The 288,358-nt window shown below is 45.3% G+C and overlaps 1 protein-coding gene across 1 annotated transcript; it reads right to left on the bottom strand.

Annotated features, from left to right (window-relative positions):
• Positions 1-210,092: 210,092 nt before the first annotated feature.
• Positions 210,093-211,115, bottom strand: LOC148136446 (neuromedin-U receptor 2-like). Its single transcript, XM_087983201.1, has one exon. It carries the CDS (start codon positions 211,113-211,115, stop codon positions 210,093-210,095), a length of 1,023 nt encoding a protein of 340 aa, XP_087839327.1.
• Positions 211,116-288,358: the final 77,243 nt, after the last annotated feature.

Raw genomic sequence — 288,358 nt, 5'->3', positions numbered from 1 at the left:
GTTTCATCACATTGAAATGTCTAGATCTGTAAGTCACAAGAAAGATTATAGAGTTTGGCAGACACTACGCCATGTACTGATGAAGAAACAGTGTTCCGAAAGCTAGTGTACAGGAAGATGAGAGTAAACCGGGTTGGTGTGGGTATATGGATTTCAGCAAGGCATTCGATAAGATTCCTCACAGGAGGCTATTGTACAAAATGCGGAAGAATGGGACTGTGGGAGATATAGCAGTTTGGATCAGTAATTAGCTTGCTGAAAGAAGACAGAGGGTGGTGGTTCATGGGAAATGTTCATCCTGAAGTCCAGTTACCATTGGTGTACCACAAAGGTTGGTGTTGGGTCCACTGCTGCTCGACATTTTTATAAACGACCTGGATGAGGGTGTAGAAGGGTGGGTTAGTAAATTTGCAGATGACACTAAGATCGGTGGAGTTGTGGATAGTGACGAAGGATTTTGTAGGTTACAGAGAGACATAGATAAGCTGCAGAGCTGGGCTGAGAGGTGGCAAATGATGTTTAATGTGGACAAGTGTGAGGTGATTCACTTTGGTCGGAGTAGCCGGAATGCAAAGTACTGGGCTAATGGTAAGATTCTTGGTAGTGTAGATGAGCAGAGAGATCTTGGTGTCCAAGTACACATATCCTTGAAAGTTGCCACCCATGTTGACAGGGTTGTTAAGAAGGTATGCAGTGTTTTAGCTTTTATTAATAGAGGGATCCAGTTCCGGAACCATGAGGTTATGCTAAAGCTGAACAAAACTCTGGTATGGCTGCACTTGGAGTATCGTGTACAGTTCTGGTCACCACATTATAAGAAGGTGTGAAAAGGGTGCAGAGGAGATTGACTAGAATGTTGCCTGGTATGGAGAGAAGGTCTTAAAAGGAAAGGCTGAGGGACTTGAGGCTGTTTTCGTTGGAGAGAAGAAGGTTGAGAGGTGACTTAATAGAGACACATAAGATAATCAGAGGGTTAGAGAGGGTGGACAGGAAGAACCTTTTTCCAAGTATGGTGACGGCAAGGACGAGGGGGCATAGTTATAGGACAGGTGTCAGAGGTAGTTTCTTTACTCAGAGAGTAGTAAGGGTATGGAATGCTTTGCCTGCAACGGTAGTAGATTCGCCAACTTTAAGTTCATTTAAGTTGTCATTGGACAAGCATATGGACGTACATGGAATAGTGTAGGTTAGATGGGCTTCAGATTGGTATGACAGATCGATGCAACATCGAAAGCCAAAGGGCCTGTATTTCGCTGTAACGTTCTATGTTCTATATATATATTTTTTATATATATACATATACAGAAAGAGAGAGAGAGAGAGAGAGCGAGCACTGGTGGTGGGTTTATGTTTTAAAAAATTCTCAAGGTCAAGGACCAGGCTCGCAGGAAAGTAGTCTGACACAGAACAAACAGCCAAGAGGCGAGTCTGCTAGAATATAAGTGTTTTATTCCCCGCAGCGTCGCCACAACCAGGTCTCGTACTTACAACGGGTCTGGTTTATACTCACTCTACGTGTTACCGGAACTGGGAGCCGTCAGTTCTCGTAGAGCGGTTGCCAACAACCCACGCTCGGCGGTTAAACGCAACCCCGGAGCAGACTCTACCGAACTGGAGACTTTTCCAGCTGATATACTCTTTTCGAGATCTAAACATTCATGTGAACAGCAGAGCAAGGCTGAAAAACACATTCCATGCTGGTCACATACAGATAAGAAGATTCACACGGGAAGGTGTGTAATAAGATTCACACGGGACTAAGCGACACCTTCCATTTTCGGTTAGATTCACACATGTATTGGGACACAATTTTAACCCTTTCACCACAGTTTAATCTGAGACTCACCACACTATCAGCGAGGGGTGAGATTGAGAAGGTAGAGCCATCCTGATAACCTCAGCTAGTGCAGGAAATAAACCGATGCTGCTAGTCTCATTCTGCACAGTAAATCAGCCGACGAACCAAGGAAGCTACCAACCACTCCCCTTGACTGAGAGGTGATCACCCTCAGGTTGTACCATACACCAGTTACATCTCTGGTGAGAGATCAATTCTGTGCTCCTGTGGGAGTATAGTGACTTTACATTCCCAAAGGTATTATCGTGGTCTCACCATTATATACTTATCCAAGCTATCAGAAAACATAATATCAACAAAGGAAAGAGAAACATGTCATATTATCTTCATAACCTCTGTGATCTTTCTTGTGAGTAACAGATCTACACATTTCAATTTGATGAAACTCACAAGGAAAGGATAATGTTTAATGAAATGAAGAGGTGCATATCATAACATTTGTCACCATCTTGGAAGTTCCTGGAGAGGTTTCCAACAAACGGTGTGGCATTAAACTCTCCAGATGAAACTGGTATACCAGCAATACATAGCAATATTCCAAAATGTCCCCACTACACTGAATAGATGGAAGGCCACACAAACGATATCAATTTATCATGTTCTGTCTCTGGTACCATCATCAAATCATGAATGAATTTCTTGCCTATTTCTTCTTAAGAACGATTCATAGATGATTATAAAGTGACAGACTTCAGCAATCTGCAAAATGTCCATCAAAAAGAAAACAATATGTGAAGGCAATTGTGCGCATGCAGCAACACATTTGTCACCACAGTAGCTCAGAGCAAATTCAGATCTGCATTCGAGAAAATGGTTTAGAATCCATGCATGTTGTTAACTAGATTAAAATAAAGCAAATTAATGAGAAAACAAAAAAGTACTCTACCTGCTCAAAATTATTAATTTCATTTAGGGAAATTGGGTTTTGGTGAAGTGAATTATAGATTTCAGCTCACCTTTGAGCCCGCAAACTGAAGCTTATTATCTCGAGGCTAAATAGTGCAACAGTGCAGGGATAGACAATAGGAAAGAAATGTTTTCATTATTGCATGACCTAACCTGGATAAACTGTCAGGGAAGGCGATGGCCTACTGGTATTATCGTTCGACTATTAATGCAGAGACTCAGAAAATGATCTGGGGACACAGCTTTGAATCCTGCGGCAGATGGTGGAATTTGAATTCAATAAATCTAGAAGTAAGGTCCTAATAGTGATAATGAAACCATTGTGGATTGTCAGAAAAACACATCAACTTCCTCAGTGTCCTTCAGGAAATTAAATCTGCCATCTTCATCTTGATTGGCCTCCACGTGACAGTTAATCCATAAACTCAGTTAATGTCCTGGCACCCAGGTTCGAATCTCACCATGGCAAATAGCGGACTATTGAAATCAATAACTTTAAAAACATCTGAAGTTAAGAATCTGCTAATGCCATTGTTTCCATTGTAGATTGTCAGAAAAGACCATATGCTTCAGGGAAGACAATCTACTATCTCCACCTGGTTTGGCCTATGTGTGACTTCAGATCCATAGCAATATGGTTGACTCTCAATTGCACTCTAAAAATAACCTAACAAGCCATTCAGATGTACCATTCGCTACAAAATCTCAAACAAATGAAACTGGATGGATCAGCAAACATCACACTCGGCACCGGAAAAGGAAATGGCAGAAACAACCTTGTGGGACTTTCAAAAGTCTACTCACTAAGATCTGGGCGCTAGTGCCAAAATTAGGAGAGCTGCCTCACAGACTAGATAAGTAACAGGCTGACGTAGTCATGCTCATGCAATCATACCTCACAGGCAATGACACTGACACCACAATCACATTCCTGGATGTGCCTTGTCCCAGCCGCAGGATAGACTTAGTAGAGGTGGGAGTACAGTGGTACAAAGGCGAAGGGAGTTTCTCTGCGATTCCTGAACATTGACACTTGATCTTGTGAAGACTTATGGCTTTAGGGAAAACATGGGCAAGGAAACCTCCTGCTGATTACCACGTATCATCTTCCCACAGCTGATGAACCAGTACTCTTCCGTGTTGAACAACATGATGAGGAAACAATGAGGATGGTAAAAGCACCAAATATTCTCTGGGTGGGGGGGATTTTAATGATCACTCCCAAGAGTGGCTCGGCAGCAGGACTACTGATCGAGCTGGTCGGCTCCTAAAGGACATTGCTGCTAGACTGGGTCTGCCGCATGGTGGTGAGGGAACCAACAAGAGGGAAAAATATACCTGATCTCATCCTTACCAATCTGTCAGCTGCAAATACATCTGTCCATGACTGTATTGGTATGAGTGGGCTTGGTAGAGCTTCTTTGGAGACCAAGGGCCGCCCTTCATACTGTGCTCAATGGGACAGACTTTGAACAGTTCGAGCAACTGAAGACTGGGCATCCATGAGGCGCTGTGGGACACCAACAGCAGGAGACTTGTACTTACACAAAGTGTAACATCATGGCCTGGCATATCCCCCACAAAGCCATCACCATCAAACCAGGGAATCATCACTGGTTCAATGGAGAGTACTGGAGGGCATGCCAGGAACAGCACCAGGCATACCTGAAGATGAGGTGCCAAGCTGGCGAAGCCACCAAGTAAGGCTAGTTGCATAGCAAACAATATAAACAGCAAGTTTTAGACAGAGCTAAGCGATGCCACAATCAATAGATCAGATCCAAGCTCGGCAGTTTTGCCACATTCTGTCGTGACCGGTAGCGAATGATTAAATAGCGCACTGGAGGAGGAGACTCCACAAATATCCCCATCCTCATTGATAGAAGAGCCTCGCACCTCAGTGTAAAAGATAAGGCTGTAGCTTTCACAGCAATCTTCAGCCAGAGGTGCCGAGTGGATGATCCATCTTAGCCTCCGCCAGTGATTCCCAGCATTACAGATACCAGACTTCAGTCAATTCGATTCACTCCACGAGATATTAGGGAAACGTTGGAAACACTGGACACTGCAAAGGCTATGAGAACATTCGGGCAGTAGTATTGAAGAGTTGTGTTCCAAACCTTTTTACTCATCTGGCCAAGCTGTTCCAGACCAGTTACAATGCATGCATCTTCCGAATATTGTGGAAGATTGCCCAGGTACGACCTGCAAACAAAAAACAGACAAATCCAACCCGGCCAATTCCCAAACCCACCAGTCCACTGCCGATCATCAGTATTGTTAATGACACCTTCCATCACATTACTATCAAGCAGCACCTACTCAGTGATGCCCAGCTTGGGTTCCACCAGGGCCTCTCAGCTCCTGATGTCATCGCCACCTTGGCCCAAACAAGGAGAAAAAGAGCTGAATTCCAGAGGTGACATGAGAGTGCCAGCCCTTGACATCAAGGCTGCAATCGATCAAAAGTGGCATCAAGGAGCCTGCCTAAAACTGGCATTAGCGGTAACAAGGGGCAACTTCTCAGGTGGTTGGAGTCATACCTGACACACAGAAAGATGGTGAGAATTGTGGGAAGTCAGCCATCTGAGCTCCAGCGCATCTCTGCAGGATTTCCTCAGGGTAATGACCGAGGCCCAACCATTTTCAGTTGCGTTGTCAATCATCTTCCCTGCATCATAAGGTCAGGAGTGGGGATGTTCCCTGATGATTGAACAAAGTTCAGTGCCATTCGGGACTCCTCAGGCACTAAAGCATTCGATGTCAAAATGCACAAAGATCTGGATGATATCCAGGCTTGGGCTGATAAGTGGGAAATAACATTCATGCCACACAAATTCAAGGTTATGACCGTCTCCAATAAGTTAAAATGGAAACATCTTGACATTCAATGGTGTTATCATCACTGAGTCCCTCACTATCAGCATCCTGGAGTTATCATTGATCAGAATCTCAACTGGACTGAACACACAAATGCATTGCAATGGCTACACGATCAGGTGAGAGGCTAGAAATATTGTGGTGAGTAACTCACCTCCTGACTCCCCAAAGCCTGTCCACCATCTACAATGCCCAAGTCAGGAGTGTGATGGAATCACTGAGTCTATCATTATCAGCATCCTGGAGTTATCAATGATCAGAATCTCAACTGGACTGAACACACAAATGTCATGAAACGTCTACAAGATCAGGTTAGAGGCTTGCAGTACTGTGATGACTAAGTCACCCCCTGACTCCCCAAAGCCTATCCCACCATCTATAATGCACAGGGCAGGAGTATGATGGAATACTCCCCACTTGCCTGGCTGGGTGCAGCCCCAACAACACTCAAGAAGCTCAATACCATCCAGGACAAAGCAGACCCCTCTTGATTGGCAACAAATCCACAAGCATCCATCCCTACATAACTGATGCTCAATAGCAATAGTGTGTACTATCTAAAAGATGCAGAACTTCACCACCGATCCTCAGACAGCACCTTCCAAAACTGTCATCACTTCTGTCAGGAAGGACAAGGGCAGCAGATATATGGGAACACCACCAACTTCAAGATCCCCTTCAAGCCTCTCTCCATTCTGACTTGGCAATATATTGCCGTCCCTTCACCGTGACTTGATCCAAATCCTGAAATTCCCTCAGTAAATGGCACTGTGGGACAACCGAAAGCAGGTGGACTGCAAGAAGACATCTGAGCGCGACCTTCTCTTAGGCAACTAGGAAAGGGCAATGAATGCTGACCAGCCAGCAAAGCCCACATCCCACACAATGAATTGAAACATATCAGCAAGAGGGAAGTTAGTGAAAGGAGGGGTCCACTCAAATGAAAATGCAGGGAGTTTATGTGTGGAGTTGAATTGGATGAAATCCTGAACAGACCCTTTGCATTGTAATCACAAAAATAAGTACATGGTGAATGGTGAATATAGAAAGGGATATGTGTCCAGAGCGTTTCTGATTACAATATGGATGAGGTACTGGACACTTTGATAAATATTAAAGTGTACACGTGCGCAGGACCTGAAGAGATCAATCCCAGAATACTGAGGGAGGAGCGGGAATAAAATGCTGAGCCGTTGTCTGTGTTCTTCAAATCTTCTTTCGTCACAGGAGACATTTCGGAGAACTGTGGAATCTCCAACATTGTTCACTCATTGAAGCAAGGTAACAGGATTTATTAGGAAATTACAGGCCAGTGAGCGTCAGTGGGAGGGAAATTATCAGAGAAACTTATTCGAGGTAGGATTGATTCTCATTTGGTAAAATATGGAATTACTAGCAATAGGCAGTATGATTGTGTGCAGGGAGGTCATGTGTCACAAATACGACTGAGTTTTTTGAAGTGAGTGACAAAGATTCTTGATTAGGGCATGGAGCTGGATGTTATCCAAATGGACCCAAGCAAAGTCTTTGACAAGGTCCATCATGGCTGGCTGATACAGAAGGTGAAGTCAAATGGGATCTGTCGTGAGGTGGTAAAGTGGATATCGAACTAATTTGGTGACTGAAGACAGACTACTGTTGAATGGATTTTTTTTTTGCCTTCAAACCTTTGACCAGTTGTGTTCCACAGAGATCAACACTGTATCTCCTGGTGTTTATGAAAATATATAAATGCTCTGGAGATAGTGAGTAGGTATTCTGATTCGAAATCTTCGAGACCACACAAAATTCAGAGAGCTGCGGAAAGTGAGGACAATTACCAGATGATATAGCAGGACATGGATAGGCTGCGAACTTGGAGACAAAAAACGGCAGATGCAATTTAATCTGGACAGTTCAGAGGTGATACATTTTTGAAGGTCTCATGCAGGAGATATGTAAACAGTAAATGGAAGAATTCTTCATAACATCAATTTCTGCTGGGGATTCCGAGGCTGACATGTCGACAGGCTCCTGAAAGTGAAAACCCAAGTGAACAAGGCAGTCAAGAATTTTCATGGCATGCTTGCCTTCATCGATTGGGGCATTTATATAAAAGTTGGCAAATAATATTGCAGCTTCATAGAACATTAATTTAGCCACATTTCGAATATTATGTACAGTGCTAGTTGACACGCCACTCGTGAATGTGGATGCTTTGGGGAGAGTAGAGAGACAGTTTAACAGGATGTAATCTGGTTGGGAGGGTATGAGCTTTCAGGAGAAAGTGGGCAAACTTGGTTTGGTTTCCCTTGAAGGTCTGAGTCTGGTCATGTGAGATTCGAGTTGAGTAGAATGCTCACAGAAGTATTGCGTGCCTAACTCTGGAGCAGTATTTCCCTTCTGCCAGAGCGAACAGGCTCACCCACCTGCTGTGCTGGCTTGCTGTTTAGTACAGACACAAAACCAGGAAGATTGATATCATTGTCCACGGTTAGTCAAGGGCCCCAGTACAGTGAGCCAAGGGTAGTCTCTGATATCAGTTCAGGACACATTCAGTCAGTCGCACATGGTTGTTTAGGTCAGGATCATTTCTCTGTTATGGGGAGTATTTGAATATTGAGGAGTTCACTACCCCTCTTGGACCTTATGCCTAATTGTGGAGATTCCTTCTGGAATAAGAGACCGACTCAGAACATGTGAATGGTAGTGAAGTGATTGCCACAGCTGTTAGTGTTGGTACAGCTAGGGGAAAGATGGCAAGGAGTCCGGAGTAAGTGAATAGGCAGCACATGCACAAGGGAGGGAAAAGTGCAGAGAAGAGGTTGGGAGAATGTGAGAAGATGCTGCATTCACTGGTGAGAGTGGGAGGTAAGGGAGAATGTGCGAAGATGATGCATTCTGTGGTGAGAGCGGCTGGTTAGGGACAATGTGAGAAGGTGCTGCATTCAGTGGTGAGAGCGGCTGGTTAGGGAGAATGTGAGAAGATGCTGCATTCACTGGGGTGAGAATCGGAGTTGAGGGAGAACGTGAGAAGATGCTGCATTCACTGGGGTGAGAGTGGGAAGTTAGGGAGAATGTGAGAAGATGCTGCATTCACTGGGGTGAGAGTGGGAAGTTAGGGAGAATGTGAGAAGATGCTGCATTCTGTGGCGAGTGGGAGGTCAGGGAGAACGTGAGAAAATGCTGCATTCCATTGTGAGAGTGGTAGAACATGAGTCCGAGTGGGAGGTTAGAGCAGCAGCACAGAGAGTGAATGCGAGATCACAGAGTGCAGATACTGGCTCTTACACTGGTGGAGTGGTGAAGCTCACTGCTATCCTTCCCACACTGCCGGGTGTTCATTGAGAAGACAAGATCTTCACCAATTCAGGGGTCAACCTCGGGCACACCTCAGCACAATGGTTAAGTTGTTAGGACTGCTGCCTCACAGCGCCAAGGACTCAGCTTCAAATCCAGCCGTGGGCGTCTGTGTGTGTGGAGTTTGTACATTCGACCTGTGTCTTTGTGGGTGTCTGCTGGGTGCTCCGGTTTCCTCCCAAAGTCCAGAGATGTGCAGATTTTGTTGATTGTCCAGTGTTCAAGGATGCTTAAGTTAAATGTATTAGCTATGGAAAATGCACAGCTATAGGGATAGGATGAGGGGATGTCTCGAACATAGAAAAACATAGAAACATATCTGGCAGAGATGCTATTTGTGAGTTGGTGTGGACTATTTGGACTGAATGTCCTGTTTCCATGCAGTCGGATTCTGGGAAAGCCGATAGTGTCTGGAGTCATGACCTCCCCTGACAGTTCTGAAGGAAGATCATTTCTCTCTTCTGCACCATGTTATCCACAAGAACCTCAGGTGTTTGTCCACACAGTGAGTCCCCAGTTTTACTGTGTCTGCCATGTCTCGGGCCATTTCAGATTAACAATCAAAGAGTGAAATTGTGTTTTCCAGATGGCACCTACTAAAGGAAACTGATTCATTGTGGGCTATCCAGCTGTTTGGGAGTTGTTAAGGGGAATAACGAAAGGAAGACATCACCAGGTCAGTGTCAGAGGAGAGGAGGACCGAATAAAACTGGTTTGGGATGCTATCAGGAGAAAATTCACTTCATCTTGCAGGAGGAAAGCCCCCCTTAAAACTCACTAAAATGAGTCGTGACAAAATCACAATATAGGTATAAAAGTGTCCTTCTCAGGATGGGAGCCGATGACTCGTGGTGTTCCAAAAGGGTCAGTGCTGGGACCACAACATTTCACCGTATATATTAATGGTGTGGATGAAGAAACTCTGGGCGCTCTGGTTAAGTTTGCAGATGATACAAAGATAGGCGGAGGGACAGTTAGTACTGAAGAGGCAGGGAGGCTGCAGAAAGATTTAGAAATTTCAGGAGAGTGAGTTAAGAACTTACAGATGGAATACACTGTGGGAATGTGCGAGGTCATGCACTTTGATTGGAAGAGTGGAGGCATGGGCTAGTTTCTAAATGGAGAGAAAATGCAGAAATGTGAAGTGCAAACGGACGTGGCGAACTTGCAGGTCGAGACGATAGTTAAGAGGACAAATATAATGTTTTAATTCACCGTGAGGGGACTAGAATATCAAAGCAGTGATGTACTTCAGAGGCTTTATAAAGGTCTGCTCAGAACACATTTCTTATACTGTGCGCATTTTTGGCTCCATATGTTAGGGAGGATGCATTGGCCCTGGACCAATTCCAGAGGTAGTTCACGTGAATGGTCCCAGGGATGAAAGGTTTAACAATGAGGAATGTTTGGGGACTCTGGAACTATATGTTTTGGAGTTTAGAAGGATGGAAATGGGGAGATCTAAATGAAACTTTTGGAATACTGAATGGCCAGTACAGAGTGGATTTTTGGAATATGTTTCTATTGACAGGAGAGACCAGGAAATGACTGCAAAGTCTTTGAGTAAAGGGAAGACCCTTTAGAACAGAGATAAAGAGAACATTCTTTCGCCAGGGAGCAGTGAGTCTGTGGAAGTCTTTGCCACGGAAGGTTGTGGAGGCCAAACCATTGAATATATTTAAAACTGAGCTCGTTAGATTCTTGGTTATCAAGAGAATCGAAGAATATGGGAAGAAAGCGGGAGAATGGAGTTGAGAAAGCTGATCAGCCACAATTGAATGGTAGATCAGACGTGATGGGTCCAATGGCCTAATTTCTGTTCCTGTATCTTGTGGTCTATTATGGTCTTCTGAATGGAGTGATTCGAGGAGATTACCGTGTTAGAGAGGGTTGGTCTGCCTGGGAAATGTTATATTGATGGGGAGGGATGGAGTGACTGGGAACGTTGTAGTGTTGTGGAATGTTGGAGTGAATGGAGGAGATTAGACATATTCGCAGGGTTGGAATAACTGGAGGAGGTTAAAGTGATAGGGAGGGTTGGGGTGGCTGCAGGAAATTACAGTGAGATGAAGGTTGGAGTGACTGGTGAGAGTATACAGTGATAGGGATGGTTGGACTAAATGTGGAGAGTTCCAGAAGTAGGGAGAGATGGAGTGACTGGGGAGATGAGAGCTACTGAAGGTTGGAGTGTCCAGGGGTGGTTACAATCATAGTGTGGGTTGGAGTGACTGGAGAAAGTTACAGAGGTAATGTGGGCTGGAGTGAATGGAGTGGTCACCGAGTTAGGGAGAATGGAATTGACTGGATGGATTTAGTGATGGGGAGATTGGAGTGACTAGAGGAGATTATAGTGTTCGGGAGGATTACAGTGTCTGGGAGATGGTACAGAGACTATGAGGGTTGGAATGACTGTTAGAAGTTACGGAGATCGGAGTGAGTTGGAGTGACTGTGGGAGGTTTCAGAGATTGAGGGTTGGACTGAATGCAGGTGATTACAGAGACAGGGATGGTTAGAGTCACTGGGGATGGTTACAGAGAGTGGACATTAGGAATGACTTGAGGTGATTACAAGCTTTCTGAGGTTTGAAGTGACTGGCAGTGTTTACCTAAGTAGTGTGGGTTGTAATGAATAAGGGAACATCACAGAGATAGGGAGTCTGTGAGTGAGTGGAGGATTTTAGTGATAGGGAGGATTGGAGTTACTGGAGGAGGTTAGAGTGTTTTGGAGGGTCTCAGTGACTGTAGGAATGTACAAAGATATGCAGCATTGGAGTGACTGGAGATAGTTCCAGAGATCGGGAGGTTTGGAGTGACTGGAAGAAGTTACATCAATCAGAACATTTGGAGTGTCTTGGAGAGGGGAGAGAGATAGGGAGAGTGCACCAGTAACTGTACGAGTTTACAATGTTGGGAAGATGGAAGTAACAGAGACAGAGAGGGCTGGAGTGATTGGAGGAGGTTACAGAGACATGCAGATTTGGAATCACTGGGGGAGCGTATAGTGATAGGGAGGGTTGGATTGACTGGAGAGTCCACTGAGACAGGGAGGATTGGAGCGATTGGGAGATATTACTCCAATTGGAAAAATTGGAGGGACTGGAGACTCCATGGACACAGGGAGGATTGGAGTGATTGGGAGATGTTACAACAATGGGATGGATTTGAGGGTCTGGAGAATCCAGGGAGACAGGGAGGATTGGAATGATTGGGCGATGTCACAGCAATGGGAAGGGTTGGAGGTACTGGAGAAGGTTACTGTGATGTGTGCTAATGGAATGACAGGATGAGTTTACAGTGAGAAGGAGGATACGAGTGACGGGAGAGGCTTCAGAGAGAAAGAGGGCAGAATATACTAGGGGAACATACAGAGATAGGTAAGATTGGTGTGATGGTTGATGTACAGAATTGGGGAGGGTTGGGGTAGCTGAGAGGTTACAGTGATAGGGAGGTTTGGAATGATGGGTGACTTTACACAGATTGGGAAAGTTGAGTGAGTACAGGATTTTAAAATACCTGAAGATTTTAAAATACCTGAAGAGTCAAGGAGAGGATACATAGATAGGAAGGGTAGGAGTTACTGGGGGAGGCTACTGTGATTGGGTGGTTTGGAATGATGGGTAACTTTACACACATAGGGAACGTTTGCGTGACGGAGAGGTTGGAGTGATAGTGAGGGTTGGAGTAACTTGGGAGGTTACAGAGATAGTGTGGGTTGGATTTACTGGAGCAGATCACAGAGACAGGGAGTATTAGAATGATTGGGAGTCATTGGAGTGATTGGGAGTGTTCCAGCAGAGGGTAAACTCCTCTGCTAATTTAAACCAACAACACAGAAAAGATTCACCCCGTGCTATAATCTGTTATAATTGGAGATACAAAGAACTATCCTAGAACACTATTTAAAGTAAAAAAATAACAACTTTATTCTTTAAGTACAACTGAGAATATTAGCTAACAATGATTTAAAACTTATTTTTCTTAAACCTATCATTTACCTCTCATTCTACAATACTGGTCTGATACAACATTCCGATTACAAATTCCGAAAAAAATAAATCATGTTTCAAAACCAGCTTTGCCGGATTCGTTTATAGATTCTCTCCAGTTCGGTTGTGAACTGCTGTGCAGACTTCTTCCACAGACAGGTACCTCTCACAGAGGTCTTCAACTCGCAGTCTCCACCTTTTGGGCTTTTAGCTGTTGTCTCTCAACTGTTTAAAAATGTCTGGTTTAATACTCCAAAACATTGGATCAATTCATTGGTTTTAATATTATCAAAATACTAAATTCAAATTTGATTGAATTTGGCATCTTGGAGCATAATTTAAACTGATTGGTTGAATTTGAATTTGTTTTTGTCTCATGGCAACCCAACTACTCTATTTGTGTCGACGATATGTTACGTTCTTCTCCTGTTCAGAACACTTTGTGCTATGTCAGGCAGTTTTGCGAGCTTTTCAACTCTCTTCAAGATAGAGTATCTCTATTCCTTCACAACACCTCCTTCCTTCAGAAAAAAAAAAGAAATATCAGAATGAAAAGATGGCTAATTTTTCTTTCTCTACTACTTAACTACAATAACATTACATATGGATGACGTTAATCGACGTTCATATTAACAACTTTCCACATAAGTATAACACAGAATAAATATTAATCTTATGGATACATTTCAGTTAAATTCACGATAAAGCATCTGCGATTACATTCTTACAAACTGCAACATGTACGATATGTAAATTAAAAGTCTATAACATAAGATGCCAATGAAGGTTGCAAGGTCTGAAGGAGATTACATAATAAGAAGCTTGTTTGGAACTGGACGACATTACAGAGGCGAAGAATGTCGGTCTAAGGCAAATAGAGCCCCAGAGCTCTGAGCACTGATGGATATTGAAGGGTTCAGAGAGCTGCAGTCAAGTGTCGGACGAAGTAGCTTTGAGATAGGGAGGAGTGCAGATGCTGGAAAGGCAGACTCTATAAAGGCTGGAGCTGGAAAAAGCACCATCGGTCAACCAGCGTCAGAGGAGCAGGGGAGACGAATTTTCAGGTTGGAATCTTTCTTCAGGGCTCATCTTCAGGAGCCCCCTGCTCCTCTGATGCTGCTTGACCTGTTGAGATTTTTTCCAACCAAGGGAAGAAGCAGATTTGCCAGGTTGATAATAAGGGTTCTCCTCATAGGAAGAGCTGCTGAAGGAGTGGAAGCATTGTTAGAGTTTAATAAAATGTTACAACATGGGAGAGTGAGTGGGGGCACCTTGGGGACAATTCATATCACAGTAGAGGAGTTGGTGGATGTATTATAAAGTATGAAGGTGGATAAATCTCCTGGTATTGATCAGATATATTCAAGGACACTAGAAGACGCTAGAGAAGAAATTGACGGGGTCCTGGCTGATAATTGTGCATCATTGTTAGCCACCAGTGAGCTCCCAGCAGACTGGAGTGTCATGAGTGTTGTCCCACTCTTCAAGAAGGACTGTAAAGACAAAGCCTGGGAACGATAGAGCAGAAAGGTTAACCTCTTGGTGCGTAAGTTACTTGTGAACATTGTGAGAAATAAGATATACGTGCATTTGGAAAGACAGGGTTTGGTTCGGAGTACTCAGCATGGCTTTGTGGGTGGGATATCATGCTTCACAAATTTGTTAGAGTACTTGATGAAGCAACTGGGAAGGTTGACAAGGGCAGGGCAGTGGATGTATCATATATGGATTTCAGTAAAACACTTGATAAGATTCCATATGGTAGGCTGCTCGAGGAGCGAGATCGCGTGGAATCCAGGGGGAGCTGTCAAATTGGATACAAAATTGGCTCGATGGTAGGAAGCAGAGGGTAATAGTGGACAGATATTTGTTGGACCTGGGACATGTGAAGAGTGCAATGGCTCAGGGATTGGATGGGCCCATTACTGTTAGTTTTTGATGGAAATGATTTGGATGAGAATGTACACGGCATCATTAGTAAGTTTGCTGATGACACTAAAATAGGTGATATCATGGAGAGTGAGGAAGTTTATCAGAAATTGCAGTAGGACCTTGATCAGCTGGAGAAGTGGGTTGGGAAGTGGCAAATGGAGTCCAATACAGATAAGTGTGAGCTCTTGCAACTTGAAAAGTCAAATCAAGGTAGGAGTTACATGGTGAATGGTAGTTGTTTACAAGGTTAGTGGAACAAAGACATCCTGGAGTTCAGGTTCCCAGTTCTTTGAAAGTGGAGTCACATGAAAGCAGCGCAGTGAAGACGGCTTTGGGCACACTGGCCTTCAACAGTCAGGGCATTGAGTATAGAAGTTCTGAAGTTATGTTGCAGTTATACAGGACATTGGTGAGGCAACACTTGGAGTATTGTGTTCAGTTTTATTACCTTGTCATAGGAAGGATGTTATTAAACAGGGAACCATCCAAAAGAAATTTGCAAGGATGTTACCTGGTCTCAACGGTCTGCGTTATAGGGAGAGGGGGTTGGTCACACTAGTACATTTTTCCAAAGAGCATAGGAGACTGAGGAGGGAACTCATAGAGATGTATACAATGATGAGAGTTATGGATAGGGTGAATGCACTCAGTCTTTTTCTGAGGATTGGGGAATCGATGATTGAGGCCATCAGTTTAAGGTTAGAGTGAACAGAATAAAATGGAACCTGAAGGGCAACATTTTTACACAGAGGGTTGTACGCATATGGAATGAGCTGCCAGTGGAAATGGTTGTGACGGTTAACTTAACAATATTTAAAAGGCATTTGGACAATTACATGGATAGGAAAGGATTCTGAGGATATGGGCAAAGTGCTGGGAAATGGGGTGAGTGGGGACCGATAGTTTTGTCAGCATGGACCAGTTTGGGCCAAAGGGCTTGTCTCTGTGCTGTAGGACTCGGTGACACTATGGGCATTTTTAGGCGCTGAAAGTTATGGCAGAGATATGGAATGTGTTAAAGGAATGAATTATGTCACAAAGCTGTGCAAATGGCTGTGGTTGGGGAAGGTTATAGAGATCGGGAGTGCAACATGTGGTACAGTTGACTAAAAGATGTAGGTGGGGTCAATGGCAAAGGGAGGAAGAGAACACATTGTAGGACCCGAAAACAGGTTATCAAGATGGGAAGAGTCAAGATGTGAGCAGAGTTCTGGAGACCAACAGACCTGTTGGGGATCGAGAAGTTTAGATATTGAGAGGAGTTGCAGGAACAAGAAGATGTTCAGGGATTTAGCTGATTACAAAAACGTTGCAGGTACAAATATTTTGTATGGACTGGAAGCTGATAAGTTCCGGTCCTGGTGGTTGAGAAAGAAAATGCCAATATGTACACTCAGAATTGACATGCTCAGAGTAAATAAAGAGTTACAAAATACAACCATTCACCATTGACCATGCCTTCAATAAGGCCTTTGATAAGGTGAGTTCAAGAAAGCATTTGATAAGGTAACTTCAGGAAGGCATTTGATAAGGTTCCCCATGGTCGACTGATGAAAAAGATGAAGTAACATGGGGTCCAGGGTGTACTAGCTAAATGGATAAAGAACTGACTGAGCAATAGGAGACAGAGAGTAATAATTGAAGGAAGTTTCTCAAAATGGAGACCTATGACTTGTGGTGTTCTGCAGTGATCCTTGTTGGGACCACTGTCGTTTGTGATACACATAAATGATCTGGAGGAAGGTAGAGGTGGTCTGATGAGCAAGTTTGCAGATGACACAAAGATTGGTGGAGTAGCAGATAGTGAAGTGGACTGTCAGAGAATGCAGCAGAATATAGATAGACTGGGGAGATGGGCAGAGAATTGGCAGATGGAGTTCAATCCGGGCATTATGGTGTTCAGGTCCATTGCTCCCTCAAGGTGGGAATGCTGGTCGGTAGAGTGGTCAAGAAAGATGTGGCATGCTTTCCTTCATCGGACAGGATATTGAATATAAGTGTTGGCAGGTCATATTACAGTTGTATAAGACTTTGTTTTGGCTGCATCTGGAATACTGTGTACAGTTCTGGTCGCCACATTACCAAAAGGATGTGGATGCTTTGGAGAGGGTGCAGAGGAAGTTCACCAGGATGTTGCCTGGTATGGAGGGTGCTAGCTATGAAGAGAGATTGAGTAGATTGGGATCATTTCCATTAGAAAGATGGAGGTTGAGGGGGGGACCTGATTGAGGTCTACAAAATCATGACACGTATAGACAGGGTGGATAGCAAGAAGCCTTTTCTCAGAATGAGGAACTCAATTACGAGGGGTCACGAGTTCAAGGTGAGAGGGAAAACATTTAAGGGAGATATAGGTGGAAAGGTCTTTATTCAGAGGGTGGGGGTGCCTGGAAGGTGCTGCCAGCAGAGATGGTAGTGATGGGCACAATACGGTGATTTTAAGAGTATCTAGAAAGATACATGAATTGGCAGGGAGCAGAGGGATACAGATCCTTAGAAAATAGGTGACAGGTTTAGATAGAGGATTGGATCGGGACAGTCTAGGAGGGCCGAAGGGCCTGTTCCTGTGCTGCAATACTCCTTTTTCTTTGTTTTTTTTCCTTTGTATCAGCAGATGAAACATTACCCGCACACGCCAGTGCAGTGTTTGTATTAGCAGATGAAATAGTACCCAGACATGCCAGTGTAGTGTTTGTATCAGCAGACGAAACATTACCTGCACACATCGTGCAGTGTTTGAAGATTCAAAACTCCACAGAATCAAAAGCTTCTGTCCAGACAGAACTGGCTACTTCCAATCCATTTGATTAAAATCAAATTCCCAACTGACCATTTGAAGCCCACAGGATAAAAATAAGCTCGCCACAGCTCATTGACCATTTCTACTTCACAGTTCCAAACCAGCGTTTCCCAGAGAAATACCTATTTACAGTTAACCCACAAAAGGAGAGATCATCCCTGGCCACCACCCCTGACACACATAACTGACCATTCACAATCCAAGGTTAAAACTCAGGTGCCTTGGGAGAAATGACTGTGCACAATCCACAGAATAAAAAAAAAATCAGATCCACGCGCTGATCTGACCTTTCAGAATCCACAAGGTGAGATTCATATTCTCAGACAGACATGACCACAATCTGTAGAATTAGAAACAAACTCCCCACAAAAAGTCCATTCAAAAATGCCAGGATTCACCTGCTCCACATGCATATCTATCCCTTGCCAAGCCACAGGAAAAATAAACTCCCACACATTGGGAGTGCCAATGTGCACATTCTCAGGTCATGGATTAAGGACAGTATGACGCATCGAACTGTCTATTAGCATTCCATAGGACAGATGAAAACCTCCCATTCGTTGAATAAGCAGGTCATCCCCAATCCACACCACGTTTTATAAATCAGCTTGCCCCAGGAACAGACAAGTGCACAGGTTGAGAATATCCTCCTACACAGGTGGCCAAATACTGTCCTTGGGAAAAGAAACAGAAACTCGAACAGTACTGAACCCACACAGTAACATGAATGAGGCAATATTCAAAAGCTGTAACCATCAGCATTTGGTTAATAATTAATTGTTTAATCAACCAGTCATAACACACATGCCAACATTAATTATATTCATTTGAAGATATGTTCAAACTTCTTAAAAAGAGTTGTGTTCACTGTTTCCAAACTGCTCTCCCACTGAAAGGTCAGTCACCTGGACAGGCAATTAGCTAATACCCTGGCAAGTTGAATATCCCCTCTCTCAACCGGGTCTCTGCAATGACCAGAACTTCATAGCCCCACGTACTAATCCAGGTTCTATTCCCATTTGTTTTACCTATAAGACCTCTTGCGTTGAAGTAAACAGACGTTAATCCATCAGTGGCATCATGTTAATTTGCCTGTCTCTGGGTGTCCTTTCTTTTGGATTAAGTGATAATTAGCACATCGCTAGTTGTCGAAGCTTTTTTTGTTCAGATATGATATTGCTTTCTCTTAGCTGCATTATATTTAGGAACGTTTAAGTTCAAGAGAATTATGAACGTGATAAGTCATACATGTGTGTGTCTCAATATGTATGTTACTGAATTTCTCTGTCGGTTTGCAATTGACATTGTAAGTTTCGATCAAAATATATAAATTCCATTTTCGTAATATTTGTGATAAAGAAAGAATGATTTTTTTTATTATTGGTACATGCTATGCATTTAATCATACATCAACACTTTGCACCACGGCATTTAGGAATGGCCAATAAATATTGGCTCAACCAGCAACATCTGCCTTTCTTCAGATGTTACTTTTTTGAAATGAAAAGAATGATTGTTCGTTTGGCCACAATTACAAAAAGGTCCTGTCCATGTCGCTCTCTTCCCTTCATAACATTTTGAAAATGGGCAAGTGGGAGCAGGGTCCAACGTTGAATGATCAGCCATGATCTGTTGAGAGGCTAAGCAGGATAGAATTTTGGAATGGCCTATTTCTGCCAATCTTTCTCTGCTGATGTTTCTTCTAATTAATCATTACCAACTACTTTTATCCTGCTGTTTTCCACATTACCAATACTTGAAACATCAATTACTTCTTTAAATGTAAAAAATTGCATGACTTAAAGGGATTTCATCCGAATCCGCTTTGGGTTCTCTATGCTCAAGAGAGTCAGCATAGTGAGTCGTGACTGTCTAATTAACTGGGAACTTGCAGCTTAAAAATAAGTTTAATGAAGCTCTTTTATGCGTTGACGACTGGAGTGAAAATCTTATGAAATGTTGAGTGTGTCAGTATGGTACATTATACCGTAGTGTCCATGGATGAGGAGGTTTTTGTGTGTTAGCCATGATAAATTACACCAATGTATGCACGGATGTGTAGGGGGGTGGGTTGGTTGTCCATGCTAAATTACAGCATAATATCCACAAATGTGTAGGATGGGTGTGTTAGCCATACTAAATTACTCCATAGTGTTCACGAATGTGTAGTTTGGGTGTGTTAACCATGCCAAATTTCACCATAGTGTCCACGGATGTGTAGGTTGGGTGAGGTGGTATGGAAAATAAAGAACATGAAAAATATGGGAAGGGTTAAAGCATGAAGACTACTGGCAATCTGTGGTCTGTGGAAGGCAGGATGGGCTAAGAACAGTGGAATGCTCTTACACCAATTAGCAGAGTAAAGTTAAGGCTGAAAGGTCACTATGGTAAGATGAGATAACAGTTAGTAGAGGTAGCTTTCCCGTTAAGTGTTATTGTGATAGGATTGGGACCATAAATATTTGGGACATTACATTAAAATATCTAATTAATAGTTAGTAGATCAGCTTGAGACAGGAGACTATTATAATAGCTGGAATAGCTAAATATCTGTCATGGCAGGTTAGACTGGAATGGAAGATCACTGTAGTAGAAGTGATAATAAATGTCTAATCATGGCATTAGAAAAGTATTTAGTAGGGTCTGGAATGAAAGAGCATTGTTGCAAAAGGTTAGCAATAAATATCTTATCGTGATATAAGAATAACTTAAGTAGAATGTACAACTAAAGAAATAATGAGAACTAACATCACTGGCTTATTGTGTAGCCAGAGTGAGGTACTTTGGTTCATATAGTTGGACATGATGATAAGGTAACAGGAACATGATAAAAAAAAGATATAAAATCCACAGACCCTGATGTTCGTGGCCATTTGAGAATCTGCTTTCGAAGTGTCATGATCTTTTTGTTTGCAAATAAAAATCCTGCTTCTTGAAGGACTGTCTCCTGCTGATTCTCAATATTGTCTCCACGGCATTAGCCATGGGAAATATTGGGTGGGCTACTAGTCCAGATGGGATCCTCTTCCAAGAGCTGGTGTGGAATCGCTCGGCTGTATGACCTGTCTCAACACTGTATGGATTCTATGAAGTTCAGGATTTGCTCCCTCTCTACTTGTAACATCTATGCATTGATAACGAAAATTCTCTTGAACTCATTTAACAAATTATTCATCATCCAAATATTTAAATATGGCAGTCATAGTCAGTATTTGGAAAATTAAACTCCCTTACTTTTAGAATCTTACTATTCTTACTGATGTTGAGATCTCAATATGTTTACTACTCAAATTGTTTCTCACTATTGTGTGTGTGGGGGGTGATGGGGGGTGCTGCTGTACAACCCCGTGAAGGTCACCATCCCTCTCTTATTTCTCATTTTAACCCATATGTGTTCACTAAATGGCCCCTCAGAAATATGTGCTCTAATTACAGTAGTGATGTTTTCCCGAATTAAAAATCCCTCCCTCTCCTCTCTTGCCTCTCTGCCTATCCTTCACATAACATCTAAAACCCAAAACATTGAGCTGTTATTCTTGTCGTCCCCGCAGCCAGGTTTATGTCATAACTACAAAAGCCCAGTACCATGTAAAGATATATGCCGTGAGATCATCGCTCATATCTGTAAGACCTCTTGCACTGAAAGAAATTTATTTGAATTCTTCAGTTATTTTGATCCCTGACTTCCTCCTGTATTATTTTTTTCTAATTAACTTATTCTTTTTCTGCTTCTGAATCGTCCTCACCCTCCTTTCTATTTTCACTCTTATTTAGGAAGTTCCCACTCCCATCTCTAAACGTGTATAGGCTCTAAAAATAGAGCCGAACAGGCTAACGGTCTCTTTCCAATTCAGGTCTTTTCTGTCCCAGAAGAGATCCCAATGATCCATGAAACGGAATCCCTGCAGCCTGCACCACCTCTTCAGCCACGGATTTATCTTTCCTGTCCTTCCCTTCCTTCCCTCATGAGAACTTGGCATTGGAAGGAAACCACAAATTATTACTTGAGATGTTTTGTATTTTTACCTGCTCCCTCACCTTTTATACTCACTCCGCAAAGCTTTAACCCATTCCCTGACTCTGTCATTCCTATTGATTTGTGCAATAATTTCCAGCTTCTCACTCTCCCCTTTGACAATATGTTTCACATATTTTGAGAAGTCCTTTACCCTGGCCCCAGAAAAGCAACATACTCTCCTAGATTCACTCTCCCTGCCGCTGAATCTCCTGTCTGAGCCCCTGACAGCAGAAGCCCTGTTAACAACTATTCTTTGAAATCTTGACAAACCAGTTAAACATCAGATTCATTCTTAATGCCCAAGATCTGGCTACTATTTCTATTTTCCTCTGAGAGACTACCTCTTTTCACAGCATCCGAAACAGAGAGGAATAGCCATAAGAGATTTCTGAACTCCCCTCTGACATTTCCTGACAGTCAATCATCTATCTGATTGGTCCTGCTGTGTAACCACTTATCGAAATCTATTCGGCATCACACTCAGTGTCTCCTGTATGTCTCCAATGACATTAAGTCTGAAATGAAGACGCTCTCAATAGCATCTTATATCTAAAAAAAAACTGCCTTTCCTTCCCCATCGATTTAATATGGAGCATGCATAAAATAGTAAGGGAAAGCAATTTAACTATTAAAAAGAGAGCAAAGACTTAACAGCATGATGGCTCAGTGGTTAGCTCTGCTGACACAGCGCCAGGGACCCGGCTTTGATTCCAGCCTCGGGCGACTGTCTGTGTGGAATTTGCACATTCTCCCTGTGTCTGCGTGGGTTTCCTCTGGGTGCTTCACTCTGGGTGTAATAATGATAATTCAAAAACATAATGCTCCTGTGAGAATGAAAGGCCAGCTTGCTAAGGTTAGGAAACAAGGAGGAATACTGTTATTGAAGCTCTTGTCAAGAATAAAAAGGAATCAAGTATCAGAAAGAGACAACTGGGATCAACTGAATCTCTTGCCAAGTTTAAAGAACGTAGCAGCACTCTTCAGAAGGAAACGAGGAAGGCAAACACAGGATGAGACATTTTTGCCAGATAAGGTTAAAGACTATCCAAACCAGATTCTACAAATAAAGAACAAGAGAGCAAATTGAGAGAGTCGTCCCATCTGAGAATCAATGCGGTTGTCTTTTCGTTGAAGATGAAGAGATGGGAGAAACATTAAATGAATATTTGAAATCAGCTGTGACTGTTGAGAAATAAATGGATATTAGACATCTCAGGGAAATAAATATTGTTGTCGGGAGTGTGGTGCTGGAAAAGCACAGCAGGTCAGGCGTCCAAGGAGCAGGAGACTCGACATTTCAGGCAGAGACCCTTCATCAGGAATGAGGCTTGTGGGCCGTTGGCGGAGGGTGTGAGGTGCGGGTGGGTGGTGTGTGTGGCTGAGACATAAATAGGAGGAAAGTAGGGCTGGGGGAAGGTAGCTGGGAATGTGATAGGTAGGTGAAGTTAGGGGTTAAGGTGATTGGTTGAGAGGAGAGTGGAGCAGATCGATGGGAAGGAAGATGGACATATGGGGCAGTTCAAGAGGACGGTGCCGAGTTGGAGGCTTGGGAATAGGATAAAGTGAGGGGAGGGGAAATGAGGAAACTGGTGGAATCAGCATTGATCCCGTGTGGTTGCAGGGTCCTAAGACAGAAGATGAGGCTTCACACATTTGAGCCACAGGGAGATGCTGAATAGGCTGGGGCCGTTTTCCCTGGAGCATTGGAGGCTGAGCGGTGACCCTATAGATGTTTATGAAATCATAAGATGCATGGAGAGAGTAAATAGCTAAGGTATTTTCCTTGGGGTGTGGGAGTCCAGAACTAGAGGGCATAGGTTTAGGCAGGAAAAATATAAAAGGGACCCGGGGCAACTTTTTCACACAGTGGGTGGTGCGTGTCTGGAATGAGCTGCCAGACGAAGTGGTAGAGGTTGGTATAATTACAGCATTTAAAAGTCATCTGGATGGATATATGAATAGGAAGGATTTGGAGGGATATGGGCCAAGTGAGGGCAAATGGGACTAGATTAGGTTGGGATATCTGGTCAGCATGGACGAGTTGGACCGAAGGATCTGTTTCCGTGCTGTATATCTTTACGACTCTATAATTCTGTGACTGAATTCTATGAAATCTGTAATTTCTTTGACTATCACACCAGCTGATAATATTACACCACAGTAGAATATTTAACACTTGCACAGAGGTTTTTCAGAACAAGATTTACACCCGTCCAGGAAACCAAATAAGTCAATGGATGACTTTGAAACATTTCGAACAGACGAGTGAGAATGTATAACTGAGAATTTGGAGGACAACATGCCTGTGTATGTCACTCTGGTGAGTGGATGGTCAGGAAATGGGATTTGCTGATAAAAGAAACCAAGAGAGTGGAAGAAATTTGTACGAAGTTAACGTATGGAATTCATAATCTGGTGTCAGGCTGATGTGGCGCTGGAATACAAGGGCCCGAAGTAACAATGGAATTAATGATTGATTCAGCAATTATGAGCTGAGACAGGGATGGGTTGAAGAGCTGTGTTCCAGATGGAAACAATAAATCTTGGTGATGATGCAAGTATCTTTCTGCATTGATCTCAGGCTCCAGTATCAAGCCACAAGCAAACAGGGTTCATCCAGAGTCAGTTCCTGCTAAGCTCGATGGAGTCTCAGAGATTCACAAAGCATTTTCATGGAAGCACTGACGATGTCAGCTCATCTCCCACATTCGACCTGATTCCCGAGCTTCGGATCCCACCTGCCACCGAGCCCTCTGATTGGGCCGTGGATTCCCCATCAACTCAGCAGCTGATTGGTGGAAATATTCAAATAAAGAAAGAGAGGGATATCAGCAGCAGGGCGGGGGAAGAACTGAATTGGAACAGAGAACGTATTGCTGGAAATACATTTGTAATCAAAAGATACAGTTTTATTATAGTACGTTATTTATACTTTATAATATAAACCTTGTTTTTAACATTTGTCCCGATGTGTGGATCAGAGAATTCCGTGAGGAAGAGTGGAGAGGATTCTGCCATTGTTATTCCCACATTGACCTGCAATCAAACATGATCCTTCCCTCCATGTCCTTTTTTAACAATCCGACTCACTCACTGGGATGAATGATTGCTTGGGATGAATGCTTTTTTGTGCATGTTTAATTACCCTTCCAGTTATGTTTTTGTTGTTCAGCTCATAGCTAACAGCACTTTACGCTGGCTTTACTCCTGCAGAGTCTCTTTCATTCTGATCCTCAGATGGATGCATTCCCTGCTCATTAGAAAAGGAGTGTTATCATGTTGCTCCTCCTCCTTCTCCTTTCAGTCCATTCCTCACCTGGACTCCTCCTTCCAATCTCTGCTGCATCTCATGTTGCCTCTCAGTTTCTTGGATTTATTCATCAATTGAGTTACTTTTATAATGGGATATTTCGCTGCATACTTTAACTGGTCTCTGAACTTTTTCTGTGTTACCACATAAATAACTGCATTTGTGCAGCAGCTTAGATTCCGCAGCATATATCCGACTTGTTTAAAGAGATCAGCAGCAGCGGAATCCAAGGAATAATCAGCTTGAAAGAAAAATAAAATATACCCCAACCAGAGAAGGATGAAGCTGGCGGATATAGCAAAGAGTAAAGTCACAGAATTCTGCCTGCTCTCTACCTGCGGGTCATTCTCTGTTTTTCTCTGACCCCTCAGTCTCTTACGCATCTGATTGGCCTCAGTGATATATCTGACAGTCAGAACATTCAGAAAGAGAATACAAGTAAATGGAAGAAATGGTGTTAAAAATTTTTCAAAACACTTAAAATTTATCCAGCGACTATCATTATAATAGCCATAGCTGTTATAATAGTACCATGGAACATTGTTGATTATCTTTCCAGGTTTAAATCGGAAATAGATAGGAATGTTCTTCACAGAAAACAAAATACAGATTGTTGCCAGAACCCTCGTTGCAGTTTTCTCTGTGCAATCCTGAGATTTCATCTGATGTGAACAAATAGCAATAAATCAATCAAAAGAAAAGGCGACAGTGAACCAGACAGAATAATCAATGGTCACGCGGTTCAGGGCATAGATAACACTACAGACAGGAGTGATGTCCAGGAAACACCATGGATAATAATAATAGTAAGCAAACTGATCAAGTATGACATAAAATATAATGAAGAGTAGATCAGATGTTGCCATGGTCAACAGATAGCGAGTGGTACATTTAGAAAGACCACAGTTCCCCCGAGCCAAAAGTACAATCGTCACTAGACTCACTGTAAGAGAGAGAGGGAGAAAAAGAGACGTGAAGTTACTGATCAAACATTCTCAGTGACTGCGCCCAGACTGTGAGTAATGGATTTTCACATACAGAAAATTGTAGTTCCATATCATATGAAGTTTAAACAATCAGAACCAGAGCAACAAATCATCTATAAATGAATCATTTTCACTTGTAAATTACATAGAGAAGAGCATGAGCAGCAGATTATTCTCAGAAATACTGTCATATATTCAGTGTATTTTTTGGGGTTCGACAGTGGTTGATATCACCTGCTTTGTAGGTCACTCTAATGGAATAGTTTTTCCCATAAGACCACAACATCAACACAAGACAACAACAATCAGTAAACAAAGAACTGGAGACACCGAACACAGACATTGGTTGCAAAATACATTCATACAATTTTGAAGCTTCCATAGTTGAGATTGCCTCCAGAAGTATACATCACACAACATGACCTACAATTTATTGGCATTCAATCATTCCACATTGTGCCCTCCATCATGTGGATGAACCAATGGTCAGGCATTGAGTGTCTCCGTCTGAGAATCCTGACAATCTGAATCATGGAAATATTCAGTAGTGAATCCAACCGCTATGTCACAATTGGATCCTCATCACAATCAATATTTAACACAATCGAGGTGAAAGGACCTGTCTTCTGGCTTTGAGACCAGCAGGAGTTAGGAAACTCATTGGACCTGGCAAAATAAGCTGTGACACAGATTATACATGGGGATGGGGGGAGAGCTGATGCTCTGAAAACCATTCACCTTGGATATTTCTCCTGGGTGACAAGGGAGAGGCATTCAGGACTGAGATGATAAAGAATTTCTGCACTCAGAGAGTTGCAAACTTGTGGAATTCTCTGCCACAGAAAGCTGTTGGGGCAAGTTTGTTAGAAATATTCAAGATGGAGCGAGTCATGGCTCTTTCAGTGGAAGGGATCAAGGGGTTTGGAGAGAAAGTGGAAGGGGGAGACTGAAATTGCACGATCAGACACGAAAATATTAAATGTTGGTGAAGGATCAAAAGGCCAAATAGACTATTCCTGCAACTTTTTTCTGGATGTTTCTATGTTTCCCTCCTTTGGACACCAGAGCAGGAGGACTGGAGTGATGTAAGAAGGCAGCTCACCATCACCTTCTCAAGATCAACGAGGGACAGGCAGTAAATGCTGAGTTCAGCCAGCCACACCCACATCTCAAAATTAAATAAATTAAAAACACACAGTTATTTTGGAACGTCAGAGGCTATGGTACAAAAACCAAGCAACACGTAACAGCGTTTGGCCTCCCTGCAGATCCAGAATGTCTGTCATTATCACATAAAATGAAGAAAAATGCCCACCATTCTGGAAGTGGAAATTGTAAAATGCGTTAGTAACATACGAGTATATACAGATGTATACAGAGGATAAAGGACTTTGTGATGCAAATATGGAAATCTTATTTCCCGAATGAAAGAGACTATAATGGAATCTTTGGCATTAATATGGAATACTCATTCTGGGTTCGAGCACATTATGATAGGGGAGAATTGTATGGTCTGTTAAAATACTATGTTAAATGTTCTGTATTCTTACTGTTATTTCTATGTCATACTCTTCAACTCAATTATAAACCATCAAAATATTGCATGGACTAATGTTAGTTATTTGTTGAAATCGGCATTTTTATTCTATTACTATTATTGTTTTTATTTTTATTTTTATACATTGCCTTAAATGGGTACGCAATGAACACAATCCACCGATTTCTCAGCAACAAACCCAAACAAGCAGACACAACACGTCCAGAAACCCAAGCCACTCTCCCCTACATCAAAGGCATTAAGAAGTGACTGCCAGACTACTCAGACCCCTTGTCATCATGGTAGCCCACAAACCCACCAACACACTAAAACAGCATCTAATGAACTTGAAAGGCTCTATACAGACAACAAGCAAAACTAATGTCATTTACAAAATACCAGGCAAAAACTGTCACAAACACGACATTTGACAAACAGGCAGAAAACTAGCCATCAGGATGCATGATCATCAACTTGCAACAAAAAGAGATGACTCTGTCTCACTAATATCCTTATATACAGATGAGCACAGACACCACTTCCACTGGGACAACAGATCCATCCTAGGACAAGTCAAACAGGGGCACACACGAAAATTCCAAGAAGCATGGAATTCCAACAACTATCAACAATTACTTTGACGAAGATCACATTTACCACCACTGAGAAAAAGAACAGGAAATTCGATCACCACAGGAAATGAGATCACCACAGGAATGACGTCAGCAATCCAAGGAAACGAGGCCATACCTCCAGTGCTTCATCCGGAGGCTCCCTGATGAGGTTACCTGGTATGGTGATGAAATGTCTGAAAACAAATCTTCCAGCTCAGCAAGGTAAAAACAATGACTACAGATGCTGGAAACCAGATTCTGGATCAATGGTGCTGGAAGAGCACAGCAGTTCAGGCAGCATCCGAGGAGCTTCAGCAAAATCGACATTTCGGGCAAACGTCCTTCATCAGGAATAAAGGCAGAGAGCCTGAAGCGTGGAGAGATAAGCTGGAGGAGGGTGGGGGTGGGGAGAGAGTAGCATAGAGTACAATAGGTCAGTGAGGGAGGAGATGAAGGTGATAGGTCAGGGAGGAGAGTTGGAGTGGATAGGTGGAAAAGGAGCTGGGCAGGTCGGACAAGTCCGGACAAGATAAGGGGACAGTGTTGAGCTGGAGGTTTGAAACTAGGATGAGGTGGGGGAAGGGGAAATGAGGAAGCTGTTGAAGTCCACATTGATGCCCTGGGGTTGAAGTGTTCCGAGGCGGAAGATGAGGCGTTCTTCCTCCATGCGTCTGGTGGTGAGGGAGCGGCGGTGGAGGAGGCCCATTTCCTCGGCAGATTGGGAGGCAGAGTTGAAATGTTGGGACACGGGGCGGTTTGGTTGAAACCTACATCCCGAACCTCAACCTAAGCTACAAATCTTCTCAAAATTCGCTAACACCTATGGGTGCAACACACTAAAACTGGCCTGAAAATTGGAAACCATTGCCATCCATTGGAGCGCCACCCACGAACAGTTGGACTTACTGCAGGAATGCCGAAGGAAACAGATACTACCTAAATGTCTTAAATACAAACCTCCCCATAACACCCCACTAGCCAAAATAATGGCCGAGAAAAACGTCAAAAGAATACTTAGAGAAATGATTAATGATGCCCACAACAGAGTCCGTAAATACAACTGGGAAATTTCGCACCAAACAATTTTACGCACCAATGTAACAGATCAATAATGGACCGAAACAGTCCATAGATATTAGACAGCGACAAACACAGAAAATGAAAAAAAACTAGACCTGCAGAAAGAAAACAGACGATCTTACACAAAATAACAAGACAGACAACACCAAAGCATTGATATAACACTTATCTGAACGACCCTTAACAGGCACTGACAAATCTGTCTCAGTAAGGGAATTAAATTACAACTTCCAGGGTGCAGACAAGAAAGATTTCTTAGCAGCATTAGAGACAACACTGAAATACCAACAGATACCAACACTTACTAACTCGTGGAGATCGACCCAATCCCACCGAATCACAACCCTACTCAAAAAGCTTCAGAATTCTGGAGAAATAAATAAGACCGACTTCAAAAAACTGAAACCAGATGGACCCAACACACACACTCTTCTACGAATTACCCATCATTCACAAACTAGGAGCCTCCCTCAGACCCAGTCTCACTGACCTGGAACACTGACTTAGAGATTGGCCAAGGAGCTACACCAAAGACTAAAACACTTCGCAGAAGACTTACAGCACTCCATCCACTCCACCCAAAACCTCCTGAAGAATATCACAGGCACCAAGATAAAAGAGGTTAAATAATGGTCTCTTTTGAAGCAACAGCCCTGTTCACATCCATCAACATCAACCTGGCTCAGGAAACACTGACTACACTATTCGAAGAATCAAAGACACTTACACTAAACACCACCAACTTCAACAGCAAGGACAGCATCGTCAAGCTAGTGGACCTATGCCTTACCACCCACTTCATCTGCAACAACAAAACCTACAGACAAACCAATGGAACATCCATGGGATCTCCGATATCAGGGTTCTGAGCAGAGACACTCGAACAAATATCTCTGCCAACCATCCAACTCAACCTTTGGATCCACTACATGGATGACACCTTTGCCATCACTGAGCAAAACAAGTTAGAGGAAACGTTCAAAACCATCAATAATACCTTTACTGGCATAAAGTTAACTAAAGAGGAGGAAAACAACAACAAACTGCCAATCCTAGATGTCACAGTAGAGCGACCAGCCAATGGGGAACTTCAAACCAGCGTCTACAGGAAAACAATGCATATTGACCAAATACTGAACTACAGAAGCAATCATCCTAACACCCACAGATAAAGCTACATTAGAATATTATCTGAACAAGCCACCACAGACTGCACCACAGAGGAACTCTGCAGAGCAGAGAAAAATCATCAAAACAGTGTATTGAAAAAGAATGGGTACTCAATGAACACAGTCCACCGATTTCTAAGCAACAAATCCAAACAAGCAGACAGAACACGTCTAGAAACCCGAACCACTCTCCCCACATCGAAGACATTTCGGAAATGACTTCCAGCTCAGCGAGAAAACCTACATACATTGCCTTAAATCTGATCGATGTACGGCCCTTTTCAATACCTCCTCCTCACAAGGAGGATACACCTTACAAAGTGGAGAGCAGCAATCACTAGGAAATTAACTGTCGAAAGATTATAAATTACAGATTCAAACATTGTTCCTCTGAATCTAACTAGGGATAGATGATAAATAGTGTCAACTCTTCCAACTCTCTAATCATCCTTATTAATGTACAGACAATAACTGAGTGTAGCCATGTCCCACAACTTGTCCTAACCTTGCTGAAAGATTAATCAGCACCAGAAATATTATTTGTGTCAACATGATACGTTGATCGGTCACTTTAGTGAATGAACATTTTTGTTCTGCCATTTTCACTTTATGAAAAATATCACATCTGTTTATCTCCATTGGGATATTCCACTTTGTAAACTTAGCACCAAACATATACAACTAGCTGTGAGGATTTTCCCACTTGCAATCCATTTTATATTTACAAACTACACTGAGAGCTCCATCATGGGGTAGAACAGAAATGGGGAATGTAACATAAATCAAGCAGCGCATGGTTCATATTGTTATGGTCCTAGTTCCCACTGCGGTCAGATATTCCATTTCATTCAGTTCCCTACAAATGGTTAAGGTCTATTGTCAGGGACAGTCCTCCTTATGTAACTGGGGGGAGTTGGTCCTCTGCAGTTTGTAACCCACACTTTAATTTGAGAAATGCTCCCAGTATCACTTGGATTGGGGTTGGTTGTTCCCTTTTGGCTTGGAACCCACAGTCAGTAAAATTCAAATCGAAAGACTCTCACTGAATCACATTGTCACTGGAATCTGATGTTCGCTTCAGGTTCTTGCACATGAAATAAAGTTCTACAGTGAAAGATATTCCCAGTAAAATTTGCAATTGGTATCACAGGTATTATCCTGTCAGTGCTCCACATTTACTACAATGCTACATCTATAGATACACAAAGAAAAGCAGAGCACTGGGTCAGAAATGGCTATGGAAGCAGTTCCCCCTACTCAGTACAATTTTACAATGACCCATTCGCTCAACAACATGAGGACACAGCTATCAGAGGTAAAAACAATGACTGCAGATGCTGGAAACCAGATTCTGGTTTAGTGGTGCTGGAAGAGCACAGCAGTTCAGGCAGCATCCAAGAAGCTTCGAAATCGAAGTTTCGGGCAAAAGCCCTTCATCAGGAATAAAGGCAGTGAGCCTGGAGTGTGGAGAGATAAGCTAGAGGAGGGTGAGGGTGGGGAGAAAGTAGCATAGAGTACCTGGGAGTTGCAATGGGAGAAGGACTCCCTGAGATTATTGTAGAGAGAGGAGGAAAACTTCTTCAAGGCAGGCATCCTTGCAAGAGGATTCGCAGTAGGGTTAAAATCAACGAGGTAAAAACAATGACTGCAAATGCTGGAAACCAGATTCTGAATTAGTGGTGCTGGAAGAGGGTCCAGCCTGTGGATTGGGATCCCCATTCCATACAATTCCACAATCAGGAATACCTTCACTCAGACTGATTCCTGGCGATCTGGATCAACGGCGGCACGGTGGCACAGTGGTTAGCATTGCTGCCTCACAGCGCCAGAGACCCGGGTTCAGTTCCCACCTCAGGCGACTGATTGTGTGGAGTTTGCACGTTCTCCCCGTGTCTGCGTGGGTGTGCTCCGGTTTCCTCTCACAGTCACAAAGATGTGCAGGTCCGGTGAATTGGCCATGCTAAATTGCCCGTAGTGTTAGGCAAGGGGTAAATGTAGGGGTATGTGTGGGTTGCGCTTCGGCGGGTCGGTGTGGACTTGTTGGGCCAAAGGGCCTGTTTCCACACTGTAAAGTAATCTAATCTAACAGTACAGAACATTCTAGTCAATCACTGGATAATGCAGATGGCCTGTGAGCTACAGGCCACATCCTTCCTATAGTATGGCGACCAAAACTGCACACAATACTCCAGATGCGGCCGCACCAGAGTCTTATACAACTGCAACATGACCTCAGGGCTCCGGAATTCAATTCTTCTACCAATAAAAGCCAGTACGCCATATGCCTTCTTCACCACACTATTTAACTGGGTGGCAACTTTCAGAGATCTGTGTACATGGACACCAAGATTCCTCTGCTCATCCACACTACCAAGATAAAGGAAAACAAATTCAACCAAAACAAGGGAGAGGGTTATCGATGGGGATTGGTTAGGTCTTCACTTCAGTGGGAAATAGTGTATTCAGAGACCATTCTGATGGCCTTCAGTTCTGATGAAGGGCTTTTGCCCGAAATGTCAATTTCCCTGTTCCTCGGATGCTGCCTGATCTGCTGTGCTTTTCCAGCACCACTCTAATCTAGACTCTGATTTCCGGCATCTGCAGTCCTCACTTTTGCCATGGAGTGATTGGTATTGTGGAGAAGAGATGGTTTGAAATAGGAAATGTCATAGTATTGAGGTGTTATAGGGCATGTGTAGGCACACAGGGTGCATGTAGAAGAGACTGCACAAGGACTGAAAAAAATACAGTCAAGACAGAAACAAATTACATTGCGCTGGGTAGGAAGAGGCTGAAACAACCCATCAAGATTTGTTGAAGTTTATTCTTGTCACACATACGAGATACAGCGAAAAGTACTGAGTTGCATGCTAACCAAACAAATCATACCTTACAAATGTACATCAGGGTCATAGAACAAAATGCAGAATATAGGGTTACAGCTACAGAGAAGGTGCAGAGAAAGATCAACTGTAATGTATGAGAGGTTTGATCATATCATTGGGGAAGCTGTACTTAAATCGGTTGGTACGTGTTTTTAAACTTGTACCTTCTGCCTAATGGAAGATAGTGTACATGTGGTGGGAGGGTCTGTGATGTTGTTGGCTGCTTTCCTGAGGGCAGTAGTAAGATTAGATTAGATTCCCTGAGTTAAGATGGATGGGAGGCTGGTTTGTGTGAAGGACTGGGCTGTGTTCACAACTCTCGTTAATTTCTTGCTGTCTTCGGGACAGCTGTTGCCATACCATGCTGTGAGGCATCAGGGGAGGATGCTTTCTGTGGTACATCAATGGAATTTGATGTGTCATTGTGGACATGCTGAGGAAGTAGAGGTGTTGATGTGTTTTCTTGTCTGAAGCATCATGGATGGATTGGGGGATGGATCATTCCTGATGCTTACTCCTAGGATCTTGAAGCTCTCCACCTCAGCAGTTCTGATACCGACAGAGGCATATCCTGCAGGCCACTTCCTGAAGCTGATGACCAGCTTCTCCATTTTAACATTGGGAAGTTGTCAGAAGGTCGGAGACTCAGAAGTCAGAGGCAGTGGAGGACTGATGCCCAGGTAATTTGATATCAGTGATGGACCTGGACACAATGGCGTATGTTGGAGTCATGGTCCAGAAGAGCTAAAAGGAAGCGTGATTGGCATCTGCTCGGAGACAATGGAAGAGTGGAATTGTCACGAAGCTCTTAATCCAGAGATCTCGGTAATATCCTGGGATGTGGGTTCGAATCTCTTTATGGCAGGGGGTGCAATTTGCATTCAATAAAAGCCTAGAATTGAGTCTCACGGTGAACATGAATCCATTGCCAATTGTTCAAAAACCATCAAGTTCACTAATACTGGCCTTTGTGGAATTAGCGTTGAAATAAAATCAGAAAATGCTGTAGAAACTCAACAACAACAAATCAAAGGAATGTGCGTGTGTTTCCTTTCTTCCTGGTGGTGGAAATTGAATAAAGATTTGTGCACCTGGTTTCTTACACTGTGTTTCACACCTGCGCACACACACACCATGTGTCTGGAGCGGGGGGGGGGGGGGGGGGGGGAAGCGCTAGCCCAGTTAGGCAGTAGTGTGGGGGTAATAAAAAATAGAAAAAGAAAAGGCGTAATAAATAGAAAAAGAGAAAATAAGAACTGAAGTGTCAGACATTCCGAAAAGTAAATAACTTAACAAACAGGAGTGTTAGAGGTTCTGTTCGTTCTGAGAATTGGCTCTGAGGGAGATGGACCAGTGTTCAAGGACTCTCCTCTTGATTGTATCAAGAGAATAGGGACTTATTCTGGGACTGACTGTCCCACAACAAGTGCATTAGAAGGAGAAGGACAAGAAGGAGGAGGAGGAGAAGGAGAAGTGAGAAGGAAGAAAAACCAGAGGCAGAAGGAGGAGAATGTGAGAGTTATGAGGCCTAGGCCTGCTTCTGGTGCAGCAGCCTGGACCTTGCCTCCAGCTGTCCCAACTGCTGCTGCTGCTGCCTGAGGCCTACGTCCACGGCTGCTGCCAGAGCCTTACCCAGCTCCAATGAGTGTTGCTGCTGCCTGGGGGCCACCCCCACTGCTGGTCCCTGGACTCCACCTGCTGCTGCTTGAGGCCTGTCACCCCTAATGCCGCCTGGAACGTGCCTTGGGTCCCTCCCAAGATCGCTACTGTTGCTGCCAGAGGCCCACCTCCACAGCTGCGGCCTCGGACTTGCCTTGATGCTGCCTGGATCTCGCCTTAGCCCCCTCCCAAGACCCCACTGCTGCAAACCGAGGTATGCCTCCATCACTGCTGCTGCCTGAGGCCTGCCTCCACCACTGCTGCTGCCTTGGGCCTGGGACCCCAGTTGGACTCAAAACTACAGCTGTTTCCTGGGGCCTATCTCCACCAGCACCCTACAGCACAGACACGGCGAGCCCGAACACCGCAAGGCCAGCCGCACCTACGAAGATCCTTGGATGCTGTCTGAACTGCTGTGCTCTTCCAGCACAACCAATTCAGAATCTGGTTTCCAGCATCTGCAGTCATTGTTTTTACCCAGCCGCACCTACACCAGGATAACCGCTGCCTTAGGCTCTGCTGTTCCAGCCCCAGCTACAACCCCAACACCCTTTCGGCACCATACTAAACGATTGGAGGTCAAGGCCTATCCCCACCCCAACATGTCCATCGAGGTCTGCAGTAAGGTCATGGCTATTCTGGTCACCCCACTGGCCATGATCGCTGCGACCATGACGTATGGGAAGGCCGTATTTTTCCGCAGGACCGTGCAGGCGGTCCACCTTACCGTGGAGAGGGGGTGTCACTGTGAGCGGGACACATCTGTTTGTCGACCCTTGGGAGGTTATGGCCCAGAGAGACGTGATTTCCAATGTCCCGCTCTTTATTGTCAGTGAGCTCCTTCTCACACACCTTCAAAGTCTGGGGGAAATCCGGTCAGGTATCCAACGGCTCCTGCTCGGTCTGAACGACACTGCCCTCTGGCATACATACTCCTACCGACACCAAGTGTTTATTTGCCTGGACCAGGAGGAGGTCACCGAGGACTCGTTGACTCTCCTCCACAAGGGCGCGGCATACCGCGTCTTCTGGTCAACGACGGCATGCGATGTCACCTGTGCCACGAGGTGGGACATTCAAGAAAGAACTGCCCCACCCAGAAGGCTGCCCAGCCCACGCCAATGGCTGAGGGTGGCGCAGCCGCACCGATTCCCCCTCCCCTTAATTCAACACCACAAACCCCAGCAGCAGGGGCTGAACCAAAGACTCCACGTGCCTCGGCCTCTGGCAGTGATGGGGATGAGCATCCAGCCGGACACAAGGTGCAGGAAAAATACATAAAGCGCCAAGCCTGCTGCCATGGACAACACCCCACCACCTCCTCTCAAAATGGACCTACGATCTGCCCCACCCTGGCACGACAATGCCCCTTGCCAGCGTTGCCCCGGCGTAGGACCCCTGACTCCCAACCCCCCCCCCCCCCCCGAGTCCGTGCCTGATCCCTGCACTGCTGACCACATGCCCAATCCCCGCCCCATTCCAGAAACCCCTGGGGCATCGCTGCCTGGTCCTGGCCCTGCAACACCTGGCCCGGGGGTCCATGAGCTCAGCCCCTGCCCCACCCGGCAACACCCGTAAAACTGGGTCCCTCGTCTGCTCACCATCAACTGATAAACCAGGGGCGGGCAGGAAGTGACACAGCTGGCCCAACCTACCCTGGCCACGCTCCGCGACATTCGCCAGCCAATTGTATTGCAGGAGAAGCTGCGGGGAGAAACTCGGGCCCCATGGTCAGCAAGGCGGGCAGGGAGGGGAAGGCCTATAACACCCCCGCCCCCCACCCCTGTCTCTCTTGGGCAGAGGCACTGGCCCTTGGAGTGTACAGAATTCCCGGCAGCTCGCCAGCGGCGCTGTCCATCTCCAGGATATGAGCCCACGGCGTCTCCTGACTGTCCCATACCACGGCCTAGCCTGCCCGAACCGCCAGGGTTCTTCTGCCATAATTCAACCAGTCCCTGGAGATGACTTTAAAAACAACATGGGCCGTGGTGTGTGCAACAATCGCGAAACATCCGCTGGGTCGTCGAGCGGTGGAGGGGAGCAAAGTGTTATCCTCACGCCTCCCTCCCAGACTGCTTTTCCGGGGGCCTTGAACCTGGGGGAGGACCTTTTCCCTCGAAATCGCCAGGATAGAGCCCAACTGGCGCTCGACCGCTGGAGCTCCTTTGAAAGAGTGTACTGGTCGGCCATGCTGCTTGCCTGGTCTCGACACAAATGAGCGAAAGCAAGTCAGGAACTTCCTGGGAACATTCCTGGTGAGAGTGAGGGACGTCTGTGCCCCTCCCTCGTCCTCCCAGTAAATGTATAGAGTTTTTGAATGTACTGATTGTGGTTGTACAATGTTTCCGACATGAAGACAACTATAGCCAGCCTCAATGTCAACGGCAGCAGGGAGTCACAGCACAGATTCCAGACCCTCTCGGTCCTTCGGGACGGGAGGTGTGCGATGTGCTTCCTTCAAGAAACCCATACCACCCCGGGAGACGAAGCCACCTGGCTCCTCGATTGGCAAGGACGGTTCTACATGAGTTACCTCACCACAGATCTGGTGGGGTGGCTATCTTGTTGGCCCCGCATTTTCAGCCGGAGGTCTTGAGGGTCAGGGGGCCTGTGCCAGGCCGTTTGCTTCAACTGAAGTTCGGCTGTGGGGTGCAGTACTTCACTTGGTGAACTTCAACGCTCCCTTGGCCGGGTCGAGGCAAGCGAGCTTCTTTGGAGAAGTGTCTGATCATCTCGCCTCCATTGACGAAAGGTAGTGTGTCTTCCTCAGGGGAGATTTTAACTGCATTCTCGAGAACAGGGACCATGGCTGTGCCCACACTGGTTGGGCGTCGTGGAGGAGGTTGGGGGACTTAGTTAAGTCCTTCGATCTGGTGGACGTCTGGTTGAATCTCCATCCCGACTCCATCGCCTTCACCTTGGTGAGGCCTGGGGTCGGAGCATCCAGAATCGACCGCCTGTACGTTTCGTGGACGTATGCCTCCTGCTTTCCGAAGCCTCCATGTGGCAGGTGTTGTGCACGGACCATCACCTGGTGTGGGCGGAACTCCTTCCGTTTGGCGCCAGGCTTGGCTCCGCGTACTGGCACTTTATCAACCTGCTGCTGCAGGATGAGTGGTTCTGGGATTCATTTCATCATTTCTGGGCCGGCTGGAGAAGGAAGCGGGAAAGCTTCCCCTCCCTGAGGCTGTGGTGGGATGTGGGCAAGGCTCACATCTGCGTTTTATGTCAGGAGTACGCGAAGGGGTCAACAAAGAGGGGGGTAATCGAGTAATTGGAGAAGGAGATGCTCGACCTCGGTCAGCCAGACGCTGACCCGGCCCTGTGCGGGGTTTACAAAGAGAAGACGGCCTTGTTCCGGGACCTGCAGCTGGTTGGGTTCCAGGCGCGGATGTGAGTTCACAGATCCAGTTCCTCCAGGACCTAGACCGCGGCTCCCCTTCTGCTCGCAGCAAACAAAGGCATAGCACCTGTCAGCAGCTGCTTGTGCTGCTGGCCGACAACGGGTCAATTGTCTCGGATCTGGAGGGTATCAGGGCCCACGTCTGAACTTATTATATGACTCTGTTCTCCCCAGATCCGTCCAGCGAGGATGCTGGCAGCGTCCTGTGTGAGGACCTGATGCAGCTGAGCCCTGAGAACGCCGGAAGGCTCGATGCTCCCGTCACTTTAGAGGAGCTGACCAGGGCCTTCGACCAGCTCTCGAGGAGCAAGTACCCGGGGCTGGACACTGACTGTGGAGATCTTCAGGGCCTTCTGGAATGTCCTGGGGAGCGACTACACATAAGTCCTGGGGGAGTGTCTAAATGCCAGAGAGCTGCCCCTTTCTTGGCACAGGACAATCATCGTCCTGCTGGCGAAGAAGGGGGACCTTCATTCTCTAAACAACTGGTGTCCGGTCCCCCTCCTCAGCACAGAAAACAAAATTTTTGCCAGGGTGTTGTCTTCTTGCCTGCCGTCCGTGCTGGCCCACGTGCTTCACGGGGACCAGTCCTACACGGTCCCAGGCTGTAAGATACATGACACCGTCCACCTGGACAGGGACCTGATCCATTTCTGTCGACTGGCTGGTCTGCCGAGTGCTTTCCTGTCTCTCGACCAAGAGAAGGTGTTCGACAGGGTGGATCAGGAGTATCTGCTCGGGACTCTGCGGGCATTCGTATTCTGGACGCAGTTCGTTCCACGGATCCGACTTTTGTACACCGCTGCAAAGTGTCTGGTTAAAGTTAATGGGTCCCTGATGGCGCCCCTTCGCTTCAGGAGGGGTACATCAAGGCCGCCCCCTATACAGTCAGCTGTATTCCCTGTGCGTGGAGCCTTTCCTGTGCCTCTTGCGGAGGAGGTTGTCGGGGCAGGTTCTGCATGGCACGGGCACGGGTTTGGTCCTCTCGGCCTACGCCGACGACATGCTCCTCACTTTCACTGACCCAGCTGAGCTGGGGAGGATGCGCAAGTACCAGGCCGTGTACTCGGCAGCGTCTCCCACCAGGATCACCTAGGCCAAATGTTCTGGACTACTGGTCGGTCCGTGGCTGGTGTATTCTCTGCCAGAGGAGTTATGGGGGGTTCAGCTGGATTACCACCCATCTCCTCTAACTGGGGGTCTACCTCAGCCTGGCTGAGGAATCCTGGCCGGCGAACTAGCAGGAGCTGGAGGCCAAAGTCTCGGCTCGACGAGGACGCTGGACAGGACTGTTCTGAGTGCTATCTTACAGGAGTCGAGTGCTGGTCATAAACCAGCTGGTGGCTGCCATGTTGTGGTACCGGCTGGTCACTTTGGTCCCTCCTCCTGGTTTTGTCGCTGACATCCAGAACAAAAAGATGCACTGGGTCACTGTGCAGATTCTGAGTCTCCTTATTGAGGAGGGCGATCAGTCGCTGGTGTGTGTCCACACCAAGGTCATGTTGTTCTGCCTTCAGACCTTGCAGCAATACCTTTATGTCGATCCTCCTCCGAGCTGGTGCACCCTGATGATGTATTTTTTCTGCCAGGTGCATAACCTCAACTACGACATGCAGCTCGTGTTCGTCAACTGTGATGATTTAGATGTCGCCCTCAGGATGCTGCAGGACCTGATCACTGTCTGGAACATGGTTGAATTGTGTCGCACCTACCCTCCGGCAGGAGTAGCAGCTGTTATCAGCTAGCCATTGGTCAGGACTCCGCACCTCTTTCCTCGTGTGTTCGAATGGCTGTCAGATTGGAGGGCTGTGGCGGTGAGGGTGACCAGGGTTGGGGTCTCTCAGCCCAACTGTGGGTGTTTGCAGTCTGCTTTTGATTTTCTTAAAAACCTTCTTCTCTGCTTTTGGTTGCACTTTAGTCAGATGCTCGTGATCTTCGTGCACCCAGTACGGAGGAGGGAGGGCAGATCTGAAGACCTCCTCGTGGGTCTGCTCCTGGCCCTGGCCAAACTGTCCATAAACAGGTCCAGGCAGCGGGCCGTGGAGGGGGCCGTTAGGGCCGACTGCCTGCCCCTCTTCCACGGTTACGTTAGGGCCCAGGTGTCTCTGGAAAAGGAACACACAAAGTCCACTAACACCCTGGAGTTGTTCAGGGAGAGGTGGGTGCCGCAGGGAGTGGAGTGCATTATTTCCCCCTCCAACTCTATTTTGATTTAGTCCCTACCCTCTCCTACACTGTTTGATCACACAGCACTGCCCTTTGATGTGAAGGGCACTGCTTGTCACTGGCCACTCGGGTGTTTTGTTCTTCCTGGTGGTGGAAATTTGAATAAAGGTTTGTGCACCTTGTGTCTTAATCTGTGTCTCACACCTGCACACACACAACATGGGTGTTGGGGAATAAAAATGAACAGAAGTGTCAGGGGTTCTCAAAAAAAAACGAAAACAAATAAGCAGGAATGTGACCAGGGTCGGGGACGTGCTGGGTGGCGGGGGCCTGGGCTGGACGCTGCTGCAGGACATCGTGAGCAGGGCAGCGGTAGACGTCCGGTACGTGGCCACCGCCATTCGACGCCTTAAAACGGCGGTGCTCGGACCCGACGTAGTGCACCAGTTGGAGGATGCTCAGGTGTGCAGTGGGATCCCGTCCACGCTCACCCCAGCCCGGACGGAATTACACATTGGCCCCAAGGTCCCGTACATCCCGCAGGACCCTGTGCCCCACAACCTGAGACGACTCCAGAATTTTAGTTTTGTCCCTTTAAGGACGTAAAAAGGTGGGCCCTGTATCGACTGCTGCTGCACACCGTCCACCTCTTCTCCCTCATCCACCATCCGGGCACGGCTTGGTGTGCTCATTTGCCACCGAGCGGTGGGGACCCCAGTGGAGTCCTTCCCCCTTTCTCTCGGGGATCTGGGCTGGAAGGTGCTACACGCAACGATCCCCTGCAACCGTAGATTTCGGTGGTTCACGGACTCCCAGGCCAGCTGCTTGTTCTGTGGTGCTGTGGAGTCCGTGGACCATGTTTATATTGGGTGTGGATGTTTGCACTCCCCTGTTGATTTCCTAAAAAACCTCCTTCTCTGTTTTTGGTTGCACTTCCACCCTACGCACATGATTAGATTACTTACAGTGTGGAAACAGGCCCTTCGGCCCAACCAGCCCACACTGACCCTCCGAAGAGCAACCCACCCAGACCCATTCCCCGACATCTAACACTACTGGCAATTTAGCATGGTCAATTCACCTAACCTGCATGTTTTTGGACTGTGGGAGGAAACCCACACAGACACGGGGAGAATGTAAAAACTCTACACAGACAGTTGCCTGAGGCGGGAATTGATCCTAGGTCTCTAGCGCTGTGAGGCAGCAGTGCTAACCACAGTGGCACCATGCCGCCCACTGATCTTCGGACACCCGGTACAGAGGGGGGAGTGCAGGTCTGATGTCCTCCTCGTGGGTCTGCTCCTTTACCTGGCCAAACTGGCCATAAACAGGCCCAGACAGTGGGCCGTGGAGGAGGTCATTAGAGCCAATTGCATGCCCCTCTTCCACGGTTACGTTAGAGCCAGATGTCTCTGGAGAAGGAGCACCTGGTGTCCACCAACACCATGGAATTTCTCAGGGAGAGTTGGGCTGCGCAGGGAGTGGAGTATATTATTTCCCCGTCCAATTCTATTTTGATTTAATCCCTGCCCTCCCCTTTAGTGTTTGATCACGCAGCATTGCCATTTGATGTGAGGGTTATTGCTTGTCACTGGCCACTCGGGTGTTTCGTTTCTTCCTGGTGGTGGAAATTGATAGGATTCGTGCACCTTGTGTCTATCACTGTATCTCACACCCGCAGACACACACAACATGGGTGCGGGGGAAAAAAATCAGCACTACTGCAGTTAGGTGGTAGTGTGGGAGAAAAAAATAATCAGGAATGTGACCAGGGTCGGAGATGTGCTGGGTGGCTGGCATTTGGGCCAGCATGGGTGCTCGGAAATAATAAGAAAAAATAAACCAGTAATGTTAGATATCCTGCTCACTCTGAGAGCTGTCTCTGAGGGAGCTGGATCAGTGTCACACACTCTTCATGTGTAAATCCAGGGTGACCATGAGACTAGATACCGGTTGCTGTGCAGTTAATTCAGTGGCAACAAGTGAAAATGCACGGTCCTGAAGAAGTGTTTTAAATGGAGTATATGCTTTGCAGGATATTTAGGTGGAACTTGCTGGTCCAACTGAGCTTGGGCGGCGGGCGGGCATCATCTATTTGAAGATAATTGCATCGCCTCACTCAGGATCCATCGTGAACACGAATCTCGGGCAGCCCACAACAAAACCCCAAGACAAAGCCAAGACTCGGCCAAACAGCTAACGTTTTCTCAAGGATCCAGGCCGGTAAGCCATTGGAGTTGCTGCTGGTCTGCGGACCTGTGACAGCTAAAGAGTCCCACTCGGCCTGAATGGAGTGACAGAATTCATTGACTGGTGTGAGGGAGAGATTGGACAAGCTAGGACGTGTTTCTTTAGAGCATTGGAGACTGAGGGGGGACCTTATAGAGGTGCATAAGATCATGAAAGGCATGGATAGAGTGAATGCACTCAATCTTTTTCCCAGCGTTGGGGAATTGAGGACTAGAAGGCACCAGTTTAAGATTAGAGGGAAACTGAGGGGCAAGTTTTATTCCACAGAAGATGCTACATACATGGAATGAGCTGCCAATGGAAGTGTATGAGGCAGGTACATTAACAACATTTAAAGGCATTTGGACAAATACATGGATCGGAAAGGTTTTGAAGGATATAGACCAAGTGCAGGGAAATGGGGTTAACGTGGACGGACATTTTGGTCAGCATGGACTAGTTTGGGATGAAGGGTTTGTTTGCCTGCTGTCAGACTATGTGACTCCGTGTGAACGTTAATGTTCTTTTTTTTCACTTCAGTTCTGAATATCCGCCCAATAATGATGCTTTCCTCATCCTCTTAGCCTTCCCCCAATACATTCCCCTCTTACCTCTACAGGATGAATTCCAATTGGCACTGTCAGTCCAGTTAAGTCATCCATTCATATTTTCCCGCGTTGACTGATTTCCTCTTCAACTGCAAGGCGAAAGGTTGCATCATCTTTAAACTTCTTAATGTTTTAATACAGGTCCAAATCACTCCCACCACAAAGAAAACAAGGAACCGAATACTAAGAACTGCAGAAACCCTTTGGAAACACCTTCCAGTCACAATGTACATCTATTGACCATTAGCCACCGTTTCCAACCTCTGAACCAATTTTGGATCCATGTCATTCAGCTTGAACACCATGGGCATTACTTGTATACCTAGCCAGCCGTGTGGGAACTTAGCAAAGATTTTTGTTAAAATCCTTGTACACTGCCTCAAATATACAACCCACACCAGCTTTCCCTGTTACTACCTCAGAATGCTCAATCACATTAGTCAAACACAACTTCCTCATGGATACATTTAGCTTTATAACATCTGCAAATTTGGAAATATCACATCTCTTTCCCACCTCCAAACATTGATATGGATTGTGAACATCTTGGACCTGAAGTGCAATTGTTAAAGCTGTGACTATACCTGAATCCCAAGCACGTTCACTGCATGCATAGCAAATGGGCAGGAACATCACTGAAAATAAAATAACCTTCAGGTTTTCAAATGGTAGCTTTAATTATTTGTTCACTCACTGTCCGAGCATCCTGAACTTTCACCCTTCAAACTGACACTGACTTTTTAAAATTAAAATCATCCAGTGGACAATTAAGAGCCAACCAGAAAAGTGAGTTTTGAGGCATTGCTGAATCAACCACATTGCTGTGGGTCTGGAGTCACATGGAAACCTGACCAGGTGAGGATGACACCTCCCTTCCTTAAAGGACATGAGTGACCCAGATGGTGTTTTCGTGACCACGAGCAGTGGTTTCTTGGTCATCATTAAATTCCTCTTTCCACATTATTATTGCATTCAAATTCTACCCTCTGTCATGATGGGATTTGTTCCCAGGTCCCCAAAACATCACCTGTGTCTGTGGATTAATAGGCTAATGACAATACCTTTGGACCATCGCCCACCTATCTTGGGCACTACCCCAGTTATTCTCGAGTTGCATTTCGAATCTAGAAAAACGACAGGTAATAGTTGGAAATGGAGCTTTCAATGGGCACCATTGACACTGGGCCCTCCATCGTCACCAGGTATGACCCGTCTCAGAGCCTCCACCTTCCATCTTAACTTGCACGACCCCAACCACCCACTTCCATCCCTGACCTATTGGAGACCCACCTTCACCTCTGACTCTCCCATCTGCCACTGTACCTCTATATTACAGCTTAATGTTACCCACCCCGGTCCTGTAAGTTCCTTTTGCAAATGCCACAGTGGGTATTACTGCCACTAAACCACCAACCTGTAGCCTTATACATCCTGTAATGATGTTCCTCATTCCTGTGTTCACCTTGACCTTCCTGCCACCACTGAAATTGTCTCTCACCTCTGAAAATGTCTCTGATTTAATCTCTCGTTGTGAGTGCCCCATCCTATTTTCCAGATATCCCTCTGCTACCTCTACAGGACCCTTTGCACCCTCCTGAACTGAGCGACTCAGACCTCTGACTCAATTTAGCCAACAGCCCTGGATATAGGTAAACAGGTCCATGGCACCTGATTATACTCGCTTCCCCATGACTGTTTGTGGTGGCTCTACAAGACTGATTGCTGTCCATTCCCCAAGCCTACTGGGACTGATCCCCTGACCGTGAACTAACCAAGTGAACAACTGACCATGACAGGTCCCTGGGCTGTGTCCATGTCTGACAGAACCAACAAGCCCTGTCAGACAGTGTGCCCCACCTTCCTCTACCCACTTTGGCTGCACTGAGGGTGAGACCCGATATCCATGTGCAGTGTGTTTGGCACATGGGCAGCTGATACCTGCTTGTCTGACAGATGTCTCATTTGGCCATTCAGCAAGATTCCCTCTACGTTCCCAGACTGATCCCTACTGGCACACATGATTGGCAGTGAGTCTGTGTCTGTGCTACCTCAATATGGCAGTAATGGTGGCCTTATGTTCTGGTTGGAGCACCAATGGGTTAGCGGGCAATGCATGGCATGGCGAGGCGAAGAAAGGCAAAGTGAATGAGACTTCCAAGAGTCGGCAAGCAGTGCTGAGATGTAATCATGTCCATCCTTGGGCTGGGGCTCTGAAATTGCAGTAGCCCTTTGATACCCCTTGCAATGTCAGTCTTCGCTTCCTGCTGCGATGATGCTGCCCCCTAAATAAGGTTCTTTTGTCCTTGGGTTTTATTTTCAGAGAGATCATAAAGGCAGAGGTGCCAAAATGTCTGGGTGGGAGACTGGTTTAACGATGGTAGTGGAATTGTCAGGCCTCCCAGGGCAGGTTTTTTTATCCTGTTTGTTTTTTTGACACAGGTGGAGAAGCTGCTGCAGAGAAAAGCTTCCAAGCTCCAGCAGATGATGCCTGACTGATTTTTCTCTCTGAAATCTCTCCTGCCTGCAAGAACCAGTATTTGCCAAGGGGTGTGTTTATGGAATGTTGCAGGGATTGAAACAGTTCCATAGTTAAGTTGCTGTATCGAGTCAGTTGGGTTTTCATCCTTAGTTAAGTTATCCTAAAGTCTCTTTTCTTTTGTTTAACAGTAGTGTGAAAATATATTCTGTTTTGCTTAAAACCCAGTTGCCTGAACAGCTACATCACTCCTGGGATATCCACTTCACACCTTCCCCTAAAATAAGAAAAGTTAGGTTCAAAGCTAACTTCTAAAAGTGTGTTGAGGGGTTCTGGCCTGGTCGATAAGATTGAGCAGCCTGAAAGTGAATCAGAGACATACCAGGGTAATCGGGAGGTGTTGGCACAAGCTGGATGCCAACGTCTGAGGGAAGCCCATGGACTACACTCTGGGATTCGGTTTGGTGATAAACAACATGGAACGAGAGATTAGTTGAATTCATCAGGTACATCTTCTGGTTTCCAAGTCAAGATCTCGACATTGAGATTGTTTGGTGTATTTGGTGAGAATGAAAGCTGGATAGTAATGAGGCCACTTGTGCCATCAATGAGATGTTAAACAAACAATCATTATCACTGCTTGGAAAGAGGACAAATGAAGCCGCAAATTGCTCCCAACGTCAAGATGAGCCGCACTAGACGAGTCATACAATTCTGACACAAATCTTATCATTGCTCACATGCCAACAAGATTCTGCCCCATGCGTAACAATGCCATTTTTCCAAGCTTTAAAATTTCCATGTGTACATGCTTTAACAATACTTTTGTCCATGCTTTAACAATGCTGTGTCTCTATGATTTAACAATGCCATGTCTCGATACTTTGACAATACCGTGTTTCCATGCTTCAGAAATGCCACGTCTCCATGTTTTGACAATGCTGTGTGTCCGTGCTTCAACAATGCCGTGTCTACATGCTTTAAAAATGCCATGTGTCCATGCTTTAACAATGCCGTGCGTCCACGCTTTAACAATACCGTGTCTCCATACTTTACCGATGCCATGTCTCCATGTTTTAACAATGCTGAGTGTCCGTGCTTTAACAAAGCTGTGTCTCCATGCTTTAACATTTCCATGTTAATCCATGCTTTGGGGATGCTGTGGGTCCATGCTTTAACAATGCTGTAAGTCCATGCTTTAACAAAGCTGTATCTCCATGCTTTAACAATGCTGTAAGTCCATGCTTTAACAATCCGTGTCTCCATGCTTTAAACAATGCCATGTATCCATGCTTTAACAAAGCTGTGTCTCCATGCTTTAACAATGCCATGTGTCCCATGCTTTAACAATCCGTGTCTCCATGCTTTCACAATGCCGTGTCTCCATGCTTTAATAAAGCTGTGTCTCCATGCTTTAACAATGCTGTGTGTCCATGTTTTAACAATGCTTTGTGTCTATGCTTTAAAAATTCCACGTTTCCATGCTTTAACAATGCTGTGTCTCCATGCTTTAACAATGCCGTGTCTCCATGCTTTAACAATGCTGGGTGTCCATGCTTTAACAATGCTTTGTGTCTATGCTTTAAAAATTCCACGTTTCCATGCTTTAACAATGCTGTGTCTCCATGTTTTAACAATGCTGAGTGTCCGTGCTTTAACAAAGCTGTGTCTCCATGCTTTAACATTTCCATGTTAATCCATGCTTTGGGGATGCTGTGGGTCCATGCTTTAACAATGCTGAGTGTCCGTGCTTTAACAAAGCTGTGTCTCCATGCTTTAACATTTCCATGTTAATCCATGCTTTGGGGATGCTGTGGGTCCATGCTTTAACAATGCTGTAAGTCCATGCTTTAACAAAGCTGTATCTCCATGCTTTAACAATGCTGTAAGTCCATGCTTTAACAATTCGTGTCTCCATGCTTTAAACAATGCCATGTCTCCATGCTTTAACAAAGCTGTGTCTCCATGCTTTAACAATGCCATGTGTCCCATGCTTTAACAATCCGTGTCTCCATGCTTTCACAATGCCGTGTCTCCATGCTTTAACAAAGCTGTGTCTCCATGCTTTAACAATGCTGTGTGTCCATGTTTTAACAATGCTTTGTGTCTATGCTTTAAAAATTCCACGTTTCCATGCTTTAACAATGCTGTGTCTCCATGCTTTAACAATGCCGTGTCTCCATGCTTTAACAATGCTGGGTGTCCATGCTTTAACAATGCTTTGTGTCTATGCTTTAAAAATTCCACGTTTCCATGCTTTAACAATGCTGTGTCTCCATGCTTTAACAATGCTGTGTCTCCATGCTTTAACAAAGCTGTGTCTCCATGCTTTAACAATGCCGTGTCTCCATGCTTTAACAATGCTGTGTGTCCATGTTTTAACAATGCTTTGTGTCTATGCTTTAAAAATTCCACGTTTCCATGCTTTAACAATGCTGTGTCTCCATGCTTTAACAAAGCTGTGTCTCCATGCTTTAACAATGCCGTGTCTCCATGCTTTAACAATGCTGTGTGTCCATGTTTTAACAATGCTTTGTGTCTATGCTTTGAAAATTCCACGTTTCCATGCTTTAACAATGCTGTGTCTCCATGCTTTAACAATGCTTTGTGTCCATGCTTTAAAAATTCCACGTTTCCATGCTTTAACAATGCTGTGTCTCCATGCTTTAACAATGCTGTGTCTCCATGCTTTAACAAAGCTGTGTCTCCATGCTTTAACAATGCTGTGTCTCCATGCTTTAACAATGCTGTGTCTCCATGCTTTAACAAAGCTGTGTCTCCATGCTTTAACAATGCCGTGTCTCCATGCATTAACAAAGCTGTGTCTCCATGCTTTAACAATGCTGTGTCTCCATGCTTTAACAATGCTGTGTCTCCATGCTTTAACAAAGCTGTGTCTCCATGCTTTAACAATGCCGTGTCTCCATGCTTTAACAATGCTGTGTGTCCATGTTTTAACAATGCTTTGTGTCTATGCTTTAAAAATTCCACGTTTCCATGCTTTAACAATGCTGTGTCTCCATGCTTTAACAATGCAGTGTCTCCATTCTTTAACAAAGCTGTGTCTCCATGCTTTAACAATGCTGTGTCTCCATGCTTTAACAATGTTGTGTGTCCATGGTTTAACAATGCTGTGTCTCCATGGTTTAACAAAGCTGTGTCTCCATGCTTTAACAATGCTGTGTCTCCATGGTTTAACAAAGCTGTGTCTCCATGCTTTAACAATGCTGTGTCTCCATGGTTTAACAAAGCTGTGTCTCCATGCTTTTACAATGCTGTGTCTCCATGCTTTAACAAAGCTGTGTCTCCATGCTTTAACAATGCTGTGTCTCCATGGTTTAACAATGCCATGTGTCCATGCTTTAACAATGCTGTGTCTCCATGCTTTAACAAAGCTGTGTCTCCATGGTTTAACAATGCTGTGCCTCCATGCTTTAACAATGCTTTGTGTCCACGTTTTAACAATGCCCTTGTTTCCATGCTTTAACAATGCCATGTGTCCATGCTTTACAATGCTGTGTGTCCACGCTTTAACAATGCCGTGTCTCCATTCTTTAACAATGCTGTGTCTACCATGCTTTAGCAATTTCGTGTGTCCATGCTTTAACAATGCCGTGTATCCATGCTTTAACAAAGCTGTGTCTCCATGCTTTTACAATGCTGTGTCTCCATGCTTTAACGAAGCTGTGTCTCCATGCTTTAACAATGCTGTGTCTCCATGGTTTAACAATGCCATGTGTCCATGCTTTAACAATGCTGTGTCTCCATGCTTTAAAAAAGCTGTGTCTCCATGGTTTAACAATGCTGTGCCTTCATGCTTTAACAATGCTTTGTGTCCACGTTTTAACAATGCCTTGTTTCCATGTGTGAGAGGTAATTTCGGTTTAAACTTTAAGATGTGCCTGGACCACAGACTGATCTATAATAAAAGACAAAACTTTTGTTTCTTTTCTAACAACCATTTTATATACTCAAAAGTAGAATAGTTTAAATTGTGCAGAATGCTGACAATTTGTGAGCGATAGTAAAAACAAGCAGGCTCTTGATTGATGAAGCCATTCACACAGCAGGGAAGGATAAGTCCTTGACTGATAAGACTCCAGGATGGGAGAACGACTTGAGACATCTGTTTCAGATTAAAGCCTTTGACTGATAAGACTACAGGGTGAGAAATACAACAAACTTTGGAGACTCTGGAGCCTTTTGTTGCAGACTTTGTGATAAAAATAATGATGTTTTTAAGAATGTGAACCTCATGGCTTGTTGGAGCCAAGGAGAGGAGGGACTTGTGCTATATATAATGGAGACTTTGTAAGCCTCAGCGCGCCTTTTCTTTAAGGGTGCCCGACTCTGCAGACTTGACTTGTTAATAAAACTTTGTTTTCCTGAATTTGTCTAGAGCGATTATTGAGAAGCGATTTTCGTTTCTAACAACTTGGGGGCTCGTCCGGGATCAACACTCCGGCCGCAAGGGGAGTTGAGGAAGGATATCGGAGAAGGTGCACCCTGCTGAGTTCAGCAGTCCCTGATTCCTTGCTTGTCGCCCCGCGCGGTTTGAGCGAGTGATATCCGGGAGGCTCAGGAAAACAAAGGAGGGGTGTACCCGAGGCAGTGGGGACGGTTAACGATCGAGTAATTTCGGTGCACCGAACCCAGGTAAGAAAAAACTTGCGGGGACCGTGTTTCCGGAGGACTGGGTACCTACGGGATGCCTGTGGATTTTTTCTACAGAGACGTGGGACTCAGGAATCTAGAGACCGGGGCTCGCCTGTGAGGGATTTTGCAGAGACTGTGTTTGAGGAGGAACGTGTACCTACGGGGTGCCTGTGATTTGTGTCACAGAGACGTAGGACACAGGAATCCAAAGACCGGGGGTGCCTGCAAAGGAACCTGGGCGATCACGGGACTGAAGGTCCGGGAATTGGCTACATTGTGATAGATTATCACGGGAAAAATACGAAGTCCTCGGAAATGGGAAATAAGGGATCTAAGGTGATTAAGGGAAAGGTAGGCTTAAACAGGGACAATGACACATACCCCGGGGTACCTGACGATAGTCCGTTAGGGAAAATGCTAAATAATTGGGATCAGGGTGGAAGAAAGGGAAAATCTAAAAGGAAGATGGTAAAATGCTGTCAAACGTGGTCCCAGAAACCTATTCAGGGCGACTCAGTGTGGTGGCCTAGATTCGGTACTGACGAAGACTGGGTCCGGCAAGCCCTCATCTTATATGTCAATTCAAAACCTGATGTTAATCTGGAAGAAAGTGATTATGCCCTTTGTTGGCTGCCGGTTACGATATCTTGCCACATGCAGGTAACTAATAAAGACTCGAAAGGGCAGAAAGAATGGGACCCTTTAGATCACTTACCGCCACCCTGCGTGACCCCGTCTGCCCCACAGAATGTTCCTTCGGGTGACGACGATTCAGGGGAAGGGGAAGAAAATGGGGAGGAACCACCAGGTGCCTCAGGAGTACAGACTAGATCTCAAGCTGAAAAGAGTCACAGACGGAACTCTGTCCCGATTGCAAGAATGAATCCACTCCGGGAAGTGCCCATGGGAGGCGAGGAAGGAAGGACGGGATATGTGAACGTTCCCTTGACGAGTACTGAAGTACGGATTTTCAGGAGGGAGATGAAGGGTCTACTAGAGGACCCCATGGGACTTGCTGAACAATTGGATCAGTTCCTGGGTCCGAATACTTACACGTGGGAAGAGATGTGTTCCATCATGAAAACATTGTTCTCTAGCCAGGAGCGTCAGATAATACGACAAGCTGCGCTCTTGGTCTGGGAGAGAGAGGGGGGAGAAGGAGGGGAGCAGAAGTTTCCCCTCACCGACCCCGAGTGGGATAAGAACACGGAGGGAGGACGGCGCAACATGAGAGACATGCGGGAATATTGGATAAAAGGAATAAGACACGCAGCCCCGAAGGGGCACAAGTTTACCAAGGCCTTTGGTAATCATCAAAACCCGGAGGAAACCCCTACGGACTTCCTAGACAGGATTAGGAAGAATTTGCAGCAGTTTGCTGGGGTGGACCCTGAGACGGACGTGGGGCAACAACTCATACGGGTAGAGTTTGTATCAAAAGCCTGGCCGGACATACGAAAGAAGTTAGAGAAAATGGATGATTGGGATAGTAAATCTTTAAGTGAATTACTACGGGAGGCGCAAAAGGTGTTTGTGAGAAGGGACGATGAGAAGCAAAAGAAGGCGACAAAGATAATGATGCAAACGGTGCAACAAATGACAGCTGGAAGAAAAGAAAAGGGAGAGCCGTGGCAGAAACAGGAAAGGGGAGAGTCGTGGCAAGAGCAGAGGAAAAGAGAACCATGGCCGGAACAAAGGAAGAGTGGAGGAACGCGAGAACGCGACAGGGAAACGAAGAGGACACTCAGATGTTACTATTGTAATGAAAAGGGACATTTTAAACGGGAGTGCTCCCGCTGCAAGCAGGAGGTGAGGTCGTACGCCCTGATGGAGGAAGATTAGGGAGGTCGGGGGTTCCTACCCTTGGGGCAAAAGGACTATCGACAGGAACCCCTGGTAAACTTGAAAGTAGGGCCCCAAGGATCGGAGATCACATTTATGGTGGACTCGGGAGCAGAAAGATCAAGTATACTCCAAATACCCCCCGGCACCCGAGCAGGAGGAAAAGTTATGGGGGTATCTGGAATTGGAGGACAGAAATTACAAGTCCCAGTGGTGGAGGACGTGGAAATTGGATATGAAAACAGAACTACTAAACGAGACCTCCTTCTACTGCCATCGGCGGGGTTTAATTTGTTAGGAAGAGACTTGCAGGTCAAACTAGGGATCGGAACGGTACCAAGTAACGGGGAAATGGTGGTAAGGTTGTTCGCCCTCACCGAAGAAGATGATCAACAAATAGACCCGGAAGTATGGTACCGAGAGGGGAACAGAGGGGATCTAAACATCAAACCTCTCCAAATCACCATGTTACCAGGAAGAGGCCCGGTAAGAAGGAAACAATACCCGATTGCTATGGAAGGACGGGAGGGGTTACAACCTGTGATAGAAAGATTAATCACAGATGGACTACTGGAGGAATGCATGTCCCCTTTCAATACTCCAATACTCCCTGTGAGGAAGCCGGACGGGACATATAGGCTGGTGCAAGACCTGCGGGGTTGAATGAAGTAGTCCAGGCTAGATACCCGGTGGTACCTAATCCCTACACGTTAATGAGTAAAATACCCCCCGAACATGAATGGTTCAGCGTAATAGATCTGAAGGATGCTTTCTGGAGTTGCCCCCTTGACGAAGAAAGTCGGAACCTTTTTGCCTTTGAATGGGAGAATCCCTTCACAGGACGAAAGCGACAGTTAAGATGGACGGTCTTGCCGCAGGGATTCACGGAGTCACCCAATTTGTTTGGACAAATACTGGAGCAGATCTTAGGAGGATTTCAGTGTAACGCGGAGAATCAATTGCTCCAATATGTCGATGATCTCTTACTCTCAGGACCAAGAGAAGAGGAGGTACGAGCAGACACCGTTGCCCTGTTGAACTTCCTGGGGAAACAGGGTCTTCGCGTCTCCAGGACAAAACTCCAGTTTGTGGAGCGAGAAGTAAGATATCTGGGCCATCAAGTCAGTAAGGGGCACCGCCGTATCACGCCAGAACGAATATCAGGAATTACGGGTATGCCAATACCCAGGACGAAGAAGGAAGTCAGACAATTCCTGGGACTAGTAGGGTATTGCCGGATATGGATTGAAAGTTACACCACTTTAGTAAAATTTTTGTACGACAAACTGGGACAAGAAGGACAAAAGGTGGACTGGTCAGATGAGGAGGAGCAGCGATTTAATATTATTAAAAATAAACTGATTCGAGCTCCGGTATTGGCTTTACCCACCCTGAAGGAACCGTTCCAGTTATATGTTAATAGCGCCGGCGGAATTGCCCAGGGTGTGCTCACTCAGCTGCGGGCAGGGAAACGTCAGCCGGTTGCATTTTTGTCAAAAATGTTAGATACCGTGTCATGTGGATGGCCGACCTGTATACAGGCAGTGGCAGCTACGGCAATGTTAGTAGAAGAGGCCCGAAAACTTACCTTTGGAGGAAGGATCACAGTATACTCCCCACATTCGGTTAGTGCCATACTGGCTCAAAAGGTTCACCGCCGGTTAACAGACTCTCGCATCCTAAAGTATGAGACGATTTTGATGACCGGGAACGATCTCAATTTTGCAAAAGATCTCAGTTGCAACCCAGCCCAGTTTCTGTACGGACGTCCTGCAGACCGGGAACAGGAGCATGATTGTGTGGAATTTGTGGACTTGCAGACCAAAAGCCGAGAGGACCTGCAAGAAGCCCCGCTGGGTGAGGGACAGGAACTGTATATCGACGGGTCCTCCAGGTGCATCAGTGGAGTACGATACAGTGGCTATGCTGTTATAGATGGTGCAACGAAACGGACGATTGAGTCTGGACGACTGCCCGGGAAGTGGTCAGCCCAATCCTAACTCCGGAGGAAAGGTCTCCTGGCTCAGACTCCGCCGCTCGACTTCCTCCTGCATAAGGTGGAGCCCGGAGATTGGATACTTGTTAAAACCTGGAAGGCCGAAAAGCTCCAGCCGCGGTGAGAAGGACCGTTCCTGGTTCTGTTAACAACTGAAGCAGCTGTTCGGACGAAAGAAAAAGGGTGGGTCCACGCATCAAGGATAAAGGGGCCTGTTCCGCCTGAAGAAGAAAGCACCTGGACATGCGAGCAAGGGGACAAGCCGTTGTCGGTAAAACTGAAAAGACAGCAATAATGAACTCTACTTGGACTGTATTGGTGGGGATATTGATCAGTTTACTCCTGTATGTGGGGGAGGGTGAGGGGAGATGTGACAAATGTCGAACTACAGTAAGACTTGGGATTCGAATCTATTCGGGATCATTTGTGTCCCATTCCTATGTGGACGATAGGTGTTACGATGTGAGTGCACGCCATGAATGTTGGGAGGATGGGAGACCCTATTATCAGGTATATAATAAAGGATACGGTGGCAAAATCCATGGATGCCCTATAAATGACCGCTGGGTGTGTATTAGCAAAACTGGGAGGTGGGACCTATCCTCCGTGTTGCTCAGGGAGCAGGTTGACAGAGTCAAGGAGACCAAGATACAGATCCCTGATCGGGGGTTGGGGAAAGAGCAAGACCGTCAGGGAACGGTCGTGCTCCCTAAAGTGCCATCTGTATACGAAGAGGTAGAAGGACAGATTGAACTCCCTGATGTTACACAAAACCTGTTTATTGATCTCACCTCTAGAATAGCCACTGTTTTAAATGTTAGCAATTGCTGGGTCTGTGGGGGGCCGCATATGTCGGAACAATGGCCGTGGACTGGTCAAAGCTTAGACATAGGGGAATTGCTGCAAACCACTTGGACTCATGACAACGACAGAAAAAGCCAGGGGTGGAGACTGACAAACAGCCCTGAGGGCCAGTTCTGTATTGAAGGCAAGGGGACCGTGAAGGTAGGTATTAGCCCCTGTCAGAATATATTGGATGCAACCACGCGAGTATGGTGGCCTGAGAATATTGCTTGGTACATTGCAAACCGAGATCATCAAAATTGCATTCGGTTACGTTCTGATTCCTCCTCTTACGAGCTAAGTGCTGACCCTTCCGATGGCATGAAAAGAGTGTGGAGCGGTGGTTGTCAGGGGAATCAATGCTGGAATAATCCTGTCCAGACTTTGCCACGGGGTCAACAATCCGAATACTGGAATTGCAGTGGTCCCGGTCCTTATGAGGGCGTCCCTGGGGTAAAGGAGTTGTGGGATGACGTTGTGAGGCAGGGAGGGCCTGCTCCAGATGGCCTATTTTGGATATGCGGTAATCAGGCATACTCCAAACTGCCCATGGGATGGGCTGGGGTATGCTTCCTGGGTCCAATACGACCTGCGTTCTTCCTATTACCCCGGGCGGAAGGCGATGATTTGGGAGTTAAACTCTTTGACTCCCTGCGTAGGTCGCCAAGGGAGATCCAAGTCGGTGATTGGGGGGATGAGTGACCACCGGCCCGGATTATTGAATACTATGGGCCGGCTACTTGGGCACAGGACGGATCATGGGGATATCGCACTCCTATCTATATGCTAAATCGAATTTTCAGGCTCCGAGCAGTCGTAGAGGTCATTACTAACCGGACTGCCCTGGCCCTAGAGCTGTTGGCTCAGCAGCAGGATCAGATGAGGGCTGCTATATATCAAAACCGACTTGCCTTGGATTATCTGTTGGCCTCGGAGGGGGGTGTGCGCGGGAAATTTAACCTGACAAACTGCTGTCTAGAAATTGACGATAATGGTAAAGCGGTTTTGAAAATTTCCGATGAAATTCGGAGATTGGCCCATGTGCCAGTACAATCTTGGCGTCCTCTTAGTGGCATCGGATGGTGGGATGGTCTCCTAGGTGGTAGCTGGTGGCGCACGGCGTTGCTGGTGGTTGGGGGAGGCATGATTCTTCTTCTCGTATTACCCTGCCTAACTCCCTGTATTCAGTTTTTAATTCAGAAAAATATTTCCCGACTCCAGGCAGTGGTGGTTCCACAACATGGGACACGGGAACTTAAAGTGATGTTGCTGCGAAAGACCAAGGATTTCCCGGGCCCTTGAGGGGAGGGGGGGGCTTATCTTGGTCAGGCACATCTTAAAGAAAGAAAAGGGTGGAATTGTGAGAGGTAATTTCGGTTTAAACTTTAAGATGTGCCTGGACCACAGACTGATCTATAATAAAAGACAAAACTTTTGTTTCTTTTCTAACAACCATTTTATATACTCAAAAGTAGAATAGTTTAAATTGTGCAGAATGCTGACAATTTGTGAGCGATAGTAAAAACAAGCAGGCTCTTGATTGATGAAGCCATTCACACAGCAGGGAAGGATAAGTCCTTGACTGATAAGACTCCAGGATGGGAGAACGACTTGAGACATCTGTTTCAGATTAAAGCCTTTGACTGATAAGACTACAGGGTGAGAAAAACAACAAACTTTGGAGACTCTGGAGCCTTTTGTTGCAGACTTTGTGATAAAAATAATGATGTTTTTAAGAATGTGAACCTCATGGCTTGTTGGAGCCAAGGAGAGGAGGGACTTGTGCTATATATAATGGAGACTTTGTAAGCCTCAGCGCACCTTTTCTTTAAGGGTGCCCGACTCTGCAGACTTGATTGTTAATAAAACTTTGTTTTCCTGAATTTGTCTAGAGCGATTATTGAGAAGCGATTTTCGTTTCTAACACATGCTTTAACAATGCCATGTGTCCATGCTTTGGCAATGCTGTGTGTCCACGCTTTAACAATGCCGTGTCTCCATTCTTTAACAATGCTGTGTCTACCATGCTTTAGCAATTTCGTGTGTCCATGCTTTAACAATGCCGTGTCTCCATTCTTTAACAATGCTATGTCTACCATGCTTTAGCAATTTCGTGTGTCCATGCTTTAACAATGCCGTGTGTCCATGCTTTAACAAAGCTGTGTCTCCATGCTTTAACAATGCTTTGTGTCCACGTTTTAACAATGCCACGTTTCCATGCTTTAACAATCCTTTGTGTCCACGTTTTAACAATGCCGTGTCTCCATGCTTTTACATTGCTGTATTTACCATGCTTTAACAATTCCGTGTGTCCATGCTTTAACAATGCCGTGTGTCCATGCTTTAACAAAGCTGTGTCTCCATGCTTTAACAATGCCCTGCGTCCATGCTTTAAAAATGCTTTTGTCCATGCTTTAACAATGCTGTGTCTCCATGCTTTCGCGATGCCATGTCTCCTTGATTTACCAATGTTGTGTGTCCGTGCTTTAAGAATGCCGTGTCTCCATGCTCTAACAATCCCTTTTGGCCATGCTTTAACAAAGCTGTGTCTCCATGCTTTAACAATTCCATGTGTCCATGCTTTAACAATGCTGTGTCTCCCCGCTTTAGCAATGCCGTGTCTCCATGCTTTAATAATGCCATGTGTCCATGTTTTAGCAATGCTGTGTCTCCATGCTTTCACAATGCCGTTTGTCCATGCTTTAACAATGCCGTATCTCCATGCTTTCACAATGCCGTTTGTCCATGCTTTAGCAATGCCACGGTTCCATGCTTCAACAATACTCTGCTCAAGCCATTCCGGGGAGGCATGGCAGTCCGGCATTCATCATCACTGGCATTGAAACGCTTCCCAATACTCACAGCACAGAGCAAGTGGGTAATATTCCCCATTGTTTCCTTTTCTCCTCTCAATCTGTAATTGGACAGAGGAAATTCTTCTTCACTCAATCCTTGCTTCAGTCTCACAATTCAAACATCTGAAACGAAGGAAGTCCAAGAAGCGAACACAACCTGGCAGATCGACTTAATCAGTCAATTCGCTTGATCTTGGAATGTAGTTTTTTTTAAAACTCACTCCACATCACCCTGTGAAATGTATAGACAGCCGAAACGTATCCCGACGAGTAGGTTCCTGCTTCTTCACCTCCCTTTCATTAGGACTCCCTTTGCAGTCTTTAATCAATGCTGTGATGACCCTTCTTCCTGTCATTGTCTTTCCCACTGTTGTTGTTTCCACAAGGAAAAGAAGGTCATTCCCAACGAAAAGTGATCCAATTATACGCACTTTGAATCAAAAGTGTTCATTTTACTCAGCCGATTTGAGGATGTTGTCAGATTGTTTCAATGCTTTCTCAGGAGGGAGATATATGGAGGCAGATTGGGGAAAGATGCAAAAACAACAGGACTGTCAGAGTGTGTGCGTTTACCTTCACCAATCCTGTCAGGGACTCCCTCACAGCAAAAGGCTTAGACGCAACAGAATTTGCTCAGTGCATCCAAGAGGATTTCTTGAAACAGTGTGTGGATGGTCCACCCAGAGGAGGGGACACACTAGACCTTGTATTGGCTAATGAGCCTGGCCAGATGACTGATCTTTCAATGGGAGAATGTTCTGGAAACAGTGATCATAACTCTGGAATTTAAAGGTAGTTCTGAATAAGTCAGGACCTTGTGGGAAGGTCCTAAACTGGGAGAGATCACACTTTGTCAGTGTTAGGCAGGAGTTCGGGAGTATTCAGTGGGAGCAGCTTTTACTGGGTAAATGCCCATTTGACGGTGAAGAGCTGTTTAAATGCCGACTGATCAGAGTTCAGGACCAGCGAGGAGGAAGGGCAGGACAGCATGATTATCCGACTCTTCGATGATGAGGGAGATAATGTTTCGAAAGCTAAAATCAGATAGGGCCCGTGAGGACTAGACAATAGACAATAGACAACAGGTGCAGGAGTAGGCCATTCTGCCCTTCGAGCCTGCACCGCCATTCAACATGATCATAGCTGATCATCCTTAAACAGTATCCTGTTCCTGCTTTATCTCCATAACCCTTGATTCCACTATCTTTGAGAGCTCTATCCAACTCTTGCTTAAATGAATCAAGAGACTGGGCGTCCACTGTCCTCTGGGGCAGAGCATTCCACACAGTCACCACTCTCTGGGTGAAGAAGTTTCTCCTCATCTCTGTCCTAAATGGTCTACTCCGTATTTTTAAGCAATGTCCTCTGGTTCGGCACTCACACATCAGCAGAAACATGTTTCCTGCTGCCCGAGTGTCCAATCCATTCATAATTTTATACGTCTCAATCAGATCCCCTCTCAGTCTTCTAAAATCAAGGGTATGCAAGCCCAGTCGCTACAGTCTTTCAGTATAAGTTAATCCCGCCATTCCAGGAATTGACCTCGTGAACCTACGCTGCACTCCCTCAATAGCCAAAATGTCTTTCCTCAAATTTGGAGACCAGAACTGCATGCAGTACTCCAGGTGTGGTCTCACCAGGGCTCTGTACAGCTGCAGAAGCACCTCTTTGCTTCTATACTCAATTCCTCTTGTTATGAAGGCCAGCATGCTATTAGCCTTCTTCGCTACCTGCTGTACCTACATGCTTGCCTTCATTGACTGGTGTACAAGAACACCTAGATCTCTGTGTACTGCCCCTTTACCTAAATTGATTCCATTGAGGTAGTAGTCTGCCTTCCTGTTCTTGCTACCAAAGTGGATAACCATATTTTTTATCCACATTAAACTGGAACTGCCATGCATCTGCCCACTCACTTAACGTGTCCAGGTCACCCTGTAATCTCCTAACATCCTCATCACATTTCACCCTGCCACCCAGCTTTGTATCATCAGCAAATTTGCTAATGTTATTGCTGATACCATCTGCTATATCATTAACATATATTGTAAAAAGCTGCAGTCCCAGCACGGATCCCTGCGGTACCCCACTGGTCACTGCCTGCCACCCCGAAATGGAGCCGTTTATCACTACCCTTTGTTTCGTATCAGCCAACCAATTTTCAATCCAATCTAGTACTTTGCCCCCAATACCATGCGCCATAATTTTACTCACTAACCTCCTGTGTGGGACTTTATCAAAAGCGTTCTGAAAGTCCAGGTACACTACATCTACTGGATCTCCCTCGTCCATCTGCAGAGTTACAAAGGAAGTAGAAATGAAATAAAGTTGGGAATGAGGCACCCAAGAAGGGGCAATGAAATGATGTTGGCAAGTCAGATTAAAGAGAATCCCAAGGCATTCTGTACACACAGTAAAAACAAAAGGATAACTCGGCAGAAGTTGGGACCACTCAAGGATAAAGGAAGGAGCTTGTGTTTGGAGTCAGAGGATGTGAGTGAGCTCCTGAAAGAGTACTTTGTGTCGGTATTCACTCAGGTGATGGATATGGAAGATAGTTTTGTTACAGAAAGGATCAAGCGCAGGCTTGGAGGGCCGAATGGACTGTTCCTGTGCTGTATTGGTCTTTTGTTCATGTTCTTTTGTAGATTGAGGGAAGGCAAATATCTCCAGTATTAGGAAGGAGCTTGGGAGTGTTCATTGGAGGAGCTGTTCATGGGCAAGTCCACATTTGACATGTGGGTTTTCTTTTAAAGACTGACTGATCAGATTTCAGGACTGGCATGTTCCAGTCAGGAGGAAGAATAAGGATGGCAAAGTAAGTCACCCTTGAATAGCGAGGGAGGTTTTGACATTCGTCAACAAGAAAGAGGAAGCATGTTTAAGGTGTCGAGAACTAAAATCATGCAGGGCCCGTGAGGAACATAAAGAAAACTGGAAAGAACTTAGGCAGGGAATTAGGAGAGCAAAGGGAGGCCATGAAACGTCCGTGACAAATAGGATTTCCGAGAATTCCAAGGCATTCTGGACCTACACGATAAACAAAACGAGGGAGAATGTAACACCACACAAGGGTAAAGGAGGGATCCTGTCCTTGGAGGCAGGGGATATGGGTGAGATCCTAAATGAGTACTTGCTGGTGATGTTGACACAAGAGAAAGATATGGAGGACAGTGAGATTAGTGTGGGACATGCTACTAGGCCAGGTCATTTTGAGATTAAGGAATAAATAGTGTTGGATCTTTTAAAGACCATTAAGGTGTATGGATCCCGATGGTATCTCCCCCAGGTTATTGAGAGAGACAAGGGAGGAGACTGCTGGGGTCATTACCAAGATCTGTGTATCATCACTAGCTACTGGAGAGGTCCCGGTAGACTGGCGAGGAACTAATGGTATTCCTCTGCCTTATTAATCATTTTGGCCACCTGTGTCACCACTTTTAGGGAACTATGGATCTGCACGCCCAGATCCATCTGTGTGTTAATGATCCTAAGACGTCTGCCATTTAGAGTATAATTCACACCTAACTTTCACCCTCCAAAATGCATTACCTCACATTACTCTGGATGAAACTTCATCTACTATTTCTGTGCCCAGGTCACCCATCTATCTATATCCAGTTGTATACTTTCACAATCATCGGCACTATCAGCAGCTCCATCAATCTTTATGTCATCTGTCAACTGACGAATGAGACCTCCCACATTTTCCTCCAGGTCATTCGCATTTGCGACAAACAACAGCGGACCCCAGACTGATGCCTGTGGAACACCACTCGTTACCAGTCTCCATTCTGAAAAAAACACTCTCCCATAACTATCCTCTGTCTTCTATGACCAAGCCAGTTTTACATCCATCTAGCTAGCCCTCTCTAATCCCATGTGATTTTAGTTTTATTACCAATCTGCCAAGTGGAACTTTATCAAATGCCTTACTAAGTCCTATAAATTCATCCACAGCTGGTCCCTCATCGATAATCCATGCGACCTCTTCATAAAAGTCAATCATGTTGTCCCTTCTTGCAAGGTCTTGACTTATCCTTGTTCATACCTATAAGAAAACCTCAGGAGATGTGATCACTGTTTGCAAAACACTCTCCCATTGAAAGGTATGTCACCTGGCCTGGCACATTAGCCAATACAAGGTTCAGTCTGGTTATCATCTATTTGGAATATTCCCACACTGTTTCAACAATCCGTCTTGGATGCACTGAATAGATTCTGCCCCATCTAAGCCTCTTGCTCTACTGGAGTCCTGGTCAATATTAGGGAAGTTAAAGTCACCCATGATTACATCCATTTTATTACACCTTTCCCCATTCTGTCTCCATGTTTGTTCCTCAATATCCCGGTGGCTGTTGGCGAACCTATAGTATAATCCGATCAGAGTGATTACCCCTGTGTTATTTATGAAATCGACCCATATCGACTCTCCAATGTGTCCTCTCTGAGTGAAGATGTATCAATCTCCCTGATTAGTAGTGCAACTCCTCCACCTATTTTACCTCCCTCTCTATTTCAGTAAACATTGTTGAATGGACATTGCTGTCCCTCTCTCAACCAAGTCTCTATAATGACCACAACATTATCATCCCATGTATTGATCCAGTCTCTTAGCTCATCTGCCTTACCTATAACACTCCTTGTGTTTAACTCAACATACTTCAGACCATTAGTACCACCATGTTCATTTCCTTGTCTCTGCCTGTCCTTCACTGTCTGACTTATTGGTCCAACATCTACTTTGCCGTCAATCCCTCCACTTGCTGACCTGTTGCTCTGGTTCCCAGCCCACTGCCACTCTTGCTTAAACCTGACCAAGTAGCACCAGTGAACCTCCCTGTGAGGATGTTCGGCCCCCTCCTGTTTAGGTGCACTCTGTCCCTATTTTTCAGGTCACCCCTGCCCCAGAAGAGGCCCCAATGATCCAAGAATCTGAAAACCTGCCCCTGCACCAGCTTCCGAGCCTCTCATTAATCGGATCTGTTTTCTTATTTCTATGGACTTTAGCACCTGGCACTGGGAGTTTAATCCAGAGATTACAACTTTGAGGTCTTGCTCTTTAACCTCCCGCCTAGATTTATGAGTTTTTGGTGCAAGATCTCATTCTTCGCGTTGCCCATATCATTGATACCAACATATACCACGTCCTCTAACTTATCATCCTCCCCTTTCAGGATGCCCTGGAGTGTAATCCTGACGCTGGCACCAGGGAGGTAATACACTATCCTGGACTCAAGTATTTGACCTCAAAACACCTGTCTGCTCCCCTGATGAGCGAATTCTCGATCACCATTGCCATAAGCATCATTTTGTCCTGACCCATAGTCACTTCCACAGTCTGTGTTTCGACAGGTACGTTGGAGGAGCTTTATGCTTTACTGCTTCGGTCTTTTTGAAAAACAAATTACGATTAATTTAGAGCGCACATATTTTGGAATCCCAACATTTATCCATTCTATGCAAGAATCTTGAAGGTGTTCAAATATCAAAACCTATATTTTACTTCACTTGAACACTGTCTTTGTCTGAAATAATTTATAATTAGCAAATTTAATGAACAAATTCAGTTGTGGAAACTGATTTTTATTGTGCACACCGTGAAAATGGCATCATTACTAATGGACATGAGGCTGTATCATGAAAATTTGTTGTTTTTAATAATGTCTGACCTCTGTTAATGGCCCACGTTTGAGGTGATTTAGCTTTTTAATCATCTTGGTAGGAGTGAAATGAGTGACCATGGCAAAGACAATGGAATGCTCCTGTTGGTTCTGCCAAGGAGCTGGAGATATCTTGTGGTTGAGTTGGATTTGTCCCATTGTCTCACAGGAGGTTTGAAATGTGAGGATGGTTTCAGACCAGAACGTGAGTAATGTCTTTTCCTATTTAATTGTTTTAGTTTCCACATAGTTTTTAAAAACTGATAACATTAATGTGCATTTTCAGTTCATAGCTTGCACATTGGAAATAACAGAAAACTGACATTTATTTTTATCCTGACTGTTGAGCAAATTTTGAAGCCACAAAACATTTCAGAAGTGATAGAGTTACACTTTGGGAAAGTATTGAAATTTACTGGGATGCTATGCGAGCTTGTCCGATGTAAAATGTATTCATCAGTATGTCTTCATCGATACATCTTCATTGGTATGTCTTCCTAAAATATCACAGTATGTCTTCATCTGTATGTCTTCCTAAATTTTCGCAGTATGCCTTCATTGGTATGTCTTTCTAAATTTTCTCAGTATGCCTTTCTCGCTATGTCCTCATCAGTACGTCTTCATCAGTATGTCTTCATTGGTATGTCTTCCTAAATTATCACAGTATGTCTTCATCAGTATGTCTTCATTGGTGTGTCTTCATTGGTATGTCTTCCTAAATTATCATAGTATGTCATCATCAGTACGTCTTTATTGGTGTGTCTTCGTAAATTATTATAGTATAACTTCATCAGTATGTCTTCCTAAATTATCACAATATGTCTTCATTATGGGCGGCACGGTGGCACAGTGGTTAGCTCTGCTGCCTCACAGCGCCAGAGACCCGGGTTCAATTCCCGACTCAGGCGACTGACTGTGTGGAGTTTGCACATTCTCCCCGTGTCTGCGTGGGTTTCCTCCGGGTGCTCCGGTTTCCTCCCACAGTCCAAAGATGTGCAGATCAGGTGAATTGGCCATGCCAAATTGCCCGTAGTGTTAGGTTAAAGGGGTAAATGTAGGGGTATGGGTGGGTTGCGTTTCGGCGGGTCGGTGTGGACTTGTTGTGCCGAAGGGCCTGTTTCCACACTGTAAGTAATCTAATCTAATCTAATCAGCATGTTTCCCTAAACTATCACAGTATGTCTTCATCGGTATGTCTTCATTAGTATGTCTTCATTTGTATGTCTTCCTAAATTATTACAGTATGTCTTCATCAGTAATTCTTCCAAAATTATCACAGTATGTCTTTATCAGTAAGACTTTATCATGATGTCTTCCTATGAAATGTACATAAACTCCAACCTGCACAATCCCACCTCACCCAGCTAGAACTCAATGAATGTGAGTTCCCTGACTGGGGCTGTTAACATGGTTCCCAACAGGGAGCGCTGGCTGACAGATTAAAACAGGAGGGTCAGACATCCTGCTCACTCTGAGAGCTGGTCTGAGGGAGCTGGATCAGTGTCAATGGCTCTCCACGTGTAAATACAGGGTGATGTGGTGACAGGATACCAGCCTCTGGAGTTATCTCACTGCTGTTGTCTTTTCTAGTGCCGGGGTCGATGCCAGCTGGACTGTCTTTATAGCTATTGGTACACCTGAGTAGCTAAGCCATTTCAGACGGCAGTTCACAGTGAACCACATTGCTGTGGGTTAGAAGTCTTATTAAGCCAGACCAGATAAGGATAGCAGTTTTGTTTCCCTGGAGAACACTAGTAAGCCAGATGGAATTTTTTCGAATAGTCAGCGATGGTTTCATTGTCATCAGTAGACTCTGAATTCCAGATACATTTTTATTGAATTCAACTTGCACCATCTGCCTTGACTGTATTTTAACCTGGGTCCTGGTGAACATTAGCTGAATATCTGTTCCAGTGAGTTCCCTGAATGGGCTGTTAATCTGGACCAATCCGGGAGGCCTGACTGACATTGAAATGTTGAGTGTTGGAGTTACTGACCCTCTGTATGAGGCAGTCCTACAGTGATGGAGTGTTCCTTTGGAACTACAGGCTGACTTGGTGACAGGTTCCCAGCCTCCATCTTGTTATTGCACAGCTCTGGCTTTCTTCCTGTGGTCATTTCCAAGCCTCACATTCCTTAGATCAGACTTTGGGTGATGCCTTCCTTCTTGTTGAATCTAAATGTTCTGGGCAAGATTACAAACAAAGGACTTTGTGTTTCATGGTGCCCACTGGCCCATGGTCCAAAGTCACTTTTCTCATGCATTCTTCTGCTGGTCAGCTCAGTGATGAGAGCAGCCTTCTTGAGGAGTCCCACAGCAGGGGAGCTGGGAGTGTTTTTAACGTAGTCATTCATGGGATGATGACATCACTGGCTAGGCCAGCATTTATCACCAATCCCTAATTACCGAGAATGCAGTTCAGAGTCAGCAACATTGCCATGGACTTGTGCTTAGACACATGTACTGCTGGCCAGGTAAGGATGGCAGTTCCATTCTGTGAAGGACATTCATGAACCAGGTGGGTTTTTCCAACAGTTGACAATGGATTCTTGATCATCATTAGATTCCCAATCCCAGATGATTATTGAATTCAAATTCCAATATTTGCTATTGTCGGATTTGAAGCTACGTCAACAGAACATTGCCAGGGTCTCTGGATTGATATTCCTCATGATGAGCATATGCTCAAAATATCGACTGTCCACCTCCTCTTCACACGGAGGATGGCATGTACATGGAATAAGCTGATACAGGCTGCGCTCTTCCAGCTCCACAGTTTTTGACTCTTTGGATTAATAATCTAGCGATAATACCACTCGGCCATAACCTCAGGATCAATAGTTAAATGCAAACTGCAAAGAGTTAATTCTACTTCATCATACGGGATGAATTGTGATTGTCTTGTTGCACTCGGTGGCAATTTTCATTCAGGGCTCCCAATGAGATGGGGGTCAATATCACATAACGGTGATGTTATAAACTGAGGGTATAAGGTAGAAAAAGGCATCAAAAGGGCAGAATTTATTGGGTACCTGCTCGGTTTGCTGATGAAGAGATCCTATAAAATCCCCATTCTGTTCCAGGATTCTGGATGTACCTTAGCCTCTGGGCATAGGCCTCCAGTCTGAAAAACCACCCTCCCCCAGCACCTTGTGCTGCAAGAATCGAGTGTTGTAGTAAACTGTGAAAAATATCAAAATGGACAATGGGATCATGGTCAACACGGCCAGTGGAGAGGAATGGCAGATGGAGTTTAATTTAGGTCAATGCAAGATATGGCAATCCAAGGACAAGTGTCTCACACAGTTAGAGGTCGAGTCCTGGGGAGTGATGTTGTACAGAGAGATCCAAGGTTGTAGGGACATAGTTCCTTGAAAGTGGCTTCACATGTAGACAGAGTAATGAAGAAGGAACATAAAATTACAGCAGAAGCTGGAATCCTAAGTAGACAAGAAGGAGGCTGGAAGAACACAGCAAGGCAGGCAGCATCAGGAAGTGGAGAGATCAACGTTTCGGATGTAACCGTTCTTCCGGTATGGGGGTGAGTGTGGGGGGAGCTGTAGGTAAAGGGATAGGTGTAGACAGGTAGAGGGTATGACCTGGTTGGTCATCGGAAGGAATAGATCCGAACGCTGGCTCAGCAATCCGGTCGGCCCGTGTTCCCTCAGTGTATGTTTGCTCTCCCAATCTATCTACATCAGGGAGACCAAATGTAAACCTTGGGAACGACTCACCGAATATCACAGCTGGGTCCGCAGGGGCCAACCGGACCTCCCAGTCACCACTCATTTCAGTTCCCCTTCCCGCTCCCTGTACGACATGACTGTCCTTGGCCTCCTCCATTGCCACAACAAACCAAACCACAATTGGTGGAACAATAACTCATCTTCCACCTCGGCAGCCTGGAGGACTGAACATTGAGTTCTCCAATTTCATGTAACCTCCCTTACCTCCCCCGACTCCCTTACCAGCCCCTCCCCCTCACTGCCACTGCTCCCTGCCACCAACAGATTCAATCCTCCCATTGACCAACTGGGTCATATCCTCTACCTGTCTTCACCTACCTTACTTCACCACCCTACCCCTACCAACCCCTTTATGTGCAGCGCTCCCACACCAAAAACCAGTCCTGGCGAATGGTTACACCCGAAACATTGACTTCTTCCCCTCCTGATGTTGCCTGGCTTGCTGTGTTCTTCCAGCCTCCTGCCTGTCTATCAAGGGTAATGAAGAAAGTGTTTGACATACTTGTCTTCATCGGACAGAGAACTGATTACAGAAGATAGGATCGAGAGTGTGATGCTGAAAAAAACACACCAAATCAGGCAACATCTGAGGATCACGAGAATCGACATTTTGCGCAAAAGTCCTTCATCAGGAAACGCTTTTCCAGCACCACACTCTCGACTCTGATCTCCAGGATCTACAGTTCCTCACTTTCTCCTGCAGAAGTTGGGATGTCATGTCACAGTTGTACAAGACAATGGGAAGGCCATTGCGTGCAATTCTGGTTGCTGTGCTACAGGAAGGATGTTATTGAACTGGAAAGGGTGTAAAACAGATTTACAAGGATGCTCCCAAGGTTTGACTTAAGAGGAGAGGCTAGATAAGCTGGGAATTTTTCCCTGGAGCGTAGGAGATTGAGGGATGATCTAATAGAACAGAGAACATAGAACATAGAACAATACAGCACAGAACAGGCCCTTCGGCCCACGATGGTGTGCCGAACATTTGTCCTAGCTTAAGCACCCATCCATGTACCTATCCAATTGCCTCTTAAAGTTCGCCAATGATTCTGACTTTGCCACTCCCACAGGCAGCGCATTCCATGCCCCCACCACTCTCTGGGTAAAGAACCCACCCCTGACATCTCCCATATACCTTCCACCCTTCACCTTAAATTTATGTCCCCTTGTAACACTCTGTTGTACCCGGGGAAAAAGTTTCTGACTGTCTACTCCATCTATTCCTCTGATCATCTTATACAACTCTATCAAGTCACCCCTCATCCTTCGCCGTTCCAATGAGTGAAGGCCTAGCACTCTCAACCTATCATCGTACGACCTATTCTCCATTCCAGGCAACATCCTGGCAAATCTTCTCTGCACCCTCTCCAAAACTTCCACATATTTCCTAAAGTGAGGCGACCAGAACTGCACACAGTACTCCAAATGTGGCCTAACCAAAGTCCTGTACCGTTGCAACATTACTTCACGACTCTTGAATTCAATCCCTCTGCTAATGAACGCTAATACACCATAGACCTTCTTACAAGCTCTATCCACCTGAGTGGCAACTTTCAAAGACCTATGAACATAGACCCCTAGATCCCTCTGTTCCTCCACCTCACTACGAACCCTACCGTTAACCCTGTATTCCGCATTCTTATTTGTCTTTCCAAAATGGACAACCTCACACTTGGCAGGGTTGAACTCCATCTGCCACTCCTCAGCCCAGCTCTGCATCATATCCAAGTCCCTTTGCAGCCGACAAGAGCCTTCCTCATTATCCACAACTCCACCAATCTTCGTATCATCTGCAAATTTACTGACCCACCCTTCGACTCCCTCATCCAAGTCATTAATAAAAATTACGAACAGCAGAGGACCCAGAACTGATCCCTGCCGAACTCCACTTGTAACTGGACTCCAGGCTGAATATTTACCATCTACCACCACTCTCTGACTTCGATCGGTTAGCCAGTTTTCTATCCAATTGGCCAAACCTCCCACTATCCCATGCCTCCTGACTTTCCGCATAAGCCTAGCATGGGGAACCTTATCAAATGCCTAACTAAAATCCTTGTATACTACATCCACTGCTCTACCCTCATCCACATGCTTGGTCACCTCCTCAAAGAATTCAATCAGACTTGTAAGGCAAGACCTACCCTTCACAAATCCGTGCTGGCTGTCCCTAATCAAGCAGTGCCTTTCCAGATACTCATAAATCCTATCCCTCAGTACCCTTTCCATTACTTTTCCTCCCACCGAAGTTAGACTAACTGGCCTGTAATTCCCGGGGTTATCCCTATTCCCTTTTTTGAAAAGGGACACAACATTCGCCACTCTCCAGTCCCCTGGTACCACCCCCGTTGACAGTGAAGATGAAAAGATCATTGCCAACGGTACTGCAATTTCCTCTCTTGCTTCCCACATCATCCTAGGATATATCCCATCAGGCCCGGGGGACTTGTCTATCCTCAAGTTGTTCAAAATGTCCAACACATCTTCCTTCCTAACATGTATCTCCTCTAGCTTACCAGTCTGTTTCACACTCTCCTCTTCAACAATACGGTTCCTCTCATTCGTAAATACTGAAGAAAAGAGGTTTAGAACTAATGGAGGTTTAGAAAATGATGTGAGACATAGATAAATTGAATAGCTGAGATTTATTTTCCCCTGGTCAGGGCAGTATAAAACTAAAGGGCACAGGTTTAAGGTGAGGCAGCTAAAATTTAAATGGGACCCGAGGGGCAAGATTTGGGGCGGCACGGTGTCTCAGCATTTAGCTCTGCTGCCACACAGTGCCAGGGACCCAGGTTTGCTTACATCCTCGAGCGACTGTCTGTATGGAGTTTGTGCATTCTCCTCTGGTCTGCGTGGGTTTTCTCAGAGTGATCCGGATTCCTACCCCAGTCCACAGATGTGCAGGTTCGGGTGGATTGACCACGGGAAATTGTCCCACCGTGTTCAGGGATGTGTAGGTTAGGTGCATTAGTGAGGGGTACGTGTCGAGTAATACAGTATGAGAATGGTTCTGGAGGGGTTACTCTTCGGAGGGTCGGTGTGGACTTGTTGGGCTGAAGGGCCTGTTTCCACACTGTAGGGATACGTGTCTTCACACAGAGGGTGGTGTGTGCATGGAAAGAGATGCCACAGGAAGTGGTAGAGGTGAGTACACTGGCAACATTTCAAAGACATTTGATCAGATACAAGGATAGGAAAGGTTTCGAGGGATCTGGGCCAAATGCAGGCAAATGGGACTAGTTCAGTTTCAGAAACCTGGTCAGCATGGATGAATTGGGCTGAAGGGATGGTTTCTGTGCTCCATGACTCAAAGAATACAAAAATAAATATCCATAATGTATTGAAGATGAGTAGGAAGTTCGAAAATTGGTCAGCCTTTAAAACCCAGCAGAGGGGAACGGAATAACCAATCAGTGGGATGAAATGAAATATGAGAGTAAGCTCACTAGTAATATAAAAGAAGATTGGAAGAGTGATTTTAGATATCTAAAAGGTAAGAGAGAGGCAAGATTGGACAACGAACTGCAGGAAAAGGAAGCTAAAGGAATAGTAATGGGAACAAAGAAATGACAGAGGAACTGAACAGGTAATTTGCATCTGTTTTCACAGTGGAAGACAACAGCAGCATAACAAAACTTTGAGAGACTCGGGCAAAGTGCCATGTCCATGACGAAGGAGAATGTGCGACCGACGCTGAAATGTCTGAAGGTGGATAAATCACTCAGACCAGGTGGACTACAGACCAGAGTTCTGAACTAGATTGTACAGGCATTTCTGGTAATCTTTCATGAAGTACCTGGAGTCAGGGAAGGTCCCAGAAGACAGGGAAATGGCTAAAGTAACACATTTTTGAAGAAGGTAGGGAGGCAGAAGATAGGGAACTTTAGTCTGGTTAGCCTGACGTTGGGACATTGGTCAGAATTTGGAGTCTATGATGAATGATGAGGCTCAGTGTACTTGGAAAAGCGTGGGAAAATAGAACAGACTTAGCACAGCTTCAACAAGAAGAGATTGTGCCTGACAAATCTGTTAAAATTAATTGAGGAGGTAATAAACAAGTGAGACAAGGGAGAGCCAGTGGATATGATCTACGTGGATTTTCAAGAAGAGCTTTGACAAAGTACCGCAAAGGGAGCTGCTCAATAACATTGAGCCCATGGCTTGAGGACAAGGTACTGACATGGAAAGAGAATTGGCTGACGGGCAGAGGCAGTGGGTTTCGATAAAGGGCACTGCTTTCTGGAGTTCTGCAGGGATGGGTGTTAGGATCACAACTATTTCGGTGATACATTAACGATCTGTTTGGAGGAACTGAGGGCATTGTTGCTGAGTTTGCAGATGACACATAGATTGGTGGAGGCACAGGTAGTATTGAGAAAGTTGGGAGGCTGCAGAGGGATTTGGACAGGCTGGGAGAATGGGCCAAAAAATGGCAGATGGAGTACAACGTGGGAAAATGTGAGGTTGTGCAATTTGGCTGGAAGAGTAGGGGCATAGACTATTTTGTAAATGGGAAAAGCTTCAGAGGTCTGAAGCACAAAAGATCTTGGGATTTGTAATTCTGGGTTCCCATCAGGTTAACATGCATGTTCAGTTAATCTGTGGAACTGATTGCCTTAGAGGTTTATGGAGGCCAAGTCACTGAAAGTCTTTAAGTGAGGTATAGATAAATTCTTGATTGATAATGGAGTCAAGGGTTTTGTGAGAAGGCAGGAGAATGGGGTTGAGAAACATATCAGCTCTGATTGAATGTCGGACCAGACTCAATGAGCAGAATGGCCTGGTTCTGCTGCTCTATTTTAATGTCTTATGAGACACACGATTCCAGATTTTCTCGACTTTTCAAAATTGAATTCAAATCGTAAACCTGCTATGGTCCCCAGGTCCCCAGAACATTGCCTGGATCACCGGATTCATAGGTCTGATAGTCAAACTGGACTGATTGGAAGCCAGCTGGATCGCACAGAGGACGGGTTTCCTGATTGAGTCTGTTATTCTGGTCCAATCAGGGAGCCATGGCTAATAGATATAAGCACGATTGTTGCATGCCCCTCTTCCGTGGTTACGTTAGAGCCCGGGTGTCCTTGGAGAAGGAGCACGCGGTGTCAACCAACACCCTGGAGCTGTTTCAGGAGAGGTAGGCTCCGCAGGGAGTGGAGTGCTTCATTTCTCCCTCCAACTCTATTTTGATTTAGTCCCTACCCTGCCCCTCACTGTTTTGATCACACAGCACTGCCCTTTCATGTGAAGGGCAGTGTTTGTCACTGGCCACCCGGGTGTTTTCCTGTCTTCCTGGTGGTGGAATTTGAATAAAGATTCGTGCACTTTGTGTCTTTCACTGTGTCTCACACATGCACACACACACCAAGGGTGCTGGGGGAAAAATTAAGCACTACCGCACTTAGGTGGTAGTGTGGGGGTTAAAAGAAAAAAAAAGATAAAGAAAAAATATATAACCATGGAATATCTTCCTATCTTCCTGGTGGAAAAAAAAACAAAAGTTCTCCACCGTCCGGACACGCCTTGGCGTGCCCATTTGCCACCGGGCGGTGGGGATTCCCAGTGGAGGGCTCTCTACGCGGGAGTCCTCCCCCTGAAAGAGAGAAAACAAGCAGGATTGTACGTTAGAGCCCGGGTGTCCTTGGAGAAGGAGTACGCGGTGTCGACCAACACCCTGGAGCTGTTCAGGGAGAGGTGGGCGCCACAGGGAGTGGAGTGCTTCATTTCTCCCTCCAACTCTATTTTGATTTAGTCCCTCCCCTCCCCTTCACTGTTTTGATCACACAGCACTGCCCTTTGATGTGAAGGGCAGTGTTTGTCACTGGCCACCCGGGTGTTTTCCTATCTTCCTGGTGGTGGAATTTGAATAAAGATTCGTGCACTTTGTGTCTTTCACTGTGTCTCACACCTGCACACACACACCATTGGTGCTGGGGAAAAAAATAAGCACTACCGCACTTAGGTGGTAGTGTGGGGAAAAAAGAGAATTAAAAAAAATAAGCAGGATTGTTGAGTTGAGGGACTGACTCTGTACTTGTTGGTATTATAGTCAGTATGTTACTGTTAGTTTCTGTTTCCCTTTTTTGGAGGGGGGAAAAAAACCCTGATTCATGAACTGGCTGAATTATTTAGTCAGTTTGTTAACTGGCATTCCTTTTAGTGAGGACTGATTGTTAAACTCCTGATGCACATACTGTATTTCAGGTGTAACTCAGTTCTCATTAGGGGGTTGTTGTTTCACTGGCTGGTGTGCTACTCTTGTCTCGTTCTGAAAAAAGGACAATGTTAATTTTTGTGGTGGGGCTTAGCCCTTGGACTGTAGTTTTCTTTGTTTTTTGTATGTGTCTTCACTTTTTTATTGGTGTTTGGACTGAGCCCTGTGGAAGACATACATTTTACCAGAGGAGCTGTTCCTGTGGGGAGGCTGAGCCCTGGGACTGGGCCTCCGAAGATTGAACACGTGTGTGTGTGTGCTGGGAGGTGAGCACTTGCTGTATCCTGGAGTTTGGGAGTACTCCTCTCCTTCACGAGTAGACCAACCCCTGTGAGTTAACTGCACCTGCACCTGTATTATGTACAGTGTTCCTGTGAGTGGGCCTGGCACTCCAAGGTTGGACCAGGACCCCCTTGAGACTGAACACCTGTGTGCTGTGGGGTGTGCACTTGCTGCATTCAGGAGTGGACTCTGCCCTTGGTTGCGGACCCTGTTTTTAGCAACAGACTCTGCAGTTTGGAGCAGACTCTAATTCTGACATTGCACATTGCATACTGGAGTGGACTTCTCCTGGAAATGGATTCCATATCTTGAAGACTGCATAGATTTGGACTGCGTACCAGAAAGGACTCTGTTTTTTGGTAACTAACTGTATTGTGGTGTTTCCTGTGTCTATCACTTGCATTGTCTTTTGTGTCCCTGGGTCTGGCAGGCCTTGCTGTGAGCTGGGTGGCTCGTGGGTTGTCCTGAAAGCTGTCACCCTGAGTGCCGGAGGGTGCGTAAGCCATTCTATGAACCTGAACGTTGGCAGTCTGTCCTGAAAGCCAGAGGGAGGGTAGGCCTCCCTGATCTCAGTTGCCCTGAGAGCCAGATGGTAGGTAGGCCGTTCTGAGCACTGTCGTCCCGAGAAGGAGTAATTCGGACGGGCTGTCCTAGAGGTGGTCGAAAGGTGTCAGAGCAGCCGAGGCACCAGAAGGTGCGTAGGGGCGGGCTGAGATCTGGAAGCTTGTGGGCTACCCTACACACTGTCATCCCAGGGAAGGGGACAGGCTGTCCTAGAGATGGCTGGATAGCCCACTGGCCATATGGCGCATCGTGTAGGTGAGAGCCCAATGGTACATAGGGGCAGACCGAGAGCCAGAAGGCGGGCAGCTGTCCTCAGCGCTGTCACCCCAGGCAGGTACAGGGGCGGGCTGTCCTAGAGGTGGTCGAAAGGTGTCAGGGCGGACTGAGAACTGGAAGGGGCATGGGGTGGACCGAGAGCCGGAAGGTGGGTAGGGGCGGGCTGCCTTAGTGGTCGGAAGGTGGAAGGGACGGGGACTTTCAGGGTCTGTATTGTCTGCACTCTTGTATGTAACAGTAATGTCTAATGTACAAATGTCATTGTCACTGTCTTGTCATATGTGGAACTGGGATTTGAGGTTTGTCCTCATCTCCCTATAAAATGGTTGAACTGTAAGGTTTGGGGCCTAGTTTTGCTGCTCCTCTCCATTGTAAAACTGCTGTTTCTTGTGTACAGCTCTAAATGTTAACTGTTTTTTGGAAACTGATTTGTAATTTGTTTAATAAAATGTTATAAGCAGGATAGTTGAGTCGCGGGACTGACTGTGTGCTGGCTGGTATTACAGACAGTGTGTTAACTGTTTTGGCTTCCCCTCTTTTTTGGAGGGAGAAACCTGATTCCTGACCTGGCTGAATTATTTAGATTGTTAACTGGCATTCCTTTTAGTGAGGACTGATTGTTAAACTCCTGATGCACATAATGTGTTTCAGGTGTAACTCCGTTATCATTAGCGGATAGTTGTTTCACTGGCTGGTTACAGCTGGTGTGCTACTCTTTTCTCTTTGTCCTTTTCTCATAAAAAGTAAAAAATGTTAATTTTATGGTAGAGCTTAGCCCTTGGAATCTAGTTTTCTTTGTTTTTTGTATGTGTCTTCACTTTTTATTGGTGTTTGGACTGAGCCCTGTGGAAGACATACATTTTACCAGAGGAGCTGTTCCTGTGGGGAGGCTGAGCCCTGGGACTGGGCCTCTGAAGATTGAACACCTGTGTGTGTGCTGGGAGGTGAGCACTGGCTGTATCCTGGAGATTGGGTGAAGACCTTTCCTTCAGGACTGGACCAAACCCCTGAGAGTTAACTGCACCTGTACTATGTACTATGTTCCTGTGAGTGGGCCTGGCTCTCCAAGGCTGGGCCAGGACTCCATGGAGACTGAACACCTGTGTGCTGTGGGGTGTGCATTTGCTACCTTCAGGAGTGTACTCCGCCCTTGGTTGCGGACCCTGTTTTTTGCAACAGACTCTGCAGTTTGGAGCAGACTCTAATTCTGACATTGCACATTGTATCCTGGAGTGGACTTCTCCTGGAAATGGATTCCATATCTTGAAGACTGTGTATAGATTTGGACTGTGTACCAGAAAGGACACTGTTTTTTTGGTAACTAACTGTATTGTGGTATTTCCTGTGTCTATCACCTGCATTGTCTTGTGTGTCCCTGGGTCTGGTAGGCCTTGCTGTGAGCTGGGTGGCTCATGGGTTGTCCTGAAAGCTGTCACCCTGAGAGCCGGAGGGTGCGTAGGCCATTCTATGAACCTGAAAGTTGTTAGTCTGTCCTGAAACCTGGAGGGTGGGTAGGCATTCCCTGATGCCAGTTGCCCCGAGAGCCAGATGGTGGGTAGGCCGTTCTGAGCACTGTCGTCCCGAGAAGGGGTAATTGGGACGGGCTGTCCTAGAGGTAGTCGAAAGGTGTCAGAGCAGCTGAGAGACAGAAGGTGTGTAGTGGCAGGCTGAGATCCGGAAGGCTTGTGGGCTACCCTGCACACTGTCGTCCCAGGGAAGGCGACCTGCTTCCTACAGGTGGCCGAAAGGTGTGCCAGATAGCCCACTGGCCAGATGGCACATCAGGGTGGGTGAGGGCCCAATTGTACTTAGGGGCAGACCGAGAGCCAGAAGGCGGATAGCTGTCACCCCGGGCAGGTACCTGGGCGGGCTGCCCCAGAGGTGGTCGAAAGGTGTTAGGGTGGAATGAGAACTGGAAGGGGCATGGGGTGGACTGAGAGCTGGAAGGTGTGTAGGGGTGGGCTGTCTTAGAGTGGCGGAAGGTGGCAGGGATGGGGGCTTGCTGGGTCTGTATTGTCTGCGCTCTTGTATGTAACAACAGTATTGTCTCGTGTACAAATGTCATTGTCGCTGTCTTTAATATGTGGAACTGGGATTTGACGTTTGTCTTTATCTCCCTGTAAACTGATTGAACGGTAGGGTTTGTGGCCTGGCTTTGTTCCTCTCCCTTGTAAAATTGCTGTTGTATACAGCTGTAAATGTTAACTGTTTTCCTTTTTTGTAAACTGTTTTGTAATTTTTTAATGAAAATAAAAATTAGGAACAGGAGATTCAGAGCCTTCTCAATTTAGGGGGCTGATTCAGTATTTGCTGGTGCTACCATCAGTGTGCTACTGTTGGCTTCTGCTTTTTTGGAGGGAGAAACCTGATTACTGAACTAGATGAATTATTTAGCAAGTTTGTTAACTGGCATTCCTTTTAGTGAGGACTGATTTTGTTAAACTCCTGATGCACACACTGTATTTCAGGTGTAACTCAGTTCTCATTAGGGGATCGTTGTTTCACTGGCTGGTTACAGCCTGTGTGTTACTCTTTGTCCTTTTCTCAAAAAAAGAGAAATGTTAATTTTGTGGTAGGGCTTAGTCCTTGGGTTCTAATTTTTTTCAATGTATCCTCACATTTTTTTTGTGTTAGGACTGAGCCCTTGTGGAAGACATACATTTTACCAGAGGAGCTTTTCCAATGGGGAGGCCTAGTCCTGGGACTGGGCCTCTGAAGATTGAACACAGTGTGTGCTGGGAGGTGAGCACTTGCTGTATCCTGGAGTCTGGGAGAAGACCTTGCCTTCAGGAGTGGACCAAAACCACTGAGTTAACTGCACCTTTCCAATGTACTGTGTTCCTGTGAGTGGGCCTGGCTCTCCAAGGATGTGCCAGGACTCCATGGAGACTGAACACTTATGTGCTGTGGGGTGTGCATTTGCTGCCTTCAGTAGTGGACTCTGCAGTTTGGAGTCGACTCCACTCTGAACAATGCACCTCAAAAACTGGAGTGGACTTTATTCCTGGGAATGGACTCTATTTTGTAGACTCTATTTGGACTGTGTACCAAAAACGACTGTTTTTTTTGTTAATTTACTGTATTGTGGTGTTTGTTGGGTCTGTCCCCTGCACCGTCTTGTGTCCCTGGGTCAGGTCGGCCTTACTGTCAGCTGGGAGACTCATGGGTCGTCCTGAAAGCTGTCACCCCGAGAGCCGGAGGGTGGGTAGGCCATCCTGTGAATCTGAAGGTTGGTAGGCTGTCCCAAAAGCCAGTGGGGGGGTAGGCCACCCTGATGCCAGTCGCCCCAAGAGCCAGATAGTGGGTAGGCTGTTCTGAGCGCTGTCGTCCCAAGAAGGGGTGATCAGGATGGGCTGTCCTCGTGGTGGTCAGAAGGTGTCAGGGTGGACAGAACTGGAAGGGGCATGGGGTGGACTGAGAGCCGGAAGGTGCGTAGGGGCGGGCTGCCTTACAGTGGTTGAAAGATTGGAGGGACAGGGGCTTGCTAGGTCTGTATTGTATGCACTTTTATGTAATTGGATTGGCTTTTATGTACAAATGTCATTGTCACTGTCTTTTATATGAAACTGGGATTTGAGGTTTGTCCTCATCTCTCTGTAAACTGGTTGAACGGTAGGGTTTGGGGCCTGGCTTTGCTGCTCTTCCTTGTAAAATTGCTGTTGTATACAGCTGTAAAACGTTAAGTGTTTTGTTATCTGTTTTGAAATATTTCAATAAAATAAAAATAGGAGATTTGAGTCTTAATTTAGGGAACTGACTGTGTTGGCTGGTACTACCGTCAGTGTGTTACTGTGACAATTGGTTTCTGCTTAATATTTGGAGGGGGAAACCTGATTCCTGAACTGGCTGAATTATATAGCCAGTTTAGCTGGTGTTCCCCTCGTGAGGACTAAATTCTAAACTCCTGATGTACAGTGTTTCAGGTGTAACTCAGTTCTCATTAGTGGGTTGTTGTTTCACTGGCTGGTTACAGCCTGTGTGTTACTCTTATCTCTTTCACTTTTGAGAAAAGGACAAATGTTACTTTTGTGGCATGGCTTAGCCCTTGCACTCTATTTTTCTTTATTTGTGTGTGTCTTGACTGTTTATTGGTGTTTTGGACTGAGCCCTTGTGAAAAAATATATCTTAACATACTAGCTGTTCCTGTTGGGAGTCCTATCACTGGGACTGGGCCTCTGAGGTTTGAACACCTGTGTGTGTGCTGGCAGGTGAGCACTTGCTGTATCCTGGGTTTTGGGAAAAGAACTTTCCTTTCAGGAGTGGACCAAACCCCTGTGAGTTAACTGCACCTTTCCAATATATTGTGGTCCTGAGAATAGACCTGGTTCTCCAAGGATGGGCCAGGATTCCATGGAGGTTGAATACCTGTGTGCTGTTGGGTTTGTATTTGCTGCCTTCGGGAGTGGACTCTACCCTCTGTTGTGGACGTTGTTTTTAGTAACAGACTCTGCAGTTTGGAGTGGACTCTATTCCTGACAATGCACTTAGTATACTAGAGTAGAATCTGTTCTTGGGAATGGACTCCACATCTTGAGGAAAACATTACGGTAATGGACTCTGTACCAGAAAGGACTCTGTTTGTTGATCGTGTTCATTATCATGTTGTTTGGTGGGTCTATCACCTGCACACTGTCTTGTGTCCCTGCATCTGGCAGGCCTTACTGTGAGCTGGGTGGCTCATGGGTCGTCCTGAAAGCTGTCACCCTGAGAGCTAGAGGGGAGGTAGACCATCCTGTGAAACTGAAGGTTGGTAGGCTGTCCTGAAAACAGGAAGGCCGCCCTTCGAGCCAGAAAGTGGATAGGTTGTTCTGAGCGCCGTCATCCCGCGAAGGGGTAATTGGGATGGGCTGTCCTAGAGGTGGTCGGAAGGTGTTAGAGCAGCCGAGAGCCAGAAAGTGCATAGGGGCAGCCTGAGATCTGGACGTCTTGTGGGCTGCCCTGCACGCTGTCGGCCCTTGGGAAGGGGATGGACTGTCCTAGAAGTGGCCAGAAGTTGTCAGGGTCGTCAATGGGCCAGATGGCGCATTGGGGTGGGCAAGAGCCCAATGGTATGTAGGGGCAGACCGAGAGCCGGAAGACGGATAGGCCATCCTCAGCACTGTCACCTCAGGCTGTCCTAGAGATGATCGAAAGTTGGGAGGGTGAACCGAGAGCTGAAAGTGGCATGAGCTGGACCGGAAGGTGCATAGGGGCGGGCTACTTTAGGGTGGTCGGAAGGTGAGGGCCGGCGGCTTGCTGGATCTTATTGTATGCACTTTTTTATGTAATTGGATTGTCTTTTTATGTACAAATGTCTTTTTTGCTGTCTTGTAATGTTTGAAACTGGGATTTGAGGTTTGTTCTCATTTCCCTGAAAACTGGTTGAAAGATAGGGTTTGAGGTCCTGGCAAGTTAACTGTTTTGAAATTGTTTTCATAAAATTAAAAATGTATAAACAGGAGATTCAGCATCTTCTCAATTTGGGGGACTGACTCTGGGCTGGCTGGGCCACAGTGAATGTATTACTGTTGGTTTCTGCTTTTTTTGGCGGGTGGTGGGGGGCACTTGATTCCTGAATTTTTAACTGGTATTCCTTTTAGTGAGGAAAGATTTCTAAACTGCCTGATGCAGTGTTTCAGCTGTAGACCAGTTCTCATTAGGGGATTGTTGTTTCACTGGCTGGTTACAGTCTGTGTTACTCTTTTGAGAAAAGGACAGTGAAAGAGAAATGTTTGTTTTATGCTCGCGCTTAGCCCTTGGACACTAGTTTTTTTTGTGTCTTCACTTTTTTTTTGGTGTTTGGACTGAGCCCTTGTGAAGAAACAAATCTTTCCAGATGAGCTGTTCCTGGGGGGAGGCCTAGCCCTGGGACTGGGCCTCTGAAGTTTGAACACATGTATGTGTGCTGGGAGGTGAGCACTTGCTGTATCCTGGTGCTTGGGAGAAGACCTATCCTTCAGGAGTGGAACAAACCCCTGTGAGTTAACTGCACCTTTACAATGTACTGCGTTCCTGGGAGTGGGCCTGTCTCTCCAAGGATGAGCCAGGACTCTAGGGAGACTGCACACCTATGGGGTCCATTTGCTGCCCTTCGGGAATGGACTCTGCCCTCAGTTGTGGACTCTGGCTTTAGCAACAGACTCTGCAGTTTGGAGTGTACTCCATTTCTGACAATGCACTTTGTTTACTGGAGTGGACTCTGTTCCTGGGAATGGACTCCAAATTTTTAAGAGAACTGTCTATGCTAATGGACTCTGTACTGGAAAGGACTCTGTTTGTTAAACATTAACGCATGTGGTTTGTTGGGCTTATCATCTGCACTGTCTTGTGTCCCTGGGTCTGGAACGCCTCACTGGGAGCTGGGATGCTCAGCTGGCACCCTGAGAGCTTGAGGGGCAGTAGGCCATCCTGTCAACCTGAAGGTAGGTAGTCTGTCCCAAAAGCTGGAGGGTGTGTACGCCAATCAGATGCCAGACTCCCTGAGAGCCAGAAAGTGGGTAAGCTGCTGGGAGCCCGGTTGCCCTGAGCAGGGGTAAGCGGGTTGGCCTATCCTAGAGCTGGTCGGAAGGTATGTCAGAGCGGCCGACAGCCACAAGCACGTAGGGGCAGGCTCAGATATGGAAGGGCTGTGCGCTGCCCAGCACAATGTCGTCCCTGAGGTAGGGGACAGGCTGTCCTTGAGCTGGCCAGAAAGTGTATCAGGGCACTCTACGGGCCAGATGACGCAACGAGTTGGTGAGAGTCAAACAGTATGTCGGGGCAGATCGAGGGCCAGAAGATGCATAGGCCATCCTCAGTGGTGTCACCTCCCGGGGGTGGGGGGGGGGGGTATCCTGAAAGCTCATTGAATGTCAGGATTTGGGTCTTGGCTTTGCTACTCCTCTCCCTTGTAAAATTGCTGTTTCTCTGTATACAGCTGTAAGTGGTAATTGTTGAGCTGGCTCTAAGGGTGCAGAATCAGTGTTATAGACTCTGTGTGTATATATAAAGGGCGGCTTAGTGATGGGGTACCGGTGTCTATGGAATTACTTTGGTGATAATGAGCTTGAGATTAATAAGGTGACTATACAAAAACAGCTTCTGGCAGAAACCCAACTGGATTTGAACAGGTACTAAATCTGGCCTGGTCACTGGAAAGCATGGCGAGTGAAACATCGGAGTTACAGGGTCTGCTGATAGAAATGGACAGCGTCAGGCCAACTTGAGCTTGGGGGCACTTAGTCACTGAAGATAATTGCGTAGTCTCACTTAAGACGTTTCCTGATCAGACGGACTCTAGGTCACTCCCAACTGGAACACCCCAACACCAAGCCATTCCTCGGCCAAATGGTTAACATTTTCTTCAAAGTCAGGTTGACAAGCCACTGTAGTTGCTGCGGGTATAGAGACCTGAGACAGCAAAGGGGTCCCACTCGACATAATTGCGTAAGAGAGCTCATAGGCCATTATCCCAGAGAATGCACACCTTGGTAAATCCACCTACAGCTGGTTTACAACAGTTATTTACAACAACCAAGCGTGAACTCAATAAAGTCTGGATAACTAGTACCAGTGGAGGTGGATAACAATGCAGCTGTTTCAGTCGTTGCTGAGCCAGACTTGTATAAACATTACCCCTTAAATTTGCTAAAGACCCCAGTTAGCCTGAGAAACTACATTGGGGAAATTTTACAGATTGAGAGGACAACTTCAGTCCCACTCTCTCGTGAGAAACAGCTGTCTCAGTTCCCACTGAATGTCGTAAGAACCTCGCCTGCTGTGGTGCAATTGATTCAGAAATATTCACCTTGGTTTTCCGATTAGAAAATGGCTGCCTGAGTGAAGTCCAAATGAAATTCCAGGATATTTCTCAGGAAGATCTAAGGTCTTCCTGCATGTTGACCAGGAGGCAATTCCACGATTCTGCACGGCCCACCCAGTACCTTCCATAAAAAATTCAAGGCAGGAACCATCAGCCTGAAAAGCGACGGAGTCATCAAGCCTCCACAGTTTGTGGAATTGACAACACTGGTCTTACGCATTGTGAATCTGGACGGGCCTTCGTAGGGATTTTAAAACAAATGGTAAACTGCTTCTTGGAGCTGAAAAAATACCCAATTGCTCGCAGAGAATTTATGCACAAATCTGTCAGGGGGCCTGTCCTTCACAAAGCTGGACATGAGCCGTACGGACTTGCAATTGGGTTAGATCAGAATTCTCAGAAGTATACCTGCAATTAATACCCAGAAGGTTTTGTACCAATACACAAGACTGCCATTTGGGGAATGTGCCATTTTTCAGCAAATGGAGAACATTTTGAGCGGTCTACCCAAGGTTTCCATTTGACTGGATGATTTATTAATAATCGGGAGAACCGAGAAGGAGCATGAGATCTTGGACATAGTCCTTAGATGTTTCTCCTAGGTCGGCTTTAAAATGGAAATATGCGTGTTCCAGGCTCCCCTCATGACGTCCTTTGGATACAGAGTTGACAAGACAAGTTACACCCATTGGTAGATAAGGAGGGTGATCAATGTTGCACTGACTCCCACGTCTGTCCTGCAGCTTGGGTCTTTCCTTGGGGGGGTCAGTAATTATGGAAAGTTCATGTACAACCTGGTCTCTGTTTTGACACCTTTAAAAGTTGATGCAAAGGATCAGCCTTGGAAATGGTTTCATAGATAAGCCATATCTATGATCCCAAGCGAGACATGGCATTGACTTGAGATTTTTCCCTGTACACCATCGGGCTATCATTCGCTCATAGGTGGTCTAATGGGGATGAACACCCAATAGTGTATGCACCCTAGCGCATGCAGAGTGTAAATGCGCCCAGGTAGACAACGTAGGTTTGGCAGTCTAGTTTAAATCAGGAAGTTCCACCAATATCTTTATGGTGGAATAACAAATCACAAACATCTATGACGTCTACTTAAAGAACAAAGACACTGCTGGCCATAGCTTCAGGCTGAATTCAGTGGAGGGCTCTAATACTAAGTGCATATTCATACAAATTGGAACACTGTCTGGGAGACTGAGTAACAAATGTGGATGCACTGAGCTGCCTCCCACTGGCTCCTGGTGATACCATCACTGGAAGCGCCTGTCACGGTTTTACATTTTCTGGACATAGTTCCAGTCAGAGCTGGCAATATCAGACTGTGGGCGCAGACAGATCTGGTCCTGGCAAAATGGAACCAGCTGATGGTGATGGGGGAAACCAAAGGGCGTCCCTACCAGAACTGGAACCGTTTTGGATCCGGAGAGACCAGATCACTGTAGACTGTGGAGGATGGGATACGATTATGGGAATCAAGGGTGATTGTCCTGAGAAAAGGTCACTGCCAGATACTGGTTGAACTCCACCAGGGTCATCCGGGGGTTTCCAAAATGAAGATGTTGGTAAGACATTTTGTCTGGTGGCCAGGATTTGATATCGACACATCTGCATTTGGTGGGCAGTGTCCAACATGCCAGCAAAGAAAAAAAAAATATGACCAACAGCTCCTCCCTGACCCACCATTCAGGAATGGCCGTGTCAACTCTAGACTCAGATAGACATTGACTATGCCAGCCACATCATGGGCTCGATGTTCTTTGTCAGTGTGGGCACCCACTCAGACTGGCTGCAAATGCCCAGAGTTCATTCATCAAACACAGGGACAAAGAAAGAAAAACTGCACACACCTTTTAATACCCAGATTTCTGGTAGTGTTGGTCCCAGATAACAGGCCAATGTTTACCAGTAGGATATTGAGGTATTTCCTACAATCCAAAGGACAGCTGCATACCATTCAGCATCCAATGGTCTGGCAGAAAGGGCAGTTCAAATTTTGAAGGCGGGCTTAAAGAGACAGCGCACACCTTCACTTGATACGAAACTGTCCCAGTTTCCTATTTAATTATAGGGCCGTCCCTCATACAACGACAGAGATAGCTCCGGAAGAGCTGTTAATGGAGAGAGATTCTGTACCAGATTAAACCTGAGCTTCCCAGATCTCTGGGGAGGGAAGAGGGTGTAACAGCAGCAGCAACATCAATCTCTGCCACGTGACCCCTCTGAGTGAGAAAGACAGTTTACTTAAGGGGTTGAAAGTTTGGTGTCAGAATGATGGGAATGGCCCTGTATGGGGAAAAGGCAGGGTCAAGGTGATGTCAGGTCCTGTGAGGTAGAAGGTTCGGGTCAGTGTGACAGTCCTGAACAAGGATGGGGACCACATGCTCAGCTCCTCCACAACCTTTCTGACTGTTCCAGAATCCGTGGATCCTGCCTCTCATCGAGCACAGAACAGAGAGCAGAACAGCGCAGGTAGGGTGTTGTATCAAACATGACGCCAAATTAAATGAATCCCTTTTTCCTGCCCTTTGCGCCATATCCCTCCATTACTCGCATATTACTTTGTATGTCTAAACGCCCCTGAACCACCCTGACTGCATCTCCAGGCCCCGAACACTCTTCGTGAAAAAATATTGCCCCTTCCGTCTCCTTTGACCTTTTCCCCTCTGACCTTAACTGCATGTTAAGGTCCTCTAGTATTAGACATTTCAACATTGGGGAAAAAACATAGAAAACAGCTGCAATGCGAGGCCTTTCGTCCCTTTCAGCCTGTCCCACTATTCAATATGATGACAACCGATCAAGCAATCTCTCTATCCCACTTCTCCTCTCTCTCCATACCCCTTGATTCCTTTAGCTGCAGGGCCATGTCTAGCTCCCTCTGGATTATAACTAATGGACCTGTCCCAGCAACGTCCTATGGGAGAGAATTCCCCAGATTCCCAACTCTCTGGGTGAAGAAGGTCTTCCTTATCTCGGCACTGAATGGCTTAATACTTCTTCTTATATTGGTTCTGGACTTTCACAACATCGGGAACATACTTCGTGCATCGAGCATGTGCAGTCTCGACTCCGGTACCCCAATCCTCTCAGCATGCCATTAGCTTTCCTTACTTCCTGCTCTACCTGCGTGCCAACCTTCAGAGACTGATACACCATGACACCCAGGTCTCATTGCACCTCACCTTTTCCTCAACTGCCACCATTCAGATCATAATCTGCCGCCTTGTTTTTGTGACCAAAGTGGATAACCACACACTTATCCACATTGTATTGCATTTGCCAAGTATTCACCTACTCACCCAGATGTCCAAGTCACGCTGCAACTTCTTAGCATCCTCCTCACAGCACGCCCTGCCACCCAGCTCAGTGTTGTCTGCACATTTGGAGATATTGTATTCAGTTCATTTATCCAATTGGTTAATGTATATTGTGAACATCTGGAGTCCCAGCACAGAACCCTGCGGTGCCCCAATCATCACACCCTGCCACCCTGAAAAGGACCCATTTATTCTAGCTCTCTGTTTCCTGTCTGTCAACCAGTTCTCTATCCATGTCAATACACTATGTCTTTAAATGAGCTTTAGCTTTGATTACTAATCTATTGTGTGGAAACTCGTCAAAAGCCTTTTGAAAGGCCAGATACACAACATCTAATGATTCCCCTTATCCACTCTCCTGGTCACATCCTCAAAACATTGCAGAAGATTTGTCAAGTATGATTTCCCTTTAGTGAATCCATGCTGATTTGGACCAATTCTCCCCCCGCTTTCCAAATGCTCAGTTTCGGCATCCTGAATAACTGATTCCAACATTTTCCACACTACCACTGTCAGGTCATCCAGTCTGTAATTCCCCTTTTCCTCTCTCCTTCCCTTTTCAAAATATGAAGTTGCATTAACTCCCCTCCAGTCCATTGGAACTCTTCGAGAGGCGAGAGAATGCTGGAAAACGATTACCAATGTGTTCACTATTTCTCGGGCCACTTCCTTAAGTACTCTGGGATGCAGAGAATCAGACCCGGGGAATTTATCAGGTTTTAATGTCATCAATTTCCCCAATACCATGATCTGACTAATGAGGATTTCCTTCAGTTCCTCCTTCATGCTTGACCCTCTGTCCCAAGCATTTCTGGAAGGTTATTTGGATCCTGCTCGGGAAGACAGATCCAAAGTACTTGTTCAGCTGGTCTGCCATCTCTCTGTCCATCAGGAATTCACCTGATTCTAACGACAAGGAACCTACATTCACCGTCAGCAGTCTTTTTTTCTCTTCAAGTCTTTTTGAAGCTTTTATAATCAGCTTTTACGTTTTCCACAAGCTTACTTTCTATTCTTTTTTCCCTTTATGAATCAAGCACTTTTGTCCTCCTCTGGTGATTTGCACATTTCTCTCAGTCCTCAGGTTTCTGGAAAATTTCACTTTCTCCTCCCTGGCTTTCACTCTGTTCCTGATTTCCCTTGTTAGCTGTGGTTGAGCCACCTTCCCTGTTTTCCTCTTACACCAGACAGAGATGTACAATTGTGTCGTTCATCCACATGTTCTTTAAATGTCTGCCATTGCCTATCCACTGCCCATCCCTTAAGTATCCCTGGTCAGCTTATTCTAGCTAATGCACGTCTCATACCATTAAAGTTGGTGTTCTTTAAGTTCACGACCCTAGTCTCAGATTTAACTATGTCACTCTCTATCTTCATGAAAAATTCTACCATGTTATGGTCACTCTTCCCCAAAAGATCTTGGACCATGATGTTGCTAGTTCATCCTCTCTCATTACACAATACCCAGTATGGCATGTCCTGCTCTCGAGTTGGTTCCTCGATATATTGGCTGAGGAAACCATCCCTCGTACATTCCAGGAAATCCTGCTCCATCATATTGCTACCAGTTTGGTTAGTCTAATCAATATATAGATTGAAGTCACCCATAATAACTGCTGTACCCTTACTACATGCATATCTAATTTCCTGTTTGATACAGTCCCAATTTCACAAATACTGTTTGGTAGGTGGTCTATACACATCTCCTCCTATGAATATCTTTTCCCTTTGGTGTTCACAGCTCCACCCAGACATATTCCACATTGTCCAGGTTAATGTCCTCCCTTACCATTATATTAATCTCTTCCTTAACCAGCAATGCTATCTCACCTCCATTTCCTATCCCTCCATTTTTCCCAAAAGTCAAATAACCCGGCATGTTGAGGTCCCATCCTTGGTCACCCTGGAGCCAAGTCTCTGTGCTATCGATTATATCATATCCATTAATAACAGTCTGCACAATTAATTCATCTGCCTTATTACAAATGTTCCTCACACTGAGACACACAGCCTTCAGGCTCATTATATTGACTTTCATTGCCCTTTTAGAATGATGATGTGGTAGAATTCTGACTGCTAAACCTGTGTATTCCCCTCATAATTTTACAATCTTCTATCAGGTCTCCCTTTAACGTTTCCGTTGCAGAAAAAAAAAGTAAGCTGAGTTTTTCTCGCCTCTCCTTGTAGCTCATACCTTTAATCCAGTCAGCATTCTGATTAGCCTCCTCTGCACAATCTACAAAGCCTCTACATTCTTCCTGTAATGTGGTGACCAGAATTAAACTCAATACCCACAGCGTGGCCGAACTAATGTCTTATAAAACTGCAACATGACATCTTGACTCTTGTAGTCGATTCCCTGACCAATACAAGCAAGCATGCCATATGCTTCCTTTACCACCAGATCTACTTGCGGGACCACTTTCATAGAACAAAGAACGATACAGCACAGAACAGGCCCTTCGGCCCACGATGGTGTGCCGAACATTTGTCCAAGCTTAAGCACCCATCCATGTACCCATCCAATTGCCACTTAAAGATCGAGGAGAAAGTGAGGTCTGCAGATGCTGGAGATCAAAGTTGAAACTTTATTGCTGGAACAGCACAGCAGGTCAGGCAGCATCCAGGGAACAGGAGATTCGACGTTTCGGGCACAGGCCCGAAAAAAAAAACAAGCTGAGTTTTTCTAGCCTCTCCTTGTAGCTCATACCTTTAATCCAGTCAGCATTCTGATTAGCCTCCTCTGCACAATCTACAAAGCCTCTACATTCTTCCTGTAATGTGGTGACTAGAATTAAACTCAATACCCACAGCGTGGCCGAACTAATGTCTTATAAAACTGCAACATGACATCTTGACTCTTGTAGTCGATTCCCTGACCAATACAAGCAAGCATGCCATATGCTTCCTTTACCACCAGATCTATTTGCGGGACCACTTTCATAGAACATAGAACGATACAGCACAGAACAGGCCCTTCGGCCCACGATGGTGTGCCGAACATTTGTCCAAGCTTAAGCGCCCATCCATGTACCCATCCTGAAGAAGGGCCTGTGCCCGAAACGTCGAATCCCCTGTTCCCTGGATGCTGCCTGACCTGCTGTGCTGTTCCAGCAATAAAGTTTCCACTTAAAGATCGCCAATGATTCTGACTCTGCCATTCCCACAGGCAGCAAATTCCATGCCCTCACCACTCTCTGGGTAAAGAACCTACCCATGACACCTCCCCTATACTTTCCACCATTCACCTTAAGTTTATGTCCCCTTGTAACACTCTGTTGTACCCGGGAAAAAGTTTCTGACTGTCTACTCTATCTATTCCCCTGATTATCTCATAAACCTCTATCAAGTCACCCCTCATCCTTTGCCGTTCCAATGAGAAAAGGCCTAGCACTCTCAACCTATCCTCATACGACCTATTCTGCATTCCAGGCAACATCCTGGTAAATCTTCTCTGTACCCTTCCACATCTTTCCTAAAGTGAGGCGACCGGAACTGCACACAGTACTCCAAATGTGGCGTTACCAAGGTCCTGTACAGCTGCAACATCACCTCACGACTCTTGAATTCAATCCCTCTGCTAATGAACACTAATACACCATCGGCCTTCTTAAAAGCTCTATCCACCTGAGTGGCAACTTTCAAAGATCTATGAACATAGACCCCAAGATCCTTCTGCTCCTCCACCTTACTAAGAACCCTACCATTAACCCTGTATTCCGCATTCTTATTTGTCCTTCCAAAATGGACAACCTCACACTTGACAGGATTGAACTCCATCTGCCACTCCTCAGCCCAGCTCTGCATCATATCTAAGTCCCTTTGCAGTCGACAACAGCCCTCCTCACTATCCACAACTCCACCAATCTTCGTATCATCTGCAAATTTACTGACCCACCCTTCGACTCCCTCATCCAAGTCATTAATAAGAATTACAAACAGCAGAGGACCCAGAACTGATCCCTGCGGAACTCCACTTATAACTAGGCTCCAGGCTGAATATTTACCATCTACCACCACTCTCTGACTTCGACCGATGAGCCAGTTCTCTATCCAACTGGCCAAATTTCCCTCTATCCCATGCCTCCTGACTTTCCGCATAAGCCTACCATGGGGAACCTCACCAAATGCCTCACTAAAATCCATGTACACTACATCCACTGCTCTACCCTCATCCACATGCTTGGTCACCTCCTCAAAGAATTCAATAAGACTTGTAAGGCAAGACCTACCCTTCACAAATCCGTGCTGGCTGTCCTTAATCAAGCAGTGTCTTTCCTGATACTCATAAATCCTATCCCTCAGTACCCTTTCCATTACTTTGCCTACCACCGAAGTAAGACTAACTGGCCTGTAATTCCCGGGGTTATCCCTATTCCCTTTTTTGAACAGGGGCACAACATTCGCCACTCTCCAGTCCCCTGGTACCACCCCCGTTGACAGTGAAGATGAAAAGATCAGTGCCAACGGTTCTGTAATTTCCTCTTTTGCTTCCCGCATAATCCTAGGATATATCCCGTCAGGCCCGGGGGACTTATCTATCCTCAAGTTGTTCAAAATGCCCAACACATCTTCCTTCCTAACAAGTATCTCTTCTAGCTTACCAGTCCCTTTTACTCTCTCCTCTTCAACAATACGGTCGCTCTCGTTTGTAAATACTGAAGAAAAGTACTCATTCAAGACCTCTCCTATCTCTTCCGACTCAATACACAGTCTCCAACTATTGTCCTTGATCGGACCTACCCTCGTTCTCGTCATTCTCAATTTTCTCACATACTCATAAAATGCCTTGCGGTTATCCTTGATCCTATCCATCAAAGATTTTTCATGCCTTCTCTTAGCTCTCCTAATCCCTTTCTTCAACTCTTTCAGGGAGTTATGGAGTGGAACCCAAAGAACCCTGTGTACATCAATGCAGTTCAGGGCTCCTGCCATTAACTGTATATTGTTCCTTAACATTATTCCTGTCAGGGTGACAGGAAGGGATAGTAGATATAGGGAATGGTGGATGACTGAAGAAATTGAGGTTTTGGTGAAGAAAATGAAGGAAACATATGTAAGGTATCGACAGGATAGATCGAATGAATCCTTAAAAGAGTATAAAGGAAGTAGGAGTATATTTCAGAGGGAACTATGGAGGGCAAAAAGGGGACATGAGAGAGATTTGGCAAATGGAATAAAAGATAATCCGAAGGGTTTTTACAAATAAATTAAGGAGAAAAGGGTAACTAGGGAGAGAATAGGGCCCCTCAAAGATCAGCAAGGCAGTCTTTGTGTGGTGCCGCAGAAAATGGGGGAGATACTAAACAAATATTTTGCATCAGTATTTACTGTGGAAAATGATATGGAAGATATAGACTGCAGGGAAAGAGATGGTGACATCTTCCAAATTGTCCAGATTACAGAGGAGGAAGTGCTGGATGTCTTGAAACGGGTAAAGGTGGATAAATCCCCAGGACCTGATCAGGTGTACCCGAGAACTCTGTGGGAAGCTAGAGAAGTGATTGCTGTGCCTCTTGCTGAGATATTTGTATCATCAATGGTCACAGGTGAGGTACTGGAAGACTGGTAGTTGGCAAACATGATGCCACTGTTGAAGAAGGGCGGTAAGGACAAACCAGAGAACTATAGACTGGTGAGCCTGACCTTGAAGGTGGACAAGTTGTTGGAGGGAATCCTGAGGGACAGGATTTATATGTATTTGGAAAGGCAAGGACTGATTAGGGATAGTGTGGGAAATCATGTCTCACAAACTTGATTGAGTTTTTTGAAGAAGTAACAAAGAGGATTGATGAGGGCAGAGCAATGGATGTGATCTATATAGACCTGAGTAAGGCGTTCGACAAGGTTCCCCATTGGAGACTGATTAGCAAGGTTAGATCTCATGGACTACAGGGAGAACTAGCCATTTGGATACAGAACGGGCTCAAAGGTAGAAGACAGAGGGTAGTAATGGAGGGTTGTTTTTCAGACTGGAGGCCTATGACCAGTGGAGTGCCACAAGGATCGGTGCTGTGACCTCTACTTTTTGTCAATTACATAAATGATTTGGCTGCGAACATAAGAGGTACAGTTAGTAAGTTTGCAGATGACACCAAAATTGGAGGTGTAGTGGACAGTGAACAGGGTTACCTCAGATTACAACATGATCTTGACTCGATGGGCCAATGGGCTGAGAAATGGCAGATGGAGTTTAATCAGATAAATGCGAGGTGATGCATTTTGGGAAAGCAAATTTTAGCAGTACTTATACACTTAATGGTAAGTTCGGAGGGAGTATTTCTGAACAGAGATGCCTTGGAGTGCAGGTTCATCGCTCCTTGAAAGTGGAGTCGCAGGGAGATAGGATAGTGAAGAAGGCGTTTGGTATGCTTTCCTTTATTGGTCAGAGCATTGAGTACAGGAGTCGGGAGGTCATGTTGCAGCTATACAGGACATTTGTTAGGCCACTGTTGGAATATTGCGTGCAATTCTGGTCTCCTTCCTATCGGAAAGCTGTTGTGATACTTGAGATGTTTCAGAAAAGATTTACAAGAATGTGACCTGGGTTGGAGGATTTGGGCAGGGAGAGGCTGAACAGGCTGGGCTGTTTTCCTGGTGCGTCGGAGACTGAGGGGTGAACTTATAGAAGTTCCAAAATTATGAGGGGCATGGATAGGATAAACAGATAAAGTCTTTTCCCTGGGGTCAGGGAGTCCAGAATTAGAGGGCATAGGTTTAGGGTGAGAGGGGAAAGATATAAAAGAGATCTAAGGGGCAAATATTTTCACACAGAGGGCGGTACATGTATGGAATGAGCTGCCAGAGGAAGTGGTGGAGGCTGGTACAATTGTAAAATTTAAGAGTTATTTGCATAGGAATATGAATAGGAAGCGTTTGGCGGGATATGGGCTGGGTGCTGGCAGGTGGGACTAGATTGGGTTGGGATATCTGGTCGGCATGGACGGGTTGGACGGAAGGGTCTGTTTCCATGCTGTACATCTCTATGACTCTACGAGGCCATTTGACCTCCCAAAGTGCAGCACCTCACACTTTCCAGGATTAAACTCCATCTTGTTTACCTTCAGTGTTGGGAAAGCTGACAGATCCAATGGTTTGGGATAGAGTCAGTACACCCGTGAGAAAGGTTGACAGATGAGGAAGAGTCAGTGTAGATTTCCAAACAGGAAATAAAGGTTCACCAATTGTTGGAGTTTGTAAAGTAGTAACAGAAAGACTCAATGAGGGTAGCACTGTTGAAATGGTGGACACGGACCTTCAGGGACAGACGAGGAAACATTTAGCTCAGGAAATAATTGGGTCAGGAGCAATGTGGATACATCATTAGCTGAGAGATAGGAAACAGAGTGAAATAGTCAATGGATATTTTCAGGCTGGAGGAAGATCCTTATTAAAGTTTTCCAGGGGTCATGATTGAGAACTTTGCTTTTCCTGAGATTCACTAATGTTCAAAATCTTGGTGAGCAGGGGGATAATTTCAATTCTGTAGTGACATGTGCGAAGCACACAGTGTAGAACTTCAGTAGGATAGAGACATGTAGATAGAGTGAGCAGTCAGTGTCAGCAGTGGGAATGGGAGAGCTCGGACCAGGCGGCTGCTGGGAAGGTATATTTCCCTTTAAAAGGATTTACCTCACGAATAGGCAGAGGGAAAGCTCTACAGCAACGGGCCCGGACACGGGGATGATGGACACGTCAACTGATATATTTGGACTGTGGCTAAACCTGATGCACTGCACTTTTCGTGTCTCCCATCTGTCCTCCCCATCTAACCAAAAAAATAAAGACCCTTTGTGGAGGGTAGGTAAGGTGAGGCTTTTTTATTTCATTTTGGAAATCTTTCTCAGTAATTTTGAGCAGAGGGAATGGAGGCTAGGGCAGTTGCATGCTCCTCCTGCAGGATGCAGAAGACAAGAGTGTCCCTGCTGACTTCGCCTACGGGACGTGCACCCAACTCCAGCTCTTCACAGACTGCGTTAGGGAACTGGAGCTGGATGAACTTCAGATCATTCAGGCGGCGGAGGAGGTGATAGAGAAGAGTTACAGGGAGGTCGTCACACCTCAGGTACAGGATAAAGAGAGCTGGGTGACCGTCAGGAGAGGGAAAGGGAATAGGCAGTCAGTGCAGGGATCCCTTGTGGCTGCTCCCCTAAATAATTACTATACCGTTTCAGATACTTTTGGGGGGAGTGACCTACCAGGGGAAAGCTCCAGCGGCCAGGTCTCTGGCACTGAGCCTGGCTCTGTGACTCAGAATGGACGGGGGTGAAGAGGAGAGTGATAGTGATCAGAGATTCAATGGTGAGAGGGTCAGACAGGAAACTCCTGGATGGTATGTTGCCTCCTGGTTGCCAGGGTCAGGGTTGTCTCGGATTGAGTCTACAGGATTCTTCAGTGGAAGGGTGAATAGCCAGAGATTGTGGTACACATCGGTACCAATGCCAAAGTGGAAATGGAGGAGGACCTGAAAAGAGAATATAGGGAGTTATACATGAAGATAAAAGGCAGGACGAGCAGAGTAGCAATCTCTGGATTTGTAAATGATTGGGATACCTTCTGGTAAAGATGGGACCCGTCCGAGGAGGATAGGTAGCACCTGAACTGGAGGGGCACCAATATCCTGGGGTGGGGGGGGGGGGGGGTAGGTTTGCAATAACTCTTCGGGAGCATTGAAAATATGTTGGCATTGGGATGGGAACCAGAGATAAAGATCAGAGGATGTAGTAGCTTGTGAACAGCCAAATACAGTGTGCAGGGAGTCTGTGAGGAGCGATAGGGCAAAGGTACAATTAGTGTGATGTGTTGAAGTGTATCTCCTTCAAGCAAGAAGTATCAGGAATAAGGCTGACATATTCAGGGCTTGGATCAGTATCTATAGTTGCAATGTTGTAGTTATTACAGAGACTTGGATCCCACAGGGGCAGGAATAGTTGTTGGATCTCCAGGGGTTCAGATGTTTCAAAAGGAATAGGGAGAGAGATAAAAGAGGTGAGGGAGTGGCATTGATAATCAGGGATAGTATGCCAGATACAGAAAGGGAGGTCGTCAAGAAAGGTTTGTCTGCAGAGTCAGTATGGGTGAAAGTCAGATACAGGACAGGAATAGTCACTTTCTTGGGAGTTTTCTACAGACACAGAGGAGCAGATTGGTAGGCAACTTTTGGAAAGTTGCTTTGTTGTCATGGATGACTTCAACTTTGTTAATATTGATTAAATCCTCCTTAGAGTAAATTGTTTCGCTGGAAGAGATTTTGTCAGGTGAGTCCCAGAAGGATTCCTGTCTCAATATGTGAATAGGCTGTCTATAGGGGAGGCCATAATGGATTTGGCGTTTGGCAATAAACCAGGTCAGGTGTCAGATATATCAGTGGGAGAGTATTTCAGTGATAGTGTTCACAACTCACTGACCTTTACTATACGGACAGGGAAATGAGCAGACAGTATGGGAAAGTATTTAATTTGGGGAGGGGGTATTACTGCGCTATTAGGCAGGAACTAGGGCCTTCAATTGAGAACAAATGTTTTCAGGGAAATGCATGACAGAAATGTGGAGGTTGTTTAGGAAGCACTTACTCATAGTTCTGGATAGGTTTGTCCCACTGCGGCAAGGAAGGGATGGCAGGGTGAAGAAACGTTGGCTGACAAGGGATGTGGAACAACTGGTCAAGAGGAAGAAGGAAGCTCACTGAAGGTTGAGGAAGAAAAGGTCAGACAAGGTTGAGAGAGTTTCAAGGTAGCCAGGAAGGAACTGAAGAATGGACTTAAGAGAGGTAGAAGGGGACATAAAAAAGCTTTTGCAGGGAGGATGAAGGAAAACCCTGAGGCATTCCACGCTTCCATGAGGAACAAGAGCATGGGCAGGGTTAGGTTCGGGCTGATCACGGATAGTGGAGGGAACTTGTGCCTAGAGTCAGAGGAGGTAGGGCAGGTCCTTAATGAATACTATACTTCAGTATTTACGACTGAGAGGGACCTTGTCATTTGTGAGGACAGCATGAAACAGGCTGATATGCTCAAATAGGTTGATGTTTAGATGGAGCATGTGCTGAAAAGTTTGAAAAACATGCAAATAGATAAATCCCCTGGGCCAGACAGGATATACCCAATGTTACTGCAGGAAACGAGGGGAGAGATTACAGTGCCTTTAGCGATGATATTTGCACCCTCACTTTCCACTGGAGTAGTGCCAGATGATTGGAGGTTGGCAAATGTTAGCCCCTTGTTCAGGAAAGGAATAGGAATAATACTGGGAATTACAGACCAGTCAGTCCTACGTGTGTTGTGGGCAAATCATTGAAGAGGATTCTGAGAGACAGGATTTATGATTATTTGGAAAAGCATAGTTTAATTAGAGATAGTCATCATGGCTTTGTGAGGGGCAGGTCATGCTCGAAAACCTCATTGAATTCTTTGAAGATGTGACAAAACACATTGATGAAGGTAGAGCAGTGGATGTGGATTTTCGGAAGGAATTTGTTAAGTTTCCCCATGTTAGGTTCATTCAGAAAGTAAGGACGTATGGGGTACAGGGAAATCTGTCTGTCTGGGTATAGAATTGGCTGGTCTATAGAAGCTGGAAATGTGTTGCTGGAAAAGCGCAGCAGGTCAGGCCGCATCCAGGGAACAGGAGAATCGACGTTTCGGGCACAAGCCTTTCTTCAGGAATGGGGAAAATTTGTCCAGCAGGCTAAGATAAAAGGTAGGGAGGAGGGACTTGGGGGAGGGGTGTCGGAAATGTGATAGGTGGAAAGAGGTCAAGGTGAGGGTGATAGGTCAGACTGGGGTGGGGGCGGAGAGGTCGGGAAGAAGATCTCAGGTTAGGAAGGCGGTGCTGAATTTGATGGATTTGACTGAGACAGGGTGGGGGAGGGGAAATGAGGAAACTGGTGAAATCCGAGTTCATCCCTTGTGGTTGGAGGGTTCCTAGCCGGAAGATGAGGCGTTCTTCCTCCAACCGTCGTTTTGTTGTGGTCTGACGATGGAGGAGTCCAAAGTCCTGCATATCCTTGGTGGAGTGGGAGGGGGAATTGAAATGTTGAGATTCAGGGTGGTTGGGTTGGTTGGTCCGGGTGTCCCAGAGGTGTTCTCTGAAACGCTCCGCAAGTAGGCGGCCTGTCTCCCCAATATAGAGGAGGCCACGTCGGGTGCAAAGGATGCAATAGATGATGTGTGTGGAGGTGCAGGTGAATCTGTGGCGGATATGGAAGTTTCCTTTGGGGCCTTGGAGGGAGGTGAGGGGGGAGGTGTGGGCGCAAGTCTTGCACCTCCTGCGGTTGCAGGGGAAGGTGCCGGGAGTGGAGGCTGGGTTGGTGGGGGGTGTGGATCTGACGAGGGAGTCACGGAGGGAGTGGTCTTTACGGAATGCTGATAGGGGAGGGGAGGGAAATATATCCTTGGTGGTGGGGTCCGTTTGGAGGTGGTGGAAATGACGGCGGATGATGCGCTGTACATGGAGATTGGTGGGGTGGTAGGTGAGGACCAGTGGGGTTCTGTCCTGGTGGCGGTTGGAGGGGCGGGTTTCAAGGGCGGAGGAGCGGGAAGTGGAAGAGATGCGGTGGAGTCGGGGGGGAAATTGCAGTCCTTGAAGAAGGAGGCCATCTGGATTGTGCGTTTTTGGAACTGGTCCTCCTGGGAGCAGATGCGGCGGAGTCGAAGGAATTGGGAGAATGGGATGGCGTTTTTACAGGGGGCAGGATGGGAGGAGGTGTAGTCCAGGTAGCTGTGGGAGTCGGTCGGTTTGTAGTAGATGTCCGTGTTGATTCGGTCGCCTGAGATGGAAATAGAAAGGTCTAGGAAGAAGGGGAGGGAGGAATCTGAGACTGTCCAGGTGAATTTGAGGTCGGGGTGGAAGGTGTTGGTGAAGTGGATGAACTGTTCAACTTCCTCGTGGGAGCACGAGGCGGCGCCGATACAGTCATTGATGTAGCGGAGGAAAAGGTGAGGGGTGGGGCCAGTGTAGTTGCGGAAGATGGATTGTTCCACATATCCTACGAAGAGGCAGACATAGCTGGGGCCCATGCGGGTGCCCATGGCTACTCCTTTCGTTTGGAGGAAGTGGGAGGTTTGGAAAGAGAAGTTGTTCAGTGTGAGGACCAGTTCAGTCAGTCGAAGGAGGGTCCATAGAAGGTCCATAGAAGGCAAAAGGTGGTGGTAGATGTAAAGTATTCTGCCTGGAGCTCGGTGACCAGTAGTTTTCCACAGGTATCTGTTCTGGGACGTCTCTTTGTGATTTTTATGAATGACTTGGATGAAGAAGTGGAAGGGTGGGTTAGTAAGTTTGCCGATGACACAGAGGTTGTTGGAGTGGTGGATGCTGTGGAGGGCTGCTGTAGGTTGCTATGGGACACTGACAGGATGTAGAGCTGGGCTGAGAGGCAGCAGATGGAGTTCAACCTGGAACAGTGTGAAGTGATTCATTTTGGAAAGTCACATTTGAATGAAGATTACAGGGTTAAAGGCAGTACTCTTGGCAGTGTGGAGGAACAGAGAGATCTTGCAGTCCATGTCCATAGATCCCTCAAGGTTGCCACTGCAGTTGATCAGGCTTTTAAGAAGTTATATGGTGTGTTTGCTTTCAATGGCTGGGGAATTGAGTTTAAAAGCCACAAGGTTAGCTGCAGCTCTGCGGAGCCCTGGTTAAACCACACTTGGAATATTGTATTCAGTTGTAGTCAGAGATAGGTTCTATACACAGAAAGTAGTGGGCGCATGGAATGCAGTGCCAATGGTGGTAGTAGAGTCAGAGACATTAGGGACATTTAAATGACTCTTGGATAAGTACTTGGAAGGTAGTACAATGAAGGGTATGTAGGTTAGTCTGATCTGAGAGTAGGATAAAGGTCAGCCCAATATCGAGGGACAAAGGCCCTGGACCGTACGGTACTCTTCTATGTGAGATGTTCTTTAGAAGTGTGAAAGGATGCAGTTTGATCAATTCAAATGAGATTCCAAGACCTGGTTGTATAAATGCAGGTAGAGGAGTCAGTAAGGAAAGCAACCAGTTCCCTGGGGTTTATTAACAGGTCATTGAGCATAAGACCAAAGAGGTGATGTTGGACCTGTAGAAGATGCTTATTTGAGTTAGGCTGGAGTATTGCATACAGTTCTAGATGCCACGTCGGCTCAGTAGCTCAGTGGTTTGCCTTGCTGCCTCACCGCACCAGGGACCGAGGTTCAAATCCAGCATCGGGTGACTGTCTGCGTGGAGTTGTACATTCTCTCCATGTTTGTTAGATTTCCTCTGGGTGCTACAGTTTCCTTCCACAGTCCAAAGATGTACTGGTTAAATGAATTGGCCATGCTAATTTGCCCACAGTGTCCAGAGATGTGTCGGTTAAGTGCATTATTTAGGGGAAATATTGGGTAGGAGAATGGGTCTGGTTGGGTTACTCTTCGGAGGGTCAGTGTGTTGGGCCTAATGGCCTATTTCCACACTGTACAGATTATATTATTGCAAACAGGTTATCTACACATTGGAGAGAATGCAGAAGGGGTTTACAAGTGCTAGGTATGAGGATCTTCAGTTACAAGGAGCGATTGAAAACGTTTGTACTGTTTCCTTGGAAAGGAGATGGCTGCAATGAGATCTGAGAGAGGTTTTGAACTTCCTGAATGGAATAGAGTCAACAGGGATACTCTGTTCCCACTCATAAAAGGAGCAAGCCAAAGACGATATAGACTGAAAGCGATCTGCAAAGGAAGTGAGGGTGAAGTGAGGAAAACCTTTTTCATGGAGCAAGCAGCTGAGGGTATGGAATGCACGGTCTGGAAATTTGGTGGAGACAGGTTCAAATGAGGGTTTCGAGAGGGGCATTAGATGGTGATTTGTGTGAAATAATGCTGAAAGGTATGAGGAAAATACAGGATGCAGGTGATGATGATGCTTTAACAATCCGATCCAGACACAGATTGGCCTCCTTCTGTCTGGAACATTTCTGGATTCTGTGAATAACTGGTTGAGTGAGGTTTACATCGGAACAAGAATGGATTTAGCTCGACAGAGAGGAACCAAAGGCTGCTGGAAAAACCAGGAGCTGAGCAATTGGCTATTTTAAGAGGGAACAGTCAAGGTGAATTTCCTGAAAACGACAAGAGAGGACATTTTTTTTCCCTGGATGATGGGGGCCACAGCAGTTCAGGAAAAGGAGAGAAAGAGTCATTATAGCATGTGTCAATCAGGAAATATTGCTGAGATTTTTCAGCAAGGAAGCCACAAAACAAATGAGAGAAACTACGTGGGACTATGAGGAAAAGACTGGCAGTTGACATAAAAGGAAACACCAGGCTTCCACTTGCACATCAATATTAACAAAGGAAATGGGCGAGGACAGACAGTTCGAGATGGAAAAGGATGTTTACACCTGAAAGCATTAGGCCTGGTGAGGGTGTCAAATTAATATTCTGCCTCTGTCTATACCTACAATCCAGAGGCTGTGCTGTCAGAGAAGGAGAAGTGGTGACAGAGGGTTAATCAGGGAGCCAGGAAGCTGGCTCTGAGGAGCCTCTGTGTCCATGTCTGTCACCAACACCCAAAGAATCAGAGAGCCAGAGAGTCTGACAGTACAGAGACATGCCCTTCTGCCCTCACTGGTCCATGCCGACCAAAATTTCCTTCTACACTACCCCATTTCCCTGCGTTTGGCCCATATCCTTCTAATCCTTTCCTATCCATGTATTCGTCCAAATGCCTTTTAAATGTTAGTAATGTACACCCCTCAACTAATTCCACTGGCAGGTCATTCCATATGTGTACCACCCTCTGTGTAAAAACTTTGGCCCTCAGGTTCCCTTTTATTCTTTCCCCTTGAACTGATGCCCTCTCGTCCTCGATTCCCCAACCCTGGGAAAAAGGCAGAGTGCAATCACCCTGTTCTTGCCTCTCTTGACCTTAGACACCTCTAGAATGTCCCTTCTCCTTGTCCTTCATAGTCCATGACTGCCCTGAGTGGACACTGTCTCCTCAGCTTGATGTTGATTGGCTGATACCTCTCACGCGATGGAACTTTCACGAATAATAGGATATTCATTCCAGGGCAGCTCCTGTCATTGGCCTTGCCCCCTTCGTGATGGGAGTATGATTGTGGTGGCCTTCTCTGGAAGAGGGGGATTGGGTCTGTCGCCAGGTCTCCAAGCAACAGACAATACCCTGGACACCTTAACAACATTCCAGCCAATTTTTCTCTGTCTGAATTGGGAAGTCATTGACCAATGAGGGAATCCTCAAAGATGGGAGGTAGCTGCAGTACGCTCACAGTGCAGTTCTTTTGAGATGTGATTGGTTTTGGCACATTAGCTGGTACCAGTCTTTGAGATGATTATATTATGCTGTGTGATGCATTCTATAAAACACACAGAGAACAGAACATTATGTCGAAAGACAAGATGAACACTGAGGGGTAAGCTCGAAGTATTGTGCAAAAGAAGTGGAAAACACAATTAATGAGACAAACACCAATAAAGACATGTTCAACACAGGTAATGCTGGAGAAACTCGACAGGTTTGGTGGCATGTGCAGGGACAAAAAGTACAGCTGGAAAAGCACAGTTGGTCAGGCACCATCCGAGGAGCAGAAGAGTTGACGTTTCGAGCAGAAGATTTTGATCAGGAATGTGTTGAAATGCTTATGCTCGAAACATCGGCTCTCCTGCTCCTCAGAAGCTGCCTGAACGGCAGTGCTTTTCCAGCATCAGACTTTTTGACTCTGATCTGCAGCATCTGCAGTCCAGTCTTTCTCGCAGCATCTGCAGAGAGAGAAACAAAGTGACCATTTGAAGTACAGTCTGTCTCTCCTTCAGAACTCCAGTTCCGAAATGTTTCTGAGGGAGTTTTGAAGAAGAGTCATCCAGATTCAAAACGTTAACTCTGTTTCTCTCTGCACACATGTTGCTGAGTTTCTCCAGCATTCTCTGTCTTTGTTTCGCATTTCTAGCATTTGCATGATTTTGTTTTGAATAAAGATATGTCGATGCATGAGAGAGAGAGAGCGAGATTAGCCGTGCAGGCAGATGAAACAATTCCATGACCTGATATATTCAAGATTAACCACGTTACTAAATAACTCATTGTGCCTTAAGTTTCAAATCTTGTCAATAACATGAGCCCAAGGAGGGATGGTATGGTGCAGTGTTAGTGTCAGATTCAGTACTCCTGTCTTATTAAAGTCCTTTACCAAATGGGTCAGTCTGCATTTCCTGAAGTGGATTCCTCTTCCACTTCACTTTTCCTTCCCTCCGGCATTCTCCCAAGTCTTGTTCTCCCCAGACAGCCCAATCATAGGTGCAATTACCTTAAATAGGAATTGCTTATGGACATGAAGCTCTGATCAATGCAATGTGTTTTATTGAGGAGTTCTGGCCATGATTGAGAATGTGGTTCTATAACTCCAGGATTCTCCTCACCCAAGCAACCGAATGGCATCCAGTGGGCGAAGGTTTCCTTGGAGAGAGACAGGAGGTTGCAGGCTGCAATGGGAATCCATCTCGAGATTTTAGAACAATCCAAAATGCCTGAGCATTGCAGTGGGAAAAGTTTCTCTTCTGGTTCACAAGGGCCAGCACGACATTTTATTCCCGGCTTGTCGCACCATCTCATGTGGACTGAAATACAAGTGAGGGACAGGTTATTGGACATCATGTCATGATGGGGCGGGATGGGCGTGTGACAAACAATGACAAAACGGGGTTAGGTTGTGTCACTTTGACAACCTCTCCACACACGGGAAGCTATGCAATGTTCACAACCTCACACTCTATCCTGAACCGCAGCCAACGACTTTCCATGGAACCGAAAGAAGGGAACACTCGCAGTTCCCTGGAAACACGGAAAGGTTCAAGCACAAAAAGAGACCATTCAACCCAATGTGTCCGTGCTCGCGAAGTAAATGAGCTCATTTCCCAACACCTGCCCCAAGCAGCGTTTGCTGCTTCGGGTGTGGATCCGAAATTATCTTTTTGACTGGGTTGAGGTTTTCCACATCAACCACCAACATGAGGCAGGGAATTGCAGTCACCCACCTGCCTCTGGATGAAAACACTTTCCTCAGGTCCCCTCTAATCCTTCAACTGATCACCTCAAACCTGTGTCCCCAGGTAACTGATCTCTGTCAGGGAGAGCAGGTCTCCTCATCCACTCGATCAAAGCCCCTAATTGTGTAAGACACCTCGATTCAGTCAGCTCTCAATGGCTTGTGTTCAGAGAAAAGCAATGCCAGCCTTTCCGATCTAATCCTCACCGCTGGAATTTTCAAGCCCCGGTAACACCCTTGTATTCTCCATAGTCCCACTGGAACACCACCATAATGTGGTGCCCAGAACTGGATGCAAAGCTCCACAGTTTCGATCTGATCTGTTGGTCATTGTATTGCTTGGCTCTGTGTGTCACTCGTCTTTGTGCTGTTTGTCCCACAGGTCCTCCTGTTCCTCCCTTCACCAGACCAGTCTCTACTATTCAGGTTCACCTGGTGCTGCCCCTGGAATGCCGGACTGCGCTCTCCAGGGTTGAAAACAACAAATGCTGTCGATCACAGTCGGTCAGACACCATCCGTCGAGAGAGAGCAAGCTAATGTTTCCAGTCTCGATGGCTCTCCAGAGCTGCACGAAAGGGTCGGGAGGGGCAGCATTATGCTATAATGGGGGGAGGGGGTGGGTGCTGGGCGAGCAAGGATGTTGTGAGTTCAGGTTAAGCGATCTTATTCTGAACTATTAACATCCTTTCTCCCCGAGTACTCTACACTCCACTTCCCCCCCCCCCCACCTATCTCACAAATGCTGACCCTGCCCCCCTCCATACACACATACACACACACACATACACTTCTTGTCAGCTCTGATGGAGAGCCATCCAGACTGGAAATGTCAGCTTGCTCTCTCACCCCGGATGCTGTCTGACCCGCTGTGATCTCCAGCATTTGTTGTTTTCAGTACAGGTGCCAGAATCTGCAGTACTTTGTTCCTAATCTCCAGAGTTGATCTGCCCACTTGGTGGGAATGGTAGAGTAGGGGATATGCCAGGTCACAGATTGCATTGGAATATCGTTCTGCTTATATTGATGGCCCACAGTGCCCCATGGATGCCCAGTTTTGAGTTGGCGCCCATTGTAACATGGTTATAGTGCCATACGGCATGATGGAGAGTCTGCTCGATAGGAAAACTTCATTTCATCTCCACAAGGACTGGGCGGTGATCACTGAATGGAGTTGGGTGGGTGTTGCCTCTTTAGGAGAGCAGGTCAGATGACCCAGAGGCTGGATCGAGATGGTCAGTCTAAAACCCGACTGTGGAGCTGAGAGGACACACAATAATCTATCCCCATCCAGGTTTACCCTCCATCCACCTCGCGCTCTATTTCTGGTTCCAGTGAACCACAAGCGCAATAACTGTGTGTGATGCTGTTTTCATTGTCATGAGGAAGGACATCGCCCAGATTCCGTAAACTGTGTGGGATTGTGGAGGTAGCATCGAGGAATGGGGTCTTGAGGGGTCTCCGGCCCCAGTCAATGCCAGGGAAGAACAGTTACTCACCTGCGAGCGGGCTGAGTGTGGTGATCATGAGGGGATTCAGGCTAAGAGTGACACTCACTGAAGAATGATACACTAACGCAGTCAATGAGAGAGCAGCCGGGACAGAGTACATTCACTGAAGTGACTCCGGCTGCAAACAGCGACGAGACCCCAGTAGCAGGAAAACAAAATGGTGGACGAGTTAGGAGTGATGGGATTGTTTGGTGAAGAGATAGAAAATTGGATCTGTCCACCAAATGTTTTGATGTGCACTTAAAGGCTGAAGACTCAATGGTATTGGATTTCCCGAGCTCCATTGAGAGTAAGACGCCACAACCCAAAGAAGTCTGATGCAAGCAGAGAAACCAATGGAAATGACATTGCAAACTCTGTGCAAAGTGTTGGAGAGTTATTTTGCACTGAGACGACACGCAATCACGGTACTTTCTTTTACTCATTCAAGGGGTGAGGGTGACACTGACTCAGCAGCATTATTGCCCAACCCTAATTGCCCAGAGGGCAGGTACGATTCAACCACATTGCTGTGGGACTGGAGTCACACGTCAGCAAGACCAGATAAAGATGGCAGTTTCCTTGCCTAAAGGGCATTGGTGAAATAAATGATTTTTTTTTCAACAATCAAGGATGGATTCATGGTCATCATTAGATTCTTAATTCCAGCTATTTATTTATTGAATTCATCTGCCATAGCGGGATTCGAACCCCAGTGCCCAGAACTTTCCCTGGCTCTCTGCATTAACAGTCCAGTGATATCACCATTCAGCTAATGCCTGCCTCCCATTCCAATAAACAGGTCCAGAAGGAAGGAGAGTCAATCACCCAGTTTGGGGCAGCCTTACAGAAATTACTGGAACATTGTGAATCTGGAGGTTCCTTTCTGATGCCCTGAAGGGCCTTTTGGTTCGTGACCTCTGACACAAAGCCATCCAACAGAATCTGCTAATGAGGAGAGACCTGGATTTCAACAGCTTTTGAAGTTGCCACCTCAATAGGGTCCACCAACAATGAAACAACATGATTGGCTAGGCACAGATGCATAGAGTGGGGGAAGGTCAGCAGAGTTAGGTACCAAGCGTAGAATGGTGCCAAGATAGCAAAATTGGGCACATGGATTGAACATGTTGGACTCGAGAATCTCAGGGCTGCAGGCAGAAGTGAATTTTTCATATTGCCCAAAATTCCCAGGGACAACCTCAACAAGAGAAGGGGAGACTAAAGGAGACAATTCCGGGGAAAAGACATAAGGTAGGTGAGGCCTGCCAGTGGGTAGACCAGGAATCAGCCGGATCTGTGGGAGAACCAGAAGGCCCAGAGTCAGCAGAGCTTCGGTTAAACATCCTGATGGTACAGAGTGAAGCTGAGAGTTTCTGGGTTCTTCCCAAAATACAGAGTAAGACATAAACCTGGAAGTGGATACAGGGGCAGTAATGTGTCTAATCTCCAAATCAATAGTTACTGTCACTGCCATTGAAGCCTGCCAGGATTACACTGTGGACATCGACAGAACAAGTGATGCTGCTGTAGGGGTATGAACTGGTAAATATACAACTATATTTAGAGGTGGTAAATATACAACTGCGAACTGCCTCTGTATGGAGTGAAAGGTGGCGACCCTGCATTATTTGGACAATTCAGATTACAGATGTTAAAGTAAACTCAGGGTCTGGATAACAGGCTGGTGGACACATAAACGGGTTTGCAAGAGATTTTGCGTAGGTACAAAGATGTCTTCAAGGGAACCCTTGGGAAAATTAAAGAAGTAGAAATTTATCTTTAGCTGAAGAAGGACGTTGGTCCAAGGAATCTGAAGCTTTGTCCGGTGCCAAATACCATCCAGCCTGAAATGGTGAACCTGCGAGCATTGGAACCATTCGCCACCATCGAATGGGTCACTCCAATCGTTCCAGTGTTAATAACAAACAGCATGATGAGCATTTCTAGTGATTTTAAGATCACAGACAACCCCATTCCTGAGAGGGGATCAATACACCATTGCACTAATAGGAGACCTATTCAGCGGACTGGATGAGGGAACGAAATTCTCAGAAATGGATCTGGCACAGATGGGAGTCTTGAGGTGTCCGACCTATCACTGATGGCACTGACACACACGTTCAGTGAATCATACAGAACAGAACAGGCCCTTCAGCCCATTGAATCTGGATCAACATTACTCTCAGTGGAAGTTTGCTCATCACATTTTCCTGCACTTGTTCCATATTCTTGAATACTCTAATGTTTGAAGTGCTCATCCAAACATTTTTAAAAGTTTTTTTTATGTTTTCCAGCCTCCACTAGCTTCCCAGGCAATCCATTCCAGATTTCAACTACCCGCTGAGGAAAGTTTGTTTCCCCAAATCCCCTCTAACTCCTGCCCCCTGCCCTAAGACTATGCCCAATTGTAACTGACCCCTCAACCAAAGGGAACAGCAGCTCTCTATTCACCCTGTCCATAACCCTCAACCTGAAATACCGCAATCATGTCTCCCCTCAACCATCTCTGCATGAAAAAACAGACTCCAAGTCTATCTAGTCTCTCTGTATCACTCAATTTCTCCATTCTTGGCAACACCCTGGACAATTTCATCTGTATCCCCTCCAGTGCTATCACATCCTTCCTGTAGTGAAGTGATCAGAGCTGTACACAGTACTTCAGCTTTTGCCTAACCTAAGTTCTGCACGACCCCAACATTATCTCCTTGCTCTTATACTCCATGTCACAACAAGTGACCCATCTTCCTTCTTAATGATTCTATTACATGCTCTACTTCATGGATCTGTGAATAATTACAAGATTCCTTTGTTCCTCCAAACTACCCAGTCTCCTGACATTCATTAAATACTCCCTCATCTTGTTTCTTCTTCCAAAGTGCATCACCTCGCACTTGTCTGGATTAAATACCATCTGCCATTGGTCTACCCATCTGACCAACCCACCTCTACCTTCCTGTAATGTTCAAACATCTCCTTCACTATTAACTACTCCATCAATTTTGGTGTCATCTGCAAATTTGGTTAACATTCCCCTCACACTTCCATCTGTATCATCGATGCACATGACAAACAATTAGGGTCCCAGTACTCATCCTTGTGGGATACCACTGGACACCAGTTTCCAAGCTACCATGACCCTTTCTATCCTATTCCTACCCCGGTTTCTGATCTATCTCACCGAAGTACCCACAATTCCATGTGCTTTAACCCTCTCAATCAGTCTTCACCTGGAACCTTGTCAAACGGTTTGCTAAAATCCAAATAAACTCCATCAACTGAACTTCCCATATCCATACAGTTGATCACATTTTCAAACAATTCTCACAAATTTTCAGATATGACTTTCTTCTGACATACACCTGTTGACTATCTTTAATTAACCCATGCCTGGACAAGTGGATACTAATTCGCTCCTTCAGAATTTTCTCCAACAGTTTCCTGACCACTGACATGAGACTCATTGCTCTGTAATTTCCTAGTTCATCTCTATCAACCTGCTTAAAAAGTGAAGCCATATTAGCCACCCCCTAGTCCTCTGGCACTTCCAATATGGCTAGAGAGGAAATAAAAATTTGTGTCAGATCTCCCACAATTTCCTGCCTCACCTCCCACAGCAACCTGGGATGCAATTTATCCGGGCCATGAAGCTGTCAGTCTTTAAGCCCAACAGACCCACCGACATCTCCCCATTTCCCATGTCAAACTGTAAACATCTCTCACAATCCCTTTTCCTGAATTCTATACCTATATTCTCCTTTTCCCGATTGAAGACCGAACAGTCATTCAACACCCTTCTAATATCTTACGTCTTCAGAGTTGTCCTCTTGGTCCCTAATGGGCCCTACATTTTCGCCCATTAACCTCTTCCCTTAAATTTATTTCTAAAATATCTTTAGGATTCTCCCTAATCCTGTTCCCAAATCCTTTCTCATTCCCACTTTTTGCTCTTCTAATTGCTTTCTTAACCTCCCTTCTGCATTTCCAATATTCCTCTAAGGCTGCAACTGAATTATTCTCTTTGGACTTGCTAAAAACTCTACTCCTCTGTTTATCCAGAGTTGAATTGTTCAGGACATCCAGTATTCCCTGAATCTATTGCTCCTATATTTCCCTCGAAACGTGCCGTGTTGTCCTTGTACTCTTCCTAGCTCCTTTCTGAATGAACCTCTTCCCCCATTACTCTCCAGGAGACGTACGCAAACGGAGCTGTTCCCAATCTACTGTGGCTAGATACTGCTTTATTCTAATACAATTAGGCTTCCCCAATCCAAAGCTGACTTCAGATGGCCATTTTCTCCTTGTCTAGCACATTTTTTACCCAGATTGTATCGTGGTCACTATCACTAAAATGTCCCCCCACTGCCACATCGATCACTTATCCAGCTTATTTCCCCAGAACCAGTTCCAGCATTGGCCCTTCGACACATTGATACAGAAACCCACCTGGATACATTTCAATAAGTTCACCCTCTTTAAATCCTTTACCCTATAGCTAGCCCAACTTGTACTGGGGAGGTTGAAATCATCTTGTATTATTCGCCGATTATTACCCTTGCACCCTTCTGTGAACTGACTACATATTTGCTGTTCTATTTCCCACAGATTCTTTGGGGTCCTATAATACACTTTCAGTAAAGTAGCTCTCTCCGTAACATTCCTACAGTCTACCCACAAAGCCTTGTTTGAGGAACCTGCCGAGATATCATCTCTCCCTAATGCAGGAATTGATTCCTTAATTAATAGTGTGACACTATTAACAGCCTCTTCTGTTTCACCGAAAGATCCTGTAACCCTGGAAGGTTTAGTTGCCTGTCCATCCCTTCTCTCAATCTTGTTTCTGTGATGGTAACAATATAATGCTTGCATGTGTTAATCCAAACCATTAACCCATCAGTCTAACCTGTTACTTTCCGAGCATGAAAGACCATTCAGCCTTGCCTTTGTCTTTTGACACTCAATATCGTTGAACTCACAGTGACTTGCTTCCGTTCCTGTAGCATGATTTGTCGCTATTGCATCAATATTCTGGGGTTTCCCCCCCCTCTGTCAGAGTAATTTAAACACCTCCCAACAGCACCAGCAAGCCTCCCTGCCAGGATGTTGGTCCCAATGTGGTTCAGGTGCAGACTGTACTGTTTGTCCATGTCCCACCTCCCCAGAAACAATCCCAGTAATCCAGGAATCTAAAACCCTCCCTCTGCACCAACTCTTGAGCCACACATCCATCTATCCTAGTTTCCAGTTTCAAAACTTGCGAGCACATGTACTGGAAATAATCCAGAGATTACAACCGTTTAGGTCCTGCTTTTTTAATCGACCACCTCGCTCCCTTAATTCTTGATTCAAGGCCTCATTCCTCACTCTGGCCAACCCATTGTACATGTTGCTACCAACGACCTTTAACTCATCACCCTTCCCTTTCAGGATGCCCCGCAGCCATTCAGTGACATCCCTGACCCTGGTACCAGGGAGGCAATGCAGCATCCTGGAGTAACGTCTTGGGCTGCAGAAACACCCGGCTGCTTTCCCGACTAAAGAATCCCCGATCACTGTTGCTCTTCTTTCTTTCTTCCTCCCCATCTTGTGTAGACAAGCTGCTCGTGGTGCCAGACGGCTTGAATCTGACTGCATTCCTCTGAGGAGTTAGCATTCTCATCAGCTTCCAACATTGAATTCTGGTGATGAATGGGACACCAGGGGACTTCTGCACTCACAGAGGGTCGTGGATTAAATTCTGGGTGGATTGTCTGGTGTCTGCTGCTACCTGGATGATATTCCGTTCACTGGATCCGCCAAACAGGAACATTTGAAGAACCTGGAAGAAACTTTCAAAAGGTTCTGGGACCACAGTCGACAAGTAAAAAAGGAGAAATGGGAGTCTGGTAAAGACTCCATAGAGTGCCTGTGCCATATAATCCTTGGAAATACACATGGGACCCAAGAAGTTGGAAGCTATCAGGAAGGCCCCACGACAAGAATGTGTCCCAACTGAGATCAATCTTGGGCCTTGTAAATTACTACGGAAAGTTTGTGTGCATCTGACTATCATGCTAAAGCCCGTGCTGGGTAAGGTCGGCAGTGTAAATGTACCCAGGGGTGTGAGGGAACTTACCGGAAAGTGAAGCACACATTAAAATGATCAGAACTGTTGACACATGTTGAGTCAAAGTTGCCAGTCCAGTTAGCATGTCAGTACAGTTCCACTACAGTTAACATGTCAGTACAATTCCAGTACAGTCAGCATGTTTGTACAGTTCCAGTACAGTCAGCATATTAATACAGTTCCAGTAGAGTTAGCATGGCTGAACAGTTCCATTACAGTTAGTATGTTCGTACAGTTCCATTACAGTTAGTACACGCTACGTTATGGGGCTGGTACTGTGCTGTCACACACCTCACCGAATTGAATGTAAAGGCCCATCGCATTCACATCAATGTCACTAACAAAGTTGGAGGGAAAGTATGCTCAAGTGGAAAAAGAAGGATTGGACATGGAGGTGAGCATTGTGAAGTTCTCCCATTTCCTTTCCAGCAGGCACTTTGTGGGACACACAGAACACAGGACGCTAACCTCCAGTTTTGACCTGTATATGGGATACCATCAAAGGTGGCAGTACGCCTGGAGGGCTGGGCACGGGTTCTGTCAGATGCTGACAGGCAGAGAGGGGCAGCAATTCAGATGCCGTGTCAAGCTGAGCATGGTTGAGAAATAAGGACGTTCCAGACTGGAACCTCAGAATCACGTACCTTTCCCGGGAAGAGGGAGTCAGCAAGTTAGGTACAGAGTGAAACTTGGAATGATCTACCCCCACCTCCCGTCCCCTGCCTTGGGCGTCGTGTTGAACTTAATCCTGAGAGGAAGAACTTGTCATAGAAACCGCCCAGAGTTACATCCTTACCTATCCATGAGCTGGGAATTGTCCTTATCAGTTTGGTGTTTCATGGGAGAGTTGGTACTCTTCCCCCCAACAACGAGGAACGATGAGGAACAAGTAAACCATGGGCATCCCAGCATATTGCGAATGAAATAAGTAGCTAACAGGATTTTTTTGGTGGCTAATTGTGGACTCCCAGACTGAGAAGAAAGTCTAATCATGCAAATTCCCTGCAATGGTCAGGAAGGCGCTGCCAATGTTGTCCCTTCACCTGTGGGAATGGCCTCAATCACAATGACAGCAGATTAATGTTGATTTCCCAGGTTTAGTAGAAGGACAGATGTTACTAGTGATCATGGATGCCCAATCCTAATGGCCCGAGGGAGCAGCTTTGAAGTCAGTATCAGTGGAAACAATGGTAGAGCGATTGCATGAAATATTTGCCAGGTTCGGAGCCCTGACCAAGTTGGAAGTAACAATCATCTGTAGTTTGTAGTAAACGTTTTCTAGGAGAACCTGAAAATTCACAGAGTCAGACACGAGAGATGGGCTCCATATCATCCTGTGACTAACAGTCAGGAGGAAAGATTTGTATAAGTCCTGAAACAGGCTTTACATTACACACAGGGTGACTGGTCTCTGTGAGGGTGGTCCACTGTAAGGAGGGGCCACTGTGAGGATTGGGTCACTGTGAGGATGGGTCAGTGTGTGGACGATTCACTGTGAGGGATGGGTTACTGTGAGGGTTGGGTCACTGTGAGGACAAGGAGATTGTCAAGGACATCAAGGGTCATGGCAAGAAAGTGGGAGAATGAAGTTGAGAAACTTATCAGCCATGATTGAATTGCGGACAGACTCGATGGGCTGAATGGTCTAATTGCTGCTCTGTGTCTCATGGTCTTTATTAAATGTATAATGCTTAGTTAATTGTTAAATTAAGAATTAACTATAGGAAATAACTATTAAGAAATACAAAATTAAATGTATATCTTTAGTTAATTGCTAAATTGAGGAATAAGTACAATTCGCTAAAAAGAAAGACCACTCAAAACTCCGACATTCTCCAGCTCCCAAGGCAATTGAAGGCCTCTAACAGTGTCCTTCAGTTATTGTAAAAGCTTTCTGAATTCCAGAAGGTAACTTGAGAAAGGTGCAGCAGGAATGTGCAGACTAGGAGCTAAAGTTGGTTATTTGGTCCCTGGGCCTTCTGTCACATTCGATAAGGTCAAAGCTTATCTGGTTGCATTATGAATTCCATATTCCGATCTAACCCCAACATCACCAATGGTTATAACCCCTGGTTCCCCTGACGAACAAGAATCTATCCATCTCTGCCTTCAACATATCCAATGACCCTGTCTCCATCACCTGCTGAGGCAGTGATCCAAAGTCACACACCTGCCTGAGGGAAAAATATTCTCCTATTCCTGTCAGTAAAGGGCGCCTGTTCTTGTTGAAACAGTATGCTATCAATTTATTTCTTTTCTTCTGAATACTACACGCACTCAGATACAGCACCTTTACTTTTGTTTTTTTTTAATGTAAGAACATCTAGTTCGAATTTCCTCAGTCTATCTCTCTTTCCCTTCCTCAAACCTTTGTTTCCCATGTTATTATCTTTCTCTCTCACTTTGGCTCTTTGACTTACCACATTTTTCGACAACTGATCCTTTCTGTGTGAGATAAACTCTTGTGTGCTTCTCCAGTTTTGCAGTTTGTAAGGTGGTTATAGAACATAGAACATAGAAGAATACAGCGCAGTACAGGCCCTTTGGCCCTCGATGTTGCGCCGATCCAAGCCCAACTAACCTATACTAACCCACTATCCTCCATATACCTATCCAATGCCCGCTTAAATGCCCATAAAGAGGGAGAGTCCACGACTGCTACTGGCAGGGCATTCCATGAACTCACGACTCGCTGTGTGAAGAACCGACCCCTAACTTCAGTCCTATATCTACCCCCCTTAATTTAAAGCTATGCCCCCTTGTAATACCCGACTCCATACGCGGGAAAAGGTTCACGCTGTCAACCCTATCTAACCCCCTAATCATCTGGTGTAAGCTGTCCCCCGTTCAGTATAAAGCACCCCAGCCCCACCCACTTCTCCCTCACCTGGAGCCAGTGGCCACAGAACTGGGATCGAGCTCTCCCACCCCAGTCAGATGAATGAAAGGTTATCAGGAGAAGGCAACAATGTGGATTTAAGATCGTGAACGAGTCAATCATGTTCTTCTTAAATGGTGAAGTGGATTTGCAAAATAAATGGTCTATGTTCCAAATTGTTCCTATGTTCCTAATGCAAGAAATATAACAGCCAACAGTGAAGTTTACAAACCACAGTTTTGGAACAGAGACAAAGGTTTGACTTTGAACTCGAATCCTTCTCAGCTTCACCAGAGGGTTTGACAGTAACAGACTGGTTAAGAACACAGAGTCAGAAAACCACCCTCCACCACATTCCTGATGAAGAGCTTATGCCCGAAATGTCAACTTTCCTGCTCCTCAGATACTGCCTGACCAGCTGTGCATTCCAGCAACACACTCTTAAATTAGAATCGTATAGTCCTACAACACAGAGACAGGCCTTTCAGCCCAAACTGGTCCATGCCAACCAAAATGTTTGGGCCTCCTGACAGGCCGGGGTGTCCGTGTTCGGGCCTCCAGACAGGCCGGGGTGTCCGTGTTCGGTCCTCCAGAAAGGCCGGGGTGTCCGTGTTCGGGCCTCCTGACAGACCGGGGTGTCCGTGTTCGGGCCTCCTGACAGGCCGAGGTGTCCGTGTTCGGGCCTCCTGACAGGCCAGGGTGGCCGTGTTCGGTCCTCTAGACAGGCCGGGGTGTCCGTGTTCGGTCCTCCAGACAGGTCGGGGTGTCTGTGTTCGGGCCTCCTGACAGGCCGAGGTGTCCGTGTTCGGGCCTCCTGACAGGCCGGGGTGTCCGTGTTCGGTCCTCCAGACCGGTCGGGGTGTCCGTGTTCGGGCCTCCTGACAGGCCGGGGTGTCTGTGTTCGGTCCTCCAGACAGGTTGGGGTGTCCGTGTTCGGGCCTCCTGACAGGCCGGGGTGTCCGTGTTCGGGCCTCCTGACAGACCGGGGTGTCCGTGTTCGGGCCTCCTGACAGACCGGGGTGTCCGTGTTCGGGCCTCCTGACAGGCCGGGGTGTCCGTGTTCAGCCCTACTGACAAGCCGGGGTGTCTGTGTTCGGGCCTCCTGACAGAATGATGTTCTCCAAGACATCGGTCGAATTCCCAACCCTTCAAACAGCAGCTCTGGAAATTTCTGGCCCTGAGAATTAGTAGATCACATACTCATTCAATGTCTCATCCAAAACCCAAATCATCAACAATGCAGCTCTCCCACGGTGGATTGTGTCAGCAACCCCACAGCTTGGTCACTCCAATCCTCAGTAAACCAAGTTGGCAGCCATTTGTTTCCATGACGATGACAACCTTCTTAGTAGCTGATCTCTGTGGTGGCTGCTGTATTCATCAAACAAATAAATTCGGGGAGGATGGTGTAGTGATACTGTCACTGGGCTCGACGTGAAGGGGTTAATGTTCTGGGGACAGATGCTAAAACCCCACCAAGGCCGTGCGTTGAATTTAAATTCATTTCATAAAATCTGGAATCAAATCCCAGTTTCAGTCATACCACCCATAACAATATCAACGATTGTTTAAAAACCACATCTACTTCACTAACTACCTTCAATGAAGAAAATCTCCTACCCTCACCCAGTCTGGTCTCCATATGACTCCAGACCGACAGCAATGTAACTGGCTGTGATCTGAACGAGGAAACAGCACAGCAGGACAGCCCTTTCAAGGGCAAGTAGAGATAAACAAAAAATACTGTCCTTGCCAGTGTTGCTGACATTTCATTCGTTAAAAGCTTAAAGAAAATTTAAACTGTTTAAAATTTCTCACATTCCTGACTTCAGTCGTGTTTTGAAAATCTGACCCACATATGTTGACTAGTTCTTTAAATATTTCCAGAATTATTCCGAATTCACCCTTCCTAAATCTGTGAAAAGAGACAAGAGAATATAATGAATTTCCAATTCACTCTTCACGGTCAGGACAAGTGAGCATTCTGCGGGAGGAATTCTCCCACTGTCTAATACATTAGCGCTGTGTACAAACTGTGTCAATGCACTGAGTGCAACACAGTACTCCAACTTCCCACTAGCAAGGAATTTGCCTTTTCGTACTGATCAATTCGAATCAGCTCAAATCCATTCCCTCTCCGGGCTGAGCTACCAATAAACAAATATACTTGGGGTTGGTCCTAATCGCATTATTTAGTCTTTATCAGAATCACCTTCAGTCGGGCATTAAACAGAGTTAATCTAAAAATTGTCTGCAAACAGCCGGGTGAGACAACACAGGAATGTACTTGTGAAATGTCCCCGGAAACCACCGAGGGCAGGAGTGCACTGACTCACACCACCAAACCATCATCACCCAGACCAGCCAAAACCTCACCACCTCAGGAGATCTCCCATCCACGGCCTCCAAACTCATAGTCCCACAACCCCGCACCGCCCGTTTCTCCCTCCACCCAAAATCCACAAACCCGACTGTCCCGGCCGACCCATTGTCTCAGCCTGCTCCTGCCCCACCGAACTCATCTCTGCATACCTCGACACGGTCCTGTCCCCCTTAGTCCAAGAAGTCCCCACCTACTTTCAGGACACAACCCACGCCCTCCACCATGATTTTCGCTTCCCCGGCCCCCAACGCCTTATCTTCACCATGGACATCCAGTCCCTATAAACATCCATCGCCCATCACCAAGGTCTCCATGCCTTCTTCCTCTCCCGCCGACCCAACCAGTACCCTTCCACTGACACCCTCCTTCGATTGACTGAACTGGTCCTCAGTCTGAACAACTTCTGCTTCCAATCCTCCCACTTCCTCCAAACCAAAGGATTAGCCATGGCCACCCGCATGGTCCCCAGCTATGCCTGCCTCTTTGTTGGATATGTGGAACAGTCCATCTTCCGCAGCTACACTGGCACCACCCCCCACCTTTTCGTCCGCTACATTGATGATTGTATTGGTGCTACCTCGTGCTTCCACGAGGAGGTTGAACAGTTCATCCACCCCGACCTCAAATTTACCTGGACCGTCTCAGACTCCTCCCTCCCCTTCCTAGACATTTCCATTTCTTTCTCGGGCGACCGACTCAACACAGACATTTACTACAAACCGACCGACTCCCACAGCTACCTAGATTACACCTCCTCCCACCCTGCCCCTGTAAAAACACCGTCCCGTATTCCCAATTCCTCCACCTCCGCCGCATATGCTCCCAGGAGGACAAATTCCACTACCGAACAACTCAAATGGCCTCCTTCTTCAAAGACCGCAATTTCCCCTCCGACATGGTCGACGACGCTCTCCACCGCATCTCCTCCACTTCCCGCTCCTCCACCCTCGAACCCCGCCCCTCCAATCGCCACCAAGACAGAATCCCACTAGTCCTCACCTTCCACCCCACCAACATCCGGATACATCGTATCATCCTCCGTCATTTCCGCCACCTCCAGATAGACCCCACCGCCAGGGATATATCAACCCCTATCAGCATTCAGGAGAGACCACTCCCTCTGTGACTCCCTTGGCAGGTCAGGTGAATTGGCCATGCTTAAATTGCCTGTAGTGTGTTAGGTTAGGGGTAAATGTAGGGGTATGGGTGGGTTGCGCTTCGGCGGGTCGGTGTGGACTTGTTGAGCCGAAGGGCCTGTTTCCACACTGTAAATAATCTAATCTAACCTAATCTAACCCCCCACCAACCCAACCTCCACTCCTGGCACCTTCCCCTGCAACTGCAAGAATTGTAAAACCTGCGCCTACACCTTCCCCCTCACCTTCCTCCAAGGCCCCAGTGGATCCTTCCATATCCATCGCAAATTCACCTGCACCTCCACACACATCTACTGTATCCGCTGCAACTGATGTGGTCTCCTCTACATTGGGGAGACAGGCCGCCTACTTGTGGAACATTTCAGGGAACACCTGTGGGACACCCGCACCAACCAACCCAACCGTCCCGTGGCTGAACGCTTTAACTCCCCCGCCCACTCCACCAATGACATGCAGGTCCTTGGCCTCCTCCATCGCTAGACCCTGGCCACACGACGCCTGGAGGAAGAGTACCTCATCTTCCACCTAGGAACCCTCTAACTACACGGGATGAATGTAGTTTCTCCAGCTTCCTCATTCCTCCTCCCCCCACTTTATCTCAGGCTCAACCCTCGGATTCAGCACTGCCCTCATGACCTGCAATCTTCTTCCCGACCTCTCCGCCCCATCCCCTCTCCGGTCTATCACCCTCAACCTCACCTCCTTCCACCTAGCATATATAACAGCTCCCGTCCCCCAAATTCCCTCCCCCCTACCTTTTATCTCAGCCCGCTTGGCACACCAGCCTCATTCCCGAAGAAGGGCTTATGCCCGAAACGTCAATTCTCCTGCTCCTCGGATGCTGCCCGGCCTGCTGTGTTTTTCCAGCACCACAGTTTTGAACTCTGGTACTCCAGCATCTGCAGTCCTCACTTTCTCCTAGGACACCAATAACCAACAGCATTTCCTTCTTCATCTTCTCCAAAGAATTTCACAGGATCAGGCTGAGATAATGAGTCGGGAGAAGTTGCTGAAGCAGGATGCGAAGCTTTTGCTTTCCTTATAATAGTGCAAAGGGACAGAATCTCCTCTTAATCCCTTTCCCTTCTGTGTGACAGTGAATCCAGTGAACAGATTGACTCAATTGACACTCCTTCAGCTTTAAGTCACAGCGTTCTGTAGTTTGGCCTCTCTCCAAGTCTTAGTATGCACTGTCTACTGAGCCGATCTGACAAGGGTACAAATAGAACGTATAGTTCATGAGTATGCATGATCATAGAATCCCATCAGAGTGGAAACAGACCATTCAGGCCAACCAGTCTGCATGAACATTCTGAAGAGAATCGCACCCTGACCCATCCCCCTATCCTATATTTCCCATGGCTAGTCCACCAACCTGCACATCCCTGCGCACTATGGGTAATTTACATTGATCAATCCACCTAACCTGCACATCCCTGAACACGATGGGTAACTTACCATGGCCAATCCAGCTAACCTACACATCCCTGAGCATTTTGGGTTATTTAGTATGGCCAATCCACCTAACCTGCACCTCCCTGAACACTATGGGTAATTTATCATGGCCAATCCAACTCGTCTGCATATCCCAAAACACTATGGGTAATTTATCATGGCAAATCCATCCAACCTGCACATCGTTGGACTGTGGGAGGAAACTCAAGCAGACACAAGGGGAATGTGCAAACTCCACACAGACTGTCACCTGAGGATGAATCAAACTCGGGTCCCTGCTGCTGTGGGGCAGAAGTGCTAATCACTGAGCATCAGACCATGGACATGTCAATCAGTGGCTGGGGATAACAACCATTGATGTGAGTTCAAACACTTCAATTAATGAACCAAATTTGTAATAAAGATGGCCCACGTGAGAGAACATTGTGATCTGAGACATGGTGCAGGATGGAACGCTACTGTTCCTGGGGACGCTTAAACACAGATGGGTCAGAGACCATTCAAAAGGGTTTAGTTGTGACTCAGTTGGGCAGGGCCCAGTATCCTGGAGTTCACAGGGAATTTTACCTGCATGGTTGGAGAGGTTAAATGTATATTAGCAGAGGGGTTGTTATATGCAGTAAGGATATCTCACTCCAAACTGTTTGTGACAGTTATCAAGAGGATGAGCACAGTTAGTCAAGAGACAAAGGCCCAGCTTTATCGAGCAGATATGCTCTATTTGTCCAGCCTTTGTCATTATGATCTGCATGGACCATAACAACTGGATCCTTCTTTCTAACTCCAGGTTCCATTCCAGCCCTGAGCAGTTGCCCAGAAAACCAGGCACCCAGCAGCTTACAAAGCCATTTGGACTCATGCAGTTACCCAGAAACCCTGGCACCCAGCAGCTAACACAGCTGTTTGGACACATGCAGTTTGCTGCAAAAAGCAATGTCAATCCCGCTCACTATACCTTCGCTTACAGCCACACACTTTTTATTATTCCTCCTCATCAGTGACTACCTGTAACAGGGTGCCATGTTCAGTGCCCTCTTCCTCTGTCTCCCCACATCCAGACAAGCAGCAATCTGATGGAAGGTTGCAAACTCCTGCAGTGCTGTCCCCTGCTCTCCCCACCTGTCTAATTCACAGTCACACTCTCTTTCCTTGAACACTGACCAAATCAGAAGATCCAATCCCATGAGCTGTGACTGACACCAGGGACCACCACCTTTCCCCCCTCCAACTCCACGATGTGTCGTAGAGCCTGCTGTGCAGCCTCCAACTCATAAACTCGGTTCTGAAACCGATTGAACTTCAAACACGTACCACAAACAGGTTTGATCCAAATCTGTGCCAGTATCCCGTCAATCCCTAAATACTGCAATTGTGACACATTACTCACTCTGCCATTCAGCAGTGTCACCAAAGGGTGGGGTAGGTACTAATTGAGGCAGGTTTTGTGAAATAATGTGTGCTCGAGAGAGAAAAAAAAAACACCCCTACGCCACCCTTTGGTACCCCTCTGTCACATTCTGGCACCATCATACCAAAACAACTCATCCCTTCCTGGATATCCAGAACTGACCAAGACCCATGGTGCAGCACCACCTTCAGAAACATACTGTGCACCCAGACAAAGGGTTGTCAGTCTGGAGCTGCCCTACATGCTTCCTGACACTGGCCCTAGACGTCTCAGACACTGGAAATTCTGTGCCTCTCCTTGTGTGCAGGGACATGGAGATGCCACTGATGGGGATGGGTTGATGCAGAGGCAGGGCATCCTTTTCACCCAGGCCAGCAGAGGATGCCATTCTTCGGGAACCATGCCAACCTGGGTTACCATTCAGGCCAGTGTAGCCCCAACCATCTGAAGGAATGCACAGAATAATGAGAGAAGATCAGTGACCTTCTCCACTCTGCCAGGGAAAGGGCCACCACCTTCTCATTGATACCTCACACTCCCTCTACCTCTGTTACTGTACCCACCATTTCCTCCAACACCTTCCCTCCTCATTCTCACCCTCACTAACGTCTGAAGCACCCTGAATCTCTTCTGCACAGCCTACTCACCCCCTCAGGACATCTCCACAGATGCACTGAATATAACAGTGTGTTTCAAACCTTTCTCTCCTTCACCCACTGGGTGCAGAGTTGCCAACTCTGATCACCTTGAGCAGCTGACTGACCATGTCCAAGCCCCTGTAATGTTATTGTTTTGCAGTTTGTTTCCATAGTGATTAGTCACTGAAACAGATTCATGTGAGTCTGCAGATATTCTTCAACATCTAAACGTACGTTTTAAGGAAAAAAGAGAAAAAAAAGCTTTAATACAAACAACAAGGCCAAATTTTAAACTGATCCTCATCATATTCCTTTCACTGTGAGTCAGTTCCAGTCAAATTTCACTTTTATCTCAATTCTTTAAGTTTTTAAATTAACAGATTGCTCCTAATTTCTTGGCCTCAGAGTGTAGAGACATTTTTACGATGCTTTTCCAGGTTCACTGGCACAAACATTTCACAATATGTTTCACAATGTTCTTCACGAAAAAAAAACACATGAACTGACTGACCATGTAATGCTGGTGCAGAGTATAATCCTTCGTGCACCGTGACACCTTGTGTGGGGGATGGGAATCGGGTAACAGCGAACGGGAACTCACTCTATAAAAGAAACTGTGGTCAATTCATGTATCGCATTCCAGAGAAATGGCTTTTATTAAATGAGCATTATTGAGGAACCACCTGTATACTCATCATGTGTAATATGAGGAAAAAGCTGAAGGAAGACCCTCTTCTGTGACGGAACAAATTGGATATTGATGTTAAAACAGATGATGAAATAGACTTCTCCCATGGTTTGGCAAAATCCAAGCATGTCAGCCAAAAATCTGTGAACAAGCAGCAGCTGTGACTGTTACCAAGGCAGGTATCCGTGAGAATGGAATTGATAGTGTTTCCCCAACAGTTCCATCCCTGCGTGAGGAGACAGAGTTGGTGGATAATGTCACCCATGAGCTGGAAGGGGGAGATGAAGGAATAGGTTCCCTTAGGTACAGTTAGGGAGGAGATCGAGTCCTGTTCCACCACTGAAGTGAAAAAAGGCCTCTTTCAAAATTGGGTTGTACTGACGGAGCCTTTCCATAACTGTTATGGGGACTGCATTCCTTACATTCAACGGAATTTAATACTGAAAGAAAGAGTACTCTTACGTTTATCACCAGTTTTGCTTGTCGAAGTAGTTCAAGGAGCTCTGCCATCTGTACCATAAGGTCTTTCCAGGAATTACTACTAAAGATCATTACATGCACCTGAACCAGAAGGGTACCAATATCCTGGGAGGTAGGTTTGCTAGCACTCTTCGGGGGGGTTTAAACGAATTTGGCAGGGAGATGGGATCGGGACTTGTAGTCAAGCAAGTAGGCTAGCTGTTTGTCAGGATGTCGAAGAATGTAGGGAGGCTGTGGAGAAGGTAGCACTGACAGGGAGTACTTGCGGACACAGAGATGGGCTCAAGTGTGTATACTTCAATGCAAGGAGTATCAGAAATAAGGTGGGTGAACTTAAGGCGTGGATCGGTACCTGGGACTCCGATGTTATGGCCATCACGGAAACGTGGATAGAAGAGGGACAGGAATGGTTGTTGGAGGTTCCTGGTTACAGATGCTTTAGTAAAATTAGGGAGGGTGATAAAAAAGGAGGGGGGTGGCGTTGCTAATTAGAAATAGTATAACGGCTGCAGAAAGGCAGTTCGAGGGGGATCTGCCTTTGGAGGTAGTATGGGCTGAAGTCAGAAATAGGAAAGGTGCAGTCACCTTGTTGGGTGTTTACTCTAGGCCCCCCAATAGCAACAGAGATGTGAAGAAACAGATTGGGAAATAGATTTTGGAAAGGTGCAGAAGCCACAGGGTAGTAGTCATGGGTGATTTCAACTTCCCAAACATTGATTGGAAGCTCTTTAGATCAAGTAGATTGGATGGGGCGGTGTTTGTGCAATGTGAACAGGAAGCTTTTCTAACTCAGTATGTAGATTGCCCGACCAGAGGGGAGGCCATATTTGATTTGGTACTTGGTAACGAACCGTGACAAGTGATGGGCTTGTTCGTGGGTTAACATTTTGGTGATGGTGACCACAATTCTGTGACTTTCACCTTGGTTATGGTGAGAGATAGGTGCGTGCAACAGGGTAGGTTTTACAATTGGAGGAAGGGTAAATACGATGCTGTAAGACAGGATCTGAGGAGCATAAGTTGGGAGCACAGTCTGTCAGGGAAGGATGTCGTGGAAATGTGGAACTTTTTCAAGGAACAGATACGGCGTGTCTTTGATATGTATGTACCTGTCAGGCAGGAAAGGGATGGTCGTGTGAGGGAACCTTGGTTTACGAGGGAGGTTGAATGTCTTGTAAAGAGGAAGAATGGCGCTTACATAAGGTTGAGGAAACAAGGTTCAGACAGAGCATTGGAGGGATACAGGATAGCCAGAACGGAGCTGAAAAAAGGGATTAGGACAACTAAGAGAGGGCATGAAAAATCTTTGGCGGATAGGATCAAGGATAACCCCAAGGTATTTTATGCGTATGTGAGAAACATGAGAATGACGAGAATGAGGGTAGGTCCGATCAAGGAGACTGTGTATTGAGTCGGCAGAGATAAGTGAGGTCTTGAATGAGTACCTTTCTTCAGTTTTTACAAACGAGAGGGACCGTATTGTTGAAGAGGAGAGTGTGAAATGGACTGGTAAGCTAGAGGAGATACTTGTTAGGAAGGAAGATGTGTTGGACATTTTGAATAACTTGAGGATAGACAAGTACCCCAGGCCTGACGGGATGTATCCTAGGATTATGTGGGAAGCAAGAGAGGAAATTGCAGAGCCATTGGCAATGATCTTTTCGTTTTCACTGTCAACAGGGGTGGTACCAGGGGACTGGAGAGTGGTGATGTTGTGCCACTGTTCAAAAAAGGGAATAGGGATAACCCCGGGAATTACAGGCCAGTTAGTCTTACTTCGGTGGTAGGCAAAGTAATGGAAAGGGTACTGAGGGATAGGATTTATGAGTATCTGAAATGACACTGCTTGATTAGGGACAGCCAGCACGGGTTTGTGAAGGGTAGGTCTTGCCTTACAAGTCTTATTGAATTCTTGGAGGAGGTGACCAAGCATGTGGATGAGGGTAGAGCAGTGGGTATAGTGTACATGGATTTTAGTAAGGCATTTGATAAGGTTCCCCATGGTAGGCTTATGCGGAAAGTCAGGAGGCATGGGATAGAGGGAAATTTGGCCAGTTGGATCGAAAACTGGCTAACCGGTCGAAGTCAGAGAGTGGTGGTAGATGGTAAATATTCAGCCTGGAGCCCAGTTACAAGTGGAGTTCCGCAGGGATCCGTTCTGGGTCCTCTGCTGTTTGTAATTTTTTATTAATGACTTGGAAGAGGGAGTCGAAGGGTGGGTCAGTAAATTTGCAGATGATACGAAGATTGGTGGAGTTGTGGATAGTGAGGAGGGCTGTTGTCGGCTGCAAAGGGACTTAGATATGATGCAGAGCTGGGCTGAGGAGTGGCAGATGGAGTTCAACCCTGCCAAGTGTGAGGTTGTCCATTTTGGAAGGACAAATAAGAACGCGGAATACAGGGTTAACAGTAGGGTTCTTAGTAAGGTGGAGAGGCAGGAAGATCTTGGGATCTATGTTCATAGATCTTTGAAAGTTGCCACTCAAGTGGTAGAGCTTGCAAGAAGGCCTATGGTGTATTTGCGTTTATTAGCAGAGGATTAAATTCAAGAGTTGTGAAGTGATGTTACAGCTGTACAGGACTTTGGTTCGGCCACATTTGGAGTACTGTGTGCAGTTTTGGTCGCCTCACTTTAGGAAAGATTTGGAAGCTTTGGAGAGGGTGCAGAGAAGATTTACCAGGATGGTGCCTGGAATGGAGAATAGGTCGTACGAGGATAGGTTGAGAGTGCTAGGCCTTTTCTCATTGGAACGGAGAAGGATGAGGGGTGACTTGATAGAGGTGCATAAGATGATCAGGGGAATAGATAGAGTAAACAATCAGAGACTTTTTTCCCGGGTACAACAGAGTGTTACAAGGGGACATACATTTAACGTGAAGAATAGAAGGTATGGGGAGATGTCAGGGGTAGGTTCTTTACCCAGAGAGTGGTGGGGGCATGGAATACGCTGCCTGTGGGAGTGGCAGAGTCAGAATCATTGGCGAACTTTAAGAGGCAATTGGATAGGTACATGGATGGGTGCTTTAGCTCGGACAAATGTTCGGCACACCATCGTGGGCCGAAGGGCCTGTTCTGTGCTGTATTGTGCTATGTTCTATCCCCATATTCCTATGTAGCAGGTTTGAAAGGCTGAATGTTTCCTACCGTTTCCTGTGTAACAGACATTAGAGTTTAAAAAATCTGCTCTAATTGCTGAGTATCAGGCTCCAATGGCCGAATTTCCTCTTCTGTTCCTGTTTGATGGGCTGAATAGCTGCTTCAGTACAGGTTTTCCTGTGAATAGTGCTGAACATTGTGGAACCCCCATCAGTGAACAACCCACATCTGAGTTGATGATGGAGGGAAGGCCATTGATGGTGCAGTTGCTGAGAGCCCACAGTGCCTCATTGATGCCCAGTTTCCATTTGCTTGGTCCTTTAGAACTATGCCCTATTTCGCAGGAGGTAGTGTTATATAACACCTTGGGCCATATCTTTAAATGAGGCTGAGACTTTACCAGGAATATGTACTGCGAGCTCTTACAGACACAGTTATTGCACAGACATCTGGGCAAAGTAATTTGCTGAGATTGTTTCTGTCTTGTTGGTTCTCTCATCAGTTCAGAGTCTAGCTTCTGTGCAATTGAGGCCTAGTCCTGCACAAGGTCAGTGCTGGGTCTGTGGAGACATTCCATCTTTGGACATTTAAGTACCACACCCAGAGTACGTTCTGTGTCCTTGTCACCCTAGCGCTTCGTCCGATTTGTTTTCAATATCAAGGGGAACAGAGTCATTACTGAGGAATGGTATGGAGGACAGTAGATGTCCATCAGCAAGCGGTTTCCTTGACCATCATTAAACGTGAGATTTCTTGGGTTCTCGAATAATGCTGGAGAATCCCAGCGTAATTCATTTCCTGACTATTCCAAGGTGCCACCACCACTAGTGGGTCTGTCCTTCCGATCAGATAGGGTAGACCCAGGGATGGTAATGTTCCTTCATGCAACATTACCCATTAGGTCTGATTCTGTGAGTATGATGATGTCAGACTGTTTCCTGACCGGTAAAAGTGAGCAATAAAAGTGACATTGGAATAGTGAATAATGGGTTAAAAAGATGAATGAAAGGCACTCTGTCTGGATGTGTGTTGCTTTCTCAAAAAGGATTGAGGAATTCATTGCATAAACCGAGGTAAAAAGGTATGATTTAACGAGGTGAGACAGACATGGTGACAGGGTAACCGATGTTGGGAACTGAATATCCAGGATATTTTACAGCTGAGATTATTACACAAGATGGAAAAGGAGGTGCGGGAGCTCTCCAAATAAGGGATGCCATCTGTATGATTGTAAAAGCGAATCTTACATTAAATGATTCAGGTATTGTCTTCATCTTATTGTTTTTCTTTGCAAAGTGACAGTCGAACACAGAACAGAGAACATGGAATATTACAGTGCAGTCCAGGCCCTACAGCACTCAATGTTGTGTCAACCTGTGAAATTAATCTGATGCCAATCTAAACTACACCATTCCATTATTATCCATGTTCATGTACAATGCCCATTTAAGTGCCCTTAACATCAGTGATCTACTATTGTTGCGGGCAGGGCATTCCATGCTCCTACTACTCTCTGATTAAAGAAACTACCTCTGGCATCTGTCCTAAATCTATCACCCCTCAATTTAAGCTTTGGCCCCTCATTTTAGCCTTCACCATCTGAGAAAAAACGCTCTCCCTGTCCACACTTCTAACCCTCTGATTATCTTATATGTCTCGATTAAGCCACCTCCCAAACCGTATTCTTTCCAATGAAAACAGGCTCAGTTTCCTCAGCCTTTCCTTGTAAGACCTTCCTTCAATATCAGGCATCATCCTAGTAAATCTTCTCTGAATCCTTTCCAAAGCTTCCACATCCTTCCTATAATGAGGTTACCAGAACTGTGTATAATACTCCAGGTGCGGCCTTACCAGTGTCTGAAGCATGACCTCGTGGCTCCGAAACTCAATCCCCCTACCAATAAACATCAACACAACATATTCCTTCTTAACAACCCGATCAACCTGGGCGGCAACTTTCAGGGATCTATGCACCTGGACACCGAGATCTCTCTATTCATCTGCACGACCAAGAATCTTACCATTTGCCCAGTATTCTGCATTCCTATTACTTCTTCTGAAGTGAACTACCTCATACCTTTCCGTATTAAACTCCATTCATCACTTCTGAGCCCAGATCTGTGTCTTATCTCTGTCCCTCTGTAACCTGCAACGTCCGTTGGCACTATCCACAACTGTGCCAACCTCAGTGTCATCCACAAATTTAATCACTCATCCTTCTAAGCCCATTCCAATTCATTTTTAAAACTGAAAAATACCAGTGGCCCCAAAACAGATCGTTGTGGCACACCACTGGTAACTGAGCTCCAGGATGAACATTTCCCATCAACCACCACCCTCTGTCTTTTGTCAGCTCGCCAATTTCTGATCCAAACCTCCAAATCACCTTCAGTCCCAAAGGTCCAAACATTGTGCAATAGCCTACAGTATGGAGTCTTATCAAACACCTTAGTGAAGGCTTGTGGAGTGGGACATAGTGTGGAGGGCTATTGTTGGTTGCAATGGGGCATTCACAGGATGCTCCCTCTGTTGCTCCTGCAAGTCTCACCAATCTCCCTGCAAATTTGTTCCTCTAATTCCAATTGAGAATGTGAGGGCCTTCAGTACAACCCAATAACGTCATCATCCCTCCTTATTTCTGAGCTCGACACACAAAGCCTCATTGGATGATTATTCAGTTATTTCATTTCTGATTATTGTTATGGAACATGCCTTGTACAAAAAACATCTCCCTCTCCCTTCCTTCCACCACCTCTGTCCTGCAGAAAACATCTATACCCTCAAGCTGCTTGTCCTGTCCTTCCCTTAGTCATGTTTCTATAATGGCTATAATATCTCAGCCCACGTATCTAACCACGCCCTGAGTTCATCAGCCTTACCTATCAGCCCTCTTTGAGAGAAAGTGAGGGCTGCAGATGCTGGAAATCAGAGCTGAAAATGTGTTGCTGGGAAAGCGCAGCAGGTCAGGCAGCATCCAAGGAACAGGAGAATCGACATTTCGGGCATAAGCCCTTCTTCAGGAATGAGGAAAGTGTGTCCAGCAGGCTAAGATAAAAGGTAGGGAGGAGGGACTTGGGGAGGGGCTTTGGAAATGCAATAGGTGGAGGGAGGTCAAGGTGAGGGTGATAGGCCGGAGTGGGGTGGGGTGAGGGTTAGTAATTTTGCAGATGACACTAAGGTCGGTGGAGTTGTGGATAGTGACGAAGGATGTTGTAGGTTACAGAGAGACATAGATAAGCTGCAGAGCTGGGCTGAGAGGTGGCAAATGGAGTTTAATGTGGACAAGTGTGAGGTGATTCACTTTGGTCGGTGTAGCCGGAATGCAAAGTACTGGGCTAATGGTAAGATTCTTGGTAGTGTAGATGAGCAGAGAGATCTTGGTGTCCAAGTACACAGATCCTTGAAAGTTGCCACCCATGTTGACAGGGTTGTTAAGAAGGTATGCAGTGTTTTAGCTTTTATTAATCGAGGGATCCAGTTCCGGAGCCATGAGGTTATGCGAAAGCTGTACAAAACTCTGGTATAGCTGCACTTGGAGTATCGTGAACAGTTCTGGTCACCACATTAAAAGAAGAATGTGAAAACTTTGGAAAGGGTGCAGAGGAGATTGACTAGAATGTTGCCTGGTATGGAGGGAAGGTCTAAAGAGGAAAGGCTGAGGGACTTGTGGCTGTTTTCGTTTGAGAGAAGAAGGTTGAGAGGTGACTTAATAGAGACATATAAGATAATCAGAGGGTTAGAGAGGGTGGACAGGAAGAACCTTTTTCTAAGTATGGTGACGGCAAGCACGAGGGGGCATAGTTATAGGACAGGTGTCAGAGGTAGCTTTTTTACTCAGAGAGTAGTAAGGGTATGGAATGCTTTGCCTGCAACAGTAGTAGATTCACCAACTTTAAGTTCATTTAAGTTGTCATTGGACAAGCATGTGGACGTACATGGAATAGTGTAGGTTAGATGGGCTTCAGATTGGTATGACAGATCGATGCAACATCGAAAGCCAAAGGGCCTGTATTTCGCTGTAACGTTCTATGTTCTATATATATATATATATATATACATATATATATATATATATAGAGAGAGAGAGAGAGAGAGAGAGAGAGACAGAGAGAGAGAGAGCACTGGTGGTGAGTTTAATCTGAGACTCACCACTCTATCAGCGCGGGATGAGATTGAGAAGGCAGAGCCATCTTGATAACCTCAGCTAGTGTAGGAAATAAACCAATGCTGTTAGTCTCATTCTGCACAGTAAATCAGCCGACGAACCAAGGAAGCTATCAACCACTCCCCTTGACTGAGAGGTGATCACCCTCAGGTTGTACCATACACCAGTTACTTCTCTCTGGTGAGAGATCAATTCTGTGCTCCTGTGGGAGTGTAGTGACTTTACATTCCCAAAAGTATCATCGTGGTCTCACCATTATATACTTATCCAAGCTATCAGAAACCATAATATCAACAAAGGAAAGAGAAACATGTCATATTATCTTCATAACCTCTATGATCTTTCTTGTGACTAACAGATCTACACATCTCAATTTGATGAAACTCACAAGGAAAGGATAATGTTTAATGAAATGAAGAGGTGCATATCATAACATTTGTCACCATCTTGGAAGTTCCTGGAGAGGTTTCCAACAAACGGTGTGGCATTAAACTCTCCAGATGAAACTGATATACCAGCAATACATAGCAATATTCCAAAATGTCCCCACGACACTGAATAGATGGAAGGCCACACAAACGAAATCAATTTATCATGTTCTGTCTCTGGCACCATCATCAAATCATGAATGATTTTCTTGCCTATTTCTTCTTAAGAATGATTCATAGATGATTATAAAGTGACAGACTTCAGCAATCTGCAAAATGTCCATCAAAAAGAAAACAATATGTGAAGGCAATTGTGCGCATGCAGCAACACATTTGTCACCGCAGTAGCTCAGAGCAAATTCAGATCTGCATTCGAGAAAATTGTTAAGCATCCATGAATGTTCTTAACTAGATTAAAATAAAGCAAATTAATGAGAAAACAAAAAGGTCGCTACCTGCTCAAAATTATTAACTTCATTTGGGGAAATTGGGTTTTGGTGAAGTGAATTATAGATTTCAGCTCACCTTTGAGCCCGCAAACTGAAGCTTATTATCTCGAGGCTAAATAGTGCAACAGTGCAGGGATAGACAGTAGGAAAACAATTTTTTCAATTTTGCATGAGCTGACCTGGATAAACTGTCAGGGAAGGCGATGGCCTACTGGTATTATCGCTCGACTATTAATGCAGAGACTCAGAAAATGATCTGGGGACACAGCTTTGAATCCTGCGGCAGATGGTGGAATTTGAATTCAATAAATCCAGAAGTAAGGACCTAATAGTGATAATGAAACCATTATGGATTGTCAGAAAAACACATCAAGTTCCTCAGTGTCCTTCAGGGAATTAAATCTGCCATCTTCATCTTGATTGGCCTCCACGTGGCAGTTAATCCATCAACTCAGCTAATGTCCTGGCACCCAGGTTCGAATCTCACCATGGCAAATAGCAGTCTTTTGAAATCAATAACTTTAAAAACATCTGAAATTAAGAATCTGCTAATGCCATTGTTTCCATTGTCGATTGTCAGAAAAGACCATATGTTTCAGGAAAGACAATCTGCTATCTCCACCTGGTTTGGCCTATGTGTGACTTCAGATCCATAGCAATATGGTTGACTCTCAATTGCCCACTCAAAATAACCTAACAAGCCATTCAGATATACCATTCGCTACAAAATCTCAAACAAATGAAACTGGATGGATCACCAAACATCACACTGGGCAAAGGAAATGGCAGAAACAGCCTTGTGGGACTTTCAAAAGTCTACTCACTAAGATCTGGGCGCTAGTGCCAAAATTAGGAGAGCTGTCTCACAGACTAGATAAGTAACAGGCTGACGTAGTCATGCTCATGCAATCATACCTCACAGGCAATGACACTGACACCACAATCACATTCCTGGATGTGCCTTGTCCCAGCCGCAGGATAGACTTAGGAGAGGTGGGAGTACAGTGGGACAAAGGCGAAGGGAGTTTCTCTGCGATTCCTGAACATTGACACTTGATCTTGTGAAGACTTATGGCTTCAGGTTAAACATGGGCAAGGAAACCTCCTGCTGATTACCACGTACCATCTTCCCACAGCTGATGAACTAGTACTCCTCCGTGTTGAACAACATGATGAGGAAACAATGAGGATGGCAAAAGCACCAAATATTCTCTGGGTGGGGGATTTTAATGATCACCCCCAAGAGTGGCTCGGCAGCAGGACTACTGATCGAGCTGGTCGGGTCCTAAAGGACATTGCTGCTAGACTGGGTCTGCCGCAGGTGATGAGGGAACTAACAAGAGGGAAAAACATACCTGATCTCATCCTTACCAATCTGTCAGCTGCAGATACATCTGTCCATGACTGTATTGGTAAGAGTGAGCTTGGAAAAGCTTGTTTGGAGACAAAGGGCCGCCCTTCATACTGTGCTCAATGGGACAGACTTTGAACAGTTCTAGCAAGTGAAGACTGGGCATCCATGAGGCGCTGTGGGCCACCAACAGCAGAAGACCTGTACTTGCACAAAGTGTAACATCATGGCCCGGTATATCCCCCACAAAGCCATCACCATCAAACCAGGGAATCATCACTGGTTCAATGGAGAGTACTGGAGGGCACGCCAGGAACAGTACCAGGCATACCTGAAGATGAGGTGCCAAGCTGGCGAAGCCACCAAGTAAGGCTAGTTGCATGGCAAACAATATAAGCAGCAAGTTTTCGACAGAGCTAAGCGATGCCACAATCAATAGATCAGATCCAAGCTCTGCAGTTTTACCACATTCTGTCGTGAGCGGCAGCGAATGATTAAATAGTGTACTGGAGGAGGAGACTCCACAAATATCCCCATCCTCATTGATAGAAGAGCCGAGCACCTCAGTGTAAAAGATAAGGCTGTAGCTTTCACAGCAATCTTCAGCCAGAAGTGCCGAGTGGATGATCCATCTCAGCCTCCGCCAGTGATTCCCAGCATTACAGATACCAGACTTCAGTCAATTCGATTCACTCCACGAGATATGAGGGAAACGTTGGAAACACTGGACACTGCAAAGGCTATGAGAACATTCGGACAGTAGTATTGAAGAGTTGTGTTCCAAACCTTTTTGCTCATCTAGCCAAGCTGTTCCAGTACAGTTACAATGCATGTGTCTTCCGAATATTGTGGAAGATTGCCCAGGTACGACCTGCAAACGAAAAACAGACAAATCCAACCCGACCAATTCCCAAACCCACCAGTCCACTGCCGATCATCAGTATTGTTAATGACACCTTCCATCACATTACTATCAAGCAGCACCTACTCAGTGATGCCCAGCTTGGGTTCCACCTGGGCCTCTCAGCTCCTGATGTCATCGCCACCTTGGCCCAAACAAGGAGAAAAAGAGCTGAATTCCAGAGGTGACATGAGAGTGCCAGCCCTTGACATCAAGGCTGCAATCGATCAAAAGTGGCATCAAGGAGCCTGCCTAAAACTGGCATCAACGGTAACAAGGGGCAACTTCTCAGGTGGTTGGAGTCATACCTGACACACAGAAAGATGGTGAGAATTGTGGGAAGTCAGCCATCTGAGCTCCAGCACATCTCTGCAGGATTTCCTCAGGGTAATGACCGAGGCCCAACCATTTTCAGTTGCGTTGTCAATCATCTTCCCTGCATCATAAGGTCAGGAGTGGGGATGTTCCCTAATGATTGAACAATGTTCAGTGCCATTCGCGACTCCTCAGGCACTAAAGCAGTCCATGTCTAAATGCACAAAGATCTGGATGATATCCAGGCTTGGGCTGATAAGTGGGAAATAACATTCATGCCACACAAATTCAAGGCTATGACCGTCTCCAATAAGTTAAAATGGAAACACCTTGACATTCAATGGTGTTATCATCACTGAGTCCCTCACTATCAGCATCCTGGAGTTATCATTGATCAGAATCTCAACTGGACTGAACACACAAATGCATTGCAATGGCTACACGATCAGATGAGAGGCTCGGAATATTGTGGTGAGTAACTCACCTCCTGACTCCCCAAAGCCTGTCCACCATCTACAATGTTCAAGTCAGGAGTGTGATGGAATCACTGAGTCCCTCATTATCAGCATCCTGGAGTTATCGTTGATCAGAATCTCAACTGGACTGAACACACAAATGTCATGAAATGTCTACAAGATCAGGTTAGAGGCTTGCAGTACTGTGATGAGTAAGTCACCTCCTGACTCCCCAAAGCCTGTCCCACCATCTATAATGCACAGGTCAGGAGTATGATGGAATACTCCCCACTTGCCTGGATGGGTGCAGCCCCAACAACACTCAAGAAGCTCAACACCATCCAGGACAAAGCAGACCCCTCTTGATTGGCAACAAATCCACAAGCATTCATCCCTAGATAACTGATGCTCAGTAGCAATAGTGTGTACTATCTAAAAGATGCAGAACTTTACCACAGATCCTCAGACAGCACCTTCCAAAACTATGATCACTTCTGTCTGGAAGGACAAGGGCAGCAGATATATGGGAACATCACCAACTTCAAGATCCCCTTCAAGCCTCTCTCCATTCTGACTTGGCAATATATTGCCGTCCCTTCACCGTGACTTGATCCAAATCCTGAAATTCCCTCAGTAATTGACACTGTGGGACAACCTAAAGCAGGTGGACTGCAGCTGTTCAAGGAGACATCTCAGCGCGATCTTCTCTTAGGCAACTAGGAAAGGGCGATGAATGCTGACCAGCCTGCAAGGCCCACATCCCACACAATGAATTGAAACATATCAGCAAGAGGGAAGTTAGTGAAAGGAGGGGTCCACTCAAATGAAAATGCAGGGAGTTTATGTGTGGAGTTGAATTGGATGAAATCCTGAACAGACCCTTTGCATTGTATTCACAAAAATAAGTACATGGTCAATGGTGAATATAGAAAGGGATATGTGTCCAGAGCGTTTCTGATTACAATATGGAGGAGGTACTGGACACTGTGATAAATATTAAAGTGTACACGTGCACAGGACCTGAAGAGATCAATCCCAGAATACTGAGGGAGGAGCGGGAATAAAATGCTGAGCCGTTGTCTGTGTTCTTCAAATCGTCTTTAGTCACAGGAGACATTTCGGAGAACTGTGGAATCTCCAAAATTGCTCACTCGTTGAAGCAGGGAAACAGGATTTATTAGGAAATTACAGGCCAGTGAGTGTCAGTGGGAGGGAAATTATCAGAGAAACTTATTCGAGGTAGGATTGATTCTCATTTGGTAAAATATGGAATTACTAGCAATAGGCAGTATGATTGTGTGCGGGGAGGTCATGTCTCACACAAACGACTGAGTTTTTTGAAGGGAGTGACAAAGATTCTTGATGGACCGTGTCAAAGACCAAGCAACGTCTTTGACAAGGTCAATCATGGCTGGCTGATACAGAAGGTGAAGTCAAGTGGGATCTGTCGTGAGGTGGTAAAGTGGATATAGAACTAATTTGGTGACTGAAGACAGACTACTGTTGAATGAATTTTTTTTTGCCTTCAAACCTTTGACCAGTTGTGTTCCACAGAGATCAATACTGTATCTCTTGGTGTTTATGAAAATATATAAATGCTCTGGAGAGAGAGAGTAGGTTTTCTGATTAGAAATCTTTGAGAATTCAGAGAGCTGTGGATAGTGAGGACAATTGTCAGATGATATAGCAGGACATGGGTAGGCTGCAGACTTGGATACAAAAAACGGCAGATGCAATTTAATCTGGACAGTTCAGAGGTGATACATTTTTGAAGGGCTCATGCAGGAGATATGTAAACAGTAAATGGAAGAATTCTTCATAACATCAACTTCTGCTGGGGATTCCGAGGCTGACATGTCGACAGGCTCCTGAAAGTGAAAACCCAAGTGAACAAGGCAGTCAAGAATTTGCATGGCATGTTTGCCTTCATCGATTGGGGCATTTATATAAAAGTTGGCAAATAATATTGCAGCTTCATAGAACATTAATTTAGCCACATTTCGAATATTATGTACAGTGCTGGTTGCCAAGCCACGAGTGAATGTGGATGCTTTGGGGAGAGTAGAGAGACAGTTTAACAGGATGTAATCTGGTTGGGAGGGTATGAGCTTTAAGGAGAGAGTGGACAAACTTGGTTTGGTTTCCCTTGAAGATCAGAGGCTGGTCACGTGAGATTCGAGCTGAGTTGAATGCTCACAGAAGTATTGCGTGCCTAACTCTGGAGCAGTATTTCCCTTCTGCCAGAGCGACCAGGCTCACCCACCTGCTGTGTTGGCTTGTTGTTTAGTACAGACACAAAACCAGGAAGATTGATATCATTGTCCACGGTTAGTCAAGGGCCCCAGTACAGTGAGCCAAGGGTAGTCTCCAATATCAGTTCAGGAGCTTGGACACATTCAGTCAGTCGCACGTGGTTGTTTAGGTCAGGATCATTTCCCTGTTATGGGGAGTATTTGAATATTGAGGAGTTGACTCCCCTTCTTGGACCTTATGCCTAATTGTGGAGATTCCTTCTGGAATAAGAGACCGACTAAGAACTTATGAATGGTAGTGAAGTGATTGCCAAAGCTGTTAGTGTTGGTACAGCTAGGGGAAAGATGGCAAGGAGTCCTGAGCAAGTGAATAGGCAGCACATGCACCAGGGAAAAGGGCAGAGAAGAGTTTGGGAGAATGTGAGAAGATGCTGCATTCACTGGTGAGAGAGCGAGGTAAGGGAGAATGTGCGAAGATGATGCATTCTGTGGTGAGAGCGGCTGGTTAGGGACAATGTGAGAAGATGCTGCATTCAGTGGTGAGAGCGGCTGGTTAGGGAGAACGTGACAAGATGCTGCATTCACTGGTGAGAGTGGGAGGTTAGGGAGAACGTGAGAAAATGCTGCATTCACTGGGGCGAGAGTGGGTGGTTAGGGAGAACGTGAGAAGATGCTGCATTTAGTGGCAAGAGTGGGTGTTTAGGGAGAACGTGAGAAGATGCTGCATTCTGTGGTGAGAGTGGGAGGTGAGGGAGAACGTGAGAGATGCTGCATTTAATGGTGAGAGTGGGAGTTTAGGGAGAACGTGAGAAGATGCTGCATTCTGTGGCGGGAGTGGGAGGTTAGGGAGAATGTGAGAAGGTGCTGCATTCTGTGGCGGGAGTGGGAGGTGAGGGAGAACGTGAGAAGATGCTGCATTCTGTGGTGAGAGTGGGAGGTTAGGGAGAACGTGAGAAGATGATACATTCAGTGGTGAGAGTGGGAGTTTAGGGAGAACATGAGAAGGTGCTGCATTCTGTGGTGAGAGTGGGATGTTAGGGAGAACGTGAGAAGATGCTGCATTCTGTGGTGAGAGTGGGAGTTTAGGGAGAACATGAGAAGGTGCTGCATTCTGTGGTGAGAGTGGGAGGTTAGGGAGAACGTGAGAAGATGCTGCCTTCTGTGGTGAGAGTGGGAGATTAGGGAGAACGTGAGAAGATGTTGCATTCTGTGGTGAGAGTGGGAGTTTAGGGAGAACATGAGAAGATGTTGCATTCTGTGGTGAGAGTGGGAGGTTAGGGAGAATGTGAGAAGATGTTGCATTCTGTGGTGAGAGTGGGAGGTTAGGGAGAACGTGAGAAGATGCTGCATTCTCTGGTGACAGTGGGAGTTTAGGGAGAACGTGAGAAGATGCTGCATTCTGTGGTGAGAGTGGGAGATTAGGGAGAACGTGAGAAGATGCTCCATTCTGTGGTGAGAGTGGGAGGTTAGGGAGAATGTGAGAAGATGTTGCGTTCTGTGGTGAGAGTGGGAGGTTAGGGAGAACATGAGAAGATGCTCCATTCTGTCGTGAGAGTGGGAGGTCAGGGAGAACGTGAGAAGGTGCTGTATTCCATTGTGAGATTGGGAGAACATGAGTCCTAGTGGGAGGTTAGAGCAGCAGCAGAGAGAGCGAATGCGAGATCACAGAGTGCAGATACTGGCTCTTACACGTGGAGTGGTGAAGGTCACTGCCCTCCTTCCTACACTGCCGGGTGTTCATCGAGAAGACAAGATCTTCACCAATTCAGGGACCAACCTCGGGCACACCTCAGCACAATGGTTAAGTTGTTAGGACTGCTGCCTCACAGCACCAGGGACTCAGCTTCAAATCCAGCCGTGGGCGACTGTGTGTGTGGAGTTTGTACGTTCGACCTGTATCTTTGTGGGTTTCTGCTGGGTGCTCCGGTTTCCTCCCAAAGTCCAGAGATGTGCAGATTTTGTTGATTGTCCAGTTTTAAAGGATGCTTAAGTTAAATGTATTAGCTATGGAAAATGCACAGCTATAGGGATAGGATGAGGGGATGTATAGAACATAGAAAAACATAGAAACATATCTGGCAGAGATGCTATTTGTGAGTTGGTGTGGACTATTTGGCATGAATGTCCTGTTTCCACGCAGTCGGATTCTGGGAAAGCCGACAGTGTCTGGAGTCATGACCTCCCCTGACAGTTCTGAAGGAAGATCATTTCTCTCTTCTGCACCATGTTATCCACATGAACCTCAGGTGTTTGTCCACACAGTGAGTCCCCAGTTTTACTGTGTCTGCCATGTCTCGGACCATTTCAGATTAACAATCAAAGAGTGAAATGGTGTTTTCCAGATGACACCTACTAAAGGAAACTGATTCATTGTGGGATGTCCAGCTGTTTGGGAGTTGTTAAGAGGAATAACGAAAGGAAGACATCACCAGGTTAGTGTCAGAGGAGAGGAGGACCTAATAAAACCGGTTTGGGATGCTATTCGGAGATAATTCACTTCATCTTGCAGGAGGAAAGCCCCGCTTAAAACTCACTAAAATGAGTCGTGACAAAATCACAAGATAGGTATAAAAGGGTCCTTCTCAGGATGGGAGCCGATGACTCGTGGTGTTCCAAAAGGCTCAGTTTTGGGACCACAACGTTTCACCGTATACACTAATGGTGTAGATGAAGAAATTCCCGGCGCTCTGGTTAAGTTTGCAGATGATACAAAGATAGGCGGAGGGACAATTAGTACTGAGGAGGCAGGGAGGCTGCAGAAAGATTTAGACATTTCAGGAGAGTGAGTTAAGAATTTACAGATGGAATACACCGTGGGAATGTGCGAGGTCATACACTTTGATTGGAAGAGTGGAGGCATGGGCTAGCTTCTAAATGGAGAGAAAATGCAGAAATGTGAATTGCAAACGGACTTGGCGAACTTGCAGGTCGAGACGATAGTTAAGAGGACAAATATAATGTTTTAATTCACCGTGAGGGGACTCGAATATCAAAGCAGTGATGTACTTCAGAGGCTTTATAAAGGTCTGCTCAGAACACATTTCTTATACTGTGCGCATTTTTGGCTCCATATGTTCGGAAGGATGCACTGGCCCTGGGCCAATTCCAGACGTAGTTCACGTGAATGGTCCCAGGGATGAAAGGTTTAACAATGAGGAATTTTTGGGGACTCTGGAACTATATGTTTTGGAGTTTAGAAGGATGGAAATGGGGAGATCTAAATGAAACTTATAGAATACTGAACGGCCAGTACAGAGTGGATTTTTGGAATATGTTTCTATTGACAGGAGAGACCAGGAAATGACTGCAAAGTCTTAGAGTAAAAGGAGGACCCTTTAGAACGGAGATAAAGAGAACATTCTTTAGCCAGGGAGCAGTGAGTCTGTGGAAGTCTTTGCCACGGAAGGTTGTGGAGGCCAAGCCATTGAATATATTTAAAACAGAGCTCGTTAAATTCTTGGTTATCAAGAGAATCGAAGAATATGGGAAGAAAGCGGGAGAATGGAGTTGAGAAAGCTGATCAGCCACAATTGAATGGTAGATCAGACGTGATGGGTCCAATGGCCTAATTTCTGTTCCTGTATCTTGTGGTCTATTATGGTCTTCTGAAAGGAGTGATTCGAGGAGATTACCGTGTTAGAGAGGGTTGGACTGCCTGGGAAATGTTATATTGATGGGGAGGGATGGAGTGACTGGGAACGTTGTAGTGTTGTGGAATGTTGGAGTGAATGGAGGAGATTAGACATATTCGCAGGGTTGGAGTAACTGGAGGAGGTCAAAGTGATAGGGAGGGTTGGGGTGGCTGCAGGAAATTACAGTGAGATGAAGGTTGGAGTGACTGGTGAGAGTATACAGTGATAGGGATGGTTGGACTAAATGTGGAAAGTTCCAGCAGTAGGGGGAGATGGAGTGACTGCGGAGATGAGAGCTACTGAAGGTTGGAGTGTCCAGGGGTGGTTACAATCATAGTGTGGGTTGGAGTGACTGGAGAAAGTTACAGAGGTAGTGTGGGCTGGAGGGAATGGAGTGTTCACCGAGTTAGGGAGAATGGAATTGACTGGAGGGATTTAGTGATGGGGGGATTGGAGTGACTGGAGGAGATTATCGTGTTCGGGAGGATTACAGTGTCTGGTAGATGGTACAGAGACTGTGAGGGTTGGAATGACTGTTAGAGGTTACGGAGATCGGCGTGAGTTGGAGTGACTGTGGGAGGTTACAGAGATTGAGGGTTGGACTGAATGCAGGTCATTACAGAGACAGGGAGTGTTAGAGTGACTGGGGATGGTTACAGAGACTGGACATTAGGAATGACTTGAGGTGATTACAAGCTTTCTGAGGTTTGAAGTGACTGGCAGTGTTTACATCAGTAGTGTGGGTTGTAATGAATGAGGGGCCATCATAGAGTTAGGGAGTCTGTGAGTGAGTGGAGGATTTTAGTGATAGGGAGGATTGGAGTTACTGGAGGAGGTTAGAGTGTTTTGGAGGGTCTCAGTGACTGCAGGAATGTACAAAGATATGCAGCGTTGGAGGACTGAGGATAGTTCCAGAGATCAGGAGGTTTGGAGTGACTGGAAGAAGTTACATCAATCAGAACATTTGGAGTGTCTTGTGGAGGGTACAGAGATAGGGAGAGTGCACCAGTAACTGTACAAGTTTACAATGTTGGGAAGATGGAAGTAAGAGATAGAGAGGGCTGGAGTGATTGGAGGAGGTTACAGAGACATGGAGATTTGGAGTCACTAGTGATAGGGAGGGTTGGATTGACTGGAGAGTCCACTGAGACAGGGAGGATTGGAGCGATTGGGAGATATTACTCCAATGGGAAAAATTGGAGGGATTGGAGACTCCATGGACACAGGGAGGATTAGAGCGATTGGGAGATGTTACAAAAATGGGATGGGTTTGAGGGACTGGAGAATCCACGGAGACAGGGAGGATTGGAAAGATTGGGCGAGGTCAAAGCAATGGGAAGGGTTGGAGGTACTGGAGAAGGTTACTGTGATGTGTGCTAATGGAATGACAGAATGAGTTTACAGTGAGAGGGAGGATACGAGTGACGGGAGAGGCTTCAGAGAGAAAGAGGGTAGAAGATACTAGGGGAACATACAGAGATAGGTAGGATTGGTGTGATGGTTGATAGTACAGAATTAGGGAGGGTTGGGGTAGCTGAGAGGTTACAGTGATAGGGAGGTTTGGAATGATGAGTGTCTTTACACAGATTGGGAAAGTTGAGTGACTACAGGATTTTAAAATACCTGAAGATTTGTGGAGTCAAGGAGAGGTTACATAGATAGGAAGGGTAGGAGTTACTGGGGGAGGCGACTGTGATTGGGTGGTTTGGAATGATGGGTGACTTTATACACATAGGGAACGTTTGCATCATGGGGAGGTTGGAGTGATAGTGAGGGTTGGAGTAACTTGGCAGGTTACAGAGATAGTATGGGTTGGATTTACTGGAGCAGGTCACAGAGACAGGGAGTATTAGAATAATTGGGAGTCATTGGAGTGATTGGGAGTGTTCCAGCAGAGGGTAAACTCCTCTGCTAATTTAAACCAACTACATAGAAAAGATTCACCCCGTGCTATAATCTGTTAAAATTGGAGATGCAAAGAACTAACCTAGAACACTATTTAAAGTAAAAAAAATAACAACTTTATTCTTTAAGTGTAACCGAGAATATTAGCTAACAACGATTTAAAACTCCTTTTTTTTAAACCTATCATTTACCTCTCATTCTACAATACTGGTCTGATAAAATATTCAGATTACAAATTCCGAAAAAATAAATCATGTTTCAAAACCAGCTTTGCTGAGATTCCTTTGTAGATTCTCTCCAGTTCGGTTGTGATGTTCTGCTGTGCAGACTTCTTCCACAGCCAGGTACCTCTCACAGAGATCTTAAACTCGCAGTCTCCACATTTTGGGCTTTTAGCTGTTGTCTCTCAACTGTTTAAAAATGTCGAGTTTAATACTCCAAAACATTGGATCAATTCATTGGTTTTAATATTGTCAAAATACTAAATTCAAATTTGATTGAATTTGGCATCTTGGAGCATAATTTAAACTGATTGGTTGAATTTGAATTTGTTTTTGTCTCATGGCAATCCAACGACTCTATTTGTGTCGACAATATGTTACGTTCTTCTCTTGTTCAGAACACTTTGTGCTATGTCAGGCAGTGTTGCGAGCTTTTCAGCTCTCTTCAAGGTAGAGTATCTCTATTCCTTCACAACACCTCCTCCCTTAAGAAAAAAAAAAGAAATATCAGAATGAAAAGATGGCTAATTTTTCTTTCTCTACTACTTAACTACAATACCATTACATATGGTGACTTTAATCGTAGTTCATATTAACAACTTTCCACATAAGTATAACACAGAATAAATATTAATCTTATGGATACCTTTCAGTTAAATTCACGATAAAGCATCTGCGATTACATTCTTACAAACAGCAACATGTACGATATGTAAATTAAAAGTCTATAACATAAGATGCCAATGAAGGTTGCAAGGTCTGGAGGAGATTACATAATAAGAAGCTTGTTTGGAACTGGACGACATTACAGAGGTGAAGAATGTCGGTCTAAGGGAAATAGAGACCCAGAGCTCTGAGGACTGATGGATATTGAAGGGTTCAGAGAGCTGCAGTCAAGTGTCGGACGAAGTAGCTTTGAGATAGGGAGGAGTGCAGATGCAGGAAAGGCAGACTCGATAAAGGCTGGAGATGGAAAAAACACAATCGGTCAACCAGCGTCAGAGGAGCAGGGGAGACGAATTTTCAGGTTGGAATCTTTCTTCAGGGCTCATCTTCAGGAGCCCCCTGCTCCTCTGATGCTGCTTGACCTGCTGAGTTTTTTTTCCAACCGAGGGAAGAAGCAGATTTGCCGGTTGATAATAAGGGTTCTAATCATAGGAAGAGCTGTTGAAGGAGCAGAAAGCATTGTTAGAGTTTAATAAAATGTTACAACTTGGGGGAGTGAGTGAGGGCACCTTGGGGACAATTCATATCACAGTAGAGGAGTTGGTGGATGTATTACAATGTATGAAGGTGGATAAATCTCCTGGTATTGATCAGATATATTCAAGGACACTAGAAGACGCTAGAGAAGAAATTGAGGGGGTCCTGGCTGATAATTGTGCACCATTGTTAGCCACGATTGAGCTCCCAGCAGACTGGAGTGTCATGAGTGTTGTCCCATTCTTCAAGAAAGACTGTAAAGACAAAGCCTGGGAATGATAGAGCAGTAAGTTTAACCTCTTGGTGGGTAAGTTACTTGTGAACATTGTGAGAGATAAGATATACGTGCATTTTGAAAGACAGGGTTTGGTTCGGAGTACTTAGCATGGCTTTGTGGGTGGGATATCATGCCTCACAAATTTGTTGGAGTACTTGATGAAGCAACTGGGAAGGTTGACGAGGGCAGGGCAGTGGATGTAGTATATATGGATTTCAGTAAAACATTTGATAAGGTTCCATATGGTAGGCTGCTCGAGGAGTGAGATCGCGTGGAATCCAGGGGGAGCTGTCAAATTGGATACAAAATTGGCTTGATGATAGGAAGCAGAGGGTAATAATGGACAGATATTTGTTGGACTTGGGACATGTGAAGAGTGCAATGGCTCAGGGATTGGATGGGCCCATTACTGTTAGTTTTTGATGTCAATGATTTGGATGAGAATGTACACGGCATCATTAGTAAGTTTGCCGATGACACTAAAATAGGTGATATCATGGAGAGTGAGGAAGCTTATCAGAAATTGCAGCGGGACCTTGATCAGCTGGAGAAGTGGGTTGGGAAGTGGCAAATGGAGTTCAATACAGATAAGTGTGAGATCTTGCAACTTGAAAAGTCAAATCAAGGTGGGAGGTACATGGTGAATGGTAGTTGTTTACAAGGTTAGTAGAACAAAGAAATCTTGGAGTTCAGGTTCACAGTTCTATGAAAGTGGAGTCACATGAAAGCAGCGCAGTGAAGAGGGCTTTGGGCACACTGGTCTTCAACAGTCAGGGCATTGAGTATAGAAGTTCTGAAGTTATGTTGCAGTTATACAGGACATTGGTGAGGCAACACTTGGAGTATTGTGTTCAATTTTATTACCTTGTAATAAGAAGGATGCTATTAAACTGGAAAACATCCAAAAGAAATTTTCCAGGATGTTACGTGGTCTCAACGGTCTGCGTTATAGGGAGAGGTTGGACACGCTAGTACATTTTTCCAAAGAGCATAGGAGACTGAGGAGGGAACTCATAGAGATGTATACAATGATGAGAGTTATGGATAGGGTGAATGCACTCAGTCTTTTTCCGAGGATTGGGGAATCAATGATTCAGGCCATCAGTTTAAGGTTAGAGTGGACAGAATAAAATGGAACCTGAGGGGCAACATTTTAAACAGAGGGTTGTACGCATATGGAATGAGCTGCCAGTGGAAATGGTTGAGACGGTTAAATTAACATTTAAAAGGCATTTGGACACTTACATGGATAGGAAAGGATTCTGAGGATATGGGCAAAGTGCTGGGAAATGGGGTGAGTGGGGACGGACAGTTTTGTCAGCATGGACCAGTTTGGGCCAAAGGGCTTGTCTCTGTGCTGTAGAACTCGTTGACACTACATATGGGCATTTTTAGGCGCCGAAAGTTATGGCAGAGATATGGAATGTGTTAAGGGAATGAATTATGTCACAAAGCTGTGCAAATGGCTGTGGTTGGGGAAGGTTATAGAGATCGGGAATGCAACATGTGGTACAGTTGACTAAAAGATGTAGGTAGGGTCAATGGCAAAGGGAGGAAGAGAACACATTGTAGGACCCGAAAACAGGTTATCAAGATGGGAAGAGTCAAGATGTGACCATAGTTCTGGAGATCAACAAACCTGTTGGGGATCGAGATGTTTAGATATTGAGAGGAGTTGTAGGAACAAGAAGATGTTCAGTGATTTAGCTGATTACAAATATTTTATATGGACTGGAAGCTGATAAGTTTCGGTCCTGGTGGTTGAGAAAGAAAATACCAATATGTACACTCAGAATTGACATGCTCAGAGTGAATGAAGAGTTACAAAATACAACCATTCACCATTGACCATGCCCTCAATAAGGCATTTGATAAGGTGAGTTCAGTAAGGTCTTTGATAAGGTGAGTTCAAGAAAGCATTTGATAAGGTAACTTCAGGAAGGCATTTGATAAGGTTCCCCATGGTCGACTGATGAAAAAAATGAAGTAACATGGGGTCCAGGTTGTACTAGCTAAATGGATAAAGAACTGACTGAGCAATAGGAGACAGAGAGTAATAGTTGAAGGAAGTTTCTCAAAATGGAGACCTATGACTTGTGGTGTTCTGCAGTGATCCTTGTTGGGACCACTGTCGTTTGTGATACACATAAATGATCTGGAGGAAGGTAGAGGTGGTCTGATGAGCAAGTTTGCAGATGTCACAAAGATTGGTGGAGTAGCAGATAGTGAAGTGGACTGTCAGAGAATGCAGCAGAATATAGATAGACTGGGGAGTTGGCAGAGAATTGGCAGATGGAGTTCAATCCGGGCATTATGGTGTTCAGGTCCATTGCTCCCTCAAGGTGGGAATGCAGGTCGGTATAGTGGTCAAGAAGGATGTGGCATGCTTTCCTTCATCGGACAGGATATTGGATATAAGTGTTGGCAGGTCATATTACAGTTGTATAAGACTTTGTTTTGGCTGCTTCTGGAATACTGCGTACAGTTCTGGTCTCCACATTACCAAAAGGATGTGGATGCTTTGGAGAGGGTGCAGAGGAAGTTCACCAGGATGTAGCCTGGTATGGAGGGAACTAGCTATGAAGAGAGGTTGAGTAGATTAGGATCATTTCCATTCGAAAGATGGAGGTTGAGCGGGGGGACCTGATTGAGGTCTACAAAATCATGACACGTATAGAGAGGGTGGAGAGCAAGAAGCCTTTTCCCAGAATGAGGAACTCAATTACTAGGGGTCACGAGTTCAAGGTGAGAGGAAAAAAGTTTATGGTAGATATAGGTGGAAAGGTCTTTATTCAGAGGGTGGGGGTGCCTGGAAGGTGCTGCCAGCAGAGGTGGTAGTTATGGGCACGATACGGTGATTTTAAGATGTATCTAGAAAGATACATGAATTGGCAGGGAGCAGAGGGATAGAGATCCTTAGAAAATAGGTGACAGGTTGAGATAGAGGATTGGATCGGGACAGTCTAGGAGGGCCGAAGGGCCTTTTCCTGTGCTGCAATGCTCCTTTTTCTTTGTTTTTCCTTTGTATCAGCAAATGAAACATTACCCGCGCACGCCAGTGCAATGTTTGTATTAGCAGATGAAATAGTACCCAGACATGCCAGTGCACTGTTTGTATTAGCAGATGAAACAGTACCCAGACATGCCAGTGTAGTGTTTGTATCAGCAGATGAAACATTACCTGCACACATCGTGCAGTGTTTGAAGATTCAAAACTCCACAGAATCAAAAGCCTCTGTCCACACAGAACTGGCTACTTCCAATCCATTTGATTAAAATCAAATTCCCAACTGACCATTTGAAGCCCACAGGATAAAAATAAGCTCGCCACAGCTCATTAACCATTTGTACTTCACAGTTCCAAACCAGCGTTTCCCAGAGAAATACCTATTTACAGTTAAACCACGAAAGGAGAGATCATCCCTGGCCACCACCCCTCACACACATAACTGACCATTCACAATCCAAGGCTAAAACTCAGGTGCCTTGGGAGAAATGACTGTGCACCATCCACAGAATAAAAAGATCAGATCCACACGCTGATCTGACCTTTCAGAATCCACAAGTTGAGGTCCATATTCTCAGACAGACATGGCCACAATCTGTAGAATAAAAAACAAACTCCCCACAAAAAGTCCATTCAAAAATGCCAGGATTCACCTGCTCCACATGCATATCTACCCCTTGCCAAGCCACAGGAAAAATAAACTCCCACACATTGGGAGTGCCAATGTGCACATTCTCAGGTCATGGATTAAGGACAGCATGACGCATCGAACTGTCTATTAGCATTCCATAGGAGAGATGAAAACCTCCCATTCGCTGAAAAAGCAGGTCATCCCCAATCCACACCACGGGTTATAAATCAGCTTGCCCCAGGAACAGACGAGTGCACAGGTTGAGAATATCCTCCTCCACAGGTGGCCAAATACTGTCCTTGGGAAAAGAAACAGAAGCTCAAACAGTACTGAACCCACACAGTAATATGAATGAGGCAATATTCAAAAGCTGTAACCATCAGCATTTGGTTAATAATTAATTGTTTAATCAACCAGTCATAACACACATGCCAACATTAATTATATTCATTTGAAGATATGTTCAAACTTCTTAAAAAGAGTTGTCTTCACTGTTTCCAAACTGTTCTCCCACTGAAAGGTCAGTCACCTGGACCGGTAATTCGCCAATACCCTGGCAAGTTGAATATCCCCTCTCTCAACCAGGTCTCTGCAATGACCATAACATCACAGCCCCACGTACTAATCCAGGTTCTATTCCCATCTATAAGACCTTTTACGTTGAAATAAACAGACGTTAATCCATCAGTGGCATCATGTTAATTTACTTGTCTCTGGGTATCCTTTCTTTTGGATTAAGTGATAATTAGCACATCGCTACTTGTCGAAGCTTTTTTTGTTTAGATATGATATTGCTTTCTCTTAGCTGCATTATAGTTAGGAACGTTTAAGTTCAAGAGAATTATGAACGTGACAAGTCATACATGTGTGTGTCTCAATATGTATGTTTCTGAATTTCTCTGTCGGTTTGCAATCGACATTGTAAGTTTTGATCAAAATATATAAATTCCATTTTCATAGTATTTGTGATAATGAAAGAATGAAATTTTTTGATTATTGGTACATGCTCTGCATTTAAACATACATCAACACTTTGCACCCACGGTATTTAGGAATGGCCGATAAATATTGGCTCAACCAGCAACACCTGCCTTTCTTCAGACGTTACTTTTTTGAAATGAAAAGAATGATTGTTCGTTTGGCCACAATTACAAAAGGGTCCTGTCTATGTCGCTCTCTTCCCTTCAGAACATTTTGAAAATGGGCTCGTGGGAGCAGGGTCCAACGTTGAATGATCAGACATGATCTGTTAAGAGGCTAAGCAGGATAGAATGGTGGAATGGCCTATTTCTGCCAATCTTTCTCTGCTAATGTTTCTTTTAATTAATCATTACCAACTACTTTTATCCTGCTGTTTTCCACATTACCAATACTTGAAACATCAATTACTTCTTTAAAGTGTAAAACATTGCATGACTTACAGGGATTTCATCCGAATCCGCTTTGGGTTCTCTATGCTCAAGAGAGTCAGCATAGTGATTCGTGACTGTCTAATTAACTGGGACTTGCAGCTTAAAAATAAGTTTAATGAAGCTCTTTTATGCGTTGATGACTGGCGTGAAAACCTTATTAAATGTTGAGTGTGTCAGTAAGGTACATTATACCGTAGTGTCCATGGATGAGGAGGTTTTTGTGTGATAGCCATGATAAATTACACCAATGTATGCACGGATGTGTAGGGGGGTGGGTTGGTTGTCCATGCTAAATTACAGCATAGTATCCACGAATGTGTAGTATGGGTGTGTTAGCCATACTAAATTACTCCATCGTGTCCACGAATGTGTAGTTTGGGTGTGTTAACCATGCCAAATTTCACCATAGTGTCCACGGATGTGTAGGTTGGGTGAGGTGGTATGGAAAATAAAGAACATGAAAGCATGGGAAGGGTTAAAGCATGAAGACGACTGGCAATCTGTGGTCTGTGGAAGGCAGGATGGGCTAAGAACAGTGGAATGCTCTTACACCAATTAGCAGAGTAAAGTTAAGGCTGAAAGGTCACTATGGTAAGATGAGATAACAGTTAGTAGAAGTAGCTTTCCCGTTAAGTGTTATTGTGATAGGATTGGGACCATAAATATTTGGGACATTACATTAAAATATCTAATTAATAGTTAGTAGATCAGCTTGAGACAGGAGACTATTATAATAGCTGGAATAGCTAAATATCTGTCATGGCAGGTTAGCCTGGAATGGAAGATCACTATAGTAGAAGTGATAATAAATGTCTAATCATGGCATTAGGAAAGTATTTGTTAGGATCTGGAATGAAAGAGCATTGTTGCAAAAGGTTAGCAATAAATATCTAACCGTGATATAAGAATAACTTAAGTGGAATGTACAACTAAAGAAATAATGAGAACTAACATCACTGGCTTATTGTGTAGCCAGAGTGAGGTACTTTGGTTCATATAGTTGGACATGATGATAAGGTAACAGGAACAGGATAAAAAAAGATATAAAATCCACAGACCCTGAGGTTCGTGGACATTTGAGAATCTGCTTTCGAAGTGTCATGATCTTTTTGTTTGCAAATAAAAAACCTGCTTCTTGAAGAACTGTCTCCTGCTGATTCTCAATATTGTCTCCACGGCATTAGCCATGGGAAATATTGGGTGGGCTACTAGTCCAGATGGGATCCTCTTCCAAGAGCTGGTGTGGAATCGCTCGGCTGTATGACCTGTCTCAAAACTGTATGGATTCTATGAAGTTCAGGATTTGCTCCCTCTCTACTTGTACCATCTATGCATTGATAACGAAAATTCTCTTGAACTCATTTAACAAATTCTTCATCATCCAAATCTTTAAATATGGCAGTCATTGTCAGTATTTGGAAAATTAAACTCCCTTACTTTTAGAACCTGACTATTCTTACTGATGTTGAGATCTCAATATGTTTACTACTCAAATTGATTCTCACTATTGTGTGTGTGGGGGGGATGGGGGGTGCTGCTGTACAACCCCGTGAAGGTCACCATCCCTCTCTTATTTCTCATTTTAACCCATATGTGTTCACTACATGGCCTCTCAGAAATATGTGCTCTAATTACAGTAGTGATGTTTTCCCGAATTAAAAATCCCTCCCTCTCCTCTCTTGCCTCTCTCCCTATCCTTCACATAACATCTAAAACCCAAAACATTGAGCTGTTATTCTTGTCGTCCCCGCAGCCAGGATAATGTCACAACTACAACAGCCCAGTATATGTAACGATATATGCCGTGAGTTCATCGCTCATATCTGTAAGACCTCTTGCACTGAAAGAAATTTATTTGAATTCTTCAGTTATTTTGATCCCTGACTTCCTCCTGTATTATTTTTTTCTAATTAACTTATTCTTTTCTGCCTCTGAATCGTCCTCACCCTCCATTCTATTTTCACTCTTATTTAGGAAGTTCCCACTCCCATCTCTAAACGTGTATGGGTTCTAAAAATAGAGCCGAACAGGCTAACGGTCTCTTTCCAATTCAGGTCTTTTCTGTCCCAGAAGACATCCCAATGATCCATGAAACGGAATCCCTGCAGCCTGCACCACCTCTTCAGCCACGGATTTATCTGACCTATCCTTCCCTTCCTTCCCTCATTAGAACTTGGCATTGGAAGGAAACCACAAATTATTACTTGAGATGTTCTGTATTTTAACCTGCTCCCTAACCTTTTGTACTCACTCCGCAAAGCTTTAACCCATTCCCTGACTCTGTCATTCCTATTGATTTGTACAATAACTTCCAGCTTCTCACTCTCCCCTTTGACAATATGCTTCACACATTTTGAGAAGTCCTTTCCCCTGGCCCCAGAAAAGCAACATACTCTCCTAGATTCACTCTCCCTGCCGCTGAATCTCCTGTCTGAGCCCCTGACAGCAGAAGCCCTGTTAACAATTATTCTTTGAAATCTTGACAAACCAGTTAAACATCAGATTCATTCTTAGTGCCCAACATCTGGCTACTATTTCTATTTTCCTCTGAGAGACTACCTCTTTTCACAGCATCCGAAACAGAGAGGAATAGCCATAAGAGATTTCTGAACGCCCCTCTGACATTTCCTGACAGTCAATCATCTATCTGATTGGTCCTGCTGTGTAACCACTTATCGAAATTTATTCGGCATCACACTCAGTGTCTCAGGTATGTCTCCAATGACATTAAGTCTGAAATGAAGACGCTCTCAATAGCATCTTATATCTAAAAAAAACTGCCTTTCCTTCCCCATCGATTTAATATGGAGCATGCATAAAATAGTAAGGGAAAGCAATTTAACTATTAAAAAGAGAGCAAAGACTTAACAGCATGGTGGCTCAGAGGTTAGCTCTGCTGACACAGCGCCAGGGACCCGGCTTCGATTCCAGCCTCGGGCGACTGTCTGTGTGGAGTTTGCACATTCTCCCTGTGTCTGCGTGGGTTTCTTCTGGGTGCTTCGCTCTGGGTGTAATAATGATAATTCAAAAACATAATGCTCCTGTGAGAATGAAAGGCCAGCTTGCGAAGGTTAGGAAACAAGGAGGAATACTGTTATTGAAGCTCTTGTCAAGAATAAAAAGGAATCAAGTATCAGAAAGAGACAACTGGGATCAACTGAATCTCTTGCCAAGTTTAAAGAATGAAGCAGCACTCTTCAGAAGGAAACTAGGAAGGCAAACACAGGATGAGACATTTTGGCCAGATAAAGTTAAAGACTATCCAAACCAGATTCTGCAAATAAAGAACAAGAGAGCAAATTGAGAGAGTCGGCCCATCTGAGAATCAATGCGGTTGTCTTTGCGTTGAAGATGAAGAGATGGGAGAGACATTAAATGAATATTTGAAATCAGCTGTGACTGTTGAGAAATAAATGGATATCAGACATCTCAGGGAAATAAATGTTGTTTTCGGGAGTGTGGTGCTGGAAAAGCACAGCAGGTCAGGCGTCCAAGGAGCAGGAGACTCGACATTTCAGGCAGAAACCCTTCAGGAATGAGGCTTGTGGGGCGTTGGCGGAGAGTGTGAGGTGGGGGGGTGTGTGGCTGAGACATAAATAGGAGGAAAGTAGGGCTGGGGGAAGGTAGCTGGGAATGTGATAGGCAGATGAAGTTAGGGGATAAGGTGATTGGTCAGAGAGGAGAGTGGAGCAGATCGATGGGAAGGAAGATGGACATATGGGGCAGTTCAAGAGGATGGTGCCTAGTTGGAGGCTTAGGAATAGGATAAAGGGAGGGGAGGGGAAATGAGGAAACTGGTGGAATCAGCATTGATCCCGTGTGGTTGCAGGGTCCTCAGACAGAAGATGAGGCTTCACACATTTGAGCCACAGGGAGATGCTGAATAGGCTGGGGCCGTTTTCCCTGGAGCATCGGAGGCTGAGTGGTGACCCTATAGATGTTTATGAAATCATAAGATGCATGGAGAGAGTAAATAGCTAAGGTATTTTCCTTGGGGTGTGGGAGTTCAGAACTAGAGGGCATAGGTTTAGGCGGGAAAAATATAAAAGGGACCCGGGGCAACTTTTTCACACAGTGGGTGGTGCGTGTCTGGAATGAGCTGCCAGACGAAGTGGTAGAGGTTGGTATAATTACAGCATTTAAAAGGCATCTGGATGGATATATGAATAGGAAGGATTTGGAGGGATATGGGCCAAGTGAGGGCAAATGGGACTAGATTAGGTTGGGATATCTGGTCAGCATGGACGAGTTGGACCGAAGGATCTGTTTCCGTGCTGTATATCTTTATGACTCTATAATTCTGTGACTGAATTCTATGAAATCTGTAATTTCTTTGACTATCACACCAGCTGATAATATTACACCACAGGAGAATATTTAACACTTGCACTGAGGTTTTACAGAACAAGATTTACACCCGTCCAGGAAACCAAATAAGTCAATGGATGACTTTGAAACATTTAGAACAGCCGAGTGAGAATGTATAACTGAGAATTTGGAGGACAACATGCCTGTGTATGTCACTCTGGTGAGTGGATGGTCAGGAAATGGGATTTGCTGATAAAAGAAACCAAGAGGGTGGAAGAAATTTGTACGAAGTTAATGTATGGAATTTATAATCTGGTGTCAGGCTGATGTGGTGCTGGAATACAAGGGCCCGAAGTAACAATGGAATTAATGATTGATTCAGCAATTATGAGCTGAGACAGGGATGGGTTTAAGAGCTGTGTTCCAGATGGAAACAATAACCTTTGGTGATGATGCAAGTATCTTTCTGCATTGATCTCAGGCTCCAGTATCAAGCCAAAAGCAAACAGGGTTCATCCAGAGTCAGTTCCTGCTAAGCTCGATGGAGTCACTGAGATCCACAAAGCATTTTCATGGAAGCACTGACGATGTCAGCTCATCTCCCACATTCGACCTGATTCCCGAGCTTCGGATCCCACCTGCCACCGAGCCCTCTGATTGGGCCATGGATTCCCCATCAACACAGCAGCTGATTGGTGGAAATAATAAAATAAAGAAAGGGAGGGATATCAGCATCAGGCCGGGGGAAGAACTGAATTGGAACCGACAACGTGTTGCTGGAAATACATTTGTAATCAAAAGATACAGTTTTATTACAGTACGTTATTTATACTTTATAATAGAAACCTTTGTCCCGATGTGTGGATCAGAGAATTCCGTGAGGAAGAGTGGAGAGGATCCTGTCATTGTTATTCCCACATTGACCTGCAATCAAACATGATCTTTCCCTCCATGTCCTTTTTTAACAATCCGACTCACTCACTGGGAAGGGATTGCTTGGGATGAATGCTTTTTTGTGCATGTTTAATTACCCTTCCAGTTATGTTTTTGTTGTTCAGCTCATAGCTAACAGCACTTTACGCTGGCTTTACTCCTGCAGTCTCTTTCATTCTGATCCTCAGATGGATGCATTCCCTGCTCATTAGAAAAGCAGTGTTATCATGAATCTCCTCCTCCTTCTCCTTTCAGTCCATTCCTCACCTGTACTCCTCCTTCCAATCTCTGCTGCATCTCATGTTGCCTCTCAGTTTCTTGGATTTATTCATCAATTGAGTTACTTTTATAATGGGATATTTCGCTGCATACTTTAACTGGTCTCTGAACTTTTTCTGTGTTACAACGTAAATAACTGTATTTGTGCAGCAGCTTAGATTCCGCAGCATATATCTGACTTGTTTAAAGAGATCAGCAGCAGCGGAATCCAAGGAATAACCAGCTTGAAAGAAAAATAAAATATATCCCAACCAGAGAAGGATGAAGCTGGCGGATATAGCAAAGAGTAAAGTCACAGAATTCTGTCTGCTGTCTACCTGCGGGTCATTCTCTGTTTTTCTCTGACCCCTCAGTCTCTTACGCATCTGATTGGCCTCAGTGATATATCTGACAGTCAGAACATTCAGAAAGAGAATACAAGTAAATGGAAGAAATGGTGTTAAATTTTTTTCAAAATACTTAAAATTTATCCAGCGCCTATCATTATAATAGCCATAGCTGTTATAATAGTACCATGGAACATTGTTGATGATCTTTCCAGGTTTAAATCGGAAATAGATAGGAATGTTCTTCACAGAAAACAAAATACAGATTGTTGCCAGAACCCTCGTTTCAGTTTTCTCTGTGCAATCCTGAGATTTCATCTGATGTGAACAAATAGCAATAAATCGATCAAAAGAAAAGGCGACGTGGACCAGACAGAACAATCAATGGTCACGCGGTTCAAGTCATAGATAACACTACAGACAGGAGTGATGTCCAGGAAACACCGTGGATAATAATAGTAAGCAAACTGATCAAGTATTACATAAAATATAATGAAGAGTAGATCAGATGTTGCCATGGTCAACAGATAGCGAGTGGTACATTTAGAAAGACCACAGTTCCCCCGAGCCAAACGTACAATCGTCACTAGACTCACTGCAAGAGAGAGAGGGAGAAAAAGAGATGTGAAGTTACTGATCAAACATTCTCAGTGACTGTGCCCAGACTGTGTGTAATGGATTTTCACATACAGAAAATTGTAGTTTCATATCATATGAAGTTTAAACAATCAGAACCAGAGCAACAAATCATCTATAAATGAATCATTTTCACTTGTAAATTACATAGAGAAGACCATGAGCAGCAGAATATTCTCAGAAATACTGTCATATATTCAGTGTATTTTTTGGGGTTCGACAGTGGTTGATATCACCTGCTTTGTAGGTTAATCTAATGGAATAGTTTATCCCATAAAACGATAACATCAACACAAAGACAACAACAATCAGTAAACAAAGTACTGGAGACATCTAACACAGACATTGGTTGCAGAATACATTCATACAATTTTGAAGCCTCCATAGTTGAGATTGCCTCAGAAGTATACATCACACAACATGACCTACAGTATATTGCATTCGGTCATTCCACATTGTGCCCTCCACCATGTGGATGAACCAATGGTCAGGCATTGAGTGTCTCTGTCTGAGAATCCTGACAATCTGAACCATGGAAATATTCAGTAGTGAATCCAACTGCTATGTCACAATCAATACTTAACACAATCGAGGTGAAAGGACCTGTCTGCTGGCTTTGAGACCAGCAGGAGTTAGGAAACTCATTGGACCTGGCAAAATAAGCTGTGACACAGATTATCCACGGGGATGGGGGGAGAGCTGATGCTCTGAAAACCATTCACCTTGGATATTTCTCCTGGGTGACAAGGGAGAGTCATTCAGGACTGAGATGACAAAGAATTTCTGCACTCAGAGAGTTGCGAACTTGTGGAATTCTCTGCACAGAAAGCTGTTGGGGCAAGTTTGTTAGAAATATTCAAGATGGAGCGAGTCATGGCTCGTTCAGTGGAAGGGATCAAGGGGTATGGAGAGAAAGTGGAAGGGGGAGACTGAGATTGCACGATCAGCCACGATTATATTAAATGGTGGTGAAGGATCAAAAGGCCAAATAGACTACTCCTGCAACTTTTTTCTGGATGTTTCTATGTTTCCCTCCTTTAGACACCAGAGCAGGAGGTCTGGAGCGGTGTAAGAAGGCAGCTCACCATCACCTTCTCAAGATCAACGAGGGACAGGCAGTAAATGCTGAGTTCAGCCAGCCACACCCACATCTCAAAATTGAATAAATTAAAAACACACAGTTATATTGGAACATCAGAGGCTATGGTACAAAAACCAAGCAACGAGTAACAGCGTTTGGACTCCCAGCAGATCCAGAATGTCTGTCATTATCACATAAAATGAAGAAAAATGCCCACCATTCTGGAAGTGGAAATTGTAAAATGCGTTAGTAACATACGAGTATATACAGATGTATACAGAGGATAAAGGACTTTGTGATGCAAATATGGAAATCTTATTTCCCAAATGAAAGAGACTACAATGGAATCTTTGGCATTAATATGGAATACTCATTCTGGGGTAGAGCACATTATGATAGGCGAGAATTGTATGGTCTGTTAAAATAGTATGTTAAATGTTCTGTATTCTTACTGTTATTTCTATGTCATACTCTTCAACTCAATTATAAACCGTCAAAATATTGCAGGGACTAATGTTAGTTATTTGTTGAAATCGGCATTTTTATTCTATTACTATTATTGTTTTAATTTTTATTTTTATACATTGCCTTAAATGGGTACGCAATGAACACAATCCACCGATTTCTCAGCAACAAACCCAAACAAGCAGACACAACAGGTCCAGAAACCCAAGCCACTCTCCCCTACATCAAAGGCATTAAGAAGTGACTGCCAGACTACTCAGACCCCTTGTCATCATGATAGCCCACATATCACCAACACACTAAAACAACATCTAATGAACTTGAAAGGCTCTATTCAGACAACAAGCAAAACTAATGTCATTTACAAAATACCATGCAAAAATTGTCACAAACACGACATTTGACAAACAGGCAGAAAACTAGCCATCAGGATGCATGATCATCAAATTGCAACAAAAAGAGATGACTCTGTCTCACTAGTATCCTTACATACAGAGATGGACAGACACCATTTCCACTGGGACAACAGATCCATCCTAGGACAAGTCAAACAGGGGCACACACGAAAATTCCGAGGAGCATGGAATTCCAACAACTCTCCACAAATACTTTGACTAAGATCACATTTACCACCACTGAGAAAAAGAACAGGAAATGGCATCACCACAGGAAATGAGATCACCACAGGAATGATGTCAGCAATCCAAGGAAACTAGGCCATACCTCCAGTGCTTCATCCAGAGGCTCCCTGTTGAGGTTACCTGGTATGGTGATGAAATTTCTGAAAATAAACGTTCCAGCTCAGCAAGCAAACCTACATTCCGAACCTCAACCTAAGCTACAAATCTTCTCAAAATTCGCTAACACCTATGGGTGCAACACACTAAAACTGTCCTGAAAATTGGAAACCAATGCCATCCATTGGAGGGCCACCCACGAACAGTTGGACTTACTGCAGGAATGCCGAAGGAAACAGATACTACCTAAATGTCTTAAATACAAATCTCCCCATAACACCCCACTCGCCAAAATAATGGCCGAGCAAAACGTCAACAGAATACTTAGACAAATGATTAATGATGCCCACAACAGACTCCGTAAATACAACTGGGAAATTTCGCACCAAACATTTTTACGCACCAATGTAACAGATCAATAATGGACCGAAACAGTCCATAGATATTAGACAGCAACAAACACAGAAAATGAAAAAAAAACTAGACCTGCAGAAAGAAAATAGACAATCTTACACAAAATAACAATACAGACAACACCGAAGCCTGGATGTAACACTTATCTGACCAACCCTTAACAGGCACTGAAAAATCTGTCTCAGTAAGGGAATTAAATTACAACTTCCAGGATGCAGACAAGAAAGATTTCTTAGCAGCATTAGAGACAACACTGAAAGCCATCCAACTCACAGAAGAAACACAGCAAACCATCAGACAGACTGTTAAACCAGCATTAAGCAGGAAAAAGGAAGGAAACTCAACCAATACACAAGAAAGGAATGCACTATAAAGACTAAAAACAGCTAAAAACATTGTTAGCCTACCTGCAGACAAAGGACGCTTAACAGTGATTTTAAATCAAGGGCCTGTGCCCGAAACGTCGAATCTCCTGTTCCCTGGGTGCTGCCTGACCTGCTGTGCTGTTCCAGCAATAAAGTTTCAACTTTGATCTCCAGCATCTGCAGACCTCACTTTCTCCTTTTTAAATCAATGGGACTACATTGAGAAAGCGAACGCACTATTTACAGATACCAACACTTACCAACAAGTGGAGATCGACCCAATCCCACCGAATCACAGCCCTACTCAAAAAGCTTCAGAATTCTGGAGAAATAAATAAGAACGACTTCAAAAAACTGAAACCAGATGGATCCAACACACACACTCTTCTACGAATAACCCATAATTCACAAACTAGGAGCCTCCCTCAGACCCAGTCTCACTAACCTGGAACACTGACTTAGAGATTGGCCAAGGAGCCACACCAAAGACTAAAACACTTAGCAGAAGACTTACACCTCTCCATCCACTCCACCCAAAACTTCCTGAAGAATATCACAGACACCAAGATAGAAGAGGTTAAATAATGGTCTCCTTTGAAGTAACAGCCCTGTTCACATCCATCAACATCAACCTGGCTCAGGAAACACTGACGACAATATTCGAAGAATCAAAGACACTTACTCTAAACACCGCCAACTTCATCAGCAACGACAGTATCGTCAAGCTAGTGGACCTATGCCGTACCACCCACTTCATCTGCAACAACAAAACCTACAGACAAACCAATGGAACATCCATGGGATCTCCGATATCAGGGTTCTGAGCAGAGACACTCGAACAAACATCTCTGCCAACCATCCAACCCAACCTTTAGGTCCACTACATGGATGACACCTTTGCCATCACTGAGCAAAACAAGTTAGAGGAAACGTTCAAGACCATCAATAATACCTTTACTGGCATAACGTTAACTAAAGAGGATGAAAACAACAACAAAATGCCAATCCTAGATGTCACAGTAGAGTGACCAGCCAATGGGGAATTCAAACCAGCGTCTACAGGAAAACAATGCATATTGACCAAATACTGAACGACAGAAGCAATCATCCTAACACCCACAAATAAAGCTGCATTAGAATATGATCTGAACAAACCACCACACACTGCAGCACAGAGGAACTCTGCAGAGCAGAGAAAAATCATCAAAACAGTGCATTGAAAAAGAATGGGTACTCAATGAACACAGTCCACCGATTTCTAAGCAACAAATCCAAACAAGCAGACAGAACACGTCCAGAAACACAAGCCACTCTCCCCACATCAAAGACATTTCAGAAATGACTTCCAGCTCAGCGAGCAAACCGACATCCATTGTCTTAAATCTGATCGATGTACGGCCCTTTTCAAAACCTCCTCCTCGCAAGGAGGATACACCTTACAAAGTGGAGAGCAGCAATCACTGGGAAATTAACTGTGGAAAGATTATAAATTACAGATTCAAACACTGTTCCTCTGAATCTAACTAGGGATAGATGAGAAATAGTGTCAATACTTCCAACTGTCTAATCATCCTTATTAATGTACGGACAATAAATGAGTGTAGCCATGTCCCACAACTTATCCTAACCTTGCTGGAAGATTAATCAGCACCAGAAATATTATTTGTGTCAACATAATACGTTGATCGGTCACTTTTGTGAATGAACATTTTTGCTCTGCCATTTTCACTTTATGAAAAATATCACATCTGTTTATCTCCATTGGGATATTCCACTTTGTAAACTTAGCACCAAACATATACAACTAGCTGTGAGGATTTTCCCACTTGCAATCCATTTTATATTTACAAACTACACTGAGAGCTCCATCATGGGGTAGAACATAACTGGGGACTGTAACATAAATCAGGCAGCACATGGTTCATATTGTTATGGTCCTAGTTCCCACTGCGGTCAGATATTCCATTTTATTCAGTTCCCTACAAATGGTTAAGGTCTATTGTCAGGGACAGTCCTCCTTATGTAACTGTGGGGAGTTGGTCCTGTGCAGTTCGTGACCCACACATTAATTTGAGAAATGCTCTCAGTATCACTTGGATTGGGATTAGTTGTTCCCTTTTGGCTTGGAACCCACACTCAGTAAAATTCAAATCGAAAGACTCTCACTGAATCACATTGTCACTAAAATCTGATGTTCGCTTCGGGCTATTGCACATGAAATAAAGTTCTACAGTGAAAGATATTACCAGTAAAATTTGCAATTGGTATCACAGGTATTATCCCGTCAGTGCTCCACACTTACTACAATGCTACATCTATAGATACCCAAAGAAAAGCAGAGCTCTGGGTCAGAAATTGCTATGGGAGCAGTTCCCCCTACTCAGTACAATTTTACAATGACCCATTCTCTCAACAACATGAGGACACAGCTATCAGAGGTAAAAACAATGACTGCAGATGCTGGAAACCAGATTCTGGTTTAGTGGTGCTGGAAGAGCACAGCAGTTCAGGCAGCATCCAAGAAGCTTCGAAATCGACGTTTCGGGCAAAAGCCCTTCATCAGGAATAAAGGCAGTGAGCCTGGAGTGTGGAGAGATAAGCTCGAGGAGGGTGAGGGTGGGGAGAAAGTAGCATAGAGTACCTGGGAGTTGCAATGGGAGAAGGACTCCCTGAGATTATTGTAGAGAGAGGAGGAAAACTTCTTCAAGGCAGGCATCCTTGCAAGAGGATTCGCAGTAGGATTAAAATCAACGAGGTAAAAACAATGACTGCAGATGCTGGAAACCAGATTCTGGATTAGTGGTGCTGGAAGAGGGTCCAGCCTGTGGATTGGGATCCCCATTCCATACAATTCCACAATCAGGAATACCTTCACTCAGACTGATTCCTGGAGATCTGGATCAACAGCGGCACAGTGGCACATTGGTTAGCACTGCTGACTCACAACGCCAGAGACCCGGGTTCAGTTCCTGCCTCAGGCGACTGACTGTGTGGAGTTTGCACGTTCTCCCCGTGTCTGCGTGGGTTTCCTCCGGGTGCTCCGGTTTACTCCCACAGTCCGAAAGATGTGCAGGTTAGGTGAATTGGCTATGCTAAATTGCCCGTAGTGTTAGGTAAGGGGCAAATGTAGGGGTAGGGGTATGGGTGGGTTGCGCTTCGGCGGGTCGGTGTGGACTTGTTGGGCCGAAGGGCCTGTTTCCACACTGTAAAGTAATCTAATCTAACAGTACAGAACATTCTAGTCAATCACTGGATAATGCAGATGGCCTGTGAGCGACAGACAAAATATTTACTTTCCTCTCAGTTGAGGAATTACACACAGAGTCAGTTTGGAAATGTTAACTGTGTACATTATTATCATGCATTAGGATCTTGTAACGTCCCAGTCCAGTATGCAGTAAGTTAAGGATTAAGGTTGGTGGGATCTCAATCTGCATTGAAATAACTACAGCAAGTCACATTAGAACTGTTGGAATGTATATATCTGTATGAATGTCGGTCATGTACAGTAACGGATCAGCATTCAGACAGCACCCAACATCAATGAGCAGGATCCTCTGAGGAAGTGAGTCAGGAGAAGAATTAAAAAAAACTACCAGATTGTCCCTCACAGAATACCCGTGCCCCAGGACACTCAGCATCTTGCATTGGACTAATCTCTGTCATTATGAGAGTAATACATTATGGCAGTCATACATTATAAGAGTAACACTCAGTGTTCTGCATTGTAGTGACCTCTGGCACTATGAGAGTAACGCATTTTCTCTGAATCTTATATGCTGCTGTCAGCTACAAAAAATAAATTTGTTTGATATCTTGCCACCCATTACGCCGACAATAGCATTTTCCTTCAAGTAAACCATTTGGGATTGAAGCTAAAGGATGTTATTGCATCAAAGAGATGTATACATGGTGTTACTGCCCTGCTGTACAACACACTGGGCCAGGTCTGTCCCAGCAGCAGTGTGGGTGCTGCATCCCTGACATTTGCAATGGACTGTGGAAATGGTCTGCTCAGTGTTACTGTTACTGCAAACATTTATAAACTTCCAAGTGTAAGCTGGCAGCAACAAGTCCCTTCAATACTCCCTCACTCTCACCCCGAACATACTTTCCATCCATCAATCACCACAAAACAGTATGGGATTACTCAGCCCTTAAATGTGATCTCCAATAAACTACCTCCCCTTGATACAGCGACTTGAACAACAGGAAAAGCATCATCCATCCAGAAGGAGTTGAACATACTGAGCTGCCCTGTGTGGGGTGAGTTCCCTGAATGTTGCTGATGGACAATGGATCAACTGGTGACTCTGATATACATCCAACTCACCAAATCTCTCAATACTGAACATCAGGTCAACTGGAGGTCACAGTAACAGGGCTGACTTTCCCTCCATACGGTTGGCTGTTCTTGATCCTGATTGGATCAGCGGAGCAGCACCACAATATCAATTATCTGGAATCGCGCATCAGTCACTACAAACCAACTTGTCTTTCATCAGCGAAACAATCATGTTGTACCACCCAATCTCCAGTGTTCAGAGCCCTGTGGATCAGGGACAAGAACAGAGATTTCACAAAGCTGACCGAGTACTGCACTCCATGGTGTGGCACGATGGCTTCACAGTGAATCGGTCTCAAAATATTTCCAGGGCATTCATCTCCAAAAGGTCAGTGTCAACTAAATAACGACAATAATAATCGAACATAATTATCCAAATTGATATCCAAATACTAAATAACAATCCCAAACCAAGGCACATGGGAGGCCCTTCACATAGCCCACTATCGTGCAGGGAACATCAAAGGATAACAACAACAAAAAGGCAGGGTGGGAAAGCTCCTGTTGGACAAAGATGTTTGATTCTCTGTGGGACAGCTGCTACTCCCACACTCCAGATCTCAGTGTTTCTCCTGTTCGACAGTATGGTGCATCGTTTCATAAATGACACAACTCACATGTCGGTTTGACAAATAATTAGCAATACACATCGCATTGGAAACCTGTGCTCAACACCCCTCCCACTGATCTGTCCTCACAAATACCATGCCCCCACCCAACCACTGATTTTTTAAACACACATGGTAGTGAAAGCATTCTGTGCTGATGCTTATCGATCACTCTATAATGACCTGCTCCAGCCACCCTTTGCCCATATTGTATCTGGGCACCCATTTGGAACAAGCTGCCTGAGCAAGAGCCACCAACACAATATCTTGACATCAAGGAATGGGGAACACCAAGTGTCATTAAAAGGTGGGTTGTTCCAAAACCTATCCAACCGATAGCAGGCTTTGAACTCCCACAGAGAGTGTGGTCTTTCTGAACACTTCCTACACCAGCCAGGGCCGGTGGTCAGCCAAACTCAATCAATGAGTGCAAACCCATTGGGCACAGAGCAGATAAACAGACAATGGTGCACATTACTGAGGAGCCTCCTCATTGACAAACTCTTCACTTTAAACTATGTAAGTGAGGACACTGTCACCTGGCATCAGGATTTCCCTTGCTAAAAGGAAATAAAATACTTATCAGTCGTCGAGTGGAAATAGGTATGAATCAACACAGAGATTTATACACGTTGATTACTTCCAAGACTTACCAGGAATACCAACAACAACAAGGATGGTGTAGTATACTTTGGTGACCATTTGCCTTGAAAGATGCATATTGTTGCTTGGGAAACCACCTCTCTGTTACTGCTGCTAGCAATCTGCCGGAATTGGCGAATTCTCTTGGAGTTGGAGCTGACATCGTTCAAGAGACTTTATTTTATATTGTGTGGTATCCCCACTGGGAAACTATGGTTACATATGCATTTTTAAAATCATTTTCAGCAAACAGATTACGACAACAGGTTTATTTTAATGATATGATATCATTAAGATTTAAGTCTGTAACTAAATACTGGATTAATCTGATCCTATTAAGTCTCAAATGTTAATCGCAATTTGTCTTCAAACAACACTCCTGACATTATTTCACACACTATCGTCCCAGCAATATCTAAATATCATTTGATATCCTTTTCCGCGATACCCTTCATTTTGCTGAAGCTGTTTGGTTATTCAATCCCTCATGTTGTCGAGCTCCTTGAGAGCTGTTCTACTACACACTGTTATCCCACTGCTTTCCTTGTTCATTCAGTTTTCCAACTCATTTGGGAAATTCTGTCTGTAAAAGAGCACTGGAATAGAAAAGCTGAAACTGATACTGACCACATCAGCAGCTGGAACATACAAAGAGTAAAACGGAAACTAATTCTGAAACTTCACTTCAGAATACTAGAATGATAGAATCATATAGGACACAAGAGGCACTGAGGCCCATTGTGTTTTTCCATCCAAAATGACTCTGAATTTCCATCAGTCCCACTTTCCAGTACTTGGGCCATAGCCTTCAGTGTCATAACATTTCAAGTATTCATCCAAGTACTTTTCTGAGCTTTTCCATCTGAATTACAGACCACTACCATCCTCCAGGTGAGAAGATTTTGCCTCCGGTCCCTTCAAAACCTCCTGCCTATCAGCTTCAAATCATGTCACCTTGTTATTGACCTTTGGACGAAGTGGTGCATCTGCTTTATATTCACCTTGTCCATGCCATTCCCAGTTTTATATACCCCTGCCTCTGCTCTAAAGAAAGCAGCCTGAGCTTATCCAGCCTCCCACTTTATAGCTAAACTCCCGCAGCCCAAGCAATGTTCTGGTGAATCCTCCAATACAAACCTTGTGGTGCAGGTGACCAGAATTGTACACAATACTTCAACTGTGGCCTCACCAAATATCTGTACAACTCCAACGTCACCTCCCTGCTCTTACAATCTATACCTCAACTAGTAAAGGCAACTGCCCCATCTGTCTTCCTAATTACCGTATTAACCTGTCTTTTCACCTGCTGGGATCTGTTAACAAGCTCCTCAAGATCTTTCTGTTTTCTGAGCTTCTTCGTGTCCTACTATTCATTGTCTTGTTACTTCTGGCAACGTTCATCACTCACACTTATCAGGGTTAAATTGCATCCCCCGCTGATCTTTCCATCTGATCAAGCTGTCTGTATCTGTCTGTCACTTCAGGCTTTATTCCTCACTGAGCACTGTGTCATCTGCAAACTTACCAATCGTCCCCAGCTACATGCCCCCCTGTGTCCCCAACATACACATTCTCTCTCTCACACACACACCGTCACAAACACAGATACACACTCTGTCTCACACACACACAAAAACATGCACACACACACTCTCTCTCTCACACACATATGCATACACATTATCACACATACACACGTGCACACAATCATACAGTATATGTCCACAAGCACACACGTGTGCATACAATGTACACACTAACACATATTTACACACATGTTCACGCACACATGTGTACACACTCTAAAACACACACAGTCTCTCTCTCTCTCTTTCTCTCTCTGTCTCTCTCTCTCTCCCACACACATACACCTACACAAACTACAACACCATTTATAAGTATCAAAACCAAGAAGGGATCTGGCACTGACCCCTGTGGTGCACCACTGGGCACCAGCTTCTAACAACACAAACAGCCTTCTACGAACATTTATGACTGGGCCAATATTGGAGCCAACTGACCAATTTACTCTGGATGCCATGTGCCTTCATTATCAATCTCCCATGTGGGGCCTTGTCAAAGGCTTTGCTGAAATCGATATAAACAACTTTACTTGCCCTACCCTCATCCATAAACCTGGTCATCTCCCCCCAAAAAACTCCACCAGATTTGTTAGGCATGACCTTCTTCTGTCAAGGCCACACTGACTATTCATAATTGAACTATGCTTTTCCAGATGGATATTAAAATTCTCTCCTTTAGACTTTTCTCCAATTTGTTCCCAAACACTGATGGTACACTCAATGGTCTGCTACTCCTGGTCTATCTCTGCCACCTTTCTTGGAAAGTGGAATTAGATCAGCTGTCCTCCAGTCCTCTGGCACTTCCTCTGTGGCCAGCGAGGATTTAACCATTTGGTTCAGAGTTTCCTCCTTCAGTTCCTTGGTTACAACTCCTCTAGACCTCAATATTTGTCCATCTTTAAGCCCACCAAACCTACAATACCTGCTCCCATCGCATATAAATCTGCTCATGAGTGACTGAAAGCAGGGTTATTTATTTATGCGGTATCCCTTCCCAAACCTGTTCCCATCCTCCCTGAGCCTGGGAAAAATATGTTCCCTGAACCATGGATTTCGAAAACCAGTTTCTCAAATCAACACATCACATATCGTTTCAAACTGAGATTTACTAAAACACTCATAAAGAGGAAAAACGTCTGATACATTTTACACACATTCACGTATACGTCATCCACGTGTAAATTATTCTTCCGCCTTTCTACTTCATACTTTCCTTAGCATGAGAAAACAACTCACTCTGCTCATCCATAGTTCCTGCAAATCACCCACTAAACAATTACACAAGCCCATCTCAAGAAGAAGCAAACTACACAGTCTCACTATTGTTTCCAGTCAATTCAAGATAATGTCATTGACAGCCACCACTTATTCTGTCTGTATTCCCATTTTCTCAGGAACAATAGAGATAAATTCATATTCAATGATAAATAACAAAATTTCTTAGGGAAGTGGAACAGAAATATCAAGTTGCTCTGAATCAACCAGGAAGCCAGACACTGAGTCGGCTCCATATTAAGACATTTCAGAAGTTTATTGTGGAGCTGGGTCAAATCCTACCATGTCAGAACGTCAATGTAATAAATATCTGGAATTATAACTCTAATGTTGACCATGAGACCATGGCTCTTGCCTCAATTTATCTTGGCTCCCGAGGTCGGTCGAACTAGTCACAGATGTTCATGAGTTTGTGCAATGAAGGAAGATCTGAATAGAAAACATCGACATTGTCCATGTACAGGATTGTTTGGAGCTGCAGCCCTTCCCTCCCTGGAATAGTCACCGTGTTCAGGGTCACATCTTTCCTGATGGATTTAGGAAAAGGTTCTATATAGTACCTAAACAAGGCAGGAAAAAGTGGGCAGACCTGCCTTCTTATCTGATTCCTATCCATTGTGTGAGACTGTACAAACAATGCTGGTGTAGAGCAGTCAGAGGAGAAAGTGAGGGCTGCAGATGCTGGAGATCAGATCTGAAAATGTGTTGCTGGAAAAGCACAGCAGGTCAGGCAGCATCCAAGAAACAGGAGAATCGACGTTTCGGGCACAAGCCCTTCTTCATGAAGAGCAGTCAGAGCCAAGTGTGGAGTCCCTCCTCCCAAAGTCCATTTTGGAGAGCACATCCCACGTATGATATCCTTCTTCTGGCACAGGCTGATGAGGCAGGTGTCATCCTTTTTAAATCAAAGATCTTGGAATTTACTAGCCTGCAACACTCAGTCACCCCCAAGTTCTTGTTCTGGAAGACCAACAAGTTTCAGGCAGACAAAAAAGCGTCTTTCATTGAATTGATGCTCCTCTCAGTCTGGTTGGTCTTTGTCTTCATCTCCCAGGAGCAGAGTGTAGAGCTCAGAGTCCTCCAGCATGGAGCTGCACGGGGTAAGTCTCAGCAACAACCGCTGCATCTTTCTCCAAATGTACATTGCGAAGGCACAACAGGCAGGGGATATATTTTTGAAGTAATTCTTCGAATTGACTGTCATAAGAAATGGCTTACAAAAGATTTAGTGTCCTGTTTATATCCTTGAGCCGATGTTTGGATGAAACGAACTGGGAAGTCTGAAGTTCAGATTCTCAGAATTTATAGTGGTAGATTAAATACCAAGTTGTTTCTGCCATAATATAACTGTAGATAACTGTTTTAGTGAGCACGGTTATTCATGGATATGGGCCAAAGGCAAGTGTATGGGGTCAGACCACAGATCAGCCATGATCTCATTGGATGATTAGTTTCATTTGCATTCTATCATCCACAACTAAAACGGAATTAGGGGAAGCAGATGGAAGATGCACATTATTAAATTGGTAAAAAATGTTATGAGTCGGTATTATTGAGGATTCTGACGATGAGATACTGTTACATTTGGCTAAGGTTATTTCTGAATCTTAGATCCTACCAAAATAAATTTTGAGCCCATTCACATGACATACTTTATCAGATTTCGTTCTATCTTGCATTCTTATTGAATAGCTTGCCTCAATCAGTTTCCTTTCGATTTGATAAGGCCCAATAACGCTTGCTTTTAAAGCCTCCCCTACCCCTAGGACTAATAGTAATACTTTATCTCCGCTAATGGGATTGTGAATGTTTGTTTTGTTTTGTCTGGAATCTCGTGGATTCATCCATTGTCATCATCAAATTCCGACTCACACTTTTTGTTTTGGGTAGGGGCCCAACAAAACCAATTCACGACACTTGTGAAAATTTCCTGCAATGCGGGAATGGGTATTAAGGGTCCTGGTATTATCACTGCCTGAGGTTTTCCAATTACATATGACTTTCGGGCTCATAAAGATGCTTTTTTATTTTGGATTGAGCTTTCCTTACTCCCAAATGACCTCCTACTGATGGTTCATCTGCTACCTGGAACCCTTCCTTTCTATAACCCACCAATAATACAATTAGTGACCTTCTGCCCATTTCACATCTGCATGAATACACAATTTTCTCCAATTCTTCATCAAGGTGTCAGTAGCCATCACACTCAACTGTGATCCAGCTCTATCATTAACAAGAATAAACTGTTTTTTCTCCATTACTACTACCACTACTTCACTTTTCCCCGGACTCTCCAATCTCACTTTACATAACAGAGCGTTGCTCTCTCACAATTAATTCCACATATTACCATCTTTTTCTGAAAATACTCCTTCTGAATTATTTTCTCATCTCTCACCATCAAAGACTAACTTGCTTCCGTACACATTTAAAATTTAATTTCTTTAACTGCTCCTTCTGACCGACCTTACCCACAAACGTAAATTCTTGAAAGAGATCTGGCACTTCCTTCTCAAACAGCCCCTGACCAGCTTGTGCATTCTTTTGGTCCTTTTAACCTTCCACTGTACTTCCCTTTACCACTTAACAAAACTCATTGGCATACCTTGTTTTCCCACAGCTTTTTTTTCGAACCCACCAATCCTGTGACTTCATGTGGTCTACTTTATTACAGTGAAAGGACCTGAGCTTTTTAATTCTCTTTCTCCCTCAGAACTTTCCATTTTATCCTGTGGTAAATTGTCTTTACTATCTTTAATGAGGTCTCCTGTTCCCTTATCACCCGAGGATTTCTCTTTTCAAAAATTTCTATCCCTCACAGATTAAAACTGAATTTGGAAACCAATCTTTGATTCATGAACCAACTCATAACCATCAGCCATTTCAGCTGCTCATCTTGCAATCGATAACTTTCTGTTCTTCCACGTGCATTCTCAGCTCCTCAGGAAGTGAAATTTTGAAATTCTCCAAAATAGACGTCTCTCAGCATTATATATTTGATCTGTTTTCAATGCCATTATGCATCTATCAAAATTACTTTGTTTGATCCTTTCACATTCAATGCATGTTTGACCAGGTTCCCTCCTTAGATTCCTAAAACGTTGTCTGTAGACTTCTGGTACTAGCTCATGTACACTGAAGACGGATCTTTTCACCTCATACTCCCCAGATACCAGATCTGATGGTGATGCAAATGCCTCACTGGGTGTATCTACCAACATTGCTTGAATCCATAATACCCAAATAAAAAGACAGGGTTGATAAAGGTAAACCATTTCTACTGGTTGGAGATTCAAGAAGTAGGCAGCATTGACTGAGAATTGGATCCAGACCAGGTAAGGACTGGAGAGATATTAGGAAGCATTTCTACACACAAAGACAGGTTGATGTTTGGAACTCTCTTCCACAATGCCAGTGGATGCTGGATCAGTTGTTCATGTTAAATGTGAGATAGATAACATTTTGTTATGCAAAGGTGTTAAAGGGATATCGGCTGGTGTGTGGAGTTAGGCCACGGTCCAACAGGCTCGAGGGGATGCACAACCAACTCCTTTTTATATTCCTCACTGGATATGGGCGACACTGGCTTATATGAGATTAATTGCCCATCCCTAATTGCCCCGAAGTGTTTGGAGTCACGCGTCGGCCAGACCAGATAAGGACAATGGTTTCTGTCCCAAAAGAGCATTAATGAACCAAACTGATATTTTCCCAAAAGAATCGTTGTTTATCTTTTGATTTCATACACTTTGTAGGTTGGGTTTGAATTCCAATTGGTGGAATTCAATCCCGGGTCCCCAGAAAATGACCTGCGTTTCTAGATTAATAGTCTGGTGACGACATCGTTGCAACATGCCCCCACCCTCGGCCCACCATGTATAGCTAAGACTCTGTAAATTGTAATTCTGTAGAGGTACCTGAAGGTGTCTTTTGGATTGATAATAACTGATTAACTTTACATTGGTATACTATTCACTTTGAATTGAATTTAATATCCTTTTAAAAATTAACGAGAAACTGTCTGTGTGGAGTTTGCACATTCTCCCCGTGTCTGCGTGAGTTTCCTCTGGGTGCTCTGGTTTCCTCCCACAGTCCAAAGATGTGCAGGTCAGGTGAATTGGCCAAGGTAAGTTGCCCGTAGTGTTAGGTGAAGGGGTAAATGTAGGAGAATGGGTCTGGGTGGATTGCTCTTGGTAGGGTTGGTGTGGACTTGTTGGGCCGAAAGGCCTGTTTCCACACTGTAAGTAATCTAATCTGAAATAAAATATATTCTTTTTGCATTTAGTATGTTTGCCTGTGGATGAGTAATTGTGTTCTCTCTGCCTTTTTAGTTTTGTGTATATAATTATAGTTTATAGAGTCATAGAATTGTATAGAATAGAAATAGATCCTTCAGTCCAACTCATGGGCAGCAAACAGGTATCCTAAACTGATCCATTCCCATTTGTCAGCATTTGGCCCATATCCCACTAAACCCTTCCAATTCAAATACCCATCCAGATCACCACCTCCTTTGGCTCATTCCTACATGTACCCTCCTCTCTATGAAAATGTTGCCCTTTCGGTCCTTTTTAAGTCTTTCCGCTCTCAACATAAACATATATCTGCTCACTCCCCCAGCTGAGGAAAAAACCTTGACTATTTCCCATCTCCATGCCTCTCATGGCTTTATTAGCCTCGATAAGGTCACCCAGAAAGAAAGGTGGAAGTCATTGCTTTAAACTGTTGCTGAAAAAATGTGTTACTGGGAGAAGAACCACAACTGTGTTAGCTTTTAAACAATTGCCTCCCCGCAACCACCAACTCCCACCCCCATCCCGCTGAGGAAATTGGAAACTGCTGCTTGCCGATCCTAACGCAGAAGTTCTGTTTGAGGATTCTCCCGATTGGTACTTCCTCCAGAGAGGCCACATTAAGGCCTTTACCACAGACTGTCCTCAATGGGCCCATCAAATTGATTCATCCCATGGCTGAACATTTCCAAACGTGTAAAGACCTGAATTTACTTCCTCGATAATGATTGCATTTTGTGTCAACATTGTTATCTTCGAAAAGGAAAGCTATGCACCTTTTAGGGACAGTGACCACGGCACTGTTCAGGTGCACCTTTTAGGGACAGTGACCATAGCACTGTTCAGGTGCAGGGAATATGAAACTTCTGTCCAACTATAGACCTGGTTAGTGGGTAACTTCAAATGGAGCCTTCATTTTAGAGCTATGATACTCATCTACCTGACAGTGGACAATTCCCTTATGTCCTGTACAGAAGATAAATCCAACCCATCCCTGATCAGTAAAGTGATTGAAAGCGACAAGAATGATATTGAGCAGCAACTGCTCCCTGATACACAGTCTGATGCTGAACGGGGGACTCAGCTCCTATCGTGCCCAACTTGTGAAGGGAACTGGGGCACCAGATTGTCTCTGCACGTTGGTTTGCATTTGCAGCATAATGTAACCCTCCCACTCAGGGAGGGAGTAAACACCAAACATCACAGCAAGCTCGCTCCAGGGGGAGGGCATACAGATGGAATAGAAGGCAGTCCCAAGAAACCCAGCCTTGGAAACAATCCTTGAATTATTTCCATGTGAATGCAGAAACAAGAACAGCAGTTACAATATGCAACACACGGGAAAGCACAACTTCATGAAGGATTGCTTCATGGGTGGGATAGAGCATGCTTGCGTATCCTGTACAGGAACAAGGCCAGCAATGAAGCAGAGATCAGACAGACAGCTGTCACAGTCAGGAATACCATCGAATCCAGTTCTGACTCCACACCTACACAACCAGGAGAAGCCAGGGAAAACAGGGACAGAAAGGGAAACCAGCAGGCAGCCATCTCCCCACATGGAGACCCCTCCAGTATCCTTCCCTCAACCTCAGGCAGGGCTCAGTTGCCAGGTTGGTCAGCCCAGGTTGGTTCCCCCTCCCACTTCAATCCAGCTTCACTCTCTGCAAGACCAAACATCCCAGTCAGGAATGGGGGAGAGGGGGAGCGCCAACATCGAGAGGGTCAATGTCCTACCAGCTTCAGGGCCAAGGCCCGTCCTTCCTTTGGAGGGGAACAGGATCTCCCTTGTGCTCCCACAGTTCCCCACATGGCAGCAGGTACAAATGTCACTGTTTAATTCCTCCAGTGGAGTCCAGATAAACAAGAGAAAGAGCTCAACGACAGCCCACCAAACAGTGCATCATCTCTCCCAACAACAACATCCCTGAGGGACAAAGAGAGGGAACTTACATATTCTGTAGCTTCCGGAAAGTACAAGCTTTGTTCCTGGAATCTTCCTGATCCACTGCCGCAACTTTCAGGTGACACGTGATGAAACCCTGAGGGACATATTCAGATCAAGTCAGTATTGAGTGACACCCGCCCACTATGGAGAAGCCAATCAGCAGCATCCTCTTACGAAGGAACGCTCATCTCCATAGAAACGGAAGGCATCCAGGTCACACCAGAGCTTGTCTGGCTTCTGCCTGTCTCTCGGCAACACAAAGGTTGAAAAGGAGTCCTCAGCTTTTCTGTCCAGGAAGCAAGTGCATATTGATAAACAGCCATGAAGTGAATCGAGTGAAGCCATTGAGGATGGAGCAGCTGGAGAAAGCAGAGAGCTCCTTCCCCATTGTAGTCAATGACGCTGTATCTCCTTGTCTGGGCTCAGTGTAGCTACACAGTGATCAATGTACAGCATCCAGAGCACCTGGTTGTCCATTGAAACAGATGCCTCAATATGAATGAGGTCTCCCAGTGAGTAGGCTGTGGACGGGTGCTCTGTAAGCCAGTCTTCTGTAGTACAGGAGGACAAGGGTTGGTGACAGTGGGTGTAACTCCCAGTGAGTGACACCAGGAGATCCCTCCCCAGTCACCCATCACGTACCATTCATTAGGCGTAGGGAGAATGACAGATGGCCTTCTCCAGACCTGGTGGAGCTGAATGGGATCCAGGTGGGATTGATGGGGTTACTGCTCACATTGCCCTCCCTGGGGAGAGACAGGGCAGCCACTTTAGGACAGGGTCAGACAACATCAGCAGCTGGGGATCATATTGACAATCAAGTAAAGATTGTTACCTCAAATAACGACACTGAATGGGAACAACAGCCCCATTGGTTCTCACAATGACAGATCCAGGATAGTTTGGGGTGTGGGTCAGGTGGGTGGTGTAGATCAGGAAAGCTCCAGTGATTTGAAAGACACCAGGTTAAGGAATGGGGAACTGGTCTGATTTGAGAAGGGTCTACAGAGGGTTCAAAATGACATCAACCCGTTAGAACAATTCTTTAGGGAGTGTGACAGGCTCAGGGCAAGGAGGCTGTTTCCACCCAGAGCTGGAGGGACCACAATAAGGGGGCAATAGGTCACAAGTCAGGGGTTAGTCATTACAGGATCAATGTGTCAAGGAACTGCATCATTCCAGAGGTCACAGTTGATTCAAATTCTCTATCCCAGAAAGTTGGGAATGCACAGTAGAACACATTGGAAATCACTCAGACTACTTAGATAATTAATTATTGAGGCGACAGGAACATGGATGTTGTTGAGCAGTTTAGGAACATTATTCCCAAAGAGTGAACTGGCTCACAGGGCAGTACCATGTTTCTGGGCTGGATGTATATTTGAGTGGGGAAGAGATGAGCAGATGATTCGTTTTTGGGGACGGAACTCAATCAAAGGGCAGCTTTATGTTCAATAACTTATAAACCAATGACCATTCTCTGTACGTTTTAAAGATTAGAATCAGAATCCCTACAGTGTGGAAGTAGGCTCTTCTGCCCAACAAGTCCACACTGGACCTTCAAAGAGTAACCCACCTAGAACCATTCCCTACATTTACCCCGACTAATAACCTATGGGACTAACAACCAATGGGACGTCCGAGAGGAGGGACTCTCTCAGGAGTAGGGCTGGCTCTCATTATTACCCATGGAAACCTCTGGCTCATAAACTGCTACCATATTTCAGAGCAACAGCCAGCTCCAACTAACTCGACCGGTGGGGGTGGGGGTGGGGTGTGGGGTGAACAAAATCCCCCATGTTTTCAAACAACTCAACCGTCCCCTCAGTCTCCAACCAGCTCCTTTAATACACACAGCCTGAACTCCCCTGGCACAAATGTGACCAGAAGCAGCAACATTGAACCGATCAACCAGCCCCAATCTCTACACATTCCACCAATGTATGAACAAATCTGTTTGCTCCCAGGTGGGTATATTTCATTTGGAATAATAGGAGTGGTTGTAAGTTGCAGTGCTCTCACCTGACTGAATTGAGCTCCACAAGATCTCATAGGGAAGGCCCCATGATTACAATCATCAAATGCAGCTCATTGATCCAGGAGGGTGTCTGCTGGCTACTGCCCACCCTGACCTGGGGAGTCTGACAGTGAGAACCACAGAGAGATTGTCTGAGAATGGTGTTTTGGAAACAGGGTTTGTGCAGAACAAAGGGGCTGTCTCTCATATTTACCTCATGCTGCACCCCCCCCCCCCCCCCCCCGGGAGTGTTTGATCAGGTCACTGTAAGTGGAGCTTTACTTTCAGTTGAAAGGAGCAGAGAGAGTTTTCTCAGTATCTTGACCCATGCTGTCCCTGTCCTGGTAGTATTCGAACCTCCCAGTGTAGCGGGAGCTTTGTTCTGGATCGAACCCTGTGGTGTCTCTTTCTTTGGAATGTTTGATGGAGACAGCGTGCAGGGAGCTTTATTCCACATCGAACTCTGGATTGTCACTTTGCACTCCTGTCACTGAGAATCTCTGAGGGAGAATCTTGACGGAGTATCATTTTCACTTTAAAACAGTAGAGGGAGCCTTTCTCTGTCTCTGAGTCTTGGTTGTACCTGTCCTGGGAACGTTTGATAGCAACAGTGCAGAGGGAGCTGTACTTCTGGTTTAATTGAACAGAGAGAGATTTATTTTCAATGTAAAAGGAAGCTGTATTCTGTCCTCACCCATGCTTGACTTGTTCTGGTAGTGCTTGATGGGGAGAGTGTGAAGAGAGCTTTTCTCATCCAGGTCATTTATAAAATAACATACAGCAGTGGACCCAAACCCAAGCCTTGCGGTACACCACTCGTAACTGAACTTCAGGATAAATATTTCCCATCAACCACCACTCTCTATCTTCTTTTAGCTAGCCAACGTCTGATCCAAACCACTAAATCACACTCAATCCCATGCCTCTATATTTTCTACAATAGCCTACCATGGAGAACTTTATCAAACGCATCACTGAAATCCACACTCACCACATCAACCGCATTACCTCATCTACATGTTTGGCCACCTTCTCAAAGAACTCAGTAAGATTTGTGAGGCAAAAACTCCACTTAACAAAATCGTGTTGACTGTCCCCAAGCAACCTATTCCTTTCTAGATGATTATAAATCCTATCTATTATAACGCTTTCTAACACTTTACCACAACCAAAGTAAGGCTCACTGGATTGTGTCTACTCCTCTTCTTGAATAACGGAACAACATTTGCTGTCCTCCAGTCTTGTGGCACTATTCCTGCAGACATAAAGATCAAAGGCAAAGGCTCGGTAATCTCCTCCCTGGCGTCCCAAAGAATCCTGGGATAAATTCCATCCACCCCAGGGAACTGGTCTGTTATTACACTTTCTAGAATTGCTAACACCTTACCTTGTGAACCTTCATCCTATTAGTCTCGTAGCCTGTATCACAGTGTTCTCCTCGACAACATTGTCTCTTTCCAATGTGAATGCTAATGAAAAATATTCAGTTAGCACTTCCCCTATCTCCTCTGACTCCATGCACAACTTTCCACTAATATCCTTGATTGGCCCTAATCTTACTCTCGTCATTCTTTTATTCCTGATATACCTATAGAAAGCCTTAGGGTTTTCCTTGATCTGCCAATGACATCTCATGTCCCCTCTTGGCTCTTCTTAGCTCTCTCTTTAGGTCTTGCCTGTCTAATCTGTAACTCTCAAGCGCCCTAACTGAGGAATCACATCTCATCGTAAACATTAACTTTCTGCACCTTCTCAACAGATTCCATTTCCTTCTTAAACCACAGTTCCCACACTCGACCACTTTCTCCCTGCCTGACCAGTACGTACTTATCAAGGACACGCAGTAGCTGTTCCTTGAATAAGCTGCATATTTCAATTGTGCCAATCCCTGCAGTTTCCTTCCTCACCCTATGCATCCCAAATCTTGCCTGATCACATTGTAATTGCCTTTTGCCCAGCTTTAACTCTTGCCCTGTGGTACATACATATCCCTTTCCTATGCTAAAGTAAATTAAAGGAAGAGATTCGTGAACTTCTTTCTCCCCAGCCCAGGCCATACTCCCTGTCACCTGCCGTTCTGTGTGGTTGGAGTTATCTTGGGAACACAATTTCCACCGACTTCCCCCCGCTGCCTCAGTGACAATCTGCCTGTTTTGTGGTGCTACTGCAGTACCAGCTGTAGGTTACCAAAGCTGCTTGTGCACTCCGTGCATAGCCACATGGCAAATGCAGCTGGTGCTCTCTCTATTCCTGCCTACGCTGAGTTAACACTCCACGGGCTCTCCCAGGCTGAATCCTGCAGTGGCGAGCATCGCTGGTTCCATGGCCTTCAGCTCCCCTCCTGCTACATTCTGCGGATTGCACTGCGAGCCTCATGCACATTCACATTAAGTGTCAAGCCTGTGGAGAGACCTTTGCTGGTGGTTGCTGGGAAAAACCGTGTGGGGTTCAGTCATGGGGCTGGAACGGGGGATCTTGTGTATGTCATCAGATTATTGTTCTGAGTTCATTTGGGCATGGTAAGATCCCAGGGGTCTGGGACACAGAAAACAGATGCAAGGAAGTTGAATCCAAGGTCGGAAGAACTAGGCAGTGGGGTCAGGGATCCATGGGAGTAGCATTAATTAATATTGTAACACAGGAGGTGAGAGATATAAAAAGGGTTGGGGAATAATAGAGAAGTAAAAGAAAAGCAGCTGATATTCGATTCGATTAGATTCCCTACAATGTGGAGCCAGGCCCTTCGGTCCAACAAGTCAACACCAACCCTCTGAAGAGTAACTCACCTCGACTCATTTTCCTACATTTACCCCTGACTAATGGACCTAACACTGTGGGCAATGTACCACGGCCAATTCACCCTAAACTGCACATCTTTGGACCGTGGGAGGAACTCAGAGCAGCACTGAGAGCTGGAGGAAAGCTTTAAAACCCTGCAAGGCAGTAGCAATACCCAGCTGCATGGAGTGGCTACGAGATACAGAATGGGAGAAGGTGAAGCAGTTAGGGTGCTGGGAAAAAGTGAAGCAGGAACTGGAGGGAGAAAGGTCCAACCAGCAGAGCAGAGCAGAGGAGCCAGACGAATGGAGTACACTTTCGGACAGTTTTAGACTCAGTGAGGTAGACCATAGCAGGGGCTTCAGTGTTTGCTCAGTGTTCGAGACAACCCACAGGATGCACACCAGGCTGGCAAAGCAAAAGAGCCCACACTTCGCACCATTCGAGATGCCAATGCAAGACTGAACAATTAAATACACAATATCCTGGGACGGTGGAATCATGGACCATGGGGTTAATGGTTTCGGGATAGACTGGGAGAAAATGGAAGAACAAGAGTGAAGGTTGGAGACACCCACCCACCCCACCTTTCCAGAGGGAGTCGATCCTTTGGCAGCCCCAGTCCCTGTACTAGCCTGGTTAAGATTTCCTTTCATATAACATTACATAATTGACACAGTACAGAAGGAGGTCGTTCAGCCCATTGTGTCTATGCTGGCTCGTTATGCCTCCAACTCACCCCATCCCTGCATCCTCTTCCTTTTCAGATAAAATCCGATGCGTTTTTGAAGGCCTCAATTGATCCTGTCTCTGCAGTCTTCTCAGTCAGTACATTCCAAGTCCTGATCACCTGTTGCATTCCATGATTCCCCAATCCTGTACTAACTCTGAAAGCTTATCCCATTCACCCACTCCTTCTTTCACCCACTTGAAGTTGGTTTTCACATCGAGCAGTTTTTCGCTTAAATCAGGCTGAGGCCAGAATATCCAAGAGTTCAAGATTAATGCGGTTCAACTTCGGAGATTACACAAACCCTTCTAATCAAATACCACCCAGGGGCACCAATGTTGCTTGTGATTTGGGCCAGTTAATGTGTTATTAAAAACACTTTACCCAAGTGTTCTTGTCAGTGAGGTAGACACAGGGGCAGAGAACTCAGTTTGTGGTTCAATTATGTCCTTATACGCCTTGCCCCAGATCTTCCGGAATGCTCTGTGGCCTTTAGCCAATGGGACCATGGGCAGTGTTCAAAGCGTCCAATGGGTTGGCACCAACGACTTTCACTGTTGCCATGTCAGGGGAGGTGTAAGGTGCACATCCCCCAGCACGGGGCTCGGAGTCAACGTTTCAGGAAGTTTGGATTGACACTTCACCTCACACAGACCTCAGGCTGGCTGTATCTGCTTCCCCCCGAACCTTTGTAAGCTCTTTGACCTAGGATTTCACTGTTCTCTGCAGCCGAAAGTTGCTGGCTGCTGGTTAATTTAGTTTGGCCAATTTTCTGTCAGGCCAGATTTCTCTGGCTGTCGATGAGTTCGAATCTTCAAATTTCGGTACATAATATCTTGATTGTATATGTCTTCATATGTTTGTCACATGGTAAATAATGTGGAGAAAATATGTCTCGAACAGCATAAAGGAGATGTGGAAAAAGGAGACTGAGATGATTCAAGTGAGGACTGTCATATGAAGCCAGCAAGAAGTGATCCTGAGGACAGTTGTTCCCTGTGTTGGTGACTATCTCAATATGTGCTCACAGGATCACCAAAACCCAGTCAACTGAGGACTTACCAGGAATAAATCAAACTGTCCTGATGAAGAGTATTCCTCAAATTCTACCTGAATTCATCACACAATGTGACCTCCGATGTCGAGATTGTGACAAATAAGGTGTATACATCGAATCTCCTCCAATTCCAGCAACACAAAACACTATATCAGACCTGCGAACGATCCATGATACTGCAAGCTTCATCGAAGCTTGTGCGAACACATCAGCTTCACAGAGGCAAGTCTGACTTTAGATCCCAAGGGATCAGTTGGTCCCATCCCAAACACAACATTCAAAGTCTCCAATCACTGGGGATAAGGTTTTCAATGTCAGACAGAAAGAGCTCGAGATTTAGGGATTAGCTGTTGTGATAGACCACAGTTATCACAGTAATAGGAAACAACAAAGATGTAAAATTTGCAAGTTTCCAAAGAGATGAATTGTATAAAAAGTAAAATTTAGACAGTTTATGTCCATTGAGCCACAAAGTGGATAGACACAGAGCAGAGTAAACAATCTGTCCTGTTGCTGGATTTCCCATGTCATGGGAGGGTGTTGTATAAATGGAGGAAATTAAACAATTGTTGGAAATAAACAGAAAGGATATTTAGGAATTAATGCAACTTAATATGAAAGAGTCACTGGGCTCTACTGAAAGTACTGAAGGAAACGAGAGTGGAAATTGGAGGCTGTAGTCATGATTTCTCAGTCCTTCTTCACATATAATTCTGTTTTTAGTGCAGAGAGTGACTGATGTCACTGTATAATAACAGGGAGGTCAGGTGTCTAACTGCAGCTGACCATCCAATGTTCATTTGGACTCAAAGTGGAATCTTCGGTTTCTTTGGCGAAGTGTGAGTTTTGGTGGGTTTCATGGAGGGTTTCTCTCTGTGTGAGGCCTGGCCAGAGGTTTTGTTGGACCTTGACTTGCTGCAGGGATAAAACATATTCTCGCCAAATTTCAGGTCAAACTAAAATGGAGAGAATGTGAGGTGCAATGAAGTAAGGAATTTACAAACAGGTCTGGATAGGTTTGGCAAATGGACCCCAATTTTGCAGATGGAGTTTAATGTGGGTAAGTGTGAGGTTATCCATTCTGCCTGGAAGTGTAGAAAGGCAACTCATTACAATCACACAGAAGGTGGTGCACGTGTATGGAATGAGCTGCCAGAGGACATGATGGAGGCTGGTACAATTACAGCATTTTAAAGACATCTGGATGGGTATATGAATAGGTAGAGTTTAGAGGGATATGGAGCAAATGCTGGCAAATGGGACTAGATTGATTTAGAATAACTGGTCAGCATGGACGAGTTGGACCGAAGGACCTCTTTCCACGCTGTACATCTTCATGACTCTATAACTCCATCAGCCAGATTCATTGAGTGTCAACGCCAACTCAAGCATCGTGCTCCTTGTTGTGTGGGGAAACCTTTCGAGATGATTCCCATTTAAAAAAAACAACCAAGATCAACTGAAATTGCGAGAAGCTTCAGATTGCTTTAATGCAGAGGGATATTGGTTTCCTCGTGCAGGAATTGCAGGAAACCAGCCTGTAGATTCAACAGGGAGTAAGGAGGCCTCATGGAATTTCAGCATTTATTGTTGAAGGAATAGAGTGAAAGAGTAGGGAAATATTTCTGCACTTGTCCAAGGCATTAGTGAGACTGTGCTTGATATTGTCCACTGTTTCGGGCTGGTAACTTGAGAGATTTGATTTGATTTATTCTTGTCCCCTGTCGCTACGTACAGTGTAAATGTGCAGAGGGAGCATCACATGCAAAGACATTCAAACAGGGCAAAGGATACAAAGACATGCTGCCAAGAGGGTGCACAGAAAAGCAACATTCAATCGGAAATGAGCCAGGTCCATTCAGAAGAATAACAGCAGGGAGGAAGCTGTTCTTCAACCTGTCAGTGTGTGTGTTTAAGCTTCTGTATCTTCTACCTGACCGAAGAGGTTGGAAGAGATTTTCATTGGGGTGGGAGGGGTCTCTGATGATGAGGGATCGAGAAGTGGTGGTGAATAGTGGATTTCAATCAGAGATGAGGAGAAATGACCTTGCTCAAAGTGTCGTGAATCTGCTAAATCACTTCCCCAAAGTAGGGTGGATGTTGGGAAATTGAGTAAATTTGATGAAAGGATAGACAGCTTTTTAATTAATAATGGGTTAAAGGGGAGCCGGCAGGAAAGTGGAGTTAGAGACTGAGATGTGATGCCGGTTGTGTGGAATGCCCTGCCAGTGGCAGTCTGGTCAGACACATTAGGGACATTTAAGTGACTCTTGGACAGGTACATAGATGATAGTTAGATTGATCTTAGAGCTGGAAAAAAGGCTGGCACAACATCAAGGGCTGTGCTGTCCTGTTCTATATTATATATTCAGCCATGATGATGTTAAATATGTGGATTTGAGGTGCTGAATGGCCTTCTCTTGCTCCAGCACTTCCAGTCTAACTAAACGTACCTAATTATGCTTCCCTCATCCAATTTAAGACCATTGTCCTGGGAGAATTTGCCATTCATTGGACATCCACTGCAAGAGGGGCATCCTTGGACTATGTCATCTTTAACAGGTCGCTGTGCACCCAGGTACACACTTGCAATTTGTCATTCACCTTCACAGACGCTGTAATGGCCTAGCAGCCACTATATTCATTGGACAGGACTTACAAAGAAGGATCCTCCCTTACACAGGCGAAAGTGAGGACTGCAGATGCTGGAGATCTGAGTTGAGACTTTGGAGCTGGAAAAGCACAGCAGATCAGGCAGCATCTGAGGAGCAGGAGAATCAAAGTTTTGAGCATAAGCCCTTCATCAGGAATCCTGCTGTGCTTTTCCAGCATCACACTCTCCATTCCTTCACACATACACACATACACGCACAATCTCATTCACTCACCCTATTCGCTGTTTAACCACCAGGCCCCATAGTTATCTCACCTACATTACATTAGACCTTGCTGCTTTAAAACATTGCTACTGTCCCCAGTGCTCACCCCGACCCGGGACGTTTGACATTGATCCAGAGCTGGAGAAATCGGGCCTGACAGAAAATTTGCTACAATAAATAAGATGGATGCTAGAGCGATTGAATACAGAGAACCTGCTCTTCACTTCTCACTGAGTTTCCGGATTCATTCTCGTCCATGTGCATTTACAACAGTTAAACTGAACAGCTCCATTCAGCATGAAACTTACTTTACTCTTTGGATTTCCCCGAGTCCCAGCCACACCGAACTAGTCCAGCAGTATTCTTCTAGGACCTTCCTGTACAACCCACCTATACAGAATATGTAGTTTCCTGCTGTGGTGTTACCCACAATGCCATTGAACGAGGGGAATTCCAGGATTTTGACCAAGTGACAGAGAAGGAGCAGTGTTATATTTCCAAGTCAGGATAGTGAGGGGGCGAGGTGATAGGAACATGCCCCTGTGCACCTATTTCACTGACAATGTCATTTGAACCTTGTGATTTTTTAAACTCTAAACATTTAATCGATGTAAATTGCTAAAATGTATGCATGAAATGTGTGAAACAGCCATGCATTTCACTATATGCTGTAAATTGTGTTTGAAAATGTATTCAGTAATTTAACATTGATTATCTTGTTTTACTTCATTACTGGTTTAATAAAATCCTTGCTGTTTTATCAGTGCCCTGCTTATGTCTGTTCATTGCCTTTGATACTGGAACAGAAATCAAGAGGCTCATGGTCACACCCTCTGAAACTTGCACATCATGCCTGATAACAGCAAGTGGGTGAGGTGGGAAAGTTGAATAAGTCTCAGTCCAGCATCTTGAATGTTTTCCTCCAGCCCACTTTGTACAGTGATTGTGAATAAATCACCACAAGTTCCCTTTAATTCGGTTATTTATTAATTAATCTGGCAGACAATCCAGGGCTGAAATAATGATTCATACTTTATTACATGGAGCAATCAAAATACATCCTCTCAAGTAATTAAGTTAATCTCAGAGCTCAACTTGGCTCTGACCACATGAGTGTGGGAATTCAGTTACAGTGCCTGTCTCTATTAGTATCCACTCTCTGAATCTTGTGCAATGTTATTCTTTAAAGTTCTGCTGCTGTAGATTCCCAGATTTGGATTCTTCCACAGGTTTCTCTCACTCAAGCATGTGACCCCTTAGATCCATCCTATCCGAAGATGCTGAGAGGTTGATCATTCCCACTCTGGGAGTGGATTCCATAGACAGTGTGGGTAGGAAGGATATCATGGAATACCATCCCCAGGGACAAATCTGTGAGATCTTTTATGTATGCCCAGTCGGTCTGTGCCAGCGTACACTGCTCTCGAAGTAGCTGTGGTGGGGTTGACACTGTCACACACCTCCTGCTGGGATGTGCTTTTGCAAAGGAAGCCTGGAGGAAGATGCAGTTGGGTGTGTCGAGGTTTGTCCTGAGCAGCTCCGTGGTGTGGGACTCCATGCCCTACAGTCTGTTCCCCGGGACGCACACTGCCACACACACTGACTGTGCCTGGAGGACCATTAGCCCAGTGAAAGGCGCTCATTGGTCTGCCCAAACCTTTTTGGTCTTTCAGAACAAGGAGTTGGCCCTGACTGAGTGTTAAAGACTGGCACAATCCAAGGTCCAGGACTACATGCTGAGGGATGCACGAAAGACCACTGTCTTTCTGCTGAAGGTAAATGGGCATCTATTCAGTAACCGGGCTCTCCCAGTCCCCCAGTGTATGTAAATATTAGTGTTGTAGGTGGAAGTGAGGTCGTTGGTTTTTCAGACAGAGTCAGAGTCCAATGTTTTGTTTATTTACTTGAAATATAACTGTACAGAACCGAATTCTGGCGATGGCCTCAGACAGGATTTTGTAGTCTTCATTCAGCAAGAATATTGTGAGAATGTGGATGGACAAAGACTTCTTATGAATAAAGATTTGAGATAAAATCTGGTCTTGGAGTGGACCTGGCAGGCAGTGTGGGTGTGTCGGGCATTATGGAACAGTAAACCCGAACATGACATTCCTGTGGCATTTTATTGCTCCTTCCTCATCCAACCAAAGAGAGAGGATAAGTAAGGTTCAGAGGAGACGGAACATCGAGAGAGGACGTTTGCAGTGAGAGTTCCGGTGAGTAAAGGAACACGAGCGGAAATTACTTCTGGAAACTGTTGTTGGTGAGTAGCAGCTGAGTTTTAAGAAATAGTTATTGGAGCAGAGCTCACCAGCAGCTTCAGTGTAGTATTAAAAGTGTAGTATTTGATATTGTAAGGATAAATGACGTTAAAGAGGTAAGGCACGGTAGGAAATCTCCAAGTGGTTGTCTACTCCTCTTGCTCGATGTGGGAAGGTGGGCACATTCCCAGTGCCTGGGAATTACATGGGGAGAGGAAGTTGCTCCATCTACAGATCCTGGGATCCTGAGTTTTGGAGTTGGAGCGGGGACACTGTGGAGCTTCCATGGACAGACTGTCATGGTTCGCATGTTTAGGGATGTGGTCACACCAGGGGCACACAGTCCACAGGCAGGAAGGGAATGGGTGACCATCCAGGCAGAGCAGGAGGGCTAACCAGGCAGTGCAGGAATTTTCATGTGGCTATTCCTCTGCAAAAAAGATTAACATTAGACAGAGTATTGAGTACAGGAGTTGGGAGGTCATGTTGCGGCTGGACAGGACATTGGTTAGGCCACTTTTGGAAAATTGTGCGCAATTCTGATCTCCTTCCTATCGGAAGGATGTTGTGAAACTTGAAAGGGCTCAGAAAGTGTTTACAAGGATGTTGCCAGGATTGGAGGTTTTGAGTTATAGGGAGTAGTTGAATAGGTTGAGGTTGTTTTCCCGGGAGTATTAGAGGCTGAGGGGTGACCCGATGGAGGTTTATAAATTCAATAGGAGCGTGGATAGGGTAAATAGACAAAGTCTTTTCCTGGGGTGGGGGAATCCAGAACTAGAGGTTTAGGTGAAAGGGGAAAGATATAAAAGAGACCCAAGGGGCAACGTTTTCATGCAGAGAGTGGTACATGGATGGAACGTATTGACAGAGGAAGTGGTGGAGGCTGGTACAATTGCAATATTTAAATGGCATCTGGATGTGTGTATGAACAGGAAGGGTTTGGAGGGATATGGGCCGGGTGCTGGCAGGTAGGACTAGATTGGGTTGGGATAGATGGTTTTCATGGATGAGTTGGACTGAAGGGTTTGTTTACATGCTGCACATCTCTATGATTCTCTGACTCTATGATCTTTTTGGGGACTGTTGAGAGAACTGGTCTTTCAAGGGATAACAGCAACAGTCAACTTCATGGCACTGTGATTGGCTCTGCTACAGAGGGAGGGCGAGCTAGGCATAGAAATGCTGTACAGGGAACACATCAGTAAGAGGAATAGATAGATGTTTCTGTGGCTGCAAATGCGAGTCCAGGGTGGTGTGCTGCCCCCTGGTGCTCGGGTCCTGGATGTCTTGGAGCAGGTCCACAACATTCTGGAGGGGGGAGGGTGAACAGCCAGTGGTCATGGCACCTATTGATACTAACAACAGGGAACAAAAAAGGGATGAGGTCCTGAGAGCAGAACATAGAGAACTAGGAAGAAAGTTACAAGGTAGGACCTCAAAGGTTGTTACCTCAGGATTCTGACCATTGCCATGAACACGTGGCTGACGGATGGTGAGAGGGGGAGGGTGTCAGGCTCATTGGGCATTGGGACCAGCTCCAGTGGGAGGTGGGGCCTGTACAAACTGGAGGGGTTACGCTTGGGCAGGGCTGGGACTGATGTCCTTGGGGGGAGGGAGAGGGGGGGGGGTGGGGGGAGGGTGTACTTCATAGAGTGTTTGGGGAGGGTTTAAATTAGTGTGGCAGAGGGAGGGGAACATGAGGACCAGGCCAATAGATGCAGAAGTTGAGGGAGAGGTAAGAACCAAGGCAAACATTTCGAGAACAAAGAGCTAAGAAATTTACAGCACAAGAACACGCCCTTCGGCCCTCCTAGCCTATCCCAATCCAGATGCTCTATGTAAACCAGTTACCTATTTTCTAAGGATCCGTAACCCTATGCGCCCTGCCCATTCATGTATCTGTCTGAATAGTTCTTAAATGATGCTATCTTGCCCACCACTGCCACCTGCGCTGGCAATGTGTTTCAAGCACCCACCACCTCCTTGAAACTTTTCCCCTCTCACCTTGAACTCGTGACCCACAGTAATTGAGTCCCCCCACTCTGGGAAAAAGCTTTTTGCTATCCACCCTGTGTCCACCTCTCATTATTTTGTAGACCTCAATCAGGTCCCCCCTCAACCTCCATTTTTCTAATGAGTATAATCCTAATCTACTCAACCTCTCTTCATAACTCGTGCCCTCCATACAAGACTACATCCTGGTGAACCTTCTCTGTACCCTATCCAAAGCATCCACATCCTTTTGGTAATATGATGACCAGAACTGTATGCAGTATTCCAAATGTGGCTGAACCAAAGTCCGAAACAACGGTAACCTGGCCTGCCAACTCTTATACTCAACACTCTGTCCGATGAAGGAAGGCTTGCCGTTTGCCTTCTTGTCAACTCGGTTGGCCTGTGTTGCCACCTTCAAGCAACAATGGACCTGAACATCCAGATCTCTGCACATCAATTTTCCACACAACATTTTATTTAACGTATTTATAGCTCCTGAATTGGATTTTCCAAAATGCATAAACTCGCATTTACCTGGATTGAACTCCAGCTGCCATTTTTGTGCCCAACTCTCCAATCTATCATATTCTGGTGCATTCTCTGACAGTACCCTTCACTACCTGCTACTCCACCAATTTTAGTGTCATCTGCAAACCTGCTGGTCAGGCCACCTATACCTTCCTCCAGATCATTTATGGAAATCACAAACAACAGTGGTCCCAACATGGATCCCTGTGGAACATTACTGGCCACAGTTCTCCATTTTGAGAAACTCCCTTCCACGACTACTCTCTGTCTCCTGTTGCCAGCCAGTTCTCTGTACACCTGGGACCCCACACGGCTTCAAGAACAAATTTCCTGAACAGGTGAAGCTCTTGAAGTATGTAAGGAAAGTAGGGAAAAACTTAAACAAGGAATTAGAAAGATTAAAGGGGGTAATGAAAAGTCATTTGTGAACAGGATTAAGGAGAATCCCAAGGATTTTTAGACAGATATAAAAAAGCAAGGTGGCAGTTGGGAAAGGGTTGGCCAACTCAAGGAATCGTTATGTGGAGCCAAAAGATGTAGGTGAGCTCCTAAACGAATACTTAGTGTCAGGATTCACCAACGAGAAGAAATTCGTGGGTCCTAATGGGATCTGTCCCAGAATATTGACAGAGGCGCAGTAACAAGTTGCTGGAGCATTGACATACACCTTTGTATCCTATTTGGCCACAGATGTACGCCCAGAGGATGACAGAATAGCCAGTGTTGTCCCTTTGTTTAAGATAGGCAACAGGGATAATCCAGGAAATTACAGGCCTGTGACCCTCACATTGGTGGTAGGGCAATTATTGGAATAATTCTCAGAGACAAGATCTATACGCATATTGAATCAATTGGACTTATTAGCGATAGACAGCAGCATACTGGTACAAAAGGTGAAGTCAAATGGTGTCAAGGGTGATCTGGCAGGATGGAAAGTGAACTGGCTGAGTCTTCAGAGACAGTGGGTAGCATTGGAAAGAGGCTTTTCAGAACAGAATGCTGTGCCTAGTGGTGTTCCACCGGGATCAGTGCTAGGAACTCTGCTGTTCGTGAACGATAGAAATGATTTGGAGGAAACGTAGCTGGTCCGATTAGTGAGTTTGTGGATGATAGAAAGATTGGTGGAGTTGTGGATCGCGAGGAGGACTGTCAGAGGATTCAGCAGGATATAGATCAGTTGGAGGTATGGACAGAAAAAATGGCAGATGGAGTTTAATCCCAACAAATGTGAAGTGATGTATTTTGGTAGTTCAAAGTCAGGTGGAAATGATACAGTGAATGGCAGGACCCTTCGGAGGGATCTGGGTGTACTGGCCCGCAGATCATTGAAGGTGGCCATGCAGCTCGATAAGGCAGTAACAAAGGGCTGACCTTCACTGGAAGGGGCACTGAGAATAAGGAAAGGCAAGTTATGCTGCTGCTTTACAGAATTTTAGTTAGTCTATACTTGGAATACTGCGTACAATTCTGCTCACCACACTCCCAGAAGGAAGTGGATGCTTTGGAGAGGGTCCAGAAAATATTGACCAGGATGTTGCCTGGTTTGGGGGGGGGGGGGTGGGGGGGGGGGGGGGGGGAGGAACGGGGGTTTAGCGAAGAAGAAAGGCTGGATAGACTGGGTTAGTTTTCACTGGAACGCAGGAGTTTGAGGAGTGACCTGATAGAAGTTTATAAGATTGTGAATGGCATAGATAGAGTGGAATGTATGAGGCTTTTTCCCAGGGTGGAGGGATAGTTACTAGGGGGGACAGGTTCAAGGCGTGAGGGGAAATGTTTAAAAGATTTGTGAGAGGCAGGTGTTTCCCACAAAGGGTGGTCAGTGCTTGGAACGTGCTGCCAGAGGAGATGGTGGAAGCAGATACAATAGCATTATTTAAGAGACACCGATACAGATCCGTGAATAGATTAGATTACTTACAGTGTGGAAACAGGCCCTTAGGCCCAACAAGTCCACACCTACCCTCCGAAGAGCAAACCAACCAGACACATTCCCCTACATTTACCCCCTCATTTTACCATGGCCAATTCACCTAACCTGCACATCTTTGGACTGTGGGAGGAAACCGGAGCACCCGGTGGAAACCCACGCAGCCACAGGGAGAATGTGCAAACTCCACAACAGACAGTTACCTGAGGTGGGAATTGAACCCGTGCCTCTGGCGATGTGAGGTTGCAGTGCTCACCACTGTGTCACCGTGCCACCCAAATAGGAAGGGAATATAGGGATACGGATCCTGTATGTGAGGATGGCTTCAGAACGGAAGGACAAAATCTGGAGTTCTCTCCTCTGGAGCTTGTCTTTCTATCAGGAGGAGCGCTACTGCTCCCTGTTCCATTCAGAGTGAGCTATCTGTTAGAAACAGCCTGACATGGATTGAACCACCATCCTTCAGGAGAGTGCGGACCCTCTTGATGACCCAGTTGTCATGAGACAGCAGGTTATCAAGTCATGTGACCTCCCTTTCCAAGGGGACAGCTTGTTCATGTTGCTTTGACTCATTCTTAGTTAAATTAGAATCATCAACTCCTGACAGTGTGGAAACAGGCCATTTGGCTCAACAAGTCCACACTGACCCTCCAAAGAGTAACTCACCCAGACCTATTGCCCTCCTCATTACTCTACGTTTCCCCCTAATTAATGCACCTAACCTACACACCCCTGAATATAATGAACAATTTACCATGGCCAATTCACCCGAAACTGTACATCCCTGGACTGTGAGAAGAAACCGGTGCACCCAGAGAAAACACACGCAGACACGGGGAGAATATGCAAACTCAACACAGACAGTCGCCTGAGGCTGGAATCGAAACTGGGTCCCGGGCGCTATGATGCAGCACTGCTAACCACTGAGACACCATGTCGTCTGCATGTTGCTTTTAATTCCTCTATAATCGTTTCTTCTTGTCCCTTTCATCTTTGGAAACAATTTATTCCACAAAGAGTTGTTGGTGATTCTTTCAATCTATGAAGTTCTGAAAGTTGTGAAGTTGACACTGTCACACAGATGTGGCAGGGTTGGCCCTGTGATATGGCACACCATCTCTTCCATCAGGCTGAAGGGTGTGCAGGCCTCATGCCTGGTCAGCTCTGTTCCTGTCTGATGTGAATAGCCTTGAGCAGTAAGATCGAGGACAAATTGCCAGCGATGGTGCTGTTCAGTGTCGGGCTGATGGACCATTCGTGGGGAATGGGGGCAGTGAGAGGTGTGTAGGGCACTGGCATCATTTGAAGGTGTATAACAGTGGGAGGCAGTATTTTAGTGAGTGTTTGAAAGAGATGTCAGACCACATGAGCAGAGTGAGAGGTTGACGGGTGGTCATGTGGAAGACACTGACTTCTGAAGTTTCATTCATCCACTGTGAGCATTTGTGTGGGGTCATTACCCTTCCGGTTCCCTTCCCCTCCCTTCCTTTCCCTTCCCTTCCCTTTCCTTCCCTTTCTCTTCCCTTCCTTTCCCTTCCCAGCCCCTCTCTTCCCTTTTCCTTTCCCTTTATAACGTACCCTCGCACGTTCAACAGCGCTGAGGTTAAGATCCTAACCTGTCAACATCCTCTTGAGACTCTGCCTGTTCTGGAATGAACTGTCCAGTTGTGCATTTAGCCTTTTGAAGAGGAGGAGCAGATAGTTATCTCTGCACTACTTCAAACGGTTTCAATGTATTTTTCTCTGGAAGCTCTGTTGGTGTATCTGCACTGGATCCCCACACAGATATCACTCAGCAGGAGATACTGGCAGGCAGCAAGGGGATTGGTAGCTTGTTTCGATGGACAATTTAAAGAGAAGTTGAAGTTTTTTGAAGAGACCATTGAATGACTGCTTGATTACTTTGACAATCTCATGAGTAAGTCTAAGCCTTATTATAGAACTCATGGATTCTGTCCAGAGTGAATACTAGGTGAGTGGACATAGTGTGGCCATGGGGAACATGAGGGAGCAGGGGAGGTAAGGAAGGTACACGGGAATCATGGCAGAGTGAGGAAGGGCCAGAGGCTCAGGAACGAGGGGAACCGCACCTCACACTCAATTACAATGTCCCAGTGAATGAGGGAGGGTCTGCTGGCCTTGGCATCTGCCCACTTCCATTCCTGCCCCGAACCTCTTTCCACAGATCCTGGTGCCACCCCTTTCTCAAAGTGAGAGCAGCATGGGTGAGCACTGCCAGGCAGGAAGCAGAGTGGCAATGCTGGGCTCCACATCACAATTACTGCCTGAAGGTGAAAATCTTGATCAGTTGGTTCTGTTTTAAGGACAACATTTCAAGAGTCTTGTTCTTGAACCATACCCCTCAAAGCTGTCAACGTAGCGATATGGCAAATTGTCGATGTGTTTAGCAGGACTGACTCCAAATCCACATGATGCCCTGACCTTATTTAAGAAAACGTTGGGATTCCACTGATTGGTGTGTTATTTCTAACTAGTTATAGTGAAGTTGGGAAATAAGCATCACCTGAATGAATCGTCTTTATCGACCATACTTATTGGATCTAATATCAGTCTGGAGAGCACTTGCTAATGGGCTCCTGAAGATTGTGACAATCTAAAGAGATATCTGTCTAAAACCCCGAGCAAGGGAGAGGAATGCCTGATTCATTTACCAAGGTGACTCCAGACATTGACCAGCTCCCCACACCAGCACAAAAGCAAAATGTTGAAATAGCTTTCTGCTGATCAGGCATAATTTTTGTTTGTGTTTTATTTTAGAACAACAGAAAAAGGAACTGCGAGGAACATTTCTCTCAGTTCTTCAAACGGGGGTTCACTTGATAACAAAGTTCCTCCAGCTGTGCAATGGATCCAACTGATGGATACGAACATCTCACTGCTGGCCATCTTGATCAACTGAGAAAAGGCAGAGGAGATCAGGAACTGGCAGGTACTGAGCAAAGGTCATTCCTGTGTCGTTTATTCAGTTTGAGTAAATCTAGAGTTCATGATCACAGTGAAAAAGATCCTTTCACTTTCCTCGAGTTTACATCTTGTCGGGAAATGTCACTTCTCCAGGAGAACTGATGGGTGTTAAACTGAACAATGAAACAAAACGGGTCAGAAGTCTCCATCTCAATCTCTTTACTTTATAGCATTACTCATTCACATTGAAATCATTGAAATCTTATTTAAGATAAATTCATCGGATGAGATTGATGCAGTTTTGAAAGAGTTAGTTAATGTTGTAAGATGGATGTAACTGTATTGTATTCCATCGAACCATATCGATGACAAGGGCGAAGTGTGCTGATATTTCACTGTGTCATTTTCATCGCGTTCGATGGAAGGTTTCTCTTTCTGAGAACGAAGGGTTTCCTTGGATTATTATCCCAAACCTGCCTCATTAGCGACTGACTCCATTCCTACAATGCTCCTGTTGTCCAATACTCACCCAATCCGAGCACTTGCTTCAGCAGGAAGAGATCACCGCTGCCGAGATATCCCTGTGTACCTTGTCAGCCTTGGTGCTGGCACATCCTCAAGGGGGTGTTTCTCAGCTGGACACATACTGCCTGTCCCAGAGCTGCCTGTCCCAGAGCTGACTGTCCCACAGCTGCCTGTCCCAGAGCTGCCTGTCTCACAGCTGCCTGTCCCAGAGCTGCCTGTCCCACAGCTGCCTGTCCCAGAGCTGCCTGTCCCACAGCTGCCTGTCCCAGAGCTGCCTGTCCCACAGCTGCCTGTCCCAGAGCTGCCTGTCCCAGAGCTGACTGTCCCACAGCTGCCTGTCCCAGAGCTGCCTGTCCCACAGCTGCCTGTCCCAGAGCTGCGTGTCCCAGAGCTGCCTGTCCCACAGCTGCCTGTCCCACAGCTACCTGTCCCATAGCTGCCTGTCCCAGAGCTGCGTGTCCCAGAGCTGCCTGTCCCAGAGCTGCTTGTCCCACAGCTGCCTGTCCCACAGCTGTCTGTCCCATAGCTGCCTGTCCCACAGCTGTCTGTCCCACAGCTGCCTGTCCCACAGCTGCCAGTCCCACAGTTGCCTGTTCGAGAGCTGCCGGTCTCAGAGCTGCCTGTCCCAGAGCTGCCTGTTTCAAAGATGCCTGTTCCAGAGCTGCCTGTCACACAGCTGCCTGACCCAGAGCTGCCTGTCCCAGAGCTGCCTGTTTCAAAGATGCCTGTTCCAGAGCTGCCTGTCACACAGCTGCCTGACCCAGAGCTGCCTGATCCAGAGCTGCCTCTCCCAGAGCTGCCTGTCTCACAGTTGACTGTCCCAGAGCTGCCTGTCCCAGAGCTGCCTGTTTCAAAGCTGCCTGTTCCAGAGCTGCCTGTCCCAGAGCTGCCTCTCCCACAGTTGCTCGTCCCAGAGCTGCCTGTCCCATAGCTACCTGCCCCAGAGCTGGCCTGCACAGTTCATGACGGTATCCATTAGTACATGTGGGCCCATGGATGCCGTGTTTTGCCTGAATGTCCTGGTGGATACAATGGCACAGAGGATGGACCAGGACCCTAGACCATGCCAGTCTCGCCTGAAGGTGTCACCCAGGTCAGTGCTGTTCCAGCTGTTTGCAAGAACACCCAACTGTTTAGGAAGTCAGTCAATGGCCTTTTCCACTGTCCCTGGGTTAGCATCACCACCTTCTCTCTGCTGCTTCTCTCTCTCTCTCTGTGAAAACTGGAACTGAACATGAAGGCTCGTGCTCTCCCACTCTCGCTATTGTCTGCAGCACCTTCTCGGGACTTTTCTTACCCATGCCAACCTCCTCAACTGTATGGCCAGGGCACTGCCTAATCACCCACTCACTGGAGACATCTCTCTAAATGTTCCCGATCTCCACCAGCCCTAACCACTGAGTCGGTCACATTTTCCCACAGTCGATTTTGGCTGGGTCCCATTCCAGGAGAAAACAGCCTGTTCCTGAGCAGTGACGGTCGAGACAGGGGACGGGTTGGTGATGAAAGGGGTTTCACATCACCTGTGATGGAGGAGTGCTGACCCTGACCACTCCAGGCAGCTCCCTGACTCTGCCCATGCCCCTGGGCTGCTACCAGAGGCTGCCGCTGTCTCTCTAAGTTGGTGACCTCAGTGGAAGACTGTAGTCCTTGTGGTGACTGGGCACTACCCTCCCCTGCTTTTGGCACAGAGACATTCGGTTGAAGCACATGCAAGTTCTCTGTTACCTAAGCTGCTGACACAGGGTGCAGCAGTGACGTTAACATGGTACGTGACAGCACCAGGCTCAGCCCTTTCCCTAGTCACTGGCAATGAACATGATAAGCTGCCTGGTGCTGTGGGCATACTGAAAGACAAGGCAGGGCAATGTACGGTAAGGCAAGCATGAAGTGCTACAGACAGGGGCACACAGACACGGGCACACAGACACGGGCACACAGACACTGGCCCACGGACAAGGGAACACAGATACGGGACCACAGACACTGGCACACTGACACCATCACAGATAGTAGCTCACAGACACAGGAACGCACACAGTGGCACGCAGACACAGGAGCACAGACATGGGCACACAGATGCCGGCACCCAGATACGGGCACAGAGACACTAGCACACAAATAGGAACACAGACGTGGGCACCCAGACACGCACACACAGATATGGGCACATAGACACTGGCTCACAAACACTGGCACAGAGATACTAACACACAGACAGGGGCACACAGACACTGGGACACAGACATGGGCACACAGACACAGTCACACAGACAATGCTACACAGACATGGGCACACAGACACGGGCACACAGACATTGTCACACTGACGCTGTTACACAGACACGGGCACACAAACAGGAACGCACAGATGGGCACACAGATATGGGCACACAGACACAGTCACACAGACAATGCTACACAGACGTGGGCACACAGACACGGGCACACAGACATTGTCACAGTGACGCTGTTACACAGACACGGGCACACAAACAGGAACGCACAGATGGGCACACAGATATGGGCACACAGACACGGGAAATCAGACACTGGCACACAGACACTGGCACATAGACACTGGCACCCAAACACTGGCACAGAGATACTGGCACACAGACACTGGCACACAGACACAGGAACACAGACCCTGACACACAGACACTGGCACACAGAGACGGGAAGACAGACATGGGCACACAGACACGGGCACATAGACACTTGACATAGACACTGGCACACAAACACGGGCACACAAACAGGAACGCACACATGGGCACACAGATATGGGCACACAGACATGGGCACACAGACACGGGCACATAGACACTTGACTTAGACACTGGCACACAAACACGGGCACAGAGATACTGACACACAGACAGGGACACACATACACTGGGACAGAGACATGGGCACACAGACACAGTCACACAGACACTGCCACACATACATTGTCACACCGACGCTGTCACAAAGACACGGACACGCAAACAGGAACTGGCACAGAGATACCAACAAACAGACAAGGGCTCACAGACACTGCGACATAGACATGGGCACACAGACACAGTCACACAGACACTGCCACACAGACGCAGGTGCACAGACATGGGCACACAGACATTATCACACCGTCGCTGTCACACAGACACGGGCACACAAAAAGGAACGCAGACATGGACACACAGACGCAGGCGCACAGATATGAGCACACAGACACGGGAAATCAGACACTGGCACACAGACACTGGCACATAGACACTGGCACCCAAACACTGGCACAGAGATACTGGCACACAGACACTGGCACACAGAGACGGGAAGACAGACATGGGCACACAGACACGGACATACAGACACGGATACACAAACATACAGACACTGGCACACAGTAACAGGTACGCAGACACTGATACACAGACACGGGTACGTAGACACTGGCACACAGACACGGGCACGTAGGCACTGGCACACAGACACAGCACACAAACATGGGCACACAGACATTGACACACAGACACGGGCACATAGACACAGGAACACAGACACTGGCACACAAACACTGGCGTACAGACATGGACACACAGACACAGCACACAGACGGGCACACATACATTATCATACAGACACTGGCACACAGACACTGGCACGTAGACACTGGCACGCAGACATAGCACACAAACATGGGCACACAGACATTGACACACAGACATGGGCACACTGACACTGTCACACAGACAGTTGCACACAGACACAGGTGCACAGACATGGGCACACAGACATTAACACATCGACGCTGTCACACAGACACGGCCACACAAAAAGGAACGCAGACATGGACACACAGACACGGGTGCACAGATATGGGCACACAGACACGGGAAATCAGACACTGGCACACAGACACTGGCACATAGACACTGGCACCCAAACACTGGCACAGAGATACTGGCACACAGACATTGACACACAGACACAGTAACACAGACACTGGCACACAGACACAGGAACACAGACCCTGGCACACAGATACCGGCACACAGACACGGGAAGACAGACTTGGGCACACAGACACAGACACACAGACACGGATACACAAACATACAGACACTGGCACACAGGCACAGGTACGCAGACACTGGCACACAGACACGGGCACGTAGACACTGGCACACAGACACGGGCACGTAGGCACTGGCACACAGACACAGCACACAAACATGGGCAAACAGACATTGACACACAGACACGGGCACACAGACACAGGAACACAGACACTGCCACACAAATACTGGCGGACAGACATGGACACACAGACACAGCACACAGACATGGGCACACATACATTATCACACAGACACTGGCACACAGACACGGGCGCACAGACACAGACACTGGCACACAAACACTGGCACACAGACACTGGCGCACAGACATGGACACACAGGCACAATCACACAGACGTGGGCACACATACATTGTCACACAGATACTGGCACACAGACACGGGAAGACAGACATGGGCACACAGACACAAACACACAGACACAGATACACAAACACACAGGCACTGGCACAGGTACGCAGACACTGGCACACAGACACTGGCACGTAGACACTGGCACACAGACATAGCACACAAACATGGGCACACAGACATTGACACACAGATATGGGCACACAGACACTGTCACACAGACAGTTGCACACAGACACAGGAACACAGACACAGGCGCACAGACATGGGCACACATATACTGGCACACAAACATGGGCACACAGACACTGGCACACAAACAGGGACACAGATATGGGCACACAGACACGGACACTCAGACATGGGCACACAGACACGGGCGCACAGACACGGACACATAGACACTGGCACACAAACACGGCCACACAGACATGGGCGCACAGACACAGACACATAGACACTGGCACACAAACACGGCCACACAGACACGAGCAAACAGATATGGGCACACAGACACGGGCGAACAGACACAGACACTGGCACACAGACACTGGCACACAGACACCAGCACACAGAGACTGGCACACATACACTGGCGCACAGACATGGACACAGGCACAGCACACAGACGTGGGCACACATACATTGTCACACAGACACTGGCACACAGACACTGGCGCACAGACATGGACACACAGGCACAGTCACACAGACGTGGGCACACATACATTGTCACACAGACACTGGCACACAGACACGGGAACACAGAGGGTGTATGCTGTCACCGCCCTTGGAGCATATCCGGAGATGTTGGTGCCAGATAGCCAAGGGTTTTGGAGGCACAAGCAGTGAGTCAGAGCCATCGGGTTTCACATTCGGAATCACGTCTTGGAATGCCTGGCTCACAGTTTTTCTTTTATTTTCGTTATTTCTCTTGTTTTTATCTTATTGACTCACAGCGGTAGTGTTTATTTTCCTCCAGCACCCATTTTTTGTATGCAGGTGTCAGATATAGTGACTGAACAATGAGTGCATAAAACGTTCTTGCTGTTCCTCCAGCAGGAAGAAAGGGAACACCTGAGTGGCCAGTGACAAGCAGAGCCCCTCTCATCAAAGACCAGTGCTGCAGGATCAAACCGTGAAGGGGGACGGCAGGGAGGGACATAGTTAAAAAGCACACAACACCAGGTTATAGTCCAACAGGTTTAATTGGAAGCACACTAGATTTCGGAGCGACGCTCCTTGATTAGGTGATAGTAGGGAGGGACATAGTTTCTATTCAGCAGGTGCGAGGGTAGGAACTTAGATATGAATGATGTGAGAGACAATGCTAATGAGGTTGATGATAAGCAGTAATCCCCACTTCGAGGCACCTTGCTGTTCCTTAGTGAGAACCACATGCCTGGAACTCCAAGAGAAAAACACAACAAATTCCTCCCAACATTGAGAGAAGTCTCAGTGGCGTTTTCCCATCATTGTCCCAGACTTCTCCCCATTGTCCAAGGCCTTCACGACCGTACAAGGTTCTGCCCCATGTGTCTGTTGTTTGTAACTGTCCATAACCGACATCACTTCTATTTATTGCTCAGTTCAGATCTTCAAGCTACTGTTTCTGAATGTTCTCAAATTGAAGAAACACGTGTATTGTTTACTCACTCCTGGGATGAGGGGGTCACTGGCTGGGTCCAGCATTTATTACCCTGTCCCTAGTTGCTCCTTGATAAGGTGGGAAGAGCTGCCTTCTAGAAATCTCTATAGTCCAAGTGTTGTCGGTTGATGTACAATGCCCATAGGAAGGGAGTTCCAGGATTTTCACTCAGTGTCAGTGAAGGGATGATGGTATATTTCTGTCAGGATGGTGCGTTGTTCAGAGGGGAACTTGCGGGGGGTGGCGTTCCCATGTATCTGCTGCCCTGGTCCTTCTAGATGGAAGTGGTGAGGGTTTGGAAGGTGCTGCCTGAGGATGTTTGCTGAATTCCTGCAGTACATCTGGTAGATAGTACACAGTGCTGCCCGTGTGTGTCTGTGGTAGAGGGAGTGGATGCTTGGGGATGTGATCCACAGGCTACTTTGTCCTTTATGTGTTTGTGTACAAGCTTCAATAACTTCCACTAACTGTTGGCCCCTTCCCCTCTTCTTCAGAATCACATAAGTGAAGGTTTTAAGTCCTCTTCGTAAAATGGTTCCCTGAATTGCCTCATTGGTGACTTTCCGTTACACGTAACAGAGTATCGTGGCCAGTCAAAAGAACTTACCCAAAGAAAATGGTCACCTTTGGGTGATCTATGCTCCCTGGATGTCTCCATCATGCTGTCTGTAAAGATTCTCGGCACTGCATTTACACTTTAGACGTTTTGTAATCTTTCAAATATGGGATTTGTTTAGTCAACAAAGCAATAACCGTTAACAAGGTTAAATTGAGATATTCTTGCCTCAGCCTTTCTTATTGCTGGTGTTATTAATTCAGGAATGGAGTGAGGAATAGCACATCAGTCATCAGAAATTTTATGGTAGTTAGCATTTCCACATTGTGAGGAGAGAATATAGTCATTTCTGGCAGTAATGAGATGGAATAGCACTGTTCAGTTTCTCCTGTTCTCTTTCCCAGTATTGTTCCTTATTCCAAGCTGACTGTTCCCCACCCAGCACAGCGGGACCTGCATTCCCCATCACGGAGCTGGTGTGGCTGAATTAAATCAGCAGCACTATCATTCTTGATGAAGGGCTTATGCCCGAAACGTTGACTCTCCTGCTTCCCGATGCTGCCGGATTGCTGTGCTTTTCCAGCAGCACACTCTCGACTGTGAAAAAAACTCCAGCATCTGCAGTCCTCGCTTTCTCTGAGCACTATAATGTCTTGTCTGGGTCAAACTCACGGGAAATGCTGACTTGTTTTCTCCATGTCAACAGTTCCTAAAAGAAGGATAAATATGAGAATGTTTCATCTCTTCCATGAAATAAAAATGAGAATTAGACAAATACGGGCAGATTGGATCTAGCTATAAGGTACCTGTTTAAATATCTTTGAATGCAAAGCTTTTCCAGCTATGATCAAAAGCTACATGGACTCATTTGATTGATACTCCAATGATAATCTACTCATAAGTAAACCTCCCTTTCCTGATGTTACCCTGAAACATTAACCAATAGATCCCTCTGCTGGGAATGTCTTTTTCCCTGTAATTCATGGTAAGTTTACATGTTCCCTGTTGTCACTTCATACTCGCCTTCTGTCTGTAACCGAACGCTCCCCTCCCCTTCACCCTGAGGTGCAACTCCATAACCTGTTGCGAAGTATTTGGCGAGAGCTGTTTTCTGGGGATGGGGACCTTCCTCACACTCCTCAGGTCCTCAGAGGAATCATTACATCAGCTCATTGACTTGTGGCTAGTCTGGAAGTCTGAACAGGGAGATAAACTGTATGACCAGTCAGTACTCTGTGAACAGGGTAAGAATGTGCTAATTTAGTATTTCTCACTCTGCTTACCTCGCATTAAGGTGACTGTATATGTGTGCGGTATGACATGAGGATCACAGATATTTAGTTCCATCACCAAGTGGTTGAGCGATGACAATTTCTTCATTAGTTTTATTAATCCTCAGTGCCTTACCATCTGCATTTATTAGCTGTGAGATGCACAAAGCCCATGACCATCTCGACAATAGACCCAGGAGGGCCAGTAACATTGGTTTTGCGTTTACTCCCTGAGTTAGCCATGCTCTGAAAAGTAACTCACAAAATTGAAAATCCAGGTTGCAGTTCCTGTTTGGGCCCCAGAGCCGAACTGTGTTGGGGGCGGGGTCTGGTCCAAAGTGACCAGGTGAAGCGGAATGATGGGGAGAAAATGGAAACAAGGCAATGAAATGTACCATTGGGAGCAGCTCGGGGAATGGACAGCGTCAGGAATGTCCAGGGAAAAAGAGATCAGGCTGGGTAACCAGATCGGACTGGATTAGTGAATGCTCCACACATCCCCACAAAGGCCATCATGACTGAAAACTCCATGTGTATACCTGGAGCCATACTTTTAGCTTGGAGGAAGGGAGGGAAATTGATGCTGAAGTTTTCCAGAATGAGTCGGGAGCAAAACATACCTGACCTCGTCCTTATCAAACTGCCAGCTGCAGTTCCATCTGTCCAGGACAGTATCGGTAAGAGTGACCATCACACTGTCCCATCTTCACATTGAGAACACCCTCCATCGTGTTGTGTGGCACCATCACCGTGCTAAATGGGACAGACTTCAAACAAATCTACTAACGCATGACTGGGGCATCCTTGAGGTGCTGTGGCCCATCAACAGCAGCAGAATTGTACTTAAGCACAATCTGTAACCTCAAGGCCCGATATATCCTCCACTTAACAACTACCATCACGCTAGAGGATCAATCCGGGTCCAATGGAGAGTGCAGGAGGGCATGACAGGAGCAGCACCAGGCATATCTGGACATGAGCTGTCTGCTTGGTGAAGCTACCAAACAGCATAAGCAGCAAGTGATCGACAGAGTCAAGCGATCCCATGACCAACAGATCAGATCAAAGCTCTGCAGTCCTGCTACATCCAGTCGTGAATGGTGGTGGATGATTAAACTACTCACTGGAGGAGGAGGGTCCGCACATAGCTGCATCCTCAATGATGGAAGAGCCCAGCACATCAGTGTAAAAGATAAGGCTGTATCTCTCACAGCAATCTTCAGCCAGAAGTTCCGAGTGGATGATCCAGTGGTCAATAACATCAAAGATACCAGTGTCCAGCTAATTTGATTCACTCCATGTGATATTAAGGAAGGGTTGGAGACACTGGATACTGTAAAGTCTATGGGCCCTGACAACATTCCGGCCACAGTAATGAAGACTTGTGCTCCAGGAATTGCTGCACCCTAGCCAAGCTGTTCCAGTACAGTTACAACACTGGCATCTACCCGACAATGTGGAAACTTGCCCAAGTATGTCCTATAAATAAAGAGCAGGACCAATCCAACCCAGCCAATTACCGACCCATCACTTTACTCTCAATCATCAGTAAAGTGAGAGAAGGGGTCATCAACAGTGCTATCAAGCAGCGCCTGCTCAGTAACACCCCAAGTTTAAGTTACCCCACGGTCACTCAGTTCCTGACCTCATTACAGCCTGGGTTCAAACATGGACGAAAGAGCTAATTCAGTGGGGTGGGGGGTGGAGGTGGGGGCTGGGGGTAGGTGTGGGTAGAGTGACAGCCTTTGACATCAAGGCTGCATCGAACTAGGTGTGCCATCAAGAAGCCCTAGCAAACATGGGTATCAGGGGGCAAACTCTTCGTTGGTTAGGGTCATACCTGATAGATAGGAAGATGGTCGTTGTTGTTGGAGGTCAGCCATCTCAGCTCCAGGACATCTCTTCAGGAGTCCCTCAGGGTAGTGTCGAAGCCCCAACCATCTTCAGCTGCTTCATCAATGACCCTCCTCCCATCAGAAGGTCCGAAATCGGGATGTGTGCCGATGATTGCACAATGTTCATCTACATTCACGACTTCTCAGATACTGAAGCAGTCTGTGTCCAAACGCAACAAGATCTGGACAATATCCAGGCATGGGCTAATAAGTGGCAAGTAACATTCATGTCACACAAATGCCAGATTATGACCGTCACAAATAAGAAACAATCTAACCACCGCGCCTCGACATTCTATAGTGTTACTACTATCAACATCCTGGAAGTTATCATTGACCAGAAACTCAACTGGATTCACCACATAAACACAATGGCTAAAGATAAGGTTAGAGGCTCGGAATAACTCACCTCCTGATTCCCCAAAGCCTGTCTACCATCTACAAGGCACAAGTCAGGAGTGGGATGGAATACGCCCCATTTACCTGGATGGGTGCTGCCCCAATAACACTCAGAAAGCTTAACACCATCCAGGAAAAAGCAGCTGATTTGATTGGCACCACATCCACAAACATCCACTTCCTCCATCGCTGACGATCAGAAACAGTGTGTACTGTCTGCAAGATGCACTGCAGAAATTCACCAAAGATCATCAGACAGCACCTCCAAACCCATGCCCACTTCCATCTAGAAGGATAAGGGCAGCAGATACATGGGAACACCACCATCCTCAAATTCCCCTCCAAGGCAACTACCATCCTGACTTGGAAATATTTCACAGTTCTTTCACAGTCGCTGGGTCAGAATCGTGGAATTCCCTCCCTAAGGGCATTGTGGGTCAACCCACAACAGGTAGTCTGCTGTGGTTCAAGATGGCAGCTCACCCCCACCTTCTCAAGTGGTAACTAGGGACAGGGCAATAAATGCTGGGCCCAGCCAGCGACCCCCACATCCCACAAAATGAATAAATAAACAAAACAAGTTCAGCCTGGGTCACCCTGTGGTAGATAGGTATTAGTTGGACCACTGTATCAGGAAGACACAGGGAGCTCTGACACTGTTCTGCTGGGAATAAAGGTGGAGACGGATTGGATAGCCATGGTGTCGTGGAGTGGTTCGGCCCATGGGACTGGAGATTATAAATGGATGATGTGATGAAAGGTGTCAGAAGGATGGAAGTCCAATGGGAATGCCCAAGGGGTGAGAAATGGGGGAGAGAGATAGGACGAAAGAAGTTCAGTGGGATAGGAACAAGATGAAAAGTCGGTAGAGCAGGACAGTTCTAATGTATGGATTTTGGGAAGGAGGATAAAACAGACCGGGGAACTATGATACGAACGTTCTGTGCAGGATCTGAGGTCAATGTTGACTTTGTTCACGACTGCTTGAAGTTTAGTCGTGATGTCATGGCCCAAGGTGGGGCCAGAGGAATTATCTTTTGGCCTTTGCTGGGCAGAGGTCAGTATGTCAAGCAACAACAGCAACATGATGGCAATGCTTGGGGTGGACTTCAGAGAGAGGGTGCAGCAGGATCAGAGGGAGACACACAAGTGGGTGAGGGAGATGAGCAGAAAGATTGATGTGGGACCCTCACGGTAGTGAGTCTCAGTTAAAAGAGACTGGTGATCTCGTAGGGGGGTGCTTGGTGCCCAGGTGAAGGGAGATTGCTGGAGATGAGGAACGAGACATTTGCAATCTCCACCTTAAAATTAAACAGTTACCCAGAGAATTGAAGATCCACCTTTTGGCTCTTCCTGATAAACTTAGAATTTGTATAAAACCCCAATCATCACCAGCTCCCTTCCTGTCACCCTAACCTACACCCCAAAGGTGATCCCCAGCTCCCCTCCTCCCAGTCTTCCCTGCCATTACCCCTCACCCTTATCTTCTCCGACTGTACCCACAATGGGGGACTGCAGCATGGGACTTGAAAGCAGCTTTCAGCCCAGGGACAGCCTCCCCACACACCACACAAACTGCTGCAGCTGATGAACTGCAAGTTTCTGGAACATGTTAGAAGCTGCAGGGAGATGTCACAGCAGGTAATGTCAAGTGGTTCCAGATTGAACAATGGCATCGTCAAGGGAAATGCCATCCACCTTGAGGCCTGTGAGAGGCCGTGTTTCTGTGGGGGGGCAGTAAGTCATCAAGGAACTCTCTTTGCAGGAAGTAGATAGAGGTGAATGCAGAGTCTCACCCTGGAGATGTGGCAGTCTCATGCTCTCACGCAGACGACTCTATTTGAAGTGAGTGGATACATCTTCAGATCATAGAATCCCTACAGTGTGGAAACAAGCCATTTGGCCCAACAAGTCCACACCGACCCTGAGAAGAGTAACCCACCCAGACCAATTCCCCTACACTTACCCCTGACTAATGCACCTCACGTACACATTCCTAAACATTGTAGGATAATTTAGCATTGCCAATTCACCTAATCTGCATATCTTTGGACTGTGGGAGGAAACTGGAGCATCCGGAGAAAATCCACACAGACTCATAGAGAATGTGCAAACTCCACACTGACAGTCGCCCGAGTGTGGAATCAAACCCAACTCCCCGGTGATCTGAGGCAGCAGTGCTCACCACTGTTCCTCTCTTTCGATTAAAGTTTACATTCCATAGAATCTCGACACTGTGGAAGTAGTCCATTCGGCCTATCAAGTTCATGCTGATCCGCCGAAGAACATCTCACCCTCCCCCATTGAATACCTCTGGTTTCATCCCTAAACATGGAGCTTCAGTCTGCAGTCCTGAACAGTGCAGAAGATGTTTTACTCATCACTCCCTTAATGGCTGCAGGCAGAATGTGCAATATTGAGCAGTGCATTCAAACGTAGCTACACTCCCTACATCCAACGGTACAATACTGTGCAGAGAAAGACACGTATTAGAGCTGAGACATATTACATCGTATTGTACTCAGTGACAGGAACAGCTGCAGTCAAGAGCTGAGAATTAGCACGGACTGAATAACAAACACAAAGAGAAGAACTCGAAGCAGTTTCTCCAGTCTTTGTAAACCGACTGTGCTGAATTTTCTCTTTACTGTGGCTTTCCGCTTCCTGCGTTCAATATGAAAATCGCTGTTTGGCATTCAAAACCATGCTACTAAGGGAAAAGAGTGCATAACCTGAACAGATGGAGTGTCCAGTATTTATTAATTTATTCAGTCTCAGGATATGGGTGTTGCTGGTTGGGCAAACACTGAGAATCCATCTCTAATTGCCCTTGAGAATGGAGTGGTGAATATCACCTTGGACCACTGGAGCCCTTGTGGTGTATGTACCTCCACGATGTTGTTAGGAAATCCAGAATTTCAGCCCAGCTGCAGTGAAGGGGCAGTGAAATAGTTCCCAATCAGGAGAGTTAGTGCCTTTGAGGGGAATGTGTAGGTACTGGTGCCCCCGAGTATCTGCTGCCCTTGTCCTAAAAGATAGTAGAGACTCCCAGTTTGGAAGGTGGTTTCGAAGTAGCCTTGGTGAACTGTTACAATGCATTTTGTCGATGGTGCACATCATGATGGTGGTGGTGAATGGTGAAGGATTTTGGTGGGGTGCCAATCAAGCCTGTACTGTGTCAAGCTTCTCCAAGCGTATTCACATATTCCAAAATTCACATACTCATCCAGCGCCAATAACGTATCTGTGAATCTATCTCCCTCGACCTCAATGACCCCGACCTCCATCGGCTTCTGAAGCAGAGAGTTCCAAAATCACACAAACTTCGGAGAGGGAAGAAATTCCCTCATCTCTGTCTAAAAAGGATGATAATATTTTTAAAAGAGCGTCCCATAGTTCTGGGTTAAAAATCACACAACACCAGGTTATAGTCCAATAGGTATATTTGGAAGCACTAGTTTTCATAGCGCTGCTCCTTCATCAGGTAGCCGTGGGACAGGATCATAGTGCACAGAACTTATAGCAAAGATTACAGTGTCATGCAAATGAAATGATATACCAAACAAATTTAAATTGTTGTTAAGTCTGTCATCTTTTAGAATAGATTGCAGGTTTTGGTTCATTAATATGTAATCTCCAGAACTTCTTTTAAGTCGCATTCTCGAAATAACTTAAAGTTTTATATAAAACAGATGACATCTCAGCTCAGACAAAGTATTAAAGGTGTGTGGTTAGAACTTGTCTGTATGCCAAACTTGAATGAGACTGGTTCTATTTCAAAGTAAGAATTTATAAAATATTACAAGGATTAACTGTCTGAATTGACGGCCTGATGATTGTATGCTTTTTGAGCAAAATAGAATGTATCTGCAAATATAATTCTGCACATGCAAATTCACTCCATAGACGTCTACGTGTGTGTGTGTACGGACATGAGAGAGTGAGAGAGAAAATGTGAGTGTGAGGGTCTGCACGTGAGTGTGTGCATGTAAGTGTGAGTGTGTCTGAGAGAGAGTGTGTTTGCATGTGCGCATGCTTCGTAAAGAGCGTGTGTGTGTCAATGTGATGGAGTATAAGCCAGTGGCAGGGTTTGTGCATGGTGTGAGAATGGAAAGTGTATGTGTATGCATACGAGAGAGGGCAAGTATACGAGTGAGCTGAAAATGTGTTGCTCGAAAAGCGCAGCAGGTCAGGCAGCATCCAAGGAGCAGGAGAATCCCCCTCCCACTCCACCAAGGACATGCAGGTCCTTGGACTCCTCCATCGCCAGACCATAGCAACACGATGGTTGGAGGAAGAGCTCCTCATCTTCTGCCTAGTAACCCTCCAACCACAAGGGATGAACTCAGATTTCTCCAATTTCCTCATTTCCCCTCCCCCCACCTTGTCTCAGTCAAATCCCTCGAACTCAGCACCGCCTTCCTAACCTGCAATCTTCTTCCTGACCTCTCCGCCCCCACCCCCACTCCGGCCTATCACCCTCACCTTGACCTTCTTCCACCTATCACAATTCCAACGCCCCTCCCCCAAGTCCCTCCTCCCTACCTTTTATCTTAACCTGCTGGACACACTTTCCTCATTCCTGAAGAAGGGCTTCTGCCCGAAACGTCGATTCTCCTGCTCCTTGGATGCTGCCTGACCTGCTGCGCTTTTCCAGCAACACATTTTCAGCTCTGATCTCCAGCATCTGCAGTCCTCACTTTCTCCTCGAAGTATATGAGTGAGGGTCTGTGAGAGTGTGTGAGTATGTAAGTGTGTGTGTGTTACTGAGAGAGTGTACAGTGTCGTCGTGGGGTCAGCTGTAATTTGACATGAACACAATATCTCAGTTGAGGCTATCCTTCTGGGTGCCCCGTCATCCTGGACTGACCCACGAGAGGAAACATTCTTTCCATGTCCACCTTTCCAAGACCATTCAGGGTCTTCGCCACTTCAATCAATTCACCCCTCACTTTTCTCAGCTCAAATGAAAACAAGCTGAGACAATCAAACTTCTGCTTCTACCAAGCAGCAATCGTAAAATCCTGCGCTGAATCACCCCCAATGTTTTGATATCCTTTCTTAACGAAGGAGACCTAAACTGTTGTGGTGATGGAGATACGCTCCTGTAAGAAAGTGGAAAGTCTCCCACTGTCCTACTTACTTGTGCCTTTTAGACAAACTTTGAGGAGTCAAGAGATGAGTTATTCACTGTAGAATCCCGAGCTTCCAACCTGCTCTTGTAGCCACAGTCTTTAGACACTTGGTCGTGTTCAGTTTCTAGTCAATGGTAACTCCCAGGGTGAGGGATAGTGAGGGATTCAGTGATGGTAATGCCTTTGAATGTCAAGGAGCAATAATTAGATTCTCTCTCGTTGGAGATTGCCATTGCATGCCACTTGTATGGTGCAAATGTGACTTACCAGTTATTAGCTCAAACCAAATGATGGCATTTGGAAATAGCTTCCGTACTTCAGAAGACACAAATGGTATGGAACATGATGCACTCATTGATGAAGCAACTGAAAATGCTTGTGCCTAGGACAGTACCATGAGGAGCTCCTTTGGTGATTATTTTATATTGATGTCCAAGAGCTGAGAGAATTCACCTCTATCAAACACAGCTACCTTTCTTTGTGATATACATACATGCACACATATCTAACTAGAACCAGTGGAGAGATTCCCCCGGTTCCTATTGCCTCCAATTTTGCCAGGGCTCATTCCCATACTTGGCCAAATCCTGACTTGATGTCAGGGCCAGTCTCCCGACCACCCCTCTTTCAGTTCTTTTGTCCTCTGCTGATAAAGTCAGGAACTGAATGGGCCTGGCAGAGCCCGAACTGAGTGTAAGTGAGCACTTTATTCTTTAGCAAGTACTACTGTTGACTGAAACTTCCATGCTGGTGATACAAAATGAATGGATTGATTGGGCAGTAACTGTCTGGGCTGGATTTGTTTTGGCTTTGTGCACATGGTATCCCTGTACAATATTATGCATTACCGGTGTTTGCAATCTGTACTGGTGACATAGACTTAGACACTGCGAGAAGCTCATCCAAACAGTGCTGCCATTTCAAATCTAGCATTACATAAAACAAGCTTCACGGAATAAAGACCATTTGATTCAATCCTGTCGATTATGGTCCACTCAATCTGTCTTCCAGGTTTCCTTATCTAAATCCAACATTGTAACCATCAACCTTCTCTCTCAGCTGCACGTCTCAGCTTCCTCTGGAATACATTTATACTGCAACAAATCTCTATCGGGGCATGGTCCACATTCTCACCAAACTGAATTCCCTACTGCATTCTGTAATGACTATTTTATATTGATAGCTTTTAGTTATATTTCCCAACAAATGAAAATGTTCTCTCTGCATCTACACGATCAATTTCCATCGTTTTAATGACCTGCATTAAATAAGCTCTCAGCCTTTTTTATTCAAGAGGAAACAAACTCAGCTTGTCAGTTCTTTCCTGAGATGTTGACCTTTGCATTTCTGATAACAACCTTATCAATCTTCCCTGTCCCCTCTCCAGTCCTTCTATATCCTTTCCATAACACAGTGACAGGAACTGCAAGCAGCTTTATGTATGCCCGAACCAGACTTCATAATCAAGTAGAATGAAAATTCCTTACTTTCCAACTCTGTCCCAGTCCTACATTACCGTTATTTTAATAGTTTTGCTGACCCTGTGGTCCAGCCTTTAGTAATCAATGTGTTTGTACTGTGAAATCTTCCTGTCCCTCATCACCTCCTAAATTCGCGCCTTCCAAGTAATCAGTGATCTTCTGATTCACTCTACCACTTCCCATTTACCCGTCAAATTCCCCTTGGTAAATATTTACCCATTTTACACATTTATTCATGTATTTGTTAAAAAAGATTTCTTGCAGTCCTCATCAGTATTGACTATTTCCCTGACTGGAGTGTTGTGCCAGAAAAGCACAGCAGACCATGCAGCATCCGAGGGGCAGGAGAAGGGCTTTTGCCCTTCCATCGATTTTCCTTCTCTTCGGATGCTGCCTGACCTGCTGTGCTTTTCCAGCTCCACACTCTCAACTGTAATCTCCAGCATCTGCAGACATCACTTTCGCATATTTCCCAAAAACTCCCTCTCCATAAATGTGCAGTCAGCTGCCAATTTAGAAAATCTGAATTCCAAAGTCCAAATCCATATTGTGACCCTCTGTGTTCCCAGCACTGATCCATGTGGAACACTGCTCCTCACTTTGATCAACCACCCTTTAATCACACTCTCTGCTGTTTTGCTTGAAGTCATCTCACAATTCATGACATCACATTCCCGTGGCTAACCCTCCTGATGCTGCCTGGCTTACTGTGTTCTTCCAGCCTCCTGCTTGTCTACCTTGGATTACAGCAAATGTAGTTTTTTTTTTGTCTCTAACCCTATTAATTAGCCCATTATGGAGTACCTTATCGAAGGCCATTTGAAAATGCAGATAATTGATGCCAGCCACATCCCAGGGCCTACTCCCTCTGCTACCTCTTCAAAACATACAGCCCAGCAAGATCCTCCCTTTTGAAATCCATGCCCACTTCTCAGTTAGATTTTCTGAGTTTCATGCTATTTTAGATTTATAGTGACCATTTAATTCGTTTTTCAACTAACTGACAAACAATTGCAAGATTGAGTTTGCGGATTTCCATGCAAATTTTAACTCTGCTGCAAAACAGCAGATTCAGCATAACTAGAAAGGAGTGACTTTCTTGAGGTTTATAAAATCAGGAGGGGCATGAATAGGATAAATAGACAAGGTCTTTTCCCTGGGATGGGAGAGTTCAAAACCCGTGAGTGCAGGTTTAAGGTGAGAAGGGAAAGATTTAAAAAGGACCTAAAGGACAACTTATTCACGCCGACGTTGGTGTGTGTATGGAATGAGCTGGCAGAGGAAGTGGCGGAGGCTGGTACATTTGCAACATTTAAAGGATGGCTATATGACTAGGATTGGGTTCGAGGGGTATGGGTCAAATGCTGCTAATGGCAATAGATTTATTGAGGATTTCTGGTCAGCATGGGTGTGTTGGACTGAAGGCTCTGTTTCTGTGCTGTACATCTCAATGACACAATAAATCTATACACCAGTGAGAATTTAACAACTTACAGTGATAGAAAATATACCTCAAAAGACACAAAAACAGAAATTGTTTCATAAACACAGCAGGTCTGGCAGCTTCTGTGAGGGGAGAGCAGATTAAATATTGTGAGTCCAGTGACTGTTCACCTTCAAGAGTTAATGTTTAAAATCCCCCAACACCAGGTTCTAGTCCAACAGGTTCATTTGGAAGCACTAGCTTTCCAAGCATTGCTCCTCCATTGGGTAAGTAAGGAAGCAGAAGCGCTCTGAAAGCCAATCCTTTCAAATAAACCTGCTGGGTGATTTATTAACTTTGTTCACCACAGGCCAGCACTGGCTCCTTCACTTCGAGGGTTAAAGTAATATTCCCTCAAATGGGCTAACTTAATTGTTCAACTTATATTACTTTTTAAATAGCACCATTAGTATTCAAAGATTGGAACCATTTGATTACACTTTGCACAGGTTGACAAAGAAACTTCCACTTGGAAACAGCTTAATGTGTCATGACTGAGATGTGTTGATACCCACTGCAGTTTCCTAAAGGCAATGGCTTCACAAGACCAGATTCATTCAGCACCAAAAAAAAACATGTAAATCAATTTGAAATTCGGGCAATATCCACTCGTACCCCCCTCCCATTGATCTGACATTCTGGAATATTGAAGTCCCATTGTGATCTGCAGCTATAATTCCTACTGGCGAGGTCAGATTTACCTCCTGTTTGAATGAATTGATTTATAATTAGAATGAAAGGATAGCTGAGGACATTAAGCAGCTCACATCTGAACTTCCTCTGGGTCACTGTGTAAATGACTGTATTGGTACAAGAACTCAGCAGGTGAAGCATATTTCCTGCTTCTTGGAAACTTTGGAAATGGTTAAATGAAGATTTCCGTTTAAAGATGTCTGTAATTCGATAGAATATAAAATATGTGACTGCTGTCATCCAGAGCAGGATAAAACTGCTGGATATGGTAAAAAGTAAGATGATGGATCTTTTTCGGCTCTTCATCTCAGGGTCCTGAATATTTGCACCACTGCTGTGGTCCCTGAGGCTCTTCCGGACCTGACTAGCCACTAAAATACGTCTGACAGTGAGAGCATTAAACAATAAAATTAAAATGAAGGGAAGTAATGGAGTTAGCAGCTGTTCAATCCAAGAAAATGCTATCCATGTGGGTAACATATAAAAGCTTGATGATGTAAGGCAACCCATTAAAATACTGTTAATTTTGAAATAATGAATATATGTAAAAGCCCAGGGAATATTCTTCAAACAGAACAGTACATTCACAATCACTATAACCCCAACTGCAATTTTACCCTTACAATATTTTGATTTCAGCTTTTCACAGCAAATTGCAACAAACCGATCGAATGTAAAAGCGACAGTTAACCAAACAGAGCAGTCGAGAGCAGTCGGAGCCAGGAAGAGAATGAACTTGCACACAGGAGTGTAGAGCAGGAAAGACTTTAACCAATAAAGACCAGCAATCCGATACAATATGACATTGCAGACCACCACCATCAGATCTGCTGTAGCCATGGCCATCAGATAGCATGTGATGCATTTAGAGAGATCACACTTTCCAAGGTACAGGATCAGGATCGCTACCATGTTCACTGTGACAGAAAAATAAAAGCAGTAAAAGAGGATGAGTTGCCTGAAATGTAGGTTGAAAAAACGTCCTTCCACACTTTCAAAAGAATTAGATAAGCAACTGGGTTTGGCTTGTGTTTTACAGTGTTGTGGAAAGGTATGGAGAAGTGAGTTAAGCTACATCACCCTTGCAAAGGGCTGGATTGGGCCAGAAGGTCCAATGGCCTTCTTCTGTGTTATAACCATTTGATAATTATATGACTACATCAAGGCATAGACGAAATACCAAGTATTCTCACATGTTTAGTACAATCCATGGAGATCTGTTGTGGAGTGTATGACACATTAAAAAGGCAATTTGACCGATCACGACTGTGTCAGATGAAAACCAATCACCAAACTATTTGAATCCATTTCTCACACTTGCCTTTGAAAAACACAGCACGTCAGGCAGCATCCAAGGAACAGGAGAGTCGACATTTCGGGCAGAAGCCGTTCATCAGGCATTTGATGCACTTGCCCTTGCATGCCTGTCTCAATCTCGACGGCCAACAATTAATCATCTATCAAACGGTTTCCGTTCGGGTGTTGAGATTCTATGAAGGATTGGGATTGGGGAGTGCAGGTGGGGAGTTGGAGACAGTCCATGAAAAGCCAGCACTGTAGAAAAGGAACCGGGAGGAACCTCAAGAAAAGGGAAAAATTGGGAGACAAGATGAGGGATTATGTGCACCAGAAGAGGAGCCAGCAAAAAGGCAACGTGGGAACATGAGAGAAGAAAACAACAAGGATTAAAAGTTCGACATAACAGACGTGTTGCAGAGAAAATACCATCAATGAGCAAAAGAACATGATTAAAAGAGGCCAAAGATGTGCAGGATCGGTAGATTGACCATAAGAATTTGCCAATACTGTCCAGAGATATGCAGGTGATGTGGGTTAGCTATGGGAAATGTAGGGATACAGTGTGGACACTTTGGGGTCAGTGTGGATTCTTTGAGCTTTCACGCTGTATGAATTCAATGATTCTGAGAAAGATGAAGAAGAAATGCAATGAGTGAAGGTGGAAGGGAATGGTTATACAGTAGCCTGGTTGAAAGAGATCCGAACGGAAGGCAATGTCAAGGTGGCACCGAGAGGTTCAAAGAGAACATCAAGGTTAAAGAGCTCCAGGTAAAAATACAACAAAGTGAAAATGGACAAGTAAAGCATTGAGGATGAAGGATAGGAGAAAGCAGCTGGAAAGAAAATATCAAGGCTGAGAGAAAATAACCAAAGCTGATGAGTGTAAACAGGAATTGGCTGTTAACAAAAAGAAAATGGTTTGTACATTTCTCACAGTCAAAACAAGTGATTATATCCTGTTTGTTTAGTGAGGGGCACCAATCTGGTATTGAGCTGGCTCCTGGAAACATCCAACTTTGTCGATCAGACAAGTATTAAGATCTAAACTGAGTACACGAGCATGACTGCCTTTACCAGGCATTGGGTAGAAATTGTCCCACAATGTGTTGAACACACCACCTTTTGAGTTGACTTACCAGGCACTCCAAACACTGCAAGAATGGGATAGTATATGAGTTCTATCAGGTAAAGCGATGACCTGTTCATCTTCTGTGTGACGAAAGAGGCAAACACACTGCCTGAAGTAGTTAGTAAATGGAGAGAGCAGTGATTTATTTATGGCACAGTGATTCCCGAATGGTTCTGTATAATTGCGTCCCACTTGTCATTACTTACAGGTTAGTGAACAGGTTGGTATGGGCATCATCTGGCTCTTCCATGTGAAACCAATTAGGGAAGGAGCTGTATTATTTAAAAAAAAAACAAAATGGGCACCTGACATTATTATTTCATTAAATCAAATCTCATGCCCCACTGTGCACGGCACAAAGGTTATTCTGCAGGAAGCAACTGCACAGGACATTGGTTATCCTACTTTTGGAATATTGTGGACAAATCTGGTCTCCCTCCTATAGGAAGGATATTGTGAAATTTGCAAAGGCCCAGAAAAGATTTACAAGGACATTGCCAGGGTTGGAGGGTTTGAGGTATGGGGAGAGGATGAACAGGTTGGGGCTGTTTTCTCTGGAGCATCAGAGGGGTGAGCTTATAGATGTTTATAAAATCAAGAGGGCCAGAGATAGGATACATGCTCTAGGTATTTTCCCCAAAAGAGGGGAGCCCAGAACTAGAGGGCACAGATTCAGGGTGAAAGGATTTAGATTTAAAAGGGACCTAAGTGGCACCTTTTTTTAGGCTGAGGGTGGTGTATGCATGGAATGAGCTGTCAGAGGAAGTGGTAGAATCTAGCACAATTAAAACATTTAAAAGGCATCTGGACAGGTATGGGAATAGGAAGGGTTGAGAAGGACATGGGCCAAGTGCTGCCAAATGGGACTAGATTAATTTAGGATATCTGGGCAGCATGGCTGAGTTGGACCGAAGGGTCTATGACTCTATGACTGACCCCACCCAGCATTTGAGATTGTGCAAACATTTGATGAAATGGATTACATGAGATTTCATGGAAAATATAACATACGCAATAAAAACATTCATCAAACCATATCATTTGTGTGTCCAACATAAGCCTCTCCTCGCTCTTTCTCACAGAAATATATCTGTGTAAAAACCTACACCCTATTTCTTCATGATGCAAAAGCAAAATATTGCAATTGTGGGAAAGCTGAAGTAAGTACAATCAATGCTGCGAGATCTCAACTACTCAGGCAGCATCTGAGGTGAGATACAGCGTGAATAGGTGCAATCTTGTTGTAACACAAAGAAATGTGATGGGACTCTGCAGGAGCGACCCGATTACAAGCCTACCAGGCAGTAGAGAGGACACCTGCAGAACTTTGCCTCCCATCAAGACCCTAAAGTTGGAGGTGGACAGCTCCTGTTCCCAGCAACATTATCGAGGATGGGCTCGTAATCCTCTGAAGGACAGGATCCAGTGTTGTGGAATTGAACAGTGGGCGTGGGGTGCAGGGTGGGTGTGGGTGGGTTAGTAACCCCCGACAGAGAGGATCCAGTGTTCTGGAGTTGTACAGTGTGGGGGAGTGGGGATGGGTGAGTAATCCCCTGAAAGAGAGACTCCAGTGTTCTGGAATTGGACAGTGTGGGGGAGGGTGAGTGGGTTAGTAACCCCTGAAGGACAGACCCCAGTGTTCTGGAATTGTACTGTAGGGGGATGGGGGATGGGCTAGTAACCCCCTGAAGGACAGGCTTCAGTGTTCTATAATTGTACAGTAGGGGAATGAGGGATGGGCTAGTAACCCCCTGAAGGACAGGCTCCAGTGTTCTGGAATTGTACAGTGTGGGGGAGGGTGAGTGGATTAGTAACCCCTGAAGGAGAGGCTCCAGTTTTCTAGAATTGTACAGTTGGGGATGGGGGAATGGGTTAGTAACCCCATGAAGGACAGGCTCCAGTATCTGGAATTGTACTGTGTGGGTGAGGGTGAGTGGGTTAGTAACCACTGAAGGACAGTCTCCGGTGTTCTGGAACTGTAAAATGGGAGCGGGAGGGGTGGGTTAGGAACCCCCTGAAGGACAGGCTCCAGTGTTCTCGAATTAAAAGGGTGAGGTGAGGCTGATGAAAATCATGGGTCTTCTGACTCAAACTTTAATACCAGACACAGGCAGTGGCTTTAGGTACAGCACCATTAAACCTAATTAGGTACCACTCCTGTCTCTCATCTCACTGTTACCGAGAGAAGGATAATTGTACAGGAGGGGGATGGGGGACGGGCTAGTTCCCCCCTGAAGGACAGGATCCAGTGTTCTGGAATTGCACAGTGTGGGGGAGGGTGAGTGGATTAGTAACTCCTGAAGGACAGGCCCTGTAGTTCAAATTGATGAGCTTTTATCAGATCTGAAGACAAAAGGAAATTTCAGATTTTGTTTAAAGACTAGAATTGGAGAACAGCAGGAAGCACAAAGGAAAAGAGACTTTGTTTTGGCGGTGCCTGGATGTGGGCATTACTTGCAATGTCAACGTTCATCACTGAACTGTAAATTGCCTTGAGCTGAGTGGCTTGGTTTGTCCTTTGAGAGGGGAGCAAATCATATTGCTGTTGGAGAGGTCACCTATAGGCCAGCTTCGGCAATGACAACAGATCCCCTTATTTAAGGGTATGACTGAACCAGATCGAGTCGTAGAGTCGCACAGTAATATAGCTCAGATACAGACCCTTCGGTCCACCTCGTCCATGCCAACCAGATATCCTATCCTAATCTAGTCCCATTTAGCAACATTTGCCACATATCCCTCTAAACCCTTCCAAACGCTGTGTGGAGTTTACACATTTTCCCCGTGTCTGTGTCGGTTTCCTTTGGGTGCTCTGGCTTCTAACCACAATCCAAAGATGTGCAGGTACGGGTGAATTGGCTGTGCTAAATTGTCCATAGTGTCTCGGGATGTGTAGGTTAGGTGCATTAGTCAGAGATAAGTGTAGGGTGATAGGGTAGAGGGATGGGTCTGGGTGGGTTACTCTTCAGAGGGACGGTGTAGACTTGTTGGGTCAAATGGCCTGTTTCCACGCTGCAGAGATTCTACGATTCTCTTCAGAAACCCATCCAGTTGTCTTTTAAATCTTGTAATTGTAACAGCCTCCACCACTACCTCCGGCAGCCCATTCCACACATGCACCACCCTCGATGTGAAGAAAATTCCCCATAGGTCCCTTTTATATCTTTCCTCTCGCAACCTAAACCTCCGCCCTCTAGTTCTGGACTCCCCCACTCCAGGGAAAATACCGTGTCTATTTATCCTATCCATGCCCCTCATAATTTTGTAAACCTCTATAAGTTCACCCCTCAGCCTCCAATGCTCCAGGGAAAACAGTCCCAGCCTGTTCAGCCTCTCCCTGTTGCTCAAATCCTCCAACCCTGGTAACATCCTTATATATCTTTTCTGAACCCTTTCAAGTTTCACAACATCTTTCCTAAAGATGGGGAGACCAGAAATGAATGCAGTATTCAAAGAGTAGCCTAACCAAAGTCCTGTACAGTCTCAATGTGACATCCTAATTCCTGTACTCAATGCTCTGACCAGTAAGGGAATATATACAAAACGCCTTCTTCACTATCCTATCTACCTATGACTCCACTTTCAAGAAACTATGGACTTACACTCCATGGTCTCTTTTTTCAACAACACTCCCCAGGACCATACCATTAAGTGTATAAGTCCTGCCCTGATTTGCCTTTCCAAAATGCAGCACCTTGCATTTATCCATATTAAATTCCATCTGCCACTCCTCAGCACATTGGCTCATTGGATCAAGTCCCATTGTACTCTGAGGTAACCTACGTCCCTGTCCAGTACTCCTCCAATTTTAGTGTCATCTTCAAACATACGAAGTATACCTCCTATGCGCACATCCAAATTATTTTTGTCAGTACGAAAAGTAGTGGATCCAGCACAAATCCTTCTGGCACACTGCTGGTCACAGGCCTCCAGTCTGAATAACAACCCTCCATCACCACCCTCTGTCTTATAGTTTTGAGGCATTTCTGTATCCAAATGGCTAGTTCTCTCTGTATTCCATAAGATCGAATCTCACTAACCAGTCTTCCATGGGGATCCTTGTCAAACGCCTTACAGAAGTCTATATAGGTCACGTCCACCAATCTGCCCTCATCAATCCTCTTTTGTTACTTCTTCAAAAATCTAATTAAGTTAGGAAGACACAATTTCCCACATACAAAGACATATTGACATTCTCTCATCAGTCCTTGCCTTTCCAAATACTTGTAAATCCTGCCCCTCAGGATTCCCTCCACCACTGATATCAGGCTGACTGGTGTATAGTTCCCTCGCTTTTCATTACCACCTTTCTTAATTGGTGGAACCACGTTAGCCATCCTTCAGTCTACCGGCACCTCACCTGTGACTATCAATGATCCAAATATCTCAGCAATGGGCCTAGTAATCACTTCCCCAGCTTTCTACAGAGTTCTAGGGTGCACCTGATCAGGTCCGGGGCGTTATGTGGTAAAGAAGTCAACAATGTTTTGTAGGTCAGCATTGGACAAGATTTACTTTCGCAATTTTTAAAAATTGATTCCAGATTCACTATGTTCCATGATGGGGTGAAATTCATTCTTTTGATTGTGAATTCATTAACGTTATCATTACACAACCATTCCATGAGGAGGAGGAGACCAGGTGAGATTGAATAACAAAACACTTCATGACGCAGCATAGAACATAGAACATAGAAAAATACAGCGCAGTACAGGCCCTTTGGCCCTCGATGTTGCGCCGATCCAAGCTCACCTCACCCACACTAGCCCACTATCCTCCATATGCCTATCCAATACCCGCTTAAATGCCCATAAAGAGGGAGAGTCCACCACTGCTACTGGCAGGGCATTGCATGAACTCACGACTCGCTGAGTAAAGAATCTACCCCTAACGTCTGTCCTATACTTACCACCCCTTAATTTAAAGCTATGCCCCCTCGTAATAGCTGACTCCATACGTGGAAAAAGGTTCTCATGGTCAACCCTATCAAAACCCCTAATCATCTTGTACACCTCTATCAAGTCACCCCTAAACCTTCTTTTCTCCAATGAAAACAGCCCCAAGTGCCTCAGCCTTTCCTCATACGATCTTCCTTCCATACCATGCAACATCCTGGTAAACTTCCTCTGCACATGATCCAGTGCCTCCACATCCTTCCTATAGTATGGCGACCAGAAATGCAGACAATACTCCAGATGCGGCCGCACCAGAGACTTATACAACTGCAACATGACCTCAGGGCTCCGGAATTCAATTCCTCTACCAATAAAAGCCAGTACGCCATATGCCTTCTTCAACGCACTATTTACCTGGGTGGCAACTTTCAGAGATCTGTGTGCATGGACACCAAGATTCCTCTGCTCATCCACACTACCAAGATAAAGGAAAACAAATTCAACCAGAACAAGGGAGAGGGTTATCGATGGGGATTGGTTAGGTCTTCACTTCAGTGGGAAATAGTGTATTCAGAGACCATTCTGATCGCCTTCAGTTCTGATGAAGGGCTTTTGCCCGAAATGTCAATTTCCCTGCTCCTCGGATGCTGCCTGACCTGCTGTGCTTTTCCAGCACCACTCTAATCTAGACTCTGATTTCTGGCATCTGCAGTCCTCACTTTTGCCATGGAGTGATTGGTATTGTGGAGAAGAGATGGTTTGAACTAGGAAATGTCATAGTATTGAGGTGTTATAGGGCATGTGTAGGCACACAGGGTGCATGTCGAAGAGACTGCACAAGGACTGAAAAAAATAGAGTCAAGACAGAAACAAATTACATTGCGCGGGGTAGGAAGAGGCTGAAACAACCCATCAAGATTTGTTGAGATTTATTATTGGCACACATACGAGATACAGCGAAAAGTACTGAGTTGCATGCTAACCAAACAAATCATACCTTACAAATGTACATCAGGGTCATAGAACAAAATGCAGAATATAGTGTTACAGCTACAGAGAAGGTGCAGAGAAAGATCAACTGTAATGTATGAGAGTTTTGATCATATCATTGGGGAAGCTGTACTTAAATCGGTTGGTACGTGTTTTTAAACTTGTACCTTCTGCCGAATGGAAGAGGTTGGAAGATAGTGTACCTGTGGTGGGAGGGGTCTGAGATGTTGTTGGCTGCTTTCCTGATGGCAGTAGTAAGATTAGATTAGATTCCCTGAGTTAAGATGGATGGGAGGCTGGTTTGTGTGAAGGACTGGGCTGTGTTCACAACTCTCTGTAATTTCTTGCTGTCTTAGGGACAGCTGTTGCCATACCATGCTGTGAGGCATCAGGGGAGGATGCTTTCTATGGTACATCAATGAAATTTGATGTGTCATTGTGGACATGCTGAATTTCCTTAGCCTCCTGAGGAAGTAGAGGTGTTGATGTGTTTTCTTGTCTGAAGCATCATGGATGGATTGGGGGATGGATCATTCCTGATGCTTACTCCTAGGATCTTGAAGCTCTCCACCTCAGCAATACTGATACCGACAGAGGCATATCCTGCAGGCCACTTCCTGAAGCTGATGACCAGCTTCTCCATTTTAACATTGGGAAGTTGTCAGAAGGTCGGAGACTCCGAAGTCAGAGGCAGTGGAGGGCTGATGTCCAGGTAATTTGATATCAGTGATGGACCTGGACACAATGGCGTATGTTGGAGTCATGGTCCAGAAGAGCTAAAAGGAAGCGTGATTGGCATCTGCTCGGAGACAATGGAAGAGTGGAATTGTCACGAAGCTCTTAATCCAGAGATCTCGGTAATATCCTGGGATGTGGGTTCGAATCTCTCTATGGCAGAGGGTGCAATTTGCATTCAATAAATGTCTAGAATTGAGTCTCATGGTGAACATGAATCCATTGCCAATTGTTTAAAAACCATCAAGTTCACTAATACTGGCCTTGGTGGAATTAGCTTTGAAATAAAATCAGAAAATGCTGTAGAAACTCAACAACAACAAATCAAAGGAATGTGCGTGTGTTTCCTTTCTTCCTGGTGGTGGAAATTGAATAAAGATTTGTGCACCTGGTTTCTTTCACTGTGTCTCACACCTGCACACACACACCATGTGTCGGGGGGGTGGGGGGGAAGCGATACCCCGGTTAGGCAGTAGTGTGGGGGTAATAAAAAATAGAAAAAGAGAAAATAAGAACAGAAGTGTCAGACATTCCGAAAAATAAATAAATAACAAACAGGAGTGTTAGAGGTTCTGTTCGTTCTGAGAATTGGCTCTGAGGGAGATGGACCAGTGTTCAAGGACTCTCTTCTTGATTGTATCAAGAGAAGGGGGACTTATTCTGGGACTGACTGTCCCACAACCAGTGCATTAGAAGGAGAAGGACAAGAAGGAGGAGGAGGAGAAGGAGAAGTGAGAAGGAAGAAAAACCAGAGGCAGAAGGAGGAGAATGTGAGAGTTATGAGGCCTAGGCCTGCTTCTGGTGCAGCAGCCTGGACCTTGCCTCCAGCTGTCCCAACTGCTGCTGCTGCTGCCTGAGGCCTACGTCCACGGCTGCTGCCAGAGCCTTACCCAGCTCCAATGAGTGTTGCTGTTGCCTGTGGGCCACCCCCACTGCTGGTCCCTGGACTCCACCTGCTGCTGCTTGAGGCCTGTCACCCCTAATGCCGCCTGGAACGTGCCTTGGGTCCCTCCCAAGATCGCTACTGTTGCTGCCAGAGGCCCACCTCCACAGCTGCGGCCTCGGACTTGCCTTGATGCTGCCTGGATCTCGCCTTAGCGCCCTCCCAAGACCCCCACTGCTGCAAACCGAGGTGTGCCTCATCACTGCTGCTGCCTGAGGCCTGCCTCCACCACTGCTGCTGCCTTGGGCCTGGGAACCCAATTGGACTCAAAACTACAGCTGTTTCCTGGGGCCTATCTCCACCAGCACCCAACTGCACAGCCATGGCGAGCCCGAACACCGCAAGGCCAGCCGCACCTACAAAGATCCTTGGATGCTGCCTGAACTGCTGTGCTCTTCCAGCACAACCAATTCAGAATCTGGTTTCCAGCATCTGCAGTCATTGTTTTTACCCAGCCGCACCTACGCCAGGGTAACCGCTGCCTTAGGCTCTGCTGTTCCAGCCCCAGCTGCAACCCCGACACCCTTTAGGCACCATACTAAACGATTGGAGGTCAAGGACTATCCCCACCCCAACATGTCCATCGAGGCCTGCAGTAAGGTCATGGCTATTCTGGTCACCCCACTGGCCATTATCGCTGCGGCCATGACGTATGGGAAGGCCGTATTTTTCCGCAGTACCGTGCAGGCAGTCCACCTTACCGTGGAGAGGGGGTGTCACTGTGAGCGGGACACATCTGTTTGTCGACCCTTGGGAGGTTATGGCCCAGAGAGACGTGATTTCCAATGTCCCGCTTTTTATTGACAGTGAGCTCCTTCTCACACACCTTCAAAGTCTTGGGGAAATCCGGTCAGGTATCCAACGGCTCCTGCTCGGTCTGAACGACACTGCCCTCTGGCAGACATACTCCTTCCGACACCAAGTGTTTATTTGCCTGTGGGCCACCCCCACTGCTGGTCCCTGGACTTCACCTGCTGCTGCTTGAGGCCTGTCACCGAGGGCTCGTTTTCTCTCCTCCACAAGGGCGCGGCATACCGCGTCTTCTGGTCAGCGACGGCATGCGATGTCACCTGTGCCGCGAGGTGGGACATACAAGAAAGAACAGCCCCACCCAGAAGGCTGCCCAGCCCACGCCAATGGCTGAGGGTGGCGCAGCCGCACCGATTCCCCCTCCCCTTAATTCAACACCACAAACCCCAGCAGCAGGGGCTGAACCAAAGACTCCTCGTGCCTCGGCCTCTGGCAGGGATGGGGATAAGCATCCAGCCGGACACAAGGTGCAGGAAAAAGACATAAAGCGCCAAGCCTGCTGCCATGGACAACACCCCACCACCTCCTCTCAAAATGGACCTACGATCTGCCCCACCCTGGCACGACAATGCCCCTTGCCAGCGTTGCCCCGGCATAGGACCGCTGACCCCCAACCCCCGCCCCCCGAGTCCGTGTCTGATCCCTGCACTGCTGACCACAAACCTAATCCCCACCCCATTACAGAAACCCCTGGGGCATCGCTGCCTGGTCCTGGCCCTGCAACACCTGGCCCGGGGGTCCATGAGCTCAGCCCCTCCCCACCCGGCAACACCCCTAAAACTGGGTCCCCAGTCCGCCCAACATCAACTGATAAACCAGGGGTGGGCAGGAAGTGACACAGCTGGCCCTCCCCACCCTGGCTACGCCCCCTGACATTCCCCAGCCAATTGTATTGCGGGAGAAGCTGCGGGGAGAAACTCGGGCCCCATGATCAGCAAGGCGGGCAGGGAGGGGAAGGCCCATAACATCCCCCCCCCACCCCTGTCTCTCTTGGGCAGTGGCACTGGCCCTTGGAGTGTAGAGAATTCCCGGCAGCTCGCCAGCGGCACTGTCCGTCTCCAGGATATGAGCCCACGGCGTCTCTTGCCTGTCCCATACCACGGCCTAGCCTGCCCGAACCGCCAGGGTTCTTCTGCCATAATTCCACCAGTCCCTGGAGATGACTTTAAAAACAACATGGGCCGTGGTGTGTGCGACATCCGCTGGGTCGTCGAGCGGTGGAGGGGAGCAAAGTGTTATCCTCACGCCTCCCTCCCAGACTGTTTTTCCGGGGGCCTTGGACCTGGGGGAGGACCTTTTCCCTCGAAATCGCCAGGATAGAGCTCAACTGGCGCTCGACCGCTGGAGCTCCTCTGAAAGAGTGTACTGGTCGGCCACGCTGCTTGCCTGGTCTCGACACAAATGAGCGAAAGCAAGTCAGGAACTTCCTGGGAACATTCCTGGTGAGAGTGAGGGACGTCTGTGCCCCTCCCTCGTCCTCCCAGTAAATGTATAGAGTTTTTGAATGTACTAATCGCGGTTGTACAACGTTTCCGACATGAAGACAACTATAGCCAGCCTCAATGTCAACGGCAGCAGGGAGTCACAGCACAGATTCCAGACCCTCTCAGTCCTTAGGGACGGGAGGTGTGCGATGTGCTTCCTTCAAGAAACCCACACCACCCCGGGAGACGAAGCCATCTGGCTCCTCGATTGGCAAGGGCAGTTCTACATGAGTCACGTCACCGCAGATCTGGCGGGGTGGCTATCTTGTTGGCCCCGCACTTTCAGCCAGAGGTCTTGAGGGTCAGTGGGCCTGTGCCAGGCCGTTTGCTTCAACTGAAGTTCGGCTGGGGGGTGCAGTACTTCACTTGGTGAACTTCAACGCTCCCTTGGCCGGGTCGAGGCAAGCGAGCTTCTTTGGAGAAGTGTCTGATCATCTCACCTCCATCGACGAAAGCTAGTGTGTCTTCCTCAGGGGAGATTTTAACTGCATTCTCGAGAACAGGGACCATGGCTGTGCCCACACTGGTTGGGCGTCGTGGAGGAGATTGGGGGACTTAGTCAAGTCCTTCGATCTGGTGGACGTCTGGTTGAATCTCCATCCCGACTCCATCGCCTTCACCTTGGTGAGGCCTGGGGTCGGAGCATCCAGAATCGACCGCCTGTACGTTTCGTGGACGGACGCCTCCTGTTTTCCAAAGCCTCCATGTGGCAGGTGTTGTGCACGGACCATCACCTGGTGTGGGCGGAACTCCTTCCGTTCGGCGCCAGGCTTGGCTCCGCGTACTGGCACTTTATCAACCTGCTGCTGCAGGATGAGTGGTTCTGGGATTCATTTCATCATTTCTGGGCCGGCTGGAGAAGGAAGCGGGGAAGCTTCCCCTCCCTGAGGCTATGGTGGGATGTGGGCAAGGCTCACATCTGCGTTTTCTGTCAGGAGTATGCGAGGGGGTCAACAAAGAGGGGGGTTATCGAGTAATTGGAGAAGGAGATGCTCGACCTCGGTCAGCCAGACGCTGACCCGGCCCTGTGCGGGGTTTACAAAGAGAAGACGGCCATGTTCCGGGATCTGCAGCTGGTTGGGTCCCAGGCGCGGATGTGAGTTCACAGATCCAGTTCCTCCAGGACCTAGACCGCGGCTCCCCCTTCTGCTCGCAGCAAAAAAAGGCGTAGCACCTGTCAGCAGCTGCTTGTGATGGTGGCCGACAACGGGTCCCTTGTCTCGGATCTGGAGGGTATCAGGGCCCACGTCTGAACTTATTATATGACTCTGTTCTCCCCAGATCCATCCAGCGAGGATGCTCGCAGAGTCCTGTGGGAGGACCTGATGCAGCTCAGCCCTGAGGACGCCGGAAGGCTCGACGCTCCCGTCACTTTAGAGGAGCTGACCAGGGCCTTCGACCAGCTCTCGAGGAGCAAATACCCGGGGCTGGACACTGACTGTGGAGATCTTCAGGGCCTTCTTGGGATGTCCTGGGGAGCGACCACACATAAGTCCTGGGGGAGTGTCTAAATGCCAGAGAGCTGCCCCTTTCTTGGCACAGGACAATCATCGTCCTGCTGCCAAAGAAGGGGGACCTTCATTCTCTAAAGAACTGGTGTCCGGTCCCCCTCCTCAGCACGGACAACAACATTCTTGCCAGGGTGTTGTCTTCTTGCCTGCCGTCCGTGCTGGCCCACGTGCTTCACGGGGACCAGTCCTACACCGTCCCAGGCTGGAAGATACATGACACCGTCCACCTGGACCGGGACCTGATCCATTTCTGTCGACGGGCTTTCCTTTCTCTCAACCAAGAGAAGGCGTTCAACAGGGTGGATCAGGAGTATCTGCTCGAGACTCTGCGGGCATTCGGATTCTGGACGCAATTCGTTCCCCGGATCCGACTTTTGTACACCACTGCCAAGTGTCTGGTTAAAGTTAATGGGTCCCCGATGGCGCCCCTTCGCTTTGGGAGGGGTACATCAAGGCCGCCCCCGATACAGTCAGCTGTATTCCCGGTGCGTGGAGCCTTTCCTGTGCCTCTTGCAGAGGAGGTTGTCAGGGCAGGTTCTGCGTGGCACGGGCACGGGGTTGGTCCTGTTGGCCTATGCCGACGACATGCTCCTCACTTTCACTGACTCAGCTGAGCTGGGGAGGATGCGCGAGTGCCAGGCCGTGTACTCGGCAGCGTCTCCCGCCAGGATCAACTAGGCCAAATGTTCCAGACTACTGGTCGGTCCGTGGCTGGTGTATTCTCTGCCAGAGGAGTTATGGGGGTGTTCAGCTGGAATACCACCCATCTCCTCTAACTGGGGGTCTCCCTCAGCCTGGCTGAGGAATCCTGGCCGGTGAACTAGCAGGAGCTGGAGGCCAAAGTCTCGGCTCGACGAGGACGCTGGACAGGACTGTTCTGAGTGCTATCTTACAGGAGTCGAGCGCTGGTCATAAACCAGCTGGTGGCCGTCATGTTGTGGTACCGGCTGGTCACTTTGGTCCCTGCTCCTGGTTTTGTCGCTGACATCCAGAACAAAAAGTTGTACTGGGTCACTGCGCAGATTCTGAGTCTCCTAATTGAGGAGGGCGATCAGTCGCTGGTGTGTGTCCACACCAAGGTCATGTTGTTCTGCCTTCAGACCTTGCAGCAATACCTTTATGTCGATCCTCCTCCGAGCTGGTGCACCCTGGTGATGTATTTTTTTCTGACAGGTGCATAACCTCAACTACGACATGCAGCTCGTGTTCGTCAACTGTGATGGTTTAGCTGTCGCCCTCAGGTTGCTGCAGGACCTGATCACTGTCTGGAACATGGTTGATTTGTGTCGCACCTACCCTCCGGCAGGAGTAGCAGCTGTCATCAGCTCGCCATTGGTCAGGACTCCGCACCTCTTTCCTCGTGTGTTCGAATGGCTGTCGATTGGAGGGCTGTGGCGGTGAGGGTGACCAGGGTTGGGGTCTCCCAGCCCAACTGTGGGTGTTTGCAGTCTCCTTTTGATTTTCTTAAAAACCTTCTTCTCTGCTTTTGGTTGCACTTTAGTCAGATGCTCGTGATCTTCGTGCACCCAGTACGGAGGGGGTAGGGCAGGTCTGAACACCTCCTCGTGGGTCTGCTCCTGGCCCTGGCAAGACTGTCCATAAACAGGTCCAGGCAGCGGGCCATGGAGGGGGCCGTTAGGGCCGACTGCCTGCCCCTCTTCTGCGGTTATGTTAGGGCCCTGGTGTCTCTGGAAAAGGAACACACATGTCCACTAACACCCTGGAGTTGTTCAGGGAGAGGTGGGCACCGCAGGGAGTGGAGTGCATTATTTCTCCCTCCAACTATATTTTGATTTAGTCCCTACCCTCTCCTTCACTGTTTGATCACACAGCACTGCCCTTTGATGTGAAGGGCACTGCTTGTCACTGGCCACTCGGGTGTTTTGTTCTTCCTGGTGGTGGAAATTTGAATAAAGATTTGTGCATCTTGTGTCTTTCACTGTGTCTCACACTTGCACACACACAACATGGGCGCTGGGGAAAACAATGAACAGAAGTGTCAGGGGTTCTCAAAAAAAGAAAACAAAAACAAAAAAGCAGTAAGGTGACCAGGGTCGGGGACGTGCTGGGTGGCGGGGGCCTGGGATGGACGCTGCCGTAGGACATCGTGAGCAGGGCAGCGGTAGACGTCTAGTACATGGCCACCGCAATCCGACGCCTTAAAACGGCGGTGCTCGGACCCGACATAGTGCACCAGTTGGAGGATGCTTAGGTGTGCGGTGGGATCCCGTCCGCGCTCACCCCAGCCCGGACGGAATTTCACATTGGTCCCAAGGTCCCGTACTTCCCGCGGGAGCCTGTGCCCCACAACCTGAGCCGCCTCTAGAAGTTTAGTTTTGTCCCTTTTAAGGACATAAAAAGGTGGGCCCTGTATCGACTGCTGCTGCACACCGTCCACCTCTTCTCCCTCATCCACCATCCGGGCACGGCTTGGTGTGCTCATTTGCCACCTGGTGGTGGGGATCCCCAGTGGAGTGCTCTCCACACGGGAATCCTTCCCCCTTTCTCTCGGGGATCTGGGCTGGAAGGTGCTACACGCAACGGTCCCCTGCAACCGTAGATTTCAATGGTTCACGGACTCCCAGCCCAGCTGCTTGTTCTGTGGTGCTGTGGAGTCCGTGGACCATGTTTATATTGGGTGTGGACGTTTGCACTCCCCTGTTGATTTCCTCAAAAACCTCCTTCTCTGTTTTGGTTGCACTTCCACCCTACGCACATGATTAGATTACTTACAGTGTGGAAACAGGTCCTTTGGCCCAACCAGCCCACACTGACCCTCCGAAGAGCAACACACCCAGACCCATTCCCCGACATCTAACACTATGGGCAATTTAGCATGATCAATTCACCTAACCTGCATGTTTTTGGACTGTGGGAGGAAACCGGAGCACCGGAGGAAACCCACGCAGACACGGGGAGAATGGAAAAACTCTATACAGACAGTTGCCTGAGGCAGGAATTGAACCCAGGTCTCTGGCGCTGTGAGGCAGCAGTGCTAACCACAGTGCCACCATACCGCCCACTGATCTTTGGACACCCGGTACAGAGGGAGGAGGGCAGGTCTGATGTCCTCCTCATGGGTCTGCTCCTTTGCCTGACCAAACTGGCCATAAACAGGCCCAGACAGTGTGCCGTGGAGGAGGTCATTAGAGCCAATTGCATGCCCCTCTTCCGTCGTTACGTTAGAGCCAGGTGTCTCTGGAGAAGGAGCACCTGGTGTCCACCAACACCGTGGAATTTCTCAGGGAAAGGTGGGCTCCGCAGGGAGTAGAGTATATTATTTCCCCATCCAATTCTATTTTGATTTAATCCCTGCCCTCCCCTTCAGTGTTTGATCACGCAGCATTGCCCTTTGATGTGAGGGTTATTGCTTGTCACTGGCCACTCGGGTGTTTCTTTTCTTCCTGGTGGTGGAAATTGATAGGATTCGTGCACCTTGTGTCTATCACTGTATCTTACACCCGCACACACACACAACATGGGTGCGGGGAAAAACAATCAGCACTACTGCAGTTAGGTGGTAGTGTGGGAGAAAAAAATAATCAGGAATGTGACCAGGGTCGGAGATGTGCTGGGTGGCTGGCATCTGGGCAGCATGGGTGCTGGGAAATAATAAGAAAAAATAAACCAGTAATGTTAGATATCCTGCTCACTCTGAGAGCTGTCTCTGAGGGAGCTGGATCAGTGTCACACACTCTTCATGTGTAAATCCAGGGTGACCATGAGATTAGATACCGGTTGCTGTGGAGTTAATTCAGTGGCAACAAGTGAAAATGCACGGTCCCGAAGAAGTGTTTTAAATGGAGTATATGCTTTGCAGGGTATTTAGGTGGAACTGAGCACCCTTGCTGGTCCAACTGAGGTTGGGCGGCGGGCGGGCATCATCTATTTGAAGATAATTGCATAGCCTCACTCAGGATCCATCCTGAACACGAATCTCGGGCAGCCCACAACAAAACCCGAAGACAAAGCCAAGACTCGGCCAAACAGCTAATGTTTTCTCAAGGATCCAGGCCAGTAAGCCATTGTAGTTGCTGCTGGTCTGCGGACCTGTGACAGCTAAAGAGTCCCACTGGGCCTGAATGGAGTGGGAGAACTCATTGGCTGGTGTGAGGGAGAGATTGGACAAGCTAGGACGTGTTTCTTTAGAGCATTGGAGACTGAGGTCCTTATAGAGGTGCATAAGATCATGAAAGTCATGGATAGAGTGAATGCACTCAATCTTTTTCCCAGCGTTGGGGAATTGAGGACCAGAAGGCACCAGTTTAAGCTTAGAGGGAAGCTGAGGGGCAAGTTGTATTACACAGAAGATGCTACATACATGGAATGAGTTGCCAATGGAAGTGTTTGAGGCAGGTACATTAACAACATTTAAAGGCATTTGGACAAATACATAAATCGGAAAGGTTTTGAAGGATATAGACCAAGTGCAGGGAAATGGGGTTAACATGGACGGACATTTTGGTCAGCATGGACTAGTTTGGGATGAAGGGTCTGTTTGCGTGCTGTCATACTATGTGACTCCGTGTGAACGTTAATGTTCTTTTTTTTCACTTCAGTTCTGAGTATCCGCCCAATAGTGATGCTTTCCTCATCCTCTTAGCCTTCCCCCAATACATTCCCCTCTTACCTCTACAGGATGAATTCCAATTGGCACTGTTCAGTCCAGTTAAGTCATCCATTCATATTTTCCCGCGTTGACTGATTTCCTCTTCAACTACAAGGCGAAAGGTTGTATCATCTTTAAACTTCTCAATGTTTAATTTACAGGTCCAAATCACTCCCACCACAAAGAAAACAAGGAACCGAATACTAAGAACTGCAGAAACCCTTTGAAAACACCTTCCAGTCACAATGTACATCTATTGACCATTAGCCACCGTTTCCAACCTCTGAACCAATTTTGGATCCATGTCATTCAGCTTGAACACCATGGGCTTTACTTGTATACCTAGCCAGCCGTGTGGGAACTTAGCAAAGATTTTTGTTAAAATCCTTGTACACTGCCTCAAATATACAACCCACACCAGCTTCCCCTGTTACTACCTCAGAATGCTCAATCACATTAGTCAAACACAACTTCCTCATGGATACATTTAGCTTTATAACATCTGCAAATTTGGAAATATCACATCTCTTTCCCACCTCCAAACATTGATATGGATTGTGAACATCTTGGACCTGAACTGCAATTGTTAAAGCTGTGACTATACTTGAATCCCAAACACGTTCACTGCATGCATAGCAAATGGGCAGGAACATAACTGAAAATAAAATAACCTTCAGGTTTTCAAATGGTAGCTTTAATTATTTGTTCACTCACTGTCTGAGCATCCTGAACTCTCACCCTTCAAACTGACACTGACTTTTTAAAATTAAAATCATCCAGTGGACAATTAAGAGCCAACCACAAGAGTGAGTTTTGAGGCATTGCTGAATCAACCACATTGCTGTGGGTCTGGAGTCACATGGAAACCTGGCCAGGTGAGGATGGCACCTCCCTTCCTTAAAGGACATGAGTGACCCAGATGGCGTTTTCGTGACCACCAGCAGTGGTTTCATGGTCATCATTAAATTCCTCTTTCCACATTATTATTGCATTCAAATTCTACCCTCTGTCATGATGGGATTTGTTCCCAGGTCCCCAAAACATCACCTGTGTCTGTGGATTAATAGGCTAGTAATAATACCATTGGGCCATCGCCCACCTATCTTGGGCACTACCCCAGTTATTCTCGAGTTGCATTTCGAATCTAGAAAATGACAGGCAATAGTTGGAAATGGAGCTTTCAATGGACACCATTGACACTGGGCCCTCCATCGTCACCAGGTACGACCCGTCTCAGAGCCTCCACCTTCCATCTTAACTTGCACTCCCCCAACCACCCACTTCCATCCCTAACCTATTGTAGACCCACCTTCACCTCTGACTCTCCCATCTGCCACTGTACCTCTATATTACCCCTTAATGTTACACACCCTGGTCCTGAAAGTTCCTTTTGCAAATGCCACAGTGGGTATTACTGCCACTAAACCACCATTCTGTAGCCTTATACATCCTGTAATGATGTTCGTCATTCCCGTGTTCACCTTGATCGTCCTGCCACCACTGAAATTGTCTCTCAACCCCATAAATGTCTCTGATTTAATCTCTCATTGAGAATGCCCCATCCCATTTTCCAGATATCCCTCTGCTACCTCTGCAGGACCCTATGCACCCTCCTGAACTGAGCGACTCAGACCTCTGACTCAATTTAGCCAACAGCCCTGGATATAGGTAAACAGGTCCCTTGCACCTGATTATACTCGCTTCCCCATGACTGTTTGTGGTGGCCCTACAAGACTGATTGCTGTCCATTCCCCAGAGCCCACTGGGACTGATCCCCTGACCGCGAACTAACCAAGTGAACAACTGACCATGACAGGTCCCTGGGCTGTGTCCATGTCTGACAGAACCACCAAGCCCTGTCAGACAGTGTGCCCCACCCGCCTCTACCCACTTTGGCTGCACTGAGGGTGAGACCCGATATCCATTTGTTTAAATGGATGTGCAGTGTGTTTGGCACACGGGTAGCTGATACCTGCTGTGTCTGACAGATGTCTCATTTGGCCATTCAGCAAGATTCCCCCTCCCTTCCCAGACTGTTCCCTACTGCACACATGATTAGCAGTGAGTCTGTGTCTGTGCTACCTCAACATGGCAGTAATGGTGGCCTTATGCTCTGGTTGGAGCACCAACGGGTTAACGGGCATTTTCAGAGAGATCATAAAGGCAGAGGTGCCAAAATGTCTGGGTGGGAGACTGGTTTAACAATGGTAGTGGAATTGTCAGGCCTCCCAGGGCAAGTTTTTTTATCCTGTTTGTTTTTTTGACACAGGTAGAGAAGCTGCTGCAGAGAAAAGCTTCCAAGCTTCACCAGATGATGCCTGACTGACTTTTCTCTCTGAAATATGCCTGTAAGAACCAGTATTTGCCAAGGGGTGTGTTTATGGAATGTTGCAGGGATTGAAGCAGTTCCATAGTTACGTTGCTGTATCGAGTCAGTTGGGTTGTCATCCTTAGTTAAGTTATCCTAAAGTCTCTTTTCTTTTGTTTAACAGTAGCGTGAAAATATATTCTGTTTTGCTTAAAGCCCAGTGGCCTGAACAGCTGCATCACTCCTGGGATATCCACTTCACACCTTCCCCTAAAATAAGAAAAGTTAGGTTCAAAGCTAACTTCTTAAAGTGTGTTGAGGGGTTCTGGCCTGGTCCATAAGGTTGAGCAGCCTGAAAGTGAATCAGAGACATACCAGGATAATCGGGAGGTGTTGGCACAAGCTGGATGCCAATGTCTGAGGGAAGCATGCCGTTAGTGCCCATGGACTGCACTCTGGGATCCAGTTTGATGATAAACACCATGGAACGAGAGATTAGTTGAATCCATCAGGTACATCTTCTGGTTTCCAAGTCAAGATCTCGACATCGAGATTGTTTGGTGTATTTGGTGAGAATGAAAGCTGGATAGTAATGAGGCCAGTTGTACCGTCAATGAGATGTTAAACAAACAATCATTATCACTGCTTGGAAAGAGCACAAATGAAGCCGCAAAATGATCCCAACGTCAAGATGAGCCGCACTAGACGACTCATACAATTCTGACACAAATCTTATCATTGCTCACATGCCTACAAGATTCTGCCCCAGGCGTAACAATGCCATTTTTCCATGCTTTAAAAATTCTGCGTGTACATGCTTTAACAATACTTTTGTCCATGCTTTAACAATGCTGTGTCTCTATGATTTAAAAATGCCATGTCTCGATACTTTAACAATACCGTGTTCCCATGCTTCAGCAATGCCATGTCTCCATGCTTTAACAATGCCGTGTGTCAACGCTTTAACAATACCGTATCTACATACTTTAACAATGCCATGTCTCCATGCTTTAACAATTCCATGTGTCCATGCTTTAACAATGCCGTGTGTCAATGCTTTGACAAAGCTGTGTCTCAATGCTTGAATAATACCACGTGTCTTTGCTTAAAACGTTCCGCGTGTACATGCTTTAACAATGCTTTTGTCCATGTTTTAACAATGCCGTGTCTCCAAGCTTTAACAATGCTATATGTCCATGCTTCAACAAATCTGTCTCCATGCTTTAACAATTCCAGGTGTCCCTGCTTTGAGAATGTTGTGTGTCCATTCTTTAACAATGCCATGTCTCCATGCTTTTACAATGCCTTGTGTCCATGCTTCAACAAAGCTGTGTCTCCATGCTTTAACAATTCCGTGTCCATGCTTTAACAATGCCATATGTCCATGCTTTAACAATGCTATGTCTCCATGCGTTAACAATGACATGTCTTGATACATTGACAATGCCGTGTCTCCATGCTTTAGCGATGCCATGCCTCCATGTTTTAACAATGCTGTGTGTACGTGCTTTAACAATGCCATGTCTCCATGCTTTAATAATGCCATGTGTCAATGCTTTAACAAGCTGCGTCTACCATGCTTTAACAATGTCATGCGTCCATGCTTTAACAAAGCTGTATCTCCGTGCTTTAACAATTCCACGTGTCCATGCTTTAACAGTGCCGTGTGTCCATGCTTTAATAATGCTGTGTGTCCATGCTTTAACAATGCCGTGCGTCCATGCATTAACAATGCTGTCTCCACGCTTTAACAATGCCGTGCTTCCATGCTTTAACAATGCCGTGTCTCCATGCTTTAACAATGCTGTGTCTCCATGCTTTAACAATGCTGTGTCTCCATGCTTTAACAATGCTGTGTGTCCATGCTTTAACAATGCCATGTGACCATGCTTTAACAATGCTGTGCGTCCATGCTTTAACAATGCTGTGTCTCCATGCTTTGACAATGCCGTGTCTCCATGCTTTAACAATGCTGCGTGCCCACGCTTTAACAATGCTGTGTTTCCACGCTTTAACAATGCCGTATTTTCATGCATTAACAAAGCCATGTCTCCATGCTTTAACAATGCCATGTGTCCATGCTTTAACAATGCTATGTCGCCATGCTTTAACAATTCCGTGACTCCATGCTTTAACAAAGCCGTGTCTCCATGCTTTAACAATGCCGTGTCTCCATGCTTTAACAATGCCGTGTCTCCATGCTTTAACAATACCGGGTCTCCATGCTTGAACAATGCTGTGTGTCTCCGATTTAACAATGCTGTTTGTCCATGCTTTACCAATGCCATGCGTCCATGCTTTAACAATGCTGTGTCTCCATGCTTTAAGAATGCTGTGTCTCCATGCTTTAACAATACCGGGTCTCCATGCTTGAACAATGCTGTGTCTCCATGCTTGAACAATGCTGTGTGTCTCCGATTTAACAATGCTGTTTGTCCATGCTTTACCAATGCCATGCGTCCATGCTTTAACAATGCCGTGTCTCCATGCTTTAACAATGCCGTGTCTCCATGCTTTAACAATACCGGGTCTCCATGCTTGAAAAAAGTTGTGTCTCCATGCTTGAACAATGCTGTGTGTCTCCGATTTAACAATGCTGTGTCTCCATGCTTTAACATTGCTGTGTCTCCATGCTTTAACAATGTCATGTGTCTATGTTTTAACAATGCTGTGTCTCCATGCTTTAACAAAGCTGTGTCTCCATGTTTTAGCAATGCTATGTCTCCATGCTTTAACAATGCTGTGTCTCCATGCTTTAACAATGCCGTGTCTCCATGCTTTAACAATACCGGGTCTCCATGCTTGAACAATGCTGTGTGTCTCCGATTTAACAATGCTGTTTGTCCATGCTTTACCAATGCCATGCGTCCATGCTTTAACAATGCTGTGTCTCCATGCTTTAACAATGCCGTGTCTCCATGCTTTAACAATGCCGTGTCTCCATGCTTTAACAATACCGGGTCTCCATGCTTGAACAATGCTGTGTGTCTCCGATTTAACAATGCTGTTTGTCCATGCTTTACCAATGCCATGCGTCCATGCTTTAACAATGCTGTGTCTCCATGCTTTAACAAAGCTGTGTCTCCATGCTTTAACAATGCCATATGTCTATGTTTTAACAATGCTGTGTCTCCATGCTTTAACAAAGCTGTGTCTCCATGTTTTAACAATGCTATGTCTCCATGCTTTAACAATGCTGTGTCTCCATGCTTTAACAAAGCCGTGTCTCCATGCTTTAACAATGCCGTGTCTCCATGCTTTAACAATGCCGTGTCTCCATGCTTTAACAATACCGGGTCTCCATGCTTGAACAATGCTGTGTGTCTCCGATTTAACAATGCTGTTTGTCCATGCTTTACCAATGCCATGCGTCCATGCTTTAACAATGCTGTGTCTCCATGCTTTAACAATGCTGTGTCTCCATGCTTTAACAATACCGGGTCTCCATGCTTGAACAATGCTGTGTCTCCATGCTTGAACAATGCTGTGTGTCTCCGATTTAACAATGCTGTTTGTCCATGCTTTAACAATGCCATGCGTCCATGCTTTAACAATGCCGTGTCTCCATGCTTTAACAATGCCGTGTCTCCATGCTTTAACAATACCGGGTCTCCATGCTTGAACAAAGCTGTGTCTCCATGCTTGAACAATGCTGTGTGTCTCCGATTTAACAATGCTGTTTGTCCATGCTTTAACTATGCTGTGTCTCCATGCTTTAACATTGCTGTGTGTCCATGCTTTAACAATGCTGTGTCTCCATGCTTTAACATTGCTGTGTCTCCATGCTTTAACAATGTCATGTGTCCATGCTTTAACAAAGCTGTGTCTCCATGCTTTAACAATGCCATATGTCTATGTTTTAACAATGCTGTGTCTCCATGCTTTAACAAAGCTGTGTCTCCATGTTTTAACAATGCTATGTCTCCATGCTTTAACAATGCCGTGTCTCCATGCTTTAACAATGCGGTGTCTCCATGCTTTAACAATGCCACATTTCCATGCTTTAACAATGCTGTGTGTCCATGCTTTAACAATGCTATGTCTCCATGCTTGAACAATGCTGCATCTCCATGAATTAACAATGCTGCGTGTCCCTGCTTTAACAATGCTATGTCTCCATGCTTTAACAATGCTATGTCTCCATGATTTAACAATGCTGTGTGTCCCTGCTTTAACAATGCCGTGTCTCCATGCTTTAACAATGCTGCGTCTCCATGAATTAACAATGCTGCGTGTCCCTGATTTAACAATGCTGTGTCTCCATGCTTGAACAATGCTGGGTCTCCCTGCTTTAACAATGCCACGTTTCGATGCTTTACCAATGACGTGTGTCCATATTTTAGCAATGCTGTGTCTCCATGTTTTAACAATGCTGCGTGTCCCTGCTTTAACAATGCCGTGTCTCCATGCTTTAACAATGCTGTGTCTCCATGAATTAACAATGCTGCGTGTCCCTGCTTTAACAATGCTGTGTCTCCATGCTTGAACAATGCCGGGTCTCCCTGCTTTAACAATGCCACGTTTCGATGCTTTACCAATGACGTGTGTCCATATTTTAGCAATGCTGTGTCTCCATGTTTTAACAATGCCGGGTCTCCATGCTTCAACAATGCCTTGTGTCCATGCTTCAACAAAGCTGTGTCTCCATGCTTTAACAATTCCGTGTCCATGCTTTAACAATGCCATATGTCCATGCTTTAACAATGCTATGTCTCCATGCGTTAACAATGACATGTCTTGATACATTGACAATGCCGTGTCTCCATGCTTTAGCGATGCCATGTCTCCATGTTTTAACAATGCTGTGTGTACGTGCTTTAACAACGCCATGTCTCCATGCTTTAATAATGCCGTGTGTCAATGCTTTAACAAGCTGCGTCTACCATGCTTTAACAATGTCATGCGTCCATGCTTTAACAAAGCTGTATCTCCGTGCTTTAACAATTCCACGTGTCCATGCTTTAACAGTGCCGTGTGTCCATGCTTTAATAATGCTGTGTGTCCATGCTTTAACAATGCCGTGCGTCCATGCATTAACAATGCTGTCTCCACGCTTTAACAATGCCGTGCTTCCATGCTTTAACAATGCCGTGTCTCCATGGTTTAACAAAGCTGTGTCTCCATGCTTTAACAATGCTGTGTCTCCATGCTTTAACAATGCTGTGTGTCCATGCTTTAACAATGCCAGGTGACCATGCTTTAACAATGCTGTGCGTCCATGCTTTAACAATGCTGTGTCTCCATGCTTTGACAATGCCGTGTCTCCATGCTTTAACAATGCTGCGTGTCCACGCTTTAACAATGCTGTGTTTCCACGCTTTAACAATGCCGTATTTTCATGCATTAACAAAGCCATGTCTCCATGCTTTAACAATGCCATGTGTCCATGCTTTAACAATGCTATGTCGCCATGCTTTAACAATTCCGTGACTCCATGCTTTAACAAAGCCGTGTCTCCATGCTTTAACAAAGCCGTGTCTCCATGCTTTAACAATGCCGTGTCTCCATGCTTCAACAATGCCGTGTCTCCATGCTTTAACAATACCGGGTCTCCATGCTTGAACAATGCTGTGTGTCTCCGATTTAACAATGCTGTTAGTCCATGCTTTACCAATGCCATGCGTCCATGCTTTAACAATGCTGTGTCTCCATGCTTTAATAATGCTGTGTCTCCATGCTTTAACAATACCGGGTCTCCATGCTTGAACAATGCTGTGTCTCCATGCTTGAACAATGCTGTGTGTCTCCGATTTAACAATGCTGTTTGTCCATGCTTTACCAATGCCATGCGTCCATGCTTTAACAATGCCGTGTCTCCATGCTTTAACAATGCCGTGTCTCCATGCTTTAACAATACCGGGTCTCCATGCTTGAAAAAAGTTGTGTCTCCATGCTTGAACAATGCTGTGTGTCTCCGATTTAACAATGCTGTGTCTCCATGCTTTAACATTGCTGTGTCTCCATGCTTTAACAATGTCATGTGTCTATGTTTTAACAATGCTGTGTCTCCATGCTTTAACAAAGCTGTGTCTCCATGTTTTAACAATGCTATGTCTCCATGCTTTAACAATGCTGTGTCTCCATGCTTTAACAAAGCCGTGTCTCCATGCTTTAACAATGCCGTGTCTCCATGCTTTAACAATGCTGTGTCTCCATGCTTTAACAATACCGGGTCTCCATGCTTGAACAATGCTGTGTGTCTCCGATTTAACAATGCTGTTTGTCCATGCTTTACCAATGCCATGCGTCCATGCTTTAACAATGCTGTGTCTCCATGCTTTAACAATGCTGTGTCTCCATGCTTTAACAATACCGGGTCTCCATGCTTGAACAATGCTGTGTCTCCATGCTTGAACAATGCTGTGTGTCTCCGATTTAACAATGCTGTTTGTCCATGCTTTAACAATGCCATGCGTCCATGCTTTAACAATGCCGTGTCTCCATGCTTTAACAATGCCGTGTCTCCATGCTTTAACAATACCGGGTCTCCATGCTTGAACAAAGCTGTGTCTCCATGCTTGAACAATGCTGTGTGTCTCCGATTTAACAATGCTGTTTGTCCATGCTTTAACTATGCTGTGTCTCCATGCTTTAACATTGCTGTGTGTCCATGCTTTAACAATGCTGTGTCTCCATGCTTTAACATTGCTGTGTCTCCATGCTTTAACAATGTCATGTGTCCATGCTTTAACAAAGCTGTGTCTCCATGCTTTAACAATGCCATATGTCTATGTTTTAACAATGCTGTGTCTCCATGCTTTAACAAAGCTGTGTCTCCATGTTTTAACAATGCTATGTCTCCATGCTTTAACAATGCCGTGTCTCCATGCTTTAACAATGCGGTGTCTCCATGCTTTAACAATGCCACATTTCCATGCTTTAACAATGCTGTGTGTCCATGCTTTAACAATGCTATGTCTCCATGCTTGAACAATGCTGCATCTCCATGAATTAACAATGCTGCGTGTCCCTGCTTTAACAATGCTATGTCTCCATGCTTTAACAATGCTATGTCTCCATGATTTAACAATGCTGTGTGTCCCTGCTTTAACAATGCCGTGTCTCCATGCTTTAACAATGCTGCGTCTCCATGAATTAACAATGCTGCGTGTCCCTGATTTAACAATGCTGTGTCTCCATGCTTGAACAATGCTGGGTCTCCCTGCTTTAACAATGCCACGTTTCGATGCTTTACCAATGACGTGTGTCCATATTTTAGCAATGCTGTGTCTCCATGTTTTAACAATGCTGCGTGTCCCTGCTTTAACAATGCCGTGTCTCCATGCTTTAACAATGCTGTGTCTCCATGAATTAACAATGCTGCGTGTCCCTGCTTTAACAATGCTGTGTCTCCATGCTTGAACAATGCCGGGTCTCCCTGCTTTAACAATGCCACGTTTCGATGCTTTACCAATGACGTGTGTCCATATTTTAGCAATGCTGTGTCTCCATGTTTTAACAATGCCGGGTCTCCATGCTTCAACAATGCCTTGTGTCCATGCTTCAACAAAGCTGTGTCTCCATGCTTTAACAATTCCGTGTCCATGCTTTAACAATGCCATATGTCCATGCTTTAACAATGCTATGTCTCCATGCGTTAACAATGACATGTCTTGATACATTGACAATGCCGTGTCTCCATGCTTTAGCGATGCCATGTCTCCATGTTTTAACAATGCTGTGTGTACGTGCTTTAACAACGCCATGTCTCCATGCTTTAATAATGCCGTGTGTCAATGCTTTAACAAGCTGCGTCTACCATGCTTTAACAATGTCATGCGTCCATGCTTTAACAAAGCTGTATCTCCGTGCTTTAACAATTCCACGTGTCCATGCTTTAACAGTGCCGTGTGTCCATGCTTTAATAATGCTGTGTGTCCATGCTTTAACAATGCCGTGCGTCCATGCATTAACAATGCTGTCTCCACGCTTTAACAATGCCGTGCTTCCATGCTTTAACAATGCCGTGTCTCCATGGTTTAACAAAGCTGTGTCTCCATGCTTTAACAATGCTGTGTCTCCATGCTTTAACAATGCTGTGTGTCCATGCTTTAACAATGCCAGGTGACCATGCTTTAACAATGCTGTGCGTCCATGCTTTAACAATGCTGTGTCTCCATGCTTTGACAATGCCGTGTCTCCATGCTTTAACAATGCTGCGTGTCCACGCTTTAACAATGCTGTGTTTCCACGCTTTAACAATGCCGTATTTTCATGCATTAACAAAGCCATGTCTCCATGCTTTAACAATGCCATGTGTCCATGCTTTAACAATGCTATGTCGCCATGCTTTAACAATTCCGTGACTCCATGCTTTAACAAAGCCGTGTCTCCATGCTTTAACAAAGCCGTGTCTCCATGCTTTAACAATGCCGTGTCTCCATGCTTCAACAATGCCGTGTCTCCATGCTTTAACAATACCGGGTCTCCATGCTTGAACAATGCTGTGTGTCTCCGATTTAACAATGCTGTTAGTCCATGCTTTACCAATGCCATGCGTCCATGCTTTAACAATGCTGTGTCTCCATGCTTTAATAATGCTGTGTCTCCATGCTTTAACAATACCGGGTCTCCATGCTTGAACAAAGCTGTGTCTCCATGCTTGAACAATGCTGTGTGTCTCCGATTTAACAATGCTGTTTGTCCATGCTTTAACAATGCTGTGTCTCCATGCTTTAACATTGCTGTGTGTCCATGCTTTAACAATGCTGTGTCTCCATGCTTTAACATTGCTGTGTCTCCATGCTTTAACAATGTCATGTGTCCGTGCTTTAACAAAGCTTTGTCTCCATGCTTTAACAATGCTGTGTCTCCATGCTTTAACAAAGCTGTGTCTCCATGTTTTAACAATGCTATGTCTCCATGCTTTAACAATGCCGTGTCTTCATGCTTTAACAATGCCGTGTCTCCATGCTTTAACAATGCCGTGTCTCCATGCTTTTAAAATGCTATGTGTCCGCATTTTAACAATGCCACGTTTCCATGCTTTAACAATGCTGTGTGTCCGTGCTTTAACAATGCCGTGTCTCCATGTTTTAACAATGCCGTGTCTCCATGCTTTAACAATGCCACATTTCCCTGCTTTAACAATGCTGTGTGTCCATGCTTTAACGATGCTATGTCTCCATGATTTAACAATGCTGTGTGTCCCTGCTTTAACAATGCCGTGTCTCATTGCTTTAACAATGCTGCGTCTCCATGAATTAACAATGCTGCGTGTCCCTGCTTTAACAATGCTGTGTCTCCATGCTTGGACAATGCCGGGTCTCCCTGCTTTAACAATGCCACGTTTCTATGCTTTACCAATGACGTGTGTCCATATTTTAGCAATGCTGTGTCTCCATGTTTTAACAATGCCGCGTCTCCATGCTTCAACAATGCCAAGTTTCCATGCTTTAACAATGCTGTGTCTCCATGTTTTAACAATGCCACGATTCCATGCTTTAACAATGCCGTGTCTCCATGTTTTAGCAACACTGTGTCTCCATGCTTTAAAAATTCCGCGTCCCCATGTTTTAACAATGCTTTTGTCCATGCTTTAACAATGCTGTGTCTCCATGCTTTAACAATGCTATATGTTCATGCTTCAACAAATCTGTCTCCATGCTTCAACAAATCTGTCTCCATGTTTTAAAAATTCCATGTGTCCATGCTTTAAGAATGTTGTGTGTCCACGCATGAACAATGCCGTGCGTTCATGCTTTAACAAAACTGTGTCTCCATGCTTTAAAATGCCACGTTTCCATGCTTTAACAATGCCACGTTTCCATGCTTTAACAATGCCGTGTCTCCATGCTTTAACAATGCCGTGTCTCCATGATTTAACAATACCGGGTCTCCATGCTTGAACAATGCTGTGTGTCTCCGATTTAACAATGCTGTTTGTCCATGCTTTACCAATGCCATGCGTCCATGCTTTAACAATGCTGTGTCTCCATGCTTTAACAATGCTGTGTTTCCATGCTTTAACAATACCGGGTCTCCATGCTTGAACAAAGCTGTGTCTCCATGCTTGAACAATGCTGTGTGTCTCCGATTTAACAATGCTGTTTGTCCATGCTTTACCAATGCCATGCGTCCATGCTTTAACAATGCTGTGTCTCCATGCTTTAACAAAGCTGTGTCTCCATGTTTTAACAATGCTATGTCTCCATGCTTTAACAAGGCCGTGTCTCCATGCTTTAACAATGCCGTGTCTCCATGCTTTAACAATGCCGTGTCTCCATGCTTTAACAATACCGGGTCTCCATGCTTGAACAAAGCTGTGTCTCCATGCTTGAACAATGCTGTGTGTCTCCGATTTAACAATGCTGTTTGTCCATGCTTTAACAATGCTGTGTCTCCATGCTTTAACATTGCTGTGTGTCTATGCTTTAACATTGCTGTGTCTCCATGCTTTAACAATGTCATGTGTCCGTGCTTTAACAAAGCTGTGTCTCCATGCTTTAACAATGCCATATGTCTATGTTTTAACAATGCTGTGTCTCCATGCTTTAAAATTGCTATGTCTCCATGTTTTAACAATGCTATGTCTCCATGCTTTAACAATGCTGTGTGTCCGTGCTTTAACAATGCTGTGTCTCCATGCTTTAACAATGCCGTGTCTCCATGCTTTAACAATGCCACATTTCCATGCTTTAACAATGGTGTGTGTCCATGCTTTAACAAAGCTGTGTGTCCATGCTTTAACAATGCTATGTCTCCATGATTTAACAATGCTGTGTGTCCCTGCTTTAACAATGCCGTGTCTCCATGCTTTAACAATGCTGCGTCTCCATGAATTAACAATGCTGCGTGTCCCTGCTTTAACAATGCTGTGTCTCCATGCTTGAACAATGCCGGGTCTCCCTGCTTTAACAATGCCAGTTTTCGATGCTTTACCAATGACGTGTGTCCATATTTTCGCAATGCTGTGTCTCCATGTTTTAACAATGCCGGGTCTCCATGCTTTAACAATGCCACGTTTCCATGCTTTAACAATGCCGTGTGTCTATGTTTTAGCAACGCTGTGTCTCCATGCTTTAAAAATTCCGCGTCCCCATGTTTTAACAATGCTTTTGTCCATGCTTTAACAAAGCTGTGTCTCCATGCTTTAACAATGCTGTGTCTCCATGCTTTAACAATGCTGTGTCTCCATGCTTTAACAATGCCATGTGACCATGCTTTAACAATGCTGTGCGTCCATGCTTTAACAATGCTGTGTCTCCATGCTTTGACAATGCCGTGTCTCCATGCTTTAACAATGCTGCGTGTCCACGCTTTAACAATGCTGTGTTTCCACGCTTTAACAATGCCGTATTTTCATGCATTAACAAAGCCATGTCTCCATGCTTTAACAATGCCATGTGTCCATGCTTTAACAATGCTATGTCGCCATGCTTTAACAATTCCGTGACTCCATGCTTTAACAAAGCCGTGTCTCCATGCTTTAACAAAGCCGTGTCTCCATGCTTTAACAATGCCGTGTCTCCATGCTTTAACAATGCCGTGTCTCCATGCTTTAACAATACCGGGTCTCCATGCTTGAACAATGCTGTGTGTCTCCGATTTAACAATGCTGTTTGTCCATGCTTTACCAATGCCATGCGTCCATGCTTTAACAATGCTGTGTCTCCATGCTTTAACAATGCTGTGTCTCCATGCTTTAACAATACCGGGTCTCCATGCTTGAACAATGCTGTGTCTCCATGCTTGAACAATGCTGTGTGTCTCCGATTTAACAATGCTGTTTGTCCATGCTTTACCAATGCCATGCGTCCATGCTTTAACAATGCCGTGTCTCCATGCTTTAACAATGCCGTGTCTCCATGCTTTAACAATACCGGGTCTCCATGCTTGAACAAAGTTGTGTCTCCATACTTGAACAATGCTGTGTGTCTCCGATTTAACAATGCTGTGTCTCCATGCTTTAACATTGCTGTGTCTCCATGCTTTAACAATGTCATGTGTCCATGCTTTAACAAAGCTGTGTCTCCATGCTTTAACAATGCCATATGTCTATGTTTTAACAATGCTGTGTCTCCATGCTTTAACAAAGCTGTGTCTCCATGTTTTAACAATGCTATGTCTCCATGCTTTAACAATGCTGTGTCTCCATGCTTTAACAAAGCCGTGTCTCCATGCTTTAACAATGCCGTGTCTCCATGCTTTAACAATGCCGTGTCTCCATGCTTTAACAATACCGGGTCTCCATGCTTGAACAATGCTGTGTGTCTCCGATTTAACAATGCTGTTTGTCCATGCTTTACCAATGCCATGCGTCCATGCTTTAACAATGCTGTGTCTCCATGCTTTAACAATGCTGTGTCTCCATGCTTTAACAATACCGGGTCTCCATGCTTGAACAATGCTGTGTCTCCATGCTTGAACAATGCTGTGTGTCTCCGATTTAACAATGCTGTTTGTCCATGCTTTACCAATGCCATGCGTCCATGCTTTAACAATGCCGTGTCTCCATGCTTTAACAATGCCGTGTCTCCATGCTTTAACAATACCGGGTCTCCATGCTTGAACAAAGCTGTGTCTCTATGCTTTAACAATGCTGTGTGTCTCCGATTTAACAATGCTGTTTGTCCATGCTTTAACTATGGTGTGTCCATGCTTTAACATTGCTGTGTGTCCATGCTTTAACAATGCTGTGTCTCCATGCTTTAACATTGCTGTGTCTCCATGCTTTAACAATGTCATGTGTCCATGCTTTAACAAAGCTGTGTCTCCATGCTTTAACAATGCCATATGTCTAATGTTTTAACAATGCTGTGTCTCCATGCTTTAACAAAGCTGTGTCTCCATGTTTTAACAATGCTATGTCTCCATGCTTTAACAATGCCGTGTCTCCATGCTTTAACAATGCCGTGTCTCCATGCTTTAACAATGCCACATTTCCATGCTTTAACAATGCTGTGTGTCCATGCTTTAACAATGCTATGTCTCCATGCTTTAACAATGCTGCGTCTCCATGAATTAACAATGCTGCGTGTCCCTGCTTTAACAATGCTATGTCTCCATGCTTTAACAATGCTATGTCTCCATGATTTAACAATGCTGTGTGTCCATGCTTTAACAATGCTATGTCTCCATGCTTTAACAATGCTATGTCTCCATGATTTAACAATGCTGTGTGTCCCTGCTTTAACAATGCCGTGTCTCCATGCTTTAACAATGCTGCGTCTCCATGAATTAACAATGCTGCGTGTCCCTGCTTTAACAATGTTGTGTCTCCATGCTTGAACAATGCTGGGTCTCCCTGCTTTAACAATGCCACGTTTCGATGCTTTACCAATGACGTGTGTCCATATTTTAGCAATGCTGTGTCTCCATGTTTTAACAATGCTGCGTGTCCCTGCTTTAACAATGCCGTGTCTCCATGCTTTAACAATGCTGTGTCTCCATGAATTAACAATGCTGCGTGTCCCTGCTTTAACAATGCTGTGTCTCCATGCTTGAACAATGCCGGGTCTCCCTGCTTTAACAATGCCACGTTTCGATGCTTTACCAATGACGTGTGTCCATATTTTAGCAATGCTGTGTCTCCATGTTTTAACAATGCCGGGTCTCCATGCTTCAACAATGCCTTGTGTCCATGCTTCAACAAAGCTGTGTCTCCATGCTTTAACAATTCCGTGTCCATGCTTTAACAATGCCATATGTCCATGCTTTAACAATGCTATGTCTCCATGCGTTAACAATGACATGTCTTGATACATTGACAATGCCGTGTCTCCATGCTTTAGCGATGCCATGTCTCCATGTTTTAACAATGCTGTGTGTACGTGCTTTAACAATGCCATGTCTCCATGCTTTAATAATGCCGTGTGTCAATGCTTTAACAAGCTGCGTCTACCATGCTTTAACAATGTCATGCGTCCATGCTTTAACAAAGCTGTATCTCCGTGCTTTAACAATTCCACGTGTCCATGCTTTAACAGTGCCGTGTGTCCATGCTTTAATAATGCTGTGTGTCCATGCTTTAACAATGCCGTGCGTCCATGCATTAACAATGCTGTCTCCACGCTTTAACAATGCCGTGCTTCCATGCTTTAACAATGCCGTGTCTCCATGGTTTAACAAAGCTGTGTCTCCATGCTTTAACAATGCTGTGTCTCCATGCTTTAACAATGCTGTGTGTCCATGCTTTAACAATGCCAGGTGACCATGCTTTAACAATGCTGTGCGTCCATGCTTTAACAATGCTGTGTCTCCATGCTTTGACAATGCCGTGTCTCCATGCTTTAACAATGCTGCGTGTCCACGCTTTAACAATGCTGTGTTTCCACGCTTTAACAATGCCGTATTTTCATGCATTAACAAAGCCATGTCTCCATGCTTTAACAATGCCATGTGTCCATGCTTTAACAATGCTATGTCGCCATGCTTTAACAATTCCGTGACTCCATGCTTTAACAAAGCCGTGTCTCCATGCTTTAACAAAGCCGTGTCTCCATGCTTTAACAATGCCGTGTCTCCATGCTTCAACAATGCCGTGTCTCCATGCTTTAACAATACCGGGTCTCCATGCTTGAACAATGCTGTGTGTCTCCGATTTAACAATGCTGTTAGTCCATGCTTTACCAATGCCATGCGTCCATGCTTTAACAATGCTGTGTCTCCATGCTTTAATAATGCTGTGTCTCCATGCTTTAACAATACCGGGTCTCCATGCTTGAACAAAGCTGTGTCTCCAAGCTTGAACAATGCTGTGTGTCTCCGATTTAACAATGCTGTTTGTCCATGCTTTAACAATGCTGTGTCTCCATGCTTTAACATTGCTGTGTGTCCATGCTTTAACAATGCTGTGTCTCCATGCTTTAACATTGCTGTGTCTCCATGCTTTAACAATGTCATGTGTCCGTGCTTTAACAAAGCTTTGTCTCCATGCTTTAACAATGCTGTGTCTCCATGCTTTAACAAAGCTGTGTCTCCATGTTTTAACAATGCTATGTCTCCATGCTTTAACAATGCCGTGTCTTCATGCTTTAACAATGCCGTGTCTCCATGCTTTAACAATGCCGTGTCTCCATGCTTTTAAAATGCTATGTGTCCGCATTTTAACAATGCCACGTTTCCATGCTTTAACAATGCTGTGTGTCCGTGCTTTAACAATGCCGTGTCTCCATGTTTTAACAATGCCGTGTCTCCATGCTTTAACAATGCCACATTTCCCTGCTTTAACAATGCTGTGTGTCCATGCTTTAACGATGCTATGTCTCCATGATTTAACAATGCTGTGTGTCCCTGCTTTAACAATGCCGTGTCTCCATGCTTTAACAATGCTGCGTCTCCATGAATTAACAATGCTGCGTGTCCCTGCTTTAACAATGCTGTGTCTCCATGCTTGGACAATGCCGGGTCTCCCTGATTTAACAATGCCACGTTTCGATGCTTTACCAATGACGTGTGTCCATATTTTAGCAATGCTGTGTCTCCATGTTTTAACAATGCCGCGTCTCCATGCTTCAACAATGCCGTGTCTCCATGCTTTAACAATACCGGGTCTCCATGCTTGAACAATGCTGTGTGTCTCCGATTTAACAATGCTGTTAGTCCATGCTTTACCAATGCCATGCGTCCATGCTTTAACAATGCTGTGTCTCCATGCTTTAACAATGCTGTGTCTCCATGCTTTAACAATACCGGGTCTCCATGCTTGAACAAAGCTGTGTCTCCATGCTTGAACAATGCTGTGTGTCTCCGATTTAACAATGCTGTTTGTCCATGCTTCACCAATGCCATGCGTCCATGCTTTAACAATGCCGTGTCTCCATGCTTTAACAATGCCGTGTCTCCATGCTTTAACAATACCGGGTCTCCATGCTTGAACAAAGCTGTGTCTCCATGCTTGAACAATGCTGTGTGTCTCCGATTTAACAATGCTGTTTGTCCATGCTTTAACAATGCTGTGTCTCCATGCTTTAACATTGCTGTGTGTCCATGCTTTAACAATGCTGTGTCTCCATGCTTTAACATTGCTGTGTCTCCATGCTTTAACAATGTCATGTGTCCGTGCTTTAACAAAGCTTTGTCTCCATGCTTTAACAATGCTGTGTCTCCATGCTTTAACAAAGCTGTGTCTCCATGTTTTAACAATGCTATGTCTCCATGCTTTAACAATGCCGTGTCTTCATGCTTTAACAATGCCGTGTCTCCATGCTTTAACAATGCCGTGTCTCCATGCTTTTAAAATGCTATGTGTCCGCATTTTAACAATGCCACGTTTCCATGCTTTAACAATGCTGTGTGTCCGTGCTTTAACAATGCCGTGTCTCCATGTTTTAACAATGCCGTGTCTCCATGCTTTAACAATGCCACATTTCCCTGCTTTAACAATGCTGTGTGTCCATGCTTTAACGATGCTATGTCTCCATGATTTAACAATGCTGTGTGTCCCTGCTTAAAACAATGCCGTATCTCCATGCTTTAACAATGCTGCGTCTCCATGAATTAACAAGGCTGCGTGTCCCTGCTTTAACAATGCTGTGTCCCCATGCTTGGACAATGCCGGGTCTCCCTGCTTTAACAATGCCACGTTTCGATGCTTTACCAATGACGTGTGTCCATATTTTAGCAATGCTGTGTCTCCATGTTTTAACAATGCTGCGTCTCCATGCTTCAACAATGCCAAGTTTCCATGCTTTAACAATGCTGTGTCTCCATGTTTTAACAATGCCACGTTTCCATGCTTTAACAATGCCGTGTCTCCATGTTTTAACAATGCCACGTTTCCATGCTTTAACAATGCCGTGTGTCTATGTTTTAGCAACGCTGTGTCTCCATGCTTTAAAAATTCCGCGTCCCCATGTTTTAACAATGCTTTTGTCCATGCTTTAACAATGCTGTGTCTCCATGCTTTAACAATGCTATATGTTCATGCTTCAACAAATCTGTCTCCATGCTTCAACAAATCTGTCTCCATGTTTTAAAAATTCCATGTGTCCATGCTTTAAGAATGTTGTGTGTCCACGCATGAACAATGCCGTGCGTTCATGCTTTAACAAAACTGTGTCTCCATGCTTTAAAATGCCACGTTTCCATGCTTTAACAATGCCACGTTTCCATGCTTTAACAATGCCGTGTCTCCATGCTTTAACAATGCCGTGTCTCCATGATTTAACAATACCGGGTCTCCATGCTTGAACAATGCTGTGTGTCTCCGATTTAACAATGCTGTTAGTCCATGCTTTACCAATGCCATGCGTCCATGCTTTAACAATGCTGTGTCTCCATGCTTTAACAATGCTGTGTCTCCATGCTTTAACAATACCGGGTCTCCATGCTTGAACAAAGCTGTGTCTCCATGCTTGAACAATGCTGTGTGTCTCCGATTTAACAATGCTGTTTGTCCATGCTTTACCAATGCCATGCGTCCATGCTTTAACAATGCCGTGTCTCCATGCTTTAACAATGCCGTGTCTCCATGCTTTAACAATACCGGGTCTCCATGCTTGAACAAAGCTGTGTCTCCATGCTTGAACAATGCTGTGTGTCTCCGATTTAACAATGCTGTTTGTCCATGCTTTAACAATGCTGTGTCTCCATGCTTTAACATTGCTGTGTGTCCATGCTTTAACAATGCTGTGTCTCCATGCTTTAACATTGCTGTGTCTCCATGCTTTAACAATGTCATGTGTCCGTGCTTTAACAAAGCTTTGTCTCCATGCTTTAACAATGCTGTGTCTCCATGCTTTAACAAAGCTGTGTCTCCATGTTTTAACAATGCTATGTCTCCATGCTTTAACAATGCCGTGTCTTCATGCTTTAACAATGCCGTGTCTCCATGCTTTAACAATGCCGTGTCTCCATGCTTTTAAAATGCTATGTGTCCGCATTTTAACAATGCCACGTTTCCATGCTTTAACAATGCTGTGTGTCCGTGCTTTAACAATGCCGTGTCTCCATGTTTTAACAATGCCGTGTCTCCATGCTTTAACAATGCCACATTTCCCTGCTTTAACAATGCTGTGTGTCCATGCTTTAACGATGCTATGTCTCCATGATTTAACAATGCTGTGTGTCCCTGCTTTAACAATGCCGTGTCTCATTGCTTTAACAATGCTGCGTCTCCATGAATTAACAATGCTGCGTGTCCCTGCTTTAACAATGCTGTGTCTCCATGCTTGGACAATGCCGGGTCTCCCTGCTTTAACAATGCCACGTTTCGATGCTTTACCAATGACGTGTGTCCATATTTTAGCAATGCTGTGTCTCCATGTTTTAACAATGCCGCGTCTCCATGCTTCAACAATGCCAAGTTTCCATGCTTTAACAATGCTGTGTCTCCATGTTTTAACAATGCCACGTTTCCATGCTTTAACAATGCCGTGTCTCCATGTTTTAACAATGCCACGTTTCCATGCTTTAACAATGCCGTGTGTCTATGTTTTAGCAACGCTGTGTCTCCATGCTTTAAAAATTCCGCGTCCCCATGTTTTAACAATGCTTTTGTCCATGCTTTAACAATGCTGTGTCTCCATGCTTTAACAATGCTATATGTTCATGCTTCAACAAATCTGTCTCCATGCTTCAACAAATCTGTCTCCATGTTTTAAAAATTCCATGTGTCCATGCGAGAAGAATGTTGTGTGTCCACGCATGAACAATGCCGTGCGTTCATGCTTTAACAAAACTGTGTCCCCATGCTTTAAAATGCCACGTTTCCATGCTTTAACAATGCCACGTTTCCATGCTTTAACAATGCCGTGTCTCCATGCTTTAACAATGCCGTGTCTCCATGATTTAACAATACCGGGTCTCCATGCTTGAACAATGCTGTGTGTCTCCGATTTAACAATGCTGTTTGTCCATGCTTTACCAATGCCATGCGTCCATGCTTTAACAATGCTGTGTCTCCATGCTTTAACAATGCTGTGTTTCCATGCTTTAACAATACCGGGTCTCCATGCTTGAACAAAGCTGTGTCTCCATGCTTGAACAATGCTGTGTGTCTCCGATTTAACAATGCTGTTTGTCCATGCTTTACCAATGCCATGCGTCCATGCTTTAACAATGCTGTGTCTCCATGCTTTAACAAAGCTGTGTCTCCATGTTTTAACAATGCTATGTCTCCATGCTTTAACAAGGCCGTGTCTCCATGCTTTAACAATGCCGTGTCTCCATGCTTTAACAATGCCGTGTCTCCATGCTTTAACAATACCGGGTCTCCATGCTTGAACAAAGCTGTGTCTCCATGCTTGAACAATGCTGTGTGTCTCCGATTTAACAATGCTGTTTGTCCATGCTTTAACAATGCTGTGTCTCCATGCTTTAACATTGCTGTGTGTCTATGCTTTAACATTGCTGTGTCTCCATGCTTTAACAATGTCATGTGTCCGTGCTTTAACAAAGCTGTGTCTCCATGCTTTAACAATGCCATATGTCTATGTTTTAACAATGCTGTGTCTCCATGCTTTAAAATTGCTGTGTCTCCATGTTTTAACAATGCTATGTCTCCATGCTTTAACAATGCTGTGTGTCCGTGCTTTAACAATGCCGTGTCTCCATGCTTTAACAATGCCGTGTCTCCATGCTTTAACAATGCCACATTTCCATGCTTTAACAATGCTGTGTGTCCATGCTTTAACAAAGCTCTGTGTCCATGCTTTAACAATGCTATGTCTCCATGATTTAACAATGCTGTGTGTCCCTGCTTTAACAATGCCGTGTCTCCATGCTTTAACAATGCTGCGTCTCCATGAATTAACAATGCTGCGTGTCCCTGCTTTAACAATGCTGTGTCTCCATGCTTGAACAATGCCGGGTCTCCCTGCTTTAACAATGCCAGTTTTCGATGCTTTACCAATGACGTGTGTCCATATTTTAGCAATGCTGTGTCTCCATGTTTTAATAATGCCGGGTCTCCATGCTTTAACAATGCCACGTTTCCATGCTTTAACAATGCCGTGTGTCTATGTTTTAGCAACGCTGTGTCTCCATGCTTTAAAAATTCCGCGTCCCCATGTTTTAACAATGCTTTTGTCCATGCTTTAACAATGCTGTGTCTCCATGCTTTAACAATGCTATATGTTCATGCTTCAACAAATCTGTCTCCATGCTTCAACAAATCTGTCTCCATGTTTTAAAAATTCCATGTGTCCATGCTTTAAGAATGTTGTGTGTCGACGCATGAACAATGCCGTGCATTCATGCTTTAACAAAGCTGTGTCTCCAGGCTTTAACAATGCCATATGTCCATGCTTTAACAATGCCCTGTCTCCATGCTTTAAAATGCCACGTTTCCATGCTTTAACAATGCCACGTTTCCATGCTTTAACAATGACGTGTCTACATGCTTTAACAATGCCGTGTCTCCATGCTTTAACAATGCTGTGTGTCCATGCTTTAACAATGCCACGTTTCCATGCTTTAAAAATGCCGTGTCTCCATGCTTTAACAATGTCACGTTTCCATGCTTTAACAATGCCGGGTCTCCATGCTTTAACAATGACGTGTGTCCATGTTTTAGCAATGCTGTGTCTCCATGCTTTAGCAATGCTGTAAGTCCATGCTTTAAGAAAGCTGTGTCTCCATGCTTTAACAATGCCACGTTTCCATGCTTTAACAAAGCTGTATCTCCACGCTCTAACAATCCGTGTCTCCATACTTTAACAAAGCTGTGTCTCCATGCTTTAACAATGCTGTGTGTCCAAGCTTTAACAATGCTTTGTGTCTATGCTTTAAAATTCCGCGTGTCCAAGTTTTAACAATGCTTTTGCCCGTGCCTTAACAATGCCGTGTCTTCATGCTTTAACAATGCCGTGACTCCATGCTTTAAAAATGCTGTGTCTCCATGCTTGAACAATGCTGTGTGTTTCCGCTTAAACAATGCTGTGTGTCCATGCTTTAACAATGCCGTGTCTCCATCCTTTAACAATACCGTGTCTCTATGCTTGAACAAAGCTGTGTCTCCATGCTTGAACAATGCTGTGTGTCTCCGCTTTAACAATGCTGTTTGTCCATGCTTTAACAATGCCATGCGTCCATGCTTTAACAATGCTGTGTCTCCATGCTTTAACAATGATGTGTCTCCACGCTTTAACAATGCCGTGTCTCCATGCTTTAACAATGCCTTGTCTCCATGCTTTAACAATGCTGTGTCTACCATGCTTTAAAATTCCGCGTGTCCATTCTTTGACAATGCCGTATGTCCATGCTTTCACAATGCTGTGTCGACCAAAGTTTAAAAATTCCACGTGTCCATGCTTTAACAATGCCGTATGTCCATGCTTTTACAATGCTGTGTCTCCATGCTTTAACATTGCTGTGGGTCCATGCTTTAACAATGCTGTGTCTCCATGCTTTAACATTGCTGTGTCTCCATGCTTTAACACTGTCATGTGTCCATGCTTTAACAAAGCTGTGTCTCCATGCTTTAACAATGCCATGTGTCCATGCTTTAACAATGCTGTGCCTCCATGCTTTAACAATGCTATGTCTCCATGCTTTAACAACGCCGTGTCTCCATGCTTTAACAATGCCGTGTCTCCATGCTTTAACAATGCTGTGTATCCGCATTTTAACAATGCCACGTTTCCATGCTTTAACAATGCTGTGTCTCCATGCTTTAACATTGCTGTGTCTCCATGCTTTAACAATGCTGTGTGTCCATGCTTTAACAATGCTGTGTCTCCATGCTTTAACAATGCCACGTTTCCATGCTTTAACAATGCCGTTTCTCCATGCTTTAACAATACCATGCGTCCATGCTTTAACACTGCTGTGTCTCCATGCTTTAACATTGCTGTGTCTCCATGTTTTAACAATGCTGTGTGTCCGTGCTTTAACAAAGCTGTGTCTCCAAGCTTTAACAATGCTGTGTGTCCAAGCTTTAACAATGCTTTGTGTCTATGCTTTAAAATTCCGAGGGTCTAAGTTTTAACAATGCTTTTGTCCATGCTTTAACAATGCCATGACTCCATGCTTTAACAATGCCGTTTCTCCATGCTTTAAGAATGCTGTGTCTTCATGCTTTAACAATGCCGTGTCCAAGATTTAACAATGCTTTGTGTCTATGCTTTAAAATTCCGCGTGTCCAAGTTTTAACAATGCTTTTGTCCATGCTTTAACAATGCTGTGTCTCCATGCTTGAACAATGCTATATGTCCATGCTTCAACATATCTGTCTCCATGCTTTAACAATTCCATGTGTCCATGCTTTAAGAATGCTGTGTGTCCACGCATGAACAATGCCGTGCGTTCATGCTTTAACAAAGCTGTGTCTACATGCTTTAACAATGCCGTGTCTCCATGCTTTAACAATGCCATATGTCCATGCTTTAACAATGCTATGTCTCCATGCTTTAACAATGCTGTGTCTCCATTCTTTAACAATGCCGTGTCTCCATGCTTTAACAATGCTGTGTCTCCATGCTTTAACAATGCCGTGTCTCCATGCTTTAACAATGCCTTGTCTCCATGCTTTAACAATGCTGTGTGTCCGTGCTTTAACAATGCCGTGTCTCCATGCTTTAACAATGCCGTGTCTCCATGCTTTAACAATGCCACATTTCCATGCTTTAACAATGCTGTGTGTCCATGCTTTAACAAAGCTCTGTGTCCATGCTTTAACAATGCTATGTCTCCATGATTTAACAATGCTGTGTGTCCCTGCTTTAACAATGCCGTGTCTCCATGCTTTAACAATGCTGCGTCTCCATGAATTAACAATGCTGCGTGTCCCTGCTTTAACAATGCTGTGTCTCCATGCTTGAACAATGCCGGGTCTCCCTGCTTTAACAATGCCAGTTTTCGATGCTTTACCAATGACGTGTGTCCATATTTTAGCAATGCTGTGTCTCCATGTTTTAATAATGCCGGGTCTCCATGCTTTAACAATGCCACGTTTCCATGCTTTAACAATGCCGTGTGTCTATGTTTTAGCAACGCTGTGTCTCCATGCTTTAAAAATTCCGCGTCCCCATGTTTTAACAATGCTTTTGTCCATGCTTTAACAATGCTGTGTCTCCATGCTTTAACAATGCTATATGTTCATGCTTCAACAAATCTGTCTCCATGCTTCAACAAATCTGTCTCCATGTTTTAAAAATTCCATGTGTCCATGCTTTAAGAATGTTGTGTGTCGACGCATGAACAATGCCGTGCATTCATGCTTTAACAAAGCTGTGTCTCCAGGCTTTAACAATGCCATATGTCCATGCTTTAACAATGCCCTGTCTCCATGCTTTAAAATGCCACGTTTCCATGCTTTAACAATGCCACGTTTCCATGCTTTAACAATGACGTGTCTACATGCTTTAACAATGCCGTGTCTCCATGCTTTAACAATGCTGTGTGTCCATGCTTTAACAATGCCACGTTTCCATGCTTTAAAAATGCCGTGTCTCCATGCTTTAACAATGTCACGTTTCCATGCTTTAACAATGCCGGGTCTCCATGCTTTAACAATGACGTGTGTCCATGTTTTAGCAATGCTGTGTCTCCATGCTTTAGCAATGCTGTAAGTCCATGCTTTAAGAAAGCTGTGTCTCCATGCTTTAACAATGCCACGTTTCCATGCTTTAACAAAGCTGTATCTCCACGCTCTAACAATCCGTGTCTCCATACTTTAACAAAGCTGTGTCTCCATGCTTTAACAATGCTGTGTGTCCAAGCTTTAACAATGCTTTGTGTCTATGCTTTAAAATTCCGCGTGTCCAAGTTTTAACAATGCTTTTGCCCGTGCCTTAACAATGCCGTGTCTTCATGCTTTAACAATGCCGTGACTCCATGCTTTAAAAATGCTGTGTCTCCATGCTTGAACAATGCTGTGTGTTTCCGCTTAAACAATGCTGTGTGTCCATGCTTTAACAATGCCGTGTCTCCATCCTTTAACAATACCGTGTCTCTATGCTTGAACAAAGCTGTGTCTCCATGCTTGAACAATGCTGTGTGTCTCCGCTTTAACAATGCTGTTTGTCCATGCTTTAACAATGCCATGCGTCCATGCTTTAACAATGCTGTGTCTCCATGCTTTAACAATGATGTGTCTCCACGCTTTAACAATGCCGTGTCTCCATGCTTTAACAATGCCTTGTCTCCATGCTTTAACAATGCTGTGTCTACCATGCTTTAAAATTCCGCGTGTCCATTCTTTGACAATGCCGTATGTCCATGCTTTCACAATGCTGTGTCGACCAAAGTTTAAAAATTCCACGTGTCCATGCTTTAACAATGCCGTATGTCCATGCTTTTACAATGCTGTGTCTCCATGCTTTAACATTGCTGTGGGTCCATGCTTTAACAATGCTGTGTCTCCATGCTTTAACATTGCTGTGTCTCCATGCTTTAACACTGTCATGTGTCCATGCTTTAACAAAGCTGTGTCTCCATGCTTTAACAATGCCATGTGTCCATGCTTTAACAATGCTGTGCCTCCATGCTTTAACAATGCTATGTCTCCATGCTTTAACAACGCCGTGTCTCCATGCTTTAACAATGCCGTGTCTCCATGCTTTAACAATGCTGTGTATCCGCATTTTAACAATGCCACGTTTCCATGCTTTAACAATGCTGTGTCTCCATGCTTTAACATTGCTGTGTCTCCATGCTTTAACAATGCTGTGTGTCCATGCTTTAACAATGCTGTGTCTCCATGCTTTAACAATGCCACGTTTCCATGCTTTAACAATGCCGTTTCTCCATGCTTTAACAATACCATGCGTCCATGCTTTAACACTGCTGTGTCTCCATGCTTTAACATTGCTGTGTCTCCATGTTTTAACAATGCTGTGTGTCCGTGCTTTAACAAAGCTGTGTCTCCAAGCTTTAACAATGCTGTGTGTCCAAGCTTTAACAATGCTTTGTGTCTATGCTTTAAAATTCCGAGGGTCTAAGTTTTAACAATGCTTTTGTCCATGCTTTAACAATGCCATGACTCCATGCTTTAACAATGCCGTTTCTCCATGCTTTAAGAATGCTGTGTCTTCATGCTTTAACAATGCCGTGTCCAAGATTTAACAATGCTTTGTGTCTATGCTTTAAAATTCCGCGTGTCCAAGTTTTAACAATGCTTTTGTCCATGCTTTAACAATGCTGTGTCTCCATGCTTGAACAATGCTATATGTCCATGCTTCAACATATCTGTCTCCATGCTTTAACAATTCCATGTGTCCATGCTTTAAGAATGCTGTGTGTCCACGCATGAACAATGCCGTGCGTTCATGCTTTAACAAAGCTGTGTCTACATGCTTTAACAATGCCGTGACTCCATGCTTTAACAATGCCATATGTCCATGCTTGAACAATGCTATGTCTCCATGCTTTAACAATGCTGTGTCTCCATTCTTTAACAATGCCGTGTCTCCATGCTTTAACAATGCTGTGTCTCCATGCTTTAACAATGCCACGTTTCCATGCTTTAACAATGCCTTGTCTCCATGCTTTAACAATGCTGTGTCTACCATGCTTTAAAATTCCGCGTGTCCATGCTTTAACAATGCCGTATGTCCATGCTTTAACAATGCTGTGTCTCCATGCTTTAACATTTCTGTGTCTCCATGCTTTAACACTGTCATGTGTCCATGCTTTAACAAAGCTGTGTCTCCATGCTTTAACTATGCCATGTGTCCATGCTTTAACAATGCTGTGCCTCCATGCTTTAACAATGCTATGTCTCCATGCTTTAACATAGCCGTGTCTCCATGCTTTAACAATGCCGTGTCTCCATGCTTTAACAATGCTGTGTATCCGCATTTTAACAATGCCACGTTTCCATGCTTTAACAATGCTGTGTCTCCATGCTTTAACATTGCTGTGTCTCCATGCTTTAACAACGCTGTGTGTCCATGCTTGAACAATGCTGTGTCTCCATGCTTTAACAATGCCACGTTTCCATGCTTTAACAATGCTGTTTCTCCATGCTTTAACAATGCCATGCGTCCATGCTTTAACATTGCTGTGTCTCCATGTTTTAACAATGCTGTGTGTCCGTGCTTTAACAAAGCTGTGTCTCCATGCTTTAACAATGCTGTATGTTCGTGCATCAACAAAGCTGTATCTCCACGGTTTAACAATCCGTGTCTCCATATTTTAACAAAGCTGTGTCTACATGCTTTAACAATGCTGTGTGTCCAAGCTTTAACAATTCTTTGTGTCTATGCTTTAAAATTCCGCGGGTCTAAGTTTTAACAATGCTATGTCTCCATGCTTTAACAATGCTGTGTCTCCATGCTTTAACAATGCCGTGTCTCCATGCTTTAACAATGCCGTGTCTCCATGCTTTAACAATGCTGTGTGTCCGCATTTTAACAATGCCACGTTTCCATGTTTTAACAATGCTGTGTGTCCGTGCTTTAACAATGCCGTGTCTCCATGCTTTAACAATGCCGTGTCTCCATGCTTTAACAATGCCACATTTCCATGCTTTAACAATGCTGTGTGTCCATGCTTTAACAAAGCTGTGTCTCCATGCTTTAACAAAGCTCTGTGTCCATGCTTTAACAATGCTATGTCTCCATGATTTAACAATGCTGTGTGTCCCTGCTTTAACAATGCCGTGTCTCCATGCTTTAACAATGCTGCGTCTCCATGAATTAACAATGCTGCGTGTCCCTGCTTTAACAATGCTGTGTCTCCATGCTTGAGCAATGCCGGGTCTCCCTGCTTTAACAATGCCACGTTTCGATGCTTTACCAATTACGTGTGTCCATGCTTTAACAATGCTGTGTCTACCATGCTTTAAAAATTCCGAGTGTCCATGCTTTAACAATGCTGTGTCTCCATGCTTTAACAATGCCGTGTCTCCATGCTTTAACAATGCTGTGTGTCCATGCTTTAACAATGCCGTGTCTCCATGCTTTACCAATGCTGTGTCTCCATGCTTTAACAATCCGTGTTTCCATGCTTTAACAATGCTGTGTGTCCATGCTTTAACAATACCGTGTCTCCATGCTTTAACAATGCTGTGTGTCCATGCTTTAACAATGCCGTGTCTCCTTGCTTCAGTGATGCCATGTCTCCATGTTTTAACAAATCTGTGTCTCCATGCGTTAACAATGCTGTGGGTCCATGCTTTAACAATGCCGTGTCTCCATGCTTTAACAATGCTGTATGTCCATGCTTTAACAGTGCCGTGTCTCCATGCTTTAACAATGCTGTATGTCTATGCTTGAACAAAGCTGTGTCTCCATGCTTTAACAATTCCGTGTGTCCATGCTTTGAGAATGCTGTGGGTCCATGCTTTAACAAAGATGTGTCTCCATGCTTTAAACAATGCCATGAGTCCATGCTTTAACATTGCTGTGTCTCCTTGCTTTAACAATGCTGTGTCTCCATGCTTGAACAAACCTGTGTCTCCATGCTTTAACAATGCCGTGTCTCCATGCTTTAACAATGCCGTGTCGACCATGCTTTAAAAGTTCCGCATGTCCATGCTTTAACAATGCTGTATGTCCATGCTTTAACAAAGATGTGTCTCCATGCTTTAAACAATGCCATGAGTCCATGCTTTAACATTGCTGTGTCTCCTTGCTTTAACAATGCTGTGTCTCCATGCTTGAACAAAGCTGTGTCTCCATGCTTTAACAATGCCGTGTCTCCATGCTTTAACAATGCCGTGTCGACCATGCTTTAACAATGCCATGTCTCCATGCTTTAACAATGCTGTGTCAACCATGCTTTAAAAATTCCGCGTCCCCAAGCTTTAACAATGCTATTTGTCCATGCATTAACAAAGATGTGTCTCCATGCTTTAAACAATGCCATGAGACCATGCTTTAACATTGCTGTGTCTCCATGCTTTAACAATGCTGTGTCTCCATGCTTGAACAAAGCTCTGTCTCCATGCTTTAACAATGCTGTGTGTCCATGCTTCAACAATGCTGTGTGTCCACGCTTTAACAATGCCGTGTCTCCATGCTTTAACAATGCCTTGTCTCCATGCTTTAACAATGCTGTGTCTCCATGCTTTAACAATGCTGTGTGTCCATGCTTTAACAATGCTATGTCTCCATGATTTAACAATGCTGTGTGTCCATGCTTTAACAATTCTGTGTCTCCATGCTTTAACAATGCTGTGTGTCCATGCTTTAAAAATGCTGTGTCTCCATGCGTTAACAATGCCATGTGTCCATGCTTTAACAATGCTGAGTGTCCACGTTTTGACAAAGCTGTGTCTCCATGCTTTCACAATGCCGTGTGTCCATGCTTTAACGATGCTGTGTCCCCATGCTTTACCAATGCCACGTTTCCACGCTTTATCAAAGCTGTGTCTCCATGCTTTCACAATTCTGTGTGTCCGTGTTTTAACAATGCCATGTTTCCATGCTTTAACAATGCCGTGTCTCCATGCTTTAACAATTCCGTGTCTCCATGCTTTAAGAATGCCGTGTCTCCATGCTTTTGCAATGCCACCTTTCCATACTTTAACAATGCCACGTTTCCATGCTTTCACAATGCTGTAAGTCCATGCTTTAACAATTCTGTGTCTCCATGCTTTAACAATGCCATGTGTCCATGCTTTTACAATGCTGGGTGTCCATGCTTTAACAATGCCACGTTTCCATGCTTTAACAATGCCGTGTCTCCATGCTTTAACAATGCCATGTTTCCATGCTTAAACAATTCCGCGTGTCCATGTTTTAAGAATTCAGTTTGTCCACCCTATAACAATGCTGTCCGTCCATGCTTCACAAGTCTGTGTCTCCATGCTTTAACAATGTCATGTCTCCATGCTTTAACAATGCTGTGTCTCCATGCTATAACAATGTCATGTCTCCATGCTTTAACAATGCTGTGTGTCCATGCTTTAACAAAGCTGTTTCTCCATGCTTTAACAATGCTGAGTGTCCACCCTTTAACGATGCCACGTTTCCAAGCTTTAACAATACCGTGCGTCCATGTTTTAACAATGCTGTAAGTCCATGCTTTAACAAAGCTGTGTCTCCATGCAGTAACAATGCCATTGGTCCCCGCTTTAACAAAGCTGTGTGTCCATGCTTTAACAAAGCTGTGTCTCCATGCTTTAAAAATTCCGCGTGTCCATGCTTTACAATGCTGTGTCTCCCATGCTTTAAAAATTCCGCGTGTCCTTGCTTTAACAATGCTGTGTGTCCACGCTTTAACAATGCTGTTTGCCCATGCTTTAACAAAGCTGTGACTCCATGCTTTCACAATGCCGTGTCTCCATGCTTTAACAATGCCGTGTCTCCATGCTTTAACAATGCTGTTTGCCCATGCTTTAACAATGCTGTGTCTCCATGCTTTAACAATGCTGTGTCTCCATGCTTTAACAAAGCTGTGACTCCATGCTTTCACAATACCGTGTCTCCATGCTTTAACAATGCCGTGTCGCCACGCTTTAACAATGCTGTGTCTCCATGCTTTAACAATGCTTTGTGTCTATGCTTTAACAATGCCGTGTCTCCTTGCTTAAGCGATGCCCTGTCTCCATGTTTTAACAATGCTGTGTGTCCGTGCTTTAACAAAGCTGTATCTCCATGCTTTAACAATGCTCTATGTCCGTGCTTCAACAAAGCTGTGTCTCCATGCTTTAACATTTCCATGTTAATCCATGCTTTGAGAATGCTGTGGGTCCATGCTTTAACAATGCCGTGTCTCCATGCTTTAACAATGCTGTATGTCCATGCTTCAACAAAGCTGTGTCTCCATGCTTTAACAATGCTGTATGTCTATGCTTGAAAAAAGCTGTGTCTCCATGCTTTAACAATTCCATGTGTCAATGCTTTGAGAATGCTGTGGGTCCATGCTTGAACAATGCTGTGTGTCTCCGCTTTAACAATGCTGTGGGTCCATGCTTTAACAATGCCATGTGTCCATGCTTTAACAATGCCGTGTCTCCATGCTTTAACAATGCCGTGTCTCCATGCTTTAACAATGCCATGTCTCCATGCTTTAACAATGCTGTGTCAACCATGCTTTAAAAATTCCGCGTGCCCAAGCTTTAACAATGCTGTATGTCCATGCTTTAACAAAGATGTGTCTCCATGCTTTAAACAATGCCATGAGTCCATGCTTTAACATTGCTGTGTCTCCATGCTTTAACAATGCTGTGTCTCCATGCTTGAACAAAGCTCTGCCTCCATGCTTTAACAATGCTGTGTGTCCATGCTTCAACAATGCTGTGTGTCCACGCATTAACAATGCCGTGTCTCCATGCTTCAACAATGCATTGTCTCCATGCTTTAACAATGCTGTGTCTCCATGCTTTAACAAAGATGTGTCTCCATGCTTTAAACAATGCCATGAGTCCATGCTTTAACATTGCTGTGTCTCCTTGCTTTAACAATGCTGTGTCTCCATGCTTGAACAAAGCTGTGTCTCCATGCTTTAACAATGCCGTGTCTCCATGCTTTAACAATGCCGTGTCGACCATGCTTTAAAAGTTCCGCATGTCCATGCTTTAACAATGCTGTATGTCCATGCTTTAACAAAGATGTGTCTCCATGCTTTAACAATGCTGTGTCTCCATGCTTGAACAAAGCTGTGTCTCCATGCTTTAACAATGCCGTGTCTCCATGCTTTAACAATGCCGTGTCGACCATGCTTTAAAAGTTCCGCATGTCCATGCTTTAACAATGCTGTATGTCCATGCTTTAACAAAGATGTGTCTCCATGCTTTAACAATGCCGCGTGTCCATGCTTTAACAATGCTGTGTCTCCATGCTTTAACAATGCTGTGTGCCCATGCTTTAACAATGCTATATCTCCATGATTTAACAATGCTGTGTGTCCATGCTTTAACAATTCTGTGTCTCCATGATTTAACAATGCTGTGTGTCCATGCTTTAACAATTCTGTGTCTCCATGCTTTAACAATGCTGTGTGTCCATGCTTTAAAAATGCTGTGTCTCCATGCTTTAACAATGCCATGTGTCCATGCTTTAACAATGCCATGTGTTCATGCTTTAACAATGCTGTGTGTCCACGTTTTGACAAAGCTGTGTCTCCATGCTTTCACAATGCCTTGTGTCCATGTTTTAACAATTCTGTGTCTCCATGCTTTAACAATGCTGTGTGTCCATGCTTTAACGATGCTGTGTCCCCATGCTTTACCAATGCTGTGTGTCCATGCTTTAACAATTCTGTGTCTCCATGCTTTTACAATGCCACGTTTCCACGCTTTATCAAAGCTGTGTCTCCATGCTTTAACAATGCTGTGTGACCGTGTTTTAACAATGCCACATTTCCATGCTTTAACAATGCCGCGTCTCCATGCTTTAACAATTCCGTGTCTCCATGCTTTAAGAATGCCGTGTCTCCATGCTTTAACAATGCCACGTTTCCATGCTTTAACAATGCCACGTATCCATGCTTTCACAATGCTGTAAGTCCATGCTTTAACAAAGGTGTGTCTCCATGCTTTAACATTGCTGTGTCTCCATGCAGTAACAATGCTGTGTGTCCATGCTTCAACAATGCTGTGTGTCCACGCTTTAACAATGCCGTGTCTCCATGCTTCAACAATGCCTTGTCTCCATGCTTTAACAATGCCGTGTCTACCATGCTTTAAAAGTTCCGCATGTCCATGCTTTAACAAAGCCGTATGTCCATGCTTTAACAAAGTTGTATCTTCATGCTTTAACAATGCCTTGTGACCACGTTTTAACAAAGCTGTGTCTCCATGCTTTAACACTGCCGTGTGTCCATGTTTTAACAATACTGTGTCTCCATGCTTTAACAAAGCTGTGTCTCCATGCTTTACCAATGCTGTGTGTCCATGCTTTAACAATTCTGTGTCTCCACGCTTTAACAATGCCATGTGTCCATGCTTTAACCATGCCGTGTCTCCATGCTTTAACAATGCTGTGTGTCCATGCTTTAACAATGCTGTGTCTCCATGCTTTAACAATGCCGTGTCTCCATGCTTTAACAATGCTGTGTGTCCATGCTTTAACAATGCCGTGTCTCCATGCTTTAACAATCCGTGTTTCCGTGCTTTAACAATGCTGTGTGTCCATGCTTTAACAATACCGTGTCTCCGTGCTTGAACAAAGCTGTGTCTCCATGCTTTAACAATCCATGTCCCCATGCTTTAACATCGCTGTGTCCCCATGCTTTAACAAAGCTTTGTATCTATGCTTTAAAAATTCTGCGTGTCCATGTTTTAACAATGCTTTTGTCCATGCTTTAACAATGCCGTGTCTCCTGGCTTAAGCGATGCCATGTCTCCATGTTTTAACAAATCTGTGTCTCCATGCTTTAACAATGCCGTGTTTCCATGCTTTAACAATGCCGTGTCTCCATGCTTTAACATTGCCACGTTTCCATGCTTTAACAATGACGTGTGTCCATGTTTTAACAATGCTATGTCTCCATGCTTTAACAATGCCGTGTCTCCTTGCTTAAGCGATGCCATGTCTCCATGTTTTAACAAATCTGTGTCTCCATGCTTTAACATTGCCGTGTTTCCATGCTTTAACAATGTCATGTCTCCATGTTTTAACAATGCTGTGTGTCCGTGCTTTAACAAAGCTGTATCTCCATGCTTTAACAATGCTCTATGTCCGTGCTTCAACAAAGCTGTGTCTCCATGCTTTAACATTTCCATGTTAATCCATGCTTTGAGAATGCTGTGGGTCCATGCTTTAACAATGCCGTGTCTCCATGCTTTAACAAGGCTGTATGTCCATGCTTCAACAAAGCTGTGTCTCCATGCTTTAACAATGCTGTATGTCTATGCTTGAACAAAGCTGTGTCTCCATGCTTTAACAATTCCATGTGTCCATGCTTTGAGAATGCTGTGGGTCCATGCTTGAAGAATGCTGTGTGTCTCCGCTTTAACAATGCTGTGGGTCCATGCTTTAACAATACCATGTGTCCATGCTTTAACAATGCCGTGTCTCCATGCTTTAACAATGCCGTGTCTCCATGCTTTAACAATGCCATGTCTCCATGCTTTAACAATGCTGTGTCAACCATGCTTTAAAAATTCCGCGTCCCCAAGCTTTAACAATGCTGTATGTCCATGCATTAACAAAGATGTGTCTCCATGCTTTAAACAATGCCATGAGACCATGCTTTAACATTGCTGTGTCTCCATGCTTTAACAATGCTGTGTCTCCATGCTTGAACAAAGCTCTCTCTCCATGCTTTAACAATGCTGTGTGTCCATGCTTCAACAATGCTGTGTGTCCACGCTTTAACAATGCCGTGTCTCCATGCTTTAACAATGCCTTGTCTCCATGCTTTAACAATGCTGTGTCTCCATGCTTTAACAATGCTGTGCGTCCATGCTTTAACAATGCTATGTCTCCATCATTTAACAATGCTGTGTGTCCATGCTTTAACAATTCTGTGTCTCCATGCTTTAACAATACTGTGTGTCCATGCTTTAAAAATGCTGTGTCTCCATGCGTTAACAATGCCATGTGTCCATGCTTTAACAATGCTGAGTGTCCACGTTTTGACAAAGCTGTGTCTCCATGCTTTCACAATGCCGTGTGTCCATGTTTTAACAATTCTGTGTCTCCATGCTTTAACAATGCTGTGTGTCCATGCTTTAACGATGCTGTGTCCCCATGCTTTACCAATGCCACGTTTCCACGCTTTATCAAAGCTGTGTCTCCATGCTTTAACAATGCTGTGTGTCCGTGTTTTAACAATGCCATGTTTCCATGCTTTAACAATGCCGTGTCTCCATGCTTTAACAATTCCGTGTCTCCATGCTTTAAGAATGCCGTGTCTCCATGCTTTTGCAATGCCACCTTTCCATACTTTAACAATGCCACGTTTCCATGCTTTCACAATGCTGTAAGTCCATGCTTTAACAATTCTGTGTCTCCATGCTTTAACAATGCCATGTGTCCATGCTTTTACAATGCTGGGTGTCCATGCTTTAACAATGCCACGTTTCCATGCTTTAACAATGCCGTGTCTCCATGCTTTAACAATGCCTTGTCTCCATGCTTTAACAATGCTGTGTCTCCATGCTTTAACAATGCTGTGTGTCCATGCTTTAACAATGCTATGTCTCCATGATTTAACAATGATGTGTGTCCATGCTTTAACAATTCTGTGTGTCCATGCTTTAACAATGCCTTGTCTCCATGCTTTAACAATGCTGTGTCTCCATGCTTTAACAATGCTGTGTGTCCATGCTTTAAAAATGCTGTGTCTCCATGCGTTAACAATGCCATGTGTCCATGCTTTAACAATGCTGAGTGTCCACGTTTTGACAAAGCTGTGTCTCCATGCTTTCACAATGCCGTGTGTCCATGTTTTAACAATTCTGTGTCTCCATGCTTTAACAATGCTGTGTGTCCATGCTTTAACGATGCTGTGTCCCCATGCTTTACCAATGCCACGTTTCCACGCTTTATCAAAGCTGTGTCTCCATGCTTTAACAATGCTGTGTGTCCGTGTTTTAACAATGCCATGTTTCCATGCTTTAACAATGCCGTGTCTCCATGCTTTAACAATTCCCTGTCTCCATGCTTTAAGAATGCCGTGTCTCCATGCTTTTGCAATGCCACCTTTCCATACTTTAACAATGCCACGTTTCCATGCTTTCACAATGCTGTAAGTCCATGCTTTAACAATTCTGTGTCTCCATGCTTTAACAATGCCATGTGTCCATGCTTTTACAATGCTGGGTGTCCATGCTTTAACAATGCCACGTTTCCATGCTTTAACAATGCCGTGTCTCCATGCTTTAACAATGCCATGCTTCCATGCTTAAACAATTCCGCGTGTCCATGTTTTAAGAATGCAGTTTGTCCACCCTATAACAATGCTGTCCGTCCATGCTTCACAAGTCTGTGTCTCCATGCTTTAACAATGTCATGTCTCCATGCTTTAACAATGCTGTGTGTCCATGCTTTTGCAAAGCTGTTTCTCCATGCTTTAACAATGCTGAGTGTCCACCCTTTAACGATGCCACGTTTCCAAGCTTTAACAATACCGTGCGTCCATGCTTTAACAATGCTGTAAGTCCATGCTTTAACAAAGCTGTGTCTCCATGCAGTAACAATGCCATTGGTCCCCGCTTTAACAAAGCTGTGTGTCCATGCTTTAACAAAGCTGTGTCTCCATGCTTTAAAAATTCCGCGTGTCCATGCTTTAACAATGCTGTGTGTCCACGCTTTAACAATGCTGTTTGCCCATGCTTTAACAAAGCTGTGACTCCATGCTTTCACAATGCCGTGTCTCCATGCTTTAACAATGCCGTGTCTCCATGCTTTAACAATGATGTGTGTCCATGCTTTAACAATGCTGTGTCTCCATGATTTAACATGTCTGTGTCTCCATGGTTTAACACTGTCATGTGTCCATGCTTTAACAAAGCTGTGTCTCCATGCTTTAACAATGCTATGTCTCCATGCTTTAACATAGCCGTGTCTCCATGCTTTAACTATGCCATGTGTCCATGCTTTAACAATGCTGTGCCTCCATGCTTTAACAATGCTATGTCTCCATGCTTTAACATAGCCGTGTCTCCATGCTTTAACAATGCCGTGTCTCCATGCTTTAACAATGCTGTGTATCCGCATTTTAACAATGCCACGTTTCCATGCTTTAACAATGCTGTGTCTCCATGCTTTAACATTGCTGTGTCTCCATGCTTTAACAATGCTGTGTGTCCATGCTTGAACAATGCTGTGTCTCCATGCTTTAACAATGCCACGTTTCCATGCTTTAACAATGCTGTTTCTCCATGCTTTAACAATGCCATGCGTCCATGCTTTAACATTGCTGTGTCTCCATGTTTTAACAATGCTGTGTGTCCGTGCTTTAACAAAGCTGTGTCTCCATGCTTTAACAATGCTGTATGTCCGTGCATCAACAAAGCTGTATCTCCACGGTTTAACAATCCGTGTCTCCATATTTTAACAAAGCTGTGTCTACATGCTTTAACAATGCTGTGTGTCCAAGCTTTAACAATTCTTTGTGTCTATGCTTTAAAATTCCGCGGGTCTAAGTTTTAACAATGCTATGTCTCCATGCTTTAACAATGCTGTGTCTCCATGCTTTAACAATGCCGTGTCTCCATGCTTTAACAATGCCGTGTCTCCATGCTTTAACAATGCCGTGTCTCCATGCTTTTACAATGCTGTGTGTCCGCATTTTAACAATGCCACGTTTCCATGTTTTAACAATGCTGTGTCTCCATGCTTTAACAATGCCGTGTCTCCATGCTTTAACAATGCCACATTTCCATGCTTTAACAATGCTGTGTGTCCATGCTTTAACAAAGCTGTGTGTCCATGCTTTAACAATGCTGTGTGTCCATGCTTTAACAATGCTATGTCTCCATGATTTAACAATGCTGTGTGTCCCTGCTTTAACAATGCCGTGTCTCCATGCTTTAACAATGCTGCGTCTCCATGAATTAACAATGCTGCGTGTCCCTGCTTTAACAATGCTGTGTCTCCATGCTTGAACAATGCTGGATCTCCCTGCTTTAACAATGCCACGTTTCGATGCTTTACCAATGACGTGTGTCCATGCTTTAACAATGCTGTGTCTACCATGCTTTAAAAATTCCGAGTGCCCATGCTTTAACAATGCTGTGTCTCCATGCTTTAACAATGCCGTGTCTCCATGCTTTAACAATGCTGTGTGTCCATGCTTTAACAATGCCGTGTCTCCATGCTTTACCAATGCTGTGTCTCCATGCTTTAACAATCCGTGTTTCCATGCTTTAACAATGCTGTGTGTCCATGCTTTAACAATGCCGTGTCTCCTTGCTTCAGTGATGCCATGTCTCCATGTTTTAACAAATCTGTGTCTCCATGCTTTAACAATCCTTGTCCCCATGCTTTACCATCGCTGTGTCCCCATGCTTTAACAAAGCTTTGTATCTATGCTTTAAAAATTCTGCGTGTCCATGTTTTAACAATGCTTTTGTCCATGCTTTAACAATGCCGTGTCTCCATGCTTTACCAATGCTGTGTCTCCATGCTTTAACAATCCGTGTTTCCATGCTTTAACAATGCTATGTCTCCATGCTTTAACAATGCCGTGTCTCCTTGCTTAAGCGATGCCATGTCTCCATGTTTTAACAAGTCTGTGTCGCCATGCTTTAACATTGCCGTGTTTCCATGCTTTACCAATGTCATGTCTCCATGTTTTAACAATGCTGTGTGTCCATGCTTTAAAAATGCTGTGTCTTCATGCGTTAACAATGCCATGTGTCCATGCTTTAACAATGCTCTATGTCCGTGCTTCAACAAAGCTGTGTCTCCATGCTTTAACATTTCCATGTTAATCCATGCTTTGAGAATGCTGTGGGTCCATGCTTTAACAATGCCGTGTCTCCATGCTTTAACAAGGCTGTATGTCCATGCTTCAACAAAGCTGTGTCTCCATGCTTTAACAATGCTGTATGTCTATGCTTGAACAAAGCTGTGTCTCCATGCTTTAACAATTCCATGTGTCCATGCTTTGAGAATGCTGTGGGTCCATGCTTGAAGAATGCTGTGTGTCTCCGCTTTAACAATGCTGTGGGTCCATGCTTTAACAATACCATGTGTCCATGCTTTAACAATGCCGTGTCTCCATGCTTTAACAATGCCGTGTCTCCATGCTTTAACAATGCCATGTCTCCATGCTTTAACAATGCTGTGTCAACCATGCTTTAAAAATTCCGCGTCCCCAAGCTTTAACAATACTGTATGTCCATGCATTAACAAAGATGTGTCTCCATGCTTTAAACAATGCCATGAGACGATGCTTTAACATTGCTGTGTCTCCATGCTTTAACAATGCTGTGTCTCCATGCTTGAACAAAGCTCTGTCTCCATGCTTTAACAATGCTGTGTGTCCATGCTTCAACAATGCTGTGTGTCCACGCTTTAACAATGCCGTGTCTCCATGCTTTAACAATGCCTTGTCTCCATGCTTTAACAATGCTGTGTCTCCATGCTTTAACAATGCTGTGTGTCCATGCTTTAACAATGCTATGTCTCCATGATTTAACAATGCTGTGTGTCCATGCTTTAACAATTCTGTGTCTCCATGCTTTAACAATGCTGTGTGTCCATGCTTTAAAAATGCTGTGTCTCCATGCGTTAACAATGCCTTGTCTCCATGCTTTAACAATGCCTTGTCTCCATGCTTTAACAATGCTGTGTCTCCATGCTTTAACAATGCTGTGTGTCCATGCTTTAACAATGCTATGTCTCCATGATTTAACAATGCTGTGTGCCCATGCTTTAACAATTCTGTGTCTCCATGCTTTAACAATGCTGTGTGTCCATGCTTTAAAAATGCTGTGTCTCCATGCGTTAACAATGCCTTGTCTCCATGCTTTAACAATGCTGTGTCTCCATGCTTTAAGAATTCTGTGTCTCCATGCTTTAACAATGCTGTGTGTCCATGCTTTAAAAATGCTGTGTCTCCATGCTTTAACAATGCCATGTGTCCCTGCTTTCACAATGCTGAGTGTCCACGTTTTGACAAAGCTGTGTCTCCATGCTTTCACAATGCCGTGTGTCCATGTTTTAACAATTCTGTGTCTCCATTCTTTAACAATGCTGTGTGTCCATGCTTTAACGATGCTGTGTCCCCATGCTTTACCAATGCCACGTTTCCACGCTTTATCAAAGCTGTGTCTCCATGCTTTAACAATGCTGTGTGTCCGTGTTTTAACAATGCCATGTTTCCATGCTTTAACAATGCCGTGTCTCCATGCTTTAACAATTCCGTGTCTCCATGCTTTAAGAATGCCGTTTCTCCATGCTTTTGCAATGCCACCTTTCCATACTTTAACAATGCCACGTTTCCATGCTTTCACAATGCTGTAAGTCCATGCTTTAACAATTCTGTGTCTCCATGCTTTAACAATGCCATGTGTCCATGCTTTTACAATGCTGGGTGTCCATGCTTTAACAATGCCACGTTTCCATGCTTTAACAATGCCGTGTCTCCATGCTTTAACAATGCCATGTTTCCATGCTTAAACAATTCCGCGTGTCCATGTTTTAAGAATGCAGTTTGTCCACCCTATAACAATGCTGTCCGTCCATGCTTCACAAGTCTGTGTCTCCATGCTTTAACAATGTCATGTCTCCATGCTTTAACAATGCTGTGTGTCCATGCTTTAACAAAGCTGTTTCTCCATGCTTTAACAATGCTGAGTGTCCACCCTTTAACGATGCCACGTTTCCAAGCTTTAACAATACCGTGCGTCCATGCTTTAACAAAGCTGTGTGTCCATGCTTTAACAAAGCTGTGTCTCCATGCTTTAAAAATTCCGCGTGTCCATGCTTTACAATGCTGTGTCTCCCATGCTTTAAAAATTCCGCGTGTCCTTGCTTTAACAATGCTGTGTGTCCACGCTTTAACAATGCTGTTTGCCCATGCTTTAACAAAGCTGTGACTCCATGCTTTCACAATGCCGTGTCTCCATGCTTTAACAATGCCGTGTCTCCGTGCTTTAACAATGCTGTGTGTCCATGCTTTAACAATGCTGTGTCTCCATGATTTAACATTACTGTGTCTCCATGCTTTAACACTGTCATGTGTCCATGCTTAACAAAGCTGTGTCTCCATGCTTTAACTATGCCATGTGTCCACGCTTTAACAATGCTGTGCCTCCATGCTTTAACAATGCTATGTCTCCATGCTTTAACATAGCCGTGTCTCCATGCTTTAACAATGCCGTGTCTCCATGCTTTAACAATGCTGTGTATCCGCATTTTAACAATGCCACGTTTCCATGCTTTAACAATGCTGTGTCTCCATGCTTTAACATTGCTGTGTCTCCATGCTTTAACAATGCTGTGTGTCCATGCTTGAACAATGCTGTGTCTCCATGCTTTAACAATGCCACGTTTCCATGCTTTAACAATGCTGTTTCTCCATGCTTTAACAATGCCATGCGTCCATGCTTTAACATTGCTGTGTCTCCATGTTTTAACAATGCTGTGTGTCCATGCTTTAACAAAGCTGTGTCTCCATGCTTTAACAATGCTGTATGTCCGTGCATCAACAAAGCTGTATCTCCACGGTTTAACAATCCGTGTCTCCATATTTTAACAAAGCTGTGTCTACATGCTTTAACAATGCTGTGTGTCCAAGCTTTAACAATTCTTTGTGTCTATGTTTTAAAATTCCGCGGGTCTAAGTTTTAACAATGCTATGTCTCCATGCTTTAACAATGCCGTGTCTCCATGCTTTAACAATGCCGTGTCTCCATGCTTTAACAATGCCGTGTCTCCATGCTTTAACAATGCTGTGTGTCCGCATTTTAACAATGCCACGTTTCCATGTTTTAACAATGCTGTGTGTCCGTGCTTGAACAATGCTGTGTCTCCATGCTTTAACAATGCCGTGTCTCCATGCTTTAACAATGCCACATTTCCATGCTTTAACAATGCTGTGTGTCCATGCTTTAACAAAGCTGTGTCTCCATGCTTTAACAATGCTGTGTGTCCATGCTTTAACAATGCTATGTCTCCATGATTTAACAATGCTGTGTGTCCCTGCTTTAACAATGCCGTGTCTCCATGCTTTAACAATGCTGCGTCTCCATGAATTAACAATGCTGCGTGTCCCTGCTTTAACAATGCTGTGTCTCCATGCTTGAACAATGCCGGGTCTCCCTGCTTTAACAATGCCACGTTTCGATGCTTTACCAATGACGTGTGTCCATGCTTTAACAATGCTGTGTCTACCATGCTTTAAAAATTCCGAGTGCCCATGCTTTAACAATGCTGTGTCTCCATGCTTTAACAATGCCGTGTCTCCATGCTTTAACAATGCTGTGTGTCCATGCTTTAACAATGCCGTGTCTCCATGCTTTACCAATGCTGTGTCTCCATGCTTTAACAATGCTATGTCTCCATGATTTAACAATGCTGTGTGTCAATGCTTTAACAATTCTGTGTCTCCATGCTTTAACAATGCTGTGTGTCCATGCTTTAAAAATGCTGTGTCTCCATGCGTTAACAATGCCATGTGTCCATGCTTTAACAATGCTGAGTGTCCACGTTTTGACAAAGCTGTGTCTCCATGCTTTAACAATGCCGTGTGTCCATGTTTTAACAATTCTGTGTCTCCATGCTTTAACAATGCTGTGTGTCCATGCTTTAACGATGCTGTGTCCCCATGCTTTACCAATGCCACGTTTCCACGCTTTATCAAAGCTGTGTCTCCATGCTTTAACAATGCTGTGTGTCCGTGTTTTAACAATGCCATGTTTCCATGCTTTAACAATGCCGTGTCTCCATGCTTTAACAATTCCGTGTCTCCATGCTTTAAGAATGCCGTTTCTCCATGCTTTTGCAATGCCACCTTTCCATACTTTAACAATGCCACGTTTCCATGCTTTCACAATGCTGTAAGTCCATGCTTTAACAATTCTGTGTCTCCATGCTTTAACAATGCCATGTGTCCATGCTTTTACAATGCTGGGTGTCCATGCTTTAACAATGCCACGTTTCCATGCTTTAACAATGCCGTGTCTCCATGCTTTAACAATGCCATGTTTCCATGCTTAAACAATTCCGCGTGTCCATGTTTTAAGAATGCAGTTTGTCCACCCTATAACAATGCTGTCCGTCCATGCTTCACAAGTCTGTGTCTCCATGCTTTAACAATGTCATGTCTCCATGCTTTAACAATGCTGTGTGTCCATGCTTTAACAATGCTGAGTGTCCACCCTTTAACGATGCCACGTTTCCAAGCTTTAACAATACCGTGCGTCCATGCTTTAACAATGCTGTAAGTCCATGCTTTAACAAAGCTGTGTCTCCATGCAGTAACAATTCCGCGTGTCCATGCTTTACAATGCTGTGTTTCCCATGCTTTAAAAATTCCGCGTGTCCTTGCTTTAACAATGCTGTGTGTCCACGCTTTAACAATGCTGTTTGCCCATGCTTTAACAAAGCTGTGACTCCATGCTTTCACAATGCCGTGTCTCCATGCTTTAACAATGCCGTGTCTCCGTGCTTTAACAATGCTGTGTGTCCATGCTTTAACAATGCTGTGTCTCCATGATTTAACATTACTGTGTCTCCATGCTTTAACACTGTCATGTGTCCATGCTTAACAAAGCTGTGTCTCCATGCTTTAACTATGCCATGTGTCCATGTTTTAACAATGCTGTGTGTCCGTGCTTTAACAAAGCTGTGTCTCCATGCTTTAACAATGCTGTATGTCCGTGCATCAACAAAGCTGTATCTCCACGGTTTAACAATCCGTGTCTCCATATTTTAACAAAGCTGTGTCTACATGCTTTAACAATGCTGTGTGTCCAAGCTTTAACAATTCTTTGTGTCTATGCTTTAAAATTCCGCGGGTCTAAGTTTTAACAATGCTATGTCTCCATGCTTTAACAATGCTGTGTCTCCATGCTTTAACAATGCCGTGTCTCCATGCTTTAACAATGCCGTGTCTCCATGCTTTAACAATGCCGTGTCTCCATGCTTTAACAATGCTGTGTCTCCATGCTTTAACAATGCTGTAACAATACCGTGCGTCCATGCTTTAACAATGCTGTAAGTCCATGCTTTAACAAAGCTGTGTCTCCATGCAGTAACAATGCCATTGGTCCCCGCTTTAACAAAGCTGTGTGTCCATGCTTTAACAAAGCTGTGTCTCCATGCTTTAAAAATTCCGCGTGTCCATGCTTTACAATGCTGTGTCTCCCATGCTTTAAAAATTCCGCGTGTCCTTGCTTTAACAATGCTGTGTGTCCACGCTTTAACAATGCTGTTTGCCCATGCTTTAACAAAGCTGTGACTCCAAGCTTTCACAATGCCGTGTCTCCATGCTTTAACAATGCCGTGTCTCCATGCTTTAACAATGCTGTGTGTCCATGCTTTAACAATGCCATATGTCCATGCTTTAACAATGCCATATGTCCATGCTTTAACAATGCCGTGTCTCCATACTTTAACAATGCCGTGTCGCCACGCTTTAACAATGCTGTGTCTCCATGCTTTAACAATGCTTTGTGTCAATGCTTTAACAATGCCGTGTCTCCTTGCTTAAGCGATGCCCTGTCTCCATGTTTTAACAATGCTGTGTGTCCGTGCTTTAACAAAGCTGTATCTCCATGCTTTCACAATGCTCTCTGTCCGTGCTTCAACAAAGCTGTGTCTCCATGCTTTAACATTTCCATGTTAATCCATGCTTTGAGAATGCTGTGGGTCCATGCTTTTACAATGCCGTGTCTCCATGCTTTAACAATGCTGTATGTCCATGCTTCAACAAAGCTGTGTCTCCATGCTTTAACAATGCTGTATGTCTATGCTTGAAAAAAGCTGTGTCTCCATGCTTTAACAATTCCATGTGTCAATGCTTTGAGAATGCTGTGGGTCCATGCTTGAACAATGCAGTGTGTCTCCGCTTTAACAATGCTGTGGGTCCATGCTTTAACAATGCCATGTGTCCATGCTTTAACAATGCCGTGTCTCCATGCTTTAACAATGCCGAGTCTCCATGCTTTAACAATGCCATGTCTCCATGCTTTAACAATGCTGTGTCAACCATGGTTTAAAAATTCCGCGTGCCCAAGCTTTAACAATGCTGTATGTCCATGCTTTAACAAAGATGTGTCTCCATGCTTTAAACAATGCCATGAGTCCATGCTTTAACATTGCTGTGTCTCCATGCTTTAACAATGCTGTGTCTCCATGCTTGAACAAAGCTCTGCCTCCATGCTTTAACAATGCTGTGTGTCCATGCTTCAACAATGCTGTGTGTCCACGCTTTAACAATGCCGTGTCTCCATGCTTCAACAATGCATTGTCTCCATGCTTTAACAATGCTGTGTCTCCATGCTTTAACAATGCTGTGTGTCCATGCTTTAACAATGCTATGTCTCCATGATTTAACAATGCTGTGTGTCCATGCTTTAACAATTCTGTGTCTCCTTGCTTTTACAATGCTGTGTGTCCATGCTTTAAAAATGCTGTGTCTCCATGCTTTAACAATGCCATGTGTCCATGCTTTAACAATGCTGTGTGTCCACGTTTTGACAAAGCTGTGTCTCCATGCTTTCACAATGCCGTGTGTCCATGTTTTAACAATTCTGTGTCTCCATGCTTTAACAATGCTGTGTGTCCATGCTTTAACGATGCTGTGTCCCCATGCTTTACCAATGCTGTGTGTCCATGCTTTAACAATTCTCTGTCTCCATGCTTGTACAATGCCACGTTTCCACGCTTTATCAAAGCTGTGTCTCCATGCTTTAACAATGCTGTGTGTCCGTGTTTTAACAATGCCATGTTTCCATGCTTTAACAATGCCGTGTCTCCACGCTTTAACAATTCCGTGTCTCCATGCTTTAAGAATGCCGTGTCTCCATGCTTGAACAATGCCACCTTTCCATACTTTAACAATGCCACATTTCCATGCTTTCACAATGCTGTAAGCCCATGCTTTAACAATTCTGTGTCTCCATGCTTTAACAATGCCATGTGCCCATGCTTTAACAATGCTGGGTGTCCATGCTTTAACAATGCCACGTTTCCATGCTTTAACAATGCCGTGTCTCCATGCTTTAACAATGCCATGTGTCCATGCTTTAACAATGCCGTGTCTCCATGCTTTAACAATGCCATGTTTCCATGCTTAAACAATTCCGTGTGTCCATGTTTTAAGAATACAGTTTGTCCACCCTTTAACAATGCTGTGCGTCCATGCTTTCACAAGTCTGTGTCTCCATGCTTTAACAATGTCATGTCTCCATGCTTTAACAATGCTGTGTGCTCATGCTTTAACAAAGCTGTGTCTCCATGCTTTAACAATGCTGAGTGTCCACCCTTTAACGATGCCACGTTTCCAAGCTTTAACAATACCGTGCGTCCATGCTTTAACAATGCTGTAAGTCCATGCTTTAACAAAGCTGTGTCTCCATGCAGTAACAATGCCATTGGTCTCCGCTTTAACAATGCTGTGTGTCCATGCTTTAACAAAGCTGTGTCTCCATGCTTTAAAAATTCCGCGTGTCCATGCTTTACAATGCTGTGTCTCCCATGCTTTAAAAATTCCGCGTGTCCTTGCTTTAACAATGCTGTGTGTCCACGCTTTAACAATGCTGTTTGCCCATGCTTTAACAAAGCTGTGACTCCATGCTTTCACAATGCCGTGTCTCCATGCTTTAACAATGCCGTGTCTCCATGCTTTAACAATGCTGTGTGTCCATGCTTTAACAATGCCATATGTCCATGCTTTAACAATGCCGTGTCTTCATACTTTAACAATGCCGTGTCGCCACGCTTTAACAATGCTGTGTCTCCATGCTTTAACAATGCTTTGTGTCTATGCTTTAAAAATTCCGCGGGTCCATGTTTTAACAATGCTTTTGTCCATGCTTTACCGCTGCCATGTCTCCATGTTTTAACAATGCTGTGTGTCCGTGCTTTCACAAAGCTGTTTCACCATGCTTTAACAATGCTGTATGTCCATGCTTCAACAAAGCTGTGTCTCCATGCTCTAACAATTCCATGCGTCCATGCTTTAGCAATGCTGTGTCTCCATGCTTTAACAATTCATTGTGTCCATGCTTTGAGAATGCTGTGGGTCCATGCTTGAACAATGCTGTGTGTCTCCATGCTTTAACAATGCTGTGTCCATGCTTTAACAATGCCATTTGTCCATGCTTTAACAATGCCGTGTCTCCATGCTTTCACAATGCCGTGTCTCCATGCTTTAGCAATGCTGTGTCTACCTTGCTTTAAAAATTCCGCATGTCCATGCTTTAACAATGCCGTATGTCCATGCTTTAACAATGCTGCGTCTCCATGCTTTAACAGTGCTCTGTGTCCACGTTTTAACAATGCTGTGTCTCCATGCTTTAACAATGCTGTGTGTCCATGCTTTCACAATACTGTGTCTCCACGCTTTAACAATGCCGTGTCTCCATTCTTTAACAATGCTGTGTCTACCATGCTTTAGCAATTCCGCTTGTCCATGCTTTAACAATGCCGTATGTCGATGCTTTTACAAAGCTGTGTCTCCATGCTTTAACAATGCCAAGTGTCCATGCTTTAACAATGCCATGTCTCCATGCTTTAACAATGCTGTGTGTCCATTCTTTAACAATGCTGTGTCTCCATGATTTATCAATGCTGTGTGTCCACGTTTTAACAATGCCGTGTTTCCATGCTTTAACAATGCCGTGTTTCCATGCTTTAACAATGCCGTGTTTGCAATCTTTAACAAAGCTGTGTCTCCATGCTTTAACAATGTCCTGCGTCCATGCTTTAAAAATGTTTTTGTCCAAGCTTTAACAATGCTGTGTCTCCATGCTTTCGCGATGCCATGTCTCCATGATTTACCAATGTTGTGTGTCCGTGCTTTAAGAATGCCGTGTCTCCACGCTTTAACAATGCCTTTTGGCCATGCTTTAACAAAGCTGTGTCTCCCCGCTTTAGCAATGCCGTGTCTCAATGCTTTAACAATGTCATGTGTCCATGCTTTAACAATGCCATGTCTCCATGCTTTAACAAAGCCGTGTCTCCATGCTTTAACAATGCTGTGTCTCCATGCTTTAACAACGCTGTGTGTCCATGCTTTAACAATGCTGTGTCTCCATGCTTTAACAATGCCACGTCTCCATGCTTCAACAATGCTCTGCTCAAGGCATTCCCGGGAGGCATGGCAGTCCGGCATTCATCATCACTGGCATTGAAACGCTTTCCAATACTCACAGCATAGAGCAAGTGGGTAATATTCCCCATTGTTTCCTTTTCTCCTCTCAATCCGTAATTGGACAGAGGAAATTCCTCTTCACTCAATCCTTGCTTCGTCTCACAATTAAAACATCTGAAATGAAGGAAGTCCAAGAAGCGAACAAAACCTGGGAGATCGACTTAATCAGTCAATTCGCTTGATCTTGGAATGTAGTTTTTTTTTTGAAAACTCACTCCACATCACTCTGTGAAATTTATAGACAGCTGAAACATATCCCGACGAGTAGGTTCCTGCTCCTTCACCTCCCTCTCATTAAGACTCCCTTTGCAGTCTTTAATCAATGCTGTGATGGCCCTTCTTCCTGTCATTGTCTTTCCCACTGTTGTTGTTTCCACAAGGAAAAGAAGGTCGTTGCCAACGAAAAGTGATCCAATCGTACACACCTTGAAACAAAAGTGTTCATTTTACTCAGCCGATTTGAGGATGTTGTCAGATTGTTTCAATGCTTTCTCAGGAGGGAGATATATGGAGGCAGATTGGAGAAAGATGCAAAAACAACAGGACTGTCAGAGTGAGTGCGTTTACCTTCACCAATCCTGTCAGGGACTCCCTCACAGCAAAAGGCTTAGACGCAACAGAATTTGCTCAGTGCATCCAAGAGGATTTCTTGAAACAGTGTGTGGATGGTCCCTCTGGAGGAGGGGACACACTGGACCTTGTATTGGCTAATGAGCCTGGCCAGGTGACTGGCCTTTCAATGGGAGAATGTTCTGGAAACAGTGATCACAACTCCGGAATTTAAAGGCAGTTCTGAACAAGTCAGGACCTTGTGGGAAGGTCCTAAACTGGGAGAGGTCACATTTTGTCAGTGTTAGGCAGGAGTTTAGGAGTATTGATTGGGAGCAGCTTTTACTGGGTAAATGCCCATTTGACGGTGAAGAGCTGTTTAAATGCCGACTGATCAGAGTTCAGGACCAGCGAGGAGGAAGGGCAGGACAGCATGATTATCCGACCCTTCGATGATGAGGGAGATAATGTTTAGAAAGCTAAAATCAGATAGGGCCCGTGAGGAATAGACAATAGACAACAGGTGCAGGAGTAGGCCATTCAGCACTTCAAGCCTGCACCGCCATTCAACATGATCATGGCTGATCATTCCTAATCAGTATCCTGTTCCTGCCTTATCTCCATAACCCTTGATTCCACTATCTTTGAGAGCTCTATCCAACTCTTTCTTAAATGAATCCAGAGACTGTGCCTCCACTGGCCTCTGGGGCAGAGCATTCCACACAGCCACCACTCTCTGGGTGAAGAAGTTTCTCCTCACCTCTGTCCTAAATGGTCCACCCTGTATTTTTAAGCTATGTCCTCTGGTTCGGCACTCACCCATCAGCGGAAACATGTTTCCTGCCTCCATAGTGTCCAATCCTTTCATAATCTTATACGTCTCAATCATATCCCCTCTCAGTCTTCTAAACTCAAGGGTATACAAGCCCAGTCGCTTCAGTCTTTCAGTGTAAGGTAATCCCGCCATTCCAGGAATTGACCTCGTGAACCTACGCTGCACTCCCTCAATAGCCAGAATGTCTTTCCTCAAATTTGGAGACCAGAACTGCACACAGTACTCCAGGTGTGGTCTCACCAGGACCCTGTACAGCTGCAGAAGCACCTCTTTGCTTCTATACTCAATTCCTCTTGTTATGAAGGCCAGCATGCTATTAGCCTTCTTCACTACCTGCTGTACCTGCATGCTGGCCTTCATTGATTGGTGTACAAGAACACCTAGATCTCTCTGTACTGCCCCTTTACCTAAATTGATTCCATTGAGGTAGTAATCTGCCTTCCTGTTCTTGCCACCAAAGTGGATAACCATACATTTATCCACATTAAACTGCATCTGCCATGCATCTGCCCACTCACCTAACTTGTCCAGGTCACCCTGTAATCTCCTAACATCCTCATCACATTTCACCCTGCTACCCAGCTTTGTATCATCAGCAAATTTGCTAATGTTATTGCTGATACCATCTGCTATATCATTAACATATATTGTAAAAAGCTGCGGTCCCAGCACGGATCTCTGCGGTACACCACTGGTCACTGCCTGCCATTCCGAAATGGAGCCGTTTATCACTACCCTTTGTTTCCTATCAGCCAACCAATTTTCAATCCAATCTAGTACTTTGCCCCCAATACCATGCGCCCTAATTTTACTCACTAACCTCCTGTGTGGGACTTTATCAAAAGCTGAAAGTCCAGGTACACTACATCTACTGGATCTCCCTCGTCCATCTTCAGAGTTACAATGGTAGTAGAAATGAAATAAAGTAGGGAATGAGGCACCCAAGAAGGGGCAATGAAATTATGTTGGCAAGTCAGATTAAAGAGAATCCCAAGGCATTCTGTACATACAGTAAAAACAAAAGGATAACTCGGCAGAAGTTGGGACCACTCAAGGATAAAGGAAGGAGCTTGTGTTTGGAGTCAGAGGATGTGAGTGAGCTCCAGAATGAGTACTTTGTGTCGGTATTCACTCAGGAGATGGATATGGAAGATAGTCTTGTTACAGAAAGGATCAGTACAGGCTTGGAGGGCCGAATGGACTGTTCCTGTGCTGTACTGGTCTTTTGTTCATGTTCTTTTGTAGATTGAGGGAAGGCAAATATCCCCAGTATTAGGCAGGAGCTTGGGAGTGTTCATTGGAGGAGCTGTTCATGGGCAAGTCCACATTTGACATGTGGGATTTTTTTTAAAGACTGACTGATCAGAGTTCAGGACTGGCATGTTCCAGTCAGGAGGGAGAAGAAGGATGGCAAAGTAAGTCACCCTTGAATAGCGAGGGAGGTTTTGACATTCGTCAACAAGAAAGAGGAAGCATGTTTAAGGTATCGAGAACTAAAATCATGCAGGACCCGTGAGGAACAAAAAGAAAAGTGGAAAGAACTTAGGCAGGGAATTAGGAGAGCAAGGGGAGGCCCTGAAACGTCCGTGACAAATAGGATTACAGAGAATTCCAAGGCATTCGGGACCTACACGATAAACAAAACGAGGGAGAATGTAACACCACACAAGGATAAAGGAGGGAACCTGTCCTTGGAGGCAGGGGATATGGGTGAGATCCTAAATGAGTACTTGCTGGTCATGTTGACACAAGAGAAAGATATGGAGGACAGTGAGATTAGTGTGGGATATGCTACTATGCCAGGTCATTTTGAGATTAAGGAAGAAGTGGTGTTGGATCTTTTAAAGACCATTAAGGTGTATGGATCCCGATGGTATCTCCCCCAGGTTATTGAGAGAGACAAGGGAGGATATTGATGGGGTCATTACCAAGATCTGTGTATCATCAATAGCTACTGGAGAGGTCCCGGTAGACTGGCGGGGAACTAATGGTATTCCTTTGCCTTTTTAATCATTTTGGACACCTGTGTCACCACTTTTAGGGAACTGTAGATCTGCACGCCCAGATCCATCTGTGTGTTAATGATCCTAAGACGTCTGCCATTTAGAGTATAATTCGCACCTAACTTTCACCCTCAAAAATGCATCACCTCACATTAGTCTGGATGAAACTTCATCTACTATGTCTGTGCCCAGGTCACCCATCTATCTATATCCAGTTGTATACTTTCACAATCATCGGCACTATCAGCAGCTCCATCAATCTTTATGTCATCTGTAAACTTACGAATGAGACCTCCCACATTTTTCTCCAGGTCATTCGCATTTATGACAAACAACAGCGGACCCCAGACTGATGCCTGTGGAACACCACTCCTTACCAGTCTCCATTCTGAAAAAGACACTCTCCCATAACTATCCTCTGTCTTCTATGACCAAGCCAGTTTTACATCCATCTAGCTAGCCCTCTCTAATCTCATGTGAATTTAGTTTTATTACCAATCTGCCAAGTGGAACTTTATCAAATGTCTTACTAAGTCCTATAAATTCATCCACAGCTGGTTCCTCATCGATAATCCATGCGACCTCTTCATAAAAGTCAATCATGTTGTCCCTTCTTGCAAGGTCTTGACTTATCCTTGTTCATACCTGTAAGAAAACTTCAGGAGATGTGATCACTGTTTGCAAAATACTCTCCCATTGAAAGGTCAGTCACCTGGCCAGGCTCATTAGCCAATACAAGGTCCAGTATGGTTCTCATCCATTTGGAATATTCCCACACTGTTTCAATAATCCGTCTTGGATGCATTGAATAAATTCTGCCCCATCTAAGCCTCTTGCTCTACTGGAGTCCTGGTCAATATTAGGGAAGTTAAAGTCACCCATGATGACATCCCTTTTATTACACCTTTCCCCATTCTGTCTCCATGTTTGTTCCTCAATATCCCGGTGGCTGTTGGCGAACCTATAGTATAATCCGATCAAAGTGATTACCCCCTGTGTTATTTATGAAATCGACCCATATCGACTCAGTGGACGAACTCTCCAATGTGTCCTCTCTGAGTGAAGATGTACCAATCTCCCTGATTGGTATTGCAACTCCTCCACCTCTTTTACCTCCCTCTCTATTTCAGTAAACATTGTTGAATGGACATTGCTGTCCCTCTCTCAACCAAGTCTCTATAATGACCACAACATTATCATCCCATGTATTGATCCAGTCTCTTAGCTCATCTGCCTTACCTATAACACTCCTTGTGTTTAAATAAACATACTTCAGGCAATTAGTACCACCTTGTTCATTTACTTGTCTCTGCCTGTCCTTCACTGTCTGACTTATTGGTCCAACATCTACTTTGCCGTCAATACCTCCACTTGCTGACCTGTTGTTCTGGTTCCCAGCCCACTGCCACTCTTGCGTAAACCTGACCATGTAGCACCAGTGAACCTCCCTGTGAGGATGTTGGGCCCCCTCCTGTTTAGGTGCACCCTGTCCCTATTTTTCAGGTCACCCCTGCCCCAGAAGAGGCCCCAACGATCCAAGAATCTGAAAACCTGCCCCTCCAGAGCCTCTCATTCATCGGATCTTATTTCTATGGACTTTAGCACCTGGCACTGGGAGTTTAATACAGAGATTACAACTTTGAGGTCTTGCTCTTTAACCTCCCGCCTAGATTTATGAGTTTTTGGTCCAAGATCTCATTCCTCGCGTTGCCCATATTATTGATACCAACATATGCAACGCCCTCTAACTTATCATCCTCCCCTTTCAGGATGCCCTGGAGTGCAATCCTGACGCTGGCACCAGGGAGGTAATACACCATCCTGGACTCAAGTATTTGACCTCAGAAACACCTGTCTGCTCCCCTGATTAGCGAATCCTCGATCACCATTGCCATAAGCATCATTTTGTACGGACCCATAGTCACTTCCTCAGTCTGTGTTTCGACAGGTACGTTGGAGGAGCTTTTTGCTTTACTGCCACAGTCTTTTTGAAAAAAAAAAATACGATTAATTTAGAGCTCACATATTTTGGAATCCCAACATTTATCCATTCTATCCAAGAATCTTGAAGGTGTTCAAATATCAAAACCTATATTTTACTTCACTTGAACACTGTCTTTGTCTGAAATAATTTATAATTAGTAAACAGAATGAACAAATTCAGTTGTGGAAACTGATTTTTATTGTGGACACCGTGAAAATGGCATCATTACTAATGGACATGAGACGGTATCATGAAAATGTGTTGTTTTTAATAATGTCTGACCTGTGGTTAATGGCCCAAGTTTGAGGTGATTTAGCTTTTTAATCATCTTGGTAGGAGTGAAATGAGTGACCATGGCAAAGACAATGGAATGCTCCTGTTGGTTCTGCCAAGGAGCTGGAGGTATCTTGTGGTTGAGTTGGATTTGTCCCATTGTCTCACAGGAGGTTTGAAATGTGAGGATGGTGTCAGACCAGAACGTGAGTAAGATCTTTTCCTTTTTAATTGTTTTAGTTTCCACATAGATTTTAAAAACTGATAACATTAATGTGCATCTTCGGTTCATAGCTTGCACATTGGAAATAACAGAAAACTGACATTTATTTTTATCCTGACTGTTGAGCAAGCTTTGAAGCCACAAAACATTTCAGAAGTGATAGAGTTACACTTTGGGCAAGTATTGAAATTTACCGGGATGCTTTGCTAGCTTGTCCAATGTAAAATGTATTCATCAGTATGTCTTCATCGGTACATCTTCATTGGTATGTCTTCCTAAAATATCACAGTATGTCTTCATCTGTATGTCTTCCTAAATTTTCGCAGTATGCCTTTCTCGCTATGTCCTCATCAGTACATCTTCATCTGTATGTCTTCATTGGTATGTCTTCCTAAATTATCACAGCATGTCTTCATCAGTATGTCTTCATTGGTGTGTCTTCATTGATATGTCTTCCTAAATTATCACAACATGACTTCATCAGTAGGTCTTCCTCTGTATGTCTTCATTGGTGTGTCTTCATAAATTAACATAGAATGTCTTCATCGGTATGTCTTCTTAATATATCACTGTATGCCTTCATCGGTACGTCTTCAACAGTACGTCTTCATTGGTATGTCTTCATTGGTGTGTTTTCCTAAATTATCATAGTATGTCTTCATCAGTATGTCGTCATCAGTACGTCTTTATTGGTGTGTCTTCATAAATTATTATAATATAACTTCATCGGTATGTCTTCCTAAATTATCACAGTATGTCTTCATCAGCATGTTTTCCGAAACTATCACAGTATGTCTTCATCAGTATGTCTTCATTAGTATGTCTTCATTGGCATTTCTTCCTAAATTATTACAGTATGTCTTCATCAGTAATTCTTCCTAAATTATCCCAGTATGTCTTTATCAGTATGACTTTATCAAAATGTCTTCCTATGAAATGCACATAAACTCCAACCTGCACAAGCCCACCTCACCCAGCTAGAACTCAACGAATGTGAGTTCCCTGACTGGGGTTTTTAACATGGTTCCCATCAGGGAGCGCTGGCTGACAGATTAAAACAGGAGGGTCAGACATCCTGCTCACTCTGAGAGCTGGTCTGAGGGAGCTGGATCAGTGTCAATGGCTCTCCACGTGTAAATACAGGGTGATGTGGTGGCAGGATACCAGCCTCTGGAGTTATCTCACTGCTGCTGTCTTTTCTAGTGCCGGGGTCAATGCCAGCTGGACTGTCTTCATAGCTATTGGCACACCTGAGTAGCTAGGGCATTTCAGAGGGCAGTTCAGAGTGAACCACATTGCTGTGGGTTAGGAGTCTTATTAAGCCAGACCAGATAAGGATAGCAGTTTTGTTTCCCTGGAGAACACTAGTGAGCCAGATGGGATTTTTTCCAATAGTCAGCGATGGTTTCATTATCATCAGTAGACTCTGAATTCCAGATACATTTTTATTGAATTCAACTTGCACCATCTGCCTTGACTGTATTTTAACCTGGGTCCCGGTGAACATTAGCTGAATATCTGTTCTTGTGAGTTCTCTGAATGGGCTGTTAATCTGGACCAATCCGGGAGGCCTGACTGACATTGAAATGTTGAGTGTTGGAGTTACTGACCCTCTGTATGAGGCAGTCCTACAGTGATGGAGTGTTCCTGTGGAAATACAGGCTGACTTGGTGACAGGTTCCCAGCCTCCATCTCATTATTGCACAGCTCTGGCTTTCTTTCTGTCGTCATTTCCAAGCCTCACATTCCTTACATTAGACTTTGCGTGATGCCTTCCTTCTTGTTGAATTTAAATGTTCTGGGCAAGATTACAAACAAAGGACTTTGTGTTTCATGGTGCCCACTGGCCCATGGTCCAAAGTCACTTTTCTCCTGCACTCTTCTGCTGGTCAGATGAGAGCAGCCTTCTTGAGGCGTCCCACAGCAGGGGTGCTGGGAGTGTTTTTAATGTAGTCATTCATGGGATGATGACATCACTGGTAGGCCAGCATTTATCACCAATCCCTAATTACCCAGAATGCAGTTCAGAGTCAGCAACATTGCCATGGACCTGTACTTAGTCACATGTACTGCTGACCAGGTAAGATGTCAGTTCCATTCTGTGAAGGACATTCATGAACCAGGTGGGTTTTCCAACAGTTGACAATGTATTCTTGATCATCATTAGATTCCCAATCCCAGATAGTTATTGAATTCAAATTCCACCATATGCTATTGTCAGATTTGAAGCTAGGTCCCCAGAACATTAGCAGGGCCTCTGGATTGATATTCCTGATGAAGGTGTATGCTCGAAACATCGACTGTCCAGCTCCTCTTCACCCAGAGGATGGTGTGTACATGGGACGAGCTGCCACAGGCTGTGCTTTTACAGCTCCATACTTTTTGACTCTTTGGATTAATAATCTCGCGATAATACCACTCGGCCATAACCTCAGGGTTAAATAGTTAAATCCAAACTGCAAAGAGTTAATTCTACTTCATCATACGGGATGAATTGTGATTGTCTTGCTGCACTCGGTGGCAATTTTCATTCAGGGCTCCCAACGAGATGGGGTTCAATATCACATAAGGTGATGTTATAAACTGAGGGTATAAGATAGAAGAAGGCATCAAAAGGGCAGAATGAATTGGGTACCTGCTCGGTTTGCTGATGAAGAGGTCCTATAAAATCCCCATTCTGTTCCAGGTTTCTGGGTGTACCTTAGCCACTGGGCATAGGCCTCCACTCTGAAAAACCACCCTCTCCCAGCACCTCGTACTGCAAGAATCGAGTGTTGTAGTAAACTGTGAAAAATATCAAAATGGACATGGTCAACAGGGCCAGTGGAGAGGAATGGCAGATGGAGTTTAATTTAGGTCAATGCAAGATATGGCAAACCAAGGACAAGTGTCTCACACAGTTAGAGGTTCTCAGATGTTGCCTGATTTTGCTGTGCTTTTTCAGCATCACACTCTTCGATCCTAACTTCTGTACTCCGTTCTCTGTCCGATGAAGACAGGTATGTCAAACACTTTCTTCATGACCCTTGATAGACAGGCAGGAGGCTGGAAGAACACAGCAAGCCAGGCAACATCAGGAGGGGAAGAAGTCAATGTTTCGGGTGTAATCATTCGCCAGGACTGGTGTTTGGTGTGGGGGCGCTGTACGTGAAGGGGTTGGCGAGGGTAGGGTGGTAAAGTAAGGTAGGTGAAGACAGGTAGGGGGTATGACCCAGTTGGTCAATGGGAGGATTGAATCCGGTTGGTGGCAGGGAGCAGTGGCAGTGAGGGGAAAGGGCTGGTAAGGGAGTCGGGGGAGGTAAGGGAGGTTACTTGAAATTGGAGAACTCAGTGTTGAGTCCTCCAGGCTGTAGGCTGCCCAGGTGGAAGATGAGTTATTGTTCCTCCAATTTGTGATTTGGTTTGTTGTGGCAATGGAGGAGGCCAAGGATAGTCATGTCGTACAGGGAGTGGGAAGGGGAACTGAAATGAGTGGTGACTGGGAGGTCCGGTTGGCCCCTGCGGACCCAGCTGTGATATTCGGTGAGCCGTTCCCTAGGCAGTGGGATTTGGACAGGCTGGGAGAATGGGCCAAAAAATGGCAGATGGAGTACAACGTGGGAAAATGTGAGGTTGTGCAATTTGGCTGGAAGAATAGGGGCATAGACTATTTTGTAAATGGGAACAGTTTCAGAGGTCTGAAGCACAAAAGGTCTTGGGATTTGTAATTCTGGGTTCCCATCTGGTTAACCTGCAGGTTCAGTTTAGTAGTTAAGAAGTCATGGGTAATGTTAGCATTCACTTAAAAAGCATAGAATACAAGGGCAGAGATGTATTGCTGGGGCTGTTTAAGATCCGATCAGACAGCATGTGGAATATTGTGAGCAGTTTTGGGCCCTGTATCGAAGGAAGGATTTGCTGGTGTTGGAGGGTTCCAGTGGAGATTAATGAGAATGATCCCAGGGGTGAAGGGCTTGGCACATGAGAAGTAATTGAGGACGCTGGACCTGTACGTGATGGAGTTTAGAAGGATGAGGGGGAATCAGATTGAAAATTACAGAATACTGAGAAGTCTGGATAGAGTGGACGTGGAGAAGATGTCCTCGTGGAGAGATTGGGAGCCAATGGCACAGCCTCTGAGCAAAGGGACCACCCTTTAGAACTGAGATGAGGAGGAATTTCGTCAGCCAGAAGGTAGTTAATCTGTGAAACTGATTGCCTTAGACGGTTATGGAGGCCAGGTCACTGAGAGACTTTAAGTGAGGTATAGATACATTCTTGATTGATAATGGAGTCAAGGGTTTTGTGAGAAGGCAGGAGAATGGGGTTGAGAAACATATCAGCTCTGATCGAATGTTGGACCAGACTCAATGAGCAGAATGGCCTGGCTCTGCTGCTCTATTTTAATGTCTTATTAGACACACGATTCAGGATTTTCTTGACTTTTCAAAATTGAATTCAAATCCTAAACCTGCTATCGTCCCCAGAACATTGCCTGGACCACCGGATTCACAGGTCTGATCGTCAAACTGGACTGATTGGAAGCCAGCTGGATCGCACAGAGTACGGGTTCCATGATTGGGTCGGTAAATTTAAATTTGGCCCAGTCAGGGAGCCATGGCTAATAGATATAAACAGGATTGTTGAGTTGAGGGACTGATTCCGTGCTGGTTGTTATTATAGTCAGTATGTTACTGTTAGTTTCTGCGTCCCTTTTTTGGAGGGGGAAAAACCTGATTACTGAACTGGCTGAATTATTTAGCCAGTTTGTTAACTGGCATTCCTTTTAGTGAGGACTGATTGTTAAACTCCTGATGCACATAATGTGTTTTGAGTGTAACTCAGTTCTCATTAGGGGGTTGTTGTTTCACTGGTTGGTTACAGCCTATGTGTTACTCTCTCCTCTTTCTGAAAAAAGGACAATGTTAATTTTATGGTAGGGCTTAGCCCTTGGACTGTAGTTTTCTTTGTTTTTTGTATGTGTCTTCACTTTTTATTGGTGTTTTGGACTGAGTCCTGTGGAAGACATACATTTTACCAGAGGA

Source organism: Chiloscyllium plagiosum, unplaced genomic scaffold (assembly GCF_037043375.1).
Source record: "Chiloscyllium plagiosum isolate Xiang-an unplaced genomic scaffold, Cpla_swu_hap1 HiC_scaffold_45, whole genome shotgun sequence".
Taxonomy (NCBI): domain Eukaryota; kingdom Metazoa; phylum Chordata; class Chondrichthyes; order Orectolobiformes; family Hemiscylliidae; genus Chiloscyllium; species Chiloscyllium plagiosum.
The sequence above is the reverse complement of the archived record's forward strand: the minus strand, read 5'-3'. Positions and strand labels throughout refer to the sequence as shown.

Coding starts and splice junctions, on each gene's coding strand:
- LOC148136446 (XM_087983201.1), bottom strand. CDS start 211,115: ATGGTAGCGATCCTGATCCTGTACCTTGGAAAGTGTGATCTCTCTAAA.